At 44.8% G+C, this 268,790-nt stretch overlaps 5 protein-coding genes across 14 annotated transcripts; 3 read left to right on the top strand and 2 right to left on the bottom strand.

Moving 5' to 3' along the window:
- Nucleotides 1–78,536: 78,536 nt before the first annotated feature.
- On the top strand, nt 78,537–102,247 carry MAX (MYC associated factor X). 7 transcript variants are annotated; one of them, XM_057731929.1, is made up of 5 exons: nt 78,545–78,787; nt 79,602–79,628; nt 86,992–87,099; nt 99,349–99,478; nt 100,738–102,247. In XM_057731929.1, exons 1-5 carry the CDS (start codon nt 78,752–78,754, stop codon nt 100,923–100,925), a joined length of 489 nt encoding a protein of 162 aa, XP_057587912.1. In that variant the 5' UTR covers nt 78,545–78,751; the 3' UTR covers nt 100,926–102,247. The 7 variants fall into 7 exon arrangements, with proteins under 7 accessions (XP_057587918.1, XP_057587919.1, XP_057587912.1 ...); XM_057731930.1 differs by having other exon boundaries at nt 78,548–78,787; nt 99,355–99,478; XM_057731935.1 differs by lacking the exons at nt 99,349–99,478; nt 100,738–102,247 and adding an exon at nt 94,124–99,339 and having other exon boundaries at nt 78,537–78,787; nt 86,992–87,098.
- Nucleotides 102,248–116,020: 13,773 nt separating this feature from the next.
- Nucleotides 116,021–182,553, bottom strand: FNTB (farnesyltransferase, CAAX box, beta). Of its 2 annotated transcripts, XM_057733302.1 has the most exons (12): nt 182,318–182,552; nt 166,815–166,879; nt 155,842–155,914; nt 153,166–153,257; nt 145,740–145,886; nt 145,555–145,638; nt 139,794–139,880; nt 133,888–134,017; nt 130,412–130,544; nt 123,198–123,309; nt 122,209–122,323; nt 116,021–117,547 (listed from the first exon to the last, which is right to left on the bottom strand). In XM_057733302.1, the coding sequence occupies exons 1-12, from the start codon at nt 182,459–182,461 to the stop codon at nt 117,416–117,418; spliced, it is 1,314 nt and encodes a 437-aa protein (XP_057589285.1). In that variant the 5' UTR covers nt 182,462–182,552; the 3' UTR covers nt 116,021–117,415. The 2 variants fall into 2 exon arrangements, with proteins under 2 accessions (XP_057589285.1, XP_057589286.1); XM_057733303.1 differs by lacking the exon at nt 122,209–122,323 and having other exon boundaries at nt 182,318–182,553.
- Nucleotides 182,554–191,998: 9,445 nt separating this feature from the next.
- Nucleotides 191,999–216,359, top strand: RAB15 (RAB15, member RAS oncogene family). Its single transcript, XM_057733304.1, has 7 exons — nt 191,999–192,310; nt 209,967–210,027; nt 210,925–210,985; nt 211,478–211,555; nt 212,178–212,267; nt 213,461–213,526; nt 213,707–216,359. The coding sequence occupies exons 1-7, from the start codon at nt 192,187–192,189 to the stop codon at nt 213,863–213,865; spliced, it is 639 nt and encodes a 212-aa protein (XP_057589287.1). The 5' UTR covers nt 191,999–192,186; the 3' UTR covers nt 213,866–216,359.
- Nucleotides 216,360–219,029: 2,670 nt separating this feature from the next.
- On the top strand, nt 219,030–222,406 carry GPX2 (glutathione peroxidase 2). The gene is made up of 2 exons (XM_057733305.1): nt 219,030–219,398; nt 221,702–222,406. The coding sequence occupies exons 1-2, from the start codon at nt 219,177–219,179 to the stop codon at nt 222,050–222,052; spliced, it is 573 nt and encodes a 190-aa protein (XP_057589288.1). The 5' UTR covers nt 219,030–219,176; the 3' UTR covers nt 222,053–222,406.
- A 3,094-nt stretch (nt 222,407–225,500) lies between these two features.
- On the bottom strand, nt 225,501–244,988 carry CHURC1 (churchill domain containing 1). 3 transcript variants are annotated; one of them, XR_009053335.1, is made up of 5 exons: nt 244,862–244,988; nt 234,938–235,073; nt 233,315–233,385; nt 229,630–229,728; nt 225,501–228,054 (listed from the first exon to the last, which is right to left on the bottom strand). XR_009053335.1 is itself a non-coding variant. In XM_057733306.1 (4 exons), exons 1-4 carry the CDS (start codon nt 244,979–244,981, stop codon nt 227,962–227,964), a joined length of 420 nt encoding a protein of 139 aa, XP_057589289.1. In that variant the 5' UTR covers nt 244,982–244,988; the 3' UTR covers nt 225,501–227,961. The 3 variants fall into 3 exon arrangements, 2 of the variants coding, with proteins under 2 accessions (XP_057589289.1, XP_057589290.1); XM_057733306.1 differs by lacking the exon at nt 229,630–229,728; XM_057733307.1 differs by lacking the exon at nt 225,501–228,054 and having other exon boundaries at nt 229,651–229,777.
- Between the last annotated feature and the right edge of the window lie 23,802 nt (nt 244,989–268,790).

Raw genomic sequence — 268,790 nt, 5'->3', positions numbered from 1 at the left:
CCAAGAGTGGGCTCTTGTCTAACACTCGGAAATGAATTGTCCAAGGAGGCACACGTGCAGACAAAGCAAGAGACTTTATTGAGAAGGGGCTCAGGCAGAGAGCAGCAGGGTAAGGGAGCCCAGGAGGACTGCTCTGCCACGTGGCTCACTGTCTCGGGTTTTATGGTGATGGGGTTAGTTTCCTGGTTGTCTCTGGCCAATTACTCTGACTCAGGGTCCTTCTTAGTGGCACACACATCGCTCAGCCAAGATGGATTCCAGAGAGATTTGGTAGGGCATATGCACGGGCGTCTCCTCTCTCCTTTTGACCTTTCCCGAATTCTTCTGGTTGGTGACAGCTTGTTAGTTCCGCATTCCTTACCAGAACCTCCTGTTGTAAGAGGACTCAGGCAAGTGGTTACTATCTTGCCCGGCCAGAGCAGGCAGTTTCAGTCAGTGGTTCCCCTAACAGAAAGAGCCTTGGATCTGTGCCCAAGAGAACTAAGATCTTATCTTGTATGTGGCCTCGGGCAAGTCACAAGGTCAGTAGTCCATTTTCTCATCTGTCAAGTGAGCATTACTTCTGCAGAATTCATTAAATTAGATATTGCCAAATATATACCATTTTAGTCAGTTTGGGTTACTGTAGCAAAACAGCACAGCCTGGCTGGCTTAAACAACAGGAATTTCTTTCTCACAGTTCTGGAAGCTGGAAATCCAAGATCAGGGTCCCAGCATGATCATGTTCTGGTGAGGGCCCACTTCTTGGTTCACAGTTGGTACTTTCTCACTACGTCCTCACACAGTGGAAGGGGCCAGGGATGTCTCTGGAGTCTCTAATAAGGGCACTAATCCCATTCATGAGGGCTCCACCCTTGTGACCTAAGCACCTTCCAAAGCCTCACCTCCTCATACCATCATTCTGGGGGTTAAGGATTTCAATATATGAATCTTGGGGGAACAAAAACATTCAGATCACAGCATTTATATTTATGATTATATGCAATATAAAATAGAAACATTACTTCCCTACAAGAACAATTCCTGCAACATATGATCTTGTGAATGTAATTCCATGAACTAATCATTCTTGTTTTTAAACTTGTTTAATTAATGCTGAAGTATTTTAAAGTAAATTAGAGATATCATGATATTTCACCCCTAAACACCCTCTCTAAAAAGTAAGAACATTTTCCTGCATAATTGCCTGACATTTTGACCAATCAGACAGCAAGAAAATTCAGCCAATGAGATTTCAGAAACAATTGCATTCCCCTCACATATACATCACTTATAAGCCTCAGTTATCTGGATCCTGTAATTTAATGGCAGTAACAGTTGATTGACCCTTTGTAAATGAATTGAAATGGACCAGTTCAAATGAAGAAATATCCATACCTAGCAACTTACAATAAAATAAGTTTTTTTACCCACCTACAAATGAGGGAGGATGCAGCCTGGAGAGGTTACACAAGAAACAGAAGGGAGACAGAAAGAGACTTCCAGTCCCTGCCAAGTTGGCAGACCAGGTGGGCTGCTGGCTCCCTTTCCCAAATCCAGGCTACAGAAACTACAGAGGAAAACAGGGATTCCAGGAATCAACAACAACAACAGCAATAGCAACAAGGCGTGAGAAGCCCCCAGGGAGATGGCTCAGAGAAGGGCCCGGCCTTGAGCAATTTCCTGTACACAACACCAGGCAAGCAGCCAGTGCTCCTGGGGGATGTGCTCCCAAACAGGGCACTGTCACTCCTTCAGAAGAAAAACAGCAAACCATACACGCTGCTATCTGAAGCAGAAGGATTAGGACATGAGCAAGCAGACCAACATCTAAAACAAGACTCAGGTAGAATGAAACAGATAAGATAGAAGCAATACTAAACAAGAAATTTAAAGAACAAGTAGAAAGGTTAGGTATGAAAACTCGAATACGGAACAGTGGGCACAGGTCCAGGTGGGGTTAAAACAAGACCCAAGCACAAAGCGGAAGAGAAAACAAAGTAGACCTGGACAGGCAGATAGTAGAGCTGATTCACCACCTCCCATCCTTCCCTGACCCAAGTCTGGGGTTTGTCTTGAAAGCTTTCTCATCAGAGGGGTTGATGGAGAAGCTGGCATCCCTAGCCTCCGGTGCGCTTGCTCTGCTGTGCTTGCTGTCACTGGACCTGCACCTTGGAGGTCCCTCTCCCCTCCCCGCTGGGCTTTTGGCCCAATGACTTCAGGTGAAATTTCTCCCTTCTGAGATGCCCTACAGAAGGGACAGGCTACATAATCTGCGGGTCCCAGTGCAAAACAAAAATGTGTGGCCCCTTGTTAAAAAAAAAAAATTAAGAATTTCAAGATGACAACAACAGAGCATTAAACCAACAGTGCAGCACTTCTGAGGGTGGTCCCTGTGTGATTGCTTGGACTGAGAGTCCGCAAAGCCTACTCAGCCCACAAGATTTAGGGGCTCTGGCCCCCAGCCTCGTAGCTGGGGATGCATGGATTCTACTTTTGTCAACATCCCCCCCCCCCCCCCAGGCCATCTCTCCCTGCAGGATTCAGGCCAAACCTTCAGAAAGTTTTGTCTTTTCTCACCAGCATCTTCCTATCCAATGAACAACCTCAGAACAACAGTTTCTTTGGGAAACTCTTGAGGCCCTGAATTGTTCCCAGGCAAGCACTCAGACCCACTCAACCCCCAGCCCCCAGCAACAGGGGTAGGGGGCTGCCAGTGGCCATTCTAGGGGATGGGGGGAGGGTCTCATTACTAAAAAAGAAAAAAGAGAAAAAATTAGGACTCATCCCTTCCCTAGAGTCATCAGTTCATAAGACTGCATTATCAAAAAAGCTACCAGACTTAGAAACGTTTTGAGTCAGGCTAGGAAATTTTGTTTATCTGCTGACTAAAAAAAAAAAAAAAAAAAAAAAAGTGGAAGGATGATGAGGTAGTTCAGAAAAAATGTAAGAGTTCTGGCTCTTTGCATCCTCTCAGAGGGTTCTGATTTGGGCAGATGGGAAAGCCTGTGTGCTGAGGGGGAAAGAAGGGTAAAATATACATAACATAAAGTTTAACCATTGTAACCATTTCTAAGTGTACATTCAGTGGCATTAAGTACATTCACACTGTTGTGCAACATCACCACTGTCCATTTCCAGAACTCTGTCATCATCCCAAACTGAAATTCTGCACCCATTAAAAAATAATTCCCCATTCCCTCTTCCCCCAGCCCTTGGGCATCTCTATTCTACTTACAGTCTCTATGAATTGGTCTCTTCTAGGTATCTCATGTAAGTAGAATCATACAATATTTATCCTGTGTCAGGCTTACTTCACTTAGCATAATGTTTTCACTTACCATACATGCTGCAGCATGTGTCAGAATTTCATTCCTCTTTATGACTGAATAATATTTCATTGTCTGTATACATCGCATTTTGTTTATTCATTCAGCTGTTGATGGACATCTGCATTGTTTCTATCTTTTGGCTATTTTGAATAATGCTGATAGGATCATTAGTATACGAGTGTATGTTCAGGTCCCAGCTTTCAATTCTTCCTGCTATATATCTAGAAGTTGAATTGCTGGATCATATAGTAATTCTGCATTTAACTTTCTGAGGAATCACCAAATTATCTTCCACAGCAGCTCCCTAAGTTTACATTCCCACCAGCATGAGGGTTCCAGTTTCTCCACATCCTCAGTAACACTTGTGATCTTCTGAGTTTTTTGTTTTGGTTTTTTGTTTGTTTGTTTGTGTTTATAATAGACGTCCTAATGAGTGTGAAGTAGTATCACATTGTGGTTTTGATTTGCATTTCTCTAATTACTGATGTTAAGCATCTTTTCATGTGCCGTTTGTGTATCTCCTTTGGAAAAGTATCTATTCAAGTCCTTTGTCCATTTTTGATTTGCATTTTTGTTGTTGTTGTGTTTTGGAGTTCATTATACATTCTGCATATTAATCCCTTATCAAATACATGATTTGAAAATATCTTCTTCCAGTTTGTGGGCTTGTTTTTCACTCTCTTGATAGTATCCTTTGATGCACACAGTGGGCAGGCTTTTGAAGAAACCTAAACATGGCAGACTACTAATGCCTAAAAAGGTATTTTTCATTGCCTCCCCCACCCCAGATCCACTTTCCAGCCTTTTCCACCCTGTTTCCATCACCAGGTGGCTGGCTTCTAGGTACAGCAACATAGGGCTCCCTTGCCCTCTGCTTCCCAGTGGGTTAAGTCAACAGGAGACACCATCAGGAGACGTGCAGGGCCACAGGTTGCCTGTACCTCTACCAAAGATGCCAGCTCCTGTCAGGTGGCTCTACTATTTCCAGGTCGAGTAACTGGCTCACCGTCTTGCACCTTATGGCCTTTCACCTTCAGGTGCAATAAAGGCTCCCTGCTCTCCCTAGCCCACAGATACTGCACCACTCATGTCTGTTTCCCTTAACCCTGAGTAGGGGAGGAAAACCTCCCCTAGGACCCTCTTACGGTCCTTGGCTGGGTCTGAAAGTTAAATTGATGAAGACAGATTAATAGGAAAGCACATACAAATTTTACTAAATTTTTACATGTATGTGGGAGCCTTCACAAGATAATGAAGGCCTGAAGAAGTGAATAGAGCAGGAAGTTTTTATACCTTTTAGACAAAGAAACAGTAAATTTGTTAAGATTTGATAAAACAAAGGGGTTTGGGCTTGGAGTAGTAAACAGTGAAGAAATAACTAGGAAGATAAGGGCTAGATTAACAATATTTGTACATACCGGTTTCTCTGCCCCAAATTCCCATCTCTAGTGACAAGAACGTTCCATCCTGGTTTTACATGGGAGTTTGAAATGCCAGGGTGCCATATTTTAGGGCAGCTTGTCCTGAACCCCATCACCTGCCCACGCCTTTGTAAGCAGCCTCTTTGTTAAATTCTCTTCAATTATTTCATTTGAGCATTTCCTGCTGGAACACTGACTGATACAAATGGAAACACTTTAGAGGCAGGAAGACCAGAGTTCAAGTCTTGGCTTTACCACTTAATAACTACTTAACCGCTTAAGCACTCAACCTCGGACAGATTCATCTCTCGGAGACTCCTCGTTTCCCGCTGGTAGGTGGAGATAATGACCCCCACCAAATAGGGTTGTTGGGAGGATGGAATAAAAGAGCAAACATGAATACCCAGCATACAGTATATGCTCCACCAGTACTAATTCCCTTTCCTTTGCTGGACAAGGGTGGTGTTTGGCTCCTCTCCCAGCCTCCTTTTGCTTCCCTGTTCTGCTGCTCTTACGTAGAGCTCCCTATCTTGGTGCTTCACCACTGGCCTGGTCAGTCCTCATCATCTAGATCTCTTCCTTGCCATCTAAGTAGCCCCATAAACATCCTCACAGACCCCCGTCTAAAACAGCACACTCAATCATCCCATTCCTTTAGAAATCTTCCTGCCTGATGAAGTGGGTGAAAACATGTTTTCCCAACAAGCTTATCCCATCCCTTTAACTCATGCAAACATGACAGTCCCAGGTAAGAAATGTACATAAGTCAATTAAAATTCCCAGCTCCTTGAAGTGTACGTAAAGCGGAGAAGAAATACTCAGGACACTTGGCTAGAAATTCTCCCATAGTCTGGCCCATTACAACTTCTGAAATCCTGCCAGACGTGTGTTGGGGTGGTGGGAGGCAGTACAGCAAGTACAGCCAAGACTGAGAACATGGCCTCTGGAGTTGGTCTGCCTGGATTTAAATGCCAGCACCTCCACTCACCAGCTGTGTGACGTAGGCAAAGAAGCAAACCACTCTGATCCTTAGTTTCCTCACCTATGAAATCAGGGTATTCATACCAATGCCATAGGATGTGGGTGGTGATTACATTAAATAATCCACTGTAATAACAAAGTGCTTAGTACAGTTTTGGGTACATGATTCACACTCAGTAAAATTTAGTTATTATTTCAATGCTATCCATACTAATGTACTTAGAAGAATCCACAGCGCACAGTGGAGGCAGGCACTAGAGACAAACATTTTATCACACTGCTTTTAAGATAAGTTTCTTTTTTGTTGTAAAAGTAATGACTAATCATTTTGTAAAGTTTGGAAACTATGAAAACATATGAAGAAAAAATAAAAGCACCTGCAATCTTACATACAAATAAAACCACTGATTCTTTTCAGTGACTTTCCTTCAGGATCAATATACGTTCATTTTCTTTCATGTGTATTTGTATTTACATTTGGGTAGTTTTTATAGACTAAGAATTTTTTTACTGATTTATCACCGCCATGACCTTTTCCCCATGTCACTGGTCTTCTAAAACATGATTTTTAACTTAAACTATATATTGGTTTAGTTGCACATACATCTTTAAAATCACGTACTGTATAAAATAACACACTAAGGTAGAAATATGACTTTCTTCCGCTCTCACATTTCATGACATAATGTATTCAAAGTCTTCCCATGTCTCTTTCACATTAGTGTCTCTGTCTTCCCCAGAGCCACTTTTTGAGTCATCTCACAGTTTTCTGGAGTACATTGCCTTCTCTTCCATCTAAATTGTTTGAATTATAGTACTTTTTGAATCTACTTGCTGTCACTGGAAATTTTATCCTAAACCACAAGTGGAACAGTTAGTTCTACCTAAAATAGTTCTGTTTTTCTTTTTAAATACAATGTTAAATAATAGAAGGTAGATTTTTCATGTGCCATGTGATTTCTACAACATAATTATTTATAGTTTTTTTCCCCAAATGTTACATTTTTAACAAGTATTATATGGATATGATACAATAGTCAAAAGAAAAGGTGATTTTTCACTGATCCACAATTTTCCTTCTTAAGATAGAAGGTACTTAATCTGTTCCCTATTAATGGATATTTAGCTTGTTTTTTATCTTTCAAGGAGTTTATTTTTGAAATGGCTTGAAAAAAAAACTGGGAAATAAAAAAAAAATCAAGATCCACTTCAAGTGGTAACCTCTATTTTTGACTGTTCTTAGCAGCATCCCTCTGACCTCCTCCTACCTTCTTTAGAACTGATGTTCTTTGACTCTCACTGGTGCTCAAGGGGCTGAAGCCCTAGGCCCAGGCATTGTCCAAGGTCAGGGAAGGAGCGGGTGGGGGGGCAGGGCAATAATTTGTCAACCAGCTCTGCTTGCCCCTTTCTAAGCTCTGGATGCCCCACAGCCCAGCAGCGAATCTGGCCATCATGCAGATGCCCAAGCCAACACATCCCTGAGTTCCTGCAGGCCAGCCTCCCACCCATTTACTAGTTCCTCATTTTACACAAATCAAGGTCTCAGGGCTCTAGGGAGTCACCAACTAAAGACAAGTCAGGACTGAAAAAGGAAAGAGAATTGGAACAGAGATAGCCAATGCGACATCTAGGATTGGAATATCCCAACAGACAAATACACCATTGACAGGAGACTATCAGGGACACTGACAGTTGATACTTTGGAGTCTGGGGGTGTATAGAAGGAAACAGATCATTTCTCTCCTGAAAATTCTGCCCAAATTGCCTAATACCTTCAGAATCTATGCGGTTGGCTCTGCCAAAGTCACCCGAACCTAGTGGCGTGATGAGCTTTTCATGGTGATTAGGCATTTAGAATGTTCAGAACCGAGTGAGAGTCCAGAAGCAGCTGAGGGAGTTGTGTTCTGTGCGAAGTGTGCTAGTAAAGGTTTAACAACAGGCTCTCGTGTGTGTGGGATTAGGGGAGCAGGAGCCCCAGTTAGTAGCACTTGCCAATTTCTATGGTGTGAATACTCCCATCATGGCCAATTTCAAGCTACCAACATGATGTCACTGAATGCAGAGTTGTAAAGAGGTGTGTATTATACAGTGTTTCCACCATACAAATACAACAGATAGAAATAACCTCAAGAGCAAGGATAATATCAATACTATAAGGTAGTAAAATAGTTAAGATGTGATAAGTTTTATGTATTTATTACCTTTGCTTTTAATATAATTTAAGTGTAAGCTTACATAATTTAATTTTTAATAATAGGTGTTTGATGGCTTGCAAAATTTCTGCAAATCCATCAGCTTCCATGAGCTGGTACAAGACAGCCCATCATTTTGCCTTTCACCCTCCCCCGTCACTGCCATATCTTAGTCCCCACTTCACAGTAAAGTCAGGAGCACAACCTTGGGCAGAGTGAAAAAGCCATGTTGAATTTGAATGGCATTTGGACTGTTTCCCCACTTCCCTGTTTCTCTGATGACACAACCTGTATTAGTTAGGATTCTCCAGAGAAACAGAAACAATGGTATATAGGCAGATGATAGAAAGACAGACAGATGAGAGAGAGTGTGTGTGTGTGTGTGTGTGTGAGAGAGAGAGAGAGAGAAATAAGAAAAGATTTATTACAAGAATTGGCTCACATGGTTATGGAGGCTGAGAAATCCCACAATCTACTGTCTGCAAGTCGGAGAACCAGGAAAGCCAGTGGTACAAGGCAGTCCGAGTCCAAAGGCTTAAGAACCAGGGCAGCTGATGGTATAATTCCAAGTCCCAGGCTGAAGGCTTGAGAACCAGAGGGCACTGTTGAAAGTTCCAGACTATAAAGGCCCAAGAACCTGGAGCGCTGACGTCTAGGGCAGGAGAACATGGACATCCCAGATCAAGAAGACAGAGACAGAATTTGCCTTCTTATTTCATTCATTTCCTCAACAGACTGGATGTTGCCTGCCCACACAGGTGCAGGCAGATCCTCTTCACAGTCTACTCAATCAAATGTTAATCTCTCCAAGAAACACCCTCACAGACACATGGAGCTAATGTTTTACCAGTTATCCCTTCACGCAGTCAAACTGACACATAAAATTGACGGTCATACAACCCAAAACTCCTCTTTAAAATTTGTTTTAATTATAAAATAGGGCAGATGTGTGGGTAAAAAAATGCACGGACAATAATATAATGAGAATTAGTTATTTACCCAATTTAAAAAGGTAAAATATTGCAAACCCACCTGAGGCTTTTTGTGTATCCTCCTCGTCACATCCCCTTCCCTTCTCCTCAGAGGAGACCACTGTCCTGAATTTGATGATTACCATTCCCACATTTAGCTTCATAATTTTAGTTCCCAGTATATATACATATATATTACATAGTATATATGTATAAATGTACATTATGTATACATGTGTTATACATATGTATATACAGTATTGTTTCTAGTCTCTTTTTACAGATAGGAAAACACAGAACTCAGAGTCCAACTTGCTTGAACATAACACAGGGAGATCAACTCGATGATCGGTGATGACCTGGAAGGGTGGGATAGGGAGGGTGGGAGTGAGGCTCAAGAGGGAGGGGATATGGGGACATATGTGTAAATACAGCTGATGCACTTTGTTGTACAGCAGAAACTGGCACAACAGTGTAAAGCAATTATACTCCAATAAGAGCTGAAAAAAAAATAAAATAAAAAAGTAAAAACAAAAATATCTCCTTTATTAACTTTTTTCTTAAGTGTCTGAAGAAAAGCGATTACCCAGAACAATCTGGGCCGTGAAACTGGCCCCTTTATTTCTAGCCTAAGCACAATTTTGAAGGGTGGATGCACAACCGCCCACTTCAGGACTGGAATAAATGCTACCGAGCAAAGGGGAGCCTTTTTTAAGACTTCCAGGTGATGGCCTGTCTTCTGTTTCCCTGTGAGTGCCATCAGCAGCAGACCATGGTTGTCATGGTTGTCACTGAAGATACCATCTTCTGGCTTTTCACAGTCATTCTTTATGAATGCCACTATGAGGACATCTTATTCCATCTTCTTACTATGGAATCCTTTACTAACACTAATTTCCATCCAAGAGGTAAGAGTTTACATAGTATTTCTATCTTATCCCCTTTAAAAAATGACAAATATTGACAAACATCAAGGCAGGAAGATGTTATTAACGAAGACTGTTGTAAGCTAAAAATCTCAAGATGAAGATTTGTGACTCTTTATCGAACTTGATTATAAAAGTTTTTATCGAACACTGTCAGATTTGTAAGCCAGGGAGAGACTTCAGATTTATAACTTGGACTTAAATGTGCAACAGCAGACATAAAATCTTGGAATTTAATATCAGCTTTGAAAATGTTAAATTGGGAGTTTGAGCCGTTTCCACTTTATAAACTGGCACATTGTAGAAAGCAAGGGCTGTATTGATTTCTGACAGAAGAGGCCGTCTCTCAAATGGATTTGAGCCTTTTCATATTCCATTTCATTCTAAAGACGCATTTTAAGCGATGTCCTCTTCATTTCCATTTAGTGTGTGTGACTTAACTGAAGAAGAAAGAAAACAGCTTTACAGAGAAGGTCTTCTTCCTGAGAGCCTGTTGGGTCACTGCGAGGGTGGAGAATATAACTAAGAAAAGCTTCTCAATGATGTGAAGTTCATGTTGTGGATTTTTTTCCAGGTGGTCTAGTGCAAAGCAGATTCAAAGCCCTTCCCTTGGGCTATTTTTGCAATGGAATGCAAAGAGGAAAGGTGTCCTTGGTGTCACTTCTTAAGTTTTTCACTCGTCTTCCCTGCCTGGAGAGGCCTCCTCACCACTTCTGCCTGCCTCTCTCACTTGCCTTTCTGGAAATGCAGTGCTCTCAACTCAAGGTCTTGGGGATAGGAGGGCGCCAGCTATCCCTGGCCTGGTGAGCAGTGAAGGACAATGTCTGGGAACTGCTTATCTGGGCAGAAATTCACGTTAGCATCAGTTGCGCATGTTATGGGACAGATAACCAGGGTGGCTTTTATGCTCAGGATTCCAGTTCCTTGTTGCCTGTGTAGAGACCCAACATTGGTTGGCAAAAAACCTAAGTAGGTCTTACTGTAGCCTACGATTAAAGGATGTCGGAGAGGAACCTCTACCCCAAAGATATCCTCTATGTTAGTTTTCTATGATTCTGTTACAAATTACACAAATTGAGGGACTTAAAACAGCACAAATTTATTCTCTTACAGTTCTGGAGGTCAGAAATCCATAATGGGTCTTACCGGGCTAAAATCAAAAGCTGTGTTCCTGGAGGCTGTAGGTGAGAATCCTTGCCTTTTCTAGATTCTAGAGGCCTCCTGAATTTCTTGGCTTGAGGCCCCTTCACGTCCATCTTCAAAGTGCATCACAGCTGATCTCTCAGCTTCTGACCCTGCTGCCTCCTTTATATAAGGACCCCTGTGATTCCGCTGGCCCTATAATCCAGATAATCCACACAGCTCATGAGCCTTAATTTAATCAATCTGCAAAGTCCCCTTTCTGGGGATTGGCATGTGTACATCTTTGAGAGGCCCTTTTCAGCCCACCACACCTCCCTACTACTAGACTAAATTATGCCATTTGAGAGACATTCCTTTGGGTCTTAAATCTCAACTGTTTAAGAATCCCTTTTAAAATGCAAACACTCCTGGTAAAGGTGATACTAAGAGTATTCAAGAAAGCCCTGGCCTGCTCTTGAGTTCCCTCTGCCCTTAATTCTGTTATCCAATGAGACTGAATTAGGTTGGTTTATGGAGGCCCCCTCCCTGGCCCTAAAAACCATGAGACAGTGAGGAACATAAGGTTACATAAGTGCGTTCATCCCTTAATTGATCAGACAGAGATGCCCAGAGTCACCTTAAAGAAAAAAAATGAGCAGGAAGACCTCTGTGTAACCAGATCAAAGGAACTGTTCTGGAATGTCTCAAGCAGAAGCAAAGTGGTCTGACAAGGAAGCATGGGAAAGAAGAGGCACAGTGCTCACAGGCCCATGTGCCCGGGCTCTCTGTCTGCCTGTCCAGATCCACTCTCTGCCTTCTCTACCTCACTCTGTGATCTGAGAGGCTGGCCTCTGTTAAGCCTTTCGTCTTCCTGTTGTGTTCAGCCAACTAGAGGCCACAAGCAGGATTAGGAGACAGGAGGAGAGCCAGGCCAGGGTCGTTCTTCCCCCAGCTCCCTCCCTGCTAGACTGTTTTGGCAGTGGCTGTAGTCCTCCACCAAAGGCCACAGGTCCTGTGGAAATGCCCTCCCTTAGAGCTGCCGTTACAGCTCTCTCCAGGTTCTGGTACCTGCTTCCTTTTTCCACCCTGGAGGTGGTCATTACTCCCAGAGTTGCCAGATTGGAGATAGACTCAGGGTGAGCCATCATCCCTTGTTGGTTTTGAAATACGTTTGAAAAGAATCCCTTCTTTAAATTCTCTGCAATTACTATTCCCTTTCGAGTGTTCCGGACCTAGACTGATACCTACTGTGTCCTAGCACCACCCCATTTGATGGGAACATGCACCTCGCCATTGCGGCCCCAGACTCACACGCTCAATGCCATTAAACTCTGATCTTTACCTGACTCCCCCTGTGCCAGTTCCAGGAGCCCTGAACAACCAGCTGATACCTTGATTCTTCACATAGCTTCTCACCCCATGAGAGAGAAGGCACTGATCGGGGTAAAGTCAGCTTAGTAGGTTTGTCTTATTATACATTAATAAATTGGCTTCTTTTTATCTCTTTGAGCTGTGTTACTATAAGTCATCATTGCTGCACCCAGTCAAACTTGGGGCATGAGAAGACAGAGTGCCTGGACTGGCAAAGCTGGAAACAGACTGGACCCCAGAGCATAGGGAATGCCCAAAGGTCAACACCACCTTGCAAGGCCTCCTGGTGTCCAGGCCCTCTGGTGTCTCCTGTGATGTCTGTCTCGGCACACACTTGCTTTTAGACTTCCACAGCCTTTAATATCCTGCACTGGGCTAACAGTGTATGATCCTCCCACAGACTGTTATCAGCTAACACCTTGCAGGGGTTATGACAGCTGGCTCAGAGCAGGAAGACATAGAAATGGGACATGGCTCAATGCCTGGAGGAGGGGAGGAGGTAGGAGGGGGAGAGGTGCAGTGAACTGGAGGCAGGACAATGCTGACAATAAAGGGGTGGTCAATTTGACTTGTATTATTTTTTGCAGCTGCTCCCTGGAGCTCTCAATCCCTGCCCCCTCAGTGGGTCCAGTTGCTAATCTTGGCTCTGCCGCTAACTACTTGTGCAATCCTTATCTTCCTCAGATAATGATTTTTCAACTGAAAACAGAATGTCAAAAATTCATGAGTCTATTCTACATGCATTTAGTATGTTACATTCAAGTACTTTTAAAAAAGTGTATCTGAGTAGCATCTAGTTGGGTAGCAGAGATTCTGTTTGACATGGGTTATTTAGACTTCAGGTTTAGAGCACAGGAGGTTGAATGAATTCAGCCTTGGAATCCAGCTCCACGACTTACTGGGTGACCCTGAGCAAGTTATTTAACCTCTCTGAGCCTTAAGTTCCTCATCTGTAAAGCAAGAAACTACTTCCCAGCTTGAATGACTGTAAGGATTATATGAGATAATGTCTATGTACCCCAGACATAAGCCAGGATCTCATATCCCCCAGTCTCTGCACAGAGTTGCCGTTGAAGAGATAATTCTAAAGCCAAATGTAATTTATAGAGTTTCCTAATCATACTATCAGCACTCAAAGACACAAAAGGGGATCCAATTCACTTAAAGAACATAAAAGGGGATTCAATTTATAAACCACAGCAACGTTTCTTAAAATAATCTTTCCCTCTTCTGCTCAATTCCCGTACTTCTCACCCACCTACTACTCCATAATCTCAGCTCTAGAAATCTCACAAAACTCTCCCCAACACTAGACTTACCAGATTTAGCAAAACAAAACAAAGAAAGGATGCCCAGTTAAACTTGAATTTCAGATATACAACAAATCACTTCTTTTACTATAAAAATTCCCCATGCCATATTTGGGACATACTTATACTCAAAGATTATTTGTTATTTATCTGAAATTCAGGTGTAACTGGTGTCCTGTATTTTATCTGGCAACCCCACCTAACACCCAACCCACAAAGGTTATTTTCTTTTCATTCCTCCTATGTTTGTTATGTAGGTTTGTCACAGCAAAGCCCATTAACAATTCCCGGGAAATAAAAACAGAAACTGGGTAATAAAGTCTAACCTTTTTTTTTTCTTTTCTTTTCCTTGGTGCTTTGTCTCGTTTCCCTTGCTCATAGGGTGCCACGTGCAGAGGCCTCGAACTTGGCACTTCAGCCGGGAATTCCCAGTGTGGCATGGCTACACCGACACCTCAGCGGGGCGGGGCCGCGTGCAGAACGCTGAGCACGACATGCCATTCGAGATGGCAGCAGCGGCCGTGCGCAGAGACGCTGCGCCCAGCACTGCGAGCTGCCGCCTGAGCAGCCCAGCTGCACCCAATCCGGCGAGAGCTCGGCTCCCTCCCTGTTGAGAGGTCCCCATAAAGCAGCCCCGCCCAGGGCCTTTGGGGAGGGCCTGTGGCCTAGAGCAGGAGCTCATGCTTCTCCACTCTTGGATCCAAGAAGAAGGCTTTCCTTCACTTCTCAGCAAAACTCGGTCTGTTCTATGGGCCCCGGCAACACCGTGCGGGGGTATCCGTATTGGGTCCCGACTTGAAAAGGTCAGTCACAGGCTGACTTAACTCACTAAGATTTTCTCCCTTCATTTTTTTCTTCTTCTACACTTTGCCCAGTACCAGCCTTCCCCACAGCAAAGGAGAGCTTTGGAGCTGGCCCAGCAAGAAGAATCCTTTTCTTTCCCTCCTGCCGCTCCAGTCCTCCCTCTCCATATCCACTCCCTTGATTCTATATTTTCCAAAGCTCAGGAGCCAGGAAAACCCTGAGAAGGCAGGAGAGAGGAAGAAGCTAATTGGCAAAGACTAAAATTTGGGGGCTGGGGGTTCGTTAGGGAGTCAAGGCATTGCTCTCACACATTCATAAATAAGGTCCTTAGCCCAGGGTCTGGAATAAACACAGAACGAACGCCTGCTCTTCCGCCTGGTCTTCCTCATCACTGTTACTAGGGAGACATCCTTTCACACTCACGCAGCCCAAAGCCGTGGCCTTGTTCTTCATAGAACACTCCAGGGAGCTTAAAAGCCTACAGGAGGCCTGCCCATCCCACAGCTGCCACACCGATATCGTGGTGGTCCCAAGCCCCCTGGGACTGGATCCACGCCAGCTCAGTCTCCTCATTCCAAGAATGGCCTCTGCTCCGCTGCTTGGAAGTCCCAGGTAATCACAGCATCACGCTGTTTGCAGGGTCACGTGACCCGCTCTGCCGGCCACCAAGGAAGTTCAAGATTTCCAAGGCACCCAATGAGCCAGGGGCCCCTTCCAGGACAGTGGCCTCAGTTCTCTTTCCAGATGCTGCAGCCCCACTGCTGCTGAAGCCAGTAATACTCCTCCATTCAGGGCCACCTGAGGGAGTTAAATTCCCATTACAAAAACAAAGCCCACTGAACTGGAAGAGAGTTGGTCCTAAGCGCCAGCGAGAGCCTTGTCTCATTCCCAAAGGGGTGCCGGGTCCATTAAAGCTTTTCACAGCTGATTGGCCACCTGTTCATTTTCCACTTCACTCAGCGCACTAAACAGTGTCCTGGAGAGAAGGACCCAGCAGAACAAACCAATAAAACTGAATATTTCCCCCTCAGTCCTCTTTGAGGCAGACCCTCCAGGCTGACTGAGCAGATGCAGCTTCATCTCTTTCTCTGGTTCTTTCTAAGAATGGGAATCCAATCTGGGACAGATCAGACCCAGGGCTTTAAAAAAAACAATGCCACCACATTCACTTCCCCTTATAACTACCCAGGGGTTTCTCTACTGTTCTTTCCTCGTATACCATTGCTACTTCCCAAAAAGCATCACATAAAAAAACAGGGGGGGGAATGCCCCCCCCCCCAAAAAAAAAGCTGAGCTGCACGGGATACATTCTAATTTCAATTCATTTCAACAAACATATGCTCTGAGGAACCAACCCAACTTGGGGCGGGGCGGGGCGGGGGGCTGGAATACAAGCTAGGAAAAGCCAGCACCCACCCTCCAGCTGCCTACAGTTTTGTGAGAGACTCAGATGTAAGCAGCACAAAGCAGGCTTGCCTGCCCCCACGGAGAAGAGCTGTGTGCACAGGGAGGAGGGTGGGGACAGGGCAGGGACGGGAGCTGGATTTAAGACCTCAAAAAGAGCAGTGTTGTTGTGCGTCTGCTTTGTTATTGTTGTGTGTTTTTGTTTTGTTGTTTTGGTTTTTTCACTTTCTTTCATTTTCTATACTCCCACTCCTTTGTCATCAAGCCCATCCCCCAGACTACAGGATGGTCAAGCTTGAACTTCATAATCCTCCACACCCCTCAACATCCCTCCCACCTCTGACTCTAGAAAACAGACCATTTTATCTAGCTGTTCCTATAGGTCGTTCTGTCCATAAGAGGTGCAGTATGCAATACATATATTTTAATTGAGCGTTTACTATGGTGAGCGCTGAGAAAATGGCTCTGGAAAACAGCCATGAGAAAAACACCTAAACCCCACCCTCATGGAGCTTACAGAGCAGCAGTTGAGCATAAAGTTAGGGTTTTAAATGCACACACTTTGGATCTGAAAAGAGCTGCGTTGCCTTACCATGCGTGAGACCGTGTGCCACTTAAATTCTGTGATTCAGTTTGCTGATGTGTAAAATGGGGACAATAATACCCAACTCAATGGCTTGTTATGAGGTTTAAATGAGGTGTGTGTAAGTGCTGGGTGTGTGTCAGCATCTACTACTAGTGTTTGCGGTGGTATTATTGTAACATATTTTGGCACCAAAACGATAACGCTGACATGACTGTGCTTTGCTGTTTTCAAATTGTTTCACGTGTCTGTTTCATTTCATCAACAACATCATAAGCCTCTTGAGGGCATGACAACACTAAGCATATGGTAAGTATTCAACAGATAGCTGTTGATTTTAGGTTGCAGGAGAATGCGTAATTTTTCTGTAAAACCGCTGAGGTTTCCATTTTAGGCGAGAGCAAAGGGGTGTCAGAGAATCTCCATGGCTGAAATGCCAAACGCACACGTTCACGCAGCGAATAGGGCAGAGGGAAAGATCAAGTGAATTCCAATTGGGCTGTGACAGCCTCCTGTGACAGATAGCCTGCAGAGCAGAGGAGAACACAGCTGAATAAACCCGGGCATACAGAGAAATGAGTGCAGCCATAGGGACGCCCGGCGGGATGAAAGACAGCGGGCCAGTGTGAGACTGGAGAGGAAACCTCATTACTGTCCAGAGAGAGACAGGGCTGCCCTTCAGGGGGAGTTAGGCTCAGGAAATTCCAGAACATGGTTGCATGAGAATCCAATGGAGCAGCTACTGTTCGGCAACCACCAGCTCAGAGGGTTGGGGGAGGCAGGTGATCCGTAAATGCGTCATTGAGCGGAAGGGTGCTTCTTTTCAACACCCACCCTCCCCCCTGCCATCCTGCACCTTAGAGAGCCAGGTGCCACTGGAGAGAAACCTGTGTGATACAGAGAGATCGGGAGATGTGTCTTTCCCTGGGAGATCCCACAGGTGCCTGGCAGATAGACGGCGGCCAATAAATATTTACCCATGATTATTTGAATTCTGAGAATCAGAAATCTATAATACGGTGCTGTGAGGGGATTATCTAAGCCTGTCGCTTTGCTTTACTGGGTGGAAAACTAGTCCAGAGAAGCCAAGTGACCTGCCCAAGGCCCCGCGGGTCCCGAAGCAGCTGGGAATCCTAGCTCAGATTGCCCAAGTCTGGGCTCTTTGCTTGGTCTTTAGGCAAACCTGTCAGCAAGTAGCAGCTCTGTGTCTTGTGGCTGGAGGCCCAGCAGCACCTCGACCTTCATTCAAGCTAAGGTGGCTTCACCATGGGGCTTTCCTTTTCCCAAATTCTCCTCCAGCCTGGGTTCCACAGCTGCTTTGCCTTGTTTCCTCGCCTCTGGTTCTAACAGCTCGTCTTTCAGATCAGGAGAAACCTTAGTGATGAGCCAGCATCCCTCCCTTCACAGAGCAGAAGCCTCAGTCCAGCCTAGCTCTTGTTATTAACAGGATCATTATCTTTATTATTATTTGGGCATCAACTACTAGCTAGGCCCAGGCAGTGACAGGCCCACCACTGAGCTGGTCCCCCTGCCAGGCACGGAGAGTCCCTCTGTCCCCTGGCAGACGCTGCAGGCCTCCTGCAAGCCTCCCACAGCCAGGAACAGGAAGAAGATAAATAAACAAGTTGATGCTGGTCTGATCTGAGTCATAAAGACTCAGACCGCAGAGTCTGAAGGAAGGTGACTGTATCGTCTAGGCTTTGTGAGGGACAACTCAGAGACCATAGGAGGATCACTCCCTGCCCCTCCTGGTGGCAGAGTCCCTGCAGGTGACCTGCAGGGCCCAGGGTCAGTTGGGGCTCCTCAAACTGGCATTTTATTGCTGATTTTTAAAAACTGCCAGTCACTGCCAATCCCTGTTTTACATCTTTCAGTTGTTTTTAAATTGTGTGCTCTTTGCCCTGAGGTGATTAGAACACCAAGGGCAGCACTTTATAAAATAAATAGATGATGAGCTGTATTTGCTTCCCTGCAGGGTGGAGATGCAGCAAGCAGGAGTGGGTGGGAGGAGACATAGAGGGAAGCCTTCTGAGGGTTTGCAGGGCACAGGGCCTTCCTCGTGGCAGGACCTTCCTTCCCCCGTTCCTCCTACAGTGCCACTCTGGCCTTCTGAGCACCAGCAGGAGCCAGAAAATTGGAAGCTGGAAAGCTGCAGGAGTCATTTGGAAACGTCTGTGGGCTTTGCTGCTGCCCAGACAGCCAGGCAGAGCCAGCGTGAGAAGAGGGAGTAAAAGGGACTGTGTCCTTGTGGAGCTTCAGAGAACATAGGAGGGGAGAAGTAGGATTAAAAAGAAAAATCTAGACCAGCAATTCCACTCCTGGGTATATATCTGGAAAAAACAAAAACACTGATTCAAAAAGATACATGGACCCCAATGTTCATAGCAACACTATTTACAATAGCCAAGATATGGAAGCAAACTAAAGCCCATCAACAGACAAATGAACAAAGAAGATGTGATTTATATATGTACAACAGAATATTATTCAGCCATAAAAAGAATGAAATTCTGCCATTTGCAGCAATGCAGATGGACCTAGAGAATATCATGCTTAGTGAAATAAGTCAGACAAAGACAAAAACTGATATCATTTATGTGTGGTATCTAAAAAATACTGATAATACAAACAAACGAACATAGAAAAACAGAAGCATACTCACAGATACAGAAAAAAAACTAGTGGTTACCAGAGGGGAGAGAGAAGGGGAGAGGGACAAATTAGGGGTATGGGATTATTTTATACACACAAACTACTATGTGTAAAATAGATATGTAGATAGAAACAAGGATGTATTGTATAGCACAGGCAATTACAGCCATTATCTTATAATAACTTTAATGGAATATAATCTGTAAATGTATAAGTATAATAAGTATAATACTGAATCACTACGCTATATACCTGAAACTCATGTAATATTGTAAATCAACCTTACTTCAATTTTTTAAAAAGAAAGAAAAAAGAATAATCTAGAACATCTTCCCCAACTCCATCTGAAAGGCCAAAAGGCCAAGCAGGAGTTGCTGACAGCCTCAATGTATTCCTTGCAAAGGGGCCAGTTCAGCCTGGTGATTAAGAGGCAGCAAGAGTTCTTTGGGGTCAGATCTGGAGTCCAGTCCCCTGCTCTGCCACTCACTTGATGTGTCACTTTGGGCAAGTGGCTTCACTTTTTAGAGTTTTAGTCTCTTCATCTTAGTTAAATGGTGGTAAAGAAGGTAAAAATACCTTATTCATATAAACGTTGGGAAAAGCAAAAGGAGATGGATAATCCAAGTAAAGTGCTTACTTTGCCCAATGCTGGGCACACGGCAGACAGTAAATATTAGTTATTATTGTTATTACGTATTTAATGCTGTATTAGGCAATCATGGGAGAGGCAGAAAGAGCAGAAATAGTCACTGTCACCGAGAAATATGTTCTCCAACATCCCACCCTGTCTGCTCTCTGCCCGCTGAATCTGATTTATGTTCAGAAGCTTCTCCAGGTAGTGAAAAGAGCCTGGATCTGTGCCCCAGCTCTGCTGTCCCCCAGCCCTATGGCTCCGCATGCATCACTTAACTTCTCTGAACCTCAGTTTCCTCTTCTGTAAAATGGAAATAATGATGAAAACTCTCCCTACTTCATGAGGTCGCCATGAGGTTCAGATGTGATTATGCGTGAATATGCCTCCAAAGTTGTAAAGTACTGCAAAAATTAAAAGTTATGATTCTGCCCAATTCTATAGGTTTCCCCCAAGCCCCACCTTCTCCCACCTTCTCTATGAGTGAAATCCAATGCAAACTGTCTTAAGTGGGGAAGAAAAAGGATTTTCTTAGCTCTTGGAACTAAAATATTCTGAAGTAGCTGGCTCCAGCTTTCTAAAAGACAACATTTTCAAAAATCTGATTCTCTCCTTCTCTCAGCTCTGCTTTCCTCCATGTTGCCTTTACTCTCAAGCAGGCTTTTCCTGTGAGAGGGCAAAGACAGCCACAAGCTGCTCTGGGCTTACAACCATCAGCTCAGCAACCCAAATAGGAACATCCTCCCCTTTCTTGAAAGTTCTAGCAAAAGTCCCAGAGTTCAGCCTCAGGGGCCTGACCCGGGTCCTGTGCCTGATTATGGCCCTTCTACCTGCAGCCAGGAGAATGGAACGTGCTAACTGGCCAAGCCTTGGTCATGGGCCAGGTGATGAGGTCATTCCACCCCCAACAGAATGGGGGGAGGTGGTTCTTTAGAAGCACGGCAGGGTGATGTTTCTAACAGGAGGGAGAAGGAGAGTCTGGACAACACTTGTCCACCACACACATTTTAGTCTTGTGTTTTCTGGTGGGATGTAGGAAAAAGAAATGAGAGCCAAACAAAAAATCACAGAGAGCAACCAAACATTTGCTTGGTGGTATGTGGCTGAATCAGCAGTTTCTTTCCCTGGAAAACTCTGCCTAGTAAGAAGACTTCAGGGAAACGAAGGCCCCAGCCCATTTCAGGAAGAGAACCCTCCTCTTGGTGAGAAACACAATGGTGAGCGATAAAGTGAAAGAGAACCCTGTTTCTTGACTCATGAAAGCAAGAGAGTGTTTAATAAATAGTAATTCATGATAAAGATCTGACAAGGCCACTCACTTAATAACCGTGATTCTGACTCTGATTCCTGTATCACTTAAGAATCTGCACGAGCCCAGCTGCTATTACTAAAGGTCATGTTGTGGGCAGGCTGCCTGAAGCAGGTTCTGTGCACAGAAGGGCAAATACTGGGTGGGGCCCCAAGAAACCACAGTTATTCAATCGAAGTCACACCATTTCAGCCTATTTCCACTTCCCTTAGGGGCCCAGCAGACTTCCTGCCATCGTATCACTATTTCTGCTTTCTAAATAACACTTCTTTTACTGTTTTATTATATTAGAAAAGCCATATACATACTTATTTCAGGAAACTCAAATAAAAGCATAAAGTCTCCATATCCTACTCAATCTTGTTGAAAATTCTCACCTCCTTTTCCAGGCATATGTAAATACAGTACATAAGATTTTTAAGGGAGATCATACTGTTTCATAACATATACTGGGAATACTTATCTATGCTTATGACACTCTTCAGCATCAATTTTAATAAACTCAAGTTTTTTTATTATATGACTGTACCCTACATTTTTTATGCGGGCCCCTACTGTTGGACAGCTAGATTGTTTACAAATGTTACTATTATGATATTCTCTGGAGACATTAAAAAGTAAAATGAATGCACTCCTGGATATTGGGGTTACAGTTGAAAGATATAATGGCCAGTTAGGGTAGGAAATGTGGGGCCCAGTACAGAAAAGAGACTATGAAAAAAGAGAGCTGTTCTCAGAAAAATATTATTCCTGTCTGACATCATGTGGACCACAGCCGGAATCCTGGAGTCTTTCTGGGCTCTGCTCCCAGCTCAGTGGAATTTTTGCTATTTGAATGACATAAAGAAGTTTTATCCATTTGGGTCGTGTTGTTTCCATGTGGTAATGGTGGATGGATCTCAAATTCCATTAGCTTTGATTGTATATGTTTTAGTTAACTAACTAGATAATAAATCACCCCCAAATTTACTGGCTTAAATCAACCATCTTATTTGGTTATGATTCTGTGGGCTGGCAAACAGGGCTCCTTTGGGTGTTTATCCTGTTCTATAGGCCATTGGTTGGGGTCGCTCATTTGGCTTCATTTCCTTGGTGGCTGGGCGCTAGGTCTAAGAAGACCACTCACATGTGTGGCACCTCGGCACTTCACCACGTGGCCTTTCTCTCCCCACGTGGTTAGCTTGGGCTTCCTCATGGCATGGACGTCTCAGGGTAGCCAGACTTCTTTCATGGCAACTGCTTCCCCGGAGGACAGAACTGGAAGTTGATGATGTCTTTAAGGCCCAGCCTTAGAAGTTAACACAGTATTATTTCTAGTGCACTCTGTGTGTCAAAGCCAGTCTTAGGATCAGTCTAGAGTCAAAGAAAGAGGACACAGACTCTACCCGTTGACGAGAGGAGAGGCGAAGAATTTGCATCCATCTTTAACCTACACAGTAAACATGATGAGGACAAACGGGTTCATCTGTCGTGAAGAAATGGAACTTCATGGTGCTGCACATCACTAAGTCCCAAGTATGGACTCAACCAGCAAAAAGAGTCTGCCCCAGTTCTGAGCAATAAACCCAAAGAGACTATTGCCAGGGCGGCCTGTGGGAAATGGAATCCCTGGCAGATCTCACGCTCAGGAGACAACCATCATCGTCACCCACAGCCCCCACCCACAGTGCTGGAGAAGCGCACTGGGCCACGGGCATCTCTCCCCCTCCTCTCTCTGCCACAGAGCTTACTCGTCCCTGGGCTCCGCAAGGCACCTGCTTCTCCTTTTTGCAGATTCCTCCCTCGCTCCTTAAATATAGTCATTCTTTCCCAAGCCTATGTTATGAGTTGTGAGATCTTAGTAAGAACCTTTTTTGTTGAAATTACAAATATTGATTTTGAACGTGTTGATATGCTTCCTCAGACTGGAGAAATAAAAGAAGGTATAAGTTGCCACATGAAAATAATGAATTTCCTATGTAATAATAATAATATTTTAAAATAATTTTTAAAATAATATTTTTTCCATATGGGAGCCTTGGAAAAAAACTAAAATCCCTCTCATGTCATTGGGCCCTAGAAGTCTGAGTGAGTTGGCCAGATGGAAGGACCCTGGCTATCCCCATCACAGTTACTGTGACGGCACAGGGAGTTTCTCGGTCACTCCCACTTCCATCTGAGAGCTAGTTTTATCATTTCTTACAGATCTGTCCTGGTGCTGAGCATGGTCTAAATTTTATACCAAGTCATTTATTGCCTGATTCCCACTTGATTGATAAAAAAAAATGCTGCTACTTGGTGTACAGTAACTCTGAAACAAAGCCTTTTGGGGGTAGTTTGTGGGCAAATGGGTCACATGATGGCAGGAAGTTGGACCCTCTTATAATCTATGCACAACTTTGGGCCCAGCCATGGAGGTCTACCTTCTCTGCAGAAACATACAGACTGTGGCCTCTTTAAAAAGGGCTCACACAGTCAGAAAGAGAAAAACAAATATCATATATTAACACATATATGTGGACTATAGAAAAATGGTACAGATCAACCGTTTTGCAAGGCAGAAATAGAGACACAGATGTAGAGAACAAACATAGGGACACCAAGTGGGGAAAGCGGGGAGGGTTGGGGGGGAATGAACTGGGAGATTGGGATACCAAATTGTACACTCTAAATATATGCAGTTTATTGTAAAAAAAATGCATTTCATAAATGTGTATAAAAGGATGTAAAATCATTGAATGATGGGAAAAAAATAAAGTATATGGACATTGTGGGGGAAAAAAGGGGGGGCTCACACTTAGTGTCTTTACTTTTCACTCTAAACTGATCAGATTAGGGCTGACCAGCTCTTAAATATTTAAAGTTTCTTTTTCGCAATCCAGCCTGAAGGCGTGTGCCTATTTGATTTGTATACCTCATATCCAGCTCATGGTAGATTGAGACAAATATCATCTTCTCAGAACTGAAAATGATTCCATTTTTTTCCTTCTCCATGCCTCCCTCCAAACCACAAGGAAGTGTTCTAAAAGCTGGGGGTAGAACAGATACCCGCTTCCAGGGGCGAGGAGAGCTCTACCCCACCCATCCCTTAGCCTTCTCTTGTAATTGTCCCTAGACCAGTGGGAAGAAATCAAGACATTATTTCATTTGATCAGGATCATTTAGAAATAGCAGAACCACTTTCTGCTTCACTGCAGCTCACAATATTGAGATGAGTGAATTAAAGTAAATGGCTATTAGAGAAAGCAGGGGAAAGAATTTTAATGCAGCACATGGAAGACCTTCCTTTGGAATCTTTCATGTCATGACCATTGTGTGGACACTGGAGCATGTGCTTTGGGACTTGTATTCCAGGTTCTTGGCCCTGGATACAAGCTCTGGATGGGCTGAACCAAATAGAGGAAGACGGGGCACTGGGGCTCACATGGTCTTCCCATCCACCTTGTCACCTTTTAAGCCTGAAGTTAGCAGGTTACCACATACTGAGCCCAAGAGGAAGAAAGCGCCCCCTTTTGTGGAGAGATGTTCTGTCCCTGATAGAGTTCGTTCACCGGGTACCAGAGTGTTTGGAAAGATTCTAGGAAATAAGAGGGAAAAGATGTGGGGGGGAGGGCATGAAAAAGAGAGAAAGAAAAGGTGGCAAGGTGGATGGGAGGACCATGTGAGGCCCAGTGCCCCATCTTCCCAGTGCCCCATTCCTGAGCTTTCTCACATCACAGGCTGGCTCTCAGCTCTCACTGAGCTGGGTCAATACACCCCACCCAGGCCATGCCCTCCCTTCCCTCAGAAACCTGAAAGGAGTCACCAAGGGGCCTTTGACTTCATTCCCTGGTCTGATCTCGGCAAACGAATTTATCCTGGCTTTATGTTTGGCCTTTGGTGACACCCTTAGGGAGATGCTGCATCTTCCTCACACACAGGCACACATATACATACACCCTCCTCACACTCCCCCATTCTGGCAGGATTTCCCTGCTTTGTGCAGGAGCTGTGAGGACCTAAATGCTACTGTGTAACATCAGTGTGGTTGGGGGGAGGGGGAGGGGAACAATGGGAGGAACATTCACTTAAAAGACTTTGAGTCTGAAGGGGGGCTATTTTTTAATCTTTATTTTGAAATCATTTCAGACTTATAGAAATGTACTTTTTACAGAAAAATACAAAAGTACAAAGAATTCCTGTACACTCCTCACTTCATTTGCTTATCATTTTCATCCTATCATCCATCTATCTATCTATCATCTATCTATCTATCATCTATCATCTAGCTATCATCTACCTATCCTGTATACTTTTCTCCTGAACTGGCTGAAAGTAAGTTACAGATACAATGCCCTTTTATCCCTAAATACTTGAGCATGCATTTCCTAGCGGAAAGAAAAGGTCATCCCCTCTTATGACCCAAATACATTATCAAAATCAGGAAATCATTTTGATACAATAGTAGTATCTAAACTACACATCTTTTCCAAATTTCATCAGTTTTCCTAACAATGGTCTTTACAGCAGAAGACAAAAATATATTTGATCCAGAATCCAATCCAAGATCACCCATTGTCAGGTCTCTTTCAGTTTTTTTCAATTAGAGTAGATCCTCAGTTTTTATCGTTCATGACATTGACATTTTTGAAGAATATAAGCCACTTACTGAATAGACTGTCCCTTATTTTTGGACCATCTGATGTTTCTTCACAGTTAGATTCAGACTGTGCGTTTCTGGCAGGAATTCCACAGAGGTGATACTGTGTTCTTCTTAGCACATCACATCTAGAGAGACAGGATACTGATTTGTCCCATTTGTCCCTTGTGATGCTGACTTTGTTCATTTGGTTCAGGTGGGGTCTGTCAAGCCTCTCAACTGCAAAGTCACTATTTTTCTTTTTGATATCAATAAATATTTTATGAGGAAGTACTTTGAGATTGTATAAAAATACTTCATCTCATCAAACTTTTACCCACTGGTTTACACATCCATTGACAGATGTTGCCTGAAAGCTGCCAAAGGATGATTTTCCAATCCCATCCTTTCTGCTACATTTATTAGTTGGAATTTTACTATAAGGAAGGGCTTTTTCTATTCCTCCATTTATTCATTTGTTTATATCATGATGAACCTATATTTTCTTATTTTATTCAATGGATTACAAACCATTACTATCTTTTTTTTTTTTTTTTTAAGTTCAGATTGTCCCCACTTCGGCCGGTGGGAGCTCCTTCCAACTATCTCCTTTGTCCTTTTGATATGTCCAGGCAGGGCTATTTTTGAATGAGGATGCTCCAGAAGTGGTCCAGAATATTTCTCCAAACTATGAAAATTTCAATAGCAATCAGGAATCTCACTTTTAACATTATGACAAAACAAACATTATACACCAATAAATTCTAGAGTGCCAATGGAATAACAAAATGTTTATTTAAATACATTTTACTGTATATGTACCAGGCTCATGTTTTAAGTCAAGACTTGACTCCTTCTCCCATCTTCTGGTCAGTCCATGTCACAGTGGACCTACTGAGGAAGTAGCAGGGGAGAGAGAAGAGTCAGGGAAGTGAGGGAAGGAGAGAGTGAGGTGGAGAGGGAAAGGAAAGGAAAAGAAAGAAGGAAAGAGAGGGACTCGTCTCCTCTCCTCATTCACTCAGAACAGCCTGGCACCTACAGCCTCCTCACATCCGCATCCACACTGACCCCGTCCATGAAGTCAGCCCTCTGCTGCCACAGGCATTTGTGTTGGGAGAATGCAGGATATTTTGTCAGAGGTTAGAGATAGTCACCTTCATCCCACAAAAGGCACTGGGAGACAATCTGGGTTGTATGGAAGGAACTCGGGTTTCTTCACCACAGAAACACCACCAGAAGGGATGGAGGAGAGGAAACACTGGGTTTGTGATATCCCCATCTCCCCACCTCTCTCCTCACTGGGACTCGCACCACAGGCTGGAGGCACTTCCAGCAGAATTGAGTGCTGGGGAAAGCCGGCAATAAATCAGCTCTGTCTTTACTAGCCGGGGGTTGCTATGGCAATAGGAATACACTGTAGGGTTTAAGAGATGTAATTTTCTGTGATTCACTGTATATTTTTAGCCATTTTTCATCTTGTATTATCTCCCTGTGGCAATTGCCTATTAATGCTGGTCCACACCAAGATTGGACTAAATGGTCCCTCCTCAGAAGTGATGAAACCCCTGGAGACCAGTAAATGCAAGAGGGTGATGGCCCATGGACCAAGAGTAACCTGGGAGAAGAGCCAGACTGGTTCAGGACATGGATCAACTGGCATGGGTCATGCCACATCTAAGGAAGAATAGTGGAAAATTAAAGGCCCCAGCAATGTGGCGCTGGGTTGCCTGGCATGGGAAACTGAGTCGCAATATGCACTGCAGTCAGGGTGCTCACATGGGTCAAGCGCAAACCCCACAGTCTGTAACAGACACCCTGAGGAAGGACGCTAGCACCCAGGTTCTGGACAAGGAACTAGAAAAGCATACTAACCTTCTGTCAGTCTAGCTCGTCTTACCACTGTGTGTTATTCTTTCCTTTTCCTCCTTCCTTCTCCTTTCCTTCCTTTAATTTTACTCACTTTTTTTTTCACCATAAAATATGGAGGAGGGGCTGCAAGGAGGTAGAAAACTCAATTGGTCTACTTGGCTATTTGTGAACAGTTGTATCAGGAGTCTTTTCATTTCAGGCAACAGAAAGCCCAACCTAAACTATAAAAGCAGAAAGAGAAGTTACTGTCTCTTATAACTGAAAAGTCCAGGGCTTTGGGCTAGCCTCAAGCACCACTGTCTTCACAGGGCCAGATGACATCATCAACATCTGGGCTCTCTGTCACACTAAGTTCTACCAATGTTTTTGTGTTTTGGCTGTAATAACATAAAACGCAGCTAGTAGAGGCTTCAAGGAAGTGTGATTTGTTTTTCTCACATAAGAAATCTGGAGATAGGTTTATTTTTTCTCATATAATAAGTAGCCCAGAATAGGCATAGATGACATTACCATGCAGCAGCTTGGTAATGTTATCAAGAACTCAGCCTCTTTCTTCATTTCTGTTCCACCATCTTTAGAGTCATGGGAGGACGGTTCCATTTCCAGGCATTGAAGGCAAAAAGAAGAGGCTAGCTGCATCTGATTCTTTTATCCAGAAAAGCAAATCCTTCCCCAAAGCCCCCAGCTGTTTCCAACTGATCGGAAACATACGTATCACATGCCACAAGGCCACCTAGCCAGTGAGGAGGCTAGGAAAGCAAGGTCTTGGGTTTTTCTGGTTCCTACAACAGAGGCAGGGCTTGTTATTGTTGTTGCTGTGTTTTTATTTTGCTTCAGATGATAGTCAAAGAAAAGCCGTATCCAGTATCATGGAATGGTTCTGCCTCTTCATCACAGGGTCTGATTGGTTACTCCAGTGTTGTCATTTCCCAGCCAGGAAGGGAGAAAGTAGATGGGAAGGGCAAGAAGATTCCTCTTAAGGGCGTGATGCTGAAGTTGCACTGATGACTTCTCTTCTGCTCATATCCCATTGGCCAGAATTTAGTCACATGATCAGAACGAGCTACAGGGGAATCTGGGAAATGGAGAATTTGGCTAGCCATTTGCTCAGCTAAAACTTGAGCGTTCTGTTACTAACACAAAGAAAGGGAGGGGTATTGGGGGACAATCAGCGATCTCCTCCAGAGCAGTTATGGAAAAAAGGGTTTGAATGGGTCCTAGATTAGCCATCCAACCGTTTCTGCCTCTGTCTTCTTCTCAGAGAGGCTTACCTTTGTGGAAGTAAGACAGCTTCAGCATCACCATCCTGACACCCTCTCTGATCCGAGCTCATTTGTAAAAGAGCCAAATCTCTTTGCAGCTACCCTGGCCAATCTCATTACATCTCCTTGGTCCGGGTGGGTGCCCCACCTATTCCTGAACCAAGGGGATGCACTATAGTGCTCTGATTGGTCATACCTGAGTCACCTGCTCTGCCAAATCACCAAGACCTTTACGGACCTCAGGGTGTTCTTCTGTAAGAGAGACATAAGAGAAGAATCTGCCTCACAGGGTTGGTGAAAGAGTGCTGCTGGTGGCCATTTTCCATAAATGCATCCTCACTTGGCCAGTGACCAGACTTGCCCAAATAATGTCATCTTAGAAGACAAGACCTCTAAAAATCAAAGTAAAAAAGAAACTGTTGTACAGCTGCCTATATTTCATCTCACAGTACATTCCAAAGTAAACATATTTATTCAGCACTTGCTTCAGGCACCTGGCACTCTGCTAAGCAGTCTACATACATTCTCTCATCATTCTCACAGTTACTCTGTGGAAGAGATGCTTTCACTGTTTTCACTGAACAGATAAGGAAATGCAGCTCCTTGCCCTAAGGTCACAGCCAGCACAGCAATGGAGCCACAAACCTAGGAATAACTTTGAACCCCCGCACTTTGCTCCCTTTTGCTGTGTAAAAATAAATAAGCCAAACACTTGTGGAATCGTGGAAACCTTCTTGCTGATTGGGACCGTCAGAGGAGAGTACCACTCAGATCTCCCTTTGAGATGAAACTTGCTACAGGGGAGGTAGCGGGCTGGCAGCCTCCAGCCATGGCACCTTTGGGACCCTGCAGGGTGCACAGTGAGCACAGCAGGGGGACCACAGCCGGGCCACGAGACTCCTCAGCTCTTGGGCTTCTGATCAGCCTGGCCACGACTTTCTTGGAGCTGAGCTCCATTCTAAGGCTCTTCCTACCAAATCCTCTTTCCTGTCCTCTCTCCTTTGGCAAGTCTCAGGCCTGCATTGTTGCCTGAAGCCTTTTCTCACTGACCTCTGCTCCCCGGCCCTTTATTCTTCATAGGTATTCTGCCCAACAAGTGTATTCCATCCCGGCTTCTGTTTCTCAGAGGACCCAAAATGACACGCTTCTTGTACCTGCTTTGACTCACTGCATGGACTGCACCACAAGTATGCATGTTTCCAAAGATTCGCGAGTGTTAAAAATAACAAGCAAGCAATGAAAAGAATAATTAAAACTTCGGGGTGGGGCAGACCCAACGTAGACCAATGAGGAGGCTCTTGGCCTGACACTCAAAAAGTGGAGCCTCCTCCTCTGAGCAACTTTCTGAATAAAGAACAACAGCCATTGCTGACTTTTTTTTTTTAACATCTCAAAATAGATCTTTTAATTATATAAGTTTCAGATGTACAGCACTATAGTTCAACATCTGTAAAAGTAGACAAATTTCAATGAGTACAATATTGGTATCACCAAAATAATTTTTTATTTTATTTTTATTTGCTGAATTGGGTCTTCGTTCCTGCGCGCGGGCTTTCTCTAGTTGTGGCGAGTGGGGGCTACTCTTCGTTGCAGTGCACAGGCTTCTCATTGTGGTGGCTTCTCTTGTACGCAGAGCACAGGCTCTAGGTACACAGGCTTCAGTAGTTGTGGCACATGGGCTCAATAGCTGTGGCTTGCAGGCTCCAGAGTGCAGGCTCAGTAGTTGGGGCACATAGGCTTAGTTTGCTCCATGGCATGTGGGATCTTCCTGGCCCAGGGATCAAACCCATGTCCCCTACATTGGCAGGCAGACTCTTAACCACTGCGCCACCTGGGAAGCCCGCCAAAATAACTTTAAGAATAGTAATACCAAACAATTCCAGGTGCTTAAACTGCTGTAAATTCTTTACACACAGTGACTAATTTAATCCTCATAACACGTTGAGAAGGGAGGTACTAAGTCACTCTTTCTAAAGTACAGTGGTTAAGTCACTTGTCAAAGGTCACACAGTTACAATTTGATGGAGTCAGATTCACATTCAGGCACTCTGGTTACAAAGTACATGCTTCCATCCTCTTAGATCTATGTCTCACACTTAGCCCACACTGGTACTTTTTACTAAACCCATTTTGAACTTTCATAATTAATCTGCCTCCTAGTTTGATGTTGAATTAGAAAAATTAGTATGTTGAATGAAAACTGGGATTTTTAGAAGAGGTTTAATTAAGCCATATTTTGTATTTTATCCTAATTTAAATCTTGAAGTGATTTTGCTTTTTTACTTTCCACACTGCTATATTATTTTTTTAACTTTTTATTTTATATTGTTGTATAGTGGATTAACAATGTTGTGTTAGTTTCAGGTGTACAGCAAAGTGATTCAGTTATACATATATATGTATCTATTTCAAATTCTTTTCCCATTTAGGTTGTTACATAATATTGAGCAGAATTCCCTGTGCAATACAGTAGGTCCTTGTTGGTTATCCATTTTAAATACAGCAATGTGTACATGTCAAAAAAAAAAAACACTGCTGATCTTAAAAGGGTGGAAACCCAGCTGCATTGGGTGTGTTGGGGGGGCGGAGGGAGGGGTCTGAAACGTGCCTGGAGTCACACCACAGCGTTGCAGATAGATTCCAATCATTCTAATTCTCATCCAGATGTTTCCAACACCACTTAAGCAAGGAACTGATTCTTTACAGAAAGGGCCAAGACAACTCAGCCAAAGGGAGAAAGTGATCCATTAAGCAAAATATCCATACACTGGCTTTTGACAGGGCTCTCCAAACTGCCGCGGGGTGCCCTTGCTGCCCCTGGGAGTATGCGCCACCCACTGCACCGCACCTTAAGGATTATCCAGCGATTGCTACGTGGTAGCACAGGTGATGCAGCCTACAAACATGTTTGACTTGCTCCCCACAGTGTTTTTTACAAAACTTAAAATTGAGAAGATTTATCAACTGGAATATTTCACATAAAAATCTGGAGTCCTTGCTTCTCTTGAGAAATCAGATGATCTGCCCATACGCACCCTGCACATCCACTTCCTGCATCAGGCAGGGCCGGAATCCCACTACTTCTATCTTGTTACACCCGCTGGCCCTGGAGTCTTCTGAGGTCATGACTAAACCAGGGCTGAACTGCTCAGGACAGGAAACCTCCTTGACTTTGAGCACTCAGGTTCCGATCATGAGGCCTGGAGAGCAATGGGCTGAAATTAGCTGTGAGCGCCTTAAGAAAAATGAGTTACTTAAGCAAATTAACAGCATAAACAGGATTTCAGGAGGGATTTTTTTTTTTTTAGGTACGTTTCAAGCATTCCAGCAGGAACAATGAGCATTCCTAGCACAGCTGGGAGGTTTGTCAGCAGTGACACGTTGGGGATGGGTGATGACCAGAGGCAGAGACCTTGTCTTAGAAGAGGTGGGACTTCTGTCCTGGCTTTTGATACGACCTTGAATGTTTCCCTCACACACAGATCAGGTGCCTTGTGTTGTAACAAGAACAATAAGAACTAAGTCTGCTGAGTGCTTATTATCTGCAAAACAGTCTGTTAAGTGCTTTGTGAGCCTCCTCCCATTTCACACCAAGCCTCCAAGTCAAGTACCAGTGTTACCCCCGAAGCACAGGAAGGCTTTGTGACTTGTCCAAAGTCAGAGAGTCTGTAATTGACACAGCCAGGATTTAAGCCCAGACACTGATTCGAGTCCACACATGTATCTACAGCACTTGCGATGCCTCCACCTGCTTACCAAGGTTGTTGTGAGAATTATACAAGATGATATAGGCCAAGTGCTTTTTATAAACTGTAAAGTGCTACAGCAATGTTCACTATCATCTATCACTTGAGCCCTGCATTTTTTTCAAAATTGGGGCTTTACCTAAAAATCGCCAAGTCAGTTTGGCCTTTTTCTGTTTCTTTCAAAATAATGATTTTTTTTTTCTTTTAAAGAGAGTTTCTCAGAAGGAGCCATAACTCAAACATCATCAGTCCTGTAGTGCCCTCTGCTGACAAGAGTCTGGAAAATTACGAAATTCCAGTGGGTGATGTGATTACCTTGGCCCCCTTGAACAACAATTTCTGGAGCATGTACTTTGTCCCAGGAATTGTGCTAGCTGCCACATGGCCTAGGGACACAGGAGGTCCCTTTCCAGCCCAGCCTGCCCCCTGTGATTTAGGTATGGGAAAATGAAAGCCATGAAAGCCACAGGGCAAGGGTGACCCCACTTCCCATCCTGACATCACGGAGGGGAGCCCAAAGCCAGACAGTGTCGCCGTTATCTCCCTTAAAAGGCCAAAGTGAGCCCCAAACCATGAGGTAAATGGTACTCCTGCCCAGGGGTATGCAGATAAGTGTGTTCAACAGTCAATTCTCTGGCAGGGAGAAGCTCTGATTTGCAGCGTTTGTCTATTTCCTGGTGGAAATACTCCCACTACGACCAATTCAAGCCATCAACATGATGATTCACAAGATGCTTAAAATTTTAACAACTGGCCTCTCGAAAGCTGGCAGAGGCTGGCTCCAACACACCACTTCTCTTATCTCTTGAAAAAACAGACCTTCTCATCTTCCTTCCCAATCAACCGGACTCGAGAATTCTTCCAGCTGGTCCACATGAATGAGCAGGGACAGATCAGCCTCACCCCAGCAAGGCTGACACCCAACAGAGAAGGGTGACTGCCAGCTGGAGTGTTCCCTGAGCATCTTCTGGTGGCTCTAGCCAATGGTCCACTTCACCTTCTCTATTTCCAGCCCTGAAAGAGAACCTCCTTCACACCCCACCTCCCTGTCTTCATCTCCAAATTCCCTGCCTCAGCCCAGAAGCCTCCACTAAAGCCAAGGGCACCTCTTGGCTCCTGGATGAGCCTGGGACCAGGGTGTAAGGCGGCAGGCCAACCCTGGACCGTGTGCCTCTCACTTTGTCCAACACAAGGAAGAAGCCCTGCCTTGGGCCCAGGAAAGGAGGAGGAAAGTGGGGGCCATGCGTGACCTGGGGGAGCAGTTCCCAACTGTCTCCAACTAGAGAGGTGAGCCTGGCAGAGCAAAACCCAGCTGCTGGGAGCTCCAGAGGACCAATATCCTGAGGGCAAGCTTTCTATTCAGCCCAGAAATCATCCCCGGGACCCACCAAATAAAACCAGAAGAATGACGACCCTAGTTCTCCAACTGCCAACCTCCACCTCCCCTGAGGTTAGCATTGCCCCTTGCCTCCTCTCCCGACCTGCCCTCAGATTTCCTTCTGCACCTCACTCCCCTCACCCCAAGATTCTGGAATCCTAACAGACGAGGAAACCTACAGTGAGAAGACTGGGTTCCACTCTGGCTTGTGTGTGTCCTTGAGAAAGTTTCTAAACCTCCTGAGGCTTGTGTTCTGAAGCCAAAATAGAAACAGTCATCAGAGAGTGCTGTTGAGAGGATTGAATTAGAATGTATGTGAGAAGGACTTTACAAATCAGAGTGTTCTATAAATGTTTGTTATTTTTCTACCTGAGAGAGGTGTTTATGTGGGCTTGGTTTTTTTCTCTCTTTATTAAAGAAAAACATATTCTTTGTGGAAATTTTGAAAAATACACATTTGAGTATTAAAAAAAAAATTCCAATCACCTACAGTGGACCATCACACACATATGGTATTTTCCCCAGGTCTTTTTTTCTATGTGGATATAGATACATCTTTGTTAAAAGAAAGGATGAGGATATTTATGACTCCGGGGTAGTGGTCTCTCCCTTCTCCAGCCCACAGGCATGACAACAGTGTTTCTGTCCATCCCTGCAGTAGGAAAGAGGGCAGTCAGTCTCTCACTAGAAACAAGGCCTTCTGGGACCCCAAATAAGGATACCTCAGAAATCGAACCTGTTCTTCCTGATAGAGGCCTTCAGTCTTTTTGTTCTGCAAGCCAGTTTGGAAAGACCACATGGTCTTAGGGATCTCCTTGCCTGCCTATCCTGATTTGTAAAATCAATTTTAAAAAATTAAAATTGGAAAGCTTTTCAACTAGTAAAGCATATATTGCTGCAGTCGTGTTGTTTGAATACTCATTCTTGGGCACTTTTCAATGTGGAACTGAATTTGCTGTAGGAAATACTTTTGAAAACCTCACACGTTTTTCTGTGGCTGGCCCATGAATCACCAGAGGAACCCATGTAGAACATCAATGCAAATCTGTTCCGCTGGGTTCTCTCTCAGTATCTGACAAAATGTCATCTTTTCATCGACGTTACCAAGATCCTATCCCTCACTTCTGTCCTAAAACAGGGGTTTCTTTGACTGTCAGAAATGACCTGTGTCTCTCTTCCTCTATGATAATAATGGCTGGGCCCCCTGCCTGACTCCACTTCACCCTGACTTCTCCAATATTCCAATCCAACTTGGAGTAGGAGGTAACTCCAGATCTCCGAACCCTTGGGAGGGGCCTCAGATGCTCACATGACTTAAGTGCATTGACCAGAGAATGTGTCCTAAGAGCCACATCTCGAATGTCACTTCTGCGTGGCTGCATGTACTAGAAGAGCTTGTGACTAAGTATTTCCAGTCCGGATGTTTCAGGCTAGATAGAGTGAAAACCAGGGCAGGCCCTCTTCCTTTAAATGCCTAGGACAAGTCCAGCAGTTTCCTGCCACGGCTTCTCTCCAGACACTCATAAATGCAAGAAGCAAAGAACACCCCCTCCATGGGTCCTCTCAGAAACTCTGTCTCCTAAGAGAATGTTTAGCTCCACCCAGAGGGCAGGTCCTGTCGTATTCCTTCAGGGTCCCTTACTGTGTGTGAAAGGTCACCTAGTATCCATGGTAAAAAACCTGAGCTTTGGACTCAGGCCACCCTGGGCTTGAATCCTGCTTCCATCTCTTCCCGGGAAGTTTGGTCCCAGGCAAGCATCTCTACCTTATGAGCTTGAAGAAAGGGGCTGTGAGTGTGTCCAGAGGTCATTTGTGAAAGAAAGCTTTGCAGGTGCTCAGGGAATGGTGATGATGGATAATCGGCTCCTTCCTGAAACAGGTCACTCAACACGTCGCTCTCAAGCAAAGCTACAGCAGTAAGACAAGCGATCTGGGCTCAGCAAGGGTGGTCTCGCTGCGCTCACACCCCTGTTGGCAACTGTCTCTTTTCACTGAACTTTCACAGCCCCCCTGCGGCCCTTCCAAGTGCGAGAGTGAGAGAAACGTTGAGCTGTGCTTCTGAGTGGCCAACCCCCAGGCCTTTCCCACCTCTTAACCAGGACCTGCCCCCACCCCGCCAGCAGGTAAAGGTAAAGGTGTTGGGCCATCTCCAGCTCTTGGTTCCAGAACCTACTTCAAAGCACGACAAGACCTCTCCAGCTCCTCCCCACCCACCAGCATGCACGCAGCCTCCCCTTTCAGGGGCAGAAGCCAATGTAGGGACAGGAGCTCCAAGCCCTAAGCCCATCCAGATAATTATGTCTTCAGCCCTCACCACCAGAGCCCAGGACATCCTGCTCATCCCTTATCCCCGACTCTCTTCTCCATAAGGCTCAGATGTCACCTGTCAGTGAGGCCTGCCCTGGAAAAGCAACCCCCCCTTCCCCCGCCCACCATCCCCTGTCCTCCATTCCCTATTAAATGCAAAGTCTATTTTCCATGTAGAAAATTTTAGAAAAGCACTTCTCTTCCCAAATTCTCTTGAGATGTAACTCAGACAATGTCACCCTGCCAACTTCTTAGAGTCCTTCCTAACTCTCGGGAAGCTGACTTCTGGCCCTTCCCCCAGTCCTGGGAGCAGCCGGAGCCCTGTGGGCTCCGTCCCATCGCTCTGGGAAGCAGACTTCACATCCTGCGTGGGTTCACATCTCTAGGGGCCAGCACAGCCGTTACAGCGAAGCACTTTCCAAACATCCTGATCTGACAAATGGGGAGCCCCTTAGGCCTGTGGACCAGTCATGAAGCTTAAACCGTTGCTGGTTTCCCCACCTAAACAGTCTCCTTCCCCAGATACAGAGGGCCCCGCAGGCCTGCTGACAGGAAAGCGGCAGAGCCCAGAGAAGCAGCTTCTGGCTGGGAAAGTGAAAGGAACCAAAAGCCAAAAGGCTCAGGTTACTTGTAGGGGCTGGTCTGGGAGGCCACGGCCACGCTTTCAGCTCAGAGGGGACGATGAAGAGGGTGTGCAGACAAGGAAAGTGAAACTGAGCCCGCCGAGGCCGCTGCTCACCCTCTCGCCACCCAAGGAGGAAGTCACTGCTGCCTCTGCTTCCCGCACTGCCAAGACCCCGGATCACAGAGCGTGGCCACAGCTTCTGCCAGGCCTGCCTCACCCGCTGCCGGGAGGGGGCCTCACCCACCCTCCTGCCCCCTGTCTCCAGTGCCACCAGACCTTCAGGCCAAGAGCTTCAAGCCCAATAGGCAGCTGGGAACCGTGGATGTCACCAGGCTGCTGCTGGATCAGGAGACAGGGCCCTCGCATCTCTGGTCTGTCAGAAGCACCTGGAGGATGAAAGCCGTTGGTGAGAAGGACCAGGAACGACCCCCCGCTCTGCGGGGTTTGCCTGGACAGTTGAGCAGAGTGAGGATTCCCAGTCACATGAGCTGGGAGGGTTTAGGGGAGGGGGATGAGAAGGGGGTTCAACCTGGAGACGGACAGAGAGAAGGAAGGGACATGGGGGAGGGATGGGGGAGGGATGGAGGAGGGATGGGGGAGGGAAGGGAGGGGACCTGGCAGTCTGTGTGCCTAGTTTTAGTGGGGAGGGAATATTTTCCCAGTATAAGCCACCAGACAGCTACTCACCATGTTCACAGAATTATTCTTAAAAGCGTTTCAGGAGAGAGTCATTTTTTTCAAGTGGCCTAGTGGTTATGAGTTAGGGACCTAGAGTTAGTCGTACAGATTCGAATCCATGCTCTGCCTCTTCCCCCAGGTGTTGCCCTGCGTAAACGTCTTAACTTCTCTAACCCTCCATTTCCTCATCTATAAAATGATGACAGTCGTTCCTACCTTTAGGGTACTTGTAAGAATTAAGTGAGGCAATGTTTATAAAGCACTTAGCACAGTGCCTGGCACAGAGTAAACGCTCCATTGCTACTCTTTTTATTATTATTGTCACGAGTGGTAGATACACATCTGAATAAACAGGGTTTCCCTAAGCTAAACCTTACGGAAGATGCAAGTCCAGCCCTAGGACAACAAAGAACCAGAAAAGCAAATTCCACAATAGCCAATGGTAGGGTGCTGATGGCTTCATCTACAGTGTTCAGTGGACACAGCTTGATCTATGAAGTGTACAGCCAGACTCACTGCAAACATGCTCCACTGTGACAAAAGACAATCTGATTTCCCTATTTCTTGGTTCTTTTTCTTATAATAAATTTTCTCTGCCTCCCTCCAAGATTGAATCTGCAAGGCCTAGGGATCTTATTAATTCACAGAAAGGGCCAACAGAAGCAGGGAGAGCATTGACACAACATGGCCCAGTTCCCCAGACCAGCTCATGGCTGTAACTTGGGCCACAAGCCTTTCCGCTCCTCCCCAGAGTGTGCATGGAAGCTGTGGAGATGCCATGACACGTTCCATGTTTCAGGACTTAATCCATGGTATCAGGATGTAGACTCATCATCACCAGCTTGAGCCCGTCCTATAAGCTTAGTTTTCTCGAGGTCACCTTTATATCTTCAAATCAGAGAGGATCGCAGGTGTTTGAGCTACCCAGGTATGATTCCAGCTCCATGGCGTGAGCTCAAAGGTGCTGAAAACCATGCTCCTCAGATCTCCCTCCCACGGCCCTGTCCCAACACCTGATATCTTGACCAAGAAGGTCACTCCTTGGGTCACAGAGATAACAAACAGGTTTCATTGCAAGTGCCAACTCCAACTTACTGAGATTAGATTTTGTTTGAGAAAGATTCTCAGGCCTTTCCTGATCTCAGCAGGATGTTCACAGTCAACTAGCAGTGTCTGCAATGGACACTGGGAAAGAAGTGCCAATGGTTTTGCACAGAATTACTGTCCTTAAAAAAAAATCTTTTTACGTTTACTATATGGCCAGTAGAGAACACATGAACTTGTGATGACTAAGGACCATATTAGTAGGGCTCTGAGGGCACAGGAGTCAGAACAGGGACCTTCTGATAAGGGGATTTGAGAATGGCATGCTGCCTGAGACCTGGTGTTGGTGGTTGCAGAGGACCAGCCCAGACGGGGGCACAGATGGGAAGCTTGGGTGTCTTTGAAGCAGCCCCAGGCCTTGGGTTTCTTGGGAAGGGACCAAAAGGAAAGTAGCCGCCTCCAACTGGGTCACCAAAGCAAATTCTAGTACAGCCTTTGGAGCCCTACCCTCCTGCCAGTCTGGGGCACTCCCATGCCCTCTGCCCAGCGGGAAGCATCTGACATTCTGACTCCAGTGTAAGCAGCAGCCATCATGTACCTTCTACACTGCAGCTCCAAGCTTGGTGCCTTCACACATACTGTACGCTTTTAACCCACTCCCATGTAGTGGGATTTTCCAAATTCTCCAATATTTTATGTTATTGATCTATTTATTATAATTATCATGTGCTCATAGTTTTTTTTTTTTTAATCAAATAGTACAGAAGGGTCTCAGATGAAAAGTAAGCCCCAGTTCCACTTTCCAGAGATAACGACTCTTCAAAGTCTCTAGAAGCATCATTTCAAGAGACTGTAGCAGCATTATTCTCAAGAGCCAAAAGTTGAAAGCAACCCACATGTTCATCAGCAGATGCACAGATAAACAAAACGTGGCATGTATGTCCAGTGGCACATTATTTGGCCATCACAAGGAATGAAATGCTGGCACATGCCACAGCATGGATCCACCTTGAGGACATCATGCTAAGTGAAATAAACCAGATACAAAAGGACAAATACTGTATGACTCCACTCACATAAGGTTATCTAGAATAGGCAGATCCATAGAGACTGAAAGTAGAAAGGCGGTTACCGAGGCAGGGGGCAGAGGGCAATGGGGCACTACTGTTTCATGGGCACAGAGCTTCAGTCTGCAATGATGAAAACACTCTGGAGACGATGGTTATTCAACACTGTGAGCGTACTTCATGTTACTAAACTGCACACTGAAAACCAGTTAAAATGGTAACTCTCATGTGATGTATATTTTACCACAATTTAAAACAACAACAACAACAAAGCTGTTCTGTACTCTTCCACGAGGAAGTAGAGGTAACCTCACTTTGCACAGTAGTGCAGGACCATAAACACGAGCGTGCAAGCTGACACCATTCAAACTGACCTAAATAGCCAATGGTAAAAATGATGATTGTTCTATCACCTTTAAATTTTTTGTCAGAACATTAAAAACCCTCTTACTGTCCATTATACATGTAGAGGGGAAGAAATAGTAACTCTAGTATTTATATAATACATTGTTTTTTAAAACATTAGGAAATTTGAGAGTTAATGCATTCTATTTCTTGGTAAACAAACTTATCAAGAGTAGTTTGGGACATCCTAGGTGGTGCAGTGGTTAAGAATCCGCCTGCCAATGCAGGGGACACGGGTTCGATTCCTGCCCCAGGAAGATTCCACATGCCATGCAGCAACTAAGCCCATGTGCCACAACTACTGAGTCTGTGCTCTAGCGACGTGAGCCACAACTATTGAGCCCATGTGCCACAACTACTGAAGCCTACATGCCTAGAGCCCATGCTCCACAACAAGAGAAGCCATGGCAATGTGGAGCCCGCACACCACAACAAAGAGTAGCCCCCGCTCACCGCAACTAGAGAAAGCCCGTGTGCAGCAACAAAGACCCAACACAGCCAATAAAATAAATAAATAAATAAATAAAAAGAGTAGTTTGAACAGTGCTTGCCTTCTGTTTTTCTTCACATAATTTACAATACAGAGCTAGCATCATTTACATGCCTTAGTGAATTTTCACACTCTTTTGGATCTTTCCAACATTTTATCCATTGAACACTCAATGTTTTAAAATACCTCTAAGGGCTTCTTGAATGTCAAATGTTTCTTGATGTCACTTTTTCTGCGACATCTTCCTCCTTTTTGTCACAACCACTTTCCTCATTTATACTGACGAACCCACCTTCACTAAGTCCCTCTGCCTGCACACCTAAAGTCTCTAACAGCAGCAGTGTCAACATTCCGATGGCCACCTATTTTTTTTCTAACTTCATTTACATCAGATTCAAATCCAGCAAAATTATCTGCACAGTGGAGTAAAAGTTACCACCACAGTGTACAGAATCCAAAGCAGAATGATGTTGCCATTTTCAGATTTTTTGGTCACTCACAGTTTTACTTCTGGTGTTATCACTTTTCATTTATTTGCTGCACTGCCATCTTTGTTGGCCAGTTCTCTTTTTTGATTAACCATTTCTGTACAATGGTATGTGTGTTTCTCACTGGAAGACAAGGAAGCAACACAACCAAGTGCTTTGCTGTCTGCATGAACTAACAGATATGCAGTTACCAATAACCAATAGGCTTTAAAATAAGTGACACGACTGGTCACTGATCATGATGTCCATCTGTTGTTTATGTCGTGATCTGCGGACTAAAGAGTCAGCAGCAAAGTTTGTGCTTTACGCAATTACATTTACTATACAATGGTAACTGAAATTTGACCCATGTTATTGGGAGACTGGTGTTCTTTAGAATATGGTAACTTAAGTTTGCATATTGGAGCTATGCAAAGCAAGGACTTCCTGTAATAATAATGGGTGTTTGACTATTTGCTATATACCAGGCCTTATTCTAAGTGCTTTAACCCATAATCCTCCCAACCCCCACTATTAGGTCCCATTTTACAATTGAGGAAACTGAGTCACAAAGAGATAATAGGCCCAAGGTCACAGAGCTGGCAGTGGTGGAGCTGAGCCTGTGTTTTAAATTTATATGCTGTGCTGCCTCTGGCAGAGATGAGGAAGAGCGATCTGGGGCAGGGGGGGCATGTGGCTGATAAAAGTGGCAGCGTGTGTGCCAGTCCACCACAGCTGCCGCTCCCTCCCAACCCACCTGGGAAGCTCATCATTCCAACACAAGTGGCCATCACCACTTTCCCTGCTCACAGAGGAAGAGGGGTACAGCCTCCAACACCACCTTTGTTTCTTACTTTTTTTCCATTTCTTTTGGAATAAGTAATACATTCACATAAGCCAAAACTCAAAAAGTACAAAGGACGACATCATCCTCTCCTCCAGCCACGATTCCCCTCCCCAGAGGCAACCAAGGATACCAGTGTCTTCTCCCTCCACTCTGAAGCTGTCCCAGAACGTCTCACACCACCTGCCCCTCCTTTCATAAATCTACTAACATTAAAGTTTGAACAGAGCCAGAATCCTGGGTTATAGAAAATTGTGAAGTACAAGAAATAATAAAAACACCAAAATTCTTTAAAAATTATCTTGGGTTTGTTTGTTTCCAGGGACTTGAGAACCATTTGGATACCATGAAGAAAAAGAGAGTTTGGTTTGGAATTTGAGGAGCGAGGAGCTGTGAAGAACCAAGAACTCCTGGTAGGATGAATGGGCCGACAGGGGTGCTCAGAGAGGGGAGGCAGGCAGCGCCCTGTCCCACCTCAGAGTCTGCCAGGCACTCATGTCCACAGAGGGCTCTGCACGCACTGAATCTTGCCCTGTCTACTTTTAAAAGGATTTAAAGGGCAAAGAAAAGAATATCTTCATCTACCATGATGGCTTTTTCAGGACAATATTGATTTCAAATATCCTACGCTGCTGTCCGCTTGAGTTATCCCAAATGTTTTAGAAACCCCAAATTTGCAGCTCTCATAAATGTTTTAGAAATCCCAAACCACATCTTCAAAACTGCCTCTCTCCTCTAAACCTCTTACCTTCTGCAGCACAAAATCCTTTCTTTGAACATATATCTCACATTTTGGGCTCAGATAATAAGGTAATCACAGAATATCTGAACAGAAGGAATTGGCAATTTACAGGAAAAGGGAGGACTAGTCAGTGTAAAGACACACCTTAGCCTACCTTTATTGAGAGGCCGTTTAGTGTAGCACGAGCATGAATGCTGGAGCCCATCTGTCTAGGTTCAAATCCCAGCTTTGACGCTTACTAGCTGGGTGTCATGGACACAGTGGTTAACCTCTCTGTGCTTCAGCTTCCTCATCTAGTATAATGAGGGGATTGGCACCTGGTTCTGAGGGGCTTCGTGAGGATTAAGTATGTGAATACAGGACAGAGCCTGGGGAAGAGAGGCAGCCTGCGTGGACCTGGTCTCGCCACGGGGCCCTGTTCCGGGTGCTAATCTCTCCACACACATGACTTCAAGTCACCCACCCGGAGCAGAGGAGCCAAAATTCAACCCCACTCCCAGGTGCGTGCATTTGCCACCACACTGTTTACACTGCAAACACATGCGGTGTGCGCTAAGAGAGAGGTTTTTAAGTAGACCAGGTCCTCGCTTCTCTGTAGCCTTGCGCTTCACTGTCTGCTTACCTGGGGTTGCTCAAAACCACGTTGGTTGCCTCACTCCAATCGTTTCTCAGTATCAGCCGCTGAGGAGTCCACGTCCACCTGACTCCAATGAAACTGCCATCACGTGCGAGAGTCGGAGGAAGGCCTTCTGCCAGGAGAGACATCTTCCAGCCACGTGAGGTATGGGGGGAAGGCGCTTCTGGGGCCATTCTGCTCTCCAGCACCATTTCCAGGAAAGACTACAACAAAGTATGTTCACATCAGCTGCCAGGAGGGCTAGGGCAGTGTGGAAGGAAGAAAAGGCTGCGGGAATATGTGAAAGCTCGGTAAATACTTTGAAGCCTTTGGAAATTATTACTGTCACTGTTGGGGCCACCTTTCACCAAGTAACCAATATGCCTGATTAACTGGCATCAGATGTAGGTGAGCAAGTTATTAAAATGCACATCTCAAGTTCTCACACAGGCACTTGATGACTATTGATAAGAATATTCATTGGACAATAATGTAAACCTGACTCGGAGTGGCCCAAACAAATTTAATGAATGGGCTACATGTGGCTATACTAGGGTCTGGCTGACTTTGGGTGAGCCATGTAACATCTGTGTGCCTCGGTTCCTCATCTGAAAGGAAAGCATTTGACCGGGCCATCCCTTTCGGCCCGTCTCTTTCTACTCAGCACCAATCCAGCCAACAGCTCTGAATGTCTCTTACGTGTCTGCCAGATAACGCTCCTCAAAGCACCCTATTTTTCCTCCGTGACACTTCTCACAATGTAGAATTATGCACTTGTCTCCATGTGTAATAACTGTCTGCCCCGCCAGACAAAGCAAGGACCGCATCTGGCTCAGTCACGGCACCTAGCACGGTGCCTGCAAGAGCCGGTTCATGGATGAAATGCAGGGAAGGTGTTAGATACACAGTATTCACTAGGACATCATGTGGTATTTACTAGACCAAGTATGTGAAGAGTCCGAACTTGCAGAGAGCCGGGGATTAAACCGAAGAGAGGGACGGCTTGAGAAAGATATCCTGGAGTTCTCTTCCATCTGCTCTGGGTCCCAGAAGATCCCCAGGCAGATATGTCTGTGTCTGGGGGGTGGGGGAGGATTAAAAGCTGGGAGGAGGGAAAGGGGACTCTTGTGTACTGACCATAAAGGAAAGGCAGAAAATACACGTTGGGGGGAACTTCGAGCCACCTGATGTTTATGGAGCAGAGTGTGTGTGTGAGGCAAGAATACCATGGGATGAAGAGAGGGTGGCACCACTGACGGGTGAAGGTATCAGAGGAGGCCAGGGAGTGAGGATCTGTGACATGGGCCTTGGCAAGGACCAGGGCCACGTCCTGTTCTGAAGCAGGTGGTGAGAAGGGAAAGATGGGAGAAGGAGCAGCTGAGCGCTGAGGGGGAAGGAGTCTGTTCCTGTGTTCCTTTGACACAGAGGTTAGCAAACTTTCTCTGTAAAAGGCCTATTTACTATCTAGTAAATCGTTTCTCTCTTTTTTAATATTTATTTATTTATTTTGGCTGTGCCGGGTCTTAGCTGCGGCATGCAGGATCTTCACTGCGGCCTGTGGACTCTTAGTTGCAGCATGCATGCAGGACCTAGTTCCCCGCCAAGAGATCGAACCCGGGCCCCCTGCATTGGGAGCACAGAGTCTTACCCACTGGACCACCAGGGAAGTCCCCCAGATAGTAAATCTTTTTGGCTTTGTCAGCCACAAGGTCTCTGTTGCAACTTCTCCAGTCTGCATGTGTGGGGCAAGAGCAGCTACATACAACACTTAAATGAATGATGTGTCTGTGTTCCAATGAAATTTTATGTATGGACATGGAAATTTGAATTTTACATAATTTTTACATGTCACAAAATAGTATTCTTCTTTTGATTTTTCTCTAATCATTTAAAAATGTAAACACTCTTCTTAGCTCACAGGCTGTACAAAAACTGTAGTTTGCCAGCCCCTGCTTTGAAGGATATTTACTGAGTTTCTACTATGTGCCAGGCACTAAGTCAGGTTTTTAGGATACAAGATCACTTCCTGCAGGACTCACAGAGTGGCACAGGAATAGGACACAGAAACAAAAGACTATAGTTATATGCAAGTCAAACCCAGTGCTTCATGAATAAATCAATGTCCTCAATAAAAGTATTGCATCAAAATAGCAACATGTATATAACAAGTTTGGACTTTGACTACCATGAGAGCTGCATGTACCATGCACTGCACAAATCCAGAAGGTGCAATTCACATGGGCCTCAGTGTAGATGGTGTCCCCTGGAGTTGCGTGAGGGCCCTGGTGGGAGCCCAGAAGAGAAATAGGAATTCATCCTAAAGTTGTACAGGAAGGCCTCACAGAGGAAAAGGAATTTGAGCTGAATCTTGAAAGTAGAGTAGGAACTTTGTCAGGCAAGTAAAGCAGGATAGGGCATTCCAGGAGAAGAAACAGCATGAAAGAACACAGTATGTGCATAGAGAAAAAAGCAAGCAGTTCAGCTGGAGCCCGGCGTGTGGAGTGGTGAGCCACAGAAAATGAGGAGAGGAAAGGGGCAAAGGGGCAAACCCATGAGGGCCTGTGGGTCATGCTGAGTAATGTGTGTCACCCCACACCTACATTGTCCAAACAGTAGCCGTGAGCCACATATGGGTATTTAAATTACTTAAAATTAATTAAAGTGAAAAACACAGTCCACGGTCACACTAGCCACACTTCGAGTGCTCAACAGTCACAAGGCTAGTGGCTGCCATATTAGACACAGCCACTGTCGCATAAAGTTCTTCTGGGTGTGCTGCTCTAGGAGCCTTGAAGGATTCTCAGCAGAGGGCAGGCAGTACCACCTTTGCGTTCTAGAAATATCATCCCCAAGTGTGCAGGGTGCACTGGAGCACAGGGACTAACGCAACAGTCCAAAGAGAAATCTGACTTTGTGAAAACAGGCAGAGTTGGTGGGAAAGGGAAGAAAGGAACCGATCTGAGAGATACTTAGATGATAGAATCTGATGACAGGTGCACGTGGAGCTTGAAGGAGAAGACAAATCCCAGGTTTCTAGACTGAGAGTAAATGGCTTCTGTAACCTCAGTGAAACAGCAGGTGAGTCAGCTGCAGAGATTTGGGTATGAGACTTGGACTGGCCACCTGTGCCCTCTGGAGCTGTTGCTACCCAATAAAGAGGGTGAGGTAGATAACATTTTTTTTTACTGTTTACTCTTTCATCTCAAGTCACTTTTGCTGTGTTAGAATATATCCTAAAACAGCTGTTTATCATGCTAGCTACCAAGTTTCAAGAAGATGAACAACAATCCTAAGAATCTCCTGAAAGCATTATGTGCTCCAGCATTTACTGAGTGACTTCTATGTGTAAGACACTGAGGATAAAATGAGGCATGAGAGGTATGACCCCAGTCCCCAATCTTGGAGATAAAACATTTTAAATTAAAGGAATAACATTAGATACCAATGCCATCAATCCCCTCTACTATTTTATGTCTGGTATTTGGAAAAGCGATTTATCTCAGGTTACTAAAATTAACGCAATATCTGAGCAGTTTCAAGACCTAGTGGATATGGACATATAAGAGTAAAAGGAGTTTCACCTCTCAACAAAAGCCAGTAGAAGCTCATTTTTTTGACATGACTGAAAAGGTTGGGCTTGGCAAGCAGACAGACCTGGGTTTGAATCAGGGTGCTGGCACTTACTGGCTGCATGATTGGTTACAAGTGTAAACCTCTCTGAGCCTCGGTTTTCTCACCTGTAATACAGGGGATAATCACCTGGTAGAATCAATTAAGTGAGATAGTATGAGAATGGCTTGGCAGAATACCTGATACTTGGAAAGTGTTCAATAAATAGTGGCTCATATCAGTCATTCATTCCCGATTTACTCAATGTGTCAGCTGGGCAGGTGAGCTAGATATGGTCATGGCCTCTCTTCCCCCATGTTCTTCGTCATTCAGTTCTGATCAAAGCCAGGCTGACTGGGCAGAAGCAGTTCTGCTCCCCCTTGTCTTGGATTTTTTTCTGGAAAAGATGCATTATATATTTATAATTTACTTGCTAAGAGTGGCTCTTGGCCTATGGCCAGTTTCTCCCCCAAGTCACATGGGAGTTGAGGTATGAAGTAGGAACCAGAACTTGAGATAAGATCTATCACCATCCTTTTCTGCTGATTCCTGTCACCAGTGATTACAAGTGACAAATTCAGGGAGCACAAGACCACAGTTAGATTTATTTCCAGTATAGGGAAATGCACACAGTAAAAATGGGCTATTAAATATCCTCAGGTGATTTTTACATATTTTCAACATGTTCCCCATAAAGCATCAGTCATATTACGGGAAATGCAAGTGTGGGCCATCTGGCTGTTTCCAAGCCTTGCAGCTGGCTCTGGTCACTTGCGTGGTTGGGAACCAAAAATGTCCACATGCTCCCAGTGGAACTGTGTTCTCATGGCCACCTCTGGTCCAATTTCTTGTTTATGCTGAAATCCGAGTCTCCTTCTAGCCCTTCCTCCCTACCACTGTTTTGCTCCCTGTGCTGGCATGGACCCAAACAAGGAAATCAGTCCCTTTTGCATTTAATTTGCCAAGGCAACTGCTGACCCAACACTTTTTACCAAGGATGTGGAGTAAAGGTGTGGAGTAATTTCTTTTCAGAGAGTAACAGTGATTAGGCTGCACCAGACCTGGCTTCACACGTGTGCAGCTAACTAATCCAGTCCCACAAGCACCTGTGCTCAGAGGGGCCTGCGCTTAGGGTTTCATGCTTTGCGGTCGCTTGTCTTTGAAACTCTTTCAAAATTCTTGAAATTTTATCTTTGAATTTGTGCTTTTGTACGTGAAGTCTGATGGGTCAACAGAGCATGCATCTGAGACTCTCAGTCCTCCTGCCAACTCCTTGCCTCCCTGGGGGAGGTTCTCAGTGGCACCCCCCGCCCCCAATCCCCAGCTCCTACAGCTACTTCCCACCTCTGCATGGTGCCCCAGGCCCCCCCTCCCACGCTCACCCTGTAACCTATCCCCAGCCTCTCACCTGTCCAAGGTAGGTTGGGATGGCGGGCAACGTGAGAACGGCAGAGGCCTGGTCCGACTTCCGCACTCGGGCTTGGGCCAGGCACCTGGCCTGGGGGCTGATGGGAGGGGGAGCTTGCAGAGGGTGGGCGGCATGCGCATGCGCCGTGTCACAGAGCCGAGTCCTCGGTGTGTGCAAGGATCTGCACCCGTGGAGCCCCTGTGCCTGGGGCAACAAGCGTTAACGAGCAAATTAAAACCAGCGAGACAGAGAGAGACTGCAGTGGAAAAAACGAAGCTTTATATTTTAGTACCTCTAAAGGCACCTTTTGCTACATTTTGCACATTTTCATTTTGCAGCGAGATCCACAAATTATAGTTGGTCCTGGCCGACGTTGTTCTGATGTTCTGTAGCCCTCTGCGCAGGGAGTTTCTCACTGGCTAAATTTCCCCACCGAGTTTCTTTTATTCTTCTTGACTCCTGTGGACGCTGCGCATCCCTGCCTCTTTCTGTTCACTCTCAATCCTTCCCGCGTGCCTGGCCCCATACCCCAAGTGGTCCTCACGCTACTGTGCAGAGTTATTTAACACTCTGCTTGTTTCCATTTTCCACCTTCCAGATCGAGTTCCTGGAACCTAACTTTTCATGACCAAGTGACCTAGAAAATGTTTTGTGAAACTAGAGTTTCCCTCTGAAAGAAATTCTGCCATCAGTGTTTTAAGCAGCAGGATTCGTTCCCCGACTGTGTTTGTATAAATCACCAATTACTTTTCATTAATATTTACCACTGGAACATTAGTCCAACAAAAGGGCCCATTTGAAAAAGAGAAAGAAAAAGATTCCAGGGACGATAAAGGGAACAGCAAATTACTCTGCTTTCCTCCTCCCCAACTTTTTTTTTTTTCCAAAGATGTCCTTGTCTCATTAGCTTATTAAAGAAACCTTAATAAGTTTTTAGGACTCGGTTTTGGGACTTCCCTGGTGGTCCAGGGGTTGACTCCAGGCTTCCACTATAGGGCGCGCGGGTGCAATCTCTGATGGGGGGAATAAGATCCCACATGCGCTGTGGCAAAAAAAGAAAAGAAAAGAAAAAAAAAACTGGTTTGGTTTTATTTAAAATAGTATTTCCCAACTTATTTTTCAGTGGAACTCATTTCTTGTGGAATAGCTACTAACTGTTCGCTTTGCAAGAATTACCTTAGAGCAGGAAAACTTTCTGAAAAGGGCCCACTAGTAAATATTTTAGGCTTTGAGGGCTATTTAGTCTCTGTGCAACTATTTACCTCTGCAACCACACACAATGCATAACTGAGCATGGCTGTGTGCCAATAAAACTTTATTTATGGACATTGAGATTTGAACTTCCTATTATTTTCACATGTTACAAACTACTCTTGATTTTTTTCAACTGTTAAAAAATGTAAAAACCATTCTTAGCTCAAGGGCCAAACAAAAACAGGTGGTGTGGGTGGTTCTTGGCCAGCAGGCAGTAGTTTGCCAATTCTTGATTTAGAAGAAGACCGAGAAAAAAATGTTACTTGTAAACACAACTAGGGTACAGTTTCTATACCTTAACTGTTACCAATTCTGAATTTTTTCTAATTGAACATTTTATATTTGGGCTATTTTTAAAAAGTGTTATTACCACTTGTGGTTCAGATGGTTTCAGCCCCCATTACGTCAGCCCTTGGTGGTAAATACTTATCTCATGTCTGCCACTAATTATCTAATTATCTACTAATTATCTCTCAGCACACACCTTCCTGCTCCAAGCAGGTTAGCTCTCCGAAGTACCTGCCATCTGCTTTTTACATTCCCTCTTCTTTCTCCATTCTGGAGTCACTCTGATACTTGTCAAACATAGGATCTGGATGCAGCAGAACCAGTCATGTTCCTTGAACTCTTCCCATTTTCATGTTTTTAGATACGTATACTTCCCTAGAGCCCAACAGCAGAGCCAAGGAACTGAACCACAAAGCAGACACCCACATGCTTTATAGAGTAACTCACTCATTCTCAGTCTTTTCATAATTACACCCACAGACACGTATTCTTGACTTTATGACATGTCCCATTCTTCCTTAGAAATACATAGGCGCATCTATTTTTGAACTAAGATGAATTAAAATTAATCTTCTGAGAGTTTCATAATTAAGAATATCCCTTAGGATCACTGAAGGTAGCCTTGGAGCTGGCACAGACTCAGTTTGAAATCACATTGCATGACATACACTTTAAAATTCTAAATACATTTATGTTTTGTCTCCCTTTTTAAATTCCTTTACAGTGGGTACGTGATGGGAATAGAATCAAATAAAGAAGAAATTATACAGCAGCATCTGTGGGCAATGATGAAAAGGAAAGTTGCATGTGATTACTTCAGTGTTCATGTGACCACTTGTCTCTATCTGTTTTAGAAACAAACAGAAATTGAATGACAGAAAGTTCACCTGTGAACTTGAGAAACTCTGTCAGTCCCTAGAGGATAAGGGAAAAAGCCTTCTGTCCCAACTGAGGCACTTCAACAAAGCCATTTTAAGAAACAAACATGAAAAACAAACATGAAAGCGTAAACGGTCTTAAATGAGAAGTTGCTCCTCAACTACCCACACTCCATCAATAAAGTTTTAAAGATGGGATGTATTGGAGGACTGAGCATCGGGATGGTGGCAGTGGGTGGGTAAGTGGCTGGTAACATTCATCCTTAGGCAAATCCAACCATATGGTTTAGAAGATATATGAGGGAAGCCATCAAAGCGATACTCCAGGAGGAAAGCCATTGGTATTGTTCATGTCTAAAAGCTCCCTAAAGACTCAGGCCTCATGCTAAGGAAGGGGAAGTTGATTCCCTGATTACTTTTGACATAACACTCTTAGGATAATTTCCCTTGCAGCACAGCCAGAGCCAGTGGCTTGGGCATCAGGTATCGAGTCAGAAGACGTAGACTGTCTTCTTAGCTGTGCCACTGACTTGCTGGGTGAGCTTGAATTTCCCTCTCCAAGTGCTATTTCTGGCACCATCATTACCAGATGCTTACAGCACATCAAGGCCTTAGACTCCAGTGGTTGAGAACATGGCCCTGAAGCCAGACTGCATTCAAATCTTGTCTTTCACCTGCAAGCTGGGAGACCAAGCACCTATCTCTGTATTGAGTTTCCTCTTCTTGACAAATGTCACTTGACGAGTGTTAGTCATTATTGGGAAGATTAAGAAATGCCCTTATTCCCTCCCAGCCCTGCCTCAGGGATGGAGAGGGAGCCAGGTCTAACCCAGGTGGCAGTGAGGATCTAGGGATTCGGGGGGATAATAGCAGAGAACCCTCATCTGATGCAATGAGAGACTGACAAGGAGAAGACAACGTGCTTATCGAGGGCTGATGATGTTCCTTTGTGTGTTGTATGATGTGCACATAACAACTCCATGAAGGTTGTTGTTCTGATTCTCTTTAGCTCCATTTTGTAGATGAGTAAACCAAGACTAAAGAGATCAGGCAAGTGTTAAACATCCCCGAGCTAGTAAGGGGCAGAGCAAATATTTCAAGTCAGGTTCCCTGGCTCTAAGGCATATAAACACTGCACAAGCTAAGGATCAACATGCCCGGAGATGGGAAGTTATTGCTTAATGGGTACAGAGTTTCTGTTTGGGGTGATGAAAAAGTTCTGGAAATAGTGCTGGTGATTACACAACATTGTGAAGGTAGTGAAGGCCATTGAATTGTACACTTTAAAATGTTCAAAATGGTAAATTATACATTATGTAGATTTTACACACACACACACCCCAAAAAAATGTCAGGAGAGAGTTTGGAAGAGCCCCAAAACTCCCTAAGGTCAAAGACAGATATGGAAATCAGGGACCAACCTACGAGTTAGCAATGGAGAAAAACAAAAACTAGAATGTACTTTTGTCCCTCCCTTGCAAAGAAGATAATTTGTAAAACTCTGGAGCAATAATAAACTTGAGTTTATTCCTTGAAGAAAGCATTTTGCACCTTTGGAAGCCCACAAAATGAAACACACCACTTTTATAAGGCATTTCTAGGGCTTCACAGAGAAAACATGTTTTAAAAGCTGGAGAACTACCGGGCTTCCCTGGTGGTGCAGTGGTTAAGAACCCACCTGCTAATGCAGGGGACACAGGTTTGAGCCCAGCCCCAGGAAGATCCCACATGCTGCAGAGCAGCTAAGCCCGTGTGCCACAACTACTGAGCCTGTGCTCTAGAGCCTGTGAGCCACAACTACTGAGCCCACGTGCCACAACTACTGAAGCCCACACTCCTAGAGCCTGTGCTCCACAAGAGAAGCCGCTGCAATGAGAAACCCTTGTACCACAACGAGGAGCAGCCTCCACTCACCACAACTAGAGAAAGAACGTGTGCAGCGACAGATCCAACGCAGCCAAAAATAAATAAATAAATAAAATAAATCTTAAAAAAAAAATTTAAAAAAATAAAAAGCTGGAGAACTACCAAGGGAGAGAAACCCCACCTTTTAAATGAATAAAACCTTAATCAATACAATAACGGCTATTGTCTGTTGGACAATATTTCTTTCTTATACGATTAAGACTTAGAATACAAAATGTTCTTGTCAAGTAATGAATGAAGTTAAATAAATGTGTGAAAGAGCAAGGAAAATAGAGCAGATGATACCTCTGTAAATCCCACAAGAGAGATTTACAATAAGCAGGTTATTTCCAGTCATAAAACAGCCTATAAAACAAAAGCGCAGGATGAATGCTGGTCCACTTTGGTAAGGAAGTTGTGGATTACCTAGGAAAAGTCAGGGAGTCTCATGCAGGGCTGACTTGGGTTGGCATTTGGGGAGTGCCTGAGCCCTCTTTGTTTTCTTTACAGAATAGCAGGAACATCTTAAATAGGTGTGTGAAAGGATATGGGCCAAGGGGGAAACAGTGGTGTCATCAGATGTCTTGCTTTTGCTTCTTTATCCAGAGAGTAAAATGGTCCAAACGTGAACAATTAGCCTGTCAGGCTCTGACATAATTAACAACAACCCCCCCCCCCCACTCTTGTTTCCTTTCCACACAAGGTGTTTAGCTGGATCCCATAGAACCTGGGTATGGCCATTTTTTCCATTGGATTAGTGGCTCCAGTCACATGCATTAGTCATTAGCAGTCACTGGGGGCCTGGGAGTTGATAAAAGAGTGATTCACTGAATTCCTTGTAGACTTGGGTCCATGTAGCAAAGAACTCTGGCCACTTTCTCTCTACTGGCCTCTTCGCTGGTGATGCAGAGCGCATGTGAGGGCAAGGTCTTGGAGAAGACTGTGTCTCCATAGAAGAGGACGGTCGAGGGCAGGGGGGGTGGGGGGAGTGCTGTTTATTCCTGGTAGTACTGCCCTTGCCCCTGGGCAAGAGGCACCTCTGCCTCAGGCCCCATTAAAAGTCCCCTCTTGGCCCTCCACTGGCAGCTGCCCTCCCTCACAGACAACGTGATATTTTCACGCACACACCCAAGCCCCAGCCCCCTCTTCTCAGCAACGGTCCCAGAATTTCCTGCCCAAACAGCCCTGAGCTTACTTCCAGGGACTGCACTGCCTCTCTCTCTGGGTAATGATCCCAGAATCCAAGGGTGGCCAAGGGCAGCATATGGATGGAGCTCAGACAGGCAGCCTGGGGTGTGCACACGTGTGTGCACAGGCCCCTCTCGGTGCAGAGCAGAGCCACAACGGGAAAAGAAGGGGATGGGTGGAGGGCTGGGCTGGCACTTGCTGGACTGCCATGTCCCTGGGCAGAAGTCCAGGAAGTCCAAGAATTCTCAATTGGAACTCAACCTTCTAGGTTATCTGAAAGTATACATGTCAAGGTAGGAGGATACAACTTATTTTATTAAGCAGTTGCCTGGCTTGATGGATAACTTTTGAAGATGTAGACATATGGTAGAGAACAAACACATGGACACCAAGGGGGGAAAGCCGGGGTGGGGGTGGGGGATGAATTGGGAGATTGTGATTTTCATATATACATTAATATGTATGAAATAGATGACTAATAAGAAAAGAAGTCAAATTGTACACTTTAAAAAAAAAGAATCAGAAAAAGATTTTCTATATATATGACTGAATCACTTTGCTGTACACTTGAAACTGACACAATATTGTAAATTAACTATACCTCCATGTAAAAAAAAAGTATTGCCTTTGAAAAAAATGTAAAGAAAAGTGCCTTATAAATGGTGCCAAAAGTTGAAATCCCATGTATTACGTTTAAAATGATGCCGCTGTACATTATCCAAAATTATTGTATTTAGTTTCATTTTTTTTAGATGTTTATTTTTTGTATTTAGTTTTAAGTAGCACTATTCTTAGTGCTATGGAACATGAACAAATGTATTGGAAGCTCTTTCTTTAAAAAGGTCATTTTGTGAGTTTGGTCTAATGAGACACGTTTTTGGTCAATAAGAAAAGCACCCCCAAAATGAGCTCAATCAATTAATTCCACAGAAAATAAGTCAGGCCTTTCACATTCACCCATATTTAGCCTACTTTACCTTTCAGCACCAGACTCTATTGTCAAGTGCTTTAGGGAAAACATAACCATTAGGAACTCTGCGTAAAAGTGGGGAAAACGTAAAATGAAATTATTTCATAGTTAAATTTCTTTTTCTTAAAGGTAGATATATTTCTCCAATAATCTAGCAAAGGAAAAGCAAAATTCAGGGGTAGTGATAGTGAAAATATCAAAGCATTCTGGGAAAATTAACCTATTCCCTAATATGGTCTCTTTCCTGACCATATTTTTAATATAGTATAGGGCTGCAACCTGGAGTTCTTATAAGCACCTAACTTTTGGGCTCAAGTGTAAAAAATATAAAAGAAGAAAAATAAAGACATGTTAACAGAAAAAAAAAAAAAAGATGTAGACATATGGTATGTGCACCTCCATTTGTCCTCTCACCCCAGGCCTTGCAAATGTGAGCAGCGAGCTGGTTTCTAGGCTGCATCCCTCTCTTCCAGATGCCACTTCTGGGAAGCAGAATGTTCAGTTCGCCGTTCTGCTTACACCTAAGAAGTAAATTTAAAAACACAGGTTTGGGGTTTTTGTTTTTTTGTTTATTTGTTTTTCCCAAAACACCTGTGTTTATTCCTGGGGTGAAAACATTAGTCTCCAAGTTAACTGAACTGGGCAAGAGAAACCACACTTTCTCCAGGAGGGGTGAACAACTCAGTGATATCCTGCACAAGTTCAAAGATGATGAAAAGTGCTGCTGCCCCCTGGGGCTGTTACCGTTGGTCTAGGAACAGAGCAGGGAGGCAGGCTTCTCCCTGCAGCTGGAAAGCAGCCCTGGCTTTTTCTTCAGGGAAGATACACGTGGAAAGCACCTGTTAGCTGGGAGGTCAAAGCATTTTCCCTTTTCTGTCCGTCAAGAACCTGTCGACCGCCCTGAAGGAGATGGAAGGTAAATTGCTCAGAACAACAAGCCCGGTGAGGCATCTAAACGGGCACCAGGCTGCGTTACCGATGGAAGGGAGAGGGGATAACGTGCCTGGCAAACCCTGGAGACTGAGACAGGTTTGTCAGCAGTCCCCTGCCCTGGGCGTGCAGGGAGGGCGCCAGGCAGGGCCGCTTCTCACATTCCTTGTCATCCTCAAGTGTTTCAACACCCTTAAGAAAAGCAGCTAGGCAGGGTCATTGACATGCCTGTGGAGAGAGGAATCAGGCCAGGGAGAAGTGAGGGGTAAGCTGTGAGCAGTGGGTCTGGGCAAGCTCTCAGGACAAGCTGATAGGCTGAGCTTGGGCCGTGGCCTCAGGATGGCAGTAAAGCTGAAGCCTGAGAAAGGCTGGCTCCCAACCGCTCAGCCCAGTGCTGGGAGAGGGGCCAGAATTCAGGGAAGGGGGCACTTGCCTGACCCTAAGAGGGAACACCTCCTTAACCTCTATACCTTTGGCATCTCGTTTGCCCTACCCTCACCAGGCCCAGCAGGTGGTTCTGGGACCCGTGCTGACCACACATTCACCGGCAACTGGGCCGCAGCTGGTTTCCCCAGGTTTTCCCTGTTTTGAGAGAGGAAAAGTAAGGCCTGCCCCAAAGACGCAGTCCTCTAACGGCTAGCGGGCTGGCCCAAGCCCGGGACAGGCAGGCTCCCCTTCCCTGGCAGAGAGATGGAGGGGCACCCCTCCCCCACCGCCCCCAGCCACAGCCTTCTCTGGACTCAAGGCTGCTCTCCCAAACTGACCTCATCCCTGCCCTCAGCTGCCCGCGCAGCACTCCCTGAGGTCTCCTCTCCCCAGGCAATGTGATCCTGGACCCAGAAACCTCCAGTGCTGACCTCCAAGAAGGAGGTGATGTGAGCAGAATGAACACAGGCAGAACTATCTGTGCCTTCCATCCTAGAGAGGTTCTCTTCCTCTGCGTGCTGGGTATTGTGGGATTTTTTTAGGCAGGCACTGCTGGGACATGGAGGCAGCCTTTGGTAGCTACTGGGGGCTTGGCGTGGTCAAAGAATCTGGGAAAAGGAAAGAGTGGTTTAAACTAAAACCTGAAAAAGGCTATAGGCATCTACCAAAGTCACTATCAGGCGCTCAGCCACCCCTGTAGTGAAGGCCCAAGAAGATTCCAGTGTCTTTGGACTATAAAGGGGGTTGTGTCATTCCACAATGTGGAGATTTTTGACTCCCATTTTACCTTCTCAGCCATGTTTACTGAGAAAATCTTTCCTTTTTTCTAGTTGCCCTCAAAAGGGGCCAGTACAACCCTTTGCCCCTAACAAGAAACCCCTTCTGAACAAATATCTTCCCAAGAAATTCAGGGTGTGGATCAGAAGCAGTCAGGAGCTGCTTCTTTAGCCATCTTTGCTGATGGATGGCAGGAGAGCATGGCACTTCTGTTGCTTGTGGGACAGTGTGTGGTCGACTACATAGAAGAAATGAAATGAACAGGATATCCCTAACGATGCACCTGATCCTATTTTAGTGTGGTAGTCAGACTTTTCAGAGCTCATTCTTTTCTTCTATTGATACTTCTGCCTTCATCAAATGCCTTTAAAATTCTACTTCATAATGTTTATTGCAGCACTATTTACAATAGCCAGGACATGGAAGCAACCGAAATGCCCATCAACAAATGAATGGATAAAGAAGATGCGGCACATATATACAATGGAATATTACTCAGCTATAAAAAGGAATGAGAAGGAGCTATATGTAATGAGGTGGATAGACCTAGAGTCTGTCATACAGAGTGAAGTAAGTCAGAAAGAGAAAGACAAATATTGTATGCTAACTCATATATACAGAATCTAAAAATGGTACTGATGAACTCAGTGACAAGACAAGAATAAGGACGCAGATGCAGAGAATGGACTGGAGAACTCGAGGTTTGGGGGGGTGGGGGGTGAAGGGGAAGCTGAGACGATGTGAGAGAGTAGCATAGACATATATATATATATTACCAACTGTAAAATAGATAGCCAGTGGGAAGCTGCTATATAACAAAGGGAATTCAACTCGAGGATGGATGATGCCTTAGAGGACTGGGATGGGGAGGGTGGGGGGGAGTCGAGGGAGGGAGGGAATACAGGAATATGTGTATAAATACAGATGATTGAACTTGGTGTACCTCAAATAAATAAATAAATGAAAAAATGAAAAAAAAATTAAACTCTACTTCAATCTCTCAAATAAAACTCAACTCACCTGCTCTAAAAACTCTCCTCCACACAGCAGCAAGGAAAACAGGTGAAGATAATTGTGTAGCCACAGAATAGCTTTTATAAGAAAGGCATTATCAATAATCACATTTAATACATACATGTTATTTCCATAGTAAGATGTAATGGGAGGGCAAAAATTATGACTCTAAACATTCTGGATAGTGTCTAAAGTATATTCCAGATGGACCATGTGGTATGAGTATACCACCTCATAATAAAGATTTTTCTTTCTAAGTTTCAAGATACGTTCAGCGTGGCTTTCTTAAGGACCGACAAAATTAGAGGCACTACTTCTCCGTCTGGTCCAGATGGTACTTCCATTTCCATTTATAGCAACAAGATAATTATAGAGCCTTAAAGACAAAGACTGACCAAAATAATTTCACTTTCCCTGAATTTCCTATTAAATGCAGCCCCAAGCAATATCCACACTGTTCCCTATCCTCTGCCTGAGGGTTGGATTCTTCCATTATCTGAACAATCCCTGACCCCCAAACTGGGCAGCTCACTGGGACTGGGGGTGGAGGAGAGAGGGGGCAGCCCATACGCATAGTGGGGCATCTGTCAATGAGGGAAGTTGGTCTGCCTCTTGTTTATCACTTTCCTGAGAGCAGAAATGGTCCTCCCACGGCACTATGCTGTCACAATTCTCATACACATTGGACCTGAGAGGATGTGCATCCCTATTCTAACATAGAGAGCATGTGTGATTTCTAAATAAAGAGCTACTTGAACAGGAAATGTGTACACATTGTTTGTTCTCTTCCTTTATTGCAACTGTCAGCCTATCTCCTGGGAAGGGTGTTCAGATCCTGGAGTTCCACACCTTGATCCCAATAGATAAGCGCCACAACGTGATGTGTAAAGAACATCGACTCTGAAGCCTGACTGGACTAAGGGGTTCAAATCCTGACTCTGCAGCTTAATAGCAGTGAGATTGAGGTACATCACTCAACCTCTCTGTGCCTCAGCTTTACGGGACTAAAGATAGTCTTGCCTCAGAGCGCTGTTAGAAGGCTTACACGAGTTACTACTCATGCAATATTAAGCACTTAGTAAATAAAAGAGTTTGTGAAGTAAATATATGAAGTCTATTCATCTTATATGCCTCCCACAAGGACAGAAAATCATTTCTTGGTGGTGTTAGGAGGTCTCAGGCCCCATAAGGTATTTCCCAAGGGTCTTGCATAAGAGAAGCTCAAAAACTTATCATGAACGGAGGCTACACCTGATGTAGAGCCGTATCTTAGAAAAATCTAGACAAAAACCACCCTGAAATAAGCCCAGTACAAAATGAATTTCCCCCTGAAACTATTTAAACAGAATTACTTTAACCAAAGGAGTTTGTTTTAATATAAATTTATTTATTTATTGGCTGTGTTAGGTCTTTGTTGCTGCGCATGGGCTTTCTGTAGCTGTGGCGAGCCAGGGCTACTCTTCGTTGTGGTACACGGGCTTCTCATTGCGGTGGCTTCTTTTGCTGCGGAGCACAGGCTCTAGGTGCATGGGCTTCAGTAGTTGTGTCTCGCAGGCTCTAGAGCCCAGGCTCAGTAGTTGTGGCGCACGGGCTTAGTTGCTCTGTGGGATCTTCCTGGACCAGGGATCGAACCTGTGTCCCCCACATTGGCAGGCAGATTCTTAACCACTGGAGCTACCAGGGAAGCCCCTGATGAAAGGAGTTTAAACGACTTATATTTTGAGGTGGGTTTTACAGCTATCCCTATGTTGAGTTGGATACAGACACAATTGTGTTTTTTTAACAATTTATTGAGGTAGAATGCACTCAATTTTTTTTTAATCTTTAAACCACCTAGTTGAGAGAATAGCTGGAAAGAAGATCTCAAGGTTTAACTCACTTGCAAAGCTGCTCCTAAGCCTCCCCAGCATGTGCCCTCCAGGCAATATTTTACCACCTCACTTGGTAAATGAGACTGACCTTCCTTGTTCTGTAAATATTACTAATTCATACTGTATGGATGGTACATTTACTGTGTGGTTATTAGCAGGTTGTGAAACTATAATAGCAGATTTTACAAGACCTTTCCTTGTGCGTAGGGAATCACTTGAGTGAATCATCACAGAATGTTTCTAAAGTAGGTAGAGCCAAAGACTTAAGTAGAGAGGGCTTAAAGATGTCCATCAGTATTGCCTGAAAGCTCAGCTGTGAACTAGGTGTACCCTTATACTAACTTGTACTGGGAGAGAATGAGAGGCTTCTAGAGGTTCCAGCAGGTTGAATTTTAACGGAGCTGGAGTTTGTCCCTACGTGGGGCAAGATGTATTTGTTGGACCAGCTTCCCAGGACTAGGAAGCGAGATGGCACCCAGGGAACACATGGCTAAGAGGCAGGCAGAGGAACTGGGTGGATGGGAAACCAGACCGGATGCCTGCAAAGTTATGCTAGGCCTTTAAGAGTTCGTGTGAAATTATTTCAAGAGCAGGGAGACTTAGGGGTATGCACAGATCTTAGACATTTTCACAGAATTTTTTAGAATAAGGAAACTGGCAGAGGTGGCTTAATTGTTTTTACATTGTATTATCAGACATTATTTTCTTTATATATTCCCTTGGTTTTTCATAAAATAATTTTGTTCACATTAGCTCTTCCAACTCTATTAACGGAGTTTTGTCCATGCTTTCCTTAGAGTGAATAGGAGGTACATTTTACCCGTAGGGCCCTGAACAGTGGGGAAGAAGGAATCAAAAATGAGAGACGTTAAAGGAAAGATAAAAAACTCAGGAAGAAAAATTCCTATCATATCAGCTAAGCATCTCCCTCTAGTCCCCCACCTGGCTCTTTAAACCTCTGAACCAGGTACCCACTTCCCCACTCTCAGAAAGCAGCCTGCCCTCTGTCTCCCGTGACCCTCTCTTCTTCAAAATCCATCGCATAGCCAAGACTTTTCCACTTGTGCCCCATTTGTTTAGTCTGTCCAAGTCTGCCAGTATCAGTCTTTCTTCTTTATGTCCTCATTCTTTTTTATAGCTGCAGTTTGCCTGTAAATTTGTGTTTCCTCTTGTTATTATAAGTATTCTGTTATTATAAGTATTCCTCTTGTTATTATATGTATTCAGATATATAATTTTTACACTGTCGCATTAGGTTTGAAGTTTCTTGAAGGTGAATAGCTTGTATCTCCTTTTTACATCTCTACCATATTTATATTAAATGATTCTTCAAAAGTAAAATATATTTATTGTGTTTTTTTAAATGCATTACTAAAAATTCCAAACAGTAAAGAAGAAAATTCATAATTTCATCCCAAAGAGATAATATTTTTAACATTTTGTAATATATCCTTCACCACACTTGGTCTTTGCATGTACAAAAATTGACAAGGGGATCTTCTATTCTATTTCACAACTTTCTCCTTTTATTTTTATGTTGCTCAGATGTACTTCCTTCCTCTGAATAACAATATCATATTGCAAGGCATAGATGTTTCAAAATATTATTGGTCTATCAGTAGATATTTAGGTTGTTCCAAATGGAATTTTAGGTTATAAGAAAGATATCAAGGATGACTCCCTTATTACAAGCTTGAATTTCTGGATAGATAGTGGTAACATCAATTAAGATGGAGAATACCAGAGAAGTAGCAAGTCTTGGGTGGATAAATAGATGTTTCTTCATTGTGGCATGCAGACTTCTCTAGTTAGGGCTCGTGGGCTTCTCTAGTTGCAGTGTGCAGGCTCTCTAGTTAAGGCTCACGGGCTTAGTTGTGATATCTGGGATTTTAGTTTCCAGATCAGGGATCAGACCTGGGTCCCCTGCATTGGGAGCGTGAAGTCTTAACCACTGGACCACCAGGGAAGTCCCCGATAATTGTTTCTTTTCCCTGATTATTTCTCTTTGCAATAATCTAATCATCAAAATTAGGAACCAACATCAATACATGACTGCTATTGAATCCTCATGTTCCATTCAAGTTTCACTAATGGTCCCAATATCATCCTTCATAGCAGAAGGAGTCAATCCAGGATCATGCAGGGCGTTTAACTGGCACGTGTCTTCAACTTGCTTCAATCTGAAATAGTTCCCCAGTCATTCCTGGTCTTTAATGACATGGAAATATTTGAAGATTATAGGCCAGTTGTTTTCTAGACCTTCCTTTCCTGGGATTTGTCTGTTGTTTCCTCAGGATTAAATTTAGTTTATGCATTTTTGTCAGGAATATCACAGAAGAGATGCTGTGTGCTTCTCATTACATTCTATCAAGAGGTGCTCGATGTTGATCTGTCCCATTGCTTGTGACGTTAACCTTGATCACTTGATTAGGTGATGTCTGCCCAGCTTTCCCCCCATAGTTACCCTTTTCTTCTTTTGTAATCATCAAATATTTGTTGGGAGGTACTTTGAAGTTATGTAAATATCCATTCCTCATTCAGCTTTCACCCAGTACTTAAACATCCCTTCATGCTTTTTTTCTTTTCTTTTTTTCTTTTTTTTTTTAAATTTTTTGGCTGCACTGTGCAGCACCTGGGATCCTAGTTCCCTGACCACAGATTGAACCAACACCCCCTCCATTGGAAGCAAGGAGTCCTAACCACTGGACCACCAGGGAAGTCCCCACTTCATGCTTTATGGCTGAATTATTATTATTATTCTGGTTGCCTAAGTGATTTTTCTAATTCTATCATTATTTCATTTTCACTAGTTGGCATTTCATGGTAAAAAAAAAAAAGCTTTCTCCTCTCTCCATTTATTATTCATTTATCTCAGTGTAGACTCATCAGTTCTCATTTTATTAAGTGGGTTATAGTCTATACTATTGGTATGTACCTTGATGCTCAAATTATCCCAGATTTGGGAAGTGGGGGCCCCTCAAACTGGCTTCTCTGTTCTTTTGACATATCTCCATTATTCTTCTAGAACTTCCTTAATTTCCTTTTTTAAGGACTTTTATTGAGATATAATTGACATACAATAAACTGCATATATTTAAAGTGCACAATTTGATTTTTTTCTTATTAGTAATGTATATATGGCAATCCTAATCTCCCAATTCATCCCACCCCAACACCCCACCACCACCCCCCCACTTTCCCCACTTGGTGTCCATATATTTGTTCTCTACATCTGGGTCTCTATTTCTGCCTTGCAAACCAGTTGATCTGTACCATTTTTCTAGATTCCGCATTTATGTGTTAATACATGATATTTTTCTCTTTCTGACTTACTTCACTCTATATGACAGTCTCTAGGTCCATCCATGTCTCTACAAATGCCCCAATTTCGTTCCTTTTTATGGCTGAGTAATATTCCATTGTATATATGTACCACATCTCCTTTATCCATTCATCTGTTGATGGACATTTAGGTTGCTTCCATGACCTGGCTATTGTAAACAGTGCTGCAATGAACATTGGGGTGCATGTGTCTTTTTGAATTATGGTTTTCTCTGGGTGTATGCCCAGTAGTGGGATTTCTGGGTCATATGGTAATTCCATTTTTAGTTTTTTGAGGAACCTCCATACTGTTCTCCATAATGGGAACTTCCTTAACTTCTGACACAAAAAGAAATCTGGGCTCCTCTTGCACTTTCTTGCCCCAAGCCTGAAACCAGCTATTTCTTTAAAGAGTTCTTTTAGTGGAGAATTAGATTTAGAAGCCAAGATCTTAGTACATATGTTCATTGCTATTAGAATGCTGCTCCTCCCTGAATTACTTGGACTATACATCTAAGGAGATCTATATTTCTACATCTATATCTATATACATATGTATCATAACTTCTCTCTCTGATAGGGTGACACCTGTCCTTCATTATTCTTGATACATCTGTTTGATCAAGTCCCCTGTATGTAACCAACCTTCTCTTGCCATCACACCCCTTCACAGATGCCCACCTGGCCCACTTTCACCCCTACACTGGCATAGAGGCCCTTCTCGCTCAACTCAGATCCTGACAACCCTATTGGGCCATCACCGCCCCCAATTCATAGATGATGCCTCACTCCACTTGGGTTCCTCTATCTCTGACAGGGCATTGAAACTACCATTATGCACTCTCCACTGGTGCATACTTTGGCCTGAGCTAATAGGCCAAAATTATTCAGAAGGAAGGAGAGAGATAGGGGAAAAATTCCCCTAATTATGTTTCAATTAAAAAAATTAATGCAAATATCACTGAAGATAAAGACTGAGGAATTTTTTTTAGAATAGAGACTGAGGAGACATGACAATCAGATGCAGTGTGGAAACCTGGGCCAGAAAAAGGCCATTATTTGGCAAGTGATAAAATTTGAATAAGATCTATGGGTTCATTAATAACATTATATCAATGTTAATCTCCTAATTTTGATCATTGTACTATGACTACGTAAAATGTTAACATTGGGGAATCTGCGTGAAAGGTGTATGGGAACCCTCTGTACTATTTTCCATAAGTATAAAATTATTTCTAAATTATTTTAAGTATAGTTGACGCTTGAACAACCTGGGTGTAAATTCATGTATAACTTATAGTTGGCCCTCTGTATCCACAGTTCCTCCACTTCTGTGAAGTCAATCAACCACGGACTATGTAGAACTATATTTACTATTGAAAAATATTTGCATGTAAATGGACTGAGGCAGTTCACACCCACGTATTCAATGGTCAAATGTGTTATATTCCCTATAGAACAAATTTAAATAATATAGAAGTATTCAAACTAAAAAATAAGGATTTAAATAAGAAATACTACCAATTTTATACAAACTCACCCAGAAAATAGAAGAGAATACTTCTCCCCTCATTATCCTGATACCAAAATCAGAAGAAAAGACATTACAATTAAAAAAAAAAGGGTCAATATGCTTATGAATCTAAATGTGACAATTCTTAACAAAATATTAGCAATTCAAATCCAACAATGTATAAAAAATATAATAAATCATGACCAAGTAGAGTTTATGCCTGGAATGCTAAGTTGGTTCAACTTTTAAAGAAATCAGCAATGTAATTCCCCATATCAGCAAACTAAAAAGGAAAACCGTGTGATCATCTCAACAGATGCAAAAAAAAAAAAAAAAGGCAAAAAACATTTTCCAAAATCCAACATTTTTTCATGCTAAAAACACACAGGTAGGGCTTCTCTGGTGGTGTAGTGGTTAGGAATCCACCTGCCAATGCAGGGGACACAGGTTTGAGTCCTGGTCCAGGAAGATCCCACATGCTGTGGAGCAACTAAACTGGTGCATTAGAACTACTGAGCCTGTGCTCTAGAGCCCACAAGCCACAACTACTGAGCCCACGTGCTGCAACTACTGAAGCCCACGTGCCTAGAGCCCATGCTCCACAATAAGAGAAGCCACCACAATAAGGAGCCCCTAAACCACAATGAAGAGTGGCCCCCCACTCTCTGCAACTACAGAAAGCCCAGGCACAGCAATGAAGACCCAATGCAGCCAATAAATAAAAAATAAATAAATAAATAAAATCATTAAAAAATAAAAAATAAAAAAATAAAAACAGGAATAGAAGGAATAGAAGAGGACTTTCAAACTGATAAAGAACATTATACTTAATGGTGAAAAACTGAATATTTTCCCCCTGAAATTGGAAACATGGAAAGATGTCTCTTCTCATTCTTTCTATACAACACTGAACTGGTGCTCACTGACAGTACTATAAGGCAAGAAATAAAAGGCATACATTTGGGAAAAAATAAAAATACTACCATCTGCACAGAAAATCCCAAAGAATCCATAAAACAGCAAAAAAGAACCAATAAGTGAGTTTAGTAAAGTCACAGAATACAAGGTCCATACACAAAAATCTTATCTCAAGATACTAACAGTAAACAACTACAAATTGAAATTTTAAAAATAACATTTACATTAGCATAAAAACATGAAATTCTTAGGAATAAGTCTAATAAAACGTATGCAAGATCTAATGCTGGAAACTGTAAAATATTGCTGAGAAAAATTAAAGAAGAGCTATGTTGATGGAGAGATATACCATGTTCATGAATCAGAAGACTCAATATTGTTAAAATGTCAGTTCTCCCTAAATTAACCTGAAGATTCAAGGCAATCCCCATCGAAATTCCAACAGGCTTTTTTTTTAAAGTTGACAAGCTGATTCTAAGACTTACATGGAAATGCAAAGGACACAAGATAGTCAAAAGTATTTTGAGAAAGAAGAACAAAGTTGGAGGACTCACATTACCACTTTTCAATTTTTTTATGGATCTGTTATAATCAAGAAAGTGTGATTTTGACATCTGGATAGACATATAGATCAATGAAACAGAATAGAGAGTTCAGAAATGGACTCACACATGTAAGTCGATTGATCATGGACAAAGCTGACAGAGTAGTTCAGTGGAGGAGAGATAGTCTTTTCAACAATAGTGATGCTGTAACAATTGGACATACATGTATAAAAAATGAACTTTTACCTTTACCTTTACCATATATAAAAATTAACTCAATAGGCAAACCTGTAGAGACAGAAAGTAGATTAGTGGTTGCCTAGAGCTGAGGGGGTGGGAGGGGAAATATGAATTCACTACTAGTAGGTATGATGTTTCTTTTTGGTTTGACTAAAATATTTAAAATTAGATTGTGGTGATGATTGCACAATTTTAAATATACTAAAAACCACTAACTTGGACACTTTAAATGGATTAAATGTGTTGCATGTGAATTATATCAGAACCTGTTAAAAAATTAAGTCAAAATGAATCACAGACCTAAATGTAAGAGCTAGAACTACAAAGTTCTAAGAGGAAATGTGGGGAAAACCTTTGTTACCTTGGGTTAGGCAAAGTTTTCTTAAATATGACACAAAAAGGAAAAAATACATAAAAAAATAAATTACATTTCATCAAAATGAAAACGTTTTGCTGTTCAAAAGACACTGTCCAGAAAATGAAAAGATGGGTCACAAACTGAGAGAACATATTTGCAAAAACACATCTCTGATAAAGAACTTACATCCAGAATATGGTAAGAATTCTTACAGTTCAATATTAGAAAGAAAACCCAAATCTTTAAATGAACGAAAGACTTGCAGATGTCACCAAAAATAATATACAGATGGCCAATAAGTGCATGAACTATTATTAGTTCAGTATTATTAGTTATTAGGGAAATACAAATTAAAACCATCATGAGATAACACTACCCACCTCCTAGAGTGACTCAGATCCAAAAACTGCCCATCTCTAAAGCTGATGAAGATGTGGAGCAGTTGGGATACTCATGGCAGGAATGCAAAATGGTGCAGCCACTTTGGAAAACAGTTTGGCAGTTTCTCATAAAAAATTAATCCTATACTTAATATAAATTAATTATATACTTAACATATGACCCAACGATCTCACTTGGAGGTATTTACCCAAAAGAGAACTTATGTCTACACAATGACTATGCAAAAATGTATATAGCAGCTTTATTTATAATTGCCAAAATCAGTAAACAAACCATGTTGGTAAATGGACAAATGATGATACTGTGGAATACGACTCAGCAATGAAACAGAACAAACTACTACAAGCAACAACATGGATAAATCTCAAAAGCATTTTGTTATACGAAAGAAGCCAGGCATAAAAAACTAGGTGCTTACTGTATGATTCCATTTATTCAGATTCTAGAAAAGCCTGAACAATAGGGACAGAAATCAGATCAGTGGTCCCTTGGGCTGGGAGTAAGGGCAGGGGATTGGCTGCAAAAGGGCAGAAGAGAATCTCTGGGGGTGGTGGAAATGGTCTATATCTTGATTGTGGTGTTGCTTACATGATTGTGTACGTTTTCCAAAGCTCATCTAGCCATATACTTTTAAAAGAGTGATTTTACTATAGTGCATGTATAATTACTATACACTGATCTATAAATTTTATTTCCATAAACCTGAATTTAAACAATGATATTGTAACAAATACCAAAGAATATTGGAGCTGGGAAACAATGCATTCTCTTTAGAAAAATTCAAATAATATCAAAGTATACATAATAGAAAAAGAAAATCCCCTCTCTGCCTTCTTCTATCCTGCTTCTTTTAAAAGTTTGTGTACATTCTTTCAAATATTTTTATGCATACTCACATGTGTAAAAACATGGAAATGTGATACCATGTTACACATTGTTTCGTAACCTGCTTCCTGCATGTCACTTTTCATTGTTGTTTATCGGTAGGTAAAAATCTCTCTCATCTCCCGCCTCAGCACAGCTCGCTGTCAAGGATGCAGTGGGCTTTCCATACTGTTGTTGACCATCTCCGCTTGCCTTGAGTCAACTGGCCAGAGAGGGTTGGACTGACCAACAAGAGAAACAGACTTATTCCAGCAGCTGTCAGCGTCCAGAGGACACTGTGTTCCTTGGACGTATTACCAAACCAGCCAGGTCAGTTTCTCCTCCTATTTCAAAGCAAATTTCCTCTCATACTTCTTGAATGGCCGCAGCATTTGGCCTGTAATTGTGCTGCAGGGGTGGGGGAAGAGGGGAGTGTGGCCTAGAAGAAAATTTTCCTATAAACATGGAATATCATCATTCCTGATTTTTTATTTATTTAAATCAATATGCTTAGAGCTTCCTTGAGAGACTTGTTCAAGGGCAAACAAGCCACTGGCAGTGATGGGAAGGAAGAGGGTGAGGTGGCTGTGCTGACTTCGGCCTGCAGACAGGCTGTGCCAGGCACTGCCATCCCTACCAAACCCAGAGGGGAATGCCAGAGGCTTGGGTTTCGGTGTTGGCAGTCGGGAGAGATGGTTAGATTTTGGAATGGTATGGGACAGCTTTGGCAGCCTTCTCCCCACCGGCCCTAAGAAAGAGCACCTGAGGGCTCTAGACACATAACTGTCTACTTCACAGACTTAGCATCTCAGACTGCTGCCCTTCATTGGCTTGACCCCCTTGACTCCTGTCTCAGTCAAGTGCACGGCACCTTCAGACTGTGCTGATCACAGAAGGGTCCCACAAAAGGAACTGACAAGCCGGAGTTCTCCAACTCCTTGTGCTATCAACTGGAGCAGCCAGGGAGCTTATGTGACTTGGTGAAGGTAGCAGCAGCTACGCTGAGCTTGATTAAAAGGAGCGGTTTGGGATCATATGACTAGGTCATCTCCAAAGTTCCCTCCCATTCTAAAGTTCTCTATCATGTGCCCAGCCAAGGCAGCAATGCTGTGGTTAAAAGCACACATTCCGGCATCAGAGAGGCTTGGTTTCAGATCCTGGTTCAGCCATCTACCAACTAAGTGATGTTGGGCAAGTGACTAGACCTTGCTCAGCTTCAGTTTCCTCCTCTTCATTGGGCTGTTGGAAGGCTTCTGTGAAGATACAGGACTTGGCACAGCACCTGGCACCACAAAAATGCTCAGTACAATGGCTACGGTTATTATTATTATTGTTGTTGTTGTCATTAAGAAATGTCTCTTTCTGGGAAAACACACAAAGTTCTTCTAGACACCAGGATCCTTCCTTTTGAAACCGTTACTGAGTAGAATAAAAGAGGATGTGACAATCTAAAAGGGAGGACTGGTCAGACAGTTCTTTTTACTTTTTTACTTTAAAAGGTCAGAGTGATAATAAGGAAGGGTTCTCAGAGGTAATTACTGAAGAAAAGTCAGAGGAGAGGTTAAATGACTGCTCAAGGTCACAAAGCTAATCTGCCAATCTCTTCTTAACCTCAAATTTATCCTGTTTGAGGCACCACGCTGCCTAACGCTACCTGTTCTCTGAGATAATTTGGTATTAGAAGTGTCACTCAGAGTCTCTGGGTTGTATTAATATTAAGCTAGCGCTCATTAAGCACGTGCAATCTGCCTGGCGCTGTGCTCGAATCATTGTTCATTCAGTCCTTAAAACACCCTGTGTATAAGTATCACGTCCCTATTTTATGGCAGAGAAACTTAGGCACAGAGAGGTTAATCGCATTGCCCAAGGTCACACAGCCAGTAAGTGGTAGAGTCAGAATTCTGGCAGCAATTTAATTCAGTGGGTACAAGGGAGTCAGAACATGATGGGGTCCCTGTCAGCTCTAAATCATGGCTGTATGGGATCTGAGACTTTGGGATTCTAAGGTACTCTGAGGCACCCAACATTTAGAGCACAAAATGATCCCCCTAAAACTCTGCCTCTTTGTACTTTCATGTGGTGGTAGGAATGACCCACATCAACACAAGAGCTGGAGAGGAAGAACTTGATCCTTGCTGGGCAGCAGACCTTCTCAAACTGGAAGAGAAAGGTCATTCCATTGGACTTCCCAACATTCAATGGCAAAAGGTTTCTTCCTAGAATATTTTCCAAATCTTCTCCAAAGACACGGTGTGTGACTTACAGCATGATTCAAAGGAGGCCAGTAAGTGTGAGAGTTGAGATCTAGCCTGGCAGGGAAGACTTGTAGGTTTGGACTGAAGGAGCCGCGGCAGAAAAGTTCAGGGCTACCTGGCAGAAAGCTTTATATATGCCCATGTTCTGGCCTGGTTTCTGTGCACAAAAAAAAAAAGGAGCATTAATAACTAGTAGTAGTTGTTAGTAGCTAAGAGGCTAGCATAGGGGAGCAGTGATAAGGGTACAGTGTCTGGAACCCAGCACTCTTGAATTTTATCGACTACAAGGTCTCTTATGCGCTGGGTTGCAATTGGTATGTCATTAGCCTCCCTGGGCCTAGTGTCCTCGCCTGTAAGGCGGGATAATAACAGCAGGCATTGTAAAGAGACATGTAAGGCAGGAAGCCCAATGCCCAGGGCATGGAAAGCGCTCACAAATTCCGCCAGTATTAACTGTGATTCTAAATAAACACTCTCCTTTGCAGCATTGCTCCAAATGGTAAGCATTCTCAGCTGATTTGTGTGGCCTCTGTTCTCCAGCAAACAAATTTAGGGCTGCCTCTGAGTTGCACTTCCCAATCCTGGGAAAGTTACTTTCTACCTGCTTGCATAAGGGATGTGTAGAAATTTTTATATTTCCAAATATTGTCCTATATACTCATATATTGCTGGTGGGGTTGCAAAAGAGTACAGCCACTTTGAAAAACAGCCCAGCAGTCTCTTATAAATTTAAACATACACTTACCATACAACCCAGCAATCCTACTCTTAGGCACTTATCCAAGAGAAATGAAAACCTACGTTCATACAAAAACCTGTGTGCAAATGTTTATAGCATATTCATAATTGTCAAAAACTGGAAACAACCCACACGTCCTTCAGCTGGTAAATGAATAAAAAAACTAGTACATCCATCAATGGAATACTACCTGGCAATAACAAGAAGGGACTGGTGACATATGCAACAACTTGGATGAATCCCAAATGCAAAGTGAAAGAAGCTAGACCCAAGAGGCTACATACTGTATGATGCCATTTCTGTGATATTCTAGAACGGGTAAAATTATGGATATAGAAAGTAGGTCAGCCATGGTTTTCAGGGGCTGGGGGCAGTGGGAGGGGTTGACTAGAAAGGACACAGGAGAATTTTAGAGGGTGGTAGGACTGTCCTATATAGCTTGATTGTGGTGCTAGGTTGCATGACTGTCTGAATTCATCAAAACTGGCAGAAATGTATGCTAAAAGCTCGAATTTTATTTTATGTAAGTTACACTGCAGTTCTTTAAAAAAAAAAAAAAGGGAAATATCAGCACATGCATAATCTCATGTTATCTGCATAGCTCCATCACCTAGGGCAGCGGGTTCTCTCCTGTTTGCTCTGGGAAGGTGAGGCTTTTAGAGGGACGTGGAGCTCTAGTAGAATCAGGACCAGCTCCCTTACTTAGAGCTACATCCAGTCTGATTGTGAGGTGCTCCAAAAGTATAGCCCCTGCAGTCACTTCTCTCTCCCATCGTGCCTTTCCCATAAGTGTCGTGTTTTGAGCCATCCGTTTAAATAACACCAAGAATTAATCAATTAATTTGTTAATTAAACGTTTGATGGTGGGTATCTGAATTCCACAAAGCTTCAGAGAGCCATATTCCTCCCAAGGTCCCCAGTTTTGTCACAGGGAGGAGACAAAGGACACCCCTTTGAAGAAACCACATGCCCTGGGGCATACATGTTCCTCTAATGTAAAAGGAACTTGGGGTTGGTAGGCAAGATATTCTTGCCATGGTAAGCAAGAAGACAGATCAAAGCTGCAGAATCTGTCACACAGCAGTGACTTCCAAACTGCCTCGAGGAAAGCATTTTGCTTTTGGAGAGCCTCACAATGAAGACACTGATTGAATTATTATTTTAAATAAAAGCTATTGTCCCATTCGAACCTCAGACATCTCCATTAAAGATCTGTGATTTTTGTTCGTTTACTCTTTTTAAATTGGGCTTTGATTATATGATCAAACATATGAGAAATATTCCATTATATTAAAATTTCTCCTACCTAATATAAACTATTGTGTGTCACTAACAGTAGCCAAAGTGATCAGTGGAACAACTTCCATCAACAAACTCCCAATGTCTATAAGGAAACTAACCCTGTCAAACAAAACATCCTCTGCTGGCCCTTTCTTATAAAAGCTGTGAACAGATGCCTTTGGTTTCCTGACAAAGGAGTCAAATTAGTTCAAGGACTACAAGTAAGGCATAGGCTAAACACAGATTGGCCCCTGACATAATCTCTTCCTCTCCATCCTGACCCCTAAGTCCTCAGAATTGTTGAAACACATTTTGAGAAGAATTCAGAGCCCGGCATTATTAGCAAGGACTGCTCTGCCAAGCACAATGTGTGGAGCAAACCCCAAACAAATAGCCTCTTCGTTTTCTATCAACCCCGGGGTTTTCAGGTCAGGCAGGGGAGCTCTACTCAGCTAGCTGGCAAAGGTGAAACATCTTTGCATTTTTTTCTCCAGGTACTTCTAAGAATGAATTTAACATTTATCTATGCAGGCTATAAAGTATGATGGCATGGAAATAGACCATTGCAAGGTTCAGTCCCACACTATTTATTGTGTACCCGCCACATGCCAGCTACCATGCTGAGTGCCAGGGATATGATTAGGAGCAAAATGGGCATGGTCCCTGACCTCATAAAGCTTACAGTCTAGTAGGGTGAGAGTCCATAAGTAAGTAAATAAACACAAAATAAAAACAGATGGTGATTGTCTTAGTCATTTGGTGCTGCTATAACAAAATACCACAGACTGAATGGTTTATAACCACAGAAACCTATTGCTCACAGTTCTGGAGGCTGAAAGTTCAAGGCACTGAACAGTCTACTCTGCAGGGAGAAAAAATATATAGTAGGAATACTCTGGCTCTGTGCTCCCTCCTTTACTCCCCCATGGAGGAGAAGAGACTCATCAGCTTGGAGAACAAGAGGAGAAGCTGATTGCCTGTGCCCCATTCCCACTAACCCAGCTTTGGAGAATCTGGGAGGACTTCCTGGAGGAGGTGATGGCTAAGCCCCAAAGGATGAGAAGAAAAAGGAAGTAAGTGGGAGTAGTTTGGGGGAGATACAGAATCTGGAAATTCCTGGAGGCAAAAGAAAACATGGTCCTTTGGGGGAAAGGAAAGAAATTCTGCACAGCTGGAGTATAGAGGATAAGAGATTAGGAGCTGAAAGATGAAGCTGGCAAAGGAGCCAGATCATGAAGGGCCTTATACAACAAACTATGGAGTCTAGGCTTTATCCTGAGGGCACTGAGAAGGATAGAAAGGTTTAATCAAGAGAGTAAAGATAGGGACTTCCCTGGTGGCACAGTGGTTAAGAATCTGCTTGCCAATGCAAGGGACACGGATTCGATCCCTGGTCTGGGAAGATCCCACATGCCATGAAGCAACTAAACATGTGCGCCACAACGACTGAGCCTGCGCTCTAGAGCCCGTGAGCCACAACTATTAAGCCCATGCGCCGCAACTGCTGAAGCCTGCATGCCCTACAGCCCGTGCTCCACAACAGGAGAGACCATTGCAATGAGAAGCCCACACACTGCAATGAAGAGTAGCCCCCAGCTCGCCACAACTAGAGAAGAAAAAAAAAAAAAAAAAAAAAGCCTGCATGAAACAATGAAAACCAGAAGAAAAAAAAAAAGAGAGGGTGAAGATATGTCATTCCTGCTAGATCAATCTGGCTTCAGGGTAGAGAAAAGAAGAAGGATTGGAATTTTCTAGCCCTCTCTGAAAAAGTGGGAAAAGGAGGAAAGGGTCCTTTGCTGTGCTGAGAGCTTCCTTTTGGCCCTCGAGGTCAAACTATCCTGGGCCCTGGATTGGAGCTCCTGTCAGAGGGCCCTCTCCATAGAGCCCCCATCCCAGCTCCAATAACCACGCATTCTCTCTCCCTACCCGCCGAGAGGTGGCACAGAGTCCCAGTGGTACTATGCAATCCCTTATAGTTTCTCTACACCCTGCCCACATATTTATAAACAACTTCGTTATTAAAAACTCCTCAAATGATCCTAATTTGAGTATGCCAGCTGGTTCCTGCAGGTATCCTTGTGGTTACATCCCGCCCCCCCCCCCCCCCGCCCCCGCTATCCCTCGCAAATTAAGAGAAAGCAAGCGTAAGTGACGTGGGGAGAGGATCGGACCTCTTCCCCAAGATTATGGCTTGAGAAGGTTGCTGTTTAGGAAAGATAACGGTCTTACTGAGACAGTGGTTGGCTTTTAATAGCCCTGCTGTTTTGGTGACGATGATGTTACATAAAAAAGAAAGAAAAAGAAAAATCTCTGGAAATCTCACCTCCCAGAGACAAATGCTATTAACATTTTTGCTGAATGTTTTTCTACACATTTCTCTATACGTATATACTCATACAGATATATTCAACTTTGAATGAATGAATCATACTCCCAATGCTGAGTCAAATCTACTTTTTCTCATCCCTAAGCCTCAAGTTTTGAGCTGCCTGTGGGCTAATCCAAGTAGATCTGTCAGGAAACAAACTGAATATAATAGAGTTCAAGAGCGAAGAGAGATGGCCATGAGAGCCTCAAGAGGCAGAGAATTCCATCAGGCAGAGGGTGGGAGGGGAAGAGGTGAGGGCCACCACAGAGCCACTGGAACTCAAACACTTGGCAGGGCAAGAAAAACCAGAGGAGACAGAGAAGGAGCAGTTAAGGAGGTAAAAGGAAGCAGGAGAGTTCTTGACCTTCAAGAAAGGAGGGTAGTCCACAGTGAAGAAGGCCACTGTCGGGTCAAGGGAGGTAAGGGCTTTGGATTTAGCAATAAAAAGGTAGCTGATAGCCTGCATAAGAGTGATTTTAGTTGGGAATTCCCTGGCGGTCCAGTGGTTAGGACTCGGTGCTTTCACTGCCAGAGCCTGGGTTTGATCCCTGGTCAGGGAACTAAGATCCCACGAGCCGCTTGGCATGGCCGAAAAAAAAAAAAATGATTTCAGTTAAGTGGTAGAATGGAAGCCAAACTGTAAAAGAGCTGAGGAGAAAATGGAGGTAGTCTGCCCCCCAATTTGCTGTCCCCCTCCTCCTTCATCAGTTTTTTCAAACTCTAATGTATGTATGAATCACCTGAGTGTATTGTTACAGAGTAGATCTGATTTAATAGGTCTGGAGTGGGCTCTGTACTTCTAACAAGCTCCCTGGTGATGTAGAGACCACTGAACCAAACATGAAGTAGCAAGGGATTAGACTGGGCTGCCCAGTGCCAAGGCCCAGTCTTGACAAGTGCCTTACCTAAGACACTAAAGTGTACAGAGATAAAAATGAATTCTTAGAGTCTTAGATTATTATTCACATCAAGAAAGGACGAAAAAGGAAAACTAGAGGAAATTTTTGCCCTCATATGTCTGGTTCTTTCCTGTGTATGTGCCTTCCTCATGAAAGTCCCTCCACCTGGGTCACTTAAAACGTATTAGGATTTTCTAGTTATCTTTTAGTTATTATTTCTATTATTTAATTGCATTAGGCCCAAGAACACGCTAAGGTCACAGTCCTTTGAAATTTCTTAATATTTGCTTTATGGCTCAAAGCATGGCCAATTTTTGTAAATGTTCCATGAGTGCTTGAAAGGAACATATTCTACAACTGGGTGCAGTGTTTTATGTCTCTTAGGTCAAACTTATTAACTGGGTTGACAGGTCTTCATATTCTATCAATCACTAACAAGAGGACTTCCCTAGTGGCACAGTGGTTAAGAATCTGCCTGCCATTTCTCCAAAGAAGACATACAGATGGCCAAAAGGCACATGAAAAGCTGCTCAACATCACTAATTATTAGAGAAATGCAAATCAAAACTATAATGAGGTATCACCTCACACCGGTAAGAATGGGCATCATCAGAAAATCTGCAAACAGTAAATGCTGGAGAGGGTGTGGAGAAAAGGGGAGAAAAAAAAAAGAATCCACCTGCCAAAGCAGGGAACATGGGTTTGATCCCTGGTCCGGGAAGATCCTGCATGCCATGAAGCAACTAAGCCTGTGTGCCACAACTACTGAGCCCATGAGCCACAACTACTGAAGCCCGTGCTCCGCAGCAAGAGAAGCCACCGCAATAAGAAACCCGTGCACTGCAATGAAGAGTAGCTCCTGCTCGCCACAACTAGAGAAAGCTCATGTGCAGAAACAAAGACCCGATGCAGCCAAAAATAAATAAATAATAAATATTTTTTGAAAAAATAAAAATAAAAAAAATTACTAACAAGAGATGTGTTAAAATCACCAGTCTCTCTACCTGGAAAGCCTTTCCACCTCACCTCTCCTACTTGCCCAGTCTTCCATCCAACAACTAGGGACTCATGGTGACCAAAATCTGACCCAATCTCTGCAGATCCAGTCCCTCGCGGAGCTGATAGTCTAAGAAGATTTACCTGGTCAACACCTCCCCACCTCACCTCAGACCTGGAAATATTTCTCCCTCCTCTGAGCTCTTACATCATTTACTGCCTGTATAGCTAATTTAACACTGTCTGTCTTCATTACAATTATTTGTGTTCATAACTCACTCCAGCTTTTAGATTCCAGGTGAGCAAAGATTATCCTATTTTCTATATAACTGCTTTATTGAAATATAATTATTGGCAAACCATAAAATTCATTCTTGTAAAGTGTACGATTCAGTGGAAGACCATCTTAATTATCTTGGCATCCTCTGTAGCAGTGGTCCTCCATCTTGGTTCCACCCTGGAATCACCTGTAGAGCTTTAGAAAAAAATACTGCTACCTGGTTCTCAGCCCCAGAGGTGCTGACTTAATTGGTTTGGAGTGTGGCCTGGACATGAGAATTTGTAAAATCCCAGAGTGATTTTAAACTTATAGCCTGGGTTGCCTTATAGTGCTTTGCGCATAACTGCCACTCAATAATTGTTGTAATCATGAATTAACCCTAGGTTTCATCAAATTAACTCACCCAAGAACTACCTTCCGTGTCTCCCTTCTAGCCCAGCAGCTCTTATAATGATCTGCTTATGCCTGTCTCCCCCACTTAGTGTAAAAGGAAGACTGAGACAAAAGCATTTGAAAAGATAAGTTTACTTGCAAAGACATGCAGACTTCAGTAGCAGTGGACCACTGAATAAGAAATACAACAGATATTTAAAGGAAAAATGTACAGATTACCACGTTTACAGTGATCTCTTCAGCATAGATGGTATGCTTACAAGGGAAGATATGTCACAAATGACATATTCCCAAATTTCTATATTCAAAAGTCAGGGATAAAATGGTTTTTATTAGGGAATCAGTAACTGATGGGAAAAGCTCAAGATTTCATTCATTTTAGACACCAGATGTAAAAGAGCAGTTCGATTACTTTGTCTTAGGGTTGAAAGTGTCTTATTAGTAGTACTAGTTTTCCTCCTGTGCGACTTGATGTACACTCTTCAAATGGCAGCAGGGCAGTCCCATTTTTGTTTCCACAACTGCCAGCTTCACGAAGACAGGGCCCATTCCAGTCTTACACATTATGGCATTCCTGTACTGGCACATGTTGGATGTTGAATACATATTAGTGAAATTGATACGATCACACCTCATGCCACAATATTTAAATTTTAGATTTTAACTGGATCAGGAGCTGCACCCGTTTCCCATTTTGACACTTTTCGCAGTTTTTAATTATGGTACTCCGAACTGGGCCACTCAAACTGCTTAGGCTACAACAAATTCAGAAGGCGCTTTGATTTCCATGTAAACGGTTGCTGAGGGTCGGGTGTCTGTGAGTGGACGACCCTCACGTGAGTAGCAAGATGGTCACTCCCGGATGAATGAAGACAAGATTCTCGTGGCTCGGGTGGTCCCTCAGCGAGGCCGGTCATCTCGCCTGTCCTGTAACACCTGCCATTGACACCTCCCCACAGCCAGAACCTAAGGTCCTCGTGGGCATCCGGAGCCGCGCCCCCAAGTTTGCCATAGCAGCATCCGCTCAGCAGGCGAGTTACGCCCCAGGGCGCAACGCAGAGCGACTCACACATCTAGAAGACAGAGTAAAACCAGTCGCACCGAGGAGAGGCAGCGTTATTTAGGCAGCCGGCTACTCTTCCAGAGCCTCCACCCTGTCCCCTGGGCCCGGCGCCCGGCGCTTAGCCTGGGCCGGCCTCCAGGAGCCTCGGCTCCCTCCACGTGTCCTGTCTTCCCAGCAGCCACCTCTGCTGCCTCGGGAGGAAAATATCCTGACAACTCGCGGTCTGCGGACTACGACTCCCAGCAGGCACCACGCCGCTTCTCTCTCCGCCCCCCTCTACGGGGCACGCAGGCGCCCTGGGCTCCATCAACAAGCCGGGCTGGCGACAACTAGATACAGTTCCTTATGGGATTTGTAGTTTTTTTGGAGCTAGCCGGGCCGTCAGTCAAAAGGACAAGAACTACAAGTCTCGGCGGCCCCAGCGTGACGAGCCCGATCACGTGGCAGGGGGCCGACCGGGCGTGCGTGCCGCCGTTGATCCGGTGCTGCAGTGAGGAGGTGGTTCTCGCCCGTGGTGTGTGTGTGTGTGTGTGTGTGAGTGAGTGAGAGAGTGAGTGAGTGAGTGTGTGTGTGGGGGGGGACTCGGCTTGTTGTTGTCGGTGACTTCCCCCTCCCCTCCACCCCTCCCCCTCCCCCGCCGCCGCTGCAGTGGCCGCTCCCTGGGCCGTAGGAAATGAGCGATAACGATGACATCGAGGTGGAGAGCGACGTGAGTCCTGGGGCTTCTTCCTTCCCTTGCGGGTTGTCAGGAGGGGGACAGCGGCCGGGGTTCTCAGCAGGGCGACGGCGGCAGGGGGCCGGGCAGCCGCCGCCTCCTTCCCCTTCTCTACCCACCCCCGGGCCGGGACCGCCTCCGTTGCGCTCCCGGCTCTCTCTCCTCTGGGCTCTTGGCCGGAGCGGCCTTCTGGGACTGGAGGTGGGGAGGAGACACGCGGCCTCTGGGACCCCCACCTCCCCCGGTGGAGGAAGGTGCTGCGGCCTCGCGTTCCCACCCTAAACCGTTCAGGATCCGGGGGACAGGGACGGGGTGCGCCCGGGATCCCATTGTCCGGATCCAGGGGAAGGGGACCGCGCTCAGGACCTGCTCCCTCGGCCCGCGGCGACCCCTTCCTCCCCTGACCCGCGGATCCTGGGGCGTGAAGCAGGGCGGAGAGGGATTGGGAGTGCCCAGATGCCCTGAGCTGGGTGCGAGGAGAGGAGACAGTGCTCTGGATCCCCTCTGTCCTGGGTCGCATCCCGGAAGGAGGGGGGAAGGAGGGGCGGCGCTCGGGACCCCCCTGCCCCGCTACCGGATCCCGCCAGGGGGGATAGGGGCGTGGGATGGGGAGGGGGGATGGGGCGTGGGATGGGGAGGGGGGATAGGGGCGTGGGATGCGGAGGGGGGTAGGGGCGTGGGATGGGGGGGTAGGGCTGACTCCCCACCAGCCGCTTCCTCTGCCGCCGGCATTTTCTTTCTTATTATTGAATGTGAAGTGTAAAAATAACTTCTATATTTTCTATTTTTTTTTTCTCTCTTATTCCAGGAAGAGCAACCGAGGTTTCAATCTGCGGTACGTCTCCTACTCTCCATTTCATTTTCATTTCCGTTCAGTTCTAGTCCTTTTTGGGGTCAGAGAGAAAAAGAGATCGTTTTATTACTTTTAATATTGTAGTAAACTCTCCTTTTAACCGCTAAGGTGAGGTGGGGCCTTGTTCTGAGGTTCTAGGTTTGGGGGGGGGGGGGCCGGTTTGCGAATCTCATAATTCTAGATTCTCAGGTGCTTTCAGTGACTATAGGTGAGTGAGAGAAGCTGTATGCGAGGAAGTGAATCCATCTGTAGTTTTCAGATGGGGGCTCTAGCTGTCACTGTATAAGTGGGAAATGAAAAATACATCATGCTGAAGTAAATTGTAGTATTGTTTCAGGAAAAGTGGTCAGATATACTTAGGAACAGGTAGGTTCTAAACCATATCTGCATAGTTGTGTGAAGTTGAAGCCACATGCAATAATCACCATTAACAGTCATGTGACTGCTGTAGACCTATGGAATCTAGCACAACCTGGTATTATTCTAATACAGAAATTGGAAATGTAGAGGAGCCAAAGGTTGAATGTGAATGTGTCACATTCAGCAGCTTATTGTGGTCTGACTATATTCGAGTTGAAGGAGCAGTATAAAGACAATAAAAGAATTGTTGGAGAAAAGTGGCATTGTAGAGAGAGGTTTGCTAAGAGGTGATGGTTGAGACCATACAGTGTTGTCAGTAATTTCTCAGAGTTTTGATATTAATGTTCTCAGTAGATGGTTCTGTGGATTAAGGTAGACACTAATTTCATGTCCTTGGAGTCTGAGACAGTACTATGGGTGTTCCATGAATAGATTAGAGGAAGAAAAAAAGAATATACACAAAATAAATCCGAATTAGAGGGGAAGAGAAACGAGTAAATCATAGCATCTAACATTTGACAGATGGGAGCAGTAGAAAATGTATAGAATGAGGGTCTAAAATTTAGATGTCTCTAGGGGAGGGCAGTGAGATAGTCAGGAGTAAAGCAGAGAGAGCAGAGGTGAGGACTGGGGTACTGGAGAGCACATGCCTCTTCTGAAAAGGCAGCTGATAACATCCAGTAGGTTGCTGTTATGTGGGAGTGAGGACTTAGTGTCTTCTTATCTTCCGATTTTAAGAAAGATTAAAAATCCAGACTTTTATGTTATTTTTCTGATTTTTAAAATAATGTGTGAGACAAGTAGTTTAGGAGCTTGTTAGAATTTGCAAGATGCCACTTTGAGACCTCTGGTCTAAGAATTTAATTATCACAGGATAAAAGCAAGCCCTCTTACTTGTACCTGCTCTTCATTAGAGTAGAGATTCTAAGATTGTCAAAGCAGTTAGACATTTAGAAAAAATTTGCTTATTGAGAGCTGATATTTACAGAAAATCCAAGAATGCAGTTGTTCCGGGGATCTTAAAATTAACCCTGGGTAACAGTCACTAAAAAAGAATTTGTTTTGTTTTATTTTTCCTTGAAATATTTGAAGACAATACTTTGCATATTTGAAGTATTGTCAGATACTTAATATTTATACATACATTTGAAAATTAAATTCCTTTCTTTCAGTTACTGTTATCCTTAATAATGTAAACATGGAGTTTCATGTTTGGAACCCGGTGTATATAAAACATTTTTTTTCTCCAAGTCTCCAGTTATAAAATCTGCCCTAGAGCTTAATCAGAATTGGAGGATAGGGATTGTTTAGGCTTCCTTTGAAGAATCATTATTGAAATTGAAATTATATTGGCTTTCCACTGAGAGAAAAATTTTCTTTGTGAAATTTTGGCTTACAGTTCTTGAGAGCTTTCTTCTTTTCAAAATATCCATCCATGTAGCTGTTGATGTAAACTGTTTTATTAAATTATTAAAATGTTTCCATTTTGTCTAGATATTTTCAGTTTGGTATTAAGGCACCTAGGATTTTTCCCTTTGATTTTGGAGGGTGGTCAAAGGGAGTAGGTCTGACCCTTTGTTTTTAATTTGACACATCTACTTGCTGAGACGTTTAAATATTATCTGTTACAAGATAATAACAACCGCATAGAGAAGAAGCAGTAGACAAATTTTATAGCCTATCAAGCAATTATTGTGAACATGGGTAAAAAGGATTTTTTTTCCTGTGCGAATATGTCTATTTCCTGACATTTAGTAAAATATGTTTTTTTTAATTGGGGGAAACTATTCTTAAGCTTTGCCTTAGTTCAGGAAAGGATGTGGACTGAGAACAACCAAATATTTAGGACTACAGAAGAACTTTTAAAAAGTTATTTTGTAAAGGTCCTGTGGGTCCTAATATAAAAAGAGACATTCATTCATGTTTTATAATGTCACTACAATAGCTGCGCCTTACTACATAAGACATGTAGGTTACTCCGCAAGACCACAAGAACAGAGTTAGGAAGTGGGGCTAACAGTAACAGAAAGTGAAACTGATTTGACGAGGATTTTTTTCTGTTGCCTCAGTGCAAACGGAAAACAGCTTCTCCGGTGACCAATAAGCTTTGTTAAAGGAAGTAATCCCAAACAATAATTTTTATTATTAAATTCAGTATATCTCAGAATCCCACTGATATTATCTTAAGGGAAAAAGTTGCATTTCAAAGACAGTTTTCTGTGGCAGGTATATTTCATGAAAGGTGATCCTTGTTTAATTTCTGCTTGGGAATTTTTTTTTTTTTTTGAAAGAATGAATGTATACGAAAAAGGTAGGGTTAGTGTGTTAGTCGGAAACTCCAGGCCGTTTTCAGCTTATCCTTCATGACAGCCGCACTTGTTTCAGTTACAGTGTACCTGTTGTGGGGGTTAGAAACAAATTTATACAATTCAGTTTCTGAACCTTTCTGGTATGAAATATTTTTAACTTCTCAGAGCTCTTTGTTTATCTAGGAATTGCAGTGTATTCAGAAGGGAATGAGCTTGGTCACCTTTGAGATTGGAATTTACTCAGGAAACTGCTGTCTTTTACCCGGGATTAGTTGCATGGCAGAAGTGCTACATGATACATGTACTTTGTGTCTGCTTAGAGTGTTTACAATGATGCAGATGCCAAGTTTGGTTCCTAAAAATACCTGTTGAAGGGTGTTCTTTTAATGTTTAAAAGTCTTGTTTCAAGATGCCAGTAATGGTTACATAGTTGATCAAGGAAAATGACTGTAGTATGATGGCATATTTAGATGATAGTGTTCCCAAGTTTTTTTAGGCACCAAGTGATTTTTGAATAGCCTGGAAAACACATGTATATATTGGATGTTAAAAATGTATACCAGGCACTCAGCAGGAGAGGTTTTGGGAAGTTACAATTTATATCTCCTGTTAAGGACCTTAGTTAGTTTCTCATCCTCGGTGCCCATAATTTCATGTTGCAATTTTCATGTTAATGAAACTGAATTAAGTTGCTTAGAAATTGTTTTATTTATTCTATTTGCTTGCCCATCAGAAGTAGTAAACAGATCTTTTCTGATGAGAATTTTGAGCCCGTGTACTTCCATTGTTAGTGTTTAATAAGAATAGCTTATTAAGTAATCATAAGCAACACTAGCTTCCTTCTAAAATATAACCTTTAAATTTCTTAAGGGCAGTAAATGTTTACTGGGCAACTCTAATTCCATATATGGTGGTAATTTTCTGTATTGGAATTGAGGAGATTTCCCTTATAGAGGGGGTTAGGTGTCAGGTAACCTGCAAGAGACAACATTGTTCTGGAGAACCTTGGGCATCCTTGAATAATGGAACATTCATTTCCCCATGCAATTTTCCTACCTAGACCTTGCGGGAAATAATGCTGCTAACTGATGTAATGCCTTGAAGGAAGATGTATTCTCTATGTAGTAAGTTGGAAGGAAATAATTTAAAGAGATTTCTGCAGTTTTGAACAGCCCTCCTTAGCTTGAATGACCTACTGCCAGTTTAGCAACTTCTTGGCTAACGAAATAATGTTTGCCTTCAACGTTTAACAACACTTAAGGTAACACTTGCTTGTTAGTGTCAGAGATGGACAAATTGTAGGTGAAGATTTTTATTCTGGCTGCCAGTATGGAAAGTTTGGTGGAAATAATACTGAGAGGCTGAATAAAAACCTTGGCAGAGATGTCAAAGCTGGAATCGATTTGGGGTTGGAGTTCCTGTTGAGCATCTGTGGGCCACTCTTCAGTATCAGACGGCTCTTTAGTATTTCTGTTAGCCTGGGATGCCCTGAAGGAGGGGTTGTATGGAGGAAACTGCAAATCCAGCGTACTTAAAGAGTGGCAGCATCTAGCCACTGCTCCTATAGGATGTATAGAGGAGGTATTTGGGGGCCTGCTGTACAGCCCAAGAATGTTTCTATTGTCTCCTAGAATTTGTTTGGTACCACCTGTTTTCATTATCTAACCATCTTTCTCAGTATAGGCGAAAGAATGCTGGCTCATCTGAGTTGACCTTTATTTGTTCAAGACACAAATTGGCCCTTCCCCACTTGTTTTTTTTTTTTTTGTTTAAACTAGTTTTGAGTTTTTGGGGGGATCTCACATGCCTTACGCTGGGGAGTCTTCACCCAGTGTTTCATTCTCAACTCTGAAATCTTGGCCCTTTCAAAAAGGGTTGCCAGCAAGCGAAGATAGTTAACAAAGCAGTGATAAGCCTGGCAACTGGTCCTCCATTTGGATGAGTTGCGGGGGAAGGGAATTCATCCGGCTGGACATTTGGAAATGATTCCCAAACAGAATTCTCAGTCTCATGTAAAGGTTTTTCATATGATCTTTCAAACCACTAGAGGCATTATTTAGTTCTGAGTTGCCTGGAATTAGGCATGTTAGTTCTGCATGTTTTTAACTTGCTCTTTCGAAAGAGCCTTGAGAAGAAGAAAAATACATCATTGCCACTGTCTCTGAGAGCTTTAAAATGGACTCTGGTTAAGTGTAGCAGCTTGGGGATGGACATGGCAGCAGGGATTGGTCTAAGATTCCACTCTTCTGCTAGTTAAATTGAGCCTGGAACCACCACAGAAATTCCATCCACTACTTTGAGAACAACAGTCCCCAGCCCAGGCTTTCTACCAGGCAGTGGACTGCTGCCTTTCCTTGTTGAGCCAACTTCTCAAACTTGGCTGGCTCCCCAGATGAGAAGCCAAGATTTCTGCTGATGGTCCACAGCCAAGTTCACTTACAATCCTCTAACCGAAAGACTTGTCCATTTGAGTCCTTTCAGGGCTCAGTGAATGGGAAGGGGGCAGTGCATTGTGGGGATGATTTTGGTGTTAGATTATACTTAGCTCCACCCTTCTACTGCAGGCCTGAGTGAAACCAAGTCCAACTTGATTCTAGCCCGTTTGAAATTTGCAGGGCTCTCCCAGAAAGAAAACAGACAATTAGAATTTTATTTGTATCAACAAGAGGGATTGTGGGTAACTGGTGTCACTGCTTCTGTGCACAGCTCTTAAGCCGGGAGGAGGGCCAGGAATCAGGGTGATTTAGTAGGCAGGAGTATCTTGGGCTGCTGCTGGATACCAAAGCTGGGCGATTAATTTGCATGTAAATAAACCATCCTAGGGAGTGTGTAGCAAACACAGGAGAGACAGATAGATGCCAAATGCCACGTCTCAGCCCTCTAAGTCTTTAGTCTAAGAATCCAGCCCAACTTACCTGTGTATCAGTAGGTGACTAGAGGGAATGGTAAGTTAGAAAAGGACTAGATACTTAAATATGTGTAATTCCTTCGGGCTCTTCATGCTGCTGATAGAAGGCATCTGCAGTTTCCTTGCTTTAATGCTGTGTGATACCTTCCTCTAGCCTCAGGTTATCTGGTCATTCCCTCCGTTTCCCCATAAATTCCGTATATCCCTGGAGTTCAGCAGACACTCATTTTTACAGAGAATCCAGTTGTAAGATTAGGAGAGCTTTAGAAGTGTTCCAGGCGTCTGCCCTGAGAATGAGTGCTGTGCCGTGGAGAACCGTGGCTGTGATGGGAACCATGTGTCCAGTTCAACAGAGCTATAGGTGAGGCGTTGTGCTTGAGAGACCAGGAAGTGATTACAATTACCACAGCTGCTCCCAGCCTGTTCTTCCTCTGTAATGACTCAGACTTTTAGGATTAGATACTGGAATTTCAAGTCCTTTCGTTCCCATAACTCTTGTCTTCGTAGACTTTTGTCCGAACATCTTATCTAGTACAAAGATTCATTTGAGGCATTCTTGTGCTAAGCCAAGTTATTTACTCCTGTCGCTTCATTTTAAAAATTCTGGGTGCTTTGTCTGGTAGATTCAAGCTACCTGAACTTCCTATATACAGACTTCCTCTTTAGGTTAGCTCAGTGCAACCTTGTGTACTGGGGGTAAATTCTCAGAGTATAGTATTTCCCATAATTCCTGGAGTACAGATGTGAAGCTCTTGCTTTAGGTTAAGTAAGCGTTTGTGCTCCATTGGAGGGACTGCCCCTTTAATGGGGACCTGCCGGAGGTCTCTTGCAGTGTGCTCCAGCAACTGTCTCTTCCACCTGAAGCCAGTGTATTTTGCCACTGATTTGTTGGCAGTCACTGTCCTTCTCCAGCTGATTGTTCTTTGTGATTCTTAGCAAGACAGGATAAGGAGTTTGATCTGTGGGTATTTAGATACTGCCAGATAAGCATGACCTGCCACGGGTGCCTGAGGAAATTTATTCAGAGTATGTGGGTGTCAGAAGGTATGCTGTCTAAGAACTACCTCTCCGGCAGCCTGTGTGAGGGGAAGCCCTTGGCAGAATAGCACCTTGGATGCACTTTAAAAAACAGTAGCTCAGAATGCAGTTGGCGTCTATATCAGCTTTGTCATAATGATCTCAGATTCGTGCATTTGGGTTTTCTAGAGGTTTTAGTTTCTATTGTATGACTTGGCAAGAAGGTCTTAAAACTAGTACCTTTTAGTGAGCTGGAGACCAGAGCAAACTCATGGTGATGGTTTCACATGGAAAGAAGCACTGTACCAGTGACCTAACTACTTCCCTAGGTACCCACCATGGGGAATCTCTTACAGTGGGGGTGATCACATCTTATGAAGGGGCCCAGTGCAGCTTTTCCCTGGTCACCTCCCAGGCATGGACTGGTGGCTGTTCTGTCACATAAGTTGTGGGAGAAAACTGATGTTGCAGGAGAGTCACACTTTGTCCCCACAAATAACTTTTATTTTACTTATGCATGAACTGGATGCATCGAGCTACTTTGGATGTTCCTGTCGCAAGCCTTGCTCACCCCCTTTCTCCCCCTTTAGCAGAGCCTAATTCTGGAGACTCCTAACTGCCCACCTCGACACATCCTTCCCAGTCCAGTCACCTGGGACAGCGCTGACAGCATATCCTTCCAGGCTGTACCCACTCACCTGTACCAAGTAGGAGTGACATCGCTAATGTGCTGTTTCTCTCATTCTTCCAGGCTGACAAACGGGCTCACCATAATGCACTGGAACGAAAACGTAGGGACCACATCAAAGACAGCTTTCACAGTTTGCGGGACTCGGTCCCGTCACTCCAAGGAGAGAAGGTGAGTTTATTGAGAAAGCTGATGAGCCACCACTCGCTTGGAACGCGCTATGGGACTTAGCAGGGCACTCACCTTTCTGGAAAGAAGTGGAGTCAGGGGTATTTGGGTGATACGGTTTCCTTAATCGTTGATTCTTTGAGGGGGTCATCACACACCTACTTAGCAAATGACATCAGCTGTAATGGAGCTGCTTGTTACGACATCAGTAGGCGCTGTCTTTTAAAATGAGGATTACGTATAATAAAGTTCTCATTCAAGAAATTACTGTAACTCTCCAGTGTAATATAGCAAGTAGGATATAGTAGTTTGGGGTAATGCTAAGGATTCCTGAGGTCACTGATTCTCTGGACCTCCGTGAGAATTCCTTTTATATGGTTCAAAGTGAGTACTTATTTTACATGAAACTTCCCAGGAATGTATGTGAACCAGTCTGGACACCAGTGATCTCCCAGTCCAACAGTTATTATTTCAAAGGCATGTAAAGAGCATTTTAAATGTGGGACTTGAATAAAGAGACATGTTCATGTGAAATGGAAGAAAAAAAATAACTACTCTTCTTCCCCTGTCCCCCTACCCCACTGGTAGCCTTCCAGAAGCTGTTTTCCCTGGAGAGGTAGACACCAGCTGTTTCAACACTTAAAAAAGTCCGAAGCTTTAAGTAAAAAGTCTGTGGGTTAGGGTCACTCCTTGGAATTTGGAGAAAATAATGTGTTTGCCACTTCCATTCTTGACACACAATATAACTGGCTGCTCTCTGCAGCTATTCAGTGGTATAAGTGGCAAACTTGGAAGAGGACCTGTGTGTTTTTTGTTTTTGGTTCAATAATGCAGTTTGGTTTAAATAATGTTTTAAAGAAGCAACCATTTTAAGAAAAATTGTTGCTCTCAGGTGTGCTTGGAATGATTCTCCAGATTTAGCTCTGTGGTGGGAGTCCTGGGTTTGTTTGGTTATCCAGAGTTAAACTTGGGGCCATTATGGTTTCATTTTATTTATACTGCCACTCTGGTAAGCCATGTGCTTTATACCTTATCTAAGGTGTGGCTGTGTGGCTAAAGCATGGGGTAGGTCTGACCTTTATGAAAAACATAAAACAGGCCATATAAATACCTAGTATTGCAAAACCAGAATTTGCCATGGATTAGGCCTGCTTAGTGTAGACTTGGCTTAATGGCCTTGGACCTACATGCTTACCTGGAATAACAACATTCCTGGGTACAGCACTGTTAAGCACCACAGGAGATCTTTATGATGGGGGGAGAGACTCACCCTTTTAGTCAGAGTACGCACTTGCGGAGGATTATCTCTTGTGCTTGTCTGAACTGTTGGCAGTAGGTGCTTGTTCAGATGTCATGGTTATCAATTAAATGGCTTTGGTGAAGTAGATGGACAAGAGCTGCGTTCTTCTAAGTCTCACATCCAACCAGGAGTGGTGCCAGGGCGGCCTAGCCTATGGACCACCCCCATCAGCATAACTACTGAATCTGTCTTTCTGGAGGCAGGCCTAGAGATCTGTATTTATAACCAGCAGTCAGGTGATTCTTAGACATTCTTAACTTTGAGAACACTTTAGGAGACGTCAGTCTTAAGAGATCAAATATACCTTTTTGCTTATCCAACCTATTTACATTGCCATAACATTCTTCCTTAAGTCCTTAAGATCACATTACCCTAAATCCTGTTGTCCCCTTTCTTCAAGGAAGTTGACAGTTTGAATTTGGGAACCTTACAAACCAAATAGTTGTCATTCATTGTGGCCTATTCATTTGTACACGTATTCCATTCAACAGCTACTCACTGGGGGTCTGCCACATGCCAGGCATCGTCCTAGATACTAGGAATACGGCCATGAACGAAGTAGACAAAAGCAGGAGCGCTTAGTCTGGTGAGGAAAAAGATAGAAAATGAGCTAATAATTAAATATACATGTAGTATGTCAGAGAAGTGCTATGGAGAAAATTAAACAGGGAAGGAAGGCTTGCAGTTTTCATTAGGGCAGACAAAAAACACACTGGCAAGGCAACATTTGAACAAAGACTTGAAGGAAGTGAAGGGAAGAACCGTGCATCTATCTGGTGAGGAGCGTTCCAGGCCAGGGAAGGCAAGTGGAATAGTCCAGGGGCAAGAACCTGGGAGCCTTCCTGGGCCTGTCGGGGAGACAGAGGCCAGAGTGGCTAGCGTGGAGCGAGTGAAGGGACAGTGGCGGGAGGTGAGGTCAGAGAAGGAGCAAGACTAGGGGAAAGGAGGGGTCGAGGGGCCAGGTTTCCTCGAGCTGATCAACAGAGCCCCGGTGGGAGTTTGCCAGGTGCCTCTCTGATTTCAGAATGCTTCTGTGTGTTCCAGTCCAGAGGTTCGCATCGGGCATGAGTAAAGGAAGGGGCTGTTGGCTCTGGCTGAACCCCAGCCCCTTCCCACGAAGTTCCACAGTCTTCATTATTTTCCTTGTCTGCCAACACTGTTTCACAGGTGCTGCAGTGAGTCCAACAATACTTTGGTCTCTCAGACTTCCGAGTTCTCACTAAATGTTGTCATTTTTTTTAAGCGGTATTTGAACCAAAGGAAATTGGCTAATTCTTGATTTGGATTGCAGTAATTAAGGTTCTGACATTATGTAAATAATCACGATATGATCATTTTGCCCTGTGAGTTTGGGTGGGTTCTTACATCAGTTTCTTAAAGGGAAGGCCCTCAGTCTCCTTTGATTTGTTCATCTTTATGTTTCAGGTGACTTCTCACTTAGTATTTGGATTATCTGTCCTATGTGTTTCTAAGCCTTTTGTTTTTTAAAGAGAAACTAATACTGATTGAATTGGATCCTAACCAAGAATGGGGGGTACCTGTACTTAAAAAAACAAAAACAAAACTCACACACACACACACAAAGAAACGTTAAATGTGAGACCAAAACTCTATTTATCCTTTGTTTCCTATATTTCTACTATAAAATGGTCACCTTTTGCTTTAGTAAAAAAATCAGTATTAGTTAACATCTGTATTGCAATGTAAAATGAAATCTGCACAGCAGTTCTCTGAGGTGAGTATTTATTATAATTGGACAATCACTGCTGTTAGTGCTCCTGCCATGGTTACTGTATCGGAGATGAGGAAACAGGCTCAAGATCATGATCCCAGTGTATAGCTGGACAGGGCCTAGAACTCAGGACTGCTGATTGCCAAGTTCAGTCTTTCTGCCACACCATAGGGGTAAACAATTTAAGGATATTTTAAAGAAATCTTGCTTAAAGTCTTATACCTTGTCTTTATATTGGGAGCGTCCCCTGGATAGGGCCAGTAATCTTGGCAGTATTGCAAGCAAGGGTTACTGCAACACTGGAATGCAGAGTTAAGGGTCACTGAAAGTTTATTAATTTATCTGAGTCCACATAGCTGCTCTGAGAAATACATAATTATAGTTGACAGTCCAGTTGGGTTTTGCCATAGGTCGCATTGTTCACAAGTGGACTCGAACTGTTTGTTGCTTGAGTCTTTTGTTTCCCATAGTTGTTCAGCTGGACATGGAGCCCACAGAAAAGATGGAATGAGAACCATCAGCCAGTCAGCCAGAGTAAGGGAGCAAGGGCAAGAACAACTGTGGCCCCATTTTTCAAAGGAAGACCTTACTCTTCTTGAACAGAATTATTCTTTGTTTTAAGGGTCCTCCGTTGGGTGCTAGGGTGTGTTGCCCAATGGCTTGCTGGCACTGAGCTCACCCTGTCATGTGCGGGGCAGACCTGGCGGTGAGCCCATCAGTTTGCCTTGACATGGGGCTGTAATTCCGCCCCCACCCCCAATAAGTGAGCCCCAGCACCTGCACCAAAGTGACTGCGTCCCGTCACAGTGTCTGCTTAGCATGGTTGGCGTTCGTGTTGGAGGGCTCTGTTTCAGCATTGCCGTGTGTAGCTGAATGATGGTTTGTGGTCATTTCTCATCTCCTAAGTCTATAAGTGCCTGTTGATCGTACTTCATTGCTCTCTCAGGCAGTTGTGCTCTGGATTTCTGCTTTGTGGATAGAGCTGTGTGGTGTTAAAAAGAGATTATAACCTCAGATGAAAATAAAAACTATTTCTTCTAGTCAGCAAGTAAGAGTTCTAGTCAGCGAGTCAGAGTCACTGCTGTGGGTGAGAACGTGAAGGCACTGCCTCTGCCGGCCCTTGTCACAGACGCAGGCTCGTGGCGGGGTCCCAGACGGGAGCTGTGGAGTGAGCGCTCCAGCGGGAGCAGCGGGCTTGCTCAGCTCTTTGACGAAAACAGCCACAGCCAACAGGATTGTGCTCATGTGTTTAAATGTGAGCTCTGTAGAGGGGTAAGAGGTTTATTAGTACATGGTGTGTGTTCTTGAGGATCTTGCTCTCTCGTTGGGGGAGAGGATTATATCTAACCATTAACAATGATAAGATGACATGTTGAACATCAAGTGAGAGGTTAAAACATGGAGCTGATTTGTTTCATCTTCGTTAAAGCCCAGTGTCCTTAACAGGTAGATGTTGAAACCAAATAGCTGCCTTATACCAGGAACATAACATGTGGCTGAAGGTCAGTCTCCCTGTTAAAGCCACTCGGCACTGTGACCAGGCACTTATCCCAGGTGTAACTGTATATTTGTGTGGTTACTTGATGACTGTCAACCCATCTCGCACACTACACCGTAGTAGGTACTGAGGGCAGGGAGAACATCTTTGGTCATATTTCTTCCCTTGGTGCCTGGCACACAGTAGGGAGCAGAGTGAGCGTTTATTAACTGAAGGAAGGAAGCCCCCTCTCCACCAGGCCTTGTTACACTGAGAGGGTCTCACCCTGGTGGGCACCCTTTAAGGCAGGCAGTTCGTTCAGAGCACTGTTTCTATACATCATATCTGCGCTGCTGAAGGGACTGTCTTTTAAATGAAATATAAACTACTCATCAGGGTTATTACCCGGTCAGACTCCAACTTGGGTAGTTCTTCTCTTAAGTTTTCTACGTCTTTTTTTTTTTTTTTTTTTTTTTTTATAGTTGTGGCACATGGGCTTAGTTGCTCCACGGCATGTGGAATCTTCCCAGGGCAGGGCTCGAACCCGTGTCCCCTGCATTGGCAGGCGGATTCTTTACCACTACGCCACCTAGGAAGTCCAGTTTTCTACGTCTTAATTTGTTGTCCATAGCTGCCCAGGTCTCCCTTAGCTCTGGGCTCAGCAACTATAAATGTATTGATTCATTGAATTCTTTGTTAACTGTATTTTCACACTGCCAAAGCCTCCAAGAGCTTTTCAGTGCCCATCAAGGTGAAGATTGGCATTCCATGTTCTCTAAATAAGGAACCCAACTTGCCCTCCTGCTTTTTCTGCTCCTTCCCATATTGTGGAGCAGTGTACCCCCTCCTCCATTTCCCCAGGAATGTCACCTTCAGGTTTATCTGAATTCTTTCCTTCCACCAAGGTCCCAACTCCAGCCTCACCACCCAAATCACATTGGGGTTTCACAATGAAGAGACCCCCCCCTTACAAGGGCTCCTCAGCTCTGCATGTTTCCTGCCGAGTGCCTTCCTGTGTTTCTCCCCACATGGGCCTCTCCTGCCAGTCATTCTCCACCTGTCCATTTTTAGGGCCCATATCAAATGCCTCAGCACCCCGAGAACCCTGGGTATCACTCTCCCTGACACCCCAGTGGCCCTTTATGGGGCCTCTTCTTTGTCTTCCTTTTTCCTGTGACAATCTTATCAGCTAACTGAAGGATGCACTCCCTGAGGGCAGAAGCTTTGTCCATCCTTCTGGAAGTCTTTGTACTACAGAGTGGGGGAAGGCTCACTCCCGTGGAGAAGACTAGAGAGCCAGGAAGCTCTTGTATCACTTTTGTATCTGGAGATTTGAAAGAACAGAAATTGGTTACTAGGCCTTCACTCTAGCATTTCTTTTTTTTTCCCCTCTAACAAAATTGCAAAAACTTTGGAAAAATGGGAAGAAGAAAAACAGTCTTTCCATTCCTCTAACACAGCTACAACCTTTCCTTTATTCTAAGATTCTAAGAATTAGTGCTGTCCAGTGGAATTTTAATGTCAGCCACAAATACATTTTAAATATAATTTAAATACAACTAAATTTTCTAGTTGACCTAGTAAAATAGTAGGTGAAATTAATTTTAATAATATATCTTATTTAACTTTAATATACAAAAATACGTATGACTTCCATAAATAATCAGTATACTAAAAATTACTAATGGGATGTTTTATATTATTTTCTTGCACTGTTTTGCTAATCCAATGTGTGTTTTATACTTATAGCACCTCTCAATTCAGACTAGTCACATTTCAATACTTATTAGCCATATGTGGCTAGTGGTTGTCATACTGGACAGTGCAGTTCAAAGACACATTCTCCCCATCCCACACCCCATTTTAATATGACTGAAATCAGGTACCATCTTAAAGTGGATGTCAAAGCTCGCCTCATTTTTTCCTCTCCCAGAAGCCGCTGTTATTATATCCATGTGTTTATTGATGGAGTCTGAGAAGCAAGAGAATAATGGTATTATCAAGCTGTGTATTCCCCTCTGGTCTCTTCACATGCGTGCTTTACGTGGGTAAAGGGTACAGCTTGATACTTTCACAAAGCATGCCCTTTCCCCAAGTGATAGAGTGTTCATATTTAGCTATTAGGCATGTTTCTTTTGGCCATTTAGGTTGCCTCCAGTTTTTTAACTTTGTAAATAAGGTAGTGATGAACATCTTGGTGCATGTGGCTGTTTCCATAAAATAGATTCCCAGAAGTTGGATCATTGGGTCTAGTGGTAAGAGCATCTGATTTTTTGCTGTATGTTGCCAAAATGCTTTCCAGGAGGATTGTTTTCATGTCTTCTTTCTTTTCTTTCTTACTTTTTCAAGCAAATTCTAAAGATTAGTCTTTTGGTATTGTTTTGAGAGTACCAATTTTACCATCACTGGAATTTTTTTTTTGGAGGGGGTGACTAATTTAGCAGGCAAAAGGTAGTAATTAATTTTGTATTCTGTTTATTCCCTATGAGATTAGATCTTTTTCCACGTTTATTTCTTGGTTGTATTTCCTCTTTAGGGAACCCTGTGCTCCTGTTCCTCGTGGTCAGAGTTTGATGGGGAAATGTCACACTTTCATTTCAAACTACCAAGGGCACAAGATAAAAGAATACAAAGTTTGAAACATTATTTGTGTTGACCCTTAAACGAACGTCTGACTCCCAGCTTTAACTAAGCCCTTAACAGGGCATGATAGCTTTGCCTTCACCTAGTAATCAAGAAAATGGTCCTTTGGGCTGGGAATGGCCACACACAGGAAGCCTTTGAAGGGCTCCATGGCTGTGCTGGCTCTGACCCCAAAGCCTTCCAGCCTCCCGTGCTGGCATCGATGGTGATTCCGTTTTAGAATGAACTAGTTTAATGCAGACCCGAGTTTATTGTCCCTGCAGGTGCTTTAATTGTTGTTTCCAGAAAATGGCTTATTCAGTTGAAGATGTACACCAGCTTTGCCCTAGCCCTCCCTGTAGCTTACTATGTGTAAAAGTTTGTGCAGGTTTCAGAAAATAATGGTTTTATTTTCTTTAAGATAACTAGTGCAAAATAAGACATGTCAGTTGGTGAGTCGGGCAGTAGTTCTTTTCTCATTCCCCAGGATATGGCGTTTTTGTTCTTGGGGGAACAGGGCAGCTGTAGCATCAGCCTGGTAGGATTTGATTTTGACAGGAGGAAAAAAATGATAAATACAGCAAAGATGACTGCTTCTGTAGTCAGCGTTAGGACCCGAGGGAACAGCAATGGTGTTCCTAACATGAACAACCCAGCACTACCCTTCCCTCCCTCACCTCTCCCCACCTGCTTTCTAAACAACTTGGAATTTTACACAAACAGGAAGATTTACAAATCCAGAAATGTGTGGGACTCTTGGCCTATATGAACCATTTTGAGAACCGCTGCTTTAAGTGGGATTTAATAACCTTGGTTGTCATCCTAAACATCAGTGTTAACTACTTCAAAAATCATTTGGGACCTTTAAAAGGAACTAATTAGAATCAAACTCCTGGGTTTGGGGCCTCTCATGAAACATGTAGTTGTTTCTTGCTGCAGCACAGGAGGTGAGTACACTCTGTTCCCAAGCAGAGTTCTGCTCAAGTGGGTGCCTCTGGAGGCAGGGGTGGCCCTTTCCTCCATCTCCTTGCTGCTCTGGGCAGAGATGTAAACAGGCAACCGCGTACGAGCAGGAGAGGGGCCAGGAACCGCTGGGCCCCTCCGCCACACTGGGTCTTCTCGTGGGTCTTCTCCACTGTCCATTTCAGGGTCCGCCCTGAGCTAATGAGGCCAGAGCACTGTGGGGAGCCGGGGTTGCCCCTCTCCCAGGCCCAGGTTCAGTCAGTTCTTTCAAGCTAGCTTGCATCTTCTGGCTTTTCCTCTGTATTTGCTTCTTCTCTGCTAGGAGTCTCCTTGAGTTTCACCTGCCTTTAAAAGAACAGTCTTCCTTCAATGCTATTATTGCATGCTACTTTTTTTCCATTTCTTACTTTTTCAACCTCATTCTAAGAGCCTTTCTTTATCTTTGCTTCAACTTCAGCTCACTCCTGTGCCCTTTACCTGTGTGAAGATGATTTACCTAAAATCACTCCTTCAAGGAAACCACCCTCACTAGGCTCTTCACTGATGTCCTTATAGACAGATTGAGTGACTCGTAGTCCTTTTCTTCCTCCTCAGACTCTCCAGATTCCATAGGTCTTCATTCATTGCACAGCCTCCTCTGTGGTCCCAGAACAAGGGTGTCTTGGAGTCCTGGGTTCAAATCTAGACTCACTGTTACCCACTGGTTATGTAACATCAGGCAAGTTACAGCTCTGTGCCTCAGTGTCCTCATTTATAAAATAGGGGACATAACACATCAGCAGGTTGTGTGCGGGTGCCTGGCATTTAGTAAGTACTCAGCTGCTGCCATTAGCATCATCATTTGTATTGCTGTGCGCAGCCGTGGCTCTGGAACGCAGTCTGGCAAGGGTGTCCAGTGTCCTTTTGCGTGGCTCCCAGAGGGAAAGAGAAGCCTGAATTGCTGCTGTGCGTGAACTCAGGCTGCTACCCAGAAGGCCCAATGCCTCTTCCGTCCCCTTGGCCCCAGGCCATCCTGTGTCAGCACTGTATCCAAACCATTGAAGAGATCTGTTTCTGCTTAGAAAGGCAGAATGAGAATTAGTGCCTTCTAATTGTAAAAACTAACAGGAAAGAAGTTATTCAGGTCCTTACTCAGTATACCCAACGGCAACAGTTGATCTGTGGACATGTTGATCTACCAAGTGTTATCTGCTCAGGGACACTCACATGAAGATTGCTGACTCAGCCGACTGGGCACAGTTTAGAAAACAGAAACCAAAAGCCCAGGGCAACTCCATAGTCCAGGCCATAAAGCCCAGGGTTCTTGCTGGGTTCGTGTTTACTCTTCACAGTATAAGCTCATAAAGGCAAAAGGGCCTGCCCACACCTTAACCCTGCGGCTGGTCACATGATCTTGTGTTGTTTGTAAAGCTGGGAGAGGGGCTTTAAGATAAGTCTAGCATTGTCTACCTTCAACCTTTTGTTTTTTCTTCCCTGGACTAGATGCAGATATAAATTTGGGGAAATTCTGTATTTTGTACTTAAAATTTTTTCTTGTGGGATTTTACTTCTTGTTGAGTACCCTGGAGGGGGCAAAATAAAGTTAATTGAACCCATGCTTTTGGACTTAATAAGTGGGGGTCAGGGACACCCCCAAGTGGCCTGGGTGCTTCTGCTTAGGCAAGGTGGGATGTGGAGGAAGGGCTGTGCTCTCGTTAGCATTCTGGAGACCTCATGCTGGGTTCATTCCATTCTGGCCTTCTGTGGAGACCTCTTGATCCTAAGACACTTTTCTGAGCATCTATGAATTTTATCTTCATCCGAAAACTGCCTTGAGGTGGAGAAGCTCATGACATCTTTCTCTTTGGTTTGCTGTGCTTATTTCTCACTCTTCACTTCGTTTTTTCATGTGTAAATATGTCAGAAAGAAACTGGTAGCGCTCAGGCTGCTATTCAGTGTGGTCATTTGTTAAAAATTATCTCTGAACATTTGCAAGTGCTCTTTTGTTCAGAGATTTTACTTTTTTCCCTGTATCAGATGCAAATGAGGAGTTAAATAAGGGTTAATGTTGCTTTCCGGGAACAACAGTTAGTTGAAAAAATAGGAATATTTAAAGAGAGACTGGGTTGTAAATATGCATAGCAATTAGATCAGTGATGGAGTACATAGAGTTTGGAAGACTAGGTGGGGTCTGAGAGAATTTCTCGTCAGATAAGGAATAGCCACAGAGAGAAGTACTGTGTCTGCAGTCACAGGGCCCATTAACAGCAGGACCTAGGAGGCACCTGTCTCCTGGATCCCTAAACTCTTCTGCCCATCCTGCCACCCTGCCCCCTAGCTTACCATACTTGTTTTTAATCCCATCTCTAGCATCCAGAGAGGCAGGGCATTCTAATTAGTCCCTTCTAAATATGTGTCCCTTTTTTTTTTTTTTTTTTTTTCATTTTATCACCTAGTAATTAACCCTAATTAGTCCCCTTTGGCAGAAATGGGAAACGGCTTCTGAAGTGGCCTTGTAACCAGAGTTGCAAGCCCCCGTTGGTAGGTGCTCTCATTCCTTTCTACATAACCTGACTTAACTAAAGATATAGACCTGGTCCTGTCCCCACCCGCATGCCCTTGCCTGTGCTGTTCTCCCCGCCCAGAGCAACCCTTTCCCACACATTCCACCTCAGTCTAACCCAGGGCTCACTGGTTCAGGTGGGAGCCTGTGTGTGCAGAGCCAGGGCAAAAGCCTGGCACTCAGAAGGCGATCGCCCCAGCCCGGAGCCGTCTTTCCCGTGGCCTGTGTAATCTGTGCTGCTCGGGTTACACTTGTTGGTGCTCCCTGTGATTTGTCTGTATGTAGATACGTTTATCGCCTCAACTAGATAGGAAGTAAGCTTCTGGGCAAAAGAAGCCATGACTAATACATTTTGTTTCCCCACAGTGTCTGCTTCATGCCTTGCACGTAATTCACACCAAATAAAAATGGTTGACTGTGAGCAATTTCCTTTTGAGGATTACCTTAGGGATGCCATAAGAGGAAAGCCTGGAGACTCTAGTACTTGTGAGGACTGGTGAATAAACCCAGGCCTTCCAGACCTCTCTGATACCCAGCCCTGCTGAAGTCTATAAGTTGATATTGTCAGAATTTACTACAAGTGGGTTCAGTTTCGCTCGCCTGAGTGTGGTTGTTTTCTCTGCCGTTTAAGAAGCTTTGCTCCAGCTCAGGAGCCTGGGTGGCATGGCTGCCACACTCCGGCTACTAGACTACACTAGGAGCCTTGGGCATCAGTTCTCTTGGCTTTGTACCATTCTACCAGTTAGTTCAGCTGGTTGGCTGCCTGGCCATGAGTAACTCTGGCCATGTTTGCAACCTGGAGGGAAGCTTCCAGGCAGGTTTGACCTCCAAGGACAGAGTAACCTGACATCCATTTTATGAGCTCATTAACTTGTTCCTCTGACAGGGCAGTGCCTAGGCTACCCACAGCCATGGTAAAGGTGTGGTTGCTTCCTCAAATGGCCCAATCTCATGCCCTTCCGGTGTTGACATCAAGCTCTGACAGCTTTCACAAAAGTCTCTTTAGCCAGAGAGGCTGAAATAGTGACACAGCACATGGCTCAGTTGGAACTAGTAAACAGCAGTCTGAAAGTGTGTCTGAAATCTAGGACCTTGATGAAAAACTTTGTACCCATTCCTATCCTGAGCCAACTCCAACTGAGATCTTGATCTTGTCGTTCTGGACCAGCTGCCTATAGCCAGGCCCTAGCAGAGAGTGAATGGCCTAAGCTCTCAGTTAAGAAGTATTTTAATATTTTCCGAATAGCCTGGCTGAAGGCATGAAAGCAACCCAAAGAACCAAAGGGAATGGGCAGGGTACAAGTTCAGGGGTGAGACGGGCCTGCGTTTGAATCCAGGCTCTGCACTCTTTAGCTAGTGATTTTGAATAAACCAGTAAACTTCTCTGAGCCTTGGGTTCTTGGTGGAGCTACCCCTCTCAGAGAGCGCCAGTGTACAGCAGCTGGTGCCTTGACTGGCACAGAAAGGATTCTCCATAGCACTTAGGCTGCTTCCTCATCCTTGTGCCCCTCACCCTCCTGCTTCCATTCCCTCGTGCGGTCTTTGCTGAAAGGCATGGTTTCTTCACTGCGTGGACTAGGTCTTTATTTTGTCCCCTTTGCTTTTTCTCATATTGCAACAGGCATCCCGGGCCCAAATCCTAGACAAAGCCACAGAATATATCCAGTATATGCGAAGGAAAAACCACACACACCAGCAAGATATCGATGACCTCAAGAGGCAGAATGCTCTCCTGGAGCAGCAAGGTGAGCGGTGGAGCTTGTGGGGCGGCTGGCCCTGCTGCGCTCCAGCCAGGTCAGGGCTTGGCACCTGGGCCTGCAGAGGCAGAGCCAGTTACAGAGCGTGTGCTCCTGAGCAGCTGCAGCCCTGCTTCTTGGGCCTGAGTAGTCGAGTGTAGAGCCATCCTGAGGAAGGACCTGAGCCCTCAGTGAGGGAACAGTGGAGGCTAGGGGTTAGACATCTGGAGACTTTTTTTCTCACCTGCTCTCTCTCCCCTTCTTGGGGCTCAGGTGCTCCGCTTACAGTAGGGGTCACATCGGGCGTCAGGTGTCTCAAAAGAGCTACGAGGTGCTTGGATTGGAGTGTGCTGTGTAAGTGCCAGAGACTCCAGGTGTTCAGGGACAGTGAGCGCTCCCCGTTGTCAACGGTAGTCCAATCAGGGCAGCCTATGGGCCAGGCCCATGCTGTTCTCCAATGCTCACACCCGCCTTTTCCTACAACCACAGGGGAAAGCGAGAGCTGATCAAGTTCTTTGTTCCTGGGGAATTCACTTCTCTTCCTCCCTCATGGAAGATGCAAGTAAAAGGAAATGCAAGTAATCACCTGGGTTAGAACACCTCAAATAAACTAAACTAAACTAAACTAAAATAAATGGGTTGACCTTCCAGGCTCAAGATGAGCTGAACCGAGGGATGGGCAGTGGGAGGCGGCAGCGGGTTGGTTACCGGGCCGAGCAGCCTGCATGTAGGGGCTACATTTTGGAAAGCCCAGGTATTCTGTGTGTATTGGTGACTTGCTTCCAAGTGTCCAGCTTGTCTTTCCAAGTGGATCTTGTACATGAGAGCTAAGCCAAAACTTTTCTTTGGCTGATACCTCTTCTATCATCCTTTCCTGCTGATGTGTGGCCTTCACACCCTTGTGGAGCCTGGCATTGCCGGGCCAGCTTCGCTGTTATTGCACTGCTGGGTCTCACAGGGAGCTCGTGCTCCTGTCTCTGTACTGGGCTTCCACAGCAGGACGGTGACATCACAAGCCTTCTCTTTAGGGTTGGGTGGCATTGCAGAGTGGCTGGCCACATCCACTGAGCGCTCAGGTCTGGCTGGGAAAGGCGGAGGGAGATGAAATGTGCAGGTGGAACAGCCACCAGAAGGGAGTTACTTATGAGCCACCCTGAGCCTTGGGGGCCAGCAAGCCCTTCGGAAGAACAGGCTGGACCCTGATCTGAGACTCGGTTACTCCCCCAGCCTCCAGAAGGCTGTAACCCACTCGCTTGGTTGCCTTTCAGTCCGTGCACTGGAGAAGGCGAAGTCGAGTGCCCAACTGCAGACCAACTACCCCTCCTCAGACAACAGCCTCTACACCAACGCCAAGGGCAGCACCATCTCTGCCTTCGATGGGGGCTCAGACTCCAGCTCGGAGTCAGAGCCCGAAGAGCCCCAAAGCAGGAAGAAGCTCCGGATGGAGGCCAGCTAAGCTCCACGGGGCAGGCCAGCAATAAAAACTGTCTGTCTCCTCCGTCGTCTTATCCTCCTTTCAGTTCATCTTTAGAACCCTCAGAACCATTTAAGAGACTCTTTATTTTTTCTCTTTCTCTCTTTTTTTTTTTAATTTTATTTTTACGTAGAAGCTCTTGGACAACAGCTCTCGTTCTCCTTCCCCATTTCCACTATTTTTTTTTTTTTAACGTTTCCCTTCAGGGATTCCCTGTCCCCACCAGGAATATTCAAACCAAAACACCCCAACTTGGCAGCTTTTTCTGTGGAGGACAGACGGCCGGCCAGACCTCTGAGCACATGGTGTCCTGACCACCCACCAGCTCCTCCAGCCCTGCCGGGCACGTGCCCGGGGGACTCCTGCCCCTCCCAGGCCTCTCCTCCCGGGCCACCCTCACCTCTGTTTGATAGACTTTGTGAATCTGTGGACTGCTCTGCTTTGAGAAGATGACCAGTTTGGAGTAATCAGAATTATCCCCCCTTCTTTTTAAGGATTTTTTTTCTCCTAAAAGGCTATTTATCACTCCTATTGAAAGACCAGATCCTTGAAGAAGTTTGTGGTATAAAAGGAAGTGGGGACAGTTTTGCAGCGCAGAGTCTTCGGCCTGTTGCACTCCTGCGTCCCTCAGCCAGCCTTAGGGAGGGCCGCGTGACCCTCGTGTGGTGTGGGGGGGCAGCAGCAGTGAAGCGGTAGCCTGCGGGGGTGGTAGCGGGTGGGACGAGGAGGGAGGATCGGGTGGGGTAGAGGTTTTGTATTGAGGGCCAGTGATGATGTCTTGATATTTATTTCCTGCTACTGAAATTTGAATCTGAGTGAATTGTCCCTATTTCTGATGATGTCGGTATTGCAAAGCGACAGATTCATAAAGTAATGATCAAATCTTCCTTTCTTTCCGTGTGTATTTCTAAGAAATAGAGCCAACAGATTTTGTATGTAAATACCAAGAGCGGTTCACCTCATACTAAACCCGCACCCCAGTGCGGACCCCTCCCCACCCTCGTCCCACTCCCCTTCCGACTGTCCTGGAACCTGTCCCCATTATGTGATCCAGCCCTGGTTCTGGCTGCAGTCCGCAGATCCCAGGGAAGGGTTTTGTGTGTTTAGGCCTCATTTCTTTGTCTTTTTCCTACTCTGTTCCTGGCATTTGCTGATTTCTAGTGTATACTCTGTAGTCTCAGTCCGTGTTTGATTCCATTCCATGGAAATAAAAAGTATGTTGTACATACTGCTGAAGAATTGTCTTGCAAGTTAAGGCTTCCCCCTTTACTATAAGACTATAAATAAAAACTTATTTTATCCTTCTTGGTGGTGGTGTCTTCTTGCCCTGGCAAAAACCAAGATGGTGGAGGGAAGAGCCCCCTGGTGGCCCCGGCCTGTGTGGGAGCCTGAGAGAGGAGCCTGCAGGCTGGGATCGACCATCAGCCAGAGTGCTTCCCTCTGGGTTCTGAGGGCTCAGCCCATCCCAGGTGGGGGAGGGTGGAGTGGGTACCCCGGTGGTGGTGACGTTGCTCATTGGATAAAAAAGCTTTTAAAGTTCCAACAGGGATGGGGTTATCCAGGGCAACATTTCTGGATCCAGTTCCTGCTAAATAAATGACCCTTGGGGAATTAGTAGCCCAGAGCTGTGAGTTCGGGTTTCTCCTGGTAATGACTATCCAGTCCAGGGGTGACTGGTGTTCTCCAGGACTTTTCAGTTTCTGGAGAGTTCCGACATCATAACAGGAGGCAGCAGTGCTGCCACGGGCTGGACGTCAAGGAGGCGTCAGCAGAAAGCAGTTAGCTCCACTCGGGCTGGGGACCAACACCCGCCTGAACGTGTTTGACCTTGAAAGGAAGGATTTATGGCCAGAATACAGCTCAGCTTTTGTTTTCCTGTCTGGCTGACAGGAAGTACTGCTGTTCCTAGACCAAGGAAGGGAGAGAAGTCAAATCAGTTCTTTGATTTGTCCCTCATCACAGTGGTGGTGCCAGGGCTCCTGTCAGTTGGATGTCAGATCCATAGTATCTCTTTTGGTTAATAGGAGTTAACAGGCGGTGGATCGTGTTTCTTTAAGAGGCATGTTTAAAAATTTTATTTTATTGAAGTGTCATTGATGTACAGTGTTGCGTTAATTTTTGCTGTACAGCAAAGTGACTCGGTTATATATATATTTTCATATTTATAAGACATTTTGTAACATGATCAAACCAACCCCCCAAAACCATGATCGCAGTAGGGAACACGAGGATGCTGGGCCAGAGCGGTATCCCATTTATTAAAGTCATTCCTTTTCCAGACGCGAGGAGACGTGAATAAGGGGAAGAAGCGGGAATGAGAAGTCAGGTGATGTCCTAAGCCCTCAGAAGTCAGTGTGATTTCTTCCCCTTTCATTGCCCTTCATACATCCCTTTGTACATCTGGATTTAATTCCATGTTACACACAGTTGGCTTGGTCAGTGTGGGCATTAAAACCAAGCTGCAGGTGCCGCCTTGTTGCTGAGGAGATGGAGTGTGAAGCAGACAGTCGAGCCAGCCCTGGGGTAGGTGACATCCCCGAGAGCCAGTCTCTGGCTCCAGGATATTGGCTGGACAAGGGGTTGAGTTTTAGGCTTCTCAAAATTTCAATAAACCAGTTGGAAGAAAAGGACCGCAACAGGATAGCTGATTCACCTGGGAAAATCCAAACCACCTGACTGATGTGCTGAGCAGCCTGACAAGTGGTGGAGAGGAGGCGGTGCCCCTGGGAGTTAACGCCTGGAAGGAGAACCAGGTAAGAGCCCCTGGGCTGGAGATTGTGCTTGCTGAAGGGGACAGATGAAAGCCACGGCTAAGTTACTTCTGGCCAGTGTTTGTCCCCCAGGTCACCAAAGTTTGACCACGATTCCCTCAGAGGTTATTCTCTGTGGTTGGTTCTCGGCACTGCGCTCTGGACAGCCCTGCACGAAGCCAGAGAACCTGGTGGGTTGCTTGGTCCTGTGAAGAGCCACCTCTTTATCTTGCAGTGGTGAGCTTGCTATTTTCCTTCCTTTACAATTGCCCCAAGGACAAGGGTATTAATGGCCCAGCTTTTTAAATTCTTGATATGCTAATCTCATCTGTAGAGTGGCTACCACTTCAGCAAAGAACTACCTCAGCTCACAGAGCCATCAACTCAGAAAGGCTTAAAAAACAAAGACCAGAGTAGATGAGAGCCCTGAACTAGGACTGAAGAGAGCTGAATTCGATTTTTAATAATAGAGTGTAGTATATTATGCTTGGGCTGTGAAGTCAGGTTGCCCAAGTTCAAAATCCTGGCTCTGTTAGTAGCTGGTAATCTCGGGCGAGTTACTTCTCTCAGCCTCAGTGTCCTCATCTATAAAATGAGGATAATAGTAGCTTTAACCTCATAATGTGGCTGTGAGGACTAAAGAAAGTAATGCTTATAATGCACTTGACCTCAGGACCAAGGGAGCACTCAGGTGCCGGCTGTTGTTACCTACACAGTGCCTGTGACCAGGGCTGAATCTGCAAATGGAGAAACGTGGTTCCTGCAGCCTTCTCTGGACTGTGTGAGGGTGGTCTTCTCGGTGTCTCACCGCCCCCGAGATGTGCTCGTCCATACAAGGCAGGGTGAATAAAGAGATGGCAGGGGACCCCAGAACTGGAGTGACACACCCAGTGTTCAAAACCAGAGAATGTACCTTAGATCTATTGTCAGCCCGAGTGAGGCTGTGTCATCCCCTCCCTCTGCTCCTCGGTGGCATCTCTAAACTTTGGACACTTGGTGCCCTGCCTGGCAGAATTGCCCAGAAGCCCCCACTGTGTTGTTACTTACAGTGGCTCCTGGGGCCGTGCCCTGGGAGTGCTTGTTAAGAGGATTCCTGGGCTCCTGCTCCTCTGACCTGCAGCTTGCCATCGCCCAGCAGCCAGAGTCAGGCTATTGAACGAGCTCTCCCAGGTGGCTCTCAGGCACTCAGGTTTGACTCCCAAAAGCAAAATGACCCCAGGGAACAAAAGGAAGCTATTGGGGAAAGTGAGTCACAGCTGAGCTGAATTTGCCAGGTGGGTCTGAGACCGGGATCTTTAAGGCTGCACTTGGGAAAAGGGGGCTCAGAGGGGCTTGGTAAACAGCCTGATTGATAGGACTGCCTTGGCAGTGTTTCCCTTCTCCCGATGGGAATCCAACACTCGTGAGGGCTGCCTCGCCATCTGTTTTTTTTTTCTTGCTTTTTGTTTGTTTGTTTGTTTTGTTTTATTTATTTATTTTATTATTTTTTTAATCTTTAAATTTTATTTATTTATTATTTTTGCACGGGTACACCAAGTTCAATCATCTGTTTTTATACACATATCCCCGTATTCCCTCCCTCCCTTGAGTCCCCCCCACCCTCCCGGTCCCAGTCCTCTAAGGCATCTTCCATCCTCGAGTTGAACTCCCTTTGTTATACAACAACTTCTCACCAGCTATCTACTTTACAGTTGGTAGTATATATATGTCTGTGCTACTCTCTCGCTTCGTCTCAGTTTCCCCTTCACCCCCCGCCCCCTCCCATACCTCGAGTTCTCTAGTCCATTCTCTGTATCTGCATCCTTATTCTTGTCACTGAGTTCATCAGTACCATTTTTAGATTCCGTATATGTGAGTTAGCATACAATATTTGTCCTTCTCTTTCTGACTTACTTCACTCTGTATGACAGATTGTAGTTCTATCCACCTCATTACATATAGCTCCATCTCATCCCTTTTTATAGCTGAGTAATATTCCATTGTATATATGTGCCACATCTTCTTTATCCATTCATCTGTTGATGGGCATTTAGGTTGCTTCCATGTCCTGGCTATTGTAAATAGTGCTGCAATGAACATTGTGGTATATGTTTCTTTTTGGATTATGGTTTTCTCTGGGTGTTTGCCCAGTAGTAGGATTACTGGATCATATGGTAGTTCCATTTTTAGTTTTTTAAGGAACCTCCATACTGTTTTCCATAGTGGCTGTACCAGCTTACCTTGCCACCAACAGTGCAGGAGAGTTCCCTTTTCGCTACACCCTCTCCAACATTAATTGTTTCTAGATTTTGTGATGATGGCTATTCTGACCCGTGTGAGGTGATACCTCATTGTGGCTTAGACTTGCATTTCTCTAATAAGTAGTGATGTTGAGCATCTTTTCATGTGTTTGTTAGCCATCTGCATGTCTTCTTTGGAGAAATGTCTATTTAGGTCTTCCACCCATTTTTGGATTGGGTTATTTGCTTTTTTGGTGTTAAGCTGCATGAGCTGCTTGTATATTTTGGAGATTAATCCTTTGTCCATTGCTTCGTTGGCAAGTATTTTCTCCCATTCTGAGGGTTGTCTTCTTGTCTTGTTTATGGTTTCTTTCGCTGTGCAAAAAAGCTTTTAAGTCTCATTAGGTCCCATTTATTTATTCTTGATTTTCTTTCCATTATTCTAGGAGGTGGGTCAAAAAGGATCTTGCTTTGATATATGTCATAGAGTGTTCTGCCTATGTTTTCTTCAAGGAGTTTTATAGTGTCTGGCCTTACATGTAGGTCTTTAATCCATTTTGAATTTTTTTTGTGTGTATGGTGTTAAGAAGTGTTCTAATTTCTTTCTTTTACATGTTGCTGTCCAGTTTTCCCAGCACCACTTATTGAAGAGGCTGTCTTTTTTCCATTGTATATCCTTGCCTCCTTTGTCAGAGATAAGGTGCCCATATGTGCATGGGTTTATCTCTGGGCTCTCTATTCTGTTCCATTGATCTACCTTTCTGCTTTTGTGCCAGTACCATACTGTCTTGATCACTGTAGCCTTGTAGTATAGTTTGAAGTCAGGAAGCCTAATTCCACCAGCTCCATCTTTCCTTCTCAAGATTGCTTTGCCTATTTGGGGTCTTTTGGGTTTCCATACAAATCATAAGATTTCTTGTTCTAGTTCTGTGAAAAATGCCGTTGGTAATTTGATCGGGATTGCATTGAATCTGTAAATTGCTTTGGGTAGGATAGTCATTTTCACAATATTGATTCTTCCAATCCAAGACCAAGGTATGTCCCTCCATCTGTTTGTATCGTCTTTGATTTCTTTCATCAGTGTCTTATAGTTTTCTGCATACAGATCTTTTGCCTCCTTAGGCAGGTTTATTCCTAGGTATTTTATTCTTTTTCTTGCAATGGTGAATGGGAGAGTTTCCTTAATTTCTCTTTCTGCTCTTCCGTTGTTAGTGTATAGGAATGCAAGAGATTTCTGTGCATTAATTTTGTATCCTGCTACTTTACTAAATTCATCGATTAGTGCTAGCAGTTTTCTGGTAGCATCTTTAGGGTTTTCTATGTATAATATCATATCACTAGCAAAGAGTGACAATTTTACTTCTTCTTTTCCAATTTGGATTCTTTTTATTTCTCCACCTGTTTTTGAAGCCCCAAGCAAGGGTGATATCATGGGGCAGCGCCCATTTTTATGCCACACACTGGCTGTTATCTCTCAGGCCTGTTTGCCAGGCTCCGCTCTGGACAGCCTCCGGGAATGTGAAACTGGAGCTTTTCTTTGCTCAAAACAGTTTCTCTAGCCTGAGGAGGAAACCCAGGTAGGGAAAAGGAGTTTACCAGCCTCTACATTTGGATACACAGTGGAAAAAGCATGGCAGGATCTGGGACCCTCCTGAAGTGCTGCTGGATCACGAATGGGCAAAGACAGTGTCCTTCAATTGTGGGGTTCGATAGTTTGAGGTTTAAGGCATAGGCTTAACTTATACATCCCCACACTTTCCCTGAGAAGGGGATAAACAAAAATATTTTCTAGTTTATTTCTCAGGCAGAGAATTAAATTGGCCAAATACTCGTTCCAGGACCAGTTTGGAGAAGCAGGCTTAGCTGTACACAGGACTAACAGCATCAGACTGGCCCCTGCTTGAGTTCTGGAGGCTCTCCCAGCAAACGTCATCATTCAGCTGGTAAGTGTCATCATTGCTCCATTAGGGTCAAGGTGGGGACAAGGAGCCTAAGAGCTTCAGAACCAGGGCCTGGGTGGCTGAGATCACAGGCTCTGAACCCACCTGTCTGGACTGGCTCTGGGTGACACTGCCGTGGTTTCCTGAGACATTACATGAGGACAGCAATAGCACAGAGTGCCATTGTGAGGTGTGAAGGCATAAGCTGGGAAGCCTGGCACTTTGCAAGGACTCACATGTTAACAATTCTTAGGTCTTTCTACCAGCGTAGGTCCTGGCCGTGCAACCATTTGTTTGAGTTTTGTTGAAATATGGAGCGAATAAACTCTGTCCTTCTGTGAGTTAAAATCCTCACAAGGAAGGGGCAGTAAATGTATGTTGAATACAAAAGGGTGTGGTAACAGAGGCTTTGCTTGATTTCTGAAGGGATTCCAGCAAGACACGATCTGCTACTATCTGAAGACATCTCAACTTAGGAAATGAACTACACCCTTGCTGGCTGGCTCAGCACCATTAACCACTACCATTCTGGTTACTTCACCCCGTTCTCCGTCCCAGCCTCAGTTCGTATTTCTGCAGTGTCTTGCTCACGGCCTGCACCGTGCTAGCCCCAGAGACACTGAGGATCCGTCTTGTGCCTGCCAGGGCCTGCTTCGCATAGGCTGGAGCCCTGCTATTTCAGCCTCCCTGTGCAGGGGCCCCTTGAGCAGGGGTGAGGTGGGGACAGACTCGCCTGCTGGCTCCATGTGGTCTGATGACTGGATCCAGGGCCCACGTGCTCTCGTTCACCCTGGCTGACGGGTGTGCCCTGTGCACACACACGCCCCCAGCAGGAAGGGCGTGTCTAGAAAAGAGCCGAACAGGTGGGCCTGGACAACTCACAGCCAGCCGAGCGAGTTCCCTCCTGTGCCCTGTGTGGGACGCCAGCTGCACCAGCAGGCCTGGTCTGACTGCCAGGCCCCATTTCAGATTGTTTTCCTCTGATGTCCATTGCAGGGGTGGGGCTCTTGTACACCTACAGCCTCCTCTGGGCCAAATTACCCAGCACAATCTCTGCTATTAATTTTTTCCGGTAAGTTAAAGGCCAGAGGAAAAACATGAAAGAAAAAGCAGAATCAAAGATCCAACGTTAAGAAATCTGTGCCAGAACCTTCCACTCCAACGCCAAACATGGTGAGGGTTTGAGCCTCCTGCCAAGAAAAGCAGAAAGCTGACAGCTACCACAGCGGGCCCGAAGGGAAAGGTAAGCCCTTCACAAGCCTGTTCCTGCAAGGGCTCCGTGAGCTAGGCGACGTCTGGTTCAAGAAATAACCAAACAGGCGTGCAGAGCTGCCGCCCACGCCCCTGGGCTCTCATCACCAGCCAGAGGAGTCCAGCTGGCACTGTGGGCCCACGCACATGCATCAGAGCTTCATTGTTTCATATCTCCCGCAGTCATCAACGGCTCAGAGGTGGCAGGGGCAGATCTGGGGCTAAAGGACAGTGGCCAATGGCTTTGGGCCAGGAGGCCACAGCAAGGCCAGCCAGCTGAGAGGAGGAATGTTACGTCCACAGCAGATTCCTACTATAGGCTCGGGGGAGACTTCGGGTACAGGAACTCTGGTTCAAATGACTTGACTGTTTCCCAACCAGGACGTGAGTCCAGGGCCCCCTCCTTTGCAGAGAGTTGCCGTGAACACTTCCGCAGGCCTTTCCACCGGGAGCTCCCACGAGGCCCGGTCTGGTGTTCGCGCTCGCGGTGCAGCCTGTCACGGGTACCCCACGCGTGCGCAGGCATGCGTGAGCTAGTGGACTCCCGCTCCCCAGTGACCGTTCATCTCTGAGCACTGTGAGGTCAGTCCTAGGGTTGCCTCTGCACGAGTTCAATCCATGGGCATTTCAGCAGCACGTGTTCTCAGCCCAGCACTGCGCCAGGCACTGGGGAGGTTTGGGGCAGCTGATGAAGGCTGGACCCTGTCCCCAAGAAGCTTAGGGTAGGTGGAGAACAGGCTCGTGCACGTGGCACAAGTAGGCGTGTCCGGGCGACAAATGCCAGAGCAGGTCAGAGGCTGGGGCCCCAGACGGACGAGAGAGGGCTGGCAGGTGGGAGAGGCAGGGAACAGGGCCAGGTCATCGCTTCTCAGGCTCTTGCTGTGCTCTCCTTCCTCCCTCCACAGAACCAGCCTCGGGCTCCCCGTGCAGCCAACAGAGAGGCAGAGGCTACGGGTGAAAGGAAGGTGGGCCAGAGCCTCCACTCTGCCTGGGCTGGATCACCGTTCACATCCCACCACGTAGACTGGCCACCGTGGGGTCCAGGTCCGAGGCAGCCACTGCTCTTGAGAGGGAGGGGAGGGACTCGAGGGGTGGAGCCCAGCAAAGCATTCGCCTTCCTCAGGAGCACAGCGTAGGTCTCCAGGGTACTCATCTCACCATCACCGTCATCATCCCCCTCACAGAGGGGCCACTGCAGGGCACTCACCACGGTCCTGCCAGGCGCTGGTCAGCGCCTGGGGAGCAGAGTCCCTGCAGCCGCGGGGTGCACCCAGCCTTCCCCTCGAGGGAGCTGTGCCACTGAGCCTGGTCTGACTTTGTTAGCTGAAGTCCCAGGCTCCTGTCACCCCCTTTGTCCCATCTGCCCAGGCCATCGCCGGTAGGGCAGATGGCAACGTGCAGCCTCACATCCAAGATCACCAGCATGTGATACCTTCCATTATGGAAAGAATTTAACGTGACCAAAGGTTGAGAGAGTAGACGACTGATCCCTAATGTACCCATTATCCAGTGTCAGTGATTACCGACATGCACTACTTTTTGAAAGATAAGGGATGGAAAAATGCGTTATTATTTTTTTTGGAAGATAATTTTTATTGAATTGAATAATTTGAAGGTTAACTCCTCTTAGATTACAGTTGTTACATAAAGGTAATAATGCATGACTATTAAAAGTAAGAAAGTGTGGGTATGGCAAAGGGACACAGGAGCCAACTGAAAGAGCTCCTAATGGCCAAAGCTGGAACAATTCTAGAGATAAAATAAACAACATAGCACTGGGACACTGATACATAACCCACAGTGCACAATAAAGGTTCACGGGTGCATACTGATACAGACAATTGAATGAGTACATAAGTGGAGCGTAGACAAACCTCCCAAAAAAAGAATTGCAAATAATTTATGTAGCTACTCCACGCTGAAGGATGTGGGGCGTAACTCCCCATCTGTTAAGTGTGGGCTATGCACATGGACTTCCTCCTAAAGGGAAGAATCTGGAAAGAGGAAGAAACCTTATGGTGGGGAACCTGACAGATCCCAGCCAGGTGGCGAAGGTTAACAGCATTAGTGATGAGCCATGCCGACAGCGTGTACCACTGACAGGATGTGATGGGAGGGCACTTGACTCCTGCCGTCTTCCTCCCCCCAAACCCTGTCTAATCGTGAGAGAAAAATGATAGAAATCCCAGTTGGTGGACAGTCTGCAAAATATTTGATGAGTCCTCTTCACAACTGTCAAGGTCACCCAAAGCAAGGAAAGTCTGAGAATGTCACAGCCAAGGGCAGCCTAAGGAGACATGACGACGAAACGTAATGAGGTATCTTGGAAGGGATCCCAGGACAGAGAAAAGCCATCAGGTAAAAACTAAGGAATCCGAACAAAAGATGGACTTTAGTTAATACATCAATATTGGCCATTAGTTGGGATGAATGTATCATATTCATGTGAGATGCTAAAAAGAGGGGAAACTAATTAAGGAGTATATGGGAACTCTGTGAAAGTTTGTTAAAATGCACTATTGTTATTGTTATTTTTTCACAGCTGTGTTTCTGCCCGGGCCGAGAAAACGTCCCACTAAGCTGGGCGGGTGATGAGCACTCTGCCCGCCTGCCTGGTTTTGTTCTGGGATGTGCCCGAGAAGTAGCAGGGAGGAACATCAGCCTCCCGGCCCCGTGCTTTGAACCTCCTGCACCAGCTGGTAAAAAGCAGAGATGAGGAGGTATTGCGAGGAAGTGAATGAGGATGTCCAGGAACCAGTTATGCGCGCCGGGCTGGCGTGGAGAAGGCTGGCCGTGGTCAGCTCCCGGGAAGAGTGACTCACCGTGGCCCTGCCTGTGCGTCATGCAGTGCCCCACACCGCACTGGGGTGGCACGCATTTGGTGCAGGGGGCGTTGCTCTACGCCAGGGATCTGACAGAGCGTGGGGGATGGGTAAGAAGGGGGAGGTGAGCCTGTCCCTGCTGTTCGCTGTCACCGTGCCTGTCCCGGGGGAAGGTGGGAGCAGGCGCTCAGGGCCTCAGCCGTCCCCCCCGAGGAGCTCACGCGTGGTTAGCTGCTGCCCCCCAGCCCCCGAGACCTGGGGCGGTGGAAGCACGTGGGCTTTGGAGGCAGCAGATCTGGGTTCAGGTTCAGACTCCACGACTTGATAGCTAGGAAACCCTGGGTGAGTCACGTAAGCTCTCTGACCTGTCTGTCCAGTTGTAAAATGCAGATAACACACCTGCCTCACCCACCTCGTGAGCTTGAGTCAAGGACTGAAAGAGGACAGGCAGTGAGCAGGGGTTATCGTTTGTGGAGGTGGCGAAGCCCATCAGCATTCCTCAGCCGCAGGTAAGGGCTGCATGGCTGTGGGGCTCATCTGGCACAGAGTTTTGTATGTATCAGGGTGCTTTTGGTTGCAAGGAGTAGTAAGTCCAACTCAACTTGGCTTCCACAGCTGAAAAATGCAGAGGCAGATTGGGGCTGCAGGAGCGGTGTGACAGGGTTCTGGCCGTGTTTCTCAGTAAGTCTCTCAGGGGGTCTGTGTGGACTGGCCTCTAAGGCTGGCCTCCTTCTAGGTAGGAAAATGGTTGTTGGAGCCCCAGGCCCCACATTCAGCCATCCCTAATACGAGAGAGCTGCGTTTCCCCTGTCATTAAATGTCCAGGGCTTCCCTCTCTTTGGTCTATTTTAGGCCACAACCTTGGCTCTGAATCAATCACTGAGGCTAGCACAAGCCATGTTGATTTGCTTAGGCCTGGGTTATTATTAAACCTGAACAAATTACTCAAGCAGAGAGATGGATTAAAATGACTGGCTTAGGCCAATCAGGGCCCAGCCTGGGGGCAGGAATGGGGACACACCCACACAAGCCTTTTGGCTGCCACGGTCGGGGAGGGGAGGAGTGGATGCCACAATGTCCACTCCAGGTTGCCAGATTCCACCATGGGACAGAACGTGATTGGCCTCTCTAGCACCCATCTCCCCCTTTTGGTGACAACCCTAATTGGCACTGGGGCTTCATTCCTTCCCCGTTCTTGGCCTGTGTGCTGATGGAGCCCCATTTTCCCACTCATGGGAGAAGCATGTGATCAATCAGTGCACTGTCAGCTCCTGGCCACGGGATTGCGTCTCAGAGAGGCACTTGGCTTGATCAAAGCCAGTGAAATGCAATGATACGCGCTGGGAAGGAAGTGCCAGCTGCTCTTGTCTGCTGAACTTGACCCTGAGAGGATGTAAGGCCTGGAGCTATTGTTACTGCCATTTTAGAACCACATGGAGAGAGCCTGAGACTGGAGCCGATATAGAAAGATGGAGAGAAACCCATGCAGCCACTCACAAAGCCAAGCTAACTTCTGGACGTTGCAGTTTATAAGTCAACACATTTCCTCTTTGCTTTGGGTCAGGTTTTCTGTCAGTTGCAACAACGCTTTAAATCAAACAAGTCTCCTTCCTGTTCAAGTGCAGTGAGTGCCCTGAGGAGTGCATGTGGGCGGTTAAAATGTTTGGGCCAAACTTTACCAAGTACATTTTGTCACTTAACACTAATATTATGTACATGGAAAGCATCCCAGCCATGAAAGATGTGAGAGGATGCTGAATGAATATGGATGGGAGTTAGTCTAGATCAGGGGTAGGCGAACTACAGCCTATGGGCCAAATCTGGCCCACCGTGGTTTCATAAAGTTTTACTGGAACACAGCCATCCTTTGTCCGCAGCTGTTCTGTACTACAATGGTAGGGCAGAGTTAAGTAGTTGCTTGCAAAGCCTAAGATGTTTAGTATTTGGCCCTTCACAGAGAAAGTTTGCTGCCCCCTGGTGTAAATGGTGGAAGAATAAAATATTTGCAAAATACTTTCCCCAAATGAATATCTGCCTCCCCAAATGAAAGCAACACTGAATAGCCTTCCATCATAGATCTCCATATCCTATTAATATCAAGCCGTATTATCAGCGTTAGGAAAGCAGACTTTCACTGTGCGAAACTTATCCCAGACGGTGAGCGAGACATCTATGTCTTTAAGATTTGGTCTCTGCCTTGCCTGTATCGCAGTAGCCTTGGCCACAGAGTCTCCAGGAAGCCTGCAGGCCTAAGAACAGTCATTTCCCAGCCCGGCCATTACCCTTTCCTCTGACTTGGGATGCTGACGCTCCTGGCAATGTCCTGCAGGTCGTGCAGGGACCCTCTTCCATAAGGAGATGGGAATCCATGTAAACATGGTGGGAAGAAGAGACAAGTTCCGCAGCTTTCGTAATGGAACGTCAGCGTTGTTATCTGTACATCTGACTTCTGAAGCCGATAGAGTCCACGTCTACCAACAAGACGGCGCGCTTGGGGCATTCCAGAAGCTCCGTTTTTAATTCCCAGTTATCGAGCTCCTGCCAGAAGCACAACAGAGTTAATACTGGTAAAACAGCCAGGGTCACGTAAGCAACCACCCTGCCTGGGGTTCCTAAACTCCTTCTCTCTGCTAAGTTAAATCACCAGGAGACAACACACCATGATCTAAGGCTAGTCCTCCATGGAAGGGCATCGTGGGACTATTTAATACTATGGCCTCTGCTTTTGGGTGAGGTCTTCCCGAGAAGTGGCTTCATCAAGGACACGCCTGCATGGTCACAACACTGTGGCCAGAATCTAACTTGCAGCTTCTAACTCAGAAATGATACCACGAATAGAGGGCGGTTTAGGAATATTGTTGACTGGTGTTATCATCTCAGGCAAGTTCACGCTGGCTTATCCACGAGGCCCCTCTTCTGCTCAGGGCAGGGTCTGGCAGGCTTCCCAACTTACAAAGCATTCAAGGTGGGCCTGAGATAGTTCCAAGGGGGACGTTGGGGCCCATCTGGATATAGAGATCTGTAGTTGTCTTGTATTTCTTTATTGATAGGGGAAATATTTATTTGGGGCAACCTACCTTGAATGTTATGTAAGTGCCTCCAACTTAAGGATCCACGTGATAAATCTGAGACTCTACCTGCAGGACCCCCTTTGAATGCTCTTTAAGAAACCCTCCAGACCAAAATGAGAGCAGAAAGAAGTCTCATGGATATGCCGATGCAAACTCCCCTGAGGTAAGAATACCAGTAAAAGATCCTCTCTTCTCTACCTCACCAAATTTCCCTACCCTTTGGGGCTCAGCTCAAATCCTCCCTCCTTGGTATAAATCCAGTTTAGACTGAAGTAATCCCTTCTGTCTCTTAACCACACCAATTATTACTGCAATTAATTTCGTAATACCTTGAGGCTACTGCTGTTAGAGGGCTTGGCCTTTTGTTGTAGTGATGGGAAGGGTGCATTTCAATATGTTGCTTTGTAGCCTGAACTTTTGTTGGACCAGAAAAACCAGCACGGGGGCAGGAATTACAGTCCAGGATGTGGGTCTGGTTTATGCTCCACCTCTGAGGTTACCCTCTTCTTTCCCATCAAGGAGGGACAGGCCACAGAGCACCCGCCTTCTTGGCTTCTCCTTGGGAGAGGGTCTCTGACCAGACAAGGAACACCAGGTGACCACAGAATTTCGACCTGTCCCAGGGACAGCTGCCCTGCCTCTGGCTAGGATGTCCCCCTCCCACCTGCTGCTGAGTGCCTGCATGAGGACTCAGGAGCACAGTCCCTGCTCGTAGCCAGGCGGAGGAGACAGACACACCAACCATGAAACCGTGTGTCCGGAGTGCTGGGGCAAACTGAAGGGCTCCAGGGAGCTTGGGACACACAGCTTTTCCCCGTCAGGCCCTCCGTGCCCTCGACTGGAGAAGGTATGTGAGGGAGGAAGCCAGGTCAGACCTCTTTGTAGCTACTGACTCACCCAGTCTGGAATCGCACACAGGAGGAGACTGGCGACCCACGAGCCACCTGCAGAACTCCCAACCCTGGGCACTCGGAAGGAATCCTCTTGGTACCCGTCACGAATGAGAGACATCATAGAAAAGGTTATTCTTTTATTATTTTAAGGAGGTAATACATAGCCCGACACACCAAAGCACTGCGGAATGAGAGGCAGCAGATGGCCAGGGCTTTTGAGAAGAGCCTTGTGCTGCATCTCCGGGCCCCCATCTGCCCACAGCCCATGGCTGCTTACAGGAAGGCCAGACCAGCGACATGGAGCTGGCTGTGACTGCAGCAGTGGACAGGTGAGCCAACGCGACACTCCACTGACTGAGAGAGGGTTCTTCTGTGTGGGCAGCCGAGGCCCTGCCAGGCTGAACACACCGGGCAGCGCTCAGCCCTGTCCCGGTCAGGTTTACACGGCTACTGCCTCAGCAGCAGGCAGCTCATCTAGCACTTGGTTTCACTTCTCTGAGCCTGGAGTGGGCAGGATGTGAACAAATCCTGAGTCAGAAATTAAGATGAGAGACTTAGTAGTGTTAATACCTGGGGTGAGAGAAGACAACACTGTCTTTGAAGAGGGTGGGTGGGAGTCAGGGGAAGAAAGATGGAAATACAGACTGGCCACGGGCTGAAGGCGCTGCCTTGCGGTCCTCAGAGGGGCTTTTCAGGGCACATGGTGGGGTGGGTTGAGAGGGTGGGCTCTGGGGCTGCTTCCTCTGGCACAGAGTTGAACTAAAGTTTCATTTTCCATTCATAATTGGTTTCCCAGGTCTAAGTCAGCACAACTGGGGCTGAAGCAAATCCTGCCATGCACCATGCCGGCCTTGGAGATGTGTGGTCAGTGCCCCAGCGTGGAGAGGGAGAGAGACTCATTCCCGCCTCCTGAGACCGTTCTCTTCCCACCCCAGGCTCCTTTCCCCTTGCAAGTAACCAGGCTGGGAAGTAAGAGCCTCAGGCACTTCTGAGTGAAGCCCCATCATGTTTTTTTTCCTGGAGAATTCATTCTGGTGGGACCTAAAGTTCCTGCCTAGGCATGGAGCAGATTTATTTCCACCCACGGGAGGCCACCTTCCTGGTGACTGCACGGTGGCACAAGTGGGAATCGCAGCAGCAGCTCCGGATGCCGTAATACTCATTCACTTCAACAGCATTCATTTCAATGCGGCGGCTGCACTGGAGAGCTGGTGGGTTGGGGCTGCTGCTTCCACACATGCACTGTTCTCCAGCCAACCCTGGCCAGGCCAGAGCCGGGTTCAGATGCCGCACGGATCACAGATTTTTGGTTGGACGGGACTGGAAAGAATTTTTAAAAAACCACACCACTGTGTTCTCAAAACCGAGAGCCATCAGTTTTGTTTTGTTTAACAAGAAAGGACAAAGAACCAAGCTTCACAGCGGCCAAGGCTCGTGCAGCACAGGATGCAGTATGTCTCGAGATGTATAAACCTTGGTCAGACTGGGGAGGTGGGTGGACACAGTGCCGCAAGACCCCGCGTCCTCTAGGCAGTGGCAGGCTCTGCTGTCGCCTCGTTCCCGTGCTCCTCAAAGCCTGGAACCGGCTTCTGCAGAAAGTGCATGGTGGCCTGAATCACCTTATCTGGTCCAATATTGTACACAGGGTGAGTGGGCTGCTGCAAGGAGAAGAACAGGTGCCAATTAATCACCCCACTGGTCCTTGGAGATGTGCACAACTTCTGCCCATTAATTGCACTTGTAAGAATATAACATAAGGAATCATCAGAGACACATTAGGATTTCACAAGGCCCTAATGTTCAATAACAGGCTATTGGTAAAAGCATGTTATAGTACATGGAACACCAAGGAATATTATAGAGCCATTAAAAAACATGCTTTGGGGACCTCCCTAGTGGTCCAGTGGTTGCGAATCCACCTTTCAATGCAAGGGACACAGGTTCCATCCCTGGTCGGGGAACTAAGATCCCACATGCCGTGGGGCAACTAAGCCCCTGCACCACAACTACTGGGCCCACAGCTAGAGAGCTGCTCACATGCCACAACTAGAGAGCCTATGCACCGCAATGAAAGATCCCTCATGCCGCAACGAAGACCTGAAGCAGCCTAATTAATTATTAAAAAAACATGCTTTCAAATATTTGATATTGGTACTTAAGTGAGGAAAACAATATGCACGATAGTATCCCAAACTTACTTTCTAAAGTGTTGATAGATGTGATTTATATAAATAGGCAAAAAATGGACATATGCCAACACAGGAACAGTGGTACGACTTTATATTATCCCACTGCAACACAGAAACCCAAAAGAAACTTTGGTCTGACAGGGCACAGTCCTAGGCCAGTATTCAGGACTCTTCTACTCTGGGACAATGAAGAAGGGGACATAATTGCAAGAGATTTAAAAGATTTTAAGAAAATACAATGAGCAACTTCATGCCAAAAACATATATAAATTCAGATAAACTGAATAGTTTTATAGAACAACATGGATTTTCAAAATTGCTCAAGAAGAAATTCTTTAAAACCTATATGAATAAGTTAAATCCATAACAACTGTTTATTCTGCTACCACCATTCCCCACAAAACATACCAGGCCTGCATGGTTTTTCAAGCAAGTGTTAGCTTACAAGATAGTCTCTAACTTATACAAACTTTTCCAAAGAAAAAGTGGAGGAGGAAGATACCCATCTAAGTTTATAAGGCTATATTATCCAGAAACACAAACTGGAAAAGAAAAATACAATAAAACAAAATTTGAGATCAATCTTTCTCATGAACACACATACAAAAAATCCTAAATAAAAATACTAGCCAAAAATACCAGCAAAGTGAATCTAGCAGTGTGTTAAACCAGCACACCCACATCCACACTCTATTATGACCAAGTAGGGCTTATCCTGGGAACGTTGACATCAGAATATGTACTAACAAAACATAACATCAGATTAAAGGAGAAAAACCAGATGTGGAAAAAGCATTCAATAAAATTTAACACTACGGGCTTCCTAGGTGGCGCAGTGGTTAAGAATCTGCCTGCCAACGCAGGGGACACGGGTTCGAGCCCTGCTCTGGGAAGATCCCACATGCCTCGGAGCAACTAAGTCCGTGTACCACAACTACGCCCGTGCACCACAACTATGCAGCCTGCGCTTTAGAGCCCGTGAGCCACAACTACTGAAGCCCACACACCAGAGCCCGTGCTCCGCAACAAGAAAAGCCACTGCAATGAGGAGCCTGTGCACCACAACAAAGAGTAGCCCCTGCTTGCCACAACTAGAGAAAGCCCGCGTGCAGCAACAAAGACCCAACACAGACAATAAAAATAAATATAAAAAAATAAATAAAATTAACTTAAAAAAATTTAACACTAAGATTATGATTGAAATAAACAAAACACAACCCAGCAGACCAGGAACAGAGGGGAACATCCTTAACCTGATATGAAATACTTATCAAAACTTCACAGTAAGCATCCTCCTTGGTGGTGGAATTATAGAAACCTTCTCATTACAATCAGAACACTCTCTATTACCACCTCCAGTCAACACTCCATGGGGTTTTTAGCCAATGTTACAAGGCAAGAAAAAGAAATCAATTCTTAAGAATCAGGAAGGAAAAGGCAAAACTGTCCTTCCTTGAAGATGACATTGTGTTCTAAATAAAAAATCCAAGAGATTCTATAGACAAAGTTCACAACTATTAAGAGAATTCAGAGGGAACTCCCTGGCAGTCCAGTGGTTAGGACTCCACACTTCTACTGCAAGGGCCCAGTTTCAATCCCTAGTCAGGGAACTAAGATCCTGCAAGCTGCGTGGAGCAGCCAAAAAAGAAAAGAATTCAGCAAGGCTGCTGGGTGCAAAATTAAACTATAATTATCAATAGCATTTCTAACATTACTAACAACCAATTACAAAATAAAATGGAAAAAATATTCCAGTCACAATAGACACAAAAACTAAATTTCTTAGACATAAATCTAACAATAGATGTACTAGTCCTTTATGGAGAAAATGATAAAAGACCATTAAAAGACACACAGAAAATCTGAAAAATTATGTTCATAAATGCGAAACCTTAATGTTAAAGTCAGTTCCCTCCTATTAATCTTACATTCAATGTAATTTTAATAAAAATTCTACAAGTTGTTTTGTGTGTGTGTGTGTGTGTGTGTGTGTGTAACTTGATAAGCTGATCCTAAAATGCACAGGAAATGCTAAAATGCAAAAGGCAAAGAATAGCCAAAGCAGTTTTGAAGAAAAAGAATGAGGTAGCTGGGTGAGACTTGCTTACCTGCATTTAAGATTTGTGTAAGACAGTGAAGATAACTAATGGAACAGAGTGTCCAGAAACAGTCACCTCATATACAGAAACTTAAGTATGTGACACACGTGATACACATCAATAGGAAAGGTTGTAAACTTCAATAAATGGTCAATTAGTTATCCCAAAAGGGAAAAAGATAAAATTATATCCCACCCTCACTACAGATGGAAATCAATTCCAAGAGAATTAAAAAATTAGATGGGATAAGCAAAACTTTAAATTGTTTAGAAGAAAATATATTTATGACCTCAGGGTAGGAACAGATTTCCTAAGTAACCCCTCCCCTGCAAAAAACCCCTCAAAATCTATAAAGGCAAAAAAAAATTATTCACTTTAGAGTTACAATCTTCTATTCAACAAAAAACACTAAAAAACAAAGTGAAAAGACAAATCACAAACTGGAAGAGATTCACCACACACACACACCGACAAAGGATTAGTATCAAGAACACATAAAGAACTCCTACAAATATATAAGAAAAGAGCAAACAAAATTACAAATCAATAAGAAAATGAGCAAAGGATAGGAGCTGGCTGGCAATCCACGAAGACATAACACAAATGGCCAACAAACGTTTGAAAAGATGCTCAGTCTCATCAGTAATCAGGGAAATGCAAAACAAAACCGAGACGCCATCTCACAGCTGTCAAGTTGGCAGAAAGGAAACGTCTGATTGCCGCATGAGCATAAAATAACGCAGGCACGCCGGGGTGAGTGGTTCAGGGGTGTGTGTGTGTGTGTGTGTGTGTGAAGACGAAGGTGTCTCTCTCCCAGAGAAACTGTAACTCGAGAATGTTCACTGCAACCCCTTGTGTAACAGCACAATCTGGAACCTTCTCAACGTTAACCAACAGGAGACTAGAAAATTAAACTGGGGTACACTTAGATAAGAGAATATCATACAGTAGTTAAGATGAATAAACTACAGCAACACATATGGAGACGACTAAACCTCAAAAGGGTGATGGTCGGTGAGAAAAGTGATGCACAATAAGTGGTGCACTAGACACTTATAATAAAACATTTGAAAACATACAAGACAACTATATAGTTTGTGGATACATACCTATGTAGTCATAGCACAAAAACATCTGCAAGCATGATAAATGTCAAATTTAGGATGGGGTTACACTGAGGAAGGAGGGAGGGAAAAGAACGGAAGAGAGTTGCATAGGAGGCAAATACTTGAAAAAGCTGAAGGCTTGTTACTTGGATTTTCTTAATTACTAGTGAGGCTGAGCATCTCTGCATCCACCTACTGGCCATTTGTGTTTCTTCTGGTGGAATATTTCGTGACAGTCTGCACGGGCCCCATCACCTGACAGCCGTGGACAGTCTCAGACGGAGTCGTGTCTCGGGGTCATGACCAGGCTCAGGAGTATCGCCTGCGGCCAGGCTGGCCTGGGGCTGGATGCAGTGAAGAGCCTGCCCGCGTGGGGCTGACAGTTTTTGAGAGGAGCTGACACAAGGCAGCTATACACACTCATAACAAGCTGTGCTGCTGCTACGAAAGGCACAAACTGCGTTCCGGCACAGTGTTTTGGGGCATCTCATTCACAGAAGGTGGTCTGAGAGGGCTTCTCTGGAGGGATGGCCGCAAGCTGAGAGCTCTAGGAGAAGACAGTCAGCCACGTGGGGGGGGGCTGCCGCCTGCAGATGTAGAAGCTCGCCGCCTTGGAGCCAGCTTCCTGGGAGACGGGAACTAATGACAAGCGGTCTGGGTCCTAGGCTCCGGGACAAAGGCATAATAAACCCTCTGTCACAGGTTGGACCCCCACCTGGAACCTCCAGTTTGCCAGTCAGATGCTCACAAATGGGGAAGGGGCTGCAGACGGAGGAAGAGTGGGGACGGCGAGCTCGCCAGGCTGTCCATGGGGGACACTCGTGCAGCCGGTTCTGCAGGCCAAGAGCGGCTGCTCTGCTCTCCTGCCAGCCCCGTCCTCAGGGCCCTGTGGAGAAGCGGTGGGAAGCCCCCCATCCCGCCTTACCAGGGCATTTTCAGGCACACCCAGGACCACATCATGCAACATGGCTCCACTGCCGAAGTGCTGGGCTATGGACAGGCCGCTCAGGCAGTAGCAGGTGTGGTAGAAGTCCCGGGACCTGCAAGGGTGCGACTCTGAGCAGGCATCCTCTGCTCCCCACCCGCCCTGAACAGCCTCCGACAACAAGGCTGCCACACAGGCACAGAGACCTGGGGGGCACTCGCACGTCCTGTCCCAGCCCCAGTGCGCCTCGAAGCCTGGCTTCCCCCAGCAGCACTTTTCAGAGCCCCATCCTTTCGCCCTACTTCACAGCAGGACCTGTAACCTTAGAGTCAGTCCCGTCAGCTGCCTTCCAGAAAGGCCTCTCCAGGGTAGTGCTAGGGCTAAATTAATATAGCTCGCAAAATGAAAACAAAAACAAAAAATCAAACCCCAAAAAAACCCACAGCAAAATTTCTAGAAATGGGCCAAATTCTTCCTGATAAATCGCTGAGGACCAGCCTTCCGCTGGGCCTCTCCCTGGATGCAGAGGCAGCAGGGTGCATGTCTGTGGAGCAGGGAGCAGCCAAGGGAACAGGACTTGACTGGTTTCCCTTTTGCTTTCAGGATGGCACCTAAGGGTACTGAATCTACTCGGTAACTGTTGTCGTGATTATAATTCCTGTTTATGACACTCAGGAGTTTTAAAATCCTGTATCCTGTTCTATTTAAATCAGTTTGGTTAAATAAAAAAGAGGAAAGAAAAGCTACCAACACAGCAATCTGTTTACCTAACAGGAAAGGGGGTGCAAGTAAGCCGGGGAAAGGAGGGCCCTGGAGGGGCCAGGATGGATGGATGGCGCTGGACAGGGGTGCTCCCAGCTGGGCTGCTTCCTCCCAGGCCACGTGTGCAGCTGCACGGAGAAGCCCACCGCGTCCGGCGCTGAGTAGGCCTGAGGTGCTCACCCCTCTCTCCCCACCCCTTCCCACCCTCCCGGAGACAAGGCACTCACTTGCCAGGTTTATCCAGGAGTCCGCCGGTGGGACACTGGCAGCACATGAGAATGTACTCCTGCAGGGCCTGCTGATGAAACATCCAGTGGCTCACGCTGAGGGCAGGGTCACCTGCACAAGACAAAGGACCAGTGTGGGCCTGGGTCAGGGAGACGTCCAGCAAAGGATCAATGACCTCTTTGTATTTTATGATCCAATAGGAACACTCAACGTTTCCCCCATTCTCCTCGGACTAATCTTGAAGATTACATTCTTGGGACACTTGATACCTTCACCCAAGTCCCGAGACACGTCCCTTCTCCTGAACCTTGAAGAGTCAAAGAGCAACAGGTCTGAGCAGCACTTGGCTTTACTTGAAGTGTCCCCTTACCCTGGATGACCGTCCTAAACCACGTCCCTTGCAGGCACGGACAAGTTGTGTAGCTCAGCTTTCCAGACTGACCTCTGCTACTGCTCCTGACGTGGTTCACAATTCCTTCCCCTGGGCTTCTTAAGACATTTCCTCTAGCGCATCTCTGGAACTTGTTAACCTGACTCTAATTAGCCAAGAGAACTCTAACAGGGGTAATAATGTCTGTTTCTTCTACTTCTCTTAGCCTGAATTTAATCTTTCAAAGGGAATTCTCCAACTAGGCTCTTGGTGCAAAAAATTTCCCTAAGAAGCATTCTAAAAACTGCCCTCCTGCATCACATAATATGACAGCCCAAGCAGAAACAGGCAATTCTGGTGATGATACTCAAGTACTGACCAGCAACCGAGCTTCTTTACTCTGAAGTTCAATCAGCAGTCAGAGAATCATGTGGACCACATGGTTATCAAGGGGGGAGGAGGGCAAACAACCAACAGATAGATGTGCATGGGAACATTTATGTGGGAACTGAATTTTTTAAAATAGGATGTGCACAGAGAGGATGTGCATGAAGTCTGTGGTCAATTTTACACTTCGATACCTGGGCTACAAAGATAGCAATCTGTAAATGGCAACCGAAAGCTAATTTTTCTTTCTTTCAGTCTTTTCTTTTTGTTTCTATGCATTTTTCTATATAGTTATAATAATTTTGTATTTTATGTTTTTCATTTAACTCTACAGGCATACACTTTTCTGTTCTGCTACATAATCTTCATAACCATCATTCTGAAGAGTCATAGAGTATTTCATTAAGTGGACGCATAAGGTAATGGCATCAATATAGGCATTGGACCCCCAAATTCTCATATATGTGAGTAAAGAATCTTCTATGCTAAAAATTCATCAAAGTTTATAGTAAATGCACAATATAAAGAGAATATGTAGGCAAAACAGTTAATTTTGGAATATTTATATACATAGAATACTACAGAAAATAATCACTTTTAGATTTCTTGAAGGAGAGATGGGAGGAAAGATGGAGGCAGTTGACAAGTGATCGTGGTCTCTTGGCTTGAGCACTGGATGAGGTGCACGGTTGGCTGACGTGTAGGGACCACGTGCAAAAACCACTCACCTTCAACACCCAAGTCCCACCCCGTCTCACCCCACCCGAGATGCTCACATTGGAAGAGGCCCACGGGAACGGAGCTCAAGGAAGGAGGAATACTTCAGGTACTCCTTCTCATGCTCAACCCGGGGCATATGCTTACTGAACTACACACTATGGTAACTGCTTTCCTCTTTGTTCTTTCTCCACCTGTGAGCAGACAGGAGATACATACAGATATGATGGGACTTCACTCTATCTTACTTGTTTCCAAGGTTGTTTCCAGTTCCTTGCAATCATAAAAAATGCCGCAATATAAACATCTTCGTGAATTTTCTCTATGTTTAGGATTATTTTCTTCAAATAAATTCACAGGAGTGGAATGATTCAGTTAAAGGGAATAAACATTTTGAAGGCTTTTAATAGATACTGATAAACTGCTTTAAGACTTTATATAGCTGCCAGCAAAATTTAAGATTTTCCTGTACTTCCTCCAGCACTGGTTACTTAAAAAAAAATTCTCAGCAATTAATATGTTAAAAAGAAACAGTACCTGGTCGTTTGTTTTGATTTGCATGCTTTTAATTACTAATTAGGGAGAACTTTCCCCATAACTTTTGTTTACCAGTTGTATTTCCTTTTGAGAGTGTCTACCCTTTGTCTTCTGAGATCCAAGAGTCAATTTTATTAATCTAGCTTTTTACTATATTTACCCTTTATCTGTATCATATGGTATGCCTATTTCTCCTTTTTCGCTCTTTTTTGGTTATATGGTGTTGTTTTTTTTAAGATTTTTTTTTTTTGATGTGGTCCATTTTTAAAGTCTTTATTGAATTTGTTATGATATTGCTTCTATTTAATGTTTTTGTCTTTTGGCCATGAGGCATGTGGGATCTCAGCTCCCCGACCAGGGATCGAACCTGTACCCCTGCATTGGAAGGCAAAGTCTTAACCACTGGACCACCAAGGAAGTCCCCCTGGGTTTTTTTAAATTACATAAATATAGTTTACACATACGCTGTAATCACACTGTTGATTTTTTCTTTGTGATTTCTTCTTTTAAGAAGCACATTTATTGGGTACAGGAATTTGGGGAAGGGGTGATGAAAATTCCAAAATTGATTATAGCGATGGTTGCACAACTCTGAATACACTAAAAACTACTGAATTGTATACTTTAAAATGTGTAAATTGTTCCGTATGTGAACTATATCTCAAGAAAGCTGTTATTTTTAAAAGCATATTTACTAAACTTTAGGATAACTGCATTAAACATCTGTACAAAGTATACTTTTACTTCATATCCTTGAAGAAATAAAAAACTGTTACCTTAAGGTAAATGATAACCTATCGCTAAAATTGGAATCTGAAAAGAAAATGCTATGTTTATTATTAAATAGATTACAGAGCGTTTCAGTTACCTCCTACATTACTGAAGTCTAAAGGCTCAAAGTTCATAAACTCGACAAGGAACTTCCTGATCTTGCATGTGCACATCAACACGCATGATTACGGTGAGATGAAGGGAGCTAAGATTACGGGTGATAATTAGGCACTGGAGTCGGCCTGTTAAATCCTTTATACGCTCCCTTAAAATACAGATCCCCATTATAATGTCATTTTGCATTTCAAAGGTTCCTTTTATCTGAGAAATCAAAAGTTTTTCAAACAGTAACTGACAGGTGCAGCCACATGTAGCTCAGTTTCGCAGGTGGACAAACACGGCCTGGGGTACGTCCCAAGGAACATGCCAGCAACTAGAAACTATCAATCCAAACAGAAACTCACAGGCCTGCTGCTGTCTTACTGCTCCACAAAAACAAACTGACTCACTAATTTAGTCAGCATTTGATATTTTAAAGATACTACTAATAATTTGTTCTTCTACTCAAATACTATCTTCTACACATAAGGCAGCCGCCGCATGGAATTCTGATGGCCAGTTGACATGACAGGGACTGGCCTGGGTTCATGTGCTACAGTGTGCCGGTCCGTGTCATCTTCCTAGTTATCAGTGATCACCATCACTGCCTTTTAAAAATGTATTTGTTTACTGTATGCTAACGCATATATACAGAATCTAAAAAAATGGTACTGATGAACCCAGGGACAGGGCAAGAATAAAGATGCAGATGCAGAGAATGGACTGGAGGACACAGGGTTGGAGGAGGGGGTGGCGGGCGAAGGAGAAGCTGGGACGAAATGAGAGAACAGCATAGACATAGATACACCACCAACTGTAAAACAGCTAGTGGGAAGCTGCTGTATAACAAAGGGAGATCAACTTGATGATGGGTGATGCCTTAGAGGGCCAGGACAGGAAGGGTGCAAGGGAGTCGCAGGAGGGAGGGGATATGGGGATATATGTATAAATACAGCTGATTCACTTTGGTGTACCTCAAAAACTGGTACAAGAGTGTAAAGCAATTATATTCCAACAAAGAGCTTAAAAAAACCAAAAATGTATTTGTTCACTTACCAAAATAAAAGTAGTAACACACATGGTGAAAAAAAAAAAAGCAGTATGCAGTACGACGGGATATAAAACTTAAAAAGTATGTTTCCCTCCCTCCATCTCCTAGCCCTCTCCCAAAGGTACCCACTGTTAAAGGGGGGTTGTGTACACTTCCAGGAAAGCTGTGTGGATGTCAGCCTGTGCGCACACAGACAGACTGGTCGCTGCCTGGCCTCTGACACATTCTGTTGTGTCCCGGAGAGCTTTCCACATCAGCGCACTGCAGTGCAGCTACTGTAGGGAGAGATCATGATTTATTTAACTGCTAGCCTTTTGATGGAAAGTTGGGTTGTGTGCTATTAAAACACCACGTCAGGGAATTTCCCAGTGGTCCAGTGGTTAAGACTCTGTGCTTTCATTGCCAAGAGCACAGGTTCGATTCCTGGCCGGGGAACCAAGATTCCACAAGCCTCTCGGTGTGGCCAAAATAAAACAAAACTCCACTTCAATATACATCCTTTGCAACACCTGTGCAGGTAAATTCCTGCCAGTGCCCTTGCTGGGTTCAAGTAATTTAAACTGATGTCTCCAAACTACCCTCCAAAAAATGACACACCTACTTACAGCCCCTCTAAACGGTGCAAAGTGCCTGTTTTCCCACCCTTACCCCAACATAGGGTATTAAAGTTTTCTGATCTCTGCCAATCTGATAGTAAAAACAAACAGTGTCCCACTGTTTTTATCTGGATTTCTTTATCACTGTTTCGTCTGACTAATGGCCATCTGTAGTGGTTACTAGCAGGGCTCTGATACCATGGCCGGTGGCAATCAGGTATTATAAAGCAAGTCACTTAGGCAAGCTGTACTTTCCTCACCTGTAAAATGAAAATCACGATCGTACCTGTTTCATAGGGCTGTTATGAGGATCAAATGAGGAAATTTATGTGAAATAGTTCTGTCCCTGGCTAATGGAGAGCATGTGCTAAGTTGCAGTAGTTGCAGCAATTGTAGTAGAAGTTATAATAATAAGTCTTTTTCTTCTGTCTGTTCTGAACCTGTCTGTTCAGGTCCTTTGCCTGTTTTTCGATTGGGTTGTTGTTCATGTTTCTTATTGCTTGGTATGACTTTCTCAAATAAAAGAAACTAGCTCTTCATCATTTGTCCAAATATTTTCCCCACCCTGCTACTAGTTTTGTTTAGAGAATTTCTTTTCTTTTGTAAAATAACTTTTGTATTTCTTTATGTAAGACATATTAATTGTAGAAAAATTAGAAAATACAAGTAAAAAAGAAAGAAAACAAATATTATCTGTCATTTCACAACCCAGATATCTCTATTAATGTTTTGGAGTCAACTCTTCACTGAAAATGGAACTGCGTACATACTGCTTTGAAACCTAACTTTGATCACAATATATTGTGAATATCTTTCTACATTGCATCTCCTTTTGACTCCCAACTTCAGTATTTTGCCCACCACTCAAAACTTCTTCCTGGACCCCTGCCTGGCCCAGGTCCACTGTTTGCTGAGATATGAGCCCAGCACGGGCCTCCTCCAAGGCAGTGAAAAAAGCTGGAAGCACCAAGATTCACAGGCAACACACTTTTTCCACAGGCAAAGCTTTGAACGTGACTAGTCCTGCAGAACTTGTGCTACGATAAACAAAATGTGAACCAGGGTCCCCCCTGAAGACTTTGGCAGGCAGCACTCCTGCTACGCTCTCACCAGATTTTCCTGGCAGCTGCAGAGTGACTGCATCTTATCCCTGCTAGGGACAGGTTTGGGAAAGGCTGATGGTGTGACCAGAGGCTTGACCTCATCCGTTCCAAATAAAGAGATCACTAAAACCCAAGTTATTTCTGTTTTGAAACACTGGACTCTCAGGGAATTTCTGACTTCCCTACTACAGTGTTCCAGCCAGAGACCGTGCAGGCTCCAGAGCCAGAGGAAGGCTACATCTCAGTACTTTGAAACAAAAAGCCCGGGGGCTCCAGGCTGAGAAATCTCAGGACAGACCAAGATGGGGAGGATAGGGCGATGGGGAGACAGGACAGAGGCTCTGTTTACTTCAATTCAGTATCAAAAGTGGCCACACCCCAAAATGAAGAAATGAAAGAAAGGGGCTCAGAAAAAAACAGCCAAACAAGAAGAAAAATGGGGGAGGAGGCGGGGGAGGGGACAGTAGAAAAGAATCTCATCTTCTACATTTGAGCAATGAATAACCCAGCTACTACGTCCAAAGAAAAGCTTCCCTCTGGGCCAAGGGATCTCACTCCAAGAGCAGATGAGAGCCCAGCAGGGCTGCCATGACCTCCCCTCTCCCACTGGTTTCCTCAGAGACACCCTGTCCTCACAGAAAATAAATGAGAAAGATGATCCTGGAGGCAGCCCGTGGCCTGAGATTTCGAGAGACAACAAGGGAAGGCGGGAAGGCTCTCAGGAGTTTGCCCTCTGTCTCACTGCTTGGATTCGCATTCCCATCTGAGGCCCCGCAGAGACGAACCTGATCTCTCCATTCCAGTGGTGGGCGGGGACGTGTCCGGCACAAACCAGCATCCAGGATTCTTCAGTGAATTTAAATATAACACTTCTAGGGACTCCCTGGTGGCACAGTGGTTAAGACTCCACGCTCCCAATGCAGGGGGCTCGGGTTTGATCCCTCGTCAGGGAACTAGATCCCACATGCATGCCGCAACTAAGAGTTCACATGCCACAATGAAGGAGCTGGCGAACCGCAACTAAGGACCCCACCTGCCACACGAAGGAGCCCACATGCCACAACTAAGAAGTCAAATGAGCCGCAACTAAGGAGCCTGCCTGCTGCAACTAAGACCCAGCACAACCAAATCAATCAATCAATCATTAATAAATAAATAAAACATAACTCTTATAATGGTGGCCACCATGGCCAGCCAGGCAGGGTGGTCTTTGTTCCAGCGGTTCTGGTTCTCTGCCCCTTTATGCAACTGCCTGTCACTGGCGTGACCATGTGCACAGTGTGGGTTTTCAGTTGTGACATGACACAGGGAGCTCTGCATCAGAAACTGGTTTCACATCCCGCTGAGGTGGCAGTCACTGTGAGGCCAGGTACCCACCTTCCCCTGGCCACAGTCAGCGTGCAGCAGCAGTGACCCTGAAACCACGAGGACGAAATCCTAGCCTAAGGCAGGAGGGTCCACACTGGGCACTCAAAATCAGAACACACAGCCTGTTTCAACCCCTCTAACAAAGCGCCCTGGCCTCTGCCTTGGTTAGCAGCCGAGGGGAGCCACCCAGCCCCGCCAGCAGCCCCGGGCTCACCTTGGGCATGCAGCGCGCGGTGGAGCAGGGGCAGGAGCCCCGCCTGCCAGAAGGAGTAGCAGCCGTCCACCAGCTTGTTGCAGCGGCCCTGAAATCCACCTTCGAACCGCATCTGCCGGCTTGTCACCCATTGCTGAGAGTGAGACAGAGAAGGGAGAGGCAGCTGTAGGTTCAAAGGGACACGAAATCCAGCAAGACCAGCTCTCCAGAGGCCAAATGAGGGAGGGAGGGGTCCCATGACTTGGCTTCTTGGCACCCGAGTTCTGGTGTCTGGCCTCGGACTTCCTCGCCCTCACTGCCACAGGCTACAGTGCCATATCTAGTCTAACCCTCTCGAGGCAACCAGTGTAGATCTCTGCTCGGGGGCTAAGAGACAACTCACCCCCTTTTCCCAGGTTCCAAGTGGGTTCTGGTGCTGACAGAACAAAAGGGCCAAGTTGGCCTGGAAGCAGACCTGCGACCGTCTCTTAATAAACAAGGCGTTAACGACAAAGTTTTAGGCCAGACCACTGGTGGCTCATTTCTATCCACTTTCCCTGCTCAGGGAAATTTATTAAAAGCTGATAAATGGAATTTTGTGCTACAAGTCATCCGATGATCTCAAACTGTTCTCGACTTTTACTTGGCCCCTGAGGAAGTTCATCCAAGGTTTCTCAGCATGGCCCTCGTGCCTCGCAGGACTGTGGGCAGAAGCCCCTGGCCCTGGTGAACGAGCATACCTCTGTGCGGTCTAGCCTTTCTGCGGCTCCAGGGGAAACTGGCTGGCTGACAGAAGAAGAGTTTACTGTGAACCTGTAAAATGGCTCCTGGTGTCACTCAGTGGTCACACGTGATGCATTCTTCGCTTATCTCCAAGTTTTCTAAACACACTCTACTATGAACATCGAGATAGTCAAGGGTTTGGCCTCGAGGAAAGAGCGGAACCAACTGGCTGAGCTGATAATATTTCCATTCCCCTCCCAGCCCTCCAAGGCAGCTCCAGCCACCGCCCAGGGACTCATGGAGCTGCCTCACCAAATCGAAAGGTACAGAGTACAGTACTTCCCCTGTACCTACGTTCTTACTAGACCAAGTTCCTAAGAGGAGTCACTAGGGACCCTCTTTAGAAGGGGCAGTCCAGCCCTCCTTTAATTAATAATCGTAGAGTTTAGATGATATCCCTGATCAAGGCAACACGCACCCATAGAGAGTCACAATCCAAAATACTTAAAAAGACACCCAAAAACTATACTGCAGGCGCAGGCACTAACATATCCCCAGCCAGTCTTAAATGAACCGGTGCTTCAGGACCAATGCCATTTAAAGCAAGTAGGCTGAGCATTACTCAAGGAAACAGGCACTATGGTAAGGAGTCCATTCTTCATTTTCACTTACCCCACAGATTATGTGTTTCTAAGCCAGACTAATTAATTTTTTCCAGTGCCTAAGCCCATGCATATATTCCTTTTTTTTTAAACATTTATTTTTGGCTGCTTTGGGTCTTTGTTGCTGTGCGTGGGCTTTCTCTAGTTGTGGCAAGCAGGGGTTACTCTTCATTGCAGTGCAGGGGCTTGTCATTGTGGTGGCTTCTCTTGTTGCGGAGCACAGGCTCTAGGCGCACGGGCTTCAGTAGTTGTGGCTCGTGGGCTCTAGGACACAGGCTCAGTAGTTGTGGCACACAGGCTTAGCTGCTCTGTGGCATGTGGGATCTCCCTGGACCAGGGCTCGAACCCATATCCCCTGTATTGGCAGGCGGATTCTTAACCACTGCCCCACCTAGGAAGTCCCAGCCCATGGATATATCCTGTTTCCCTTGCCTACGTGAATTCATAAAATCCTTCAGATACGGGGCCTAGTTCTCCCAGAGCAAACAGAGGGGAGGGAGCAGTCTGGGTAAGAAGGACACACCTACTATGTACCAGGCTGTTTATACGTGTTCTCTCCTTTGACCTTTAAAGAACTGTTACCTCTACCTTACAAAGGAAAAAAGCTGAAGTTAAAACAGATTACAGAATTTTCCCCAGGTTACATGGCCATGAAGTGGCAGAGACAGGGTTCAAATCCTGAACACTGTTACTGTAACTGAGGCATTTGCTTATTCCTTATTTCGGCCTGGGAGATGGGGCTTTTATGTTTCACACCATGGTGGTTATCAGATTTTAAAATGTCTGATAAACTCTAAGTCTACACAAACTTGGCCATTTTGGCATAAGCTATCAAGGCTTTAAGAACCTCCAAGAAGAGTATGCTGGAATTTCCCAGTGATGCAGTGGTTAAGAATCCACCTGCCAATGCAGGGGACACAGGTTCCATCCCTGGTCCAGGAAGATCCCACATGCTGCAGAGCAACTAAGCCCATGTGCCACAACTATTGAGCCTGTGTGCCACAACTACTAAAGCCTGTGTGCCTACAGCCCGTGCTCTGCAACGAGAAGCCACCACAATGAGAAGCCCGCACACCACAACAAAGAGTAGCCCTCACTCACCACAACTAAAGAAAGCCCATGTGCAACAAAGACCCAACTCAGCCAAGAAATAAATAAATTTATTTATTAAAAAAAAAAAAAAAAAAAAGAAGAGTATGCTATAGGAGGCTTCCTAAAGGTGAGGACAAAATGCTGCTGGTCATACTTGTATAGAGTATAACAGAAACTGTCTTAGAAGCTCATGATAGGTCTCACAATGGTTCCTATGATGGGAACCTGATATCTGAACTTGGGGAGAGGGGATGAATGTCAGCCGCAGCTGGTTTGCTTTGAGGTCATGGTCAGAGAATAAATGCTTCCCCAAAGAGAGCTCTATGGTGGCTCTTTGTGCATGTGTGTGTATGTGTGTGTGTATACCAGGCCGCCAATGATAATTTAGCTATGATCTAACAAGTCTCTGAAGCTGACTGTGCTGAGTTCATTCTGAATGTTGGGAAAGAGCTTGGAGTCGAGACATAAATGCCTGGCCCACCTGCTCGGAGCCTTACCCGGCTGTGCCCAGCTCACGTAAACATAGTTACTAAATGTTCACATAGTGTGGTAGGTAATAAAAGCTTGGCTTCAAAATGCCTCTAAGCTCTTCTCATAACTTCTTCTCCCAGTAGAATCTTTCTAAGACACATGATAACCTCTAATTTTAAGAGACTGAAGCTATACTTTCCTTAGAAGTAGGATGAAGGTACTGTGGCCCATACCACATGTCTGAGGGACTTGAGAAGCCTCTGGAGTTGGCCTAACATACTATGCAGAAAGTTCAGAGCAGGTAGATGGAAAGGCAGGAAGAAGAGAGACGAGACCAAGAATAGATGTTCATCCCTTGCACTTTCTCAGAACAGTGCCTGGTGCTCCAACAACTGCATCTGAAGCTTCATTAAGGACTGTTAGTTCACAGCTCAAGGCAGGAACTGTTAGCCCTTCCCATGGCCAAACCGTCCCTGAAGCCAGCATATCTGAGCAGTCACACTTCAGAGGCCTGGGGCCTGAGAGGAAGATGGATCACCAAGTACTCACTAATAAGCTCTTCAAGTTCAAGAACCGTTCTTTCTTGAGGATGACCAGTGCCGCCAGGCCACAGAAAGTATAGCCACCATGGGCTTCCATCCCTGGCACCCCGCCAATTCCACCTTCCCAATTCTGACACCTGGGAGGAGAATGAGAAAAGCACACTGAGTGTCAACCAATGAGCACAAGTGCAGGACCGCCCTGGATGGCAAAGGATGAGTTTGCTCAGTTTAATGCATAAGCCTCTGCAACTATATTCAATATCCTGTGATAAGCTGTAATGAAAAAGAATATGAAAAAGTATATATAAAACTGAATCACTTTGCTGCACACCAGAAACTCACACAACATTATAAATCAACTATACTACTATTAAAAAAACAAACTACATTGCAAGTATGAATGGAAAGATGCCAACTTTTAGAAATGCCATTCCCCTCCCCCCCCCAAAAAACAAGGAAACTCATATGCTACTAATGTAACACAGTACCTCAAATCCTTAATTTTTAGAAAAAGTTATAAAATCATATGTATAGTGTGATAACCATCAGGTTAAAATAAAATTGAAAAATAATTGCTAATTCTGGTTATCTTTTAGTACATGTCTACTGTTGTTTTTTCCTCTATTTTTCTGTATTTTCAATAAAGTTTCTATGGGGAGCATATATACCTTTGTAACTATTCAAAGTAAGCTTATTTTTTAAAATTACAATTTCCTATATTTTCAAATTACTCTATTATTATAATAATTATTATTTGGGATTAGACTATATATTAAGAGTGTATTTTCTAGTCATAAAAACATGCGTAATCTTTGGCCCAGCAATATAGGGTAATTTCTAGGAATTAAACCTACAAAGTAAGTAAGAATATGTCCAAAGATCAGATTATAAGAATGTTTACTGTATTCCCATCTATAACAGTGAAATATTAGAAACAACTCAGAAGTTCAATAGTAAGGGACTGGTTATATAAATTATGGTATATCCGTATAACAGAATACTACACAGTCACTTAAAATGACACCACAGAAGTATACTTAAAAATGTTACAAATACATTACATGAGAAAGTTATAAAATGATAATGTACTGCATGATTTTTCTGGAATTCTGGAAACACATAGCAAATAAGTGGTTAGTGGTAGATTACAAGTGGTTCAGGTTTTCTTTTTGCTTGTCTATAATAAAGATCTTTTATCTGTGAAATAAAGAAATTTTCTTTTCAGCATATTTTCATAGAACATAGAACTTTACTTCCAGTGATCTACAAGTATGTACACAGAGTCACACTCCCTACAAGTGTGTCTGCCTCACGAATCCTGACAGGTGCACAGGTGGATGAGCACTTAATCCAACTTACAGGTGGAAGAGAAAGGAAGCTGTAATACCTCCTGTCTTCCAGGCACCTCTCGTTAAAGGAGAGTCCTTTTTCAGAGAGGCCCGAGGCCCAGGGAGATCATAGCGCAGGGTGCAGAGTCAAAGACTGGCTACCGTCCCCTGAACGGATTCTTCAGCATCCTCCATCCCCCGAGCCCGCCGCCACCCAAAGACACTCAATCTGAGTTTTCTTTCCAGTGCATTTGGCTTCATGCAGCATAGGAACAGCTCAAGTTTGAAAGGTCTGATTAGTGAAGAATATGCAAGGGACCTCTTTTTTTTAACTTTTCTTACTTACCTTTAAAAATGTTTTTTGAGTTAAAAAAAGAAAACTATAAAAGAACAAACAGTAAAAAGTTATGACTCCTGCTGAGCCTGGCCTCCTAGTTCCTCTCACCAGCAGTGACCATTGTTAGTTTCCATGTCTCAGACTCTCTCTCTCTCCATATATACACACGTGGACACACACACACACACACACAATATACATTTATTTACATATTCCACTTTCCACCCCTTTGTTTTTACATGCATGAGGGCACTTTAGGAAAATTCTTTGGGAGTATCTTCTAGCTAAATATAACGGATTGAACGCAAGAACCCAGTAATATGAAAGTAAAGCAATTTTTAAAAAGGATAAACCCACAAGGGTAAAGAGAATAGGAGAGGATATGAATACAGACAGGAGATAACAAAATTGTGAAAGCTGGAAAAGGAGAGAGAAAAGATGTACCTGATTTAACAGAACCGAGAAACCTACACCAGCCTTGGGAGGAAAGGAGGGCAGAAGAAACAGAAAGCACAGTGATATACTCTGATGACAAGCTGAGGAACACAAGGTACGCCTAGAGTGGGATGTGTCTGAACCAAGGTGGCTGATGGTAAATGTATAAAAGAATCAGTTATACCTCCAGGTACCCAGCAGAAGATGGGAGGTTTCAGAGGCTGAATGAAGAGGAACTGAATTCCAGGATTTCTAGCACAGCTGAGAGCAGGCGGAGGCACCGTACTGAGCAGAGGGATTAAGTGAGTCTAAGATCTGAGCACAAGCACCCTCAACCCCTTTCCCTACTAGTATTTCACAAAGCTGCATGCCAACTTCATACCCCAACCAGGAATCTGGAAGATGCTTCCCTAGGGAAACAGATAAGCCCAAGGAAAAAACCCTACAGATACTGATATATGACAATTCCCCCATGAATGGCTGCATCTCAGCCCACCCTGGCACACATAGCTTTTATCACCTGACTTTTAAACAGACATTTGAGCAAAGTCTCTTACGTGAAAGAGACTTTTATGTAAAACATGAAACAAAAATAAAACAAATAAAAATAAATTGAAGGAAATAATGCAGGGAGCAGCGCTAAACTTTACGTAATGTCTTCAGATAAAATATTATACAAAATAAAAGTACTGCAAGGACAAATATCCCCAAAACAAGAACAGGAGCGTATATAAAAAAGAAGTATTCTTTTTCTTTATAAATGGAGATTAAAAATAAGCTCTGGAAAATTAAAATAGAACTGCAGAAATAAAACTCAACGGAAAGATTAGAAGATAAAAGGTGAGGGAATCTCTTAGAAAGTATAATAAGAAAGACTACGAGATGGATAGGCAGAAATTTTTTGAAAAATTCAAAGATGAATTCTACTTCTAGGATGCTATACAAAGAACAAACTAAGAAAATGGAAGGGAAGAAATTGTCAAAGAAATAATAAAGTTTTTAGAAGTAAAGTGCAGGCAATTCTAGATTGAAGATATCTGCTGAGTGCCCAGCAAAATGAACAAAAAAAATCCACAGCATGGTTCATCATCATGAATTTTCCAAACAGCAAGAATAAGAGAAACAAAACAAAAACAAACAATGAATTGGGAATACAGTGGACTGGGAGGCAGTAAAGCACAGTGGTTTTACCATAACAGGTTTTGGTCACTTAATTTCTTTATATCAGCTTAATATCAAATTCAATATCCCATCATTTGACATATAAGGAAAATATGACACGGAGACGTTAAACAACTTGTCCAAGGCACAAAGCTAATAAATGACAAAACCGGGCTTCAAACCCAGGCAGTCAGTTTCATGTCTAGCAAGTGCCTAACAAACCAATCCTGCAAATAACAACTACACGCTCTGGACAAAACACACTAGAACAACCTTCTGAGGGCTCAGCAAACTGAAAAAAGCTGGGGATTGCAAAGCTGGAGCCATCGGTCCCTCCCCTCCCCCACCCTATGTTTTTTCTTCCTGACGTGCCCTGAGGATGGCTACAGTCACCCAACAGTGGAAGCAGCAGGTGAGGGGAAGGCAGCTGAAGCTAACAGAAAGCCCACCACCTTTCTGGCAAGAAGAGCCAGGCTGACAGAAATTAAGGAGGAATCCCAGGAGGAGGAGAGCCAGAGAAGGAAAACCCAAATTCCATGTTGAAACTTTGCTCAGGTTTCTACCTGACTCTGATTCACACATGCACTGGGCAAAGTGAAAGCAGCTTCTGACCAAGAACTGATTCCAGACCTGAGCCCCTGCCCACTGAGGAGTGTCTAACCAAGCTGACTGCCTGCTAAAAGAAAAATATCAATACTCTTTAAAGCAATCTAACAGAATCCAGTCTCTACAACATGACATCATGATGTCCAGGGTGATAAAATCCAAATATTACCTGACATAGGCACTCAGGCAAATGTGACATGTCAACTCCAAGACAGCCAGATGTCAAAATGACCAAGCAAGAATTTTAAAGCAGATATTATAATTTTATATTTACCTCAATGAAGTGGAGAAAAATATACTTGTAATGAATGAAAATATGGGAACTCTCAACTGAGAAACAGGAAGTATAAAGAAGAACCACACCCAGGCAGTCTAGCTCAAAAAGCTACACTCTCAATCTTTAAACCATAGCTCCCTTACCACCGAGTACTACATACCAAGTCCTAGTAAACACTGCTCATCACTACTGTCAGCCTTGCTAACAATGACAGTGAAAGCCAGAAGATGCTGGAGCAATGCTTAAAATTCTGAAGGAATACAATTTATACGGTTCCCAACTTCGAAGTCTCTAACCAAATAAACTATAAATCAAGTGTGAGACTAGAATAAAAATATATGCAACATCTTCAAAATGTACCTCCTGAGTTCTCTTTTTTGGGATCTGCTGGAATATGTGATTCATTAAAAGGAGGAAGTACATCAAGAAAAAGGAGGGCAAGGGCTTTAATAAAGCAGAAAAGTGAACCGAATTTCATGCGGAAAGGAAGCTTCTGGATGCCTGCTGTGCAGCAAGCTGAGAGCAATCTGTCCAGACTGAAGCAGGAGGGCAGAGGCCCCCGGAGGGATAGCTCAAAACGCACGTGTGCACACACACACACACACACACACACCCCCCAAAGAGAACTGACCCATTACCTGAAGTGTTTGTATTGAGAGTAATTTTATAGCTCTGGCAGAAAATTTGGGAATTAAGAGATAATGATTAATTCTAAGAATGTAAAAGTTACACAAAAAAGTAAACACGATCATAGTGTATCATTTGGTTTAGCTGAAAATTATATTTTCATAGTAATAGGTTCTACTTTGATAAAAATTAAAATGTAAAAAATAAAACAATACAGCTTGGATATAATTCCTCAATAGTACATATAAATCTACTATACCTTTCATAATTTTTAAATTATGAAATAATCTGAAGGATCCTGGAAAGTATAGCAAATAATATATAGAACATACACGTACCTAACACCTAGCTTTGAGTTAGCCATATGCATTTCAGGTTTTATTTTAAACAAACAATTACAAATACAACTGAAGTCTCCTAAGTAGAAGTACAGACTTCCCTTAATCTCATTTTCTTTGCTTTCTCCCCAGAAGTAACCACCCACCCTGAATTTGGTCTTTATCCTTCCCAGCATATTTTTATATTACCATATGCGATTCTTCCCATAAACAATACAGAATTGTTCCACGTTTTCACATTTTAAGCAAACGTGCTGATGTGCATGTTTAACAGCTTTTTCTTCCCACTCAACAGTGTTCTTGAGATTCACCCATATTGATACACGTAGCGCTAGTTCATTCGCTTTCATTGCTGTATTATATTCTAATGTGACTACACCACAGCTCAGCTTCTCCATCTCGTGCTTATGAACATTTCATCTGTCTCCAGCTTCGAACTACTGTAAACAAGCCCTATGTCTGTCTCTCTCATGCACGTGGTGTGAGTTTCTGGAGGAGTGGAATTTGGGGGTCACTGGCAAGGGCATCTTTAAGATATTTCCAAACTGCTCTCCAAGCTGGTTTAAATCCATTTAGATTCTGGCCAATACTGTTTTTACCCAAGGTTTTGATCCTTGCCAATCACATTAAAGAACGTCTGGAAAAAAAGAAAACCTTTAAAGTATTTTTGAAGTGCACAGTCCTTCAAACCATAAGACTCTTGTAATTTTATATTCCTTTCTGGTCCTTCTGCACTTTCTTTCTTTTTCAGAAGCCTTGACCGCCTGCTGCCTAAGAGGCAGGACAAATCCCAGCTTCTCTCACCTTGCGATCCACCCAGCAGTGCCCTCAAACAGGTCTGGAGTGATGATGTTGGTCAGAGAAGCTACTGCGGCAGCACAGTACGCACTCCTGGAAGGACAGAAATAGACGGGAGAGTGTCAAGCTTTAAGGAAGACCCTGAACAAGGCTCACTGAACTTCTTTGGGTGGATTGCTCTCTGCCTCGTAAGCTGTAATCATCACCTGTCCTCACTCCCGGCCCACGGTCAGTCCTCCTGGGTCTCCAACCACGAGCACTGACATCCTATTTGGATAGAGTTGCTCACGGCACAGCCTCAGTGAAAGAACATGACATTCTACTCTCCCTACCTCCACATGGTCAAATAACCTCCAGACGAAATAACGGCCATATCAATTCATGTCGACAGTGAATTCAGCTCTTCTTTCAAAGACCTACAATGGCTCCCAAAACTCCATGCTGTCATTCAGGTATTTCTGACATGCTCATTCACTCAGCTGTCAGTACTGTTTTTAGATCCAGGACTTGTCTGTTTATGGCATGGACACAGTAAAGGTTAACTGCATTTTTTTCCAAACAGACACACTCCAAAGCAGGCTGCCGGACCACAATGGCTCCTCAGACCAGGCAAGGGGGACCAGAATAGATGAGCCCACTCAGATCTATTCCTTAGGCCTCTAGAGGGAGAAAACAGTTTTGATTTCAAGCACCCCACCAGTACACACAGACACACACTGTAAAGGGAAAAGAAAGAACATGTCTTTTTTTTTTCCCCCATGTTATCCTTTAGAACAATTCTTACCATTCCATTCTGCCAGCCTTAATTCTTCTCAGGACACATTTTTTTTTTTTAATGATGGGTTGGTTGATTATTTATTTATTTATAATATTTATTTTTTGACTGTTGGGTCTTTGGTGCTGTGCACGGGCTTTCTCTAGTTGTGGCAAGTGGGGGCTACTCTTCGTTGTGGTGCATAGACTTCTCACTGCAGTGGCTTCTCTTGTTGTGGAGCACGGGCTATAGGCACTCGGGCTTCAGTAGTTGCAGCACGTGAGCTCAGTAATTGTGGCTCGTGGGCTTAGCTGCTCCCAGCATGTGGGATCTTCCAGGACCAGGGCTCGAACCCATGTCCCCTGCATTGGCAAGCGGATTCTTAACCACTGCGCCACCAGGGAGGTCCCAAGACACATTTTATTTCAGCCTCTCCCTCTATTATGGAGCATGTCTACGAACTGTCTTTTCTGCCCTCCTGTACTCTTTTCAAACATCCAACATCTCAGCTTCATTTTATGTTGAGGACAAAACCAGTTTGTTCTCATTCTTTTTACAGATCCTTTTTCGAAGGGCTCCTAAGGAATGTGAAAGGGAGGAAAAGAAGGGTCTAGCCTCCATATTCTTCCCTATGGACTTAACACTAAGCCAAGTGTACTGAGGCATTCCAGCGGGCTGTACCCATCATTCTCCTCCCGGCATTTTTATCAGCCTGCTCACGCTGGCCGAGGGCACAGCAGAAGCGGAGCTATGCCAGCAGGCATCAGAAGCACGCAAGAGTCCTTTCTGCCAAGTGTTATCATCTACCGTAAGCTAACTTCCAAAGCCTGACCTAGCTGCTCTCAGTCTCGAGCCTCTCAAAGGGCCTCAAAAGTATTTGCTCTTGACTCTGAACATAACCTCTGAGGTAGGGAGGCAGCCAACACAGTGCGGTCTGCCTCGTAAATGGAAGACCCGAGACCTGCTGCCAGATCGCATACTGAGACGGGAAATGAACAAAACACACCTTTTCCAAGCATCTTCTTCCTCTCTCCCTCCATCCATTCTCAAATTTGTCCACTATCCTCCATCCTCTCTGCTGTCATCCAAACTCAAGTCACCATTAACCTGGGTCAGTCTCCTGTCTGGTCTTCCTCCCTCCAGCTCTGAAACCAGAGGATTTCCACTAAAACACTATAATCTATTCACTGCGACTGCAGAACTTCTAATAAAACACAAATCAGATCGTGTCACTCCCTACTTAAAACCTGTCAGTGGCTTCCCACTACCCTGAAAATAAACTCCAGATTTCTCAGGACTTCCCTGGTGGTGCAGTGGTTAAGACTCTGTGCTCCCAATGCAGGGGGCCTGGGTTTGACCCATGCATCCCACATGCATGCCACAACTAAGTGTTCACGTGCCACAACTAAGGAGCCCGTGTGCCACAACTAAGGAGGCAGCAAGCCGCAACTAAGACCCAGTGCAACCAAAATAAATATCTTAAAAAAATAAATTTCAGACTTCTCAAGGAGACTTCGGGGCCCCTCAGGCTATTCCCAGCCTGGCCTTCCAGCTCCATTCCTCCCCCTGCCCACCAGGCCCTCTGCACTACAGCAACGCTGAGCTTCTCCTTTCCTGAACACACTCTATGCCCTGTCACTGAAACTTTTGCAAATGCTGGGTCCCTATCTCCCCCTACTCTCCCAGAATGCTCCAGGTTATATAACCTAAATTAGGAAGTCAGGAGTAAATAATTACTCCTTTCTTAAGAACTGAGGGGAAAAAAGACAAAATAGTGCTGGCTATGAGTTTATTGCTGTTGGATGAGTGGCAGTCCACAGGAGCTGTGAATGCCTGAATACGCTCATCTCAGAAACTAGGAGGAGCTGTGACAGACCTGGAAGATCAAGAGGCCAGTTCTGTCTCACCAAAATGAGACAAGCTGGCCTCCAGATGCCAAACTGTCCCCATCAACTGCTGCTTCTCTTCAGGTCAAATCCACTCAACAGCACTGAGGGGCCACTGCTGACGCTTCCAGGAAAAGACAATTAAAGGAAGACCAAGTGAAAACTGGTAGAACTGCGACACTAGAAACCACGCAAAGCAGGGAAACTGCATGAGACCTGCTGGATTTCATCCATCATTCACATCTTGAATCCTCTGTAAATGAAAAGCATGGCTTGAGTGGCAGAACAAGACCAGAGGAGCTTGGGCAGGGGAGGGATATGGCTGTAGTGCTCTTCAGTGAAACAAATCTGTTTTATCGGGGGAGCTTCCTCGCATCTGTCTAGCAGACGTGAACAGGAACACAGTAGGAAACTGGAGCCAGAACGAATAAGTTAGAGAATAATCATATCTGAAAAAGGTACACGATAAAATGCCAAAGCGATCATGCCAGGGTTTGTTTGCTTTTGCCTACAATCTCAGGAAACTTTAAAAAGCTAAATTTGGAGTATCTATAGAACAGGATGAAAATACAGTGACCGAGAGGGGGAAAAACCTTTTTTAACTTTTTTCTCAAGATGTCAACACAATACTACTTTTCCTCAATAGTTATATTGGCTTCACTGGCATATACAGTGTTAGAAACAAGACAACAAGCCCAAAAGGGATCCCTTATGCTAAACTCCACATTGCCAACCTGAGACTTCCTTACGGTTTCTGCTCTCCCAGAAATGGAATCTTAAAGCAGTCAATCAGAAATCACCTGATCAGAACTAGTGAGGTGATCTGCCTGGTAGATATAGCCAGCCCTCTTTTTTGCCTGGTATAACTTCCTTGTCCCCGCTCCCTTCTGCCTATAAAAGTTTCTCATTCGGTACAGCTCCTCAGAGCTGCTAGATGGGACGCTGCCTCCTTCGAATCAATTTTTGCTCAAATAAATTCATAAAATTTTTAACACGCCTCCATTTATCTTTTAACAACAGATACCGAGATATTGTGATATAATAAGAAACATACATTTGGTCTTCTCAGCACACAGCTCATAAAACCCTAGGAATTTCCTGAGTGATGGGTGATAGGAGAGTCTTGTTATTCATAACATGCCTCATTCGACCATACCTGAGTTTATACTAACAAGATGACTCCTGGAGGATGGGGGCTGGTTGCCAGAGGAACCAACCATGGCATTCCAGGGTTGGAACTTTCAGGCCCACTCCCCAGAAGGCTGAGTTAACCATCAATGGCCGATGAGTTCATCAATCATGGCTCCATAATGGAACCTCCAAAAAAACCCTAGATGAAAGCGTTTGCAGAGCGTCTGGGTTGGTGGACACATCCCTGTGCCTGTCGGGAGGGTGTCACACCCAGACATCACGAGGACAGAAGCTTCTATGCTCTGGACCTTTCCAGTCCTCACCCTATATACCCCTTCAATGTGGCTGTTCATTTGTATTCTTTATAACATCCTTTATAATGAACTAGTAATAGTAAAAAACTTTCCTGAGTTCTCTGAGCTGTCCTAGCAAATTACTGAACTGAGGAAGGGATCATGGGAACTCCTGATCTGTAGCCAAGTCAGGCAGAAGTGTGGGTAACCTGGGAACCCACTACTTGTGACTGTCGTCTGAAGTGGGGGCAGTCTTGTGGGACTGAGCCCTTAACCTATGGTGTCTGCGTTAACTCTTGGTATGAGGAAAAACACCCCCACATTTCATGCCAGAAGTGTTGTGAGTAGAGAAACAGTTTTCCAGGTACCTAGGTTTCCAGATACCTAGTCTGATTCTTTTTTTTTTTATAAATTTATTTATTTATTTATTTTATTGGCTGTGTTGGGTCTTTTTTTTCTGCTGTGCGTGGGCTTTCTTAAGTTGCGGTGAGTGGGGACTACTCTTCATTGTGGTGCGCGGGTTCCTCATTGCCGTGGCTTCTCTTGTTGCGGAGCACGGGCTCTAGGCACGTGGGCTTCAGTAGTTGCGGCACATGGGCTCAACAGTTGTGGCTCACGGGCTCCAAAGCACAGGCCTAATAGTTGTGGCGCACGGGCTTAGTTGCTCCGCAGCATGTGGGATCTTCCTGGAGCAGGGATCGAACCCGTGTCCCCTGCACTGGGAGGCGGATTCTTAACCACTGCGCCACCTAGGAAACCCCCTAGTCTGATTCTATGGTTTGAACAGACAGGTTACAGACAGAAGAAAATCCTTCACTGAAGGTCTCTGCAGCCTGGTTACCTGCTTTTATATGCAATGTATTTTGTGCTCCACAACTTTAATGTTTTGTTCTTCCCTTACACCTTCAAATCAATAGGTAAGCCAGAATACGAATCAAGTTGTGTACACGAAAACACATTTACAAACAGGCATTAAGATGGCTTTGATATAGAAACCTCATAAAAAATGTATTTATCAGACTAAAGAATAATAATTTGGTATAAAGTCTCAATGGTCCACCAACTTTGAGAAGAGACTACTTCAGTGAATTCCCTACATGCTTAGTAGGCAACCTCCTGCCAGGTGAGTAACCTACATGCCAGGTACATTAGACAATTCTTAAGAAAAGCGATCATTTTGAGCCAAATGGTTCCAATCAGTTAATGCAACAGTTTTTCATACACTCCACTGGGCCCTGAGGGTTTCTGCACCGCCCAAAGCAACTCTCACACGGGGGTTAAACATTCTCCTGATTTCATCAAATTCATTCAGAAAATATTTACTAAGTACCTGCTGGGCTTTCTTCTCCCTTCCCATCCCAGAGCATGAAAGATTATTTTACACTATACAGTTTACATCTTATGGTATATCATCTCATACCAAACAAATGTATTTTTCATTTTTAAAACAAAAGCATTTGATTTTGTTTCTGTGTTACGTATATTTTGGCATTTACATAAAAGAAGCCAAGTGACAGTGGCCCCGAGGACATCTGAATCGTATTTGCAGTGATCATGAACCGTGTCACTGACACGTCCCTCTGCGTGTTGTTCGGGGACACGAGGCAGCAGCTTCCTTGTGTTGTTCCCCAGGTTTGGCAACTCTGTCAGCAGAGAAGCCCGCGAATCTGCTGACGCAGCAGCCTGAGAAAAGCCCCACTCACCTCACATCCACCTCACCTCCAACGTGCATGAGAAAAGAGCCATCGGGTTGCTTCAGCGAGTACAAGTACTGGAGGAGTTTCTCTCTGAGAAACGAACAGGAGAAGGTAGGAGACAGCAATGATCAGTGCCATGTTGGCAGGCGGGAGCCCGGCTGGGTGTCCGGCCCCGCTGGCTTTGGCTGTACCTGTTGATGACGTCATAGGCCTCTTCGGTGCCAATGATGCACAGCGCGTTGACTGCTGCGTACGTGGGAGCAAGGTGTGGGTACTGGCCAGGGCCCCCTCCGAAGCCACCTTCTGGGCTCTGACACAGCTCCAGGAACTGACACACGCTAAGTACACGGCCAAAGGGAAAAACAAAGTCAGACAGCATTAATTTCAAAACACGGAATTCCACCAGTCCATGCTTTCCAAGGCTCTGCCCTCCTCAAAAGGGAAGAAACCCCTCCCCTCCCACCTAGTGAATATATCATAAATACAGTTAACACCTGTAAAGGGCCTCATTCTCTACCCTGCTGTCATCAGCTGTGTATGCCCTCCTGCGTTTCATATTTAAGCATCTGCCTAGTTGTGAAGCAAGGAACATGAGGCCCGACACAGATCTTTCCCATACTCTTCTCTCAATCTGCCACCCTGGATCTGTGGAACCAGCCCCTTTTCCTTGCCTTTGGGCTACTCCCCAGGCTTTGGATTTTGCCTAAATCAGGGCGATATTCAACCACCTCTGCCCACAGCAACCACCCTGGTCTAGAGCCATCGCCTAGGCCTGCCAGGACTCTTTAAAGAAGTGCCTTCTCCCTCCCATGGCCACCTAAGCCCCAGCGGGCTACTGACTTTTACTCTTATCACTGACAAGAAACAAGCTTCCCATAGTCTGCCTCCACGGTTGGGAGGATGCGAGAGGGATGCTCAGCGCCCTGTGGCAACCCTGAGCACTGGTGACTCCCATCGCAAACAGGCACCCCGGGCTGCGGGCTTCTGGAGACGCTCTCACAGAGGCTCCCGCTCTTCCACTGAGGGGAGCTGTGCCCTGAGGGTTGGCCTCCACGCCCTTCCTTCCCAGCATGGCATCAGTTCGCCCGGAAGTTGTGAAACCAAGACAGCCCCTCTTTGTCTAAGGTGCTCTGAAGTTCATCGGAAAGGGGTGCCCCGGAGAGTCCTGGTTCGCAAGCTCTTTCCCCACAATGTAGCAGGATCACAGCTTCCTCTCAGGGCAAGTCCTCGTTTAAGAGAACCCGCTGCACCCCTGTGCCCTCCTCGTGTTCAGACAGCCTTCTTTTCCTGGGCTCTTTTTGCTCGTTTTTTCTTATCTGCTTCGGCCAGAGAGATCACACAGAATCTACTTAATCTCCTCTAAGACACGCGTGGACTGCCGTTGACTGCGGCTCTCCCACGTGATATTTGATTACTTTCCGTTTCAGACCTGCCATTATCTGGGCAGGGACAGCCATGGAAAACGCTGCTGATTTCCCAGCAGAGCCCTGAAATCATCACAGGTTAAAAGCAATACACACTCACTTCACTTTCCACCCAAAATTTTACCATAGGAAACATAAGGATTGAGACTGACGTTGATAATCAGAGAAGGAGGACAGTTCTGTGACATGTTTTTAATAGCAATTAATTTTTGCAGAGAAAAATGAGTTTTTTTTACTAACGTTTCACCTTCATCAAATCTTACTTCCCAGAAACAAATAGCTAATAAACTCCTGGTCTAACAAAAAGTTGGCTGCACTAGCATACCAAAAGTTTTCTGTATCACAAGTTTTTTTTGGCCGATATAAAACTTAACAGCACATTTTAAAAAAGAAAAATGAAAACAGTCATCTAGTCATCCATTCCCTTCCCCAGCTCCCAAGACAGAACTACGGCAAATGCAATACTCCTGACCCTGTAGCCTAATGTCTGGAATGGGCTGGGATCTGAATGTACCAGAGGCACCATTAAATCACCCCTCCACGCCAACCGCTCCCAGCTGACAGGCTGCATCTGACTGACTGAGGGCTATATGGGGAACAGGGCTTGGGCTCTCCTTGAGCCTGAGACACTTCCGTACTATAGAACATTCTGATCCAGAGGCTTTCCAACTTGTACCTCAAGGAACTGGCAAGCTGACCATGAAGCTACCAGCTGTCGCGCGCGAGCAGAACTCCTAGCAATTCTGAAAAGCAAAATGTGAATGATACTTCTAACGATCCAAAGGGGAAGAAAAACTTGTCTTAGAGACCAGAAATTCACCAATTTAAAAAAATCGCAAGCGGGAAACACGGAGCAAACACCAAGAGCGGCACATTTTGTGAAAAAGAAGTATTCATTAATCACTCACTCAGTCATATGACCGAAAGCTCTAGTAGATCAATTTTCTTTCAAGTCAGCAAGGCATCTCATTCTCGCTTACGTGACGATTTCCAACGAAGTGGGAAACCATCTTCCAGATCAAGGATTTAAAAACCCCAAATGTGTGTATCAGAATCACTGGAGGACTAATAAAGAACACAGAGACCCAGACTTGCTAAAGCAGGAAAGAGCTGGGCCTCTGTGTTTTTACCAAACGTGGATACACATGAAGTCTGAATATCACAAGTCTTTGCTGTGTAATTAGAATCACTTTGGGGATGTTTTTTTTTAAAAAAAAACCCAACGCCCAAGCCACACCTAATACCAATTAAATCAGAGTCGCTGAGGGTGGGCCCAAGTGGCAAGAGTTTTAAAAATTCCCCATGTGACTCCAATGCACAGCCAAGTATCAGTGCAGAGAAGTTACCTGAGGATCTTGTCAAACTGCAGATCTGATTCAGCAGAACTAGACGGACCCGAGATGCTGCATTTCTAGCAAGCGCCCAGGTGGTGGCAATGCTGCTGGTCTAGGGACCACATTTTGGGTAACAATGTGATACATCTGCGCTGTCCAATAGGTAGCCACTAGCCACATGAGGCTTTTAAGATTTCAACTTTAATTAATTAAACTTAAAATTAAGCTCCTCAGTCACACAAGCCACACTGCAACTGCCCCATAGCTACATGTGGCCAGTGGCTGCCACAAAATATAGAACATTTCCACTCGACACCACTGTTCTATCATCCAACTATTAAAAAGTATGTAAAACCTATCAGAGGATTAAGTTCAAAGCAAGAGTATTGATGATTTTACTTGGACTTTTAGGGGATGGTTGAGGACTGACCTAAAGCAGTTGATTCTGGACATCACTGTCACCACTGTGGATGGAGGACTCAAAAGCATGCATAGTATATAAGCAAATAATACAAAATGAGCAGGGAAACCCTCCAAGGGGAGAAAGTCCAGAATAATATGACACATCAGAAGCCAATAAGATTAAAGCAAATGAAATAGGTATAAGTAGCAAGTAATATACTTAGAGATGGTAGGAGTAGGGGGAGGAATAAAGTATATAAGTACAAGAAATAACTAGGAACATAGCAGGAAAAGGATCAGAGGTTGGGGTCCATGAGTTGTAAACAATAAAGAAAATGTTTTTTCAAAGCATTATAAACACAGTATTGGTCAAAACTATCTGGCTCAAGCCTCCATTTTCCAACTCAAAGGAATTTCAGAATGGAGTTGTGAAAATGGCTAAGTATAAAAGTGATTAAAAGGCTTACTATTGCAGAAAACCACAGTGAGGAAGCTACTCAGCAAAATATGTCAAGTATACAAAGGGTAATTATGCAAACTTTCTAGTAAACAAACAAAAATTGAAGCTCATCTGCAGCAAGAAGAATTTAGGTTAGATTTACGAAAAACTTCAGCACCAGAACAGCTTACCACAGACAGACTTAAGGCCTAGAATAAGTTACAAAGATGAGAGCTTTGGAAATAGTCACAGTCATCCTTGAACAGATGACTTAGGAGCAGACGCAAACACAGGATGGATGAGTTGACATCAGGTTAAGACATCTATGCTAAGTCTTCCAAATTTCACACTGGAAGACAGCTTCAGCTGATACAAGGAAAACTCCTTCCCTGGCAGAGGAGAGCAATGAACAGAGGAAAGACAGGCAGCCTCTCTTGTTGATTCCAGGAGGCCAGTGTGGCGCAGAGAGGACCACAGGTTATCTGATTTCATCAAGCGCTGGTGATCCCTGGTGTGCCGCTGTTTTGGAAGTATGGTCAAGTTTAAAGTTGGTTATTTTAAAGCAGGGTTTCTCCACCGTGGCACTACGAACACTTTGGGCTGGACAATTCTTTGTTGTGGGGACTGTCCTGTGGAGAATACTTAGCAGCATCCCTGACCTCTACCTACTAGATGCTGGCAGCACCTGGCCAAAAACTGCCCAGAAGACAAATGACGATATACGGTATCTTCATTGAAAGGTAAGGAAACAGACAAATTAAACTTGAAAGGAAAGATATTTCCGGAGCTATACAGGGGACAAGCAACTAACAACCTTTCAAAAGGGGAATAATAAAACACTGACACGTGAAAATTTAAATTTAATCTTTAGAAAAACTTTACAAGTAGAAAAGTCCTAAAAGAATTAAGTTAAAGAGACTTTTCAGATCTTAAGCTAAAAGAGCTAAGTTAACCGTCCAATAGCTTCCCTGTGGTTTTCATTTTACTCTTTCATTAACGTAGCTTTCAATAACAAAGCATGGGATTCTCATTAAAAGATGCTTCCTTTACTGCTAAAATCATTAACAAAGCAAATGCACTTAGTCTGATTCCAAAATATGAATTTATTTTAGGTAAACACATGTATAAATGTGTAGATACAATCTCTCAAGAGAGGCACACTAAATTCCTACCTATGAATACATTATTCTTGAAAGGTCTGACACCAGCCGTAAAAGCCTGGCCTTGCTGGCTTTGCTCAGCAGTCACAGTAGCAGACAAAAGTGGTTTTGTCCACTAGAGGGAACTCAGCTTGTCACATTGTTCCCAGAACAAACAGAGGCACAACAGTGAACAAAATAGGAAAGAGAGAGAAACCTGTGTATGTGTGTGTGTGAGTGTGTGTTGCACACTAGGTGGGGGATGGTGGAGAGAGGACAGCAGACAAACTCCAGAGCTAAACTCAACCTCTAGGTCACCTTAATATTTGTATAAAGAAGGAAACAAACAAACAAACAAAAAAACCTGACCACATTTTCAAAGCATTTCTTTTCCCTGTGCAAAATAAATTAAAAGGCAATATCCAAAATCAGGTAGTCTGTAAAAAAAAGAAAAATCTCCATATTTTTATAGAATTCATTAAGATTTCTGTTTCTTACTAAAAATAATTTATTCCCTTATAAGTCAGAGCTACTAGGCTCTGTTCATTATAGATATTATCTGCACCTAGAACTAACTGCCTGCTAGGCACAGAACAAAGTACATTATTGGAAAGTCTAAGTAATTCTTTAAAAGTTTGTTAAATTAACGCTTAGAAGAACCGCGGGTAAAGCTTTTAAGGCGGCTGTGAAGCAGAAAATGTCAGTCATTAATTATCAAGTGGTTCCTGCAATCAGGACAAATCAGCTTTTTAGTTTTAAAACATTCTTTTAATTACAAAACAATAGTTTCATTGCAGAAATTTTAGAAAATGCAAATAAGCTTAAAAAAGAAAAGAAAAAAAAAAATCACCTTTAACCCCACCATCCACACAAATAACCACGACCATGTGTGTATACATCCCTCTGTTTCTTTCTGTGCATAGAACCCCCTTTATTTTTAATCTATAAAAAACTAATCTTTACTTTTTTCATTCAAATATATAAACACATACATTTTTATATACAAGTGCACACATTTTTATATCTATCAATTTTAAGTTGAGGTAAAACGGGCATGTGACATTCTACTGGGTTTAGGTGTACAACAGTACGATTTGACATTTGTATACACTGCAGTCACCACAAGAGAGCACCACAATAAGTCTCGTTAACACCCGTTGACTTAAATGTTTAAGTGGCGGCACAGCAGTTCATTGTATGTTTCACAACACAGGTACTTTACCTAAACCTTACACGCACTGCGTCCCCAACTGCTCATATTTAGGTTGTCTCCAATTGCTCCGCGTGACAAGCCCTTGAAGGGGGTCCTCTCTTCCTATCTGATGTTACCACGAGAGCTGCTCCGACATTTAGAAAAGCCTTACCTATAGAACACCACGGGTACAGCCTAGACAAAACCTAAAATCGACGCTGACTCGAGTTTTTCCACTTCGGGAAGCCCCGGATCACCATCTTCCCAATTCAGACTGGTCTACGTTCACCTCTAGGGGGCCTCCTTCCCGCTCCAATCCACTGCTCCTCTATGGGGCACCCGCACTTCACGCTCACAGAACCCTCCCCTGTCTTTCGTCTTCTCTCGCACTCAGCCTTCCCATGCCCATTCCCCTGGCCTGCATCCTGACTGGGTATGGGGAGGGTGGGGGGACCTCCCAGCCAACCCGTAACCCCCAACTGGTATTCCAAACACACACACGCCTCTATTTTGACAATTAAATTCCTGTTGTTGCAGAAACTGTGTCCAACTCTACATCCAGAGCTAAAAGCAGCCAGGCTTGCAGCAGCTCCGCGATGTGGAAGACAATGCAGATTTTTCCTCTCGCTCTGAAAGCATCGTACACAGCACAAGGCTTAGTGGCCTAATTCTTTATTATCTTTCCTATCCACATTCATCACAAGACACCCTGCCCAGGAAGGCAAGAATGAGAGGTTATTGTTAAGACGGAATGAATGAGACAATGCGTGGTTCTGTTCTTCTGACCTGACAGTGTGGCCCAGGCAGGGGGACTGCAGCCAGGGAGGGGCATGTGCTGGCCTCCACGCATGCTGGGACAGCTGCCCCTGTGTGCCGCGGGCAGACGAACCTGGCTCCGGGGCCTCCCTCTGACGTGCTCCCTCCTGAGCAGCAGGGGGAGCAGATGAGGTCAAGATGCTGCGGAGGGAACGTGCTCCCTCTCGGTGAGAACTGGGGCATTAGATCTGACTCCGAGCAGCCCTTTCCTACCTCAGGTCCCCCCTCAGGCTAGAGTGATGACCTTCTTTAAAATATAAACTGTGATCAGCTTCTAAGGATGAGCCACAGTGAGGACACCATCTGCACCAGCACTTTGGAAACAGTCTTTGCTTAGATCTCTAATCCTAAATCAGAAGTTTAGGAAAACGATGTCATGACATTTGTACACCAAGACGGTAACACATCCACTGCCGTGAAGAGCCATGCTATCCCCCAGGCACTGGGGAGGAGGGACTTCTATGGAGGTGTTTACAGAAAGCAAAGGCATTTTGGTTCACTGGGTTGCCACGCGCTTCCCCACAGAAGCTATTCAAACGCATACTGTACTTTCTGGCAAAATCATATTTCCCCAGAGTTGATGAAGACGACTTTTCTCAAAGACCAGAGCAAGAGCCAAAAGAAAAGGCCACAGAAGAAACAGAATCCTTCTCTTGGGAGTTCAGTCTCATTCTACCCACCAGGCGTACAATGGGCTTCTGACGTAGAAGAGTTTCAGGAAGTTACTGGAGGTTAAGAGAAGGGCAATGGTTTCTTTGTAGCACTCTGTGCTTTTCATTCAAAATAAATAAAACAGAAACAGAACAAAAAGAACCGCAAGCTCAAAATACAATTTCAGAGAACACCCCAGGCTCCCCAAAGCCAAACTCACTCTGTGGCTACCACCTGGGGGATGGGCTCGTCTAGGAGTTCCAAGCTGTGCAGGATCCAGTAGCAGAGCCATGGGCGGCTGGCATCCAGGCACTGTGAAAGGAACAGGGCAGAAAACACACCGCTTATTCAGATTCATTCCAAGACCCTGCTGACAAGGCGACATCTGTCTCCCTCCCGGCAGCCTGGCAAGAGGAGGAGGACAATCTACGAACAATCAGTGAATGAAGGACACTGCCCGATGGCCTCAGCCAGCAGCTGAAATGACCATACGTGAGCAAAGGACAGCAGGACAAAGGAGTTGAACCTGAACCCAACGGGTCCTTCCCTGAAAGGCATGCAAAGAAGCCAAGCAGAGAACTTCTCACAGCCCAGAAAGTTACGTGCTACTATTTTCTCAGTGTAGACCCAAGGAGATACACAATTTCAGGAAGGGATTTCCTGCATTAACTCATTTACTGATTCAACAAATATTTAGTATCTCCTCACGCCAAGCACAGGGGGCGCAATAATGAGAACAATTCAGTTCCTGCTCTTCAGGTGCTTGAGTCAGAATGCGTGTGGTTGTAGAGGAAGAGGGCAGTTAGACAGACATGTAAGTACAAGTGTCTTTCCGGAACAAGGCAGGAGAAAACAGATGCATACATATACCTGGATAAATGCTATAACGGGCACAGGGAAGAAACTGACTAATTCAGCCTGGGGAACTGGGAAAGGTTCCCTAAGGTGACATGTGAAAAGGTCTGGATCCTAATTCAAGTCATAAATATTCAAGCTTCACAGCTACGCGGGCAGGTAGTATTAATGCCCCAGTTTTACAAAGCTGAAGTGTATAAATGAGATCCAGAGAGACAAACTTTTTCCAGATTACAAAGACAGTAAATGTCAGAGATGAGATAAGAACCCAGGTTTCTAGACTCTCAATCCAGTGCTCTTTCCATGGGCGCAAGCTGCCCTCTTCATAAATGTCCTAGCTTACCACCTGGGGGCAGCTGGTGTGGTGACAGAAGACACTGCTATGGCTTTCAGTGCCAGCACCTCCTCTCACTACCTATGTGCCTTGGAGCAAATTACTTAATCTTGCTATGCCTATTTCCTTATCTATAAAAAAATAAAGACTCACCTAACCCCCAGAGTAGTTGTGAGGATTAAATGAGACTAAGAATGGCAAGCTTTCAGCACGCTATTCAGTGAATTGTTAGCTGTCATGGTATTAATTGTAGGGCTGACTAGACCCTAACCATCGAGGACTGAATACTGAAAGTCCACAGGCCAGACGTAGCCCGGGGATGTGTTCTGCTGGTTCCCCATAGTGTTTTGTTCGTCTAATTAGAATTGGTTGTAACATTTACGTGTTGAGAGACCTACAGAGAAATGTGAATTTCTGGCTTTGTTTGAAAAAAACAAGAAGTGATCTGGTAACCCTGGGGCTGCACTGCTATTTGGCAGCAACTGGCAGAAACAGAGTAAAAATAAAAGCACTGTCCCCCGGTTTGTCTCAATTCCACCCCGCCCCTGCCCCCCAACCAAGCCCATATCTCTTGTCTACGCTACCTGGTGGGTCTACAGGCCCAAATCCCTGCGGTAAACAATCAAATGTAGAACCCCCAAATAAGAAAGCAAATTAAAAGCAGAGCTGCTCTGTGTAAAGTGGGGCAGGAAGATTGGTGGCCTCTGGTTCACATTTACCCTCTGCCTACCACTCAGCCCCTATTCCCAGCACCCTTCCCCTCCACCTCCACTGCCCTCCCCTGAGTCCCTCTGTGGAGCCCCAGGGCTCTAAGGAATATCGATTTAAAATCCACTCCATGTTTGGGCATTTTTACAGTGGTAAACTGCAGGAGTACTCTCTGGGATTTACGTACTGGTCCTCTGGTCAGGAGAGAAATTAGATCAGCTTACAGGGCAAGGGGGTGGTGATGAACAGGAATCTAGACTGCCCTTTAGCTAACGGTCAAGGGGGGTCTAGAAGCACACATGAACCCCTCAGCCACCCCAACTAGGGGGCTCCACGAGCTCTAAGGGAGGATGCGACTAGAGGAGAGCTGGTTCTGTCCTGTCAGAAGTAGGAGCCCCACATGGAAGCAACCTAAATGTCCATCAATAGATGAATGGATAAAAAAGATGTGGTACCTATATACAATGGAATATTACTCAGCTGTAAAAAGCAATGAAACTGGGACATCTGTAGAGACATGGATGGACCTAGAGACTGTCATACAGAGTGAAGTGAGTCAGAAAGAGGAACACAAATATTGTATATTAACACATATGTGCAGAATATAGAAAAATGGTACAAATCAACTGGTTTGCAAGGCAGAAACAGAGACCCAGATGTAGAGAACAAACATAAGGACACCACGTGGGGAAAGTGGGGAGGGCTGGGCGGGGAATGAACTGGGAGATTGGGATACCAAATTGTACACTCTAAATATATGCAGTTTATTGTATGTTAACTGTATCTCAATAAAAGTTCTAAAAAAAAAAAAAAAAAGAGTAGGAGTCCCAGCTCTGTGGGGCCTGGCTGCTGCATACCTGGTTCCTGCCAGAGCCACACTGCGCAGTGAGTGTACCTGCAACAGGTCAAGCCCACATGTCTTTTACATCCAAACAGAAAAAAAAAAAAAAAAAAAAGGCTGATAATTTGATAGAAAGAGCTCCTGGGCACGATGTTTACCTCATAGGCATCTGTTAGCTGTCGGAGGCCTCTTTTCAGATAATGGAAGTGCTTCTCCCTCTGCAAAATAAGCCTGGAAAGACAAAGAGCGTTGTAAACCTACTCCAACAGCCTCTGCTTCCCCCATTGCAGAGCATACATATGCACACACCCTCACTCGCACCTTCTGGTCATCCGCTACCATCAATGAGTAGAAACCAGCCATTTCTTTAGCTCCCCAGGGCGGCTAAACCAGACAAGAGGCCAGCCTCTAAACGTCCCTAAAGTATCTGGAAACGGTGCTGGCAAATGGTTGGGGGTGATTCTCTCCTTCGCGGCAGGTGGCTTTTAGCTAAAAACACCAGCATGAGCACCCTTAGCCAAGCAGTAACAAACCACCCAGAAAGTTCCTCCAGGGCCTGAGGAGAGGTATCTTGTGACTCCCCACCCTATAAGCAATTTAAATCTGAGCCTCACCACTTCCCTGACTTTAGCCTCTGTCATGCCAGTCATTTCTTCTAGGGTCCCTTCTCTAAGGTGTGTGGTTTGTACCCTGTCTGCCCCTCACTCTTCCGTCTATCATTCCCTTCCCAAAACTCCACCTCCACACGCTGACCCACAGCCCTGGCCTGAGGATCATGTCTGTATTCTGCAGCCAGTCGCTCTCCTCGGCACTGATGTCAGCAACACTGGCTCTAAGGCGGACGGTGCCGGCCACGGCCACCTGCACAGGCAGGCAAAGCACAGGGGCTGCGCTTCTTGCGGGGTCTTACAGAAGGGGGCTGTGTGATTACAGAAGGAAAGAAAAAAGTAAAGAATTTAAGACATTCACTGTGCTTGCTGATTCCAGAAAGGAAGCGAAAGAATAACCATTCTCTTTCCTAGATAGTCAATTCAACAATTGTTTATTGAACTCCCACGGCACATAATAAGTAGTCTTTACTTCAAAAAGCCTTCCAATTCAGGGCTGGAAATGAGATAAGGACATAAGTGGCTATAATATGGGGGAAAATGGGTAGGTTTCATAAAGGGAAAGCCGATAAAATATTAGAGGCTCTAAAGGGTTTGGGGGGAAGGCATCTCACTCAGAAAAGAATGATCAGGGAAGGGTGTGTGAACAGGTGGAATTTGAGGTGGGGGCCCTGGAAGAGGGGGAATGTTTTTACAGGTAGCGGAGAAGAGGAGGTGAGGAGTCGGTGCAAGGAGTTTAGCCAGAAGGAACAGAAACAAAAGGAACCAACCAGGGCTGTCCAAAAGAACTTTCGGTGATGATGGAGGTGTCTTTGGCTGTGCCATCCAATACACAGCCATGAGCCACACATGCGGGCTGAGCACTTGAAATGTGGCTAGTATGACGGAGCAACTGAATTTTAAACTTTATTTAATTTTAATTAATTTATGTTTAGATAGGTGCAAGTGACTAACAGCTACTGTATGGTACAGATAGGTATATAGGGTACAGGGAGAGTGACAGGCCCGGGGATTTGGCCTGGCCATTAGGAATGAACGAGGAATGGTCAAGAAGGCAGCTGAGGCCCTTTTTACAGGGAGCTGGGACGCCAGCTGAGGCATTTAACTCAATTTAACGCGCAAAGGAAATTTGTGACAACATGGATGGACCTTGAGGACACTGTGCTAAGTGAAATAAGTCAGACAGAAAAAGATAAATACTGCACAATCTCACTCATATGTGGCACTCTAGGGCTTCCACCAAAAAAACCCAAAAAACAAACAAAAAGGCCTGAGCTTGCGAATACAGAAAACAGACTGGTTGTTGCCTGAGGTGGGAGGTGGAGGGAGAGGACAGTGAAATGGGTGAAGGAGGTCAAAAGTTTAAAACTTCCAGTCATAAAACGAATAAGTCATGAAGATGTAATGTACAGCATGGTGAGTATAGTTAATAATATTGTACTGCATATTTGAAAGTAGCTAGGAGAGTGGATCTCCAAAGTTCTCATCACAAGAAAAAGAATTTGTAACTATATATGGTACTGAATGTTAACTGGACTTCCTGTGGTGACTATTTTGCAATACATACAAATACTGAATCATTACATTGCACACCTTAAATGAACATAATGTTATGTCAATTATACCTCAATTTAAAATATATATATATATGCAACGGAATACCCTGAGGGTTTGTGGCTCAGAAAAAATGACCAGAATGTGCTTTAGAAAAATTACCCGACCACAGTAGGTATTCAGTATGTGTTTACAAACCGGACTGCTGAAGGCACTAAGTGGCGAGAGAGATGAGGCGGGAAGACAGGCTAAGAGCCAACCAGGTGAGAAGAACATAAGAGTTCTGAGGGCTCCACCTGGCATGGTGCCCAGGACAAGCTGACTGTGGACAGGTGGAAGTGCGCTCAGGTAAGGATGTCAGTCCCGTCAGAAACACACGTGAGACCCTGGAGAGGGATCCAGGTGACAGGCGAACTGGGAATCGTTCTTCTGCACACAGGTGACAGGTGAAGCTGCACGAGTAGAGGACAGAGCAGAGAGGAAAGTCTGAAGGCAGAACTGAAGAGGGAAGACCCATCTTTTAGGGCTTGGAGGACAAGGAGCCAGAGGAGAGAAGTAAAGAGCAGCATACAGCAGGGGAAGGACAAAGGCAGTGTCGTGTCACAGGGAGGGTGGGAGCAGAGAATTTCATGGAGGTATTTACCAGTGGCATTTAACGGAGGCACTTAGGTATTTCCTCAGCAAGACTGAGGAGAAAGGGGACAAGCTACTAAGTGGTTGGTGACCTTCGAGAGAGTTCAGGAAGTAGGGAGAGCAGATTCCACATTATAAAGAAGAGATGGCCAGACCCAATTTCTCTTCCAAGGAAATGCAGGGGTCAGGACTCAGTGAGCTCTGTGACAGGTGGGCTTTAAAGCACTGGAAGTGTATTCAGGTGAGGCCGTCAGGAGGCGAGGGGAGCCTGACAGTGAGTGAGTCTACACTCTCACAGACAGAAACGATGGGAGAGTGCGAAGTTAGACAAACAGAGGACTCTGACGTGGGGAAGAGAGAAACCAAGGCAACTCGTGTGGGATGGCCTTGGTTTTCTCAGGCATTAGGAGGCAAGACCTCGGGAGAGCGTGGGTGGCCATGGTGGGGAATGTGGTAGGAAATCTACACAAGACAATCAAAGGCTGATAAACAGGAGTGAGGGCCCAGCGGAAGCTGAGGAGTATAAACTTTTGATGAAGCCACGCAGAAGGCACCGCTGTACGATTTTTCTTGGAAGTCTTGCTAGGGACCCTTTAGCAGAAGCAGCGACAGGGATGCTGTGGTTGGGGCTGGTAAGATGGGAAGGATAGAAAAGCAGAGGTGTGAGGGAACGGATGCGATCAGCGGACTGCTGAAAGAGCTCACCATGCGGGCTGGCCCCAGCTGGGCAGGTAGGGTATGGCCAGGATGGGTGTGATGGATGAGAAATAGCAAGGGGGTGCAAAAGACCACTAACAGTGCAGGTGGGGACTCACTTGAGAAGTGAGAGGAGGCTGAGAAGCCCAAGCCAGGTAAGGGCAAGCATAGACTTTGGAGGCAGAGCTCCTGACTTCTAATTCTGAAAGGATCAAAATTCATATCGGGTTTCCTACAGGTCAATTCTTTTCAATCTGAAAAACAGTCAAAGGAATTTGAATATGCCAAGTACCTTGAGATGCTAAGCCACAGAGAAGAGATGGCGTAATACTCTGTTCCAAAAGAGAACGCTTGCTACCTCATTTAGAATGTCATGCAAGGGACTTCCCTGGTGGCGCAGTGGTTAATGGCACAGTGGCCAATGTAGGGGACACGGGTTCAAGCCCTGGTCCAGGAAGATCCCATATGCCCAAGGAGCAACTAAGCCTGTGCACCACAACTACTGAGGCTTCGCTCTAGAGCACGCAAGCCACAACTACTGAAGCCCATGTGCCTAGAGCCTGTTCTCTGCAAGAGAAGCCCATGAACTGCAACGAAGAATAGCCCCTGCTCGCCACAACTAGAGCAAGTCCATAGGCAGCAACAAAGACCCAATGCAGCCAATTAATTAATTAATTAAAATTAAAAGGAAATTTTCAAAAAAAAAAAAGAATGTCAGGCAAGACAGCATTAAAGATTTCTTGTGAAAGCAACCTAAATGGCCGTGGACAGATGAATGGATAAAGAAGATGTGGCACATATATACAATGGAATATTACTCAGTCATAAAAAGGAATGAAATTGAGCTATTCATAGTGAGGTGGATGGACCTAGAGTCTGTCATACAGAGTGAAGCCAGAAAGAGAAAAACAAATACCGTATGCTAACTCATATATATGGAATCTAGAAAAATGGTACTGATGAACCTAGTGGCTGGGCAGGAATAGAGATGCAGACGTAGAGAACGGACGTGAGGACGCTGAGGGGAGGGGAAGCTGGGACGTAGTGAGAGAGTAGCATTGACATATACACACTACCAAATGTAAAATAGATAGCTAGTGGGAAGCTACTACAGAGCACAGGGAGATCAGCTTGATGCTTTGTGAAGACCTAAAGGGGTGGGATAGGGAGGCTGGGAGGGAGGCTCAAGAGGGAGGGGATGTGGGGATATATGTATACATGTGGCTGATTCACTCTGTTGTACAGCAGAAACTGACACAATACTGTAAAGCAGTTATACTCCAATAAAGATTAAAAAAAAAAATCCTGATCCTTAGTGTAATGCTGGGGAAAGGGACCAGGCTCTGACTGGGATTCCCTGTTGGGTGTGCCTGCCTGCTGCACGCCCTGCAACCCCGAGGGGAACTCACGTCTGGCTCAGCACCTGTGCGTGGCACACAGCAGGCTCTCAACATTGACTGTCCAATGAACAAGAATAGAGGAATGGTTGCGTCAGTTTCTGTCTGGCCAAAAGAGACTCTTCTCCCTGAATACGTGTCCTGTTAATTTTAAAGAATGACAAACTTCAAAGGGAAAGTTAAAATGTGAGCAAACAGAGAGGACAAGGAGGGGCTGGTTCGACTGCAGGTGGCATCCCCTCTGGCTCAGGCGTGCTTCCTATCAGTCTCTCGTGTGGTCACACACACCACCCTGCAGGAGACCCGTCAGCCAGGGGTTAACCTGCCCTGGAGGACTTGGTATTTCTAGAGAGCTGAACTAAGCCATAAACAAATCCCTGCCCTTATGTGTGTGGGGGGGGGGGAGGGACCCAACCCTGGAGAATGAACCCTTTTCTTTGTCTTCTCACTCCTCTCATTTGACAAGGGGCTTGTCAGTCCTAGGAAAGGAAAGAGCTCAGAGGCAAAGGCTATTTCGCCTCTAGGGAGGAAGAGGCACTGGCTACTCCTCAGGATCCTGAAATGACCAGAAGCTACCTGAAGCCTCACCTGCCCAGAAATATCTAATTGAAGGAAGCTTCAGGCACCTTCTCCGAAGCTCTGGGTTGGTCCCTAGAGACAGGACCTGAGGTAGCCCAAAGCCGGCTCACACTAGCTCTCCTCCCACCCTGAAACCTACTCACAGTCAGGTTCTTGGAGCCCTGCTGGGAGGGAACGCATGAATTCCTTTAGCTGGCTTCAGCTGAAGACCAACTTTAGCCGCAAGCGGGGGAAGACAAATTTCTTTCAGTGACTTTTTCCACAAGGGAAGTTGTTCTTTCATTTTCATCCACTTAATCACAAACACATGTACACATGTGTGCACGCGCACACACACACTAATGCTAATATGTAGGTGTTATTCTAAAATCTTGGGAAAGATTTCTTTGTTTATCTAGAGCTTCAAGGGCCACAATGCAAACTGACTGAATTTTAACTTCCCCTTTGAGGTTTATGATTCTTTTCAATTGAAGGAACATATATCCAGTTTCTTTGGTCAGCCAGAAATTGTACTAAGAGCCTTACTGTTATGGATTAAATTGTGTCCCCCCAAAATTTCATATGTTGAAGCCCTAACCCCCAGTGTGACTGCATTTGAAGATAGGGCCTTCGAAGAGGTATTTCAGGTTAAATGGGATCTGGTGACCCTATAAAAAGAGGAAGTGACATCAGGGAGGAGTCCACACAGAGAAAAGGCCATGTGAACAGTGAGAGGGCGTCCTCTGCAAACTAAGGAGAGAGACCTCAGCAGAAACCAACCCTGCCAGCACCCTGATCTTGGACTTCTGGCCTCCTGAACTGTGAGAAAACAAATTTCTGTTGTTTAAGCTGCCCCATCAGTGGTATCTGATTAGAGCAGCCCTAGCAAACGAATACTCTTACCATTCTTTTATTTTCAAGTCACCTCTAGATCTAAAACTCTCTTCTGTGTAGGGAGTAACAAAAGAAAAGCTAGGGCTCTTTCCCTTTACTTTCTGAATAATTCAGCCCCAAAGCCATTCAGTCAGGTGGAGCAGAGCAAGCCAGGCTCTGCACGGGAGTGGGATGGCAGGGAGCACTGCAGGGTATGAGTGCTCAAGGGCTGAGGAGGGCATCTGTGAGGCTGTGCAGAGGAGGGTGGGGGACTGGGACACATAGGAATGGCCAAATAAGTACATACATTAGGGATATTGGTAGTCTTGGTTCCACTGTTGGAGAAGTAACTTAGAAACACGTCTACAGTGCCGCAGTGGAAATTGTATTCATTATGGGTGAGCCCACTGGGCTTCAAGACCCTTCACGATGTGTCTCCACCTACTTCCCTCCAACCTCGTCTCACGCCCTCACCAAGCTCTGGTCACACTGCCTTGGGTGCACTCTGCTCTTTGAAGTCTCAGAGCTGCAGCTCATGTTTTCCCTCTGCCTGGAATGGTCCCACCCCTCCTAAACAGGCCAATTCCTACTCACCCTCCAGGTCTCAGCCTAAGAGTCACTTTCTCTGAGAAGCCTCTGCTACAGACTTAATGTTTACATCCCTCCAAAACTCTTATGTTGAAATCCTAATCCGCCGTGTGATGGTATTAGGAGGTGGGGGCCTCTCTGCATGGTGATTAGGTGGTGAGGGTGGAGTTCTCATGAGGGGATTAATGCTGTTATAAAAGAGACCCCAGAGAGCTCCCCTGCCCCTTCCGCCAGGTGAGGGCACAGTGAGAAGATGCCATCTATGAACTAGGAGGCAGGTCCTCACCAGACACCAGATCTGCTGGTGCCTTGATCTTGGACTTCCCAGGCCCCAGAACTGTGAGAAATAAATGTTAAGTCACCCAATCTACAGTAAGTTGCGACGGCAGCCCAAATAGACTGAGACACCTTCCCTGAATCCCACCCTAATGTACATCCACCCTATTTCTCTCAGAGGGCCCCGTTCCCTTCTTAAGACCGTCACCCCCTTGGTAATTATGTTCTTTGAATTCATTTGTTCAATAACCATCTTCCCCATGAGACTGAGAGCCCAGCAGGAGCAGGACCTGGCTCAGCCTTGCTCACCCTGTTCCCAGAGCCCAGCAGTGCCTGACCCCCTAGATACCACTGCCAAATGGGTGAAGGAATGAATGACTTCAAAGGAACACGGCAGACTGAATGACAGCACACTCCCTCCCCCAAACCTGGACTATCCCTGAGACTCAAGCCTTTGTTTGTGACAGATGAGAGAACAGGGATTCAGCCCATTGTTGGCTGCTGGGAGGGTTTTAAACCCTCTAAAGCCAGGGGCTTCTCCAGTCTAAAAGTAAGCCTCTGGCACGTAAGTAATAAGTCACTTGAGAAGGGGTGGGGGGGGAAGATGAACTGACTTGTAAGAACCTTGGAAATAGCAACAGTAGGAAGGACCACATCTTCTAACTGCTCAGGATTTGGAAAATGCTGAGGTATCATCACATACAGAAATGATAGAAAACATGGAAGCTGAGCAGGCACCCACGTGAGACCTGCTCTGAGAGCTTAACTCGGAGCTTTTTGGCTTCAGAGCCACTGCCAACACTTAACCTCCAGTGCTCCATTAGCATTATCAGTATTTCCGCCTTTCCAGGAGCACCAGGCTAATTTTTCCCAAGACGAGAACAATTTTTTGTTTTTGCTTTTTGGCCACACCACGTGACTTGAGGGATCTCTGTTCCCAGACGAGGGATTGAACCCAGGTTACAGCAGTGAAAGCCCAGGATCCTAACCACTAGGTCACCAGGGGACCCCCCAACAATTTAAAATTTTATGTGTGTGTGTGGTTTATGCATTTCAGGTTTCTTACTAAAGCTAATAAAAAGGGTAAATTCATAAGCATGTGACACTGTGAGAATGACTAACCACAGGGAAAGAAAAATAAACTTTTATGGGAAAGCAGGATGCTGACAAACAAAACTGCTCAGAGCATGGTTCAAAAGCTCCTCGGGATGGACCACCTCGCTCCAGGAGAGGATGCATGTTTCACAGTCTGAGAGGGAGGAAAATCATTTCTGGGATGGGGAATGAATTGCAGAATGTAACAACATTCAGCTTCAGCCTCGAATTTCAGCCAAAGCTTCTCTTTGGCAGTGGCTCTGAAAGGCTGAAGAGATGGATGCCTCCCTCAGCATCATTCCTGGCATCCCTGGACCTGGGCGTGGTCAGTGACCTTGGGGGTATGTGATTCTATCACATCTGATCAGCATCATGGCCTCAGAAACACAACCCGTGCCACCCAGATTAACTGCTCTGAGCATTCACTGTAGCTAACAAGGAAGGTTTGTTACTGCAATAGAATACCAGACGTTTAAAATTTGACTACTAAAATGTTAAATATTGTAATTGTGATAGTAATTTAAAATGCTGATAAATTTTCATACTTGTTTTTTTTTTATAAATTTATTTATTTATTAATTTATTTATTTATTTTATTGGCTGTGTTGGGTCTTCGTTGCTGCACCCAGGCTTTCTCTAGTTGCAGCGAGTGGGGGCTACTCCTCCTTGTGGTGCACAGGCTTCTCATTGCGGTGGCCTCTCTTGTTGCAGAGCACGGGCTATAGGCACATGGGCTTCAGTAGTTGCGGCACATGGGCTCAACAGTTGTGGCTCATGGACTTTAGAGCGCAGGCTCAATAGTTGTGGCGCAGGGGCTTAGTTGCTCCACAGCATGTGGTATCTTCCTGGGGCAGGGCTCGAACCCGTGTCCCCTGCATTGGCAGGTGGATTCTTACCCACTACGCCACCTAGGAAGTCCTCATATTTATTCTTATATCCCAGAAGTGCAGTCTATGGTGAAGATGTTTGGCTCCAGCCTTACACTGATAAGCTGATTTATATTCTCATCCATTCAGCCACAATGTGTAATATCTCTAATATTAATTAGCATCCTTTAAAACACTCATTTTCATAAGCAACAATGACAAAATAGGAAATGCTAGATCCCTGAAATAAACCAGAGCCCTGGTATATTCTATTTCCACAAAGGATCCAAACCCAAGAGGAACATTGTTGTTTTCCACCCACACCTGACCTAAGTCCTATGAATCAGGGGATTTTACTCCTTTACCGTCTTCTACAACCACTCCCACAACACAGCTTCTTCCCAGATTATAACCTCCCATTCTCCCTCCCATCTCCGTAAGAATAAAAGGAAAGTCCAAGGGCTCTATTCTGATGGTGGGTGAGAAAGGAATGTCAAATGATCAAAGGTCCACAGAGCTGAAGACAGGGCACAGTGACTCGGAGCACAATCAGGCGAGTCATCAAGATGCAACGCTAACCACAACTCTTCCCTAAAGCCACCGTGCTCCTCACCATCACCAAGTCCTACCATCTCCAGGGAAACAGCCTGTACCGCGCAGAGGGCTCCTTCTCCCCGAGCTGTTTACACAAACGGTGTCATTTGCTAAGCTCCAGCTGTGGCTCATGGCAAGAGCAATAACTCATTTACTGAGGTCTGGGCTTTGGGCTTATGCAGAGATTTAGGTTAGCGGTTTGGAAGAAGACTCTTCTGCTTAGTTGATGCTCTCCTCTTCTTCTCCGGGGAAGGAAGATGAAGAGAACTTTTCCACCTGTCCTTTCCTTTTTCCAACTGTTTTCTGTGTTGGCTAATCAGAATTTTCTGACTAAATTTTTTTTCAAGGAAATAGTGGCAAAATAGAATAGTGGCAAAAAAAGACACAAAGTTAACCCAGGCTAGAAATACTTGTAAATATTTCTAGAAGCACCCAGAGACTGACCTGCCACGAGTTAGTGTGTTTGGAGGTATCAGGAAGCTAGAAGACATGATAAAGGAGGTCAGGCTGGACCTTAGACCCTTCAGCTTCCCATCCAGAGAATCAGCCAGCAGCCTAACGACACTATGTTCAGAGACTGTCAAGGAAAAGTACTGTAACGTTAAGATAAAACGATGACGAAACGCAATTTGGACTATTGATCAGGAAAGAGAACACAGGACAGTTTCAGAGAAGCAATCTATGATTAGAAGAGAAATGCTAATAAATGAAATAACCTTATGAAATTCTAGTGTGATACATTACAAAATTGGAAAAAAAAAGAGAAAATGAAGGTTCAAATTAGTAAGTTTCTGCTTATAATCCCCCTTTTGGAATTTCTGACATCAAAGAGCTTAGAAGGCTTCAAACTGCTAAGCGCCAAGAAAAACAAAAGGCATCCGATTTCTCACTTGAAATGTTGCCCTTGGGAATCTGCTACACAATCACCAATAAGGGCCAGGCTGGGAGAAGCTCAAATTGCTCACATTTTCCCAGTCAAGTCATAATATATATCAAAAGAATCCATCCTTTGCCATCCCCTAGACTCTACACCTGTTTCAAAGTGTTACATGAAAAAGAAAAACTTCAGAGTTCTGGACACTAGCGCAGTGGGTCAGAACTAAGCTTCAGGATCATGAACTTCCTCTCTCCACCTTCAGAGCTCAGAGTTCAGGCCCCAGGGGCATCCCCGTGTAACACGACAGCTCCGTTCAAGTGAGCAGTTCCTCTAGACAAAATTCTGATAGTGGCAGGATCTGGGTCAGGAGCATCTCCAGAGAGCCACAAGGTCAGGACACACCAGCCTCACAGCAGACTCATCCCCCGAGGTTGGACAAGCTCAAGGAGGAGAGCAGAAAGGCTCCCATGGGAGATGGTATTTCCCAGATCCCTCAAACTCTGAACCACAGCTTACCTTGGTACAAGGTGGTTGAACTTGTAAGAACTGAAGACCTCTTGGATCTTTTCTTCTACTTTTGCCTGATAAGCATGCAGGAGATGGGAGAGAGAAAACAAATACAGATGAGACCTTTATCAACTTTTTGAACATGCGTTTGAGGGGCTGTCTGGCTAAGAATTCACAATACTTCAAAAAACAGACTGAAGTCACCGAGAAATCGACTCAGGAGGAGTAAGAAAGCTGTCACAGATTCCTCACGATTCTATCTCCACACCAGACACTGACATGGGACTAATACAAGCACCAGCCTAAATGGAACACGGACTGCATTTCTTGAGAAGTCATGCCTTCCTCGGCTACACACTAAAAGGGATTAAAAAAAAAAATACAAGAAACATACGTTAGTAAGATCATTCAAGATCTGCCTACAATACACTGGGAGGTTATTTCTGGTTTTTGGTTTTTTACAATATACTGTTATAGTTCAAGTGAATTGATGAATTCTGAATAAAACAAAACCAAGTGGGAGGAAAACTCACTTCCTGTACCTAAATACAAGCCATTCAAATAAATACAACTTCATAATACTCAGAGGCTAATGGATAAGCCCATCTCCTCCTCCCCATTCCAACTGACACTTAGACCCCAGGAATAAAAGCTTCCAGCAAAGAACTTCTTAACGAAAGCCCCACCTTCAGTCCCCACTTGGGCAACAGAAGCAGCCAGGTACCAGGTGAGGAAAATGGAGGTTTATTTCTAAAGTAAGAGACCGGACAGAAACACAGGTGCGTCACACTGCAAAGCAGAAAATGCTTAACGCTTTCCCAACAAAGCATCATTTCTCTTTGGATTGCCTGATCGCTCCTCTTCAGAACGAACAAGTGATATATTCTAATGCAGTTAGTAACTGACTCATGTCTGAAAATATAAGTTATGAATTCTAATGAAAAAGTGAGTATTTCAGGTCAGCTGTTCATAATAATGGACAAGGAATTCACTTTATTCTCTCCTAAGAACGGGTGTGTTTTTCTAATAGCTTTATTGAGATATAATTCACATGCCACTCAATTCACCCAGTTAAAGTGTACGGTTCAGTGGTTTTTAGTATATTCACAGAGTTGTGCATTCATCACCACAATCAATTTTAGAACATTTTCACTATTCCAAAAATAAACCCTGCACCCCTTAGCAATCACCCCCAATCCTCCCAGCCCCTGTCAACCACTAATCTACTTTCTGTCACTATAGATTTGGCTATTGTGAATATTTCATATAAATGGAATCACATAACATATAGTCCTTCACGACTGGCTTCTCTCACGTAGCATGATATTTTCAAGCTTTAGCCATGTGGTAGCAGGTACCAGTACCTCATTTCTTTTTATTGCCAAGTAATATATCATTATATTTCATCAGTTGATGGGTATTTAGGTTGTTTCTACTTTTTGGCTATTATGAATAACACTGCTATGAACATTCTTGTCCGAGTTTTTGGATGGACATATGTTTTCATTTCTACGTAGGTATAGGTATATACCTAGAGAAACAGAGCAGGACCCTGCGGGGCTCCTGGGCACGGAAGCCTTTCTGTGCCCCCTCCCCCCGTTCCCTGTTTGTAGGAAGGAACTCCGCCTCCATGACCTTCCCAGAGCTCCAAAGCGCAGATCTGAACAGCTGCTAATCAGGGAAGGGAGGGGATGCAGAGATAAGAGAAGAGCAGCCAAGAAACAATAGTGCAGCCTTGGGGCAGGGTCCTGGTTCCCTCTCAAAGGACACACACATAAATATCTTTGAGCTCCTTGTAGAATTAAACCCCTAACACATGGAAGATGTCAGTATTTTTCATTCCAGAGAACACCACCTGAGGCCAGATTAAAGGAACCAGAGAAGCACATCAGGAGATTACCTGAGACCAGATTAAAGGAGTGCAGGCCCTGCACACACCCTGATCACATCAGCAACCCCACTCTGGAACTGCTGCTATAAAACTCCTCACCAAATCCTCCCAGGTTGGGACACAGAGTTTTTTCAGGCAGGAACCCACTCTGTCCCCCTTTGCCTCACAAAGCAACAAAGCTATTCTTTTCTACTTCACCCAAAACTCTTGTCTCCAAGATTCGATCTAGCCTGAGTGCACTGAGGCCGAGTTTTCAGCATCACTAGGAGTGGAACTGCTGGATCATATGATAACTTCATGTTTAATCATTTGAGGGACTGCCAGACTGTTGTACCATTTTATATTCCCATCAGCAGTAGATGAGAGTTCCAATTTCTTCCTAGCCTCAGCAACATACTATCTGTGTTTTTGATCACAGCCATTCTACTGTGTATGAAGTAGTGTCTCACTACAGTTTTGATTGCCTTTCCCTGATGGCTAATGATGTTGAGCATCTTTTTAGAGACTAATTGGCCATCTGTAGATATTCTTTGCAGAAATGTCTATGCAGATGTTTATTCATTTTTTTTATTTTGTTCATTTTTTAAATTGGGTTGTCTTTTTATTAATGAACTGTAATAAGTCCTTATATATTCTATCAATAGATACAAGTTCCTTGTCATATTCCCATTCTGTGGTTTGTCTTTAGGAACTGGTGTATTTTTTTTTTTTTGGGGGGGAATTTACTGTTTACAACCTTTATTCATTCACGTATTTCTTTAGTTCCTCTTATGTACTATGCACTAATAGTGCAGTGGTGAACAAGTCACCTGTTTCTTTTTTTTCTTTGTTTTAAATTGGAATATAATTGCTTTACACTCTTTTACCAGTTTTTGAGGTACACCAAAGTCAATCAGCTGTATTTATACACATATCCCCATATTCCCTCCCTCCTGCGACTCCCTCCCGCACTCCCTGTCCTGGCTCTCTAAGGCATCATCCATCATCGAGTTGATCTCCCTTTGTTATACAGCAACTTCCCACTAGCCGTCTATTTTATAGTTGGTAGTGTATATATGTCTATGTTACTCTCTCACTTCATCCCAGTTTCCCCTTCGCCCCCCCCGCCCCCCAACTCTGTGTCCTCCAGTCCATTTTCTGCATCTGCAGAAATGTATAAACAAAGTATAATTTTTAGAGTACAAGTTTTAAAATAATACTAGCAATAAGCCTGCAATATTTTTTTGACAAATAGTCATGGATTAATATAGAAATTTAAAAGTAGTCATCTGAGGATGAGAAAATGAAAGTAATCCCCAAAACACACAACATCCTTTTTTGCCTCTCCTTGTCTGCATATAGTCTGCTAGTGTTATGTAAATCTGAGTAATTTTGTCACTGGGAGGACGTAAGCATTCTTTGAATGTTCTGATTTGCACAGCAGAAGGAAAGGAAGAAAGCTAATTGTACACAACAGAGTTAACATAGCAGGCCTGAGACTACTGTCCTTAGAAAGGCCTACTTGAAAGGTAGGCCCTGGATGGAACCTGGGAGCCTGGATCTCGGGAGGGTTCCTACCATTCCCAGAGCTGATAAGAGTGGTTCACTGAGCCTAAACTGTATAAACAACGTGGTTCATGCTGAACAGCTATTTTCCTTCTGGGAGTTCAGAATTATGCTAGAAAGAGGGTGCCTATGTGACCAGCCTCAGTAAAAACCATGAGCACCAAGTCTTTAATGAGATTCCCTGGTAGCTGTGCATGTGTGGTCACAATTCGATGCTGGAGAAATTAAACACGTCCTCTGTGACTCCACTTCTCCATTGGAGAACTCTTGGAAGCTTGTGCCTGGTTTCCGGCAGACTTCACCCCATGAGCCTTTCCCCTTGGCTGATTTTGTTCTGTAGCCTTTTGCTGTAATAAATTATAACCATGAGTACACTATATGCTGAGTTCTCTGAATCTTTGTGTAAGCAGATAAGGCAGGAGGTCCCTGGAGAAAGAAAACCAGGCATGGCTTTCTTGACATGACAAGCCATTTTTGGCCTAAGCCATTCTGGGACCTAAGCCTAGCTACAATGCTTGCCCTTGAATAGGTCTTAGTAATCAAAGATCTTAAGAGAACAAATGCAGAAACTGACTGTTATCAGGCAAGAGAAATAACAATAGCAAAGATAATATATTTAGAGAGTCCCAGTTCTCTTTCAACAGTAAAGAGTAGCCGGAAGCCTCAACCACCAGATCTACTGGAACCTAAGGGCTGATGATGTTCAACTTTTCTGACCTTTCTACTTCAATCAACTAAAGCTTGGACTCTGTTGACCATCCAAGCCCCATCATGCATATGCATACACCCTCAGCTTAAAACTTCCCCAATTTTGCTGTTAGGGGAGACACTGCTTTGGGAAAGATCCCTGGTGTCTTTCTTACCTGCTGCAAGCAATAAACCCTTCCTTCTCCCGATCTTTGCCTTGGTTGTGTCTTTTGGCTCAATATCCACCAAGAGGCAAACCCAGTTTTCAGGTAACACTAGTAGTGAATCAGTGAACCTCAGAGTGGTCTTGAGGACCCCCAAAACATTAGGAGAATTAGAAATTTAGCCTTTGGGACAGAATTAAAGGAAGCAGTCACAACAATTGCATAATGTCTGTGAAGCAAGATCTATAATTAAATTCCTTTTTAAAATTTTGTCAAAATTCTCACTTTAAATATAGAAGAACTGAGGGTAACTATTAAAAAACAAAGTTACCTAAATCATGAAAAACTCTAACACTATATAGCTCTCAAATCAGAATTAGGAAGGGAGGGAGGGAAGGAGAGAAAGAGGTGGAATCAGCTTCAGTACAGGGATGCTAAAGCATGTCCACTTTCCTTGGCCTTTCATTTTATCTTGAATTTCCAAGTTTCCTTTCCATCCCAAAGGAAGGGACTATTCTATTCTAGTTAATCTCTCTTTTCTACACGAGAGCCCCACAGGCAAGGCAGCTATCAACTGAGTACAATACAAAGGGTTATTAACAGCCCTACAATAACAGATAATTTTCTCTTGCATGAACAGCAAAAAGCCCATAGGTTCGTTTCCCTTGAGCACAAAGCACACAGTTAGTGACCATGTTAATGAAAGTGATATGGCTCTCTTGGGAGGAGGATGACATCCTAATGCATCCGATCTGTTTCAGAAACATTGCTATATGAAATGTTACAAGAAAGGCCACCAGGATTAGTCACCAGAAAATTTAGTTCCAAGGGATTAGCTCTTCAAAAATGTTAAACAGGACTTCCTAGGTGGTGCAGTGCGTAAGAATCCGCCTGCCAATGCAGGGGACACGGGTTTGATCCCTGCCCCAGGAAGATACCACATGCCGCCAAGCAACTAAGCCCGTGCGCCACAACTATTGAGCCTGCGCTCTAGAGCCCGTGAGCCACAACCACTGAGCCCATGTGCCACAACTACTGAAGCTCATGCGCCTAGAGCTCATGCTCTGCAACAAGAGAGGCCACCACAGTGAGAAGCCCGCACCACAACAAAGAGCAGCCCCCGCTTGCTGCAACTAGAGAAAGCCCATGTGCATCAACGAAGAGCCAACACAGCTAATAAAATAAATAAATAAATAAATTTATTAGAAAATAAAATAAAATAAATTTTAAACAGCCTGAAATAAAGGAAGTCTGATTGGCTTCTGATTCAAAACACAAACCAAAAAGACATAAAAAGAATCTTGAGAAAATTGGGGACATTTAAAAATAAATTGGAAGGAATTCCCTGGTGGTCCAGTGGTTAGGGCTCTGTGCTTTCACTGCCAAAGGCCAGAGTTCAATCCCTGGTCAGGGAACTAAGATCACACAAGCCATGAAGCATGGCCAAAATAATTAAATAAAATAAACTGTATATTAGATGATATTATAGAATTATTTCTAATTTTCTTACCCGTGACATTATTGTCCTTATGTAGAAGAACATTATTCTTAAGAGATGCATGCTTTATTATTTAGAGGTGAGGTGTCATACCTTCAACTTACTTTCAAAAATTCAGGGAAAAAAACAGTCATATACATATATACACGCATGTATACACACACACATATAAACATATACACACACCCCCCTCCCAAAGGAAAAATTGTGTCCATCATTGTGTTATCTCCACCTTTGTCTTTTTTTTCCTTGGGGGCCTCACCATGCAGCACTCGGGATCTTAATTCCCCCGACCAGGGATTGAACCTGTGCCCTCTGCCATGGAAGCACAAAGTCTTAACCACTGGACCGCCAGGGAAGTCCCTCCACCTTTGTCCTTGACTAGACCATCTCACAACTCTGTAGAGGTAGAAGTTAATTTGTAGTAAACTGATAGTAATACAAACAATTTCTGTCCATAGAAATGCAAATTGTATCTGGTAAAATGCAAGCAATTATAATCCTATGAATACTGCCCAGTTTTGCATCCATTTGCAAATTTATTTCAGCATTCTTATCTGACTGTAAACATGTGGTATGCTGAGTTCTTGTCTGAACTAGTAATATCTTACTGGGTCCATGAGTCAAATAAAATCTTGGACATGTGTTCATTTTATGTTTGTATGAGTCATGATTTTATCTTCTTTTAAAATTTATCCTTGAGCAGTTTATATGGTGTGTGCATGGGGGGGGGGGGTGGAATTAGGCGGAGGGGAAACAGATACTGTCAATTTTTCTGTACATTTGACATTTTTTATTATAAGTTGGAGAAAATTATTAAGAATCAAAACAAAACACTCAATACCAAGATTCTATCACAATTACTTTATCTAGGTATAAGAGAGATTTCTGAAAAGTCAAATACATCTGCACACACATAGTACATTTATATGTATAGTAGCTAAATAAATGTTTAAACCAATTAGAGAGTGTTTCTATCAATTTAAAAGCAAATACTCTACAATGTGACCCTGACATATACTCTCCTTGACCAAACTTTAGTCAGGCTCCTCTGAATCCTCCTCCCAACTAGGCCTTAACTTTTGTACTTCCGTGTCCATCTCTGCATCACCTGATTTTTAGCAAGAATCCTGCTAAGCTGGTTTAGCCAGAATCCCCCATCCCCACTATCCGACGGGTTCCTCATCCTTCACCATCTCCCAGTGATATTTGAGCACCTTGGCCTCCCTTCAGGAGGAATCCTGTTAAGTCAGTTTAGCCAGAATCCCCACTTACCTCTACTAATGTGCCACCCACCAGTCCCCCCACCTTGCTCCTTGCCTATAAATTCCCACTTTTCCTTGCTGTATTCAGACGTGAGCCCAATCTCTCCCTCCTACTGCAAAACCGAATCATGATAGTCCTTGAATAAAATCTTCCTTTAACAAGTGTCATGAATAATTTTTTCTTTAACAATACCTCTCCACACCCAGCAGGAGAATGACTAAAGTTGAGAAGAGGGACAACACCAAATGTTGGCAACGATGTAAAGGAACCAAAGCCCTCACACATTGCTGATGAGAGTGTAACAGGTAAGACCACTCTGGAACAGGCCAGCAGTTTCATTTAAAACTAAACATACACCTACCCTGTGATCCAACAATTCCACCGGTCAGTTTTTACCCTTGAACACACATGATCATAAAAAAACTTCTACGAGAATGTTTATAGCAGCATTATTCATTATAACCAAAATCTGGCAACAGCTCAGTTGTCCATCAATAAGAGAATGGATTAAAAAAACCAACAACAGTAAGCATCAGAGCAAGTAGCTCAGAGGGGTTTACCTGCAACCAAGCTGATCTTGTTAAAAATATAAACTCTCAGGTCATAGGTGTATAGAATCTGAAACTACTGGGATGGGGCCCACCCAGAGGACTCTGATGCATGCTGATTTTGATAGGTCAAAAAAGGTTTTTTTAGTGGTGCTAACAGTCACTGTGGATTTCAGTTCAGAGGCTGATGTTTGAGTTTGACTTCAAATAGGACTTTCTTAATTTGTAATTATTGGGTTTTTTTAACCTGCTCACCACACTTTTCTTCTTCGTAACTAGTAAAGGATAAACAAAGCTGAGAAGGTAAAACATTCCTCTGAACAAATATCCTAATACTCTGAGTACAAGATTCAGTGGGAGGTCGGAGCTGACCTAGTCTCCTTAACCAGCTGGCGTTCCTCTCTATCAAGGCTGAGATCCTTTATGAATCCTTTATGAACCATGGGTTTTCAACCCTGGCTGCAAATTTGAATTACCTGAGGAGCTTAAAAAATACTGATGTCTGGGTCCCACCCTCAAAGGTTCGGCTTTAAATGGTCTGGGGTACAATCCAGGAGGAGGGGCTGGAGAGACCAAAAGCTCCCCAGCTGAGTCTAATGGTCAGCTAGGTTTGAGACCCATTGCCTTCACTGTCAATTCTCTTTAAAAAAAAAACTTGTTTTAACATCAGGTATTTCAGAAGAGTAATGAAGGAAAACTAAGTTTAAGTCATAAGCCAAAATGAACACTAGAAAAAAATTCCCAATGGACTACAGATCCACAAGCTATGTTATCAACAGTAACCTGCCTCATTCAACGGAGGATATTCAGGAATCCTCCTCTAGTAGCATTTTTCATTAAAGAATTCCTAACAGCCCATGCATATATGAAAACTTGGTTTAAGGTGGAGGTGAAAATCCAATATCAAAGGAAAAAATATGGACAGTAAGGGTCGCTGATGTAAAAATTACCTTCCTACTTCACATCGTAAAAATAAATAAATAAATTCCAGGTTGACTACACTTGAACATGAAAAACTTAAGTCATTAAAACAGTATATAGGAGAATATCTTTATATTCTTGGGATCGAGAAAGATTTCTTCAAAAAGCCCAAACTATAAGGAAAAAGACAAAGAAGAACATAAGTACAAGCAAGGTCAAAGGCAAACAAGAGCCTAGGGGAAGATATCTGGAACATATGTAAAAGATACTATTTTTCCCAAATTAAGACCACTGACAATATCAAGTCTTCGAGAGGAGGTGGGCAAAACAGAAGTCCAGTACGCTACTAATTAGCGCTTAGACTGCTGGAGCCACCGTGGAGGGCAACATGGTAGCGGGTAATAATACCAGAAAGGCACAGACCATACACCCAGCAATTCCAGCTCTCCTAGAGAGACCCTGGCCTGCCCTCCCAAACCTCTTTAATGTATTACATAACTTAGTCCTAACAGTACATCTCTCACTCGGTCACTTAGGATATGGCAAAAGGGGAACACGAGAGTTCCCAGTTAAGTCTACTAGCATGTCAGACGTCTACCCCTGCTTCTGACAGGGCACAGGCTAGGTGTTTCTATGGACAGAATGGTTTTAAGTTCGCTGAAGTCAGATTATACATATTGAGGAGTCCTAGAAAATGACATCCCCAAATATGCCTCTTTGCATATTATGTTGAGCTAAAGACCACTGATAACCAGGAGATGAGGGAAAGCTCTAAAAACAGGGCATTAACTTCCCTTTTGTAAAGATGTCTCCCTCTCCGTACCAGGAAGTAGAGGACTCCTAACAACTGTTATCAAGGAGAAGGCACTGACTTAAATCTGAGTAACAAACCTTACAAAACCACTCTTGTTTACCATACTGTTCCTGGACTTATGGGAAACATAAGTTGTCTCCCCAACCCAGAAGCCCAAAACCTCTTCTTTGTTTTAGCCTAAGATGGCATATAAACTCAAGTTCTAACCACCCCCGGGTGACTCATTGACGATGAGTGCTCCCACGTGTACACACACAGTGCACATGTTAATAAATTTCTGTTTATTTTTCTCTTGTTAATCTTTCTTTGGTCAGTCTGATTTACAGGGCCCCAGCTGGAGAACCTAAGCTGGGTAGAGGAAAAGATTTTTGCCTCCGCTACTATATATTTAAATGGGTGTATACGCACATGTATCTTTACATAGTATTAACTAATAAACAAATATTTGTGTGTGTGTACAGCCTATGTACATGATATAAACTAATACATATATTAGTTTGTGGTTTTCAATGATGGAGCGATTGTATGAGAATCTAGGGGTCAGGGACGAAGTGACTGCACCCAAGCCCCGAGACTTAGGTGCCATGGCAATATAAATGCAGATCTAACCATCTGCCTGCATCTTCAACAGCTCTGCTTAAAAGATAGCTCATGAAATTTGTCTAGAAATTCAATCAGAAGCACAGAATAATTTCCATTCGTAGCTGAGTGGTAAAAAACAACTAATGTATTTGGTACTTTCTCTTTCACAACTATCTACAGCAAATTTCATGATGCACCAACTTTCATGTCATACACCTTCCCTTCTCCCAACATCTCCCCCTCTCTCCCAGAGAAGGACCCTTCCAGAAAGCAGATTTGCTGCCTGAGATTCACGCTAATGCTGAAGATGTGGTAAAAGAATCATCAATAGATTAAATATAAGAAAAAGATTCTTCCTAAAAAACATTATCCTTCAGAAAAAACAAGTCACCTTATGACAAATCCTTACAAAGTAACTCTTGCTGTGGGGAGTTCTTTCAATTCTGTATTTTGAATACAAAGTACGAATTGGGGTTGACACATCAGCCTAAAACAACCTCAGTCAAGGTCTGGTGTTGGCTGCCTACAGAAGTCAGCAGATGGTATCAATGAAAAAAGACAAGTTAAACACAGATTTAATTCCTGGGGATATGAAGTCACACTTCCATGTGTAAACTGCCACTGTAAACCCTTTTAAAGATCACTTTAAAAGTTAATAAAGTGTTTAAGTTTGACAATCAAAGCTATGCACCAACTGGACACATTGTAACAGAATTATAATTATAACTTGTGACAAAATACTCAATATCTTCCCCATATTCAAAAGGGATGGATCTCAAAAAACTGAAACTGTGGTCTGCAAAAACATATTCACTGATCCTAGATGTAGCTCCAGTGATGATAAAAACACTAAGCTCAAAGATGGATGTGAAGAGTTTGAAGACAAACATTTTATGAAAATGAGGAGGAGAAAGAACAATATTTCTAAACTAGTGTGATTTTATAAAGTATGTGATTTTAAATACATACAGGTACCTAAATTTAAAATATACATCTTGTAAACAAGCATTTGGTTTGTTTATCTACACACCTAAAAGTATACGTATTTTCAAGTTGACCAAAAAAACAAAACAAAACAAAACAAACAAACCACTTTAGGGGACTTTTTAACAGGAAAAATAGGGAAATTCTGATATTTGCCCTTTCTTATATTTGGGCAACATGGTATATGCTGAATTTCAATAAAATAAAATTGATTCACATAGCTAGGCTACTGACCACTTAACAAGCAGAGCTCTGGTCCCTTCTTTCAGAAGCATAAAAAACTAGTTAGTCTGACCATATTTAGGGACTTGTTCCACTTCCACTTAATAATCTTTCAGAGACTAAAACTTGACACAAGGCAACAGCAGGAGTTCAGGATTCACTCCTGGATCCCCAGTGTCCCCGCCTTCAGAATCTGCAACGGCCAGATCTTCAGCCTGGCTCTCCATCCCGGCCCCACACCGGCAGATTCATCATTAGGTCAGCCCCACCCATCCAGCTGGCCTAATTCCCTACCACAGCTAACCTGCTAAGTCTTCCCTCACAACCGCTCCTTCCACTGCCATTGCTGCCCGCCCCGACCCCCCCCACCCCGCCACCTCCATCCTTTACAGCCCAACCCCAGTCCCACATCCTCCATGAAGCTGTCCTTACTGCCTCTGCCCACAATATATCGGCTTCCACTCCCTGAAATCCTCATGCAATGCAGTCATAATTAGCACTTCATTACATGCTCTTCTGAGTCATTCTAGGATTGCTTCAGGCCTAGTTTTTTTTTCCTTTAAGAGAAAAGAATTTTGACTAAGATGAATAATTCTTCTAGATTCCCCTCAGAGTTGACTGTCACTTGACTGAATGTTGTTTAATGACATCACGCCATTTCAAATGCAGAATGTTTCTGCCCCTGTTCGAGGGCAGTCTAAAGGGAAAACAAGAGCAGTACCTTCAGTAACAACTGTTGGTGACAAGCCTGCTACCTCTGAGACTGTACCAGTATTACCCTAACTGGCCCGAATCACAGAGCATTTGCAATGGGGTGACTGCACGTGGCACAAAAAAGGAAAACAACTGCTAATAATACAACAACATCTTGCTTTCTGGAGTCATAAAAGGTTCTCTGAGCATCAAACGCATCAGCCTGTCGAGAAATAAAACAGCTTGTCACAACAGAGACTTTCAAAAGACACCCAGAATCTCACCACTGCTCATTCCTTCCACTACCACAGCCCTGAGAAAGGCCACCATCATATGTCACTTGCAGTATTGCAACAGCCACCTAACTGGTTTCCCTGCACCTACGCTGGCATCCTCACAATCTACTCTTGACAGTGACCTAAATGAGCCTGTTGAAATGCTCAACAGATTGTGTCAAAACCCTCCAATCATGGATCAGTCTGACTTCTGGTAGGAAAGAGATGGCACATTCAAAGTGGGTGATTTGAGGAGAGTTCATATAATACAGGCGCTTGCAACATAGGGGTACTTCATCCCCTTCTAGACCTGAAGTGTGAAGAGAAGGAGTGGAGAGGGAGACAGAGAGCTCCATGGAGAAGGCACCTAATTGGAGATGTGACCTTAACTCTGGAGACACTCCAGCCCATGCAATTCTGCAGGAAGGGAACATATACGCCAATCTCATCCTTCTCCCTCACTCTCATTCCCTACTAATGCTTCCCATGGCCAAATGCAACCAAAAGGCAGAAAGCAAGGCTGCCTGTCAGCGCAGGTCCGCCTCCTGGAGCACATCTACAGAGCGGGATAGAAAATGGTAGAGTGAATCTGGGGAGGTGAATGGAAGCTCTTCAGCCAAATGGCTTCCCATCTCAGTCAGGGTATCTGAAAGTACAAGACCCAACCTTATCTCCTATTCTGTTTGCTAACCTCTTCCCTCAGTGGCTCTCCACTCACCAGGCACACCCCTGCCTCGAGTCCTTTGCACTTGCTGTCTTCTTTGCCCAGATTGCTTTTCCCCCAGATACATGCATGGCTTGTCCCCTCACCTACTTCAGCTCTCAGCTAAAACATTACATCAGCAGAGGTTTCCTTTACCACCTTATAAAAAAACCTCCCCTGCTCCTACCCCACCCATCCCTGGCACATCCATCTCCCTTAACTTGCTTTATTTTTCTCCACAGCACTTCCCTTTAACATTAGATAGACAGGTGGATGGATAGATATTTTTTTCTCCTTTTTAATTGACTGCCTCCCTGGCCTAGAACAAAAGTTTCATAAAGGCATTAACCTGGCCTCTTTCGTTCACTCCTTTACGCCCAGTGTCTAGAACAGTGCCTGGCACAAAGAAGGCACTCATATATTTGTTGGATGAATGAAAATAAATGAATGGAACAGAAGAGCCCACAGCTAAGGACTCTTTCCACTGTTCAGAGGTTTAACTCTTATTATCAAATCATTGTTAAGAAAATAGTCTCCTGATAATCAGAAAGGACGCAGGTGACAAGCATTTTTTATTGGCAAATGGCACAAAATTGAATTCTGTCAGTAAATCCCTGAGAATAAAAGGAATCTTCAGTCAGAACCAAAGGAATAACAATAGTGTCTTCTGTAAACAATTAGCAAGGTTGTTATTTTCTTATGACTATATCATCAACCTACCAACCTAGTCCTTTCTCTAAGCTTCAGTCCTCTCATCTGTAAAATGTGTAAGGACTGAATGATACAGTATACGCAGAGCAGTTATTGGGTATGGAACCCAATAAACAGACACTATAATGATTATTAAAACACTGAGGCAGCCATGAGAATGAGATACTATGTTACCTTCCTATGATCTGGAACTGTTTATCCTCGACTCTTAAAATGTGAGCTGGAATAACGACACGGAAAAGAAATATAAGGTGCTTTACTATCCACCACACAGTTGAGCCTAGATTTGAACGATACCCTGTAGTACCAATGTTCCACATCAGACCCTAGTTTCCACACCTGGCCCAAACCTTGGCCAGCCCTTTTGCAAACCAGTACCTTATTGTATCTATTTGTGCATCGCTCATTATACCTAAGCACTTAGAATACAGGTCCTGGGTTTTCCCTGGTAGGAACTAAGCAGGGGCATGCAACTGAAAAAAAAGTAGTGTAGGCAAAATAGAAAGAGCAGATCCGTAAAGCTCCAGATAATGCTCCTGTTTTTGACATACCCCTCGAACCATAGAAGTCTCTGCTCTGGTCTGTAAATTAAACCAAATTCTGAATCCCTTCTCTCCACTAACATTTTATCTATCCATAGCCTTCTCTGCTAGGTCAATTCAGTTAACTACACAAAAGGTGCCCCCATAGTCTTAGGTCAGGTAAAAAGAAGAAGGCTTGACCAGAATCAACTGAACAACCCATCACTCAGGAATACTGCAAAGTTCCTGTAGCAGCTGTTTCCTTGATGGGAGATTTCTTTGCAATCTTTCGCAAAAGATTTCTGTAGAAGGACACACTGGTGGGCTAACTAACCTGGGACGCTAGATTCAAAAGGTAAGTTTCCTTTCCACCCCAAAATCGATGAAGCTTAAATTTCCAGTTAAAATATTCCTTCTGCTACTATGTGCATAAGTGTGTATTGAAGCCCTTGTTTTTGTTATCATAGTCATAAATATACAAAACAATAACAATCATTACTAATTTTGCCAAAATCGAGGCTTCCAATCTCAGGAATGAAAATCAAAGCAGATCCCACCAAGGTTAAACTAGGAGATTGATCTTACTAAGAGGTCTTATTTTAGTATGCAGCCTGATGCTTATTTGTTAGTGCTAAAAAAAAATCATTCTGATCACTTCTCCTAGTGACAGATGGGTAACCATCTCCACAATAACTAACTTGGGAACAATTCCAATTGAGGAGCGAGAAAAAAAACAAAACTATAGTTCACTACTCATTCCCCAGGTTTCAAAGTGATAAGTTCCATTCACTCCGAGGCCTCAGTGAATAGCAAGTAGCACAAAATTCACACCCTTATCACAGCACTTCCCAAACTGTATGGTTTTCCTGTCTGCCTTCGCCAGCCAGGCTGTGCCATGCTCACGACCAGGGGCTGGTATATTTCTTTGTATTTCCAAGGTTCCACGTTGTGTCCAACACATTGCTGGTGCTCAAATGATTGAATTACTACTAAAATGCCCGCCCACGAGGCAGGCCTCAAACCTGGCACTGTGGGTCAGAAATTAAACATTATGGAATGGCATGACCGCAGTCTGGCCGCTTCTTTTCCCCTCTATGTCCCCAAACTATGAGCAGGGTGGGGAAAGCGCACTACCCACCCGAGGACCTCCCCACGTCTGGCAAAATGGAGTGGGCTGTCCGACCCACGCGGGCTGCTTCAGTCCTCCGAGCGCAGAACCAGATTCTCTCCGTTCCCCAAGGCAGAGGGGACCCTGGTACTGTCCTCTCCCTCCAACCTTGACAACGACCCCTCCCCAACCGAGCCCCACGAACTCTCCACTCCCCAGCCCAAGCCTGGGCGCCGGGAGCTTCCCAGAAGAGAGGCTCCGCGGTGCACTGTGGGAGGTGTAGTTCCCGGGTGAGTTCCGCACCCCGGCGGCCCCGAGGACCAGACTCCCGCTCCCAGAAGCCCCCGCGCGGGCGCCTCTCCCAGTCCAGCCGCCTCACCTGTTCTAGGGACGTGACTGTTTCCACCGAGTCGTCCTGCAACCGCTCCCTCGCGTGCTCGGGCCTCAGACTGTACAGCGGCTCTGACCAGACAGGGGAGGAAGATGGAGGGCAACAGTAGGTGAAGGAACTCGGAGAAGCCATGATCTGGAAAGCAGCGGGCAGTGTAAAGGGCTCAGCTTCGTCAAACAACAACGCGCCTTGAAACTCGAGCGGGCTAAGGCGCTACGGAGAGCGGATAGAGTCAAAAGATGTTGAACGCGAAGCCGTCCTGCCACCTACACAACCTCAGGGAGTGAGTTGCTGGAATGCTGCCGCCCCCCATTGGGCAGAGGAGAGGCTGCAAGAGGCTCCGTTTGCTGGTGCGCAAGGAAGGATGTGTGCATGTGAATTTCATGTCTCACACACACACCTGTTCAACATTCTGCTCATTTTCACTTCATTTTATGTCAGTCGTTCACAGTTCCGGGTGCCCAAACCCAGCGAGGGTAACTTTAAAAGCATTTCGGACAGCCTTCCTGATTGCCTCGGTCATGCTATTGTGAATAGAATTATTGTGCACCTTTGGGTACACGACAGCCGCCCGGGAGAAGCCAGCAGCTTGTCACAGAGGAGCTGCCGTGTCAGTACTCAGTGATGGAAGCAAGTGGTACTTAATTCTCTCCTGTCCCGTTGGGGCTTACAGTGCAGTAGCAGGAACTAAAACTCAGTAGAAGGGACAAGTACAAGTGAAACAACCGAGAAAGTGTTCGCTCATGTATTCGGCAGTTTTGTAATAGAGCACCTACTGCATGTCAGGCACCCGTGCTGGGCCCCAAGAATACAAAAGCGAACGAAACAAACAAGGTCCCCGCCCTTGAAAACCTTACAGCCCAGTGACATTGACAGAATTAAGTGAATGAACACACAAAAAATCTATGAAGACTTGTGATGAATCGTGTGAAGAAAAATAACAGGGTCTATGAGAGAAAGTAAAGGGGGAGGGGACTAATTAGATTGGGTGGTCTGGCCGAGCCTCTGCGTAAGTGACATGTGAGCCGAGACCTGAAGGGTGACGGGGGGCCGTGCGTGTGAGCAACACGGGGAAGAGCCTCCTGAGGGAAGGACCAGCAAGCTTGAGAGAACACGCCATGAATATACTCGTGTGTGTCTCTATTCATTCTGATGTTTAATCTGAATAAAAGAAACCCCTATTGAGTGGGGTTAATCATCATATATGCCTCCCATAAATGTTCACGTTGTGATTTTAGCAAAAACCAGCTACCTCTGGATAAGCAATAGAAGAGAAACTCTTTCAGGGCCCACAACAAAAGGACTACACCAAAATTATAATTTCAAGAGGTTAAACTTTTTAGAGTAGGGGGTGGGGATATTGAGGGTGGGAGAAGATAAAATGATAACAGACTTTCCAGATAGACCTGGGCACAAACTCAACTTCCTGCTCGGAGCATTTTACTCTGTTCCCACTAAATTCCAAGCCACATGTCTAGGACCTGTGGTGTGATACTTCACAACCAGCCATTCCCCTGTTCTCAGTCTCTGGTGTCTAAGGATGAGGCTGGGATGGCCTAAGGGCCTCAGGTAGGTAAACACTATCACCTTGTCTATGTCAGAGGTACCATTGCTGAGTTAAGTCCTAGAGGTGCCAGAATATTTCTGACTCTGGGAATAAGTAGGACTGTGCGGGTTGGGGTCACAGATATGGCTGTACAACATGAAATGGTCTCATTATTCTTTCCTCTGTATTGGCATCTTACTGTCTTTCCGTTAGTTCTGTTTTGGAAAAGATGATCTGCTAAGGTCTGGGTCATATCTAAGGATTCTGCCTTCGTTGTGAAGAGTTGCTTTGTGGGCTAAAAATTTAAATTGAGCTACTGAAAGAGTAGCTGGAACAGTTTTGTAACAAATTATTACATCTGTTACAGGTGCATCTAAAGCAATTGCCAATTGTATGCAGGAAACAGAAATCAATTTCTGAAATGCAGTCTCCTCCACAGTGGGATCTGAAAGATGTCAGTGGGGGCATGGCAGGAGTCTCCTGCAGGATAGTGTCTGTTCATGTGCTGGGCACTGAACTAAGCGCTGAGGAGACAGTGGTGAACAAGCCACACACATTCTCAGCCCTTACAGGTCTCATGATTTACCAGAAGAAACAGACATTAAAGAATCATTACAGAATTGACTATTTTATTGCAGTTGGGGGAAATGGCATGAGGGAGAAAGAAGCAGAGGACATTGTGAGATTGCATAGCAGGGGAGACTAAAGATAGTCTGGAAGATCATGAGGAAATGAGTTACCTCACCCAGGCTGAGAGGACATCCCAACAAAATCAAGGGAAAAGAAATGGAAAGTATGAGGAGTTTATACTCTACGTAGCATCGAGAAGATTTTTCAGGCTTGGATCAGCAGTGGCCTACCAGCCGTCCTTCCTCTGAGTTTAATAAAATGACTCATTCAAGAAGCACAATGTACATAAATACTGATGGTATGGCAGAAAATGAGGTATTTACAAGAGAAAGTCTTAGCAATGATAATTAATTAATAGCAGCTCCAGCTTGGACTGCAGATGGTTTGGGTTTATTTTACCCAAATGTATGATATTTTTCTAAATTAAACTGTGAACTGTAATTGTTTCTTTAAAAAATAATATAAAATGTGGATAGTGCTATTTTGTACTTCTATCTAGAGCAAGAAAATAAGAAAAAAGTAAAGGTCTAAATGAACCACTAGAGGGCGCTTCTGACCCTAGAGTAAGCTTTAAAACTGCTCTCACTGCATTACTCACCCAAGTCCATATGTCAGCAAGAATTGTTTCTTTTAATATCTTGCAAATCTGTGTAATAATACATATTTTGGAAAGTTTGGAAAATGGAAAGAACTCATCTATTATCCTGCTAGGTAATTACTTTTTCTTCCCCACAATTACTTCTCTACCAGCATCTGTGGTCTCCTACTCTGCCTTCCCTGTCCCTCTTGTCCCCTGGATGGAAGGGTTACCCAGCCCTTACCTAGGGCCAATCCCTCCCTTCCCCTCATGCCCATTCTCCCTTGCCTCTCCTAAGACATCAAATTGTTCCTGGACTTGATCACGCCCATCACCCACAAACAGGCTACTTCTCCATTCATGGGGGGAAAAAAGACATTTTTAACCCTCTTGATTCCACTCCTCCTTCAGCCACCTCCCCATTCCTCATTCCCTCTCTACCAGTGCCTCTAATTCCTCTCCTCCCACTGTCTCTTGAACCCATTCCAACCTGGCTTCCCCACTGGCTCTTGTCGAGTCCCCATTAAACTTCTAATTGCTAAATCCAAGGGCCAGCCTTCATCTCATCTTCCTAGCTGACCTCCTAGCAGCACGTGACAGGGTTGATCATTCCCTTCCCCTTGAAATACCTTCTTCTTGTAGTGTCTAGCACCAGCTATTTCCTCATCTCCCTGACACTGTAACTTTGGAGTCCCTCAGGGTCCTCTGTCTACACTCACTCACCGTGAGCTCAGGCAGCCTCAGTATTTCAAATACCACCAGTAGATTGAAAACCCCTTCATTTATATCTCCAACCTGGATCTCGCTTCTGAACTTGAGTTCATATCTCATATCCTATTTGCATTTCCACTTAGATATCTAATACAGTCAGTCCCCTACATATGAACGAGTTCCATTCCGAGGGCATGTTTGTAAGTCCAACAAAGTTAGCCTATGTACACAACTAACACAACTGGCTGTATAGTACTGTACTATAAGAGGTTTATAATACTTTTCACACAAATAATACATAAAAACAAACACAAAAAATAAAACATTTTTAATCTTACAGGATAGTACCTTGAAAAGTACAGTAGTACAGTACAACAGCTGGCATATAAGGGCTGGCATCCAATAAACAGGCAAGAAGAGTTATTGACTGGAGGAGGGAGAGGAGGTGGGAGATGGTGGAGCTGAAGGGTAGTCAGCAACAGGAGATGGAAGGCAAGCTGCATGTGACAATGACGCCAGACACGTGACCTAACTTATGTGACTGGAGATGCGAACGCACATTTGCATCTTTGAAAGTTCACAGCTTGAAGGTTCATATGTAGGGGACTTATTTAGGCGTCTTAGTGTGGTAAGTGTGTCCACAACAGAGCTGCTGGTTTCCCTTCCAAACCCGTGCCCTCAGCCCTCCCCACTCAGTTAACTCCATCCTTCCACTTTCCTCCAAATACCTTGGGGCCATCGTTGATGCCTCTCTTCCTCTCACTCCCAGTAAATCTTGGTGAAAATACAGCCAGAATGTAACCCCTGCTTACCAATTCCACTGCTGAGGTCCTGGTCCAAGCCGCCACCACCTGTCACTTGGATTCTTACACTTATCTCTTAACAGTGCTCCCTGTTTCCACTCTTGTCCTCCTATAGCCCAATGCAAACTCAAAAGCCAGACCGAACTTCTTCAATGTAAGCAAACGAACCCCTCACTGGAAGTCCTCTTATCATCTGAGTCAACCTCAAGGTCCTCACCCTGGCCTAGAAGGCCCCACAACCTGTCCTTTTCTCCTTGCACTTGCCGGCTTGCTCACTCTGGCCACCACACGGGCCTCCTGCTGCTCTGTATGCACCCCAGGCACGTGCCAGCCTCAGGGTGGTCATGCTTGCTGTCCCCTCCCCTGCAATGCTCTGCCCACCCCCCCTCCCCCCCCCATGCAGACAGGGTCTGCCCTCTCACTTCTTGTGGTCTTTACTCAAATTTTAATACTCTGCCCCACTCCCCTGCTTTCTTCTTCTCCACAGCACCGATCACCAGCTGACACACTTTCTACTCTATGTATTTATTTGGTTTTCTGTCTGTCTTCCTCCCACTAGACTATAAGCTCTCAGGGCAGGGATTTTTGTATTGCTGTTCATTGCTTAGTCTCTGGCACATAACAGGCACTGAGAACGTTAAATGACTTGAATGATTTCCAGTCATTGTAATAAACATTTGAGTTTGTGACATAGTGTAGAAGCTGATGACAGTGAACACGACACTAGCCTTGCCCTTCAGGAGCTCGCTGGCTAATAAATGCAGAAACTATATAAATATAAACAAACATACAGAATATACATATCAAATAATAAACAGATGTAGACATAAAATATGACCATACACACACAAAATGCAGTGGGAGAAAATAGGAAAGGAGTAACTCATTCTAATCTATTAATGAGCTTGTGGGATCTTAGTTCCTGACCAGGGATCAAACCCAGGCCCCCGGCAGTGGAAGCCTGGAGTCCTAACCACTGGACCTCCAGGGAATTCCCAAAGATGGCCTTTTAACATATAACACATGTTTAGTAATATTTTCAACAGAGTAAATATTCTCAGTAAAGATTTTTAAATAATTACATTAGAGTGTGGAAACTGTGAAGTTCTATTTTTTATTCCTATTTCCTGTAGTACACACAATGTATACAAACACTGAATCATTTTGTTGTGCTCCTGAAACTAATGTAATGTTATATGTCAATTATACTTCAATGAAAAAACAGAAGGAAGGAAGGGAGGGCAGGAGGAGGGGATCGTCCTGTTCACAGCATCCTGCCTCTCGCCGTCTTCAGGTAATGATTATTACGTTCTCCGTTCCCCGTCAGCCCACCCCCTCCTCCTTGTTCTTTCTAACCTCTGCCTGCTCTCTATTCCATCCTAGATTTTCCCTCTGCATCAGCAACATCACCCCAGCAGACACCTGCACCTACTACTCTGTAAAACTGAGGAAGGGGAGCCCCGAGGGGAAAAAAGTTTTAAATCACTCCAAATGGGATTTCCCTTGTTGTGCAGTGGTTAACAATCTGCCTGCCAATGCAAGGGACACAGGTTCAAGCCCTGGGCTGGGAAGAGTCCACATGCCGCGGAGCAACTAAGCCCGTGCACTACAACTACTGAGCCTGCGCTCTAGAGCCCTGGAGCCACAACTATTGAGCCTGTGTGCCACAACTGCTGAAGCCTGCGCTCCTAGAGCCCGCGTGGTGCAACAAGAGAAGCCACCACAATGAGAAGCTTGCACAGCACAACAAAGAGTAGCCCCCGCTCACCGAAACTAGAGAAAGCCCAAGTGCAGCAACGAAGACACAGCAAAGCCAATAAATAAATAAATAAATAAATAAATAAATAAATAAAATTTTAAAAAATTAAAATAAATAAATAAAATAAAAATGCAGATTCTCCTGGGCATCAGTGCAGGCCTACCCAATCAGAATCTCTGGGGCTAGGTCCCAGGCATGTGCATTTTTTAAACTCCACATAATGTTGATACATAGGCAGGGTTGGAAACCACCCCAGCCTTCTTTTTATGTGGCAAAAATGCTGGCTGTTCACTAGAGTTCTGCTCCCCTTCCATAGAGGGCATTGCAGCTAGGAAGTGACAGCCCATCAGTCCGCCTTGCATGCAGGCAGGGCCTTCTGACTGAGTTCCGGCCAATGTAACGTGGGCAAAAGTGATGTCTACCATGTCCAGGCCTGGCCCTTTAAGCTTCTATTCACCCGCTATTTCCTCTCTTCCCCTCCCTGCCAGCAGGCAGTCGATGCCTAGGGCAGCCCTCCCTAGGCTGTTGAAACTGAGATTTTGAACTTTCTAGGGAGGGCATAGAAAGTTAAAAATCTCAATTAACAGAGATCTTCAGTGTTTTACTCTGCTGGACAAATGGTAAGATAGATTCAAAATGATTTTCTGGACACATGTTTTGACCTCTTCCAAATGTGTGTTATTACCACTCCTTCCAAGCAGCCTTTTGGAGTTTGCTAACTTATCACTACAGCGTCAACCCTCCCCATCCCTGCTGAGTATCCCAAAGTTTCATCTTCCCTACCCCAGTGTCACAGAGCCCCTCCTCCCCTGCTGTCTACAAGGCAACCTCAGGGGGGTTTAGGTGTACATGCACTTGTCTCTGACAGCTTGCTCTCTCCCCTCTTTTCTTGTCATTTCAGAATCTCTTCCTTTATCAGAGATAGAAAAGAAAAAGGATATGAATGGAAGACAGTACTCTACTGAGATAGCAGAGTGGGGGGGGGGGTTCCGTCTGTTTCTTCTAATCCTGAGATAAGGCAGAAATCCTCCTGCTAGGTGAGCACAGTACTTACAGACACCCAGAGTTGGAAACCCGAGTGTGAGTCTGGAAGAAGCAAAGGGTCTTGCTAACGAGGAGTCCCACGGTCCAACTGCGTTGAGTCTTGGCAGTGGGCTGCCTGCTGGCACATTTCTCCAGTTAATTCAGCTGGTGTTACAGCAGATCCCACAGCGGTGCCCTTGCTGGCTGTTTAAACAGGGAGCATGCTCGGTGTGGCTGGGCTGGGGGTGGCGGGGAGCAGGGCAGGCACTTGTCTCCCTGGTAAAAGAATCAGTATAACATACTTGAGAGACTGATTCCTGGAGGCTTCCTGTGGGACAGACAGCCAGCAACCATTCCTCCAATGGCTCCCAGCTCTGCTAAAGACTGCCCCAGTCCAAGCTGACCCTCACTGGGGAGGATGCCACAATGTCCCACTGAGTGAGTGAGGTAAGGGGATGGAATCAAGTACTTCCTTTACAAAGACCCCGGTTAAAGCAAACTTGGTTGCCCCCTCTAGTTTATGTGGTCCTTTTGCTAATTGTCCCCAAATCTCAGCTCCTCCAGTGTGTGTGTGTGTGTGTGTGTGTGTGTGTGTGTGTGTGTGTGTGCGCGCGCGTGTGTGCGCGCGCGCCCATCCCCCCCCCCCCACCCCGCCCCAACACACACACAGAAAAGGAAAGAGAGCAGATCTCTCTATGATGGCTCTGAAAGTAACAGAGCCAGGATGACAAAACTAGAAGCTTGGGCTTCTAGACTATTCCATTTTTGCTTTTGTTTTCGTTTTTTAAGCAATGTGAGCTACTGAATTTGAAGTCGGCCTAGTATGATGAAATCTCTTCCATTTTTTATGAGTCTGAGCACTCATCTCCCTGGATTTGTTCAGGAAACCGCACTCTCTTTCCTGTCTTACCGAGTGAAAGCCATTTCCCTCAAAGTGAAGTTCCTTCTTGGACTAGGAGCTTACCTCAGGTTGCATCTTCTTTCCCGTTCCCCAGACAGAAGCAAGCAGAGAGCCACTAATGTTCCCAGTAAGGAGACCTGTGGAGAGTACTGACCGTTACAGTGTCCACCCATGGGAAGGCCGCTGCAGTGCCCAAAGGGGGCAGGCTGAGCTGAACCTGGGCCCCAGCCGGCAGTGTGTGGTGGTGTGGATGAAAATCACAGCAGCATGGTGGGAGTTCCTTGAAAATATCCCTGAACATCTGTGGGATATACTTACCACCCACATATGCATAGGGAAATCACTGTGGGGTAGTTGCCATCCCTCAGCATTTACTGAGTACTGGGGTTCAGGAACATGCTCAAGACTGCACAGCTGGTGAGTGGAGGAGCTGGGACTGGAACCCAAGTGGGCCCGACTCCAGAGCCCAAAGCATGCAGCTGAAACCCAGTGTAAAGCCAGTGAAGAGAAACACACCTGGAAATCTTAGTGGAATCCATAGGATCGGTTTCCTTGGCTTTTAATGCCATCGAAGTAACTATCAGATTCAGGATTTTTCCCTCTTTATTATAAATTTATATGCTTTGCCTGAAATATAGCTCTTCAAGCAAAGTAAATGGACTTACTGCTTTCCTTGACCTACTACTGAAAAATACATTCTCCATCAAATACTCAGCCTGAAAACAGTCAAACACACTTTTTCATTACTTTTTAAAGATCTAATGGGCTAGACTTGTTCTCTCTTAATACTTATTCTCAGGAATAGGCAATTTTCTAGACTCCAGAGAGCATTTATTTTCCTCTCTCTGGTGTTAGCACATTCAATGGTAGTAAATTAGGCCCATTCATTCTTTGGCGCCATTGGTGTGCACCAGCAGAAATACTTAGTGGGCTGAAATAATGTATTGGCATCCTGGGCACCGACCCTAAGCAGCTTAGACCCAAAACAGAGACTTGCCTGCACAGCACTTCCAAAGGATTGTGCATTTGGAAATGTTTTTATGATCAGCTCTCTTTTCAGCCTGGTGAAGGAGGTCAGACATTTTCCCCCTTTAAAGAAAAGCTGGGATTGGGCGGGGGGAGGGCGGTTGGAGGGAGGCCAGAGTCACACAAGGTTATGGAGAAGCCAGATGGCAGAGAGGGAGAATTCTAGCAATACTCTCCAGGGTTGCTAGAGACCGCGACTTCAAGAGTAGACGGGTATTTGAATCGAGATGCAGACCAAGGTCTTCCGACCCGCGGGTGAGCTCAGGTGAGGACCAACCACTGTCCCCTCCCCGCGCCCGGCAGGCTTCCGCAGGGGCGGGGTGCTCCGCTGGGGAGGAGGTAGCAGGGCCAGGCTGGGATGCGATGTGGAGAGAAGCGACGAGACCCCCGAAAGCCAAGTTTGGTAGAGGTGAGCTCGGGTGGGAGCTCATCCCAACTCCCCCACTCACAAGCTCTGCAGGAGAACAAAAACATTCCCCCACCCTCCACCCCTGTGTCCGGGGTCCCAGCACAGAGCGGGCGGGAAGGGGTCGGGCCCCTGCCGAGACTGCGCACCCCCAGGGAGGCGGCGAGCGCGCCCCGCCCGCGCCCCCGCCCCCGCCCCCGCCAGGGGCGGCCTCCCCGGCGCGCCTTCCCCGCCCCCTCTCCGGGCGGCGGCGGCGCAGGGGAAGGGGCGGGCGGGGGCCGGCTCTCTCCTCCCCTCGCGCGCCCGCCGCACACGCTTCCCGGCACCCAGCGAGCGGCGGCCAGGCGGCGCGGGCCGGCCCCGCTTCCTTCTCGCCGCCGGCGCCGTTCTCGGGCGGGCGCGCGCCGCGATGGCCCCGGCCGAGCGGGGCTGAGCCCGCCGCCCGCCCGCAGCCCCCGGCCCCTCCGGCCCAGCCATGGCGAAGCAGTACGATGTGCTGTTCCGGCTGCTGCTGATCGGGGACTCCGGGGTGGGCAAGACCTGCCTGCTGTGCCGCTTCACCGACAACGAGTTCCACTCCTCGCACATCTCCACCATCGGTAAGGGGCGGTGGCCGGGGGCGCCCCATCCTCCCCGCCGCCGCCGCCTGTGCGGGCGGCCCCTGCCCCTGCTGCAGCCTGGGAACAAGGGTCCGCCCCTCCGGCTAGAGGCGGTGCGCGGCAGGCGAGGGCGAGGGGCTGAATCCCCGGCAGAGGGGCCGCCGGCTGCAGATGGAAGCCTGGGTTCCTGGAGGTGACAGGCTCCCTGCCGCTGTCCGTGACTAGGGTAGGCGCTCGGGCCTCACGCTGGGGAGCCTCCCCGGAGAAGCCGAGATAGCAGGGTGGCGTACGCCTGGGTACCCCAAGCTGGGGCGGTGAGAATCATATGACATCCCCACGCCCCCAGGTGCAGAGGGGGAAGGGACGGAAGGCTTGTACTCGGGAAGAGGGGTTCAGTGTGGGGGGAGCCGAGGCACTGAGTCACTGGGTACCCTCAGTTCAGGGGTGACTCAGTGTGGCGCCAAGGGGGGGAGGGAGGAGCCAAAGGGATTGAATTGACAGGGCACAGTTGTGGAGGTAAGCCTCTAGGTGGGACACCTGGAGGAGGGCACAGGTAAGGTGAGAGCTGGTGCGCGGCTGAAGGGGACATTTACGAGCCAGCTTCAGAAAAGCAGTCAGCTGAAGCATTTGTTTTGAAGGAGGCTGAGGAGGATGAAGACCAGGAGGATGACTCGCCAGGCAAGGGAGTCAGAAGGCAGGCAGGACTCACCTTAGAAGAGAAGACATCTCTGTGCTCTGGCAGTGCTGGAGCCTGTGCTCCGAGGGTCGAGGCCTCGTGGCATCCCAGACAGGACTGTTATGGGATCACTCCTTCTGGGAGGGAGTGGGTGGCCTCCCGTCTGAGAACCCCCTCGAGGGCCCCGAGTGGCCTCCTCCTCTGAGAGCTCTGGGTTGAAGGCATTCCACCCGCATCAAACGGGTTCCCTGCCTGATGCCCTGGAGTGGCCTCAGCACTGCCCAGGTCCCCCCTCCTGTCAGGAAAGGGCCTACACTCAGCTTGCACTTGAGACTTCCGCCCTCCCTCCCCACACACTCCTTGCCAAGAGAGAAGAGGCAGCACCTAGAGCCAGGAGGACCAGAGCCGCGTGGTTAAGAGGCAGTCTTTGTTGTCAGACAGACCTGGAAACCTCACTTTGGGGCAGCGTGACCTTGAATATCACTTAAACTTCAGAGCTTTAGTTTCTCATCTGTAGAATGGGAATGATAACAGTTCCTGCCTCCCCAGGTGTTGTAAGGATTAAATGAGATAGCGTTTGTAAAAGCGCTTAGCACAAAGTCAGACGCTGAAGCTGGAAAAGGCTGGCTGCTATTACTGTGGCCATCATCGAGCTCCTAGGGTCTCCTTCTCTCTTTGCCTCACTATCTTCAAGGGACTCAGGGTTAGAAGACAGACGCATTCATCTTCCTCAGGGGAGCTGTAAGGCTAGTCCCTAGGAGGTCCAGGAGCTTGGGCTGGGCCGCTGTTTGAATGAGAGACATCTCAGGGATGGCAAGGGTCTGGCGGCCAAGGGAGGGCTGCGAGCCTCTGGGGAGGGCTCGGGAAAGAGGAGATGTTGGGGAATCACCTGGGTGTGGCTGAAGAACCAGCTGGGATATGAGGACAGGCTGCAGGCTTGAGGACAAAGGGCAGCATGTTAGCACTTTCTCTGCACTGATGGCTGGGTCCACCTTTCCCCAGGATGCAGAGACTGTTTAGGAGTTTGGATTCCATGGAAGAGAAAGAAGCCTGCCTTTCTTCACACCCACCCTTTTAAAATCCGCCCCACTGGGTTTCTTAGATGCTTTCTTGTGTAAAGCTTTCCACAGCACTTGTGATTCTGCCTTGTCTTGGGCGTGTTTTTCGGCTGCAGCTAAGACCTAGGAAAAGAGTTGGATGGTCAAGAGAAGCTTTCCCTTCTGTGATACAGAAGGGTCCCCAGGGAGCTGGAAGGGGCAGCCGGGAGACAAATCAAGGAGCCAAGAAAATGGGTACTACTGTGTCCTATTCGTTACTTTATCCAGGCCAAAAAAAAAAAGGTGCGTCCTTTAGCTGAGCTTGGCGCTGCCAACTGAAGATTCCCAGATGAATAAAACCCAGGGTCACCTCTCCCAAGCTGCTTCTTGTCTAAGACACATTCTTTTACCATCATGGACATTGATCTCGGCGCCTTTCCCAGAGCTGCTTCTGTGAATAGGGAAAACGGGGCAGTTCCTCAGTTGCTGCTAAGACAGAGTTCAGATTCTCGGATCATGCCGATTTGTGATTCACTGTTTAGGCCCCTTACTGTAAGAGCATGTGACTTTCCAGAGAAGGGCCTGCAGGGAGTGGTGAGGAGAACTCCAAGGTAGGTGGAGGCACTGACCGCCCCTCTTATTTCTGGTCAGCAGGTGGGCAGGTGGCCCTGAGGTGGGTCCGTGCTACCAGCATTTCCTTCCCATGCAGCTGTGCTGACCTGGAGGGGGACCCATGCAGAGGTGGGCAGTCAGCGCCTGTGATGTTCTCTGCTGTTTCTTTACCTGTTGAGCCAATTAATTAAGCTTTTGCTACAAAGTACCGTGCCAGGCATGTTAGAGACAGACTGCAGTCTACCTTTTCCTGCCCACTAGAAGCCTGTGATCTAGTTGCGGAAGCAACATAGGCAAAAAAGAGCCTTGGCCACACCAAGGGAATCTTTCTGCGAGCACTTGGTAAAGCACTCTTCAAATGTAGGGGGTGGACGAGGGTCCCTATCGTTCCTAGTAATGAAGGTATTACATGCGGATTCAGCAGCTAAACAACCAGGTAAGACTTGCCTGAGGCAGCCGGTGAATGGTGAGGGCCCCGTGCAGGAGGGCTGATGCTATGTGCAGCGCTGGATGGAGGCGGTTGCAGAAGGAGAGGGGCCCCGTGGATGGGAGGCTCAGGGAGGAGAGGAGGCTGGAGCGAGGCCTCGCCGTGTGGGCTGCTTCTCAGTTCCTGCAGGGGAAGGAGCAGATGGAGCACAGGAGCAGAGACGACAGAGGTGGGAATTCAGTGGGTGTTCATGGGGCTCTGGGCAGCCTGGCTGGAACAGAAGGGGGGTTTTAGGGGAGGAGTGAGAACATTCCTCTGTTTATCTGTCTCCCAAACATACCAAACCTTATTTCTCTTTGTTGTCATAGTCCTAGAACAGGGCCAGGCGCGCGCTCCATAGATGTTAAACCCGTGAATGAATGAGGACAGGGGGCACTGAGGAGCTGGAACTCCAGCCTTCGCAGTGGGGTCAGGGGTTTCTGAGCAGGGGGATGACAGGGTGAAGATGGCACTTAGGATGTTGGCTGGGAGAGGGGCTTAGGCCTTGGGGCCGGGAGACCAGTCAGGGGAGACCAGTGGTAGTATCTGGGCACGTAGGACCTTCTCGGCCCGTCCCTTCTCTCGCTTCCACCCCTCCCTCTCCTGTGGCACCAACACGGAACTCCACACAATCACCTGCTCCCGTGTCCCTGCGGGAGCAGGGAGTAGTTCAAATCGATCAACCTGGCAGCTTCGGAGAGGGCCTCGTGTGGCTGTGGAAGCCTGCGCGGGGGGAGACGGTGTCCCATCCTCGTGGACATCTACGTGCAGGGCCCTTCCATTTCCTTTCTGTGCGGCGGCCGTCTGTCAGCCACGCATACAAGCTGCGGGGACTGCCCGCGAGTCGGTCTTCTCCCTCCAATCCTTGGTCTTCCCTGAGTAGACCTGTCCCTGTCCCTGGGACCTTTTCGTCTTAAAGGCCACCTTCTTGGCTTCTGGGAGGCTTCGGTCTATGATTTTCCGGTTTGACTGGTTGAACGGCTGTGTCCTCAGGCCTGGTTCCTCAGGCTGGGTTTGCTGCTGCAGTATCATCTTTCTCAGGAAGTTCTGTTTGAACTGGCTCTCCTCGCCTGGGGCAAGGGCTTGTGAGTAACTGAAGATGCTGGAGCGGGCTGGGGGAGGACCAGGCAGCAGAGACCTGACCCTGCAGTCGAGTGGCCAGACAGACATGGGGGCCAACGCTTGGGCACTGCAGTCCTGAGGTCTGCGCGTCCCCAGACCATAAGGCGATGTGTATACATGCTGTGTGTACACCACGGGAGGGTCAGATGGGTCTGTGTGCCCCACCATGTTGGGCGGCCTGCAGAAAGGAAGGGGAGGTAGCAAGCTGAGTAGAGTAGAAGAGGCGCAGACCACATGCCTGAGATGCACCATGGCCTTATTGACACGTAACGTCTCTGTGCTTAATTTCCACATCTGTAAATTGAAGATAGTAACAGAATCTTCCTTAATGGCCGTTGTGAAGATGACAGAGGCTAGTAGATACAAAGTACATGGCGGAGCCCTCAAAAAAAAAACAACAGCAGCAGCTGCTCTCGTATTGTTATGATTATCCCTAGCTCGTAAGAAAGTTGGAGGTGAGCAAACTGTCCCCTGTGCTCTGAGGCCATCGTGTCCATCACGCGTGCATTCGGTCATTCGGGCACTATCTGCGGAACACCCACGGCTCTGAGCCAGGTGCTGGGCGAGGAGCTGGGTCGACAGCGGTGAACAACACAGGAAGCGGGGAACGGGCTCCCCTTTTTGGGGAGCACATGCGTAGGCTCTGGGTCTCATTTCCGTTTCGGTGCTAGTCCCTCCCTTGCCCTGGCAGTGCCAGGGGCTGAGAAGGAGGAGTGAGTTGTGCAGATGTGCAGAGGCGCAGGAGTGGGGAGAGAGGTGACCCGAGGGCACGGGGACGGCTCTGCCTCAAGGCTCGGACCTCTGCCAGCTGTCGCGCTGCCTCCGGCCCCGGCTGCACACACCCCCTGCCCCCAGGACGTGATCCCTGAGAATGGCTCGGAAACCCTCATTTCGGCTGCCGTATGCACCTGCGCCACCTGCACAGCTCTGCAGATTCACCCACAGCTTCGGGTGCCCTGGTTCCTGCTTCATTCTCCTCCTTTCCTCCTCCTCCCCGCTTCCCAGACAGCTCGGTGATGAGCTTTACAACATGAAAGTCGATATTTGGCCATTACCCTTCCACCCTGATTGCCAGCTCTTCTCAGAGTGCCTTCTGTAATCTAATATTTGCGCCTGTTTCCCTGTAAAACTGCCATTTTTCTGCACAGGCCTCTGACCTCTCCTTGGCTCTTCTGCCCTGGGCAGTGTGCTTTGTCAAGGGGACCGCTGAGCTGCCTGGACATTTAACCCCTCCCACACAGAGAAGGAAAGAACTAATCATCAGCCTTGTTTTGTAACTAGGAAAACTGAGGCCTGAGAGAAGTGATGACTCACATCTTGCATGCAGGTGACCCCAACGTGAACCATCTCCTCTCCTCCACTTGCTCCAAGCTGCGCTGGGCATGCCCTTGCTCACCCCAGAAGGCCCATCCAAAGGTTGCCAAGCAGAACCTCTCTCTTTGAGCCAAAGGGGAGAGGACTTGGCCTCCCTTACGCCACCTGAGGGCTCTGGGCTGGAGGGACAGTTGTGCCACTGCTGTTGGCTGAGTCTGCTGCCTTGACATAAGCTTCTGGGGGACGGTCTGGGGCCCTGATTGAGGCATCTGGCCAGTGCACATTTGAGGATGAGAGCTGAGGGGTGCCCTCGTGTTACTATTTTGATAACTTATTTACGGAGAACCCATGATCCTCAGAGAGGGCTGACAGTTGGCTGCAAAATATGGGTCATTCTCTGATCCCTCTTCTGTGATTAAAATTTTCTCTCCACTGATCTTTCCTCCTGGAATGTACGGACTTCACTCATTCACTCATTTATTCCCTCACTGACCTAATCATTCATTTTTTTCTTTCATTTATTCAATCTTGTTGAATAATATATACTGAGGGTCTGCCTTCTGCCAGGCAATGAGAATATGACTGAATGAGATGCCACTGTGCCCTCTGGGAGCTCACAGTGCTGTTGAGGAGTCAGGCATCCAAACAGACAACCAGAATTTATGCAAAAGCAATGTCAAAATGCTTTGGAATCATGGAGGAGTGATAAATTCCTCCTGCGTTGGTTGAAGGCTTCCCAGAAGAAGTGACATTTGAGTGAGACCTCGCCGACTAAGCAGGGTTCCCCAGGGGAGGAGGGGTGGGGGAGGGGCTGTGGAAAACACCTGACGACTTGGGGCTGCTACTCTTCTGTCCAGCCTGCCCAGCTGGTCGTGGCAGGTCATGGTTGCACCCGCTTAAGTTCAACTAGACCCTTGCTGGGAGCTTGCTTTGTGGGCTCTGTGTGAGGGCAGATGCATCTAGAAACCCTGTTCCCGCCAAGATGTTTGCTCCTGAGGCTCCGGGCCCCAGTCTGTTCCTCCTGGAACCTTCTGCTGCCTGCCAACATGGCCTAGCCTGGAAGAGGCTTGGTGAAGGAGTGAGTGGTCAGAAGCCTGACGGGTCTCGGCTGCCTCAGCGGTGCCCACTGACCACTCAGCAGCCGACTGAGGGAGCAGGGCCCAGGTCAGGGGTCTGCCGGAGGGCAGCAGGACGGGTTAGCTGCAGCGGGCTGCACGTGGCCCGGAGGCCCTGTGGGGGTCTGCGCAGGCAACAGTGGGCAGGGCCAGGGGACCGATGTTTCCCGGACACCTACCCTGCACAGGAAGGTGTGCTTCACACCCGTGAGCCAGTCCGTGTAGAGATCTCATCCCAAAGTGGGGGGTGAGGAGTCTCCAGGTTGGCCTTGCAAGTGTTTGAGAAGTTTCTTGGTACAGTCTTCAGTTAGAGCCTCCAGACAAGTTTCTATGTACATGAGTGTGTTTCTACATGCATGAATGTGTTTCTATGTTGATGAATGTATGTTTCTACGTACCTGAATGTATGTTTCTACGTACCTGAGTGTGTTTCTACGTACCTGTGTTTCTACATACATGAATGTGTGTTTCTATGTACCTGAACGTGTTTCTGTGTTTATGAATGTATGTTTCTATGTACCTGAGTGTTTCTATGTACCTGAGTGTGTGTTTCTACGTACCTGAATGTGTGTTTCTACGTACCTGAGTGTGTGTTTCTACGTACCTGAGTGTTTCTGCGTACCTGAGTGTGTGTTTCTATGTATCTGAGTGTGTGTTTCTACGTACCTGAGTGTGTGTTTCTACGTACCTGAGTGTGTGTTTCTATGTATCTGAGTGTGTTTCTACGTACCTAAGTGTGTGTTTCTATGTACCTGAGTGTGTGTTTCTACGTACCTGAGTGTGTGTTTCTACATACCTGAGTGTGTTTCTACGTACCTGAATGTGTGTTTCTATGTATCTGAGTGTGTGTTTCTATGTACCTGAGTGTTTCTACGTACCTGAATGTGTGTTTCTATGTATCTGAGTGTGTGTTTCTACGTACCTGAGTGTGTGTTTCTATGTACCTGAGTGTGTGTTTCTACGTACCTGAGTGTGTGTTTCTATGTACCTGAGTGTGTGTTTCTACGTACCTGAGTGTGTGTTTCTACGTACCTGAGTGTGTGTTTCTATGTACCTGAGTGTGTGTTTCTACGTACCTGAGTGTGTGTTTCTATGTACCTGAGTGTGTGTTTCTACGTACCTGAGTGTGTGTTTCTACGTACCTGAGTGTGTGTTTCTATGTATCTGAGTGTGTGTTTCTACGTACCTGAGTGTTTCTATGTATCTGAGTGTGTGTTTCTACGTACCTGAGTGTGTGTTTCTATGTACCTGAGTGTGTGTTTCTATGTATCTGAGTGTGTGTTTCTACGTACCTGAATGTGTGTTTCTACGTACCTGAGTGTGTGTTTCTACATACCTGAGTGTTTCTGCGTACCTGAATGTGTGTTTCTATGTATCTGAGTGTGTGTTTCTACGTACCTGAGTGTTTCTACGTACCTGCGTGTGTGTTTCTACGTACCTGAGTGTGTTTCTATGTTTATGAATGTATGTTTCTACGTACCTGAATGTATGTTTCTACGTACCTGAGTGTGTTTCTACGTACCTGTGTTTCTACATACATGAATGTGTGTTTCTACATACATGAATGTGTGTTTCTACATACCTGAACATGTTTCTGTATTTATGAATGTGTGTTTCTATGTACCTGAGTGTTTCTACGTACCTGAATGTGTGTTTCTACGTACCTGAGTATGTGTTTCTACGTACCTGAATGTGTGTTTCTACGTACCTGAGTGTGTGTTTCTACATACCTGAGTGTTTCTGCATACCTGAATGTGTGTTTCTATGTATCTGAGTGTGTGTTTCTACGTACCTGAGTGTGTATTTCTATGTATCTGTGTGTTTCTACGTACCTGAGTGTGTGTTTCTATGTATCTGAGTGTGTGTTTCTACGTACCTGAGTGTGTGTTTCTACGTACCTGAGTGTGTGTTTCTATGTATCTGAGTGTGTTTCTACGTACCTGAGTGTTTCTATGTATCTGAGTGTGTGTTTCTACGTACCTGAGTGTGTGTTTCTACATACCTGAGTGTGTGTTTCTGTGTACATCAATGTGTGTTTCTACGTACATGAATGTGTTTCTACGGACCTGAATGTGTGTTTCTACAGACACGAATGTGTGTGCACACACGTGCACAATTTGGGTGGGCCCCCAGGAGAGCCCAGAGGAGGGCAGGGCCTTGCTGAGCTTTCCCTCTTTATAACAGAGGAAAGGATAATGTGGCCTCTCTTTTTCTTCTCTCCTGAGGAACTGGGAGTTTGACTGAAATGTGTTCCTGCCTGGGCCCCTGATCCTGTAGATCTTTTCCCTGCTGGTACCTTCTTGTCATTCAGTCCTCAGCTCAGATGTCACCTCCTTTAAAGGGTCTTCTCTGACCAGCCAGTCTAAAGCAGCTCGCACCGGGTGTCCTCGCCCTCTACTCCGTTATTCTGCTTTTGCCTGAACACTTATCAGTAGTTTACTTATTTATTATCTGTCTTCCCCACTAGAGTAGAAGCTCTCTGAAGACAAGGATCTTCTGTGCTATTCGAGGCTGTGTCTTCTAGTACCTAGCCTGGTTCCTGGCACATGGTAGGCATTCAGTCACAGTTTGTTCTGAATGAATGAACGAATACATGGATTTCCTAGAGGACTTTTGCTCTCCTCTGAGGGAAGCTGCACGTGGCTTTAGTTTCTTAGGACGCACAGACAATGAGAAGCTCACTATGTACTCATGTGTTTGGGACTGTGAGAAGAGGGGGAACATTCTGTAAGGGGTGAACTATTTCCAGTAGCTCCTTGCTTTTCTGCTCAGATACACGCCATAGGCGAAGCTCAGACATAGCAGGGAGCAAGAACGTGGCTCCCGTGATCCCTGGGCAAGTGGGGTCCTCTTTGGTGAATGCAGAGATGAGCGGTCAGTGTCTTAGACTGAAGCCAACACTGCCTGTTCTCAGGGTCACTGCTGGTGTCAGATGACGTCCATCAGCTCAGCCAGGCTGCTGAAGTGACCCTCCACGACTCTGGAACAGGAGCTCCTAGGGCTCAGGCGCTGGGGCATGCGCTCCTCCCAGCATCATGGGAGTCCGAGTTTGACTGGGAAACCTTTCTGCGTGACGACAGCCCCTGGGTTTTTGGATCCTGGGTCTCCAGAGAATCTCCCTTCAAGATTTGATGTGAAGCTAGATAGCCTCCAGAATTGCTGCATATCACTACATGCACTGCATCTGTTTGTGTTGTAAAAAAGCAAGGAGAGAGAGGATAGCATTGTGAAATCACCAGTCTTCCTTGTGGGTGGACATCTGAATCAGGGCCTTTGACCTCAGGTTAAATCACGGCCTTGGGGTTAGAGGGTCGGGATTCTGCGTGCCAAAGGCCCTGCCTCCCACCAGTCCCAGAGAAGGGGCTGCGGACGCTGCCCAGGGTTAGAGGGTCGGGATTCTGCGTGCCAAAGGCCCTGCCTCCCACCAGTCCCAGAGCAGGGGCTGCGGACGCTGCCCAGTGCATTTGCTCAGAGAGCCCGGGGGCACCTGTTCCCCAGAGCGAGGCCAGCATGAGGGACAGTCATCCCGGAGCTGGGTGAGAGGAACGAGTGGCATGCAACCCCGCAGACAGTGAGGCTGAGGGCCCCCCGGCGGAGGGAGGGGGACGCAGCGAGTGGTGGGTTTGGGACAAAGACCCCCTCCCCCGCCCCTCACCTGACGGGTGTGGGGGGAATTTGTGTGCCCCGAGCCTTTGTCTGGAACCTTCTCCTGAGCTTTCTTTGTCTCTTAGCTCTCCCTCTGTCTTCTTCCTCTCCCTGTTCTTCCCGTCCCTTGCCCCTCAGCTGGCGGGGAAAGGATGTTACTGGTTTCCTCTCTTGCTGAGGGAAGGGGATTACTCTGGTGCCTTGTTTGGGGTGGCAGAGTCAGGCAGCCACCTCCCCGCAGGGTCTGCCTTTCCCTGCAGTCAGGTCCCACCTGAGCTCCACACATCCCGTCCCGTACATGCTGGTTTCCTGCAGGGGGAGGCGCTGGGGGCCTTCCTGGGACTTGAGTTTGGTAACCGGAGCCAGCGTGGCTCCAGGGATTGGGTGTCTGCCTTGGGTTTCAGGTGTATTAAGTTGTTCCTGTGGCGGCGTCTCATTGCTGATGCAAAGGTTCAGGTCACGCTGGCTGCCGGGACTCTGGGCTGCGGTTGATCGTGGGGATAAGGTTTGGCAGCCAGAAGAGCCCTGTTTCCACTTGAAGCATGTGGCACGGGGCAGGCAAGCTGGCCCCTGACATGAACCCATGAGGTGCTGGCCCACCAACAGGCACACCTGGCTTTGCCAGAATTTAGGTTGCAGCCGGACTCCGGGGGCCATCTGGCTCCCACGGTGGGCGGCATTTTCTCTTTTTGTTGTAACGCTCCGGCTTAGTGTGGCTGTCTCCCCTCTCTGCACCACTCTCCTTCCTCTTCCTGACAGGAGCCCCCGCCTACTTTCTAGAGCTCTTTCCGTTCCCCAGGCCATGACCCTAATCTTATCCCCCCCACAGAAACTCGATAGCTTCTTCAGCTAACATTCAGGAAAGCTCTTTGTGCCAGGCTCTGTTATGGGTTTTATAACTTATCTCATAATCGTCACAAAAATTCTCTGGCATCAGGGATTGCCATCCCCATTTTACAGGTGAGAAAACTGAGGCAAAGAGAAGTTATGTAGCTTTCCAATGAGCAGTAAAGGTAGGATTGGAACCCAACTTTGACCTCACAGTTGTGTTGTTAATGACCTCGCCACTTTATTTCTTGAGCCGCACTCCCTATATGCTTTCCAGGGCCTTCTTTGGAGGCAGACAGTGATGGGAAGGAGTGCTGTTCCCCTGGATGTGCCCTGTTCCCTTCTTTCCAACATCTTCTCAGGCCTCTCACTGCTAGACTGGGGCTGGCAGTAAGCACGTCCCCACAGGGAGGTATCTTAGGAGCTGAGGGAGTGCAGGCCCGTCTTCCCTGCCAGGTCCCTCTGTCCCCAGCCCCAGGACCCAAAGCAGGGCCTCCCTGTCCTCCAGTCCTCTGATGGCAGCCCTGTTACTGTGCTCCAGGGCTCGGGGTGCGGCCTGGCAGTCACTGGGGGTTGCTGCTGAAGGAGAGAGGCCACACGGCCAGGGACACAGGAAGAGCCAGAGGCCTTCCAGAGGCCGCCGGTGTGGTGAGGGCAGCACCATCACAGGTGTGTCAGGGCCTGGCACTGCTGCTTAACGGAGGAGTTTTCTTGTCATTGTCTGTGAGGTGTTCAGACAGCAGGACACACGCCACTGCTCTTGAGCCACGGGCACCCACCCCTCCTTCTGCTCTCTGGGGCAGGGGGATGCCACTAATGGCATTGCTACCTTTTGCCTGGCACTGAGCTGGTATGGAGGTGGAGATTTTCAAAACAAACACAGAATTTTGTCCAATACAACATTTATCCTCTGCCTCGTGGGTACACTGCATCTAGCTGGGGCTAGAAGACAAAAAGTACGCGGTATCCAGGAGCAGGGCACGTCATCTTCGTCCCAGCCCTGTAGCAGAAACGACTTGCTCCCAGCCTGGGGGAGCCGCTGGGCAGCAGTGGGCAAGTACAGGCTGAGAATTCCCGGGCATCCTGAGGTGCACTCTAAGCAAAGGGGGCTGTGCTATGAGGATGCCCGTGGGCTGACACCTGGGGTCTGGCGTGGGCTGGTGGCTGTGCTGGGACCCACGCCCCCAGCCCCAGACAGACACGTCTGCCTCCTGCTCCTCTCGGTACCAACTAGCCAGTCCCCTCTGCAGCATCTGGAAAGAGCCGCTTTGGTCAGCCAAGCCGGCTCCCCTGACCCCTGCTGGCCAGGGCACACTGTGGGTCACCAGACGTCCACCCTGGTCCAGCCAGAAGCTGCTTCTCCACAAAGAACACGCTGCAGCCAGCCGTGCTTCCCTGAGCAAAGGCTCTGGGCTGTGCGGTTCTAGCCAGAAAGGGATGCTGGGTGTGGCAGACACCACGATTGATGTATCTGAGGCTCTGGGAAGAAACGAGCTGCTCATCGTGCGTTGGACTCTTGGTTGGGAGAGGGCCTCGTCTCCTTGACTTTCTGCTTCCAGGGCCCCAAGGTCTCCAAGAACCTCTGCCGGAGCAGCGTGGAGGCAGCTGCTTGTTTCTTCACACCTGAGCGTTCCCTGTGTCTGGGAAAGGAAGCCGGCCCCCTGGAAGGGACACTGAGGAGGCGCTGTCCAGGCTGATGCATCGGGGCTTAGTGGACTCATGAGCTCTCAAGGAACAAGGGGTTCCCTGAAAGGAAGTTATGGTGGGCTTGCTGCACATGTGCCCACTGCCTCACTATTGGACGCCTCCAGATACCAGAACAGGTGTGGGGAAGGCAGGGGCGGGGCCGTAAAGGCAGTAGGAGTCTGCAGTCTCGGAGGGCTGGGAAGCCACTGGTCAAGCGAGGTGCCCTGAGTTAGGTCTTAAGAGACCGCTTTGCCGTTCTGGCTCAGCCACAGGATGTGGGAACAGGGGTAAGTTACTTGGCCTCTCCAGCCTCACAGTAATAATCTCCACCTCTGCCTCCTTCGTAGCGCCGGCATGGGAACCGAGGGCCCGGGATGCCCTGGCCGGGGGTGGGGGTGCTATAATGCTTAGCAGTATCACGAGCCTTGCGTGTGGTTCTGCCTAGAGGTGGGCTAGGCAGTGGTTCTCAAATGCTAGTGTGCCTTAGGTGTAGTAGGTCTGGGTGGGCCTGGAGCACTGCATGTTTTTTTTAGTTATCTGTTTTATATATAGTAGTGTGTATATGTCAATCCTAATCTTCCAGTTGATCCCTACCTCCCTTACCCCCGGTAACCGTGTTTGTTTTTCACATCTGTGACTTTGTTTCTGTTTCGTAGATAAGTTCATTTGTACTCTTTTTTTAGATTCCACATATAAGCAATATCGTATATTTGTCTCTGTCTGACTTACTTCACTCAGTATGACAATCTGTAGGTGCATCCATGTGGCTGCAGATGGCATTATTTTGTTCCCTCTTACGGCTGAGTAATATTCCATTGTATATAGGTACCACAGCTTTATCCATTCCCCTGCTGGCGGACGTTTAGGTTGCTTCCATGTCCTGGCTAGCATCTGCGTTTTCTAACAGGCTCCCCAGTGATGTTGATGCTGCTGGTCTTTGGACGAGCAAGGGTAGAGGAGTAGCACAGGATGAGACTGCGTCGTCCTGCCCACATCAAGGGTGCTCAGGGTTTGTTTTCCTGGCTCCTCCCCAGGAAGCCTTTGTGTAGCAAAGGGAAGGCAGGAGTGAGAGATCTATCTTCTACCTACAAGGAACTGCACATACATTATCTAATTTATATCCCACACCAACCCTTAGGAGGCCACTGGTATTCTCATTCTACAGACAAGCAAACTGAGGCTCAGAGAAGTTGAGAGTTCCCCAAAGTCACACAGCAAGTACCTGAATCAGGATTCAGACTCAGGTCTTTCTGACTCCAGTGCCAATGGATAGCTCTTCCACTAAATTAGAACCCTCAAACTTTCTTCTTTCTAAAAATCACCCATGGTCCTGTTAAAAATACAGGTTTCAGGGTCTCACTCTCAAATTCTGATTCATTAGGTCTAGGAAAGTCAAAGTAGTATCATTTAAAAAAAAAAAAAAATCACCCCAGGTGATTCTAAAGCTGAGCATCTGCAAAGCACACCTTGAGATCGGAGAACTCCCGTGCGGCCTCCCTTGACACTTCACATGCAAAGCCTTAGTCCAGATAGAATTCTCAAACTTTAGCGTGTGCTAGAAGCACCTGGAGAGCTTGTTAAAACACAGATTCCTAGCCGCCCCCACCCCTGCCCAGAGTTTTGGATTCTGAAGATCTGAGGTGAGGCCCAAGAATTGGCATTTCTAACAAGCCCTGGCTAATGCTGGTGCTGATGCTGCAGGTCCGGGGACCATACTTTGAGAACCACTGTCCTTAGAAGCCTGCTGTCAAAAGTGTGATCCATGGACCAGTAATATCAGCCTCACCCAGACACTTGTGCAGCATCTCAGGCCGCATCTCACACTGACTGAATCAGTCTGCATTTTAACATGCTCCCCACGTGATCTGCATACACTTTAAAGTTTGAGAAGTGCTGCTTTAGAGGAGCCAGAATGAGAACACACTGAGGGTGGAGGTAGATGAAGAATCTCTCTTCTCTCTGGAGAGTCTGAAGATGCAACAAAGAGGGGTGAAACTATTAGGATAACATGTGCACCCAGAGGGGGCTGATGACAGCTGAGAGGTGAGAAGTGAGACTTGGAAAGGATAGAGGACGCTTCCCCAGGGAAGGTAGAGACAACAGGACACTCTGAGGAGATGAGGTGGGCCTCACAGGAAGACATCAGGTGGCTGTTGCTTTGCCCTTAAGACAGTGGACAGGGTCTTCTCCTGGATGCTTTCAGCGGTGGCAGGGGGGAGGGGTGGACCAGGACTGAGCCTCTCAGCAGGGAGAGCAGGGGCTGTGAGGAGTGTGGTGGGTGAAACCCCTCGAATAAATAGCTTCTGAGCAGTGGCGAGGGCCAACTGGGGTGAGAAGACGTGGGCCTCTGGGTGCCTAAACGAGGCCAGTGTTTTGACCTTGCCCTGCAGTGCTCAGCAGTGGAGAAAGCCAGCAGCCACGCAGGGACAGGGAAGAGGCCACGAACGGGCACAGGCCATGGCAGGCCAGGCTGACGGGTAGGTGGACACAGTGGAAGGGGCAGGGTGTGTGGGAGCAGAGCAGAGTGATAAATTCCACTAGAAGATCTCTGAGCTATTAATCTTTCAATTTAAAAAGGAGGGGAGTGGGTGGGAGAGGACAATCCCTCAGAAGGCATAGACGTTCTCTGTTTCTTCCTTGGTGAAGAGCTAATACGGATGCGTGTTACTTCTCAGAGATGTGACCACAAATTTTATCGATGGTCAGGAGGGCCCAGGTTGCAAGACGGTGGGGCGGGGGGTGCTGTGAGCCCCCAGAATTCCCCCGCCTTGGTCCCGGCCACGTGGTAAGAAGCGAGGGAAGAGGGGAGAAGGAATCCAAGCCTGGCGCTGATTCCCAGGGCGGCTCCCTGCCTTCCCGTCAGCCCTGCCTCTCTTAGGACCTGCCTTCATTCTCAGGGGAAGCTCCCTGGTGTTAGGGGCTCCTCCCCGGCTGAGCCCTTCTCCAGAAAAGCGTAGGAAAGGCCTCTCTGCCTGGCTAACACACAGCTCTCCTCTCCTTCCCCCAAGAAACAGCGCAAGGGCTCTGCCATCACACAGGCCTCGGCTACTTGCGGTGCTGACCTTGGGCCAGTTATCTCCCCTCCCTGGGCCTTCGTTTCCTTTTCAGTAAGCTCTGTAAGGGCAGGGACCATCTGCCTGGCCACTCTGTCTGCATCTAGCACTGCAGGGCACAAAGTTCGTTCCCACAGAAGTTTCTGAAATAAAGGAAATAGCTCCCTCTCTCTCACCAGCCGCTCTCCACCTGTAGGACCACTTTGCACAAGGCACTGTCCTTTGACTGGGCTTGCTGGGCTAGTACGAGGATGAGCTGGGTTTGTTATAAAATGAACAGAATCCCTGGTTCTCCCAGGAAGAAGGCCCTATACCAGGAAAGAACAAAGGTTTCTTGGTTCCCTTCTATGCCAGGTGTTGGGGAGAGGCAGGTTCTTGACCACTGTTTGCCTAAGGAGGGGGTGAGCACGCTACTGCCCCCCACGAAGGCCAGGGGCCCCTCTCCTACTTTCTCCTTCCTCTTTTTCACTTTCCTGGCACCCTCGGAAGAATGGCTGCCAGACGCTACCCGTTTGGAAGAGTATAGCTCGACAGAGATGAATCGGCTTGGGCAGGTGAAAAATGATGCACGTCCGGCCAACGTGATTTCGTTCAGGTTGTCTGGTCTGAATCTTTCTCTCCCTCTTCATTACATGATGATTGGTCTCGATGGTGAGAGGGAAGAGCCTGGATTTCATCTGTCTGTGTTTGTGGAAAGCTGGGGACAGGGTGGGTAAAGGGGCAAGTGTTCCTGTTGGCGAAGAACGAATGCCGAGGTGGGATGGCAGTGGCGCTGGGGAGCCTGGCACCACTGGGGCTGTGCTGGGCAGCCTGGGGACCACGGTCCAGGACGCCGCCTTCACTCTGTTCCTCACCTGAGCACTGGTTAGTGGTGCCCATTCCTGACTTCTCCAGGGAGTGCGTGAGGCCTGAAGCGTCATTAACTTACTGGACACAGCTCTCGGATCAGCGGGCACAGCGCCTGGCACAGTTTGGGCTGGGGAGAGGCCCCTCATCTCTGCTGTCACTCAGCGTCAAGCCTGCGTGCTGCTGGTGGTGCTGACTTCTCCTGCCGCACAGTTCCCCGGATATGGTCTGTGCTAGGCTGGTTGGCCAAGTCCCTTACGTTTCCTGTGTCTTGTGGCAGCTTAGCTCCTCAAGCCCCTGGGCAGATGAGCCTGAGAATTTGTCCACCCTCCCTCCCCCAGCGACATGCTGTGTCACTGCCTCTTTATGTGGTCACTGGCAGTCACCCAGGAGCGCCCACGCGGACCAGGGCTGGACTCAGTATAGTGACAGCTGCGACCGACTGAAGGTCCACCAGGTGCCAGACACTGTATCTCCTTTGGTTTTCTCAGTGACCCTCTGAAATGATTGGTAATGTCCCCATTTTACTGATGAGGAAATGGAGGCTCAGAGAAGCAATGTGCCCCCGGTCATAGCTGTGAGTTAAGTGGCCAGAGTCAGGATTCACGCGCAGGCCTGACGTTGAAGCCCATGCTCCTTCCGGTAAGCAGTGCCTCCGCTGGTAAGCGGGCCTGGTCAACAGCAGATGCACTAGGCCGTCTCCTTGGCGGGCCTTGGCTGGGTGCCGCGGGCTTCACACGCACTGCGGGGCTGGGACAGTCCTCTCTCGCCAGGGTGTCTGTGCCTCCCCACCTGCACAGCGGCGCTGTCACCCCTCCTGGTTGCTAATAAGGCAGAGAGAGAAGAGTCCCAGGCAAATGAGGTGGCCTGCTCTTCCTAGGGATCAGAGTTCCAGGAGGGGTGAATACAAGTGGTTCTCTGCAGAAGTGTGAATAAGGAAGCCGTCACACGTGGGTAGAGAGACACGTTTTGGGGCTAAGTAAGGCAGCGACGAGCAGATCCCCCCATATTCACTTCCTGTGTGCCCGGTCCCTTTACCCCTGGCAACTAGCAGCTCAAGGAGGAAGGGAGGCCCCATCCAAAGCCCTGGACACTCCCTGAGGGTCCGTTTTGGGTTCAAGAAGGCCTTTACCTCGTGCCATCTTTCTGCCAGATTAAACCAAAAGGAGACCCTTGAGGTGTGCGTGTGCCCTGGGCCAGACTTCAGGTCTCAGCGGGTACCCTTCCTAACTTTCTTGCTCGCTTCCTTTCCCCAGGTGTTGACTTTAAGATGAAGACCATAGAGGTAGATGGCATCAAAGTGCGGATACAGATTTGGTGAGTTGGGCACGAGGAGAGGACCTGGGGCTGCTCCCTACTACTGCTGCCATGTGTAAAGTTCCAAGGCTTTGTCTGGAGTAACTGGCACCTCTTCTCAAAGCCCACCTCCTGCTCCATGAGCCGTAATCTCTCCTCTCTCACGGGATCTTAGTTCCGCAACCAGGGATTAAACCCGCGCCCTTGGCAGGGAAAGCGCGGAGTCCTAACTACTGAACCTCCAGGGAATTGCCTCTCATCTCTTTCTTAAGAAATGTATAGGACTGACCACAAGTCACCAAAAAGCAAGAATCAGAAGGAATTGGCACACTAAGCCCTGTGGGTTTGTGTTTGAATAAAGCTTTTCCCCAGGGCTGTGCTGCACTGCGGCAGGATTAGAAGGAGGGAGGGCTACGCCCCATCCTTAGGGTGAGCGTTCCTGGTCAGAGTTCCTCACTACAGCACAGTGCAGGTCCCACAAGTTGCCACATGGGGCCACTGTAGCTCTCTGGCCTGTCGCTCCTGGAAGCACTGCCTTCCCAGCATTGGGAGCGGCCTCTCAGTTTCTGAGTGGTATTGGCATTGCCTTCAGAGGTCCCAGAGGGAAGCAGTCCCACCAGTCTGGCCACAATGGCCAAATCCTAGACACAGGTATCCAAGAAGCAGTTATAGTGGTGCTTCCTGGTGCAGATATAGTAGACAAGGGCCCACAAGCCCTGTCAGCACCTGTGACCAGGCCTCTCTCCTGCAGAGTCAGATACGTCTGGATCCCCTTGTGGACCAAAGCTCCACCAGTTTTTCACCCTGCAGCTCTCCAGTTTCTCCTGCAAAGGCACAGGGTCTCCCAGCTCCTGTTCCTCCCCTCCCCTCCTGCCTGCATGGTCCCTGCTCCTCTGAAGGGCTGGCTTTCTATTACAGGGACACAGCAGGGCAGGAGAGATATCAGACCATCACAAAGCAGTACTATCGACGGGCCCAGGTGAGCCCCTCTTCTCAGGGTTTAGCAGTGGGATGCTGCCACCCACACTGCTGGCTCTGGGCGTTTGAGATCTTTGTGCCACGGGGCCCCACATGGGCCCACGGATTGCCTGCTGGGGAGTGGGGGGCGGGGGCACAGGTCGGTCTTTCAGTCATTCATTGATCATTCATTCATCAGCTACTCTCTGAGCACTCACTACTGGCAGGTCCCCACCCCCACCTTACACCTTCCTCCCCAGGCCAGAGACCCAGGTCACAGGATGGCTGCCTTCCTGCCTCAGAGAGCCCTCTGATGAGCCCAGGAGGCAACAGCTTGGGGGGCTGAGAGAGAAGGAGACTCTTCTAGGTGCTGAGGGATCTTCATTATGCTAAGCAGGGAGAAGGGAGATTGGGACCCAGCATGTAAGGTACCACACCCGCTTCCGGCCCCATGACTGTGCACTGTCTCTGTGTGCATCTACCTCCCCCATCTCTCTCTCCTTCTCTCTCTCAGGGAATATTTTTAGTCTACGACATTAGCAGCGAGCGCTCTTACCAGCACATCATGAAGTGGGTCAGTGATGTGGATGAGGTAGGACGTGCTGCATCACTGTTGGGGGTGGGGAAGGGCACCTCAGAGGGGAAAGCAAAGTGAGGGCCACGTGGGAAGGGCTGAAGCGGTCAGGGTTGGCGAGCAAACGCTACCAGGAACCCTTGCCTCCTGCAGCCTCGGATCAAGACCTCTGGGTAAGACACGAGGAAGAGGCCCAACCAGCCATGCCCTCCATGCTCTATACCCTCCCAGGCCTCCATGGCTGTGTCTTCCCCAGAAACCAGTTAGGACAGAGCCTACCCTGTGAATAGCTGCCTTCCCAGGATCTCAGGACCAGGTGGAACTGCGAGAGTGGGGTTCCAGCCCTGGCTCTGCCACCACAGCTGTGGAGCCTTGGGCACGTCCCCAGTTCCTCATCTGTAGAATGAGGGGCTGGGCTGAAGTCCAGTGTCTTTTCCAGTTGTCCACCTCGAGGAAGCATCAGTGTCTTCTACCCTAAACGGTCCCCATGACATCCCTCTGGGAGCCCTGGGGTCACCCATGGCGCCTGCGGGAGCCTGGCACCTGCACCCCGTCAGCCCGCTCCATCTCTAGGGCTCTTAACTTCGGTGCTGGGGGCCGGCAGTACTCACTGGCAGCTCTGCCTGTCCTTTGTCCCTAGTATGCACCAGAAGGTGTCCAGAAGATCCTTATAGGGAATAAGGCCGATGAAGCACAGAAACGGCAGGTGGGCAGAGAGCAAGGGCAGCAGGTAAGTGGGGGTGAGCTGGCCAAACCCATCCCTTGAGTGTTCCGCCGGCTCCCAGAGCTGGTCCTGAGAACTGGGACCCGGGATGCTACCACCATGTCAGGCACCCCCACACCTCCCACGGTAGCCTAAGGCACTGGATGAGTTACCATCCTTGAGAGTTTGTTTTCTGTCCTTCAGGATAGTGATTTGGGGCCCATGCTGAAACGAAGACCTCTCCCAGCTCTAGGGCCCCCAAAGCAGGACTGCCCCTGCCTAAGATCCCATCCTGGTCAGTGAGAAGGAGGAGGGACTTCTCCTCTAGCATAGCTTCCGTCCTACAGGCATCCCATCCCCTCCACACCCACTCCGTCCTCCCTGCACCTGGAAAGAGGTAGGAGGGAAATGAGGGAATGAAGGGCCCACAGTCAGAGAAGCCACGGTGGCAGAGAGGGTAGGAGGATGGTTTTGAGGGAATGTCCAAGCACACAGGGAGACCATCCTCCCAGAGAACAGAAAGAAAGATGGATACGACTGAGGCCAGAGTCATCCACTTACTCTGAGGGCCCCAAAGCTCTTCTCTCCCTCTTCAGTCAATAGCATCCCATTAGCACTTCAAATAAAATTGTTTTTTAGTATAAAAAATAATATATGGTCATTGAAAATTGTGAAAATAGAAGCCGACGCCTGCTAGAATGTTCAGTTGGGTACTGTATGTGCGGTCCTGTGCTGAGCAAGAGCTTAGAGATGCATGACCCCATTTAATCCTTCCACAACCTGGGGATGGCTCCACACCCCCTTTGAACAGATGACGAAGCTGGGGCTTAGAGGGAGTAAGTAATTTGTCTAAGGTCATACAGCTCTTAAGTGACAGCACTGGTATTCAAGTCTGGGTCTGTTTGACCTCAAAGCCCATGTTTTTCACTCGTTTGCCACAACATTTTGGGGTCTCTGTCTCCTGGGCCATGTGTGTGTGTTGGGTGCACCTGTGCGCCTGTGTGTGGGTGGGGGTGGGGCTGCATCTGTGGGGCACCTTCTCCCATTCTCCGCCAGCCTGTGTCTCCGGGGCTCCCAGTCTCAGCCGAGAAGTAACCGTCTCTGAGACGTCGTCACGACATAGCATGGGCCCTGAGTGCAGCCGCAGAAGGACGTGCCAGGTGCTGCGGGCACTTCCCTGCCCTTACTGACTCCCTTTCAGGAATGTTCTTCTTTTGCAGCTGGCTAGAGAGTATGGCATGGATTTCTATGAAACAAGTGCCTGCACCAACCTCAACATTAAAGAGGTGAGTACTCTGCAGCCCCGCTGCCCGCTCTCTTGGGCTGAGGCCAGCAGAGCAGGGAGGCGCAAGGACGAGGCAGCAGAGAAGCCAAGAGCAGATGCGCCCCGCCCGGGGCCGGGCAGCCAAGGGGGTGCCGGGGAAGAGGCGGCGGCGCTGGGCCGACTGTGCTCCTTGCTTTCCCAGTCCTTCACACGCCTGACGGAGCTGGTGCTGCAGGCCCACAGGAAGGAGCTGGAAGGTCTGCGGACACGTGCCAGCGACGAGCTGGCCTTGGCGGAGCTGGAGGAGGACGAGGGCAGACCCGAGGGCCCGGTGACTGCTTCGAAGACCTGCTGGTGCTGAGCGTGCTGGTGGAGCCCGCACACCATCCCCCCTGCCCGCAGGAGGCCTGCAGGCGCACAGGGAGCCTGGGCCTTGCCCTGCTTCTCCTCTCCTTCGGGTGGCCCTGTGGAGTACCAGCCGCTGCTCCTCCTCCTGCCTGGCCCCGGGGAGCCGCTCCGCTGTCCTGTCCGAGTGGCCTCGCCCCCAGCCCTCCACCCAGGGTGGCCCCCTCCAGCCTGTTTCCCCAGCCACAGGCCTGCCTCGAGCCCCCGATGTGCTACGAGCACCGCCGCACTGCCCCGAGCCCCCAGACGATGGCCGAGTCTGGAATCCGGGCCACTGTAGGTTCCTTCTCTCTCAGTGCATCGGGTCTCCTCTCCGCGTTTTCTCGCTTCTTCCCACTTCTCTTTCTGCCCCCCTCAGCTGTGTTCGTATGGAAGCCCTCCTCCCCCGCCCCCCATGCGTCCCGCGTGGCTGCTGGTGCAGCGCCTTTCTCGTCCTGCCCCCTCGCCGGCCGAAGGAACGGACTCAGGCTCAGGGGCTCATTCCCTACTCTGCTCCCGGAGACGCCCTTGCCCCGCTTTGTGGGCAGTTCTTCCCATCCTCCCCTTCTTGTGCCATGCGCCTGCCTCCCCAGTGACCGGAGAAAGAGGACCGGCAAGGGACGAAGGAAAGCCCAGACTGGTGGTCCCCACACCTGGGGCTGTCCTACCCACCCGCCCCCAGCTTCCGCTGCACTTGGTTGCCTGCTCGCCTGCCTCTTGGGGGAACTGAGCTCGGAGGCAGATGCTTCGGAGAAGAAAAAAAATGATGAGGGGTGGCAGGGATAAAAAGTCACCTTCATTCTCTACCTCCCGTGCAGCGTGTACACAACTTCTCCCCCCGCCCCCACCCCGGGCTCCCAAATTTAAAGATGTGGACCAAGGCCTAAGGGCACTGCAGGGGCGAGGAGAGCCCCAAGGCCAACCACACATGGCAGGAAGGGGAGAGTTTGGAAATGAAGGACCAGCTCCTACATATCAGGTTAAGAGCCGGGACGGCAGTTTGCAAACCAGAGGGGAATTGGGCGGCAGCAGGGATTCCTGGGCCCCATCTTCCATTTCTTATGTAAGAAGGGCATTTCCCCACCACCCCCTGGCAGGTGAGAGGTGACAGAACCACGCTGGTGGTCTTTCACTGAGCCCAGCCCTCAGTTCTCAAGGTTTTCCCAAGACCCAAAGTTTGCGGGAGAAGGGCAGGGAGCTCATGGGCAGAAAACAGGCAAGCCCTGGGTAGGAATGCTTGGTGCTGTTCCCTTCAGCCTTCACGACCAAGTGCTCATCTCGTTTCTTTAGCTCCTGAGTCCGAGGCTTGAGGGTTCGCCAACTACACAGTGGCTACGGGTGGAGGGAAGCAGACTCCCTCCTCCAGGGCCCTTTGTTTCAGGAAGAAGTTTCTTTAACCTCACATGGTCCAAGAGTAGTTTGCAGGAGGCCCTTTAAGGAGGGAACAAGTCAGTTACTGGCCTTAGCAGGGTTCTTCCCAAGATGGGAGAAACCTAGGGAGGAGGATCAGTCTTAAGCTGCATTGCACTGCTGGCCCTGGAGCAAAAACAAAGAACTGGGTATCGAACATTCACCAATTAAGGACTAAAATCCCGGACACACACATGAGAAGGAGTAAGAGCCCCACTTCCTTACTCCTTGGAAAAAAAGGGTTGAGGATGAAACCACCAAAGCTTTCCTTCTGACTCTTACCAGATCAGCAGAGAGCAGGAGAGGGTAGCTCAGGATGTAGGAACGGGGGATAGGTTATTGTAGTGGAAGGAAAAGGAAGGCAGGAGTAATAGTTACAGACATGTAAAGAGCTGACTCTTTAGGATGAGGTCACAACCATAGCTAAGAATGCTTCCTTGAGAACTGACTCCTCAGGTGTCAAGACGTACGCAGCCTCACTCTGGGGTGAGGTCGGCAGTGCCAACCCTCGGTGTGCCCTCAGCCAGGGACTTGAGGTGGGGGAGTTGTACTGACCACTGGCTCCAACCTGTGGGTCAGTATCACCACTTTCCCTGAAGATCCGGCCGACCACCGTTGCTGTTCTCTCCTAGCCCCCTCAGGAAAGAAGGCCTATGTTTTTACTGCACCCTAGGCGTTCTAGAAGGGAAAACTTGGGGTTGGGATTCTGTGGCCCGAGAAGCCCCAACCACAAGGGCCACAGCTGGGGAGGGGTATGGGGCAGGAGGGGGGTTGGGATTTTAGGGTGCAGCTACGCTCACCAGGTACCAGCGTCGGCCTCTCGCCCCTAAACGTCTGCAGTCCGGGAGGTGGCCTGGGACCTGGCCTGAGGCTGTTGAGCAGGCGCGCCTGCCTGCCGACTCCTCACCACCTCTGCACCTGCTGTCTTGAGACGGCGCAGCCCCGGGCACACCACCTGCTCCTGAGTCCCACCATCTCCCTGTGACGGGTGAACTTTGTGCGCTGTGTCTCGGGTCCAGTATGTGAATTGTGAGCAGGGTTCATCTATTTTAAACAGAGATGTTTACAAAATAAAGAATATTTCAAATCACAGGTGTGACTGCCTGTGTGAATCCCTGGGAGTAGGTCTCCCTGGGACCCTCTCAGTTCAGGGGGAGGCAGAGAGGCAGTGCTAGGTCAAGAGGCTCCAGCACCCTAAAGCAACGGCAGTAGGATGACAATGGAAACAGCAAACTTCTGTTTGGTGCCTCTCCGAATGCCACCTGCAGGCGAGCCCCAAGCAAAGCCCCCATGACTCTGCGGTGGGCTCACATTGCCCAAACAGGATGCTGAACATCTGTCTGGGGGTGTCTTTAAAACCAAGAAGGTTCTCATCTGCTTGGGATGTAACAGGAGCAGGTCTTCCTGAAGGCATGAGGAGGGATTAAGTCATCTTTCAGAAATTCATCCTAGCCTTGTGCTCGGATACCCCAAGGGAACAAGGCAGTCTGGAATCTTGGGGTCTGGCGGGTGCTGAATACTATACTCTGGGGTCCAGAGTTGATGGAAGAGGCAGAGAAAGTTTGAAGGAAAAGATAAAACGAGGAAGGAGTAAAACAAGGCAGGGCAACGGTGGCCTAAGATCTTAACCTGCAGTTTACAATTCACAACTTGTAATGCTTTATCTCCTTCATCAGAACAATCACACGATCACATCTGTGTGAGATAAGGAAGGTGATTAACTTTATGCAAGTTCAACAGATAAGGAAACAGGTGCTTAGGGGCCCCAAGGAACAGTGGCAGAGTCAAGGCCGAAAAGGAACAACCAGAATTGAAATCTCTGGAGGGGAACGCTTGGCGTGTCTATTCAGAAAAATCTCTACATGCCGTTCTCATTTGCTGGCAGAGTTGAGAACCACTGACCTAGGCTTTCTGCCTACTAAGCCAGTGAAGCTTCCAAAACATCTGCTGTCCCTGTGGAAAGCCGTGCTGGTGCATGTCCAAAGTTACAAGCTTCTGGAAAGTGGGCCACTTTGATGTAAAGTTGGAAACAAAGAGGTATTTTAGGAGAGCTTCATCAATTTTCTTCAATTGTGAAAGGTGAGAAACTGGGTGACTCAAAGTGTTCTAGGTTGCCCTTGGAGAAAAGGGATGGCATCTACCTAAGGAAGACGGACCCCCACTCCTCAGCTCAGGAACTTCCATGGTCTTCCTGGAAAGGGGTCCCAGAAGGGCAGCCAGTAAGAGGCGTTTGGAGCCCAGAGGGTACTAGGGAAATGCTAGGCATACAGGTGAATCTGGCAAATTCATGTTAGTTTAGTCCACTATCAGGGTCAAGTTCTGACTCAGTGGCTTAGGAGGCATGTTTATTTGCTTTTTCTAGCAACTCCACCCAGCCTCAGCAGGGGACACACTTCTCTCTGTGTTTCCGGCCCCCTCTTCTAGCCACAAAAGATTCCATTCCCACTTAGGTAATGGAGGCTTGTTTGTGGGGAGCAGCCAGTTGAGATGTATGGGTTCCCGTGTTGCTATAAACAGCCATGAACAGGCTCCAAAAGACAGAAAAGCCGGGCACTTCCTAGAGAGTACATCCTCCAGCTTCTCAACAAATCAGATTCTCAAGACCAGCTCCTCCCCAACCTGGCTTATTCTTTGTTCTAGGAGACAGTTCCCAATGGACACATACACTCTCTAGTAAACAACTGCATTGTTATTGAAATTTTGCTCTAAAATCCCAAGACCAGGTAAAGCCTAACGCCCAGCTTTACTGATGGAGAAATCCAGGCATTAAAAACAAATGAAAACAAAAACCAAAACCCTGATTTGTTGCATTGGTGGGTGTTTGGAAGAATGAAGTGAAGCATTAGGTTTTTTTAGTTTCTGTGGGCTTCCAGTGCTGTGCTCCCATTACAGCCCTTAGCAGGTCCCCAGATGTCCTGCAACACATTGCATGCTGGTGCTGAAAACATCCCAAGTGGCCTCGCTGGGTCTACAACCATAGCAGCTTCAACTCCCTGCACACTTCCTTCTGTGGGGAATGACCAGCACAACCCCCTCTGAGTTTACACACCTGCCCTGTGATTCCTCTCTGTTAACCCAGCCACAACCAACTGCATCCTCTTGACCCTGTGGGGGTGGGGGGTGGGATATCAGAGGACATGGTACAGGGCAGGGGCAAGGGCACACGTGCTCTCCAGGACAAGTACCATCACTCACTGAAAGACTTTTCAAGACAAACACAACTTCACCTCTTCAGAGTGGTGCAAGCTGAGGCACTGAAAGCCATTATTTTAGTAAATCACATAGCATCCTCCTAACAGTCCCTTTGATTTTGTGCTTGTGGAAAGTAACGGCCAAAGAGAGAAATGTGAACAGTAACATGTATGTTTCAGTTGTAGCCTGAGTCAAGGAGACATGTGCCCAATTCTCTTCCTCATCTTTCAGCGCTCGGCGGACGCTGACCTCTCAACTGCACAATTCAGAGCTCGGCACTCAGCAGGCACTCAATAAATGTCTGTGCCAAGTGAAAACAATTTGCTGGGGCAAGTAGGAGTCAATCTTGCAACCCTCCCTCTCTTTTTTTCCTCCCTGTCCGACCTTTGGGGCTCTGGTTTCCTGCAAGCAGTGAATTATTCATGTCTGCTCAGAGATATCACATTGGCCCTTCCTAGGTTGCCAGCAGGGTGGGGCAGGGAGGTGGCTTTGTTCAGAGTCTAAATAGGAGGAGCAACCTTCTTGTTCAAACTGGCACTTACAGGTAGGTGACTTTTTGCTAAGTCATCCTGGGGATGCTCAAAGCCCCATTGTGAGCTCCTTCCTGGCTCCTCCTTCCTCCCCACCCTTTTAATAGACCCTTAAGTGGGCTCACACTGCTCTGCCACTCGCTCTGCACTTCTACCATGGCTTACATTGCCAAGTCCTTCTACGACCTCAGTGCTATCAGCCTGGATGGGGAGAAGGTAGATTTTAATACATTCCGAGGCAGGGCAGTGCTGATTGAGAATGTGGCCTCGCTCTGAGGCACAACCACCCGGGACTTCACCCAACTCAACGAGCTGCAATGCCGCTTTCCCAGGCGCCTGGTGGTTCTTGGCTTCCCTTGCAACCAATTTGGACATCAGGTGAGAGGTCCCTGGTATTCTACCCAAGGAGCTGGGTTGCTGTAGCTCTAGTGGGCTAAGGAGAGGGGCAGAATGACTATGTCTGTTGGAGTGTCTGGAATCGTGGGTTATGTTTTGTTAATCTAGGTCTTTAGGTGCATGTGAGCACCAGAGGGAAGTCAGTGTGATTCTGTTTGTGATAAAACACGGAAGGTGTGGATTTTTATGGTTTCTTGTCTTCCCATCACACTCCATCAGGGCTGGTACCAGGTCTATTTTTCTCTCCATTGCATCCTCAGTGCCTGGGTATGGAAGTCACTCATTAAATACTTGTTGAATGAATAGCTGGAGGATATACAAGATCAAGAATCAAACTAGGATTAAACTGACTCACGAGACCTTTCTTCTCACTAGACTCAATACTGCTATTTAACGGTTCTGGCCTTGGAAGAGTCACTCAGTTTTTCTGTCTTGGTTTCCTCATCTATAAACTAGGGATTATAGCACTTATCTGATAGGATTATTGTGAGGTTGAGGGGATAAGAACTACAAAAGTAACAAAAGTATAAAGTAATATGCAGAGGCAAGCAACTTTATTATTTAGATTGAAAGTTTTTATTTGTTTGTTTGAAATCAGCCAAGTGGAGAGTGAATTTGGGGGAAGGCAAGAGGGTCTGCAACGTGTACGTGTCTCTTCTGGGCATCACACACACCTCGCTGTCCCCGATTAATGGGTCAAGTTGTTATAGATCTTCAGCCTGCACACCTCATGTTATCTTTTAGGAATTCTATTTTCACTGAGGATTTTAATAGCACAAGCAGGCAGAATGTCCCCAAGAGAACCCTCCAATTATAATGCCTCTGGTTCAATTCACAGTGGCATGAAGGCAAGGAAGAGATTAGCAGGGATATAGGCAGGAAGGCTGAAATGTCATTGGCTGTGATAGACCTGAACCCAAACCATGAGTGCTCTCACTGTTTCTTCCCATCTCAGTTCTGTTTCTAGGCTTGGCCAGGCCAAAACCTCTTCAGAAGTGTCTCTATGGCCCTGGAGGTGCCTGCAGCCATCACTTCAGGCCAGCCAGTTGCTGGAGGGAATCTGTAACTGACCGGTAGCCAGCCAGCCAGTCATTTGCATTAGGAGATAAGACATCTAGTAGGGATCAACTCTGGGCTCAAGATGTCATGATGGCCTGGAACTGACTGTACTAATTGGTTCTAGTAGGTCAGAGGCAGGAACTTTTTCCTGGGGGCAGATATCTGACTCTTAGACTCAGGGCGGGGAGGTGGAAAATAAGGGTTTCCATGGGCCTTTGGAAGTTGTCAGGGGTGGGGAATGCTAAGTGGGGATAGGACAGTGCTGGCAGCGGGGAGGAAAGACAGGTAACAGGTTGAGAGCTAAAGCATTCTAGCTGAGTACAGCGCGTGAGGTGCAGGAGTCTAAGTGAAAGGAAGGAGAATTACACATTCACAACTTTGGGCCCTCAAGCACTCATTTCCTTAACTTCCCCTTCCACAGACCTGTTCCAGAAGCCTAAACCCTCAGTCCTATTTCCTTCATGCCTGTTGGGCGCGAAGTAACTCCGTTCACAGCACATTCATTGCTGTCTCTAACCTACTTTGCCTTTATGGCACCTGAAAACTAGTCCTCCTTGGATGGGGTTTTCCTTCATCAGAGCTTCCTCCTACTTGTACTTCTAGGACAAGGCAAGATGAAAGGAAAAGGCTATAAATCCCATTCTTCTAGGCCTCAATGTCACCTTTAGTTTGAGGAGCTGAGTAGGGCAAAGGCCAAGGCTATTCAACACTTAGAGGTAATCAGAAGCAAGAGAGGCAAACTCAGGGCAGAAGGAAAGGGAAGGTGGTGGCAGGTATGTGTGGGGGGGTGGGGGCAGGCACGTGTGGGTATGTAAGTGGAAGGAGGGTTTCTAGGCCGTATGTCCTGAGCCTCCTTTCCCTTTCTTTCTATTGCTCGGAACACAAGCGTCCTTGAAGCTTCAGACAGATACCCTAAGAACTGCTCATGGTAGATCGGAGAGAGAAGTGACCGCTCAAAAGTGCTAAATCTCTCAGTACAAGAACATTCAAGCTAGGATCTGCGAGAACTTTCAGAAATGACCTAGCAAACCATCAGACAACAGCCGTGAGAGGAAAAACTCCCAGTCAAAAGTAGGGCAAAGCAAATGAAGGAGGAAAAAGAAGGAACAGAGGGAGAAAAAGACACAGAAAGAATGGTCCAGGGGAGTACAGGAGGGTGAGAGACTTTGTAGAGCCTTCATCTCCCGCTGGCCTTTTCCAAGCTCTTTGTCTCTTTCCTCCCCCAGGAGAACTGTCAGAATGAGGAGATCCTGAACAGCCTCAAGTACGTGCGCCCTGGGGGTGGATTCCAGCCCACCTTCACCCTGGTCCAAAAGTGTGATGTGAACGGTCAGAACGAGCATCCTGTCTTCGCCTACCTGAAGGATAAGCTCCCCTACCCTTACGACGACGCGTTTTCCCTCATGACCGATCCCAAGTTCATCATTTGGAGCCCCGTGCGCCGCTCAGATGTGTCCTGGAACTTTGAGAAGTTCCTCATCGGGCCGGAGGGGGAGCCCTTCCGCCGCTACAGCCGCACCTTCCCAACCATCAACATCGAGCCAGACATCAAGCGCCTCCTCAAAGTTGCCATATAAACACCAGCCGCGTGGTATAAACACCAGCCGCTGGGCATGCAGATCTCCTACTTCCTCCTGCCCCTGAGGGTCTTTCCTGCGCATTCAGGAGACTCAGGAGACTCTGCTGGGCCTGGGATTCCCTTCAGATCAGTCCCCTTCATTGAAAACCTTGCCTTTCTGGTCTGCCTGTTTCCTTTCCCTCCCCCAAGCCTTCTGGTTCGTGATTCAACCTGGGGCTCCAAGACTTGGGTGGGCTCTGATCCTTCACAGAATGATGGCCCCTTCCGAAATCTGTATGGGAGGCGTCTGAGAAGCTTGTGAAGGCCCAGGGCCAGCCTGCTGGCTCAGCCCAATAAAGGGCGGGTGTGGAAATGGCCAGGCTCTCTGCGTCTTCTTCCTTGACCGAGGCGGGAGGGATGGTGTAAAACTGCAGGTGGGACAGAGGGGCTGGCAGCACACAAAGGCTGAGGAGAAGGAGGTTCAGACGGAGGGGACACCCCAATGACCGTCTGGAGAGCAGGCTGTGGTCAAGGTCTGGGTGGCAGGCGGAGTTTCGGGAAATGTGTTATTCTATTACTTCATGGCTCTTCTTCAGAACTGGGGAAAGGACGTGATAACGGGAAGACGGGAAGAAACACGGAGGAAGCCCTGGGAAGTTAGTGAGAGGATTCCCGTCAGGATGATGTCATTCTCACCGTGGGGACTGGGCTGATTGAATGTTACCTGCACCTTGAGAAGCTGAGCTTGGTCCACTTTTGCTGACAGCAAGGGCGTGGAGGGTACAGTTACTGGGAACACAAAGAGCACTTTACCCACTTCCTGATTACCTTGTGGAGTAATGTTTGTTTTGGATCCCTTGTTAGATTGACTCTCCCTCCTTTTTAAAGTTCACGTTCCACCCTTGTCTTTCTCACACTCACAAACTCACAAGTGCAGGAACAAGACAGACGAATTTAGGCATGAGTGATTGGTTTCACTTCCTTTTCCATGAGGGTGGGGATGGGAGAGGGCCTCCCTTCGGACAGTCAGTCTGTTTATAACCCGCCAACCCGACAGCTGTTCTCTGTGAGGACAGAGTTCTGCCAAATGGCTTTGAAGGACAGTGCCCCAGATTCCTCACCTAGTACAGGCAGACACCAAGGCCAGGTCCTATCATGCTCTAGAAAAGACACCTACGGACAGGCCACTGCCCTCTCCCTTTGTCCCACAAACCTCTTCCTGGAAGCTTCTCATTTTGCCCTTCCTTCTTTGATCACTAGATGGAATATTTTACTTCTCTTCATTGAAGCCCTGAAGGAACAGTTCTCCAAACTGGACACACTCCAAGAGAACCCCAATGCTAAGAGGAAAATGCTTTTCCTAGAATGCTCCCCATACCCATTTTCCAAGCACTTGCGTCAGCTGAGAGGTAAATGTGGAACAGAAGTTAAGGCTCCCCACTGTCCGACCTTTTACTAAAGCTGTGTCACCGATGGTGCTCTATTTCAAAATGGTAACCTGAGTGGTATCGTGGGCATCCCCCACATCCTTCTGCAGGCCTTTGCTAAGTTAAGGTTGCCCTTAACTTGACTCTTGAGAACTCAAGCCTTTCAAGATTCCTACTCTCAGAGCCAACAGCTGGAGTATGGGTTCGTGGGGGCAAGACCAAGCACCGACTTTTGAGCAATACCTGCAGGGACAAACTGCTTCCCTGAAGAAATAAAATCAGATCCATGTGGGATGCTAGCATGATCTGTCCATCATCTTCACCGTGCTACTGCCGGTGTGATGTCTCACAGCAGTCAGCTATCCCGGATGCTGACATTGAGCCACAGGCCACCTAGGGCCTGATGTGCCAGAACAAGGTGTTGGGTCTTCCCCATGAGGCTCAAGTTGAGAGAATTATTTGGAGACCCCCAAAGGAATGGGAATTACAGTATAAGTGATTTTGCAGGGAGAGTCAGAAAGGGCCATAATGCTAGGAAGAGGGCTCTTCACTTGGGCGGGGAAATGCTGTTTGCTTCAGAAATGAGAAACTGTTTCCTTTCCCTTATTCCTCATCTTGTTGGTCCCCTTTACATCCTCATAAGCATCAGTTTATGGTCATAAACAGACACGGCAAAGCTTAATATAATCATCCACTTTCCTAGATCAATCTTTTAATCAAATTTCCCTAGGGGCACTCAGGAAGTAAGGAGAAGTGCCATAAACAAGCTTTCCCAGAAATGCTGAGATGATGCTACTCGATTTAGAGGAGGGACAGAGAGAATCATTCCTCTGAGGGTTCTTACAAAAAATACGGCTTGGAATAAGTGACTTTAGGGGGCCAAGATACATAGACTGAAATTGATGATTATTTCCAGGACTATGTTCCCGCAGCTGTACCTCCTTAGTTTAAGAAACACTGAGCCAGCTTTAAAAAAAAAAAGAAAAAAAACTGAGCCGAACCCTTACTGGTGACTTCAAATCTGGTGATTTCTTATAATCACCATCACAACCATCATCCAAATTACTGTGTACTATATTGCCACACTGCGCTAAGTACTTTCTATATACTAGGTTATTTAATCCTCATACTGACCCTGAGGAATTTTTATCTGTGTTTAAAGAGAAGGTAAATGAGCAAGACACCTTTCAAGGATAAACGGCTAGTGAGGGGCAGAGTTGAAAGTTAAACGCTGGTCGGTCTGACTCCAAAGCTTCTACTATGAACCACGACACAACAGTGCTTCCTTCTGTCTCCGAGTTTCTGCATTAAGACCGTTGACAGCTGCCTGTACACAGCACTGTGTGACTTAATGACGCTTTCACTTACATTGTATCATTTGATTTTAAAACTCCTGAAGGAGGCATGATTATGTCTATTTTTCCATCGAAGAAACCCGAGGTACTGACAGAATGACTTGCCCAATGTCCCACCATGAGCAGGTGGCAAAGCTAATTCCAGACCCAGGTCTCTTGATTTCCTTCCTACCTAACCACAGCATATCTCACAAGAGAGACTTGCACTACAGTTGAAAAACATACATTTTAAAACTGAGAGCCTCAAATTCAGTCAAGTAACTTAGCTTTGCTCACGAATCAGAAGAATGAAACAAAGGATTCTTGTTACACTGAAATAAAGAACAGTGCATGTATACTTCTTAGTGATGACTTACATATCTGGCTCTGCCTACACTATATCATATGTCAATTAATTAGTACTGGGAGAACCCAAGACCATTTGAGGAAAACAGAGCTAGCTAAAATAACACAACAGCAAACATGCTGAGCTTTGAACTCCAAGAGCCTAACTAGGTCGACCCCAGACCCGTACATCATGGAGCAGGTAGAGAAAGAACGAGGTGCTAGGCCAAGTTCACGTTCCCCACTACACCTACAGGTGATTTCTTCTCCTTCTCATATCTCAGAAAGGGAAGTAAAGAAAACCAATGCTTTTGCCTGGTTCCCCTTTACTTAGAGAAATATAGAGGCAGTAGAAGTGAGTTCAAGAGGTCTTTATTCTATTAGATCCATAAAAAAATTCTAGAAGGTGATCAAGGAAGAACTGCAAAACACAGTACAATGCTGGCTTAAATAAAAATGAAATACATGGATAGGATCTTATGTTTAAAATTTTTGTAATATTTTGTCCAAAACATAATTACACATTCTACAAGAGATGAAGATATCAGGAGGGGCATATAACATCACACTCTTGAGCTCCAAATGACTAAGTTGGAAGCATTAGCAAACTCCAAGAAGGGACAATTCAGAAGCTAGAATGGGCTTAGTGCTGCTATTTAAAGTAATGAAACATTTTCTCTGCTTTCTGGATTCATTTCACCAAACGATTTCCTCAGCAGGTCAGATATAGATTTGCAGAAAGTGGAAAACATTTTCCAGGAATAAAACAACTGATCTCTAAGGAACAGCTGCCTTAACTTTTCCAAATAATAAATCTTGGTCTGACATGCCTGGATTCCTCAGAGTGCTGTCACTGATATTCTCAACCTCTTCCTAACCTTGCCAGACTCTGCTGCTTCATGTGTACTGAACAGTATTACTGAGAGGGCATCACTGTACTATGTGTCCTGGACTAAGTTACTTAACTGTCTTTGGGCCTTAGTTTCTCTGGCTCTAAAACTGGGATAACAATAGTAACCTATCCTCATGGAATTGTTAACGAGGATTAAACAAGTGCTTAAAAAGGCCTTGGCACATAGTAAGTACTCAGTAAACCTCAGCTATTATCACTATTCCTGTTACATAACAAAGCTTTGCCCTGACATCAACAACTTTACTCACTCAGTTCAGAAAGTCTGAGATATGAGCAGGAAACAATTCTGTTTTAATGCCTGACCTCTTCGTTTTGATTTTAGAATGAGAAAAACTGAAACCTTCTCATTCTATCTAAATCTTTATATGCCCTCCAAAGCATTTTACACTCATGATTCATTTGGATCTTCTAGCAATACGGTGAAGGAAGTATAATATCAATTTACACTAGCCCAATTTTATAGAAAGGGGACCATAAAGTCCAGAATGATACTTTGCTTAATGGTTATACTGCTACCAAATGGCAGAGGCCTAAATGCCAGGTTTTATGACACTCAAGCCAGTGTTCTTTCGATGATGCAAGGCAAGCTATTCTAAGATCCCTTTGGACCAACTGAAACCATTCTATTTATATTAACTAAAGTCCACACTTTATTCAGATTTCCCTAGTTTTACCAAATGTCCTCTTCCTGGTGCAGGATCTCATTCAGGATACCACATTACACTTACTAGTCATGTCTCCTTAGGCTCTTTCTGGCTGTGAGGGCTCCTAAGACTTCCTTGTCTTTGATGACCTTGACAGTTTTGAGGAGTACTGGTCAGGTATTTTCCTCAATTGGGATTTCTCTCCCAACTGGGATCTGTCTGAAGTTTTTCTCATGATTAGACTGGGGTTATAGGTTTTGGGGAGGAAGACCACAAAGGCAAAGAGTCATTCTCATCACATCATACCAAGGGTAATGCTATCAACACGGTTTATCATCAATGATGTTAACCTTATGACCAGGCTAGTGTCTGTCAGGTTTCTCAGTGAAGTAAAAGTTAAAGCTACTTATCCCCCTTGCCCTACTATATTCGTTGGAAGGAAGTCACTATGCAAACTCATACTTAAGGAGTGAGGAGTATCTACATACGTTATTTGAAATTTTTCTGAGTGGGGGATTTGTCTGTTCTCTCCAATATATGTATTTATTTATTCCATCATTCATTCATATCAGTATGGACGCGTGAATATTTATTTTATAGTGTGGGTTCTAACCCAATACTACTTTATTTTGTTGCTCAAATTGTTTCAACTTTGGTCCCTGGGAGCTCCTTCAGCCGGCTCTTCTGTCCCTTTGACATGCTCCCAATCATTATGATTTTTCGCTTAAGCATTTTCCTTTTGGGGGGCTTAAGATGTTCCAAGCTCATCCTGTGTATTTATTGCCCCAGTCCTAGACTCAGTCATTTCTCCAAAGAGTCCCAATTCCTTTTAATAGAGCCAAGATCTGGGCACTAGATGTGCTTTCCAACCTAGTTATTTTTCAGCCACATAACTGCTAACCAAGATGTTTCATTCTGGCCAGCGTGATGTGCACTGGGAACTTTAGCAGAAGAGCTCAGCTCTAGAAAACAGCAATCCCCTAAATTACTCTTTCTTTCTTCCTTTCTTTCGGCCACACTGCATGGCCTGCAGGATCTTACTTTCCTGACCAGGAATTGAACCTGGGCCATGGCAGTGAAAGCACCGAGTCCTAACCACTGGACCGCCAGGGAACTCCCACTTTTTCTTTCAAAGAATAGCTAAGCCTAAGCAGAAAAAAATAATATGCGAATAATTTCCATTATAAACTAAGTTAGACAAACCATCAGGCTTGCTGTATTGTAAACCAACACAACATTGCTATCACAGAACTGCAGAAGGATCCTTAGAATAACAGAGTCATTTGCCGGGGGTCGTCAGGGAGAATACTGATAGTATCTTCGGCTTTACCACATAACAGACACAGCATGGTATACTCCTAGAACAAGATAAAGTGCACAATTACCTTGAGGAACCAGGAGAAAGATGCTTCATAACTTTCTCTGGTAAAACTGTTCTCTGTAAATTGTCATGGATATGCTGTCTGTACATTAGCTCAATTTCTTCAACACCTATAAGCAATGTTTTAGGTTTAGTCTGTGTATCGCAGAGCCTTTTTGTTTGTATAAATTGAATACATGCTGATGCTCTATTTACTGTGCATTCAAGAATGTCATCATGGAAATGCACGGCTATTTCCTGGACTAAGAAAACACACATATTGGGCTTATTTAGTGCTGCTATTTAAAGTAACGAAGCAATCTGAGTGTGGGCCAGAGGACAAATTCCTGTTCTTAGAGCTGTTCCTTTCTAGGATATTCAACACTAATATGCAACAGAAATGATTTTTTTTTAATTGAAATGATTTTTAAAACAACAAAAAAGGGAAAAAACTTCCAAATGCAAAAAGCTTTTTTTATCTCTCCCAGAAAAAATAAACAATTATGTTAAATCCACTAGTATGTCATGTCTCATCTTTAGATACCTCATTGTTTAGAATTTGATCTATCTAAGGAGTTTTACGTTTCTTGGGCTTAACAAACGTCCAGACTGGTAACAGAAGATATTTTGTTTTAGGCAAAAATCCTTAGGACAAAGTCCTATTCTTATAGCTGTTGCTTTCTATAATATTTAATATTGTCATAAACTATAGAAACGTATTTCTTTCAAATCTTTTACTTAAAAACTTTTTATCTTCTTTACGAAAACAAGTATCTATACTAAGTCTGTTAGTATTTCCACACCTGACATTGAGATTGCTGGCTGCTTGGAAATTGATCAGCCAAGGCAGTTTGTGTTTCATGGGTCTGAACAGTCACTGAGAGGGTCACAGAGGTAAACAGTGACTATAGTACATAGACTCAGAAAGTCAAAATGGGAAAATGTGTGAAGCTAGACAACTATCTGAGTTTTCAACCAATCGATCCACTGACAAGTTTTTATTAAGTGTCTAAAGGCTCTGCAATGTGCCAGGTGCACTGGCAGACATGGGAGAAGGCAAGGACAAGGTCTGACCTTGCAAAACATACAGTCTAACTTGGGAGAAAGAAAAAACCTAGCACATAGTATAATCTGGAAAGACTGTTAAATCAGGCAGACTGATTACACTTATAATCTTTAATTTATAGGCAGTCTGGAATCCAAATTTCATCATAGGTCAATTATTTGGAATTCAGAACCAGTTTCCCACAGAAGTAACGTTGCACACAGCAGTTAGGTTCCCAGGGAAATCCAGGGAGTCTTTTAAATTTATACTGCATAAGTACTATAGAATCTAACCGCATATAGCAGTGCTTCTGTGGGAAAATATGCCTAGAATTCTCACTTGGGATGCCAGGAACATACCTCCCCGTGCTGCCAAGAACATGGCGGGATCAGGACACCTTTCACCCAAACTGGCCGAGTTATTAGAATCAGAATTCCCCCCGGTTATTCATGGAGACCTTCAAAGCCTCCACCTGGGTAAAGCCTGAGGGTAGAGATTTGGAAGGAAAGGTGGAGTGGGTGGAATCACCTTTGAGCAAAATCAGATCTTCTGTTTTATGCTGAGGGTCCCTTGGGCCTTTTCCGTCTGTTACTATCTGCTAATTCTGACCATCAGTCCTCTCCTTCCCTGGTCCACAGAGGAACAGAAAGCAGTCTCAAAGTTTCCCTCTCGTTTCCTGAGGCAAATATATAGTCCTTTTAATGGATTTTAGGTTGATATAAAAAATACAGGACACCTGTAATCATTTATAGCTTATTTTCCATTTAAACGGTACTTATGTCTCTACTTTCCCCTCTACTCTTGCCATCGGAAAATCTTACTTTAACAACGGTTTTGTTAAAAATGAATTTGTTTAAAAACAGAATCCTTATCTTTTAGAGACTCATACTGAAATATTTACAGAAGTAGTAATATGTTTGGGATTTGTTTCAAAGTAATCCTGTGGGGAGATGTGGAAATGGTGAGGTACAAATAAAGCAAATTGAAGCTGGGTACTGGAGATTAATACACTACCCTGCCTACTTTTGATTATGTTTAAACAAAACAAAACATTACCGATGGTGGGAATCCCACCCTGAACCTGAACTACTGCTGGAATAAGATGGGGGCTGGAGTGGAGTGGGGCTGAGGAAAGAAAGTCACAGCAGCTGCACATGAGGAGTCCTTGGGGTCATCAGGCTGAGACGGAAGTTCCCGTCTTGTCACATAAGTCGGGGCCTGCTGTAAGTAAAAGAGCTCAAAAAAGGGAGAAAGCAGTATGGGCTGGACTATTAAGAACCAGAAGGAGATAGAGTTTAAGTGCAGCTTAAAAGAGGTAAGGTTTAGTTGGCTTGAAGGTAGTGAAAGGGACAAGTTAAGTCAAGGAAAAAGCACGAACAAAGACAGCGATATGGAATATAGCAAGTATGTTGCACATGGAGTAGCAAAGGTGTGACAGCATGATGTGTTTCTGGAAGATTAATGTGAGGGCAGGGACTTTCCTGGGGGCACCGTGGTTAGCACTCCGCACTCCCGATGCAGGGGGCCTAGGTATGATCCCTGGTCAGGGAACGAGATCCCGCATGCATGCCACAACTAAGAGTTCGCATGCCACAACTAAGGAGCTCGTGAGCCGCAACTAAGACCCAGAGCAACAACAACAACAACAAAAATTTGAGGGCAGTGTGCATGACTGCAGTGTGGGGACTGTTGCAGTACCTTAGGCTTGAGCAGTATGGTCCCTGACACAGGTGTGGCAGCGGAGCCAAACAAAAGCAAGAGAAACAAAGGAAGAGAGGAGGGCAGGGAGGGCACTAGGGTTAGAGAAGGAGATCCAAAAGATATCCAATAGGTTTCATCAGAGACTGAGTGTGTGTGTGCTCAGCATTTGGAGGAGTACAGAGAAGGGTCCTAGACCAGAGACCAAAGCTCAGGGGAAAAGCAGTTAGGGAGAAATAGGAGAGAAAACCAGAGAGAAAGCAAAGAAACAGTCAAAATGATTTAAAAAGAAGAAAAAAGTTTAGCTCTGTGGGCCCCAGGGGAACTAATGCTTCAAAAAGACAACAGTTAATAAAACCAGATCCAGAAGAGATGTTAGGAGAGAGAAAAACGGAGGCAAGTTCAAGGGATTTGACTATATTATAGGAAATCTATGAGAGCATAATTTCAGCACAGTGAAAACGAAAACCAGTTTGTAGGTTGTCAGGGGGAGCGAAGGGAAATAAGGGAAATGGGGCAAAGAGCTATTCAAGCCAAGAAGCAAAAGGAAGGAGAAAGATGATCAGAGAATGAATCAAAGGGGTAGCTGAGTGAATTGGAAGAATTTTAATTTACTTTTAATAAATAAAGAAGAACTAAATATATTTAAGGTAAAAATGTTTTAAATCTCATGGAGAAAAGGAGGATGCTAGGAAGGGAGAAGATAGCATGAGATTCCTAAGGAAATGCAGTGTGAGGAGCAATCGCAAGGAGGAAATACAAATCTCGACAACAAGAGGGAAGGAAGAGAGTCTAAAACTGGGGCAATGCTATGAATGGTGTGCAAAAGGAGAGTAGTGAGAGATGAGGGAAAGGGAGGCTGGCCAGCCCAGCAGGAACCTTGGGATGGGGAGCTTGGATATTACACTGTAGCTGAAGGTGAGCTACGGAAAGGCCGATGAAGCAGTCTGAAAGCATTACGTGAAGAAAAATGTGCTGGTGACAGAATACGGAATATGGGGGTGGGGAGTGGATGCTGGGAGAGGGAGGACTGGAAGTAAAGAGTCCAGTTTAAGAGGTTTTTTTCCAAGAGAATTCCACACTATCTTGGTGTTGTGACTATAGCCATCTTCCTTTACCTTCTTCCTATCCAAAAGGAATTTCTGGGGTACCTTTGAAAATGGCTGTGCTCGGTCATAAAGGAAAATCAGCTAGACTTTGGTCTCATGTGGTGACACACAATGGCTCATTTAGGGTATAAACAGGCAATATCAATATCCACTTACAGACTCTAAAAAGCTCACAGGAGCTTCAGGAAATGTTGGGGAGTAGCTATAAGCACTCCTTTTCTTCCCATGAACGGACAGAGCTGCTCCTTTAAGCTGCTGACATGTTTATTCCCCTATTTGGCCACTACTCATTAACTGAGATCTCAATTTTGCCCTAAGTGACATTTAGTATAGAAGTATCTTTGAGGCATAAATTTTTGGATGCTGGGGAGATGTGGTCAGGATGTTCTTTAGATGGGCAAGATATTAGACCAGATTCTGACAGGTGACTAAGTGCCTTCTTCCACACTGAAGTAAGAATGAATTGAAAGTGGTTATACTATTCTATAGGATTCTGCTGTAGAAGATTTTTTTTCCTTAATTATAGTACTACCCAAATCAAAAGGATTCAAAACAATTTCCCTGCCTGTTAAAAGCTCTTACCTGACATTTATATCCTATGGATGAACATGTAGTTCACACTAAACAAGTAACTCAATCTGAAGGCTTGAAAGCAATGGCAGTGAGGCCCAGGCACAGGTGAGTGTGTCCTCATGCTTTCCAGTTTGTCCTTGGTTCTCCCCCACCCTCCAGCTTTTCTTCCTGACCATTAGACCTGTGAATCTTCAGCAACTTCAGGCCTACACCAGCCTGCAGAATTCTGTAGAATTCTTCACATGCTCTCACAATTGTATTTCAATATAAGGTCTAATCCTTATAATACATCCCTATTCTCTATCCTTCTAGTGGTTCAGCTTCTCTCCTCCAACCATGATACACCTATCTTAGCATTTTACTTATCAAATAATATTAAAATATCCTATCGCAATTGAGACTACAGAATTGCTTGACTCTACATGCCTACAAGGGAAACAAAGATAATCTCACTAGCATGATTTCCATGCTCAGCAAGTATGGTGGCAGTGGGCCGGTCAATACTCAAAGCCAGCAACTGTGCAATCACATAACTGGGTAGAGAAAAAAGAGGCACAACAGTAACCTCATAAGAAGCCATAATGTGCTGTTCTTTATAAGCAAAAATGACAGGAATGAGATAGCATTTGTAAGGCATGCGTTTTGCTTTGTGACTCCTATGAAGACAGGTTTGAACAGATCCACCCACATCTAAAGTGTCTCTCAACTTACACAAGTGGAAGAGAGGGATGGTCTCCTCTAATATTTATTTGTGAAGACTATACCTAGATTTTTCAAGGGTACTCTTATTATCCCCCTCCCCTGCAATAACATACCCACATTTACACATTTACCTGAAATTCATCCATGATACTGAACGTATATTCATGCCTGGCTATTACGTGATGACAATTCTTACAAAGATCTGCCAAAACAGAGAGAGACTTAAATAATTGAGTCTTAGAAGGTGTTTTAAGACAGTAAAATTTCTATTCTTAGCATGGTATTGCTTTAAAAGAATCTTAATTCTGTCAAATTTAACAAAGCAGGAAACCCATTATAATATCTACCTTGATAAAAAATCCAGAATCTGTCACACAGCAACACTACATAATTAAAAGCCTAAACTCAGAGACTTAATATGCATATATTAATTCCCACTGAAAGCTCTCTGAGGTAATCAATTAACAGATATTTAAGTGTGTTTTTTAAACTAGTTGTACCTAACTACGTAGGAGCTTTTATTCTCAGGAAAGATAGAAATTGTGCTACTAACCAGTCATAAACAAAAAGCCAACACTAGACATTAAAGTGAATTTAGCAGTAACAAAAGGCTCTAGTAAAAACAATATAATAATAATAACCGTGATATACTGAGTGCTTAATGTGTGCCAGATATTGTTGTAAATACTTTTTATCTGTTTATTCACTTAATCTTCTCCAAAACCCAGTGAGGTAGATACTATTGTTATTACCCTTGTAGGGATAAGAAAACAAAGGCACATTGTGGATAAGTAACTAGGAAGACCATGCTAAGCTAGGAAGTGTTAGAACCAGAATTCAAACCCAAGCTTTCTTGCTCCAGAGCCCTTGCTTTTGACCACTATTCTCTACTACCTGGAAAAAAAATAGAGCTTAAAGGGATATATGCTAAAAGAAAGAAAAAGACACTTCTAATTTAGAACATTTTTCCATAGTATGACTTTATTCTAAAGGCTTAGTGTCTTTCAGATCCTTCTTTCAAAATATCATTATCTGCACATTTATTCCTCATATAGTCAGAACATACCAAAAAATCAGGAGACAAGCCAAAAGGAAATGTCAACAGTTTAAATAGCTGCCACAATATCTGGGCACTAAAGCGTACATATAATTTACTTGTAGAGATTCTTAGTGCCAACCTCAGAACTTATTTATTTTTATTATACATAGTTATTTATTTGATTTCCCAGTATCAAGGATGAGGAACAGCATATTCTGAAGGTAGCATACTTACAGCAGCAAAACAAACTACAGACTGACAGTAATGAAAGACACAAAAGCTATAAAAGCAGAAACAAGACTGAAAATTCACAGCATTCTAGGGCCATTCAGTATAAGGGCACAAACAGCCCTAAACACTTTAATAGCTGTTGCAGCACATCACTGTATTATACTATAGTAGAAAGTGAAAGTTCACATGGATGACCCTAAGTTAAAAAAAAAAGCCCCTATCTCTTGTTTCAGAAGACGTAGTGTTTAAAGATAAACAAAAGAAAACTACTGCCTGAACATAAGCTTCAGTTATCTGCAAAAGTCATTTATGTGGAATATCTGATGATGATAGATAAATGAGATGTTACCTATATTTTCCTCTTAAAAAACTAACTAGTGACTACGTATTGCAATATGATAGTGAAATAGGCCTCATAATACTTTGCATAACCTAACTCCCAAAAGCTGATACCTGCTAATGGATGGAAAAGAAGTCTACTTACGATCATAGGTAACTATTTCTTCTCCATCTTCCTCTTTCAAAGATCTGTTTGTGATCAGCATAAAATCCCGCTTACCGCACACTGCACAGCCTGTAAAGTTCAGCAAGAAAGATCCATTCTCCAGGCAGATGTTACCCTAAAATAAGAAAAAGAGGAATTTAGTTTTCTTTTTTTTGGGGGGTGGGGGGGTGGGAATTTAATTTTCTTATATTTCCAAAAGCTTGGTGAAAATGATTAACAGACAAAGTCTCTAAAGGCAAAAAACGTGGCCAGAATTTACTTGCTTGAGGTCTATGCCAAATAATTTTTGAAATTACTAGCTTTCCTCTAAAATTATTATTCAACAGTAAATAAAACTGAAGCAGTGTTAGAGCTCTAAGTCTCTGAGGACTGCAACTGTATTTGAGAGAGGATAGAATGCAAATGGATATTTAGAAACACAAGTCTTAACATAATACATGAAAAGGAAAAATTAGAAAAATCTAATAGCCAACACTATCAAATGAAGTATCATATTATAAAACTAGAATGAAAATTCAATCAAAATGGAAACACTGAGCCAATGATAAAAATGATCTCATACACTGATGCTCAGTTGACTGTTGAAACAGCAATTTCTTAAGCCTTAAAAATATCACAAAATAAACAAAGAGAAATAAACTCTCAGCTCTATAGATAGCCAGTCCTTAGGACATATGTTAATCAGGCAGAGAAGGTAAGTTCCGCAATTCATAAGATTGATACCATGGCATTTAAAAGAGAAAGGGTTTTACTTGTTACTAAGAAACTAAACATATGCTCCTGGCTCAAGGGAGGTCTTTGCTAAAGGCTTACTAATAATTGTACAGAACTTAAAGTCTCTTCATAAACAAGCTAGTTCAACCTCATTTCTTTTTAAAAATTTTTATTTTATATTGAAGTATAGCTGATTAACAATGTTGTGTTAATTTCAGGTGCACAGCAAAGTGATTCAGTTATACATATACATGTATCTATTCTTTTTCAAGTTCTTTTCCCACTTAGGTTATTACAGAATGTTATTTTTTTAATTAACGTATACTTGACTTAAAATATATTAGTTTCAGGTGTGCAACATACTGATTCGATATTTTTATAGAGTATACTCCATATAGTTATTATATAATATCAGTTTTATTCCTTCTGCTGTACATTACATCCTTATAATTAATTCATTTTATACCTAGTAGTTTGTACCTCTTAACCCCCTTTATGTCCTCCCACCCCTCTCCCCTCTGGTAACCACTAGTTTGTTCAATGAATCTGTGAGTTTGTTTTGTTTATTCGTTTGATTTTTTTAGATTCCACATATAAGTGAAAACATACAGTATCTGTCTTTCTCTGACTTATCTTGCTAAGCATAATACTCCTCAGGTCTATCCACGTTGTTGCAAATGGCAAAATTTCATTTTTTATGGATAATATATATTGTACATATATACTACATCTTCTTTATCCATTCATCTGTGATGGACACTTAGGTTGCTTCCCTATCTTGGTTATTGTAAATAATGCTGCTATGAATACTAGGGTGCATATCTCTTTTCGAATTAGGGTTTTTGTTTTCTTCGGATATACACCCAGGAGTAGACCTGCTGGCCAAAAAGTTACTACGGTTTTTTAGTAAAAATAAAAGACACATTCTTCATTTTCACCAAGAACTTTATTAAACAACGTAGTCACCATTTTGTTCTACTACCTTCTGCCATTTTTCAGGCAACTTCATAATTTCGTCTTCCCCAAATTTTTTATCTTCTTGAGCAAAGAACTGTTTCAGGTGCCTTTTACAGTCTTCCAGGGAATTGAAATTTTTTTCATTAAGAGAATTTTGTAAAGACCGAAATAAATGGAAATCCGAAGGTGCCATGTCTGGTGAATATGGCGGATGAACTTCCCAGACAAGCTGTAACAGTTTTTGCTTGGTTGTCAAAGAAACGTTCGGTCTTGTGTATCCCAGTGGAAGATTATGCGTTTTCTGTTGACTAATTCCAGACGCTTTCCGTCCAGTGCTGTTATCAGTTGGCCTAGTTGGGAGCAGTGCTTGTTAGAATTAATTGTTTGATTTTCTGGAAGGAGCTCATAACAGAGGACTCCCTTCCAATCCCACCATACACACAACATCACCTTCTTAGGATGAAGACTGGCCTTTGGTGTGCTTGGTGGTGGTTCATTTCACATGCCCCACAATCTCTTTCATTCTCCAGTATTGTACAGTACCCACTTTTCACTGCCCATCACAATTTGTTTTATTTATTGCCAGTCACAACGTTTTCATTACATTTCAGCAGAGAATCACATGCGGAAATACGGTCAAGAAGGTACGTAGAACCCAAACATCAAAGTGATTCACATAACCAAGCTGGTGCAGATGATTTTCAACGGTTGTTTTGGATATTTTGAGTATGTTGGCTATCTCCCTCATGGTATAATATTGATTGTTTTCAATTAATGTCTTGATCTGATTGCTATCAACTTCAACTGGTCTACCCAACTGTGGAGCATTGCCCTGTGACATATCTCCAGCACAAAACTTCACACACCACTTCTGGTTCGCTCAGTCACAGCACTTTCTCCATACACTGCACAAACCTTTTTTTGCATTTCAGTTTTTACCTTTCTTGAAATAATAAAGCATAATATGCCAAAAATGTTGCTTTTTTTCTTCCATCTTCAATATTAAAATGGCTACACAAAAATTCACCAATTTTGATAATTCACGCTGACATGACAGCTGTCACAATACAATCTAACAAAATTGTTTCCAATGAACTTAAAGACAACCAAGTGCTACTACAGCCATCTTACATAAATAACCAAACAAACTTTTCAGTCAACCCAATATTTTTAAGTTTCTGAGGAACCTCCACACTGTTTTCCATGGTGAATGTACCAATTTACATTCCCACCAACAGTGTACTGGGGTTTCTTTTTCTTCACATCCTTGCCAACACTTATTATTGGTTGTCTTTTCGATAACAGCCATTGTGACGGGTGTGATGCAAAATCTTGTGGTTTTCATTTGCATTTCCCTGATGATTAGTGATGTTGAGCTTCTTTTCGTGTGCCTGTTGGCCATGTCTTCTTTGGAAAAATGCCTATCCAGATCCTCTACCAATTTTTTAATTGGGTTGTTTTTTCTGATAGTAGTTCAACCTCATTTCTCACCAACAAACAAACTGAGGTATTTTTAATAGTTAACGTGACCAAAAACCATTCAAACTAATGCATTTCTTCAATGCAGCTACGTGTAGGATACTGTGCAAAGCATGGCAGTGGATTCAAGGATGAGTCACATACATTTCTACCTTCAAAGAGCTCATGAAGTATCAGGGAGTTAAAACCCATCTTAAGTGATTCCACAATGAAGCCTTCCTGGATTCCCAACACCACCATTAACTAAGTGTCTTTTTAGTGTTATGTATTAAGAGATTAACTCTGGTGGGGGGAAATCAAACTAACTATGTAGTTTGGAGATACTAAAACACAGGCATATCAACACAACTACTAAAGGGGAAAAAAAAAGTCTTGAGATTAAAGTATAAATTTCTATCTGTTAAGAACAAGTGCTTTGATTTTTTTTTTAAATAAACTTTACTAGGGTATAAGTTAACATACAATAAAATCCACACATTGTAAGGGGATAAGTGAAAAAGAATTTTATCAAGCATTTATAACAATGTAATCACTACCCCAATCAAGGTACAAAAATTTCTATCTTCCCAGGAAGTCCTTCCTGCTTTGCAGTGTATCTCCAACACCTGTCTCACCTCAGGCACCCGTTGACCTGATTTGTATCTCCAGAGATTAGTTTTGCCTGTTCTAAAATTTTACATAAATAGAATCATAGAGTATACTCTTTTACACCCAGCTTCTTTTGCCCAAAATGATGCCCATGTTAATTATCTATGTTGTTGTATGTATTGGTTGTTCATTGCTTTTTTTTACTGCCAAGTAGTATTCTACTGTATGGACTTATCTGTTGATAGACATTTGGGTTCTTCCCAGTTCTTAGTTATTATGAATAAAGTAGCTATGAAGATTCATGTATAAGTCATGTATAAGTCTTCTCTTGGGTAAATTATCTAGAAGTGCAATTGCTGAGTCATATGGTAAAAATACAGTGTGTGTGTGTGTGTATAAACTTAATGAGAAACTGCCAATTAGTTTCCATTTTCTATTCCCACCAGCAATGTGTGAGTTCCAAATGTCCTACATCCTCATCAACACTAATTATTATTATGTCTTTTTTATTATAGTCATTCTAATGATGTAAAGTGGTGTCTCATAGTAGTTTTAATTTATATTTCCCTGATGACTAGTTACGTTGAGCATCTTTTCATGGTGCTTGTTAATACATCCTATTTTGTGAAATTTCTATTCAAGTCTTTTTCCCCCATTTTTTAAAAAGTTAAATTGTTTATCCTCACATTAGTATGCAGATTGCATCTGATGCTCTCATAAATAATGTGTTTATAGAAAAACGACCATTTGCTCTAAGTAAATGGTGGTGTATGCAACACTTTTGTAGATGATTTGTGGGGCATGTAGGGGTGATATTGCTTCTCCTACTGAGCATATATTGCTTTAACCATGTATTCAGGAAAATATATAAATCACAAATGCAAATTAAGCAAAATATAGCAACTAATACTTATTTTAATTATGTGGTATTGAAATGTGTGCTCTTTAATATTTTTCACGACTGATGGGTTATAGAGGTAACACAGAAAATAAAATTAAGCATTAAATATTACATAATTATGGGCCTTCAGTTATGCCTGCACTTGTAAGGTAATAAAGTATATTTGTACTACAAAAAAAATTGTTTATCCTCTTATTAAATTATAAAAGTTCTTTATATATCTTAGGTACAAACCCTTTGTCAGATATATGTATTACAAATATTTCTGTCTTTGGTTTGCCATTTTTTAAATGGTGTCTCTTGAAGAGCAAACAGTTTTGATCTTTATGAAGTCAGTTTATCAAATTTTTTCTTTCATTGTTTGTGCTTGTCTTCTAAAACATCTTGCCTACCTCAAGATTGCAAAGATTTTCTCCGTTTTCTTCAAGAAATTTTTATAGTTTTAGCTTGTAGGTTAAGTTCATGATCCATTTTGAAATAGATCATATATATGGTCTCAGGTAAGGATCAAGTTTCATTTATTTCTATGCGAATATTCAGTTGTTCCATCAACATTTGTTGAAAAGATTATCCTTTCCCCATTGCATTACACTGGCAACTTCGTGGAAAACTCAAATGATCCTATATATGTGGGTCTACTTTTGACTATTCTCTTGCCTTGATTTATATGTCTATCTTTTGCACTAGTCTCACACTCTTTTGATTACTGTAGCTTTATAGTAAGTCTTTAAATTAGTTTATGTCCTATGATTTGGCTAATCTAGGTTCTTTTCATTTCCATATAAATTTTAGAATCAGCTTATAAACTTTTACAAAAAAGCCTGCTGGGGTTTGAACTAGGACTGCCTTGAATCTATAAACGCTGATTGCCAAAGACGCCAAGAAAGTAATTAATTAAAAAAAAGGGGGGGGGTCTTAAAAGAATATAGATCTAAATACCATTTTCAAATAAACAGCACTCTGAACAGAACTACACACATAAACAGAGGCACCTTATACAGTATGGTCTAACCTCTGTAATCTGACCATATAAACAGGCAGAATGTAAACTCTAAACACTGAGAGAAGAAAAAAGAGATCTATGTATCTGTTGTGAGGTAAGGAAATAAATTCTTAAAATGGCAAAATGTAAGTACAGTAAATAAGAAACTGATGGGGCTTTCTCTATGGCCCTGGTCATTTAAAAGTGAGGGTAACCTTCGTCCGTGAGGCATGATTCTTTTATTAGATGAAACAAATTTTATTAGATGTCCAAATTTGGGGAAGTAAATTAAAGCATACCATATTCAGAGAAGACTGAGGCTCTCACAATGGGAGGAAAAAGAATAAAATCTAAAATCAATTCTGCAGTAATAATAGTAAGCTATAACAGTTTCAAGAAGACAGGAAAATAGTCAAACATTAACTATCCTTAGGAAATGTGATTCAGGTAAATCCTGGTTGAGGATCTGTAAAGGTATACAAATATGCAAGAAGAAATGGCTGAATATTATGATGATAATTAGTACAAAAGTATATTATGATAAAATCTTACAAATTTGAGAAATCTGCAACTATATTGACAAGGATTGGGCCAATTTGCTTTTTCCAAAAAACTATTATTTCAGATGGTATAACTTAACAGTGCATACATTTTGTCAGGAAGTGTTTAAAATTGAAAATGGAAAATACAGTTTTTAAAGAACCAAATTTTAGTTTTGTTGATTTTCTCTATTGTTTTTTAATCTCCTATTTCATAATTTCTACTCTAATCTTTATTATTTCCTTTCTTCTGCTTCCTTTGGGTTTAGTCTGCTCTTGTTTTTTTTTCACTGTCTTAAAATGGAAGGTTAAGTTATTGATTCCAGATTGTTTTTTAATATAGGCATTTTAAAATGCAGAATGTAATTTTAAAGCATCCATTTCCATACAACTACTTTACCAATTATATATCAGACTCAGCATTTAATTAAATATGGTTTAATGCTAAGCAATAATTTGAGTACATGAACTTTTGTAGTTTAAGTGATGTATATAAAACATAATCCCTAATTTAAATATATAACTAATTTACACTGATTACTTCCCTCTGATTAATCTAAATTTATGCTATATTTTTGTATTGCTGCTGAGTTACTAAGAATTTTAAAGCTGAAACTTGAACTATATGAAATATAGGTTTCATTTCCAGTTTGATGTGGAAATGTTTTATTACAATTTTGTGCCTGATGAGTTATTTTAGAAAATGCAGTAGAGTTCTAGTTCCAACTGGTTTGCTAAATGCTTTTCTGAATGAAAAAAAAAATAGTTTGGTTCACAGTTGAATAAAAAATTTGAATTCAGAAAATTAGTATGGTTCATTTCTAATCTGATTCATGCTTCAGTTCAAGTTCTTGGTGTAATTTTGCAAGCAGTGGGCCAGAGCTCTGTTAGAAATTTTCTAGCCTGTGAAAAATATCTACCACAAAACTCCAAAAATTTTATGAAACCAAAGATAAATAATCAAACATTTATTACCTACTCATTCTGCATTTAGACCCATCCGACATGCCAATCCATTACTTCTCTCTGCCAAATTTTTTGAATGAGTGGACTGTACTTGCTGCTACCACCTTAGTACCTTTTCCTTTGCTAGGCTCAAGCAGAGTGGCTTCTGCTCGTACTGTCCTTAAAAATATCTCATGACTTCAAAAAATCCCAGAGTTGGAAGGATCCTTGAGATTTCAAGTAGTCATTTAGTCTCCACTGAACAACAGGGAGAGTTCAATTCCTCTAAGGTTACCTATTTCATTAAAAAAAAAATCTGTTAGAAAGTTATTTATTCTGATTTGAAGCCTACAACCCCCTAACACCCACCCACCAATTATTTCTAAATCTGCCTTCTGAAGTTTCAAATAAAAGTTCAATTCCTCCTCATGACAGCCCTTTAACTACCTGACAACAGAATAAAATCAGAGAAAACTGACTCAGGCACTTTCCTGGTTTTCCAATCACCTCAATGCTTTACTCCTCTTCCTATACTTTTACTTTCACTTCCTAAATTAATTTATTCCCTGAAGCTCAGTTCTTGATTCTGCTTGATTCTCTACATTTTCCTAAGTGAACAAATTCTATTTTGACTCCTTTATTTGGCTCTTTGAATCTCTTACCCAAATTGCCATCCTATATTTTGACCCATGGCATGTTACATTCTCAACCTGGAATGAAACTTGATTAAAAAAAATAATAATCTGATCATTTGCTCCCCCAATTTTGGTTCTTCCTCCCACATGGCTCCAATTTCTGTAATACTTCCAAATTTCCCAGCTGCCTAGATTGAAAACCCTGACATCATCGACAGCTCTTCCCTTCTTCCCTCCTACATGAAATTGTTTGAGCCCTATTAATTGTTCCTTTGAAATGAGGTGTAATTCTATATTCTTGCTGCCATTTGGTTCCCCAAATGCTCTGTAGGGCTGTCCTTCTGCATTTTCCCCCATCCCATCTTCTCAACATGCAACCAATAAGATTTATTTTTCCTAAACAGCAGATTTCAGAATCATTTCCCTAATCAGTTTTTTTTTTGTTTTTGGATGCTTGGCCAATGCCTAAAGTGTAAAATCTAAACTTCTCAATATAAGTTTTGTCTTTTCATTAGCTCAATTCTTAAAAATCCAACCTAATATCTTTCTCTCTTTTTTTTTTTTTTGGCAACACGGCAGCATGTGGGATCTTAGCTTCCCAACCAGGGATGGAACCTGTTGCCCCTGCAGTGGGAGCACGGAGCCATGGAATTCCCCAACCTAATATATTTAATACTAGCCATGGCAAACATCTTCCTCTTGGTGCCTATAATGTGCAGTTTTCATTACCGCATTCACAAAAATCTCTTTTTAAACTTAAAAAAAAAAGTATGAAACATTGCAATACAGAAATGTGAAACGGAAAGGTACAGCATAATGCCTCTACCTATTAAATATCAGTAGTACCCCGGTTGTGACAACCAAAAATGTCTCCAGATATTGTCAAACGTCCCTTGGGAGGCAAAACTGCTTCCAGTTGAGAGCCACTGTCCCAATCACTTTCATGACTCATTCACTCATGGCGTTCCATTCTAAGACGACATCATATTTTTTCCAGTCTACTACCACAAACAATGCTGTTATGAACATTCTTAAACCAGTCTCCAGGTACATACTCCACACATGCATTTATTTCTCTAGAATGGGAACTGCTGGGTCATTCAGCATGCCTATCTGTAACTTTTTTTTTCTCTGATAACGCTAGGCCGTTTTTCAAAGAGGTTAAACCCTGAGTGTTCATGTTGCTATAAAACCTTCCCAAAAGACTAAGTATGACTCAAAATATTAAGACACAGAGCAACCATAAAGATTTTCCACCTCCCAGCCAGTATGGGAATCCTTGTTCTTGTTATTTTCCCCCAGTCTTCAGCTCCTCCTTTTCTTTTCTACCCTAGTCACAACTATCCTCCAAGTCCCAACTGAAGTCCACCTTTCTTTTCGGAGAACAGCGCTATCCCCTATTGCTCCCCCCTTCCTCTACATGTATGTATCGTACTAGGCATTTTTTGTTAATCACGTGCTCCCGTAAAAATGTAAGCTCTTCGCCTGCTTGGAAGCTGCCTTTTATTTCTTCTTGGGTATCCCCTTCTGGCCTAGCAAAGTAATCCAGCTACACGCATACAAATATTCAGGAAGTGTACCTTGAATGAATGAGAGTAAACAAGCTTCGCAATCTCCTGAGCTTGAAAGGAACAGAGATTTTTTTTAAAAAGTAACAACCAGGAAACCTGAATTCTAGTCCTGGCCATCATACTAACTAGAAGATGAACTTCGGCAAGTGATTCCCACCCCCTACGCATTAGTTTCATATGCAAAACTGGGTTAGAACGGACGACCTAGGAGGTCCCCTCCAGCGCCAGAATTCAGGAAGAGCGCTAAACGTCATCAAATCAAGCTTGAGGATGAGACCAGGGTAGGGGTGGGAGTATCCCTCTGCTGTCGACTGGGCTGCTGCTGATGGTAGGGTTTCATTTGTTTTCCCCTAGAGCTCAAGAGAAACGGGGGTGACGGCTGATATCAGCCGCCAGGTCGGGGATCAGCAGGAACCGACGGCTGCAGGCCGTCCCCGCGGTCAGATGCCTAAATACAGCTACCGGGTCACTGGATGGGGCGGAGCGGCTGAGTCCGCCGGCCTCCCAGGGAAGGCCGGCCGGGGGTTATGAGAAGCCTCAGGGTCGGCCGTGGACCAAAGGAGCGGGAAATTCTCGGCGCCCACTCGCTCACCCGGTTGGGATATTCCTTCTCCACACAGTCCCCACACATCGCGACGCCGTTAACCGGGAAGGTCCTCGGGTGCTTCCGGGAAGAGGAAACGTCGCGAGAGCTCAGAGAAGGTCGCCGCATGCGCCCAGCGTACTCGACCCTGCAGTACTTGGTCCCGGGAACTAATTCCGAGTCTCCGCCCCTTAGCAACTATTGTTAGGGCAGGGTCTGGTCTCCCGGACGACGACCGAGAGCAAAGCGAAGGACCTTAGAAACCGTCTGAGAGAGAGGAAGGGACCGTGGACCACGTGGCAGAAACGGGAAAGGGATCTTGGACCGAGCAGAGATCCATAAGGCGCCGTCCTGAGTCTAGGCTGACAGAAAGCCAAGTTACAATACACAAGAAAGGGAATTGTTTTTTGCTGCCTTGGCTTACTCCATATATAAAGCTGAAATTATAATTTGGGTAACTTTCCATACCATTTCTTAGGGCAGTGAGAGTCATAGTTCAGATTTTGGCAGGTGAGTAAGCAATAAATGAAGTGTTTGGGAAGAAGCACTGATAGCTCTGCAGAGAATCTCCTAAAAACACAAAATGTTAATAATAAATGACCATCCCAGACTCCTCTGGAGGACAAAGTAATGGGAAACTTGTTTCTATCTCTCTATATGTCATCCTTTTCAGATGTGGAAACCAAGGAAACAAGTGGTTAAAGGTCTTGTCCAGGTTAACAAAACTACTCAGTAGTCAGCCAGGTTCCTACCCTGCACTCAGCATCTTTTAAATACAGTAGCCAGGGCTCCCTAGGTGGTGCAGTGGTTAAGAATCCGCCTGCCAATGCAAGGGACATGGGTTTGAGTCCTGCTCTAGGAAGATTCCACATGCCACAGAGCAACTAGGCCTGTGTGCCACAACTATTGAGCACATGTGCCACAACTACTGAAGCCTGCATGCCTAGAGCCCGTGCTCTGCAACAAGAGAAGACACCACAGTGAGGAGTCCAGGCACCACAATGAAGAGTAGCCCCAGCTCTCCACAACCAGAGAAAGCCCGTATGCAGCAACAAAGACACAATGCAGCCAATAAATAAATAAGTAAATATAAATTTATTAAAAAAAAATACAGTAGCCAATAGCCACACGTGGCTATAAAGCACTTTTAATGTGGCAAATTGAACTAAGGTGTGTTGTAAGTATATCCTGCACACTAGATTTAGAAGACTTAGTATAAATGTAAAATATTTCGTTAGTAATTTTTATATTGATACATGTCAAAATAATTGGGCTAACATATAGGAATAAAATTAATATTACCTGTTTTTTTTTAAATCTGGCTACTAAAAAATTGAAAATTACACAAATTTTATTTCTACTGGATGGGGCTGGTCTATGCAGTTCTCTCTTGATCTGCTTTTAAATGTGTCTCTGTTTTTAAGCATAATGCCAACTTAATTTTACTAATCACTGTATCTATTTTATTCAGTTCTATAGACATTTGTTGAGTGCCTTCACTGTGCAAGGAACTGTGGGAACAACAGGAAGATGAAAAAGACTTTGTCCTTTCCTACTCTCCAGATCTTCACAGTAGAGTCTGAGAGAGAAAAATGAGCACAAATACCTATAATTACCTGCAGATTGTAGTATAAGAGCACAAAATGCAGAGACTACTTCCAGGTGGAAGATTGGGAAAGAGAAATTCGGGGCTTGAAGAATGTGCAGGATTACAAAAAGCAGAGAGTTTTAGTATACAGATTCCAGGTGGACCAATGCAAGGAGTTTACTGTGCAGGCAATAGGGAGCCATTGAAAGTGGAGCCACTCTCCACAGTGAGCAGGGGAGGAATAACAGAACTGTGGTTTAGGAAGATTATTTTAGCAGCATTTTATTGGGATTGATTGGAACTGGAAGAAATTGGACATGGAAAGGCAGACACTAACAGGAACCACAAGGGGGAGATGTATAGCTTTCTGCCCCATCACTAATAGAAAACATGCATGATTAAAAATATTAAACAAATAGAAAATTACACTGCAGTCAAAGAACTCAAAGAGTAGGTTTTTGGCATGAACTGATACAATTTTCTGAGGCATGAAACACAATCTACATATTTACCAGCGTCTTTTTTACCTTCCCAGAGTGATATAGTATCTTGTTACTAAAATGAGCCAAGTGAATAAAAAGGTCATCTTATTCATAGGCACAAAAATTTGAGAGCTAATGGCAATCCATCCAATGAAGTTCTCCATCCAGATCTAACTATGTCCAGGGAAGAGAGGCAGCAAATGAGACTGGTGGGAGGAGGTGAACTGAAACAGAAACTATAGTGTGTTTATGGTAATAGGAATATGAAAGTCTCTGAGGTTTACAAGTGGAAGAAAGGAAAATAGAGGCTGCAAAGCAGAAGCAGATTAGCACCTGAAAGGAATGACCAAGTAGTGGTGTAAAATTAGCAAAAAAAAAAAATTGCGAAAGAAATCTATTTTCTTTTCTCTTGTATTAATTATATAAAATACAGTTTGTAGGAGCCATTTAAGGGTTACCTTCTAATAGCATTTTCTCTGAGACAATACCCTATCCATAGGAATCTTTAATAAACATGTGATGTCAATAATGTATATCAGACATGCCCGTGTGCTGCAGTTTATGCATATTGTCTCTTGGTAAAAGGAATCCATTTAGGAAACTCTAAATGTTAAAATGGTTCAATTTCACATGGTAAACTACATCCCTGGGGCGAGATTAAAGTTTTCTCTTAAGAGCGCAGTATGAATCTCTTTCTAATACCTTCTTTCTAGTACCTTTTTTCTTTTGCCTTTTATGACGCTTGAAGCCTGGAAGTTGCAAAGATGCCATGCTGAGCATACCTATCCTCTTCGTTCTTTGTTTCAAGGGATAAGGAAGCACCCCAGAGCCTTTCTGGTACTACTGGCTGGTTAATTTCACAGGTGGAGGGAAGCTCATCTACTTGGTGAAGGTATATGCCATTCTTTCCATTGTCTTGAGGGAAGTGCGAAATAGAAGTGGTGTCTTTATTGGGCCTCAGCTGCCTGGGAAGAACAAATTAGCAGCAATCCTGGGTTAACCCTGTGAGTGCAGGTGAGCCTGGCTGAAGGCAGGTACAACAGAGCTTCTGAAAGTTCAGGGCTGGCCTTTTTTTTTTTTTTTTTTTTTTTCAGTTCAGTGGCTAAATTGGACTTTCTTCCCTTTATGGATCTCATAGCTATTCACGTTATAAACCCCAGGTTTTAAATGCAAGGGAATAGCTACTGTTTCATTTTCTTCTGTTTTCGTCAGCTCTCCTCACTTTCTTTTCACATACAGATGATCATTTCCATATGCAATTTTCATGATTTATGTCAAAATCTCTGATGTAGTAGCCTTCGGGGAAATATTATCCCTCAAATCTTACTTGGGTTGGTTTGGATTTAACAATCAAAATGTAACTGGGTTTTAGATATGCTTTTATTTTATTTTATTCTATTTCTAATGTGTGCCCCAAGGGTATAGTAAGACTCAGAGCAGACTTTTTTCTCTACTACCTATATCGGCTCTGAGAGGTGAAGGAGTTTGGAATTTTCAGAAAAGCCGACGGAGTGAGGAAAGAGAAGCCAAGAGGCTCCTGTTTTGTCGTTGAGAATGGCCAGCAGAGGGAGGGTTTGCTTCAAGGAAATTCAGGCACAGCTCCATAGAAATCAAGAAGCTTGGGTAGTTTTGAAAAGAGCAGTGTTGACTTGGAATGGGGAAGGGGTACATAGATGCTGCAAGGATATTTGGGAAATAAATAGTGATATAAAGTTAAAATTTTAGATTGCAGTCCTAATTGTATCTTTTTTTTTAACTTAGGGTGGCAGAGGCCACTCTTCATTGTGGTGCGCAGGCTCCTCATTGTAGTGGCTTCTTCCGTTGCGAAGCACAGGCCCTAGGCATGTGGGCTTCAATAGTTGTGGCTCACGGGCTCTAGAGCACAGGCTCAATAGTTGTGGTGCACAGCTTAGTTGCTCCGTGGCACGTGGGATCTTCCTGGAGCAGGGTTGAACCCATGTCCCCTGTGTTGGCAGGTGAATTCTCAACCACTGCACCACCTAGGAAGTCCCTAACTGTATCTTAATGACAGTAAAACCATAAGCAAGTCACTTATTGGCTGGGCTTCAATGTTCTCATCTGCAAAATAATGATGATAATGAGTGTAACTACCTTACAGGATTGCTTTATAAAATGACACACAAATGTTGTACATACATGAGTATATACATATGACTCAAGGAAAAAGAAGAGAAAAAGAACTAAGATAAAGAACTCTGGCCATAAGCATGAGGTGGTAGAAGACAGGATAATAAATTAGGAAAGGGGGATGGGTAATGACTAATAGCTTGCCCAAAGTATGAATCTCTGTCTTGCTGAATTGGGTAATAGGAGACTGTATACTTTAATTTGTACAGGTGGATTGTGTGCACTTGAAAAGACCAAATGAGCATATTGTGTTGCAGAGGACACTGGCGGAGGGGAGAATTGTGCCAGGGAAGGAAACCACAGGAGATACACAAAGAGGCAAACAGCTCCTCCAGGAAGCAGTCTTAGAAAGTCACCTGGGGCTTCCTAGGTGGCGCAGTGGTTAAGAATCCGCCTGCCAATGCAGGGGACAAGGGTTCGAGCCCTGCTCCAGGAAGATCCCATGTGCCGCAGAGCAGCTAGACCCGTGAGCCACAGCTGTTGAGCCTGCGCTCTGGAGCCCATGAGCCACAACTATTGAGCCCCTGTGCTGCAATTACTGAAGCCCACACGCCTAGAGCCCATGCTCTGCAACAGGAGAAGCCATGGCAGTGGGGAGTCCGCGCACCACAGCAAAGAGTGGCGCCCACTCACCACAACTAAAGAAAGCCCACACAGAGCAAAAAAGACCCAACACAGCCAATAAAATAAACAAATAAATAAATAAATAAAAGATGTTACACTTAAAAAAAAAAAGAAAGAAAAAGAAAGTCACCTAGACACTAATGAAAGAAATCAGAGACAACACAAACAGATGGAGAGATATACCATGTTCTTGGATTGGAAAAATCAACATTGTGGAAATGACTATACTACCCAAAACAATCTACAGATTCAGTGAAATCCCTATCAAATTACCAATGACATTTTTTACAGAACTAGAACAAAAAATCCTAAAATTTGTATGGAGACAAAAAAAGACCCAGAATAGCCAAAGCAATCTTAAGGGGAAAAAAGTGGAGCTGCAGGAATCAGACTCCCTGACTTCAGACTATACTACAAAGCTACAGTACTCAAGACAATATGGTACTGGCACAAAAACAGAAATATAGATCAATGGAACAGGATGGAAAGCCCAGCGATAAACTGTGGTCAACTAATCTATGACCAAGGAGGCAAGGATATACAATGGAGAAAAGACAGCCTCTTCAATAAGTGGTGCTGGGAAAACTGGACAGCTGCATGTAAAAGAATGAAATTAGAACAGTCCCTAACACCCTACACAAAAATATACTCAAAATGGATTAAAGACCTAAATGTAAGGCCAGACACTATAAAATTCCTAGAGGAAAACTTAGGAAGAACACTCTTTGACATAAATCGCAGCAAGGTCTTTTTTGACCCACCTCCTAGAGTAATGGAAATAAAAACAAAATTAAATAAGTGGGACCTAATGAAACTTCAAAGCTTCTGCACAGCAAAGGAAACTATAAGCAAGACGAAAAGACAACCTTCAGAATGGGAGAAAATATTTGCAAACAAGTCAAAGACAAAGGATTCATCTCCAAAATATATAAACAGTTCATGTAGCTCAATATCAAAAAAAAAAAAAAAAAAAAACCCAATCCAAAAATGGGCAGAAGACCTAAATAAGCATTTCTCCAAAGAAGACACACAGATGGCCAAGGGGTGCATGAAAAGCTGCTCAATATCACTAATTATTAGAGAAATGCAAATCAAAGCTACAGTGAGGTATCACCTCACACCAGTTAGAATGGGCATCATCAGAAAATCTACAAACAGTAAATGCTGGAGAGGGTGTAGAGAAAAAGGAACTCTCTTGCATTGCTAGTGTGAATGTAAATTAACACAGACACTATGGAGAACAGTAGGAAGGTTCCTTGAAAAACTAAAAATACGACCCAGTAGTCCCACTACTGGCCATATACCCAGAGAACACCATAATGCAAAAAGACACATGCTCTCCTTTGTTCATTGCAGCACTATTTACAATAGTCAGGTCACGGAAGCAACCTAACTGTCCATCAACAGAGGAATGGATAAAGAAGATGTGGTACATATATACCATGGAATATTACACAGCTGTAAAAAGGAATGAAATTGGGACATTTGTAGAGTCATGGATGGACCTAGAGACTGTCAAACATAGTGAAGTGAGTCAGAAAGAGAAAAACAAATATTGTATATTAACACATATATGCGGAATATAGAAAAATGTTACAACTCAACCGGTTTGCAAGGCAGAAATAGAGACCCAGGTGTGGAGAACAAACATGGACACCAAGTGGGGAAATCAGCGTGGGGGTGGGGAGCGGTTGGGGGGAGGTGAATTGGGAGACTGGGATTACCATATATACATTACTAATAAGAAAAAAAATCAAATTGTACACTTTAAATATATGCAGTTTATTGTATGTCAATTGTATCTCAATAAGGTTCTTAAAGAAAAAAAAAAAGAAAAACAGAAAGTCACCTAAAGGCACAAAGAGGCAGGAGCCTTCTGTGTAAGTGCTATTTTGGTTCATAACTAATCAACAATTCCCAACCCTATTGCTGGCTCCTTGTTCTTTTTTCTCTTGACAAAATCTTCTTTGAGAATTAATGAGAAAGTATATACCAATCTCAGAGAACTGAGGCATATTATTAAACAACTATTAAGACAGTGCCAAGAATGTAACAGAATCAATCTTATTATGTCACTTTAAAAGCTCCATGACTCCCTATTGCCTGCAGGATAAAGATCAAGTTCCTTACTACAATATTCAAAGCCCTTTAAAATTTGGTCCCAGTCTACTTCTCTCACCTCATGTCCTGCTATCTCCCACCTTTCCTTTTGCTGTCCTTTCCTTGTCGTCATTTCCTATTTGTAGCCTCCCCCAACTTTATTATTATTTTTGCTGCACTTGTGGGATCCCAACCAGGGATCAAACCCGGGCCCCCAGCATTGGAAGCTCAGAGTCCTAACCACTGGACCACCAGCGAATTCCCGTCCCAAACGTCTTGGAGCCCTACCACACCAAATTCTTCCAAGTCTTCTTTTGAGCTTTTTGTGTGCTGCTCCCTCAGCCCAGAATGGCCTTTTTTTTCTGCCTGTTGAAGTTATATTCAGTCTCTCAGACGTGGTTCAAACATCACCTCTTGCACGAAGACCGAATATTAGTTTCCTATTCTAAACTCCTATAATCACACAATTCATTCTTCCATTACAGAAAGCACAGTCACCAATTGACTCTGAACTTCTTGAGAGTGATGCCTGTCCTGTTTCCCAGCTTTTAGCATTATGCCTGGCAGATAGTGGGTGCTCATAATGTGTTTCTGTTTGGTGGGTTGTTGTTGTTTTGTTTTGTTTTGGCTGAGCAGCATGTGGTTAGTTCCCTGACCAGGGATCGAACCCATGCCCCCTGCATTGGAAGCATGGAGTCTTAACCACTGGACCGCCAGGGAAATCCCTCAGTAATGTTTTTTGATTGGTTGTAAAAGCTGAACACAGTTTCATCCATCCTACCACCTTACCCCAAGTTCCATCGCCAAAAGCATCCACCATTCCACCTATCTGAGACTTCACTCTTGTTCACTCCAGGTCATTTGTTTTCAAAGATTTTAAAAACTGAGAAAGAAAACAAAATTTTTTTAGAGGAAGGAGTTTTGGTTTAAAAAAATTAAAGTCCAATATCCTCTTCTTCAATTACTCTGCAAGAATTTATTGCTAAATCATATCTTCATGCTATGCCCACCCAAAGAAAGATTCTGCCTAAGGAACAGATGACTCAACAAGGAGAACAAAGTGCCCTAATATCATTCAATTTAACACCTCATTGCTCTCTAAGAAATGATCTGTAAACTTAAGAGTTCAGTTTGTCACCTCATTCCTGGAAATTTAACGTCTCCCTGACTTCAATTGATTCTATACATTACTTTTTCTTGTATAGGTAATTTGATCCACAATGGTCTGTTGATTTGGGCTGAAGGGAGTAGGTGACTCTTCTACCAGTGTGGTTTCTTAGTCCTCTCTCACCAATTCAGATAATACTTGAGATGCTTACCTCAAAGATTCTTCCATCACAAAATTTTAAATGGTGCTCACAATGTAAATAGACTTGGAAAAAGTCATATTATAACCCTAAAGCTCAGGGATTTAATTGGATTCAATTCACATAATGTTTGGCATACCCGTTCCATGCCTACCTTCAGGCAGCTTACAATCTGAGGGGGAAAGAAAACCCAATTATCACAATACAGTGTCATAATTGCTCTTAGTGACGCTGTTGGGGCCCAGAGAAATGGCAAGCATCTCAGCATGGGAGAGGTTGGAGAGAGAAGGGACACAGTGTCAGCAAAGATTTTCCAGAAGAGTTGACATTTCATCAGACTTTAAGCATTGGTGGACATTAGGGGCTGTTGGGCAGGGTGTTCTCTAGATGGGGGAACAACACGTGCAAAAATACAGAAGAATGGGAAAACAAGTTTGGAGGCTGGTGTATAAGGTAGGTACATTCAAGTGAAGGATAAAGTTTTGACCATTAAGTCAGGGGCGGCTGACATCATAATTATGCATAACGCAGCCCTGGTGGAAGTTAACATGTAATGAATTCTTTTTTCTTATTTCTTGGCCATGCCCTGCGGCATGCATGCAGGATCTTAGTTCCCAACCAGGAATCAAACCCGCGCTGCCTGCAGTGGAAGCGTGGAGTCTTAACCACTGGACTGCCAGGGAAGTCCCTATAATTTTTTTTAAATTATTGCTCGTCTGTTTTCTTCTGCATACCTATAATGAATTTTCAAATTGCTTACCCTTCTTCCTAATATATATCAGTGTCACATTTTCCACCAAAGTGGTTGTGTGAAGACATACAGATGTGTATTCACACCCTAGCTCTGGCCCTTATTAACTGTGACACATTGGGCAAGGTACTTAACTTCTCTGTGCCTTTTTCCTTATTTGCAAACTGGGAATTCATCTACCTCGCCGAGTTGCTGAGAGCATTAAAGGAGATAATCTACTTAGCACAAGGTCTGATATACATACTAAGAACTCAATACGTTAGCTATATCGATGAAAATGAGTCCAGAGAATCTAATAAAGATACAAGAACAAGCAGGTGGTAATCATGGTCTGGTAATTAACTGCAGCCGCAGAGAACCCCAGAGGTAGAAGGACTCTCAAGAAGTTATCTAACATAGGACTCTGCATCTCAGAAGATCAATGCTTAAATCAACAGTATTTGGCCCTGCCTGGTATCAAAGGCCCTGAATATATCTGAGTAAAGATGGGGAGGGAGAAGAGAACAAAATAAAATCTCAAGCAGAAAGAGGGGAATGAGAGAGAAAGGGAAAAGGAAGCCGAATGATTGGACAAAGAGGATAGGAAATACATTTCAGTGGCACATCTGCCATCAGTTGCTTATTTCTGGTTTAGACTTTAGGAAACAGATGGTGCTTTATTTGAGATAATGAAATGAAAGGTTTGGGAACTCTAAGAGGTCATATATTCAATAGTCCCAGGGAGGTCTAGGTATAAAAATATCCTAAGTAGACAGAAGAAGGGCATCTCTGGGAATGTTTGCGAGTCAGCTTTTCCAAGGATCTCTTCCTCAAACTCTGGAGAACGTTTAGAGACTCCCTGGATAGATTATTATGTTTATTAAGACTGCTGATGTCAGGAGGGGCTGCGAGAGGGCTACTGGATAGAAGGGAAAATGTTAGGACAAAGCTTTACAGATGAAATCTCTCTGAGAACCAAATTTTAGAAAAGGAATCCAGGGCAAACTTCCTTGCATTATTCGGTGTGAAAACAGATGAATGCTGCCTGACGTTAGTCACCTACTTGGCAGGAGGCACTTTAGTATGACCCAAACCATCAGTAGCTGGAATGAAATGGTTTTCCTTCCAGGAGCTTTTCAATAAGCCCCTGCATCCCCGTGTGATTTTGACTTTATGCTCTTTGGTAACATGATTCTCTACTACGAATTTACTCCTGAGAGATGATTCTGTCCTAATTATTTCTTTCCCACATGTCTTTCATTTTTCAGTTTGTGTTCTCATTTATTTTTGGAGCCTAAGCTACCATGACCGTCTGCTGCCTTTTTCTGTTCTTAGTCCTTCCTTTTCCTCCTTTGGTTGTTGGTAGTTTAGTAGGGGTGATGCTAAACTGGGGGCAGATGTTAATTAAGCAAACAAGTCAAGCAAATCAAAACTTCCAAGTATTTGGTTTCAGGTTAGTTAGTCACAGCAGAATTCTCTTAGAGGTGGCTTTGTTTTGATGTGAGTTACATAAGGCCTCCGGTTGGGGCTGTCAGCTCTCTCCTGTGTGGGATCACGAGAGAGCGAAGCTGTCAAGATAGAAAGCAAGGACATTCCTAAGTAAAAAGCAACAAGACAGAATCATGTGCCGGAGGCCACAACCCAGCCCTCACCACAATCTTGAGGAAATTTTTTGTTGTTAATATCTCTTTCTAGGGACGCAGAGAATTTTGTCTTCCTGCCAGAATGATAATTGGGTGAATTTATGGCTTTTGTAAGTTCACTCCTAGCCCAAGTTTCACTACTCAGTAACAGTGAAGACAATGTCATGATGAACGAGCAACCTTTAGAGTATATTATGCACAGGACACTGGCCAGGCACCAGGTGAACAAAGAGGGAGAATACGTGATTTGTACTCAGGGGGTTTACTGTCTTGAGGAGATAAGGCGTGTACTCTTAAATACATACATTCATTTTAACAAACAAAGGAACAAATCCTGCCAGACCACACATACTGAGTGCCAAATGAGTAACATATAAGTAGCTGGTCATATACTTCAGTTTGTCCCAGGTTATGCGTCTTGTTCCAGAGTAATCGTGGCCCCTGGAACTCTCAGACATCACAGTTTAGAATGTAAGTTATAAGGTCACCCTGTGTATAGACCAGTGGTCCAGGAACTAAGGGGAGGGAGTTGTTGTCTATGGGTAAGGCACTTGGTGGGAAGTTCATGGAGTTGGCAGAACTTGAGCTGGGCCTTGAAGGAAGAGTTGGGACAGAGGCAAAACGAGAACGATCTACAGGAGACTATCAAGAGCAAAGTTACCACTGTGGATGTGGGAATAAACACAGCCATGGCCAAGATTCCTGGGACACCATTCATATTATGTCTTTGTGCATGGTGCCCTCTGGGTGGTGCAAGTGTTGGCTCAAAGGATATGTCTTACTTGGGGAACAACTGGAAGATCACTATAGCTGTAGAAGAGAATTTGTGTAGAGGATTTGTGTGAGGTATGAATAGAGGAAAGCAAAGCACAGAGAGTAGAGGATATTAAATGCCAGATTAAGAAATTTAAGTTTTATCCTGTGGTGGGTTGGAGTTTAACTGAAGAGTTTTGAGCAAGAAATAATACCTACAACAAAATGGTTTTGGAAGATTAATATTCCCAACCAAAGTGTTCAGTGTATTGAAAGGAGAAGAAAGAAGAATTTGTTTCAGAAGTGTTGAAGATACCCAGGAGAGAAGTGATAAGAGTCTTAGTAGCAACAGTAGAAAGGAATATGAGGAGACAGATTTTGGGGGGGGAGGAGTGCTGTACGGGGTCTTTATTACTGTGCACGGGCTTTCTCTAGTTGCAGAGAGGGGGGCTACTCTTCATCGTGGTGCGTGGGCTTCTTATTGCGGTGGCTTCTCTTATTGCAGAGCACGGGCTCTAGGTTCGTGGGCTTCAGTAGTTGCGGCTCTCAGGCTCAGTAGTTGTGGCTCATGTGCTTTATAGCGCAGGCTCAGTAGTTATGGCACACAGGCTTAGTTGCTCCCTGGCATGTGGGATCTCCCCAGACCAGGGCTCGAACCTGTGTCCCTGCATTGGCAGGCAGATTCTTAACCACTGTGTCACCAGCGAAATCTGAGGAGACAGATTTGAGAGAGTTTGCAAAGACAGGATTGATGGTGTGTTGGTGACTGGCTAATGAAGAAAGGAAAGTGAACAATCAAGAGTGACTCAAGATTTAGAAGCTGAGTACTGAGAAAAAAATGCTTGGATCATCAATGAATGTGGCAGAGTTGAGAGAAGTTAGCTTTTTGGGGGGTATAGAGGAGCTCTCCTCCAGACATGACATAAGTTTGAGACATCCATTTGGAAGTGTCTAACCAGAAGTATTTAAATGGAGCTGAGATAGGTAGTGATGGCTAGAGATATGGATTTAGGAGTTCTGTGGAGTGCTGAATAATTGAATGAAAAGGTTTTCTCCTTCACGATCAGAAATAGTAGACAGCCCAAAATATCACTGGGGTTGCAATTATATTTTGTAGAGTAGAAAGGAACACAACTTGCTAAGACTGCAGAAGAGAGGGCCCAGAGATGGAAGGAAACAGAACAGTGTGTAGTCAAGGGGACCAAAGGAAAAGAACATTTCTAGCTTGAGAGGTTGATTTACAGAACCAAATGTTGGTCAGGGAGGAGGTCAAGGAGGACTAAGACTGAGAATATTCATAGTTTTGGGTGGTGAGGAAGACACGGTTCTTTGGAGTGTATGACTTTATTGTAATTGTGGAAATGGGCTCCATGTTATAAGGGTTAAGTGATAAGAGATGATGATTCAACGGACATAATAAATGAAGGCTGATCTTGTGAGCAATTTGGCAGTAAAAGGAGGAAAAAAATATGATGAAAGTTCAAGGATTCGCCAGGATTAAGGAAGGATTTTTTGAAAGAATATGATAAGGAATTTATGTTGTGTGTTAGACTACAGATAGCACTTTATTTGCTTAGAGTAAATTCTGATTTTTAAAATTGCTCACAGTACCTTTCTTCCTCTGAATTCCAAGCAAGAAGCTTACTAGAGCAAGAGAGGAGGAAATACAGATAGGAAAAGAACTGATAAGAATTCAACAGTTAGTCATCAACAGGTGATGAAAATGGACCTAATCTCTTCCATGTAGCCAGGGCTCCTTTCTGTTCAGGCAGAAACTATATGTATCTGTAGCTGGGACAGACACAAGTTAGGAGAGGATATCTCTAAAATACCAAAGAGTTTTTTTATTTGTTTGTTTGTTTTGTTTTGTTTTTGAGGGTTCTCTAAATCCCCCAATCAACCCCCAGTTAAAAACCTTCAGTGGCCTACAAATTTCACAGCCTGACATCCATCTTGCTTTCTACTTCCTTGGCCACCATCCTAGTTCAGGCCCCCAATACTTCTCACCTTGACTGCTGTAATAGCCTGTCTTCTGTCTCTCCACTCCAGCTTTCCTAAGGACTGCTGCCAGATTAACCTCCTAAAGCGCAGTTCTGATCCTACCTGTGCCTGCTTAACTGCCTTCCACAAATTCCCATTGTCAACTGAGTAAGGTGCAGGCTCCTCACCCTGGCTTTTAAAGCCAGGCACAATATGGCTTTGGCTTACCTTTTCTGTCTTAATTGCCACAATTTCCTTATATTCAAACTGATTTACAGCCACGAAAAAGAGGGATTCACTTGGTCTTTTTATCTGGAGTGGCCACATGAAATTTCTCTATGAAAACAACAGGGGCTTCCCCCAGAAAGGAAGGTACAAGAAGGTATGGGGGTCATTTCCCATGTCCTGTTTAATGTGATCTTGCTATCTGAACCCTTCCCCCAAATATTTTGTTTGCAATTTGTATAAGGCACTTACCAGAATCTGCATTACATTAGAATCCTTTGTGTGCTTTTCCTATCTTCACCCTACGAGAGTGAATGCAGTCTGAGGACAAAAACCATATGTTGTCATCTTTGCAAGGTCTAGTACTATGCCTTGAATTTGGGGCATTCAATATATTAAAAAAAATTCCCTGACTGTATTGAAAAGGGTCGTAGACCCTTAAACAACTTTGCCTTGGCCCACCACCTCTCAATATGTCCTTACCGGATCCTATGAACACGCAAATGTTTTTGTTTTTCATATAGCAACTTCATGTCCTTTACATGGCTATTATGATATTATATGCTGAATTATAAATAACTAGAAGACAGGAACTTTTTATTGTTTAACCTAGTGTGTATCTCATGCTCAGCTTAAGGATTTATGTACATAGCTCTTAATAAATGTTTTATAATAATAATTTTAATGACAAATCCATTCACAGAGGGTTATTTTATAAATCAAGTGTTCTTTTGTAAAATTGAGGTATATGGGACTTCCCTGGCAGTCCACTGGTTAAGACTCCACACTTCCACTGCAGGGGGCGTGGCTTCAATCCTTGGTCAGGGAACTAAGATCCCACATGCCACGCAGCCAAAAAAAATAAATAAAATAAAATAAAATAAAAATTGAAGTATAAATTGACATATAACATTATATTAGTTTCAGGTGTATAACATAATGATTCAATATTTGTGTATCACATGTACACATATACAAATATATATATATTTGTATAACAATATTTGTATATATTGCAAAATGATCACAACAATATGTCTATTTAACATCCATCACCATATATAGTTACAAAAAAAATTTTTTTGTGATGAGAACTTTTTAAAAAATATTTATTTACTTATTTGGCTGTGTCGGGTCTTAGTTTTAGCACGTGGGTTCTTTAATTGTGGCACATGGGCTCCAGAGTGCACAGGCTCAGTAGTTGCAGCTCATGGGCTCTGTAGTTGCACCATGCAGGCTGTCTAGTTGTGGTGTGTGGGCTCTAGAGTGCGCAGGCTCAGTAGTTATGGCGTGCAGACTTAGTTGCCCAGTGGCATGTGGGGTCTTAGTTCCCTGACAGAGATTGAAACTGCATCCCCTGCATTGGAAGGTGGATTCTTAACCACTGGACTACCAGGGAAGTCCCCAAGTGATGAGAATTGTTAAGATCTACTCTCTTAGCAACTTTCAAATATGCAATAAAGTATTATTAACTATAGGCACCATGCTGTACATTGTATCCCCATGACTTATTTACTTTATAACTGGAAGTTTGTACCTTTTGATCTCCTTTGTCCATTTGGCCCACCCCCCACCTCCACCTCTGGCAGCCAATCTCTTCTCTGTATCTATGAGCCTGTTTTTTCTGTTTCTTTGTCTTAAGATTCCACATATGAGATCATACAGTATTTATCTTCTTTGTCTGACTTGTTTCACTTAGCATGATACCCTCAGGGTCCATCCCTATCGTCACAAATGGCAAGATTTCATTCTTTTTTATGCCTGAAAAATATTTCATTGTGTGTGAATATATATACACTCACATTTCTTTAACTACTCATCCATTGATGGACACTGTTACATTGTTTCCATATCTTGGTTATTGTGCATGGGACTGCAAATATCTTTTTGAGTTAGTGTTTTCATTTTCTTTGGATAAATATCCAGTGGTACTAAAAAGCAAAATTCATGGATCATATGGTAGTTCTATTTTTAAGTTTTTGAGGAAACTTCATGCTGTTTTTCATAGTGGCTACACCAATTTACATTCCCACCAACAGAGCACAAGTGTTCTTTTTTCTCTACATCCTCACCGACACCTATTTCTTGTCTTTTTGCTAATAACCGTTTTAACAGATATGAGTGTTATCTCATTGTGGTTTTGATTTGCATTTTTCTGATGACTAGTGATGTTGAGCATCTTTTCATTTACCTGTTGGCCATCTGTATGTCTAGGGTTCTTAAACTAGGATGGAACTGTATGTAAAATTATGGGGACTTCCCTGGCGGTCCAGTGGTTTAGAATCCATCTAGCAATGCAGGGGATGCCAATTCGATTCCTGGTCGGGGAACTAAAATCCCACATGCCAGCGGGGCAGCTAAGCCCGCGTGCCGCAACTACTGACCCTGAACCACAACTACAGAGCCCACGTGTTCTGGGGCCCACATGCTGCAACTACTGAGCCAGCTCGCTCTGGAGCCCGTGTGCCACAACTAGAGAGAACCCCGCGCACTGCAGCAAAGAGCCCGAGTGCCACAATGAAAGGTCAAACATGCTGCAACTAAGACCCAATGCAGCCAAAAAATGAAAAAATAAAATAAAATAAAAATGTATAAAAATGTCCATTTGTCTCTGGAGAGAGGGTCCATAGCTTCCATCAGATACTCACAGGTGTCTATTACAGAGAAAAGAGTAAGAACCATTTTTATGAATTAATAGATCAGTGGAAATGTTTTTACTTTGTCCCTATTCATTTCTTGCAAAAGAATTTCTTGAAAGTATCAGTGGTTGTTCCACAGATAATAGAACCAATACAGACTCATTTAGAATACTTCCTTATGCTTCCTCCAGACCTCTTCTCTGTCCCCACTTGTGCTCAGTGCCTTGCTTGGGCTGGATTGAAGTGCTGAATAATGCAGTCCCAGACATGGTGTATAAGGACCTCACCATCTGTCACATGCATCTCCCTCTCCTCTCCTTTCAGAATTAGGAGGCTTCTGCTGGTTTCACAAGGAATGTTTACTCTTATGCTCACTGTCGAAATTCCCAAGTGATCCTTTCTTTCTCATGCCAACACTGGCTGATCCCACAGTTTTGATTAAAAGTTTAAGAGGGATAAAACCTCTTCAAATAGGGCCAGTCTCAACATTAGATCATTAGCTTTTCCTGATGAACTTTAGGAAAAGGAAGTGGAAAGTAAATATTGAGCTTATTATTAAAAACCTGCTGCTTGTTTAATTTTTTGCAAAAGCTGTCTCTCTCTTGCTGATTGTTAATATTTTTTTTCTGTATCTTTCTCCTTTGTCTCTTATTCCCTTTGGGATTCACTTCCCCCCAGTGACTTAATTTAATTAATGTTCTCATTAGTGCAATCCTATTCCAGCAGATTTCCTGGGCTTTCACATCAGTGCATTTCCATATGATAAACTCCATTAACAAGTCTGAACATTCAGGAAAAAGGAAGCAGTCTTCAATGCAATAGGCTCTACCTCATTTGCTCCCATCTTCTGATCCAACTTTCTTAGCTAGCTCGGAGCTCCTTTATCAGATAATTCCATCAGCAGAAAATTAGGGCTGAGCTGTGGCATCAAAGCTGATGACTGAACAGACTCATTTCCTAGTAGGTACTGTCCATGTATGTCATTACTATCAGTAAAAAAACATTTTTAGAACCAAGGAAGACATAATCCCTCAGAATGTTTTTTTAAAGCCATTTTTCAAATCGTGATATATGAGGGTGAGTCAAAAATTATCCGCACTGTGGCTGTAGAATTTATAGAAGTTATAATATAACCGGGGTGGGGATAATTTTTGACTCACCCTCGTAGATTTGTCCTGATACGCTCATTTTTTCCTTCCAATCTCCAAGGTTTCTCCAGACTCCTACATGATTAGGAGTATAGGATCATCTGGGTCATGGAATCAAAAAACTAAATGAACTGCAACAGACTATTTGATCTGACATTCTAAGCAATGTTTCTCAACCTATACTGTGTGTTGGTAGCAACTGGGGAGCTTTAAAAAAATTGACACCTGGGTCTCATCCTCAAAGGTTCTGATTTAATTTGTTGGGGTGGGGTTTAGGCAGTGAGGATCTTTAAAAGCTAATATACTGACAGGTAAAGTTGAGGACCAGCCCTCTAAAGTAATCAACAGGAGTAACACAAACAGCTTCAATCAATGAAGCCAAAATAGTGCCACCTTCATGATGTCATAATACCGTTGTAAGACAGTAGAGGGCAGAGTTGACAAATTTATATACAGATAAACTGTCTTAGGAAATAGCAGTTAATAATGTAATCTTTAGGTAATCTAATGTAATCTAATGTAAACATTGTACTCTGTAGTCATCTTTTGTCACAAAACTTTCATTTACTGATAAAAGACAAATTAGTTTTTGTATGTTGGAATTTACTGGGGAGCCCCTTAGTGATGCCTGATCAATAGTGTTATTACATAATTTGTGCATTTTTGAGAGTGCAAAGGAACGCTATTAATGATTCTGCCAGGACAACAAGTGTAAACCACAGGTGTCTTCGGTAAGGTGGAACATATGGTCACCCTGCGGTCACCATGTCTTCTGTGGGATCCAGGAGAAGAGCCAGGATCTGGAACGCGGCTTTACAAGTTAGAGTGACCAGCAGTAACTACATAGTTATGCTGATTATTACACCTTTCAGTATTGTTTTTATGTATGTTCATCTATCACTGTTTAGGCACCTTGGCCCATTGAAAAGAAGCTAAAGATGTGCTCTTAAGTATCAGGCATTAAACAGTCTGCTTGGGAAGAGAAGATTAATACATGAAGCTACTTTAGTCAATAAAATGCAAGAACCTCCTCAAAAATTCTTTCAGGAAGCAGAATGTGATCAAAGAAATAATAAACACATTCATTAAAAAATACTGTCCTTGGTTATATATAGGCTGTCTTTGACTTAAATGATTCCGCTTACAGTTTCCCACCATGGTCCCTACATACCTCCAGAACTTCCAACAGGCGAAGACCAGCGGGCTTCCTAGCTGCTCGTGGTCTGAAGCTTAGAAATTCTCTTCCTTGTGAGCATAGCTCCTCTCAGGTGCCCTCTCTAGCTTCTGGATGGTTAAGCTACATAGCCATTGACCCCACATTGAATCAAGAAATTTAATATTAGCACAGAAGGCATGATGCAATTGGCGACAAGCAAATAATATGGAACTAATAAATTCAAGTTGGCCAGAGAAGGATCCCTGTAGAGTGCATCAGAAGCTTTGCTCTTGGTGAGATCCTCCTGCTGGCTGTGGCAGCCACACCCCACACTTTTGAATGACACCTTCAGTGTTGACCTGTATGTAATTTATGATCTTCCCAGGATTTTGTTTTCCTACCTGTTTTCAACTTGGGTCAAAACTGTCATTTACGATTTTGTATTTTGGAAGCTTATTCTTCCTCCTTTGCTGACCCAGCATGTATGAATCCCTCTTTGATTTAATCTACTTTCTAATAATTCTGCATTTTCCCAAAGTTGGGTCATAATTGATAAGTATCAAGATTGATTAGGCAAGCTTAGGAAACCAATGATTGAAGCACAGCTAGTAAAGAACACAAAGTTATGGGATTAATCTTGTCATAAGATGCTAGCCTTGGATTGGGTCCAGTGGGCAGTCCGATGGCTTGACAAATCTTCCCATTGTGGATGGGACAGACTGGTGAGGGAGTGAGCATGGGTCAGAAAACAGATCAGCTGTGCCCAGTTTGTGTAACAAGAACTGGTTTTTACCTTCATGGCACCTATTTATTTCATTATCTCAGTTATTGATAAAAATATTCAGGCATTGTTTTCCTTCAGTTCACTGCTGTTTTGCCCTTGCCCTGGCCCTCTTCTCTACCAAAACTTGCCCACAGGAAAGGATCTAATATTTGCTACTTATGGTTAACTATATTTTCCCCAAAAGGATAATAACTTTGTTGTTTATTATGAAAATGCTCTATACGTATAAAACCTAAACATCATAGAAAAATAGAGAAGGAAGTAAGAATTACTCTTAATCCCACCATCTAGAAATGCCTTAAGATTTTTAGGAGTATCCTTCCTTATATAAAATACTTTATTTCTTAGTCAATGGAAATTATTTGATGGCTACTTTAAAAAACAAAACAAAACAACCGTATGTCATGACGTCTTTATCAATAAATATAAAACCACAACATCAATTCTGTTGTGATGAACATTGAAGTAATTTCCAATTTTTCCTTTTTTTAAAAAATAAATTTATTTATTAATTTATTTGTTTATTTATTTTATTGGCTGCATTGGGTCTTCATTGCTGTTGCGTGGGCTTTCTCTAGTTGTGGAGAGCGAGGCTACCCTTCATTGCAGTGTGTGGGCTTCTCATTGCGGTGGCTTCTCTTGTTGCCGAGCACAAGCTCTAGGCACATGGGCTTCCATAGTTGTGGCATGCGGGCTCAATAGTTGTGGCTCGCAGGCTCAGTAGTCTTGGCACACGGGCTTAGTTGCTCCGCAGCATGTGGTATCTTCCTGGACCAGGGCTCAAACCTGTGTCTTCTGCATTAGCAGGAGGATTCTTAACCACTGCACCACCAGAGAAGTCTCCATTTTATAATTTTAATGAACATTATTATAACGAACATCTAGTATGTTCTTATCATAAGTGTAAAATATAGAAAGCCAGAGCTGAAAGAGTCCTTAGAGACTAGCTAGTTCAATGCCATCATTTTGTGGAAGAAAAATTAAGACATAGAGAGGATAAAGGGGAGTAGAAGCCAGGTCTTTTGACTCTACATTTACGAATCTTCTCAGTCCACCTTACTACCATCCTTTTAAAAAATTGCTTGGCTATTAAAATGCCATTAAGTGGCACTGACTTTTTTTTTTACTCCAGTAGCCAAAAGCCTGAAGCTTAAAAGCTAACTCTTCCCAGGGTTATTTGTATTTTAATATTGGTTGTTAGTTATGGAATAAGTGAAAAGATTCACACATATATAAAATCTTTGGAATGAGGGCAGGGAGTGCCTCAAGTACTTGAAATCCTACGTGACGAGCTCCTACTTCAATTTCTGGTCATCTTTGGTAGAGGTGAGGAGGGAGAGTTGAGAAATAGATTTAGGCAGTCGTTGGGGTCAGTAACGGAATACGGATGCTCGCTCACAGTTTGAAACACTTCCAAGAGAAGGGTCTAAAGCTTTCGCTTATTTCAGTTTCTGCTATGCAAGCTCCAGAGCTAGATGCTTAATTAAGTGTATTTTGATGATTAAGATGATGATGGAATAGAACAAGCAGCACTGAGTTGTTACTTGTACATGCTCAGCATAATTGGGGGCTAAGTTCTTGATCTAATTATTGACTTAAAAAATTAGTCTCTAATGTAGATCATCTACATTAAATACCATGGGGATCTGTTAATTTAGAAACCCATAAGATACTGCTTCCTGGATAAATAACTCTTGCATAAGGAAGGGATTTGGAGTTCTATGTGATTTTCGAGGAATTACTTAAACTCTGAGTTTCTTGGTTTCTTTATCTGGCAATAAGGATAATGATAGCAATTTACTTCATGAAATTGAATAAGAATGATTATATGGCATTTGGCAAAGAGAAAATAATAAATCTTTTTAAAATAAAATTTGCCATACACAAAGGAAAACGAAGAAAAATGGTGTTTTTGATAAGAACCAGTTATTCTACAAAATAAATCATGTTTGAATCTCTTGTAGACTTTAAAGCATTTAAGAAATATTCAACAGAAGTTAAGCAGCTGCAGAAATGTCCCACAGAATAGAGGATGAGATGAATTTGGAGAGGTGATGGAATTTTTCATTGCAATATCTTTCCAAACTTTATGGAAAATTTCCCAAAGGTTTTGGTTAATACTATGAAAAAATTTTTTGTAAATTTGGAAACTGTTCACTAACAAATTACAGCAATTAACAAGATCATTTATGGTGGCAATAATTACCACATAAACACAAAATTGTTTAATTGGTTGAATTGTTGGCACTCTAGCTGTCATTCCTTGTTAACAAACTCGAGTTTTAAATTATATTTTCTCTCCTTGATTTGAGTTCCTGGCTTGATAAATATTTATAAAAGAACAGAACAAAGATTTCAGATTTAGGCACTTTTGATTATCCACATACAGATCATCCACTTCGCGGAGTACTCAAGACAGAGTGTTAATGACAAACAACATCTCCCACGTGCTCAAGGCTTTGGCGTATCGGAGTGCGGGGACTGGAGTGGGGCCACTGCGCAAGGATGAAATCTGAAAACAGCACTGAGAGGGTGGAGCAAACAGAGACAAAGTCCACATAGCTGAACTGTCACTACTGTATTTGCTGTACCTCATTATGAATGAAACATTGGAAGACAGCAGGTGAACTTGGTAGTGGGTATGACCATAAAACCTACTTAATTGACTTCATTTCTCATCCACGGACAGTAAGTTAGGTATGAATGTGCCAAGGTGGCTGAGGAGCTGGTGAAATTCACACACAAATATTACCAATTATGTCTCAGGGAATGTGAATTTATTTAAATAAATATACTCAAACTTAAACAGGAAAGTGATTCTCCTGAAAAAAATCACAAATATATATTTTTAAGCCCGGTAGAAACGACTTTCAGCTACCTGCTTCTTTGGCCTCCAGAATTGCAACTCTCTTTTAGTTTCCCTGATTTATTTGTTCATTAATTCACTTATTCACTCACTTATTTGTCAGACCTTCATTAAGTCCATCTTGTGTATCAGGGACTGTGCTAAGTGCTGGGAAACTTAAAACTGTACCCCGAAAGCAACGGGGAGCCATTGGGTGATTTAAAGTAGCGGGGTGACGTGATCAGATTTCCTTTTTAGAAAGTGTAGTTTGGCCACTACATGGGGGAAGAATTGAAGGAGAGTGAAACTAGAGAATGGGACAACAGTTAGGAGGCTTATAAGAAGCAATTCATGTGGGAAAAGGTGAGGCCTGGATTATGGACCAAACTGTGGCTGGCCCCCCAAATTCATGTGTTAAAATGTTAGCCCCAGTTACCTCAGAAAGTTGACCAGATTTGGAGATAGAGCCTTTAAAGAGGTAATTAAGGTAAAATGAGGTCATATCGCTGGCCCTAATTCAATATGACTAGTGTCCCCACAAGAGGAGATTAGGACACAGACACACAAAGGAAAGACTGCGTGAAGACAGAGGGAAAAGATGGCCACTCACAAGCCAGAGACAGGGGCCTCAGAAGAAACAACCCTGCCAGTACCTTGATCTCGGACTTCCAGCCTCCAGAATTGTTAGAAAACAAAGTTTGTTGTTTAACTCACCTAGTCTGTGGTATTCGTCGTGGAAGTCCAAGCAAACTAAGATAGCCTGAACAAGGCAACTGCGGAAGAACATAAGTGCCTTCAGACACCAGTTTATCACATCCCAATGTAAGCCTGCTATTATATCTGCACAAGCTCACATCCCTTAGGTAACGGAAAATCTAATCCTGAAAAGGGAGGAAAGCTCAGGCATAGCTATAGAAGGAAAGATGCTTATTTATTACAAAAGCTGGTTAGTGCTTCCGTGCATTGGTGGATGAGAGGATGTAAGCCTTGCTCTTGTAAGCCTGCTCCTTTCCATTATTGGAGGGAAATTTGAAATTGGAGGGTGGTCAGCTTGGTATTTACACACTCACTGCCGGTTTTCAGATTCCTTCCAGGGACCGTTCTGTTTGAGGCATCGGAGGGGGAGGTTTGGTCCTTTGTCCTCAGTAAAGGTCCTTTGTCCTCTATATTGTAAATGGTGGGCTTTTCCAATGGGTCCTGCTGCTGCTTTGTCTTTGGAAGTTGTGGAAAGTGTGGTTCCCCTAGATGTTTCCAGAAATGGAATGGGAATTTGTTTAGTTTTATGAAATGCATGTCTTGGTGACAAGGTAAAGATGAAGGGAACTAATGTTTTTTGAGCTCGAGGCACTATTTTAAAGTTTTCTGCTCATAACCATGAGTTCTTGATTTTTCCATCGTTAGCAGGGATTCGAATGAGGGGAATGTTGGGTAGGGTTGGGTTTATTTGGTTTGGTATTTCTGTTTTTAAGCAGCTTTCTGATACATTTTCATTTCTAAGTTACAGCAGAAAGTTTTAAAATTTCAAACAAATAACTGGTTCTGTGATTCAGTAAAAAATAGTTTTTAGGATTAATTTAATTAGTCTAATTTATATTTTTGGTTTATGATTTAATTTTTTCAAGTTCTTCGGTCTTAAAATTAAATCATAAACTTTAAACTGTACATAAAACTTTGTAAACTGTATTTTAAAATATTTATCTTGCTTTAAACTGCTTTTATTGAATTTGAAAATTGATGTTTTTCTTCAACTCTGGGAAATTTTATTCTTTCTCCTTATCATCATCTC

The sequence above is a fragment of the Hippopotamus amphibius genome, chromosome 4 (assembly GCF_030028045.1).
Source record: "Hippopotamus amphibius kiboko isolate mHipAmp2 chromosome 4, mHipAmp2.hap2, whole genome shotgun sequence".
Classification (NCBI taxonomy): Eukaryota; Metazoa; Chordata; class Mammalia; order Artiodactyla; family Hippopotamidae; genus Hippopotamus; species Hippopotamus amphibius.
Note: the sequence above shows the minus strand (reverse complement) of the source record. Positions and strands in the feature narration are given on the sequence as shown.

Excerpts from the sequence above, each read along its gene's own strand:
- CHURC1 (XM_057733306.1), bottom strand. The coding sequence starts at position 244,981 with ATGCGGCGACCTTCTCTGAGCTCTCGCGACGTTTCCTCTTCCCGGAAG. Across the intron at positions 235,074-244,861 it reads AGAAGGAATATCCCAACCGG|GGTAACATCTGCCTGGAGAA; the intron begins GTGAGCGAGTGG and ends TTCTTATTTTAG. Across the intron at positions 233,386-234,937 it reads AGAAATAGTTACCTATGATC|ATCTTTGTAAGAATTGTCAT; the intron begins GTAAGTAGACTT and ends CTGTTTTGGCAG.
- RAB15 (XM_057733304.1), top strand. The coding sequence starts at position 192,187 with ATGGCGAAGCAGTACGATGTGCTGTTCCGGCTGCTGCTGATCGGGGAC. Across the intron at positions 210,986-211,477 it reads AGTACTATCGACGGGCCCAG|GGAATATTTTTAGTCTACGA; the intron begins GTGAGCCCCTCT and ends TCTCTCTCTCAG. Across the intron at positions 212,268-213,460 it reads GCAGAGAGCAAGGGCAGCAG|CTGGCTAGAGAGTATGGCAT; the intron begins GTAAGTGGGGGT and ends CTTCTTTTGCAG.
- FNTB (XM_057733302.1), bottom strand. The coding sequence starts at position 182,461 with ATGGCTTCTCCGAGTTCCTTCACCTACTGTTGCCCTCCATCTTCCTCC. Across the intron at positions 166,880-182,317 it reads CAGTCACGTCCCTAGAACAG|GCAAAAGTAGAAGAAAAGAT; the intron begins GTGAGGCGGCTG and ends CATGCTTATCAG. Across the intron at positions 130,545-133,887 it reads TGAACTTGAAGAGCTTATTA|CAATGGGTGACAAGCCGGCA; the intron begins GTGAGTACTTGG and ends TCTCACTCTCAG.
- MAX (XM_057731929.1), top strand. The coding sequence starts at position 78,752 with ATGAGCGATAACGATGACATCGAGGTGGAGAGCGAC. Across the intron at positions 78,788-79,601 it reads ACATCGAGGTGGAGAGCGAC|GAAGAGCAACCGAGGTTTCA; the intron begins GTGAGTCCTGGG and ends CTCTTATTCCAG. Across the intron at positions 99,479-100,737 it reads TGCTCTCCTGGAGCAGCAAG|TCCGTGCACTGGAGAAGGCG; the intron begins GTGAGCGGTGGA and ends GTTGCCTTTCAG.